The sequence below is a fragment of the Manis javanica genome, chromosome 6 (genome assembly GCF_040802235.1).
Source record: "Manis javanica isolate MJ-LG chromosome 6, MJ_LKY, whole genome shotgun sequence".
In the NCBI taxonomy this organism is placed as follows: Eukaryota; Metazoa; Chordata; class Mammalia; order Pholidota; family Manidae; genus Manis; species Manis javanica.
The window spans coordinates 40,769,052-41,057,409 of NC_133161.1; the positions used below are offsets into that span (position 1 = coordinate 40,769,052).

The 288,358-nt window shown below is 37.4% G+C and overlaps 2 protein-coding genes, 3 long non-coding RNA genes and 1 other non-coding gene across 13 annotated transcripts; 2 read left to right on the plus strand and 4 right to left on the minus strand.

The window, feature by feature from the left end:
* Positions 1–11,069: 11,069 nt before the first annotated feature.
* On the minus strand, positions 11,070–145,610 carry SEPTIN7 (septin 7). 3 transcript variants are annotated; one of them, XM_073238604.1, is made up of 13 exons: positions 145,324–145,361; positions 112,211–112,313; positions 66,367–66,473; positions 52,857–52,957; positions 51,879–52,013; positions 46,561–46,678; positions 44,138–44,230; positions 42,930–43,026; positions 41,473–41,524; positions 33,055–33,180; positions 16,969–17,104; positions 13,175–13,314; positions 11,070–12,119 (listed from the first exon to the last, which is right to left on the minus strand). In XM_073238604.1, the coding sequence occupies exons 2-13, from the start codon at positions 112,218–112,220 to the stop codon at positions 12,080–12,082; spliced, it is 1,155 nt and encodes a 384-aa protein (XP_073094705.1). In that variant the 5' UTR covers positions 112,221–112,313; positions 145,324–145,361; the 3' UTR covers positions 11,070–12,079. The 3 variants fall into 3 exon arrangements, with proteins under 3 accessions (XP_073094705.1, XP_073094704.1, XP_073094706.1); XM_073238603.1 differs by lacking the exon at positions 145,324–145,361 and adding an exon at positions 113,652–113,670; XM_073238605.1 differs by lacking the exon at positions 112,211–112,313 and having other exon boundaries at positions 145,324–145,610.
* Positions 145,611–146,405: 795 nt separating this feature from the next.
* On the minus strand, positions 146,406–191,566 carry LOC140849880 (uncharacterized). The gene is made up of 3 exons (XR_012132197.1): positions 191,419–191,566; positions 182,255–182,413; positions 146,406–146,520 (listed from the first exon to the last, which is right to left on the minus strand). It is a non-coding gene; the product is annotated as an uncharacterized lncRNA (long non-coding RNA).
* On the minus strand, positions 160,430–160,533 carry LOC118966955 (U6 spliceosomal RNA). The gene has a single exon (XR_005053712.1). It is a non-coding gene; the product is annotated as a U6 spliceosomal RNA (small nuclear RNA).
* Positions 191,567–205,781: 14,215 nt separating the features above from the next.
* On the minus strand, positions 205,782–208,799 carry LOC140850076 (uncharacterized). 2 transcript variants are annotated; one of them, XR_012132819.1, is made up of 3 exons: positions 208,578–208,799; positions 208,334–208,426; positions 205,782–206,299 (listed from the first exon to the last, which is right to left on the minus strand). It is a non-coding gene; the product is annotated as an uncharacterized lncRNA (long non-coding RNA). The 2 variants fall into 2 exon arrangements; XR_012132820.1 differs by having other exon boundaries at positions 208,334–208,483.
* On the plus strand, positions 207,360–209,834 carry LOC108396465 (uncharacterized). 2 transcript variants are annotated; one of them, XR_001852955.3, is made up of 3 exons: positions 207,360–207,484; positions 208,682–208,813; positions 209,459–209,834. It is a non-coding gene; the product is annotated as an uncharacterized lncRNA (long non-coding RNA). The 2 variants fall into 2 exon arrangements; XR_012132818.1 differs by having other exon boundaries at positions 208,682–209,834.
* A 15,786-nt stretch (positions 209,835–225,620) lies between these two features.
* Positions 225,621–256,192, plus strand: HERPUD2 (HERPUD family member 2). 4 transcript variants are annotated; one of them, XM_037027468.2, is made up of 9 exons: positions 225,621–225,761; positions 225,945–226,370; positions 237,212–237,289; positions 240,162–240,275; positions 242,732–242,886; positions 251,184–251,306; positions 253,750–254,073; positions 254,730–254,847; positions 255,329–256,192. In XM_037027468.2, exons 2-9 carry the CDS (start codon positions 226,224–226,226, stop codon positions 255,488–255,490), a joined length of 1,221 nt encoding a protein of 406 aa, XP_036883363.2. In that variant the 5' UTR covers positions 225,621–225,761; positions 225,945–226,223; the 3' UTR covers positions 255,491–256,192. The 4 variants fall into 4 exon arrangements, with proteins under 4 accessions (XP_036883363.2, XP_073094708.1, XP_073094707.1 ...); XM_073238607.1 differs by lacking the exon at positions 251,184–251,306; XM_073238606.1 differs by lacking the exon at positions 240,162–240,275.
* Positions 256,193–288,358: the final 32,166 nt, after the last annotated feature.

Sequence of the window (288,358 nt, forward strand, 5' to 3'; positions counted from 1 at the left end):
CAAAATCTCTGGTGGCGGAGGTGTCACACAGCCCTGAAAAGGTCCTCCAGGTGCCCAGGTCAGAGTGGCTGCCCCATATGAGTAGGGCTGTGGCCTTGCCTCATATCACACATTCCTTGGCCTCCTCCCTCCATCTGGCTGCCCAGCCAACAAGGGTTCCTTCAGGACAACTTGACACCCTCCTCACTTGGCCTGCCCAGGGCCCTCCACACAGGCGCTACAGCGCCCTGCAGTCATCTCCCCTAAGGTGGACACACGGCTTACTCTTCCCAGTCCCCGGGAGACAGACAGCAGGCTCAGACCACTGTCCCCTTTTCAAGCCTCCAAAACACTCTATTCTCCAAAACAACATTCATTCTGCCTCTTTGTGCTATGACACAGCATCAATCTTAAACCCACAAAGGTTTTTTGGATACAAGGAAGGTCAAGAACTTCAGAATAGTAAATTCTGGTGCTCTCTCTGGGAGAAGAAAAATGCCTTTCATTTTTTTTCCTAACCAGCCATAAGTCCACTCTGTCCCCAGCCCACAAGGATGAGCAGAATTATGTAAACAAGACATCCACAAAATTAAACCAACAGAATTTCTCAGTCTCTCCCCCAGCATCCTGCTACACAGATATTTATTGAACACTTACTGTGTTCTGGATGCTTTGCCAGGCAAGATAGAAGGAATTTCATTTTATCTTCACAATGATGCTGTGAGGTAGAGAGATAATAGTCTCCATTCTTCAAAGGGGGAATATGAGCCTTAAAAAAAAGAAGTCAGGGAACTTGCTCAGGGTCAAGTAGCAGAGCCAGAACTGGCACCTACATGATGCATGTGGTTGAGATTTGTGTAAATACTCAGGACTTTTATAACTCAGTGCTTTTAAACTGCATACCATCTGCAAAGTCTTCCTTTGGTTGAAGCTAAGGATGACTCAGTTAGCAAGCTTGGCCTTGCTGGATTATTCTAGCATATTTTGCCTGCCTCTCACCAGGGATATGTTCAAAACTCAAGAAATTCATCCTGTCCTTCTTGTGCTGCACTGGCCCCATGGCCCTCCTGGGGATGAGCAGGGCCATGCTCTTTCAGGAAAGGTTGACAAAATGTTTAGCTATAAGGAAACCAGTATCCTACTTCTCCCTTCCCTCACTTGCAGGTGTTGTTTCTCTTTAGTGATAGAACCAGCTAGCTAAGGAAGGCCCTGGAACTTGACACCCAAGACTGGGTATCACAGACTGCTTGCACCCACCTCCCCCCACCACATACAGCCAGGAGAGGCCCAGGTGCTGTGAGGCCTGCTGGTGGGTTTAACTTTGAGTTTATGGGTTCTCACTTCTTTTTTGGCCCAGCTAGTTTGTTGCTCTGCCCACCTACCCATAGCCCCTTGGCTGTGTTAAGCTGTAGAAGCAGGAATCATTACTTATCATCCACATTTCCATTTCTGAAAAATTAATTCCAAAGGATGTACTTATGAATCCATTTGTAAAGGTTCAATATTGGCACATTTCTTCAAAATAGGAATGCCAGTGACTATGAGCCAATTGCCTTGAATACGGGAATAATGTTGTACATCAACTGACCCTTTTAGTATAAGAGTTCCCTAATCTGTAGGTGGAAAAGAGATTGTTCCAGATGGACAGATGGAGAAACTGAGGCAAAGAAAGAATGAAAGACTTACTTCTCACAAGACAGTTTGAGAGCAGAACTTGGTCTCATGCTTTTTCCCTCCAGACCAAAATTTTCTGCTTGGTGGGATAGGCCCCATACTAAGTTCATGGCCCTTTTACTTTCTGAAATCCCCAGGAACTAGCACTGCTGCCACTGCTGATGCCAGGGAGGCTTATACTCTGTGGAAGGAACCTGACACTGGGGCAGTGCTGTCCCCAGCACCCAGTGGGAGCTATGTTCCCAGCTCTCCCAAGGCAGGGTCCTGGCATACACTTGCCCCACCCTACCTCTGCTCCACTGCATCTTCTTCAGAGAAATGGGCAGGGCACAGTTACGGGGGCAGAGGTCTCCACCCACATGCCCGTTCCCACAACCAGACCACTGCCAGGCAATGTCAACAGGCTTTTCAAGTGGCCAAAATTACCCAATGAGGGCCCACTGTGTAGCATGCCAACTCCAGGAGGAACACGTGAGTGTCTGTCAGACCCTTTTCCCAGAGACGATCCCCGGTCCATTGAGAACATGATCAAGTCACCAGGGATGCCTAATCCTGTTGCCCCACTTCCAGCTGGTCAGGCTGATATCCCAAGGAAAATATAGTGTCTCCCCGTCCCTAGCCACCAGGGAGCTGATGCCCTATTGTCCTTGATCACTGCACAAAATGAGTATACTGCTAGAGTGATCATCCTTCCCTATATGCCATCCTGAACCTCAGCTTCCCCCTGACCCAGGAACGTTCCTCCTAAGCATTTCTACCAGGCTCTCAGGCTGCCACACATACACTGTACAGTGAACAAACTCCCCTAGTGCAGGCTGAAGTTTCTCTCCACTTCTTGTTCTCCCTGCTTTTCCCAGGCCTGGCCTCCCTCTAGTGTTCAGGCCCCCCATGAGAGTGAGAAGCTGGTGGGAGAAGACCCACTATCAGGAAGGCTGAGCAGGGCTAGAACATGATGTGTAAAGGCTATAAACCCTTAAAGACTAGCACCCTCCCACTAGCCATTCATCCGATTCAAAATAAAAACAAATTAAAAGTTTAAACAGGTACAACATAAATAATCCAGGAATCCAATGAAACCATGGTTTCCCATGATAAGTAATTTGGTATCTTTTTTTTTGAAATATCAAACTTCAAATTTTTCCTCTCTCCAGTTTTTGGAGACACAAATGGAAGTCTGATGTGTCTACTGTGCAATGCACACAGGATGAGGAGGGAGGGAGCTGAGGCAGTGTCAGAGGGATGGCCCAGAGGGCTTGGAGCCTCCGAGGTACAACAGGAGTGGGTGGCCACGGTGGTGGGATGGGAAGGGAGAGCTCAAGCTTTCAGAGGGGCAGGGCATGGGGAGGGGCTGATATGGAGGGGAAGGTCCCTGGGGATGAGGTAGCCATGGTGGCCTCAGCTATACCTAATGAGGAGAAAAGACCTGCCTCCTGTTGTGCTAACCTGGGCTTTGAACCTGCTGCACTGGGTTCTAAAGCAGTCACTGTCACTCTCTGTCTTGGGGGAGTTTGGAGCCAGCATACTAAAGCCCAGACAGGCCCAGACCAAGGTCAGATCCTTAGAGGAAAGTAAAGGAAGAAGTGATGACTCACCAAAAGGTGCTCCCAGGGAGATGTGTGGCTGCTGGCTGCTTAGAGGGAGGCTGCGCATCATGATCTTTCATGGGTTTGCAGTCAGCTCAGATCCTACACCACTCCAGACTCAAGTTAAGTTACTCCATTGCCCCTGGCCTCGGGGAGGTAGAGAGGTAAACTCAAATTTTTCTTTTTTTCCCCACTATTTAAAAAATTATGGCAAAAATAAATATAAATATTAAATTTCCCATTTTAAGTGTACAATTCAATAACATTAATTATATTCACAACTTGCAGCCATCACCACTATCCATTTTCAAATTTTTTCAACCCCCCAAACAGAAACTCTATGCCCATCAAGCAATAACTTTCCAGTTTCTCTCCCCCAGGACCTAGTAAACTCTATTCTACTTTCTGTTGCTATCAATTTGATTATGCTAGACATTTCATGTCAAGTGGAATCCTGCATTTGTCCTTTTGTGTGGCTTTCTGCACTTAGCATAGTGTTCATTTAATTGTATCAGGTGTCAGAGAATTTCCTTTTTAAGGCTGAATAATAGTCTACTGTGTGTATATACCAAATTTTGTTTACCCATTCATCTATCCACGGACACTTGGGTTGCTCCCACCTTTTGGCTATTGTAAACAATGCTGCTATGAACACAGATGTGTACATATCTGCTGGAGTCCTTGCTTTTGTTTCTTTTGGGTATATTCCCATAAATGTATTTGCTGGGTCTTACGGTAATCCTATTTTAACTTTTTGAGGAATCGCCAAACTGTTAATGTTTTCTTAATGTTTGTTTGTAATGTTCTCTTTCAAAAAATCGTAGTCACTTTGGTAGCATTCTTAAAACTCTTTACTACTACACATTAAAAAAAAAAAGAGTAAGTCCTGAAGTATATCTGAAACAAAATAAGATCTTACTGTTGAGTGACGTGTAATCCAGGGGCGGCTGGAGCTCAGGAAAGCCGCCTGCAGGGGTCACAGCCTGCAGGATGCTGCTGCCACCTTCTGTCCCAACGACCATGGCCTGTGCTGCTCACGTTTGAATGGCGGCCCGTGGGAGTTAAGGCAGGAGCTGTGCCCTAGGATCTGAGCCCCAGCTTCACCTCTAGACTGGGGCTGGAGAGGGAAGGGGCTGGATGCGCGCTGGGCAGAGGCCCTGGGGAAGCTGGCCTTCACCAATACCAGTGGGAACAGGGATGGGGCCACCACTTTCCGCTCCCTTACTCCTCCAAACCCTTTGGGAGGTGGCAGTAGGATCCCCAGTCTCACCTGGCTGCAAGCTAGAGTCCCAGCACAGGCCTGGGGTAACCTAGCGTGGAGCGGTCCTGTGCTGCCTAGGACGTGGGAGGGGCGGAGCCTGAGGGTCTCGGCCATTACCCGACCTTCGGATGGTAACAAATGTTGATTTGACCATGCCCACTTTTCTAAGATTGCGGTCCTGCACCAAGAGTTCCCTTCAATGTGCTCGATGCCTATTTCTCTTAAAGGACTCGGGCTCCTGGAAGGAGCAAGAGGCACGTGTGCACAGGCAGGGCATGTGCGCCCATTACCTCCAACAGTCGCATGTGTTAAGACCCCGGTCTCAGAGAAGGTAGGATGGCATGACTGAACGCATGGGAAAGAATGAGTCTACCCCATATGGCAGAGAGCGGATGCTAGACTCTGGTGACAGCCTCATGACGGATTCTATCCAGTCAGTCCACAGGGTTTATTGACACCAAAGAGATCCAGGCCCAGGGAAGATGAGGGGATCCCCTTTAAGTTTATATGAAGGAAAATGCAAGCCCCAACAGCCAGAATTGGGGGCTTTGGGCCACAATGCAAAATGCAATATTAAGTAAATATGAATACATAAATATGTATTTGAATATAAGGTAGCAGAGAATCTATGTTTTATTTAAAAGCTCGATTTTATCAGATTTTGACTACTGTAGTATTTTAAGAGAATTTCCTTGTTTCTAGTAAATACATACCTAAGTATTTACTATGGGGAGCATGAGGCTGCAATAACTAAAAAATGGTTCTGGAAAAAAGTGTTTTTGCCAAAATTTAAAGTTAGAAAAAAGTTCATTAAAATCAATAAATGGGAAGGGGATATTTGACAACCTTTTGGTGGTACTGGTAGAAAGCCTGCAGAGAGAGAAAGAGGGTCAGAGGGCCAAGCTCAAGGGCTGTCTGAATATAGGGAAGAAGGTTGTAGGCTAGGCAGAGCTCACAACAGCCAACCACGAGGACAGCCCACCCATTAGCCTGGAGCTGGAGCATGAGATATGGGTGACTTGGGCTGATTCAAAGGCCCAGGCTGGCTACAGAACTGGCACCTCATTTATCTATAATCCTCATTTATCCATAAACTTGTTTCCCCAAGTTTCCATAAACAAGTTTCCTCTGCAGGGGGCAGAGGGTGCTGTCTGACTCACAGTGGTTCTCTCAGTGACCACCCACCACACTGGGCCTATTGAAGTTCTTGCCTGAGGTTTTTCAAACTCTCAGGCAGTGGGAGAGATGCCAGTCTCTTCTCTGGTCAAGAGACTGAAAATAGGTAAGCCTGGACTTAACTGAAGTTGTGGGACATCTGGCTTGAGTGGGGAAGGGGCAGGGTGATTCTGCATGGTGCCACCAGAAACTGTGACAGTGGCTTAAGAACCTAAAAGCCACCGATTGGATAGCTTTGTTCCCATTGATACACAAGCCTATAGAAACTCTTGGGTATTTGGACAAGAGATGTGTACAGAATGTTCATTCACTGCAGGGTAATTTTTAAATGAACTATATTAACCAAAAAATGGGTAAAATGTTGTGATAGCAGCCTCCTGGTTCTTCAGCTCTTACACAGCCGCCTCCCAAACTGAACAGGGATGAGCTGCATAAGCAATAAATATATTGTGGAAATGATACTGTGTGACTTTGAAGGGGAGGTCATAAACAACATTACAGCTTGCGATGTGCCCTCTCTTGGATCACTTGTTCTGGGAAAATGCTACCATGTCACAAGGACACTCAAGCAGTCCTACAGAGGTCCAGGTAGCAAGGAACTGAGGCTTCTTGACATCAATTTACCAGTGATCTGAGTCAGCCATCTTGGAAGCAGGCCCTCCAGCCCATCAAGACTTCAGGTAACTGCAGCCCTAAACCACCATCTTTAACGCCATCACCCAGCTAATCCCTGACTTGCAGTAACTAAGATAACACATGTTAATATTACAGTTTAAATGTTATTGTTACTAAGGTCAGGGGGCATTTATTGCTTTGCATGCAGCAATGGATAACTAACACAAATTTTATAGAATTATACAGTGAAATCTTGGCCTACTTTTTAAAAAGGGTTAAAATGGCCATGCTATATGCTGATGGACAGTGAGTGTAATGGGGTATGGGGGGGGGGGCTTGGTGAAGGGAGGAGCCTAGTAAACATAATGTTCTTCATGTAATTGTAGATTAATGATAACAACAACAAAAAATGGTAAATAGCATAAAGGATGCAAAAAAAATGGCCATGCTACAGAATTCTACTAAGCTTTAACTGAGGGTCTATGTAAACTCTATGTATTGGGCACATAGCAGGTACTCAAGAGGGGCTTGTTGGTGCACTTCTCATTTTTTGTTCCCTTCCCTCATGTTTCCAAGTGAATTTTTTCTCCCTTGATAAATGGGTATTCTTCCCAGTTAGAATATTGTAAAAATGTTCACATTTGGTAGGATGAGTCCATCAGTTCTCTCAGTACAAACTGGACAGAAAGCCATCTCTTCTTCAGGAGCCACAGCGGGGCTAATCCCACCTGAAAGGAGAGATCCCAGCAGGTTAAGTTTGCCTCGGTGGCCTCTTCCCCATCTTCTAAGCAGCTATGAGGGATGAGGTCCAGTCCAACACCAGTGAGGTAGAGGTTAGGGAGAGAAAATGCCAGCTCGAGTACCTGGTCCCTACCCAGCAACCTGAAGGTCTAAGAAGGAGTTTCTTTTCGGGTTTCAGTGAAAGAACTGTGTTGCTGAAATGTTAATTACAATACTGGAAAAGTAAGCCACACTAAGCCACAGTCTTGTATAATCACATAGGATATTTATCCCTAGGGAAAAAACCTGACAGCTCCCCCAACTACCACCCAGGTAAAATACATATATTCCTTGACCTCTGAAAAGGGGAAAAGGTTCACATTAACACCAGTATCTGTGACATGGCACCCACTACTTTACCCACCATTTGCCAAGTTGCTTAAATTACTGGCTTATCCAAGAAACAAGGAACTTTCTGTGCCTGCAGTGATTGGAGCATACATTTAAACATGAAAGAGACCAGTGAAATTCAAAATACAATGGAATTAAATGAGGAAAGAACAGTTCTAAGCCGCAGCTACACCAAGTTAGTTCAGTACTCCACACTTGGATGAGAGGCAGCCCCTTACCCATAAGAATTCAGTGGTCTTCTGTTTTCTTATAAATATCCACATAACACTGCTCTTTGCACACCTGAAAGCTAAGAAGCAATCAGGGTCCACTCTAAAGAGGGAGAGAACAAAAAAATCGACATTTGTTAGCAGTGTCTTACCATCCTATTAGCCCCCATCTCATGCCACATCTTCTCAGGTGTCAACTACTCTTTCCTCCTCCCACAGGATTTCAGAAAACCTGAATGGCATTAGATTTCAGCAGGTCCACCATCACTGCATGTCAAACAGTGGTTGTGTGTGGCCAGCTGGGTTTCAGGCTACCCTTTGAGAGTCTGGCGCAAAACAAGCTCTCCTTTCACTTGACCCTCCTTTTCTAATACCAGGCTGTTTGGCTGGGCCCAGCACCCCACGAGGCAAACGCTCATGCCAAGAATAGTCTTCATTCTTCCTGTGAAGCTTTGAAGGACTTCTGAAGAACACAGGATATTGGCAGCCCCTATTTTCTGCTGAAAACGGCTGCCAATAAACTTTGAACATTCTTTGGATTAATCTCAAATCATGGGAACAGAGTTGCTTGAAAAGCAGCAATGTTTCCATCAGAGAGGAGATACTCTGATAAATCTCAGCATTACATGTAAAGGATATTTTATAACTCCTATTACTAGCATTGTAAAAAAAAAAAAACCCACTCTTTATCAAATTACCTTATTTCCATGGCATACCCTGTTGTTGAAACATACTTCATTCAGTAACTCCCAAAGGCTCTGTGTACACAGGATAGAGACCTATCATGGCACCATGCAGACTTAACTGAAAATGAGCCATCACCTAAAACGGGAAAAAACAAATGCTCTTGGTCTGCTATGGCTCCAACATTACCACTGTCATCAACATTCAGGGATAATTTCTCAAGGTCCAGACACCATCACAAGTGCAATCAGAATGTTATCTTCACTCTGAACCATCCAGGGAGGTAAGGAACTAATTCATAGCTGCAGAAACAAATGTTTGCAGCAGGAAAAGTAACAGGCCCCATTCACACAGAGCCAAGATTTGACCCTAGATGATTCATGGGCAGTTTTCTAGTACACACCAGGTGGTCGTACAGCCTAAGACAGGAGCACACAGACCCTGGTGTCACCAAGACTGGTTCAAACTCCAGCTCTGCCAGCTATTACCTATCTATTGGGTAAGTCACTAAACTATCTCCAAACCTTTTTCCACATCTGTAAAGGATGATGTTGGTATATATTAAGGAGTAAAAGAAGATAATGCACACTATGTAGCTTACTGTGTGGAACATAGTTAAGTGTTCAATAATTGTTATTACAAAAGGGGCAAGGAAAATTTCTGTCAGGATACCTGAAAGATCTCTATTGCTTTTCAGATATATACATTTAAAATACGAAGTACACACACCTTTGTTTATATTTGAAAGGTTTTTATCAGGAAGGATTTCAATTTACTGTAGTAGCAGACAATTTTTTCTTTCACATCAAATAGGATACCACAGTAGTCTTCACTAAGACTTCTTGGGGCTTCAACAAAACTGAGTATTAACAATCTACATATTGCAGATATCAACGGCTTCCAAAGTGGGCCTTGCTAGGTACCGCCACGGAGCTTGAGTGTTAAATATTTTCACTTTTTTATTTCATCATGTTCACAATAACTAGTCCACATACACAATTTATGTTATCTGTGGATACATGCTCAAATGGAGATGGTGAACACTTTGCCTCTGCTGAATTATCAGGCCATCTTACCCTCTTTCTTTTTTCTCACCAGACCACCACATTCCTGGGTCAGTTTTTCCAAGACAATAAAAGGCATGAAAAGTATGAGGAGCCAAAATGTGCAGGTGGTAGAGTGATACCAAGCTAATGAGTCTGAAAGGCGGTATCATTTCCTCAGTTTTCAACATCAAAACCTGGGCTACACAGAAATAAGCCCAATTCATTATCGACTCCCCCAGTTACTTATGAGCAATTACATCTCATTCCACCAGGTGGCAGTAAAGCTCTACCACACAAGACCCAAACTGTTCTCTGGATTATTTACTTGGTCAGTCCTGCTTAATTAGAAAGATAGGGGTTAATGAGTTACTTCAGTTATATTCTGTCTCTAACAGTGACGACTAGGCATTGCCCTTTTTGTTGTTTACAAACTGGCCTTTCCCTTATGCCTTCCTGAATGATACATGCATTGTGAATGATCACATAGGTCTCAGAAAATCCACAGGCCATATAGTAAAAACTGCCCTCAAAATGACTGAAGAGCCTGGTGTCAACAATCAAGACCTAGCAAAGTTGGACAGATCCCGTATCAGACTCAAGTAAAACCTTAGGCATAGCATGGATAAAGACTTGTGAAAGTTTTAATGAGGGTGGTAGAATAAAGGTGATTTACAAACTTATAACAATATAAAGAATTTTCAAATAGTAACTATGAGAACCTGTTTCTAGCAGTAGTAGTTCAACAGTTAGGCAGGCAGTCTATACCAACTTTGTCATTTTGCATTACCCAAATTCAAGAGGTTGTTCTTAACTCCTTAAAACCAAACCTTTCTGGTTAGAGGAGTTAGCCCACTCTCAACACGAGAACCAAAACAAACCAAAAATCCTTCCATATTTACTTAACAGTTTTTCTTGAATGTCTGATTCTGGTCTTACAATAGCCAATTTATTTCTAATAAGCCATTTGTACCATATTATATTCTCCATTAGCAGAGAGGCATTTTAGGATTAACAGAACTTTTCCAACACAATTTGGCCATCAAATACAGATAAATGTTTACTGCAGTATTCTAAATTCTATTTTTAATGCCCAGTGGGATTGGCTTTAAAAATAGTACCTTGGGGTGAACTTTTAATATGTAAACTCACGATTCTATAATGTGAATAATCTTCCTATCATGTCTTACACTTTGTCTATGTTTGAAAAGCAATAAGGATAGTTTAAGCATACAAATTTGTTTAAATACTTCTGTCTCTATAGAAACAAAAATATTGGCTAATCAGAATTATCAGGTATTTCCTTCTGCTTGGATCATTAATTTTAAAAAGTAACAAATATGGTGATGTTTTTTAAGGTAATTAACTGGGTTTATTTTTAAATGCCTTAAAAAATGTCATTTGGCCCTAGTAAAAAGAAATAAAACAACCCTCTTTCCAGTTAAAAAATTTCAGTTTCCACAGGGACTTGAGAATTTAATTAATGTAAATGAGTTGGGATGTGTTCTCAGAGAAATGACATAGTAATGAGTATGGAGATACTGTATCTCATAAATTAGAAAGCCAGACATACACATTTTAAATGAATCAAACATACAAGAGGAAGGATAAGAGTTACTACAATGGAGGAGGCAAATTCAAGTAGAAAAGTTTCTTTCCAAACATATTCTAGTCTTCTATGTCAACTGTAGAATATTTAAGACTCCACACTTCATTTACATCACAACATTGTTTATTATGTGAATTTTTTACAGTACAAACAAAAAAATACAGAAATGCATATATGAATACAGCTAAATGCAGAATGGTGACTTTTTTTTTCCTTTTCGAGGTCATGATTCCCAATTCTAGTAAAATAAAGAGACTGCACATAGGTAGAAATAGGTTGGTCGTTAGCTTCACAATTTTGCCTAGAAATGAACTATAAATGCATTTTCCCCCTGCTACTTACCATGAAGTGTAAAAAGGGAATTAAAGGAAAGTTTTCTTTTTGGTTCCTAACATATGAAAGATGCTATATTCTATTTTAGCAGGACCAATATATGGAAAATACCTAAATTAAATGTTATTACAAAAATGAAGGAGTAATGAGATTCTGACTAAAGAGGGTACTAAATGAGAATATATATTTAAAGAATCCAAAACAAACACACAAACAAAAGGTTGTTATAAAAAAGCTCTAGGTGCATTGTAAGCATATAGGGTTTTTTTTCCATGTGTATTTTCAAACAATGGAAGTGTCAAAAAATAGGGTCAACTGTGTTAGACTAAATTACATTATTGTATACGCTGCATTGAATGGAACCTTTATATTTTATTTATTATAGAGAAGCATAGTTTGCATCATATTATGGCAATTTATCCTCAATGAAAACCTTCCAGAGTCCTTTTATTTTGGAATATCCTGTAAACAATCAAACCACCAGAACATGATTGTACAACAGTAAAATGTTTTCTTGCATTAAATTGAAGACATCTGTTTAATAAAAAAGAAAAGAGAATGTAGGAAAGGTACTTAGAGCTGTTAGTTTCTAAGTACACAACACCCTAGACAATTCAAGGCATCTTAATCTCCATCAAGAATAAAAAATAATAATTTTGTCATGCTGTTAAATCCATCATTAAGGATTAAACTGGTGCAGGTTGGTCAAACGGATCCAACAAACACTGATGTCCAAGCTGGCATACTGGCAACTAATACATAACTGGTGGTCAACTGAGGGTTTAAAAGATCTTCCCCTTCTTCTTGTTCTTTTCCAAGGTCCTAAATGATTAAAGAAAAGTAATCAAAAAGAATAACCACGTTATAAACATTATAGATAACATATGGTAACAATAGCTAACCCAACTACAACTGGGTTGGATTTTTCAAATACTTTTTTTTCACTTAAAAATTTTTAAGATTTAGAAATGAGGACAATGCTAATCTATAATTAGTATTTTCTTAGACAATCAAATTTTTGACAAAATTATAGGACAAGCAATTTTTGTCATGTTTTTACATGACAAAAATCCCTTTTTAATATATGAGAACAATTCCTCCCAAATGAAACTGTACAAATTAAAAAAAGATCAAATGACACCAAATATGGTATATAGCCTTTTCTCCTACTGCCACGGCATTCTGAAATGCATCTGCTTTTACAAAGCTATTTTCCTCTTCCTTGGGGAAAATGTTAATAGGACAGCACTACAGAACAAATGTCTAATCTTGAAAATGTTAAACAGTGAGGGTAAATTATAGAATCCTTACTGGGATACAACTTTGAAGTTTTAAATGGACTCAGAAAGACAAGACAAAAACCAATGTACAAATATTACTAAGTTTTATGTAAATTAAGAGTAATTGATTAATTATATTAAGAATTAGATATCCTACATTTTATCTTAAGGATTTTATCCTAAAGAAATAATTCGACACAATTAAAACATACTCCTAAATGTATGAAAGATCTTTATAGCAGTGTACTCCATGCTTGCCAAAAGCTGAACACAACCATTATGTCCAACAGTGGGGTGGGGGCAGAGGATAAGAATTTTATTATGGTGAGTCAACTGGGGAGACTGTAATAAGACTAAATTATAATTATGAAGGTTGTTAGGCCATGGAAAATGTTTGTAATGAGAAAAAAACATTGTTTTAGTAGACAGACTGCATCCACCTATATCACCTATATAAAAAAATATTCATCCATGAAAATGTCTGTGCTTAGAATGCATGATGGGTGATGTCTTAATGTTAATGTCTTTAAAATAAATAGGAAAACAATTCTTTAAAATGTTAATACACACATTTCTTGGGAACCTGATACTAGTTACCTTGAAGAGTTCTGTTGTTCTAAAATACGTTGTTGGGCTTCCCAGTTTGCTTTCTCATCTTCAAATTGACGACGTTTTTCCTCTAATTCTTTGTGCTGGGCTTCCAAATTCTTTTTCATTTGCTCATGGCGCCTTTGGAGCTAAATCACATAATGATATGTAAAATAAAACTACTTAGGAAATAAGGAGTTCAAGTACCTTTCATCCAGGTATCCTATGTTAAAAGTATAAGCACTGAGCTCTTGTGCTGTAAATTCAGAGTACCACCTGGAAAGCACTGTCGAGGATTCTTCCTCTTGTAGGACTTGCCATCCAAACAGCCAAGTAACCAAAGAGAGTAGTTTGGGAAATGGAAAAAAAAGTGCAACAAGTTTACAGTTGTGTAGCACTTATCCTATCTCATCTCATTGTTCATTTCTCGCATGTAGGACGCTAGATGAGGAAGTCACCATGTCTCCCACTGTGCAGATGAGCAAATAGTTGTGGAGATTAAGTCACTTGCCCAAGTTCACTAACCAGGAAGGAGCAGAACCAGAATTTGAACCTGTCTCCTAATTCCAAGTTCAGAGAGCTGAGATAAATGGAAAAGAAGTAACTGGAAAAGAACCTAAAAGTTCAAGATCACAGTAAAGTCCCCTGCTTCTTACAAAGCAGTGGTTCTCAAATGTTAGTCTTAATACAAATCACCTAGAAAGCTTGTTAAAAACAGAGATTCCTGGATTTCACCCTGACATACTGAATTAGAATCTCTGGGTGTTAAGTCTAGAAATCTGCATTCTCAACAAGCCTGTCATTCTAATGCAGGTGTGGTTTTCCCTACACTGAGAATTAACGCTTAAAAAATACTGTCTGAAAGGTGGGAAACACTCCTACAAAGTAATCTGCAGAAACAAAGAGCTTATCTAATGGTTAATAAAAAAATTTCATTTAGATACTAGTCAATCTATTTCGAAGAAAACAGTCATCCAAATTTTAAAAAATCAGTTTAAATCTAACTGCACTGAATACCTAAGAACCATTCAAAATCTTCAGATGTCCAGGAATTATCTTCTATTAAAGACACTACATCAGGGAGTTAGCATATTGAATTTGGATCATAATTTTGTACATAATTTGTTTTATTTTGTAAACCCACAAAAAGTGACTTTATATTCATTCCTACTACAAATAGTTCAAGCAATTCCTACAAAACAAAACTGTCTTAGATATGTTTAAGCAAACAAGTTACTCAGAAAATAGAACACAGGTAAATGCCTCTAGCTACCAAAAAAACCCCAAGGGAATTATACACTCACAATTCAGAATAGTTACCTCTGGGAACTAGAGAAAGGTATACATATACACTAGAGGAGAGGCACACTGGGCCTCAAATGAGTTAATGATGTCTTATTTTTTAAGCTGGGAAGTAGGTTCACTAGTGTTCTTCATTTTTCATCTATAGATTTCTGATATATGTATCTTTTGTGTTAACTGCATGTAGGTAGAAAGTACAGGTCACAAACCCTCACTCTCAAGAAACCCTTGGGGTTAGAAGTGCTTCAAAGTTCAGAATTTTTCAAAATGTAGAAAGGCAATACTATTTAGAAAGGTACATACAATATCTGTAATACACCTGGGCTGTCTAAGGTAGCAAGTATAAACACACTACTATTTTTTTGCAGTATAATATATAAATAATCACATCAAGTGGAATAAAACTATTAGTTCTATGTCTGGTTTTGCAGTTTTTAGAGCTGTTTAGGATTTGAAATTGTGGATACATGAATGTGGACTTGTCTGGTGATTAAGAACAAATTTAGAGTTAAGTGGGTTCACATAATGGCTTACAATTATACAGCACTGACCAAGTTAATTTATCACTTCTTTCATACAAAAAGGGGAGATGTACAATAATATCTGCCTCAGTTTGGTGTGAGCTAAACATAATACATGAAAGATGCTTAGTGCTGTGCCTGATGCCCTGTGCTGCTGCATACTAGCAGTTGTGCCCCAAACATTCTCTGGTACAAAATGAACTTGAAAAGAAACTGTATTAAACAAGGTTCAATAGGTTTCTTCACCTATGTTTTTATACACTTACAGTATATGGCTTACAGTATTAGAAGAAATTTGGCTCATACTTCATAGGTTCTTTCAATGTTAAGATTCTATCCTTTCAATAGTAATTAAGTTTCTCATAAGTCTTTTCACCATTCATAAATCATACAATCTTGAAGCATTCTTTAGCTATAGTTTCATAATTATTTGTTTATAACATTTATTCTTAGAAGCAGGTCCTAAAATATGTCTGTACCAAATATAAATGCAACTCCTTTTAGATGTTCAATGGAATTAAAATGTGAAAATTATGCAAACTTTAATTCCTCTTCTGGTAAGGATTTTTCAGATTATTTACTAATTAGTGAAGGGATAAAGTCTCAAATGGACAGATTTAATAAAAGGCTGAAATAAAGACTAAACCTAACCTCCAAAATGTCATCTTAATTACAGGTGCCAGGGACAGTAGTTTGGCAGGCAGACTCAAACCAGAATTATTTCACATCCTGACTGAATTAAGCCTATGACAAATATAAAAATAGCACTGGCTTTTTCTAGTGTAACAGAGTACATGAAAAGCCTAGTAGTTTAAGGGAAATATAATATGAATAAAAATATTTCTTTAAATTTACTGAATCCTTTACTTCATGCATTATGTCTACTCAGTGGATTATAGTACTTCTGGTCATATATTCAGTCAGAGTGTTTCAGTGTGTATGCAGTAACTATAAAAGCAAGATCAACTCTAAGGATGCAACAGAAAAGACCAAATTTCTTTTTAATATATCTAGATACAAATATTATTAGTGGAGCAACCTACAAACACAGGAATCTCACTGAATTTTATCATTAAAGGTCATTTTAAAAATATAGTCATCTCAAATATTTTAAAATAATTTTTAGCACAATGATAAATCTATGCTGAGAAAACTTCATACTAAAATCATTGATTTAATTTGTTTAGCCATAGTTTCTTCTACTGCTCTCAGACATAAATTGAAAAAACTACCTATTTCATAGATTCTTCTGTTGATGTTCTTTTCTCCATATTTCATTTCTTGTCACTTACTGAAGAAAATGCCGTCAAAATCTTTTGAATAAATAGCAACTAAATGTATGCCTCAACATCTAGAGGGATTCCAAGATAGCAGATAAGCTTGCTGGGATGCTTTGTCACTATGCTACCCAATTTTGTAACACTGGGAATTATTTGACAGTGTATTACAAATAAGGCCCAATTTATTAACAAGAATATGACATTCCTCCATTTTCTCCCCCTTTGTAATCTATCTTGTCCTGGCAAGTCCTTTAATTAAGGTTTGTCCTTTTTTTTCTCATTCATATGCAACTAAGTCTGGTCTATTATTAATTATTATTATTATTATTATTATTATTATCCTAACACTGGTTTTTATTTTTATGCCCACCCAAAACTCTGATCTTTACTTTTTTTATACTGAATATATATAGGAATGGCTTATAATTTTATTTCTTATAACTTGCTAATTTTAACTAATAATTCAGTATAAGCAGTCTTCCTACCAAGTAACTTGTATTGTGTCCACTTACATATTCAAGTGTATATTATTTTATGATAAACATAGTGCTTGCTTTTATTGGCTACTTTAATACACTACAGTATTATATTAAATTTAAAAAAATATGTGTAAAATTTACCTATAAATTTTACAAAAGTTGTTTATTATTTTAAAAAGAAATATTATCTTTATACGAGGTAGGAATATTAGGCTGATTACCTCAGCTTCAGAGTCCTTCAGCTTTTGAACTTTTTCTTTGACCTTCATCTCAAACACCTGCTCCATCTCCATCTCCATTTTCTTCATCTTAGCTACATGCTCCCTTCTTTCTTCTTCCATTTGTGCAAGAGGGCTCCTGTTACAATATTAAGGATACTCATTTAACATCTAAAATTTAAAAGTGTTAATACAAAACTCTGAAACAGTGATGGAAACAGAAGAGATGCTATATATGCAATTACTAAATTCTCTGCTTTGTTTTTTGAAAGTTTCAAAGTAATTTTTCAATTATGCTGAATACACCCTAAATAGTACAGAACATGGATTTGAAGTTTTATGTAAGAATGCATTAAAAGTTCTTTAGAAACTCTAAAATTTGTAAATATAATCTAGAATTTCCCGCCATCAAGTTTGATATATAAATTTGCATCTCTAGTTAATGATTATTATGCAAATAGATCTAAACAAAGACAACTGTTAGTAGTATGTTTCTCTAAATCTGGTACATAACATATTTAAAGGCGACACATAAGATAAGCTGTAGAAGGAAAATGGCAAGGAAAAATTAAACAAAACTTCAATGTGAAAAAGGGAACTGAGTTTGTGAAGTTAATACATGTAGAATATTTTTAGTCCCACGAATTTCCAAATGTTACACTCTTCTTCCCAGACAATGATTGACATGACAATTATATTAATTAACAATAATTCATATTTATTTTGGTAACTGAGTTGATATCCTGGAAATGACTACCAGTTAATACCTAGAACACACTTTATTTAGGTATGCAGAATACTTCTAGGCCACTTTACATTAACTTCAGTGCTCCTGAAAATTCATTCAACCTGATTCAAATATTTCATTGTCTTAATTTTTAAACATGGTTGGTGATAAAACACACAGGGTGGGGAAGAGATCAGAAGCAAATAAGTATCTTGGTAAGTATTTTTGAAATGCCAGAAAATAGACAAAAGCAGTTAAATAAAGGCTGTTTATTCCATTGACATTAAAGTCCAAGGGTTCAAATCTCTTTGCACAATTTTGCTCAAAATTTCCATGTTGAAAAACATTACAAATGAGCATTTACGTTAAGGCTAGTACTCTTACAGACATGAGAAAATACCAAAGTACCAGTAACCTACAATAGCCCCAGGAAGGAAAGAAAAGTGGATTCTATGGCTTTGAGAATCTCTGACTAATATTCAATTATTGGGAACAACTTTTAAAAGATGCAGGCCCTTTTCTGACTTTCTGATAAAACGTTTATTTAGCTTCCACAGAAACAGGCTTTGACCACTGAACTGTATATTTTAAATTGGTGACAATAAAGTGGTTAAAAAATTACATCATGGCTTAAAAGTAAAAACAAAATAAGGCCTTTGGATTATGTCTCTAACTTCAAGGGCTAGTAACTTTAATCTTGATTTGACATACATTGATCATGGTGACTTCTCGGCTTATGAGGCTATTTCTGACTATTACAGCACTCTGCTTCCCTATCAAAGGACAATAGAGCCAAGATGGAAAATATTAAACAAGAGCAGCAAGACAAAAACAACAGTTACTGATTTTTCTTAACAAAACGGAAGGACAAATACGTTATATGCTGCAGTGATCAAGATCTGTTTTTACAATTAATGTAAATTAGAATGCTTTCAATTTAAGAAAATTACAAACCTGCAGTATATTTTAACAATCAGGCAATTAGGAAGTTCTGAAAATGAAAACTAAATGAAACATTAACTTGTAACAAGAACTTGCATTCAAAATGTGAGGTCAACTAAAATAACAAATTTTTAAGTGTTAATATCATTATTTCATTAAAAGCTGATAAGGCCCCTTGTAATAATATAGTTCTCATCTTTATGGCAGGTGTTTTTAAAACAGAGGTCTCAGATCTCTTGGGCAGTATCAATGAAGGTACTGAAATGACATACCAAATGTTTGTGCACACATGAGAGCATTTTCCGTGAAAAGGAAGAAAGCTTTTGTTAGACTGTCAAAGGGTCTTTAAACCTCACTTTTTCCACCCCAAAATGTTTTTATACTGTAGTAAAGAAATAAACTTGTACTTTGAAAACTGTAAGACACTGATAAAAAAACTGAAGACACAAATAAATGGAAAATTATTTTATGCTCATGAAGAGCAAGAATATTGTTAAAATGTCCATACTGTCCAAAGTAATCCATAGATTCAATACAATCCCCATCAAAATACCAGTGACACTTTTCATGGAACTAGGGCAAATAATCCTATAATTTGCATGTAATCCCATAAACCCCTGAGTAGGCCAAGCAATAATGAGGAAGAAGAACAAAGCTGGGGGTATCACACACCCTAATTTCAAACTATACTATACAGTTACAGTAATCAAAACAGTGTGGTGTTGACATGAGAACAGATATGCAGACCAATGGAAGAGTGGAGAGCCCAGAATAGAGAGCTTATATGGTCTATTACTATGTGACAAAGGAGGCAAGAATATACAATGGGGAAAAGACAGTCTCTTCAATAAGTGGTATTGGGAAAATCAGACAGGTACATGCAAGAGAATGAAACTAGACTACTGTCTAACATCATACACAAAAGTAAACCCAAAATAGATTAAAGACTTAACTGTAAAGACATGAAACTCTTAGAAGAAAACAAAGGTAGGAATCTCTTTAAATTTTTAAGCACTAGCAAATTTTTTCTGGGTACATCTCCATAGGCAAGGGTAACAAAAGCAAAAAAAAACCCCAAAACAAGTGGAACTACATTGAAATAAAAAGCTACTGTGCAGAGGAAGAGCCAAGATGGTGGCATGAGTAGAGCAGCAGAAATCTCCTCCCGAAACGATAGATGTTTTTGAAAACACAACAAATACCACTATCCCAAAAAGAGAGACCAGAAGTTACAGGACAACATCCAGGTTACATCTACACCTGCGAGAACCCAGCGCCTCACGAAGGGGCTAAGATACAAGTCGCAGCCCGGCGGGACCCAAGTGCCCGTCACCCCAGCTTCTGGCAGGAGGGAGGGAGAAGGAGCCCAGGGTTGCTAAATACCCAGCCCTAGCCACCCGCACTGGGAGCGCAGACACACGGTGTGTGGTGTGCTGGATACTAGGGAAATGGAACACTAAAACCTGTGAGTGGGTCCCTGCAGCCAGCGCCCCTGGGACAAAGAAAAGCGAATGCTTTTTGAAAGTCTTAAAGGGACAGGGACCCCACAGCTGGACAGAAGCGTCCCGGGACACTCAGCCCAGCAGCTGGGGATCCCAGGGAACTCGAGGTGCCCTAATTCCCTGGGCGGCAGCGCAGCTCTGAGGTCGCTCATGGCAATAAACAGCCTCCCGCCCATTCCCCCTCTGACGCGGCTCTGCCATAGTGGAGCAGCAGCCTGAGAGTGCCCAAGCCAACAGCAACCGTGGAGTTTACTCCACAGAGGCCAGTCAACAATCAGAGACCTTGTCTACACACAGCTGCACAGCACAAGCTGCTAGGGGTCACCGTTCTCCCAGAAGAGGAAGGCCACAAACTAGCAAGAAGGGACATTCTCCCAGCCGAAACACACGCCAGCTCCCCACAATTACCTCTATTGCCATGAAAAGGCAGAAGAATTTGATCCAGACCAAAATCACAGAGACAACCCCTGAGAAAGAGCTTGGAGAGATAGACCTAACCAATCTCCCTGAAAAAGAATTCAAAATAAATGTCATAACCATGATGATGGAGCTTCAGAGAAAAATGCAAGAGCTAACGGACAAAGTAGGGAGGGAGAATACAGAAATAAAACAATCTCTGGAAGGATTTAAAAGCAGAATGGATAAGATGCAAGAGACCATTGATGGAATAGAAACCAGAGAACAGGAACACCTAGAAGCTGAAGCAGAGAGAGATAAAAGGATCTCCAGGAATGAAACAATATGAAGAGAACTGTGTGACCAATCCAAAAGGAAGAATATCTGCATTATAGGGGTACCAGAAGAAGAAGAGAGAGAAAAAGGGATAGAAAGTGTCTTTGAAGAAATAATGGCTGAAAACTTCCCCAAACCGGGGGAGGAAATAATTGCTCAGACCACAGAAGTACAGAGAAATCCCAACAGAATGGACCCACGGAGGACAACACCAAGACACATAATAATTAAAATGGTAAAGATCAAGGACAGTGACAGAGTTTTAAAGGCAACTAGAGAGAGGAAAAAGGTCACCTATATAGGAAAACCCATCAGGCTATCATCAGACTTCTCAACAGAAACCTTACAGGTGAGAAGAAAATGGCATGATATATTTAATGCAATGAAACAGAAGGGCCTTGAACCAAGGATACTGTATCCAGCATGATTATCATTTAAATATGATGGAGGGATTAAACAATTCCCAGACAAGCAAGAGTTGAGGGAATTTGCCTCCCACAAACTACCTCTACAGGGTAGTTTAGACGGACTGCTCCAGATGGAAGCACTCCTAAGTCTAAATAGATGTCACCAGAGAAAATAAAATCACACCAAAGAAAGCAGACCAACCAAATACTAACTAAAGGCAAAAAATAAAATCAACTACCCACAAAAGCAGTCAAAGGAAACATAAAAGAGCACAGAATAAAAGACCCAACATATAAAGAATGGAGGAGGAGGAATAAGAAGGGAGAGAAATAATCATCAGACAGGGTTTTTAATAGCTCAATAAGCGAGTTAAGTTAGACAGTAAGATAGTAAAGAAGCTAACCTTGAATCTTTGGTAACCACGAATCTAAAGCCTGTAATGGCAATAAGTACATATCTTTCAATAATCACCCTAAATGTAAATGGACTGAATGCACCAATCAAAAGACACAAAGTAATAGAATGGATAAAAAAGCAAGACCCATCTATATGCTGCTTATAAGACAATAACCTCAAACCCAAAGACATACACAGACTAAAAGTCAAGGGATGGAAAAAGATATTTCATGCAAACAACAGGGAGAAAAAAGCAGATGTTGCAGTACTAGTATCACACTAAATAGACTTCAAAACAAAGAAAGTAACAAGAGGTAAAGAAGGACATTACATAATGATAAAGGGCTCAGTCCCACAAGAGGATATAACCATTCTAAATATATATGCACCCAACACAAGAGCACCAGCATATGTGAAACAAATACTAACAGAACTAAAGGAGGAAATAGAATGTAATGCATTCATTTTAGGAGACTTCAACACACCACTCACTCCAAAGGATAGATCCACCAGACGGAAAATAAGTAAGGACACAGAGGCACTGAACAACACACTAGAACAGATGGACCTAATAGACACCTATAGAACTCTACATCCAAAAGCAACAGAATACACATTCTTCTCAACTGAGCATGGAACATTCTCCAGAATAGGCCACAAAAAGAGCCTCAGTAAATTCAAAAAGATTGAAATTCTACCAACAACTTTTCGAACCACAAAGGTATAAAACTAGAAATAAATTGTACAAAGAAAGTAAAAAGGCTCACAAACACATGTAGGCTTAGCAACATGCTCCTAAATAATCAATGGATCAACGACCAAGTTAAAATAGAGATCAAGCAATATATGGAAACAAATGACAACAACAACACAAAAACCCAACTTCTGTGGGTTGCAGCGAAAGCAGTCTTAAGAGAAAAGTATATAGCAATCCAGGCATATTTAAAGAAGGAAGAACAATCCCAAATTAATAGTCTAACATCACAATTCTCAAAATTGGAAAAAGAACAAATGGGGCCTAAAGTCAGCAGAAGGAGGGACATAATAAAGATCAGAGAATAATTAAATACAATTGAGAAGAATAAAACAATAGAAAAAATCAATGAAACCAAGAGCTGGTTCTTTGAGAAAATAAACAAAATAGATAAGCCCCTAGCCAGACTTATTAAGAGAAAAAGAGAATCAACACACATCAACAGAATCAGAAATGAGAAAGGAAAAATCACGACGGACCCACAGATACACAAAGAATTATTAGAGAATACTATGAAAACCTATATCCTAACAAGCTGGAAAACCTAAAAGAAATGGACAACTTCCTAGAAAAATACAACCTTCCAAGACTGACCAAGGAAGAAACAGAAAATCTAAACAAACGAATTACCAGCAAAGAAATTGAATCAGTAATCAAAAAACTACCCAAGAACAAAACCCCTGGACCAGACGGATTTACCTTGGAATTTTATCAGACATACAAGGAAGACAGAATACCCATTCTCCTTAAAGTTTTCCAAAAAATAGAAGAGGAGGGAATACTCCCAAACTCATTCTATGAAGCCAACATCACCCTAATACCAAAACCAGGCAAAGACCCCACCAGAAAAGAAAATTACAGACCAATTTTCCTGATGAACATAGATGCAAAAATACTCAACAAAATATTAGCAAACCAAATTCAAAAATACATCAAAAGGATCATACACCATGACCAAGTGGGATTCATTCCAGGGATGCAAGGATGATATAACATTCGAAAATCCATCAACATCATCCACCACATAAATAAAGAGAAGGATAAAAAACCACATGATCATCTCCATAGATACTGAAAAGGCATTTGACAAAATTCAACATCCATTCATGATAAAAACTCTCAACAGAACGGGCAAAGAGGGCAAGTACCTTAACATAATAAAGGCCAAATATGATAAACCCATAGCCAACATCATACTTAACAGTATGAAGCTGAAAGCTTTTCCTCTGAGATCAGGTACAAGACAGGATGCCCACTCTCCCCACTGTTACTCAACATAGTACTGGAGGTCCTAGCCATGGCAATTAGACAAAACAAAGAAACACCAGGAATCCAGACTGGTAAAGAAGAAGTTAAACTGTCACTATTTGCAGATGACATGATATTGTATATAAAAAACCCTAAAGACTCCACTCCAAAACTACTAGAACTAATATCAGAATTCAGCTAAGTTGCAGGATACATAATTAACACACAGAAATCTGTGACTTTCCTATACACTAACAATGAACTAATAGAAAAAGAAATCAGGAAAACAATTCCATTCACAATTGCATCAAAAAGAATAAAATACTTAGGAATAAATCTAACCAAGGAAGTGAAAGACCTATACCCTGAAAACTGTAAGACACTCTTAAGAGAAATTAAAGAGGACACTAACAAATGGAAACTCATCCCATGCTCCTGGCTAGGAAGAATTAATATCATCAAAATGGCCATCCTGCCCAAAGCAATATACAGATTTGATCCAATCCCTATCAAATTACCAACATCATTCTTCAATGAACTGGAACAAATAGTTCAAAAATTCATATGGAAACACCAAAGACCCTGAATAACCAAAGCCATCCTGAGAAGGAAGAATAAAATAGGGAAGACCTCGGTCCCCAACTTCAAGATCTACTACAAAGTCACAGTAATTAAGACAATTTGGTACTGGCACAAGAACAGAGCCACAGACCAGTGGAACAGAAAAGAGACTCCAGACATTAACCCAAACATACATGGTCAATTAATATATGATAAAGGAGCCATAGACATACAATGGGGAAATGACAGTCTCTTCAACAGATGGTGCTATCAGAATTGGACAGCTACATGTCAGAGAATGAAACCGGATCACTGTCTAACCCCATACACAAAAGTAAATTTGAAATGGATCAAAGAAATGAATGTAAGTGATGAAACCATAAAACTCTTAGAAAAAAACATCGGCAAAAATCTCTTGGACATAAACTTGAACGACTTCTTCTGAACATATCTCCCCGGGCAAGGGAAACAAAAGCAAAAATGAACAAGTGGGACTATATCAAGCTGAAAAGCTTCTGTACAGCAAAGGACACCATCAACAGAACAAAAAGGCATCCTACAGTATGGGAGAATATATTCATAAATGACAGATCCAATAAAGGGTTGACATCCAAAATATATAAAGAGCTCACGCACCTCAACAAACAAAAGCAAATAATCCAACTAAAAAATGGGCAGAGGAGCTGAACAGACAGTTTTCCAAAGAAGAAATTCAGATGGCCAACAGACACATGAAAAGATGTTCCACATCGCTTGTCATCAGAGAAATGCAAATTAAAACCACAATGAGATATCACCTCACACCAGTAAGGATTGCCACCACCCAGAAGACAAACAACAACAAATGTTGGTGAGGTTGTGGAGAAAGGGGAACCCTCCTACACTGCTGGTGGGAATGTAAATTAGTTCAACCATTGTGGAAAGTAGTATGGAGGTTCCTCAAAAAGCTCAAAATAGAAATACCATTTGCCCCAGGAATCCCACTTCTAGGAATTTACCCTAAGAATGCAGCAGCCCAGTTTGAAAAAGACAGATGCGCCCCTATGTTTATCACAGCACTATTTACAATAGCCAAGAAATGGAAGCAACCTAAGTGTCCATCAGTAGATGAATGGATAAAGAAGATGTACATATACACAATGGAATATTATTCAGCCATAAGAAGAAAACAAATCCTACCATTTGCAACAACATGGATGGAGCTAGAGGGTATTATACTCAGTGAAACAAGCCAGGCAGAGAAAGACAAGTACCAAATGATTTCACTCATATGTGAAGTATAAGAACAAAGAAAAACTGAAGAAACAAAACAGCAGCAGAATCACAGAACCCAAGAATGGACTAACAGTTACCAAAGGGAAAGGGACACAGGAGGGTGGGTGGGAAGGGAAGGATAAGGGTGGGGAAAAAGAAAGGGGTCATTATGACTAGCATGTATAATGTCGGGGGGTGGGCATGGGGAGGGCTGTGCAACACAGAGAAGACAAGTAATGGTTCTACAGCAACTTACTACGCTGATGGGCAGTGACTGTAATGGGGTTTGTGGGGGGGACTTGGTGAAGGGAGGAGTCTAGTAAACATAATGTTCTTCATGTAATTGTAGATTAATAACAAAAGAAAAAAAAGCTGCTGTGCAGCAAAGGAAACCATCAACAAAATTAAAAGACAACCTACTGAACAGGATATTTGCTGATAATGTATCTGATAAGGGGCTAATATCCAAAATATATAAAGAACTCATGTAACTCAATATTAAAAAAATTAATTAATTCAATTTAAAAAATGGGCAGAGCACCTGAATTGACATTTTTTCAAAGAAGACCATGAAAAAGCCAACAGACATAAGAAAATATTCTCAATCAACATCATTAATCATCACAGAAATACAAACCAAAACCACAATGAGGTATCACTTCACACTCGTCAGCATAGCTAATATCAGCCATACCAGAAATAACAAGTGTTGGTGAGGACATGGAGAAAAGGGAATCCTTGTACATTGTTGGGGGGGTTGCAAACTGTTGCAGTCATCATGAAAAGCAGTATGGAGGTTTCTCAAAAAACTAAAAATAGAAATACCAAATGACCCAGAAATTCCGCTTCTGGGAATTTGTTGAAAGAAAACAAAACTATTAATTCAAAAAGATACACACTCTTATGCTTATCATAGCATTATTTACAATAGCCAAGATATGGAAGCAACCTAAATGTCCACTGATAGATGAATGAATTAAAAAAGATGTGATACATACATACAATGAACTATTACTGAGCCATAAAAAAGTAGAAAATTTTGCTATTTACCACAACATGGGTGGACCTAGAGGCTATTACATGCTAAGTGAAATAAAAAACATAAAACAAACAAACAAAATAGAAATAGACTCATAAACACAGAGAACAGACTGCTGGTTGCCATAATGGAGGGCTGTAGGGGGATAGGTGAAATAGGTGAAGGGAAAAAACTTAATGAGAATGTTGTTATCTTGATCTGGGTGATGATTACATGACTGTATGCAAATGTCAAAATTCATCAAGCTGTACACTAAGATTTGAGTACTTTATTGTATATACCTCAATAATAATACTACTACTAATAATAATATTGAAATAATCTAATAACTACTTTTGAATTGACAGTCCTAAATAACTGAGCGTGTGTATTCAAGCAACTTAGATTATCCAGCAATACTGTTATGAAATGATGTGACAATACTGTTATGAATTGAAAACAAACAGTTCAAAGTTGTAAATATATTAATTAGAATTCAGAATTTTTAAGGTTAAACATACATATATATTCCTACTTACAATAATATATATAAAATGCTAATTTAATTTCATCCTTGGGAGGAATAAGGCAATTCATGTAAATTTAAGGAATTCATAATAAAATTTACATATGAAAAGGCTACCAGCTTTCTAAAAGTAAACACTGTCATATAGATTATATTTAAATAACTTTTGGGGAAATTAGAAGACTGTACAGAAACATACTATGATGTTTGGAAATTTGCTTTTGAATTCAAAATTTAAATATTAAAAATTTCCACATCCTAAAACTGCTCATGTCTTTGATAAAACAAATATCCATATGCCTTCAACTGTGTCTATATTTAAAACAAAAAATAGAGACTTAGCACACTTAATGTAAACTACACTGAAAATAAAAATTAAAAGCAAATTCATAGATTTCACAGATAAGTTATATGACCTAAAACAGTTTATGGCAAAAAAATTTTTTTTTTTTTGAGAGGGCATCTCTCATATTTATTATGGCAAAAATTTTTAAAGCTACTTTCTTCTCGCAGTATAGCACAGAGAAGACAAGTAGTGACTTGGTGGCATCTTACTATGCTGATGGATAATGACTGCAATGGGGTATGGGAGGGGACTTGTTAATATGGGTGAATGTGGTAATCACAGTGTTTTTCATATGAAACCTTTATAAGAGTGTGTTTCAATGATACCTTAATAAAAAAAAAGGTTACTTTCTTCTCTAAAAATCTGTTAGTAATTACTACACCAAATTCATTATGAAAATAAGTATCTGTGAACTTTTCTGACAACCTGCTCAAATTCCTAAGCCTATTTATATAAGTGTATTTTCAAAAGAAACTGACTATTTACCATTTGAGATAACTAAGTTTTTTCAGTCTTGTGAAAATGCTGGACTCATAACCAAATGAACTGATACTCCAGTATTGTTAGAAAATGATCACAAATTATGAATGATCACAAAAAATGAATTTTTTGAAATCTCTCACCAAATTAATTGGCACCCCACTTCTAGCTGGTGATATTTAGAAAACCGTAATATAAAATTGGGCTGATAATGTAGAAAGTACATGAAAAATCACTTTTTGTCATCCCATCTAATTTTTTTTCTCAAATAAAAGTTTTTTAGTTAAATATTTGGAGAAACATTTAAGTTGCCTTCCTGATTTGTAATGGGAAACTCTTCTTCACACATATTATAAAGCTTGTAATCTAAAACTTGTCAGGGAAATTTAAAGCAACTTAGCCAAAGAAATGAAAAGAGGCCTGGTAAAAGATTTTTTAAAAAGGGGTGAGGGTACTAACATAAACTGAATAGCACACTAAGTCCCCAAACAAAAAAAAAACTTGGTTCCTTCTAGGGATCTCTTTAAGGGGTTGTAGTAAAACTGTTCCTTGATGACTCACCTTTCAGTGACAAGTAAATAACAGAATCACAGCAAGAACCACAGAAGGCTGACCTTGTAACATTCTATTGTGTTTGTGTGACATGACCCACATTTTGAGTGTTGTAGAAGATAACCACATTTCATTTAAATTATGTGTGGTCTTTCCTGAAGAACACATTAAGCAAGTAAATTTACATAATTTTGCTCCAATAGTTGGTAGGTCAGTATGTATACAGACATTTAGCAACTTTCATACAAAATTTTTCAAAAGAAATTCATTTAAATGGATTTCAAAAGAGCAATAAAAATTTCCAAACATTCCCAACATTTTATTCTGGCAAGTGAGAGCATTAAAACCAAATACAAACAAAACAATATTATGATTATATTTTCATGAAAGGACATATGAACAAAGAATAAGGGATATAACTTTTTAAATTTTTTGGAAAAACCTGGGAATCTTCAGAACCGTCTTTACTTCTCTAGATCGGTTAACTTTGTCATGTACCAAAAAATTTTGGGGATTAGCCTTGGAAACCTGTATTTTTCATCATTTCTAGGAATTCAGTTATCCACAAAGTTTTCCAGAGACTAGATGGAGAAAGTTATAGAAAACAGAAAATGAACATATGGGAAAGAGATAACAGGGTATGTCCCAATTTGGAGCAAGATACCAATTGTCATAACTGGTGCCAATGGTAGACAATAATAGCTCAGAGAAGAGTTGCCAATCAAATGTTATTTTAAGTAAATTGTACAAGAAGACCAACGATGGAAGAAGCAGGTTTAGCAAACAAGAATGGAACCTCCCCTTACTGGGAAGCACCTTCCTTTCTAAGAGATCTGTAATCCAGATGTGGCTAATTCTTCTCCCCTACCTTCACAACCCTTTACTGAGTCTTCCTTTATCTGGAACATGACCTCTCTGTTACTTCCAACTACCGTCAACCCTCAAGACGGCAGGTAGGCACGATACACTTTCCCTGAGGATTTAAAAAGTACTTAAAATAGATAACTTGGTATTTTCTTTGCCAGACACAAGTAGTACTTGAATAGTTGCTAAGAATAGTGCCCACTTTGCTAGACTCTGGCCTTGAGACAAATCAGCATTAATGAGATAAGCTTAACTGTTTAGATTTTAACCACCTAATCTGAATCTCAAGTTTTTTCCAGCTTTACTGAGATATAACTGACAAAGAATATTTGTAAGCTTAAAGTATACAATGTGATATCTAAATCTTAAGTCCTTTCAAAATCAATTGTTCTAGGACATTAACAGAAGGGCACATTTTTAGACATACAAACAAACCAAATATTTTTATTTCTAACCAATGGTTCAGTTCACTCTAAAATCTATCCAAAACTGCATCAGAAAATTAAGCTGAATTAATCTACTTTACACTCAATGTGCCTAACAGTATAAAAAAATAAGCTTATATTTTAACTAAAGAGTGAGTAGCACTTTGGGGAGTGCACATTGCCATACAAAGGTTAAGATAAGTGAATTTTTAATAGATTCACAGATGTAGGTATATGTACATACTGTACAAGGGCAATGAAAAAAACACAGGTCCATCAGCGACCAGCAGATGAATCAATGACCTTACTGTCACTTTTATTTTTTTCAAGTTACCTTGCAGACTATTTAGAGACTATATGAAGTAATAAAGTAATAAAATGACTTTTTTTTGTTTAAAAAAACCAGATTGTCAAGTGAAGTGGTCTTCAAGCTGGAGTCTCTATTTATATGAAGACTTTCAAGAATTATTCGAGTCTGCAGTTTTAAAACAATTTCCAGATCCTCAACTTCCATGCAAAAGTCTTGCCTAAAGTGATATGCCTGTAAAGTTACACAATTCCAAGTTACAGATTCAGCTCTCACTTTACAGAATACTTACTCCTTCTTAGCCACCCTTACCTAAGGTACATTGTCCCAGGTATTCCTAGAAGTGTGGAAACCCCCAGGTGACAAAAGAGAAGTCTCCTTCAATGAAAAAATCAAAACACTGTAACATAAACCCAGAGTGCCTGTATCTCCCAGTACTAACCATCTTTCTATCAAGGGCAAAGCGTGATGTTCAGTGTTAAGAAAATGGTGTTTGCTCTCTGTTGGGATGCTAAGCTCAGTTATATAGTACAAGGAGGTGGTTTTGAGAAATGGCAATTTTTGTTTAATGACTACCTCTTCTACTCCAAGCACCCTGCAACCTCAGCTTCTTCCTGCCACCATTATCAAAGGATGCACTGCTTTGGAGGAAAGAGTCCCATGAAAGCAATATAAATAGAACATCAGTAGAAGCCTAAACTTATATTTGCTTAAATCACATATTTAAATATTAACCATTCTTTTCAGTTATTCACTGATGGGTCCTTAGCAATAAAGAAAAGCACTTTACCATTAGCTAAAGCTTAAGTTGCTAATAATGGGTTTTTACTTATACATTCAGCTGGATTGTTTTCTGAATCTGCTAACATTTTCAAGATGATGTAAGATACAACCAATGGAGAGAACTTTCAAGTGACTTCTAGATTTTATATGTTATTCAATACAGTAGTAAAAAACTAATTTAATAAATCTTATCAGTACCTGTTCTAATTACAGCCATTCCCGTTGGTTCAATCTTGAAAAATATTTTTCTAATTACTATTACATAAAATAAAATAATGTACTAATCCCTGGGGTAATTTGCTTTTTGGCAGTACAACTCTGTTATTTTCATAGGTATTGGACATATTTTGGACATGACTAATTTCATTAAGAAATACATTTCCAATAGCATTCTACTTTTTATGTTTTCACTTGGGTTATAGTTTCACTCAAGTAATTCACACTCCAATTCTGTACATGTAGAATTTTTAAAAATAATGCAAGATTTACTATTTTTCTCTTAATTACCTTACCTGAGTCTAACAGCAGAAATATCTCAACAGCACTATTTTAAAAGCCTTATATTCAAATTATGGAAACAAGCAATTCCTTATTTCTAGGACATGAACAAATATTTAAAAGAAAAGGATTGAACATTAAGGGCATACATTTAATGAAAAATCTGTATGAGAGGTTCGTAATATGTTTAAGGGAAATGTACAATAAGTGTCTTTTTTTGAACAGTGAAAATGTCCATAAGCTGGTGAAATGCATTTAAAATGGATTAGGATTTTATGAACAATATTCCCTGTGATGGAAGCTTATATTTTTGTACTAAATAAAGTTGTTTGATAAAAATTTTGCTAAAAGGAATTAGATAAAAAGTCTCCACATTTTTCTCATGCAATGAACCATAATCAAATAGAATCTGGTGTTATAATATAAAAAAAATTGTTGAAGTATTAACAAAATCAATTTTTAGAACAGCAGTAGTAAATGCCTAGAGATCAGTGTTTTGCAAAGCATGCATTAATAATCACTTGTATCAGAACCATCTAGCATGCTTATTAAAAATACAAATCCTCAGGCCCACCCTACACCTAATGAATCAGAATCTCTTGCCAATGATTAAGCCTAGATATTTGCCTTTTTCACAATCACTCTCAGGAGACCCTTGAAACCAGAAAACTTAGGAATTGACCAATAAAGTTCCTCAAATAAACATATTAATAGCATAAGAAAGTCAATGTTAAGAGAACAATACGGGGCTATGACCCATTTAGAAAATATGATAGAAAATAAACATAGAGTTAGGTCTAAGGTCAGTTTTAAAAGAGAACTGCTTAAAACTTTGTCAATGACTGTTAATGCTTTATGTGCTTTCTTCTGACACTTAGGACCTTTGTGGAGATATAACTGAATTTTCTTTGCTATTATAAGGAATGTTGACCATTATAAAACATAGCACTGAATTGCTACTTTGAGAACTTGTCTTTCTGGTTATTTATACAGATAATTCTTCAGGATTACCCTCTAATGGTAGGTAACACCTGGCCACAAATGTGCATACATTGTTAAAATGGTTTTCGCTTATCTTCAACAGTCCCAAATAAAGGAAAAATAGGGCATAAACATTGTTACCAAGAACGATACCAGCTAATTCACTACTCTCACACATTTGTTTTCTCTACTCCATCATAAAACCACCACAGCTCCCTGGAAATACACAAGAGGAACAGAGAAAGTAACCAATACTAATTCATCTAAATATTCTTTTTGTTTAGTCCTCTCCCTTGTTCCTACATAATCTGAAAACTCTGTGATCAAAATGATTTAAAAAAGACATAATAAAAGGTAAAAGCTCTATAGTTCAATCTCCTTAAAGAGACTATGGGATGTTTGTCTTAAAATATGGGTTAAGAGATCTGGGTAGCAACTGTTCTCTTCCCTTAAAAAAAAATGCATTTGCTAAAAGAGCTGTTTGACTTCTAATTGGGGATCAATTAAGTGTGTGGTATATGGATTATAAAGATGATGACTAATGACTCAAAGAGAATGCACTGTTCTTTCAATTAAGGAACGAGGTAATAAAACACTTTTTCCAACAATTAAACAGTAAAATATAAAACTGCCAAAACAAAGCTTAATTAAGTATCTAATGTTGTGCATAAACAACACTGTCACAATTTTCTATTGAGTAGCCCAAGAAGAATTTGACAGAATTTAAATATCATTATTTGCAACATAAATAAGACCTTTTTTGGGAGAAAATGATATATACTTACTTAGTAAGCTGCCCTTTATTCTTGTTATTATCAACTCCATTATAAGTCACAGCTGCCAGTTTTCTGCTCCGGTAGTTTTCATAGTGTACATTATTAGTGACATCTTTCAAGTCCTGCATGTGTGTTCTGTCATAAATAGATAACATATCAAGAGTTTGCTTCTTAAGCTTTAATGTAAATTCAAAACTTTACTGAAACAAAGATTTCAGATGCAAAAAAACAAGCAAAAAACTATTAATGAATATGGCATTCATCTGTCTTCATTTACACTCAAGGCAGAGCAAGATACAATTCATTAAACCTGATACAGATTTAGGTTCCAAATGAGAATTTGAAAACCATAAATCTCCTCAGTTACTAAAGGATGACATTTCTACAGAAGTGTTTGCACCTTTATAACGTGTTTTTACCAGAAAGTGAAATAAGATTAGCTCCTACTAAAGCTCATAAAACCAAAAGGAAATTGCTTTCTTTTAGCAATATTATTAACATGTGAATTTTTACTTAGGTAATACAATATGGACACTTCAGATCACATACTAAGTAGGATTCAAACTGAGAAATTTTAATTTAGAGTTAATTCCTGTTTATTCAAACTGTCAAATGACTGTAGTACTTTGGTTAAGTGAATTTTTGCTTACAGCATTTCTATCATATGTAAAATCAATACATATGAAATAAACCATAAAATACATGGGGCAATTTCATCATCCCATAATGATTTAAGATGCTGAAGACACATTAGATGCTCTATGATATACTTGACCAATACTGTCCTTGGACACACACGATGTGGACACATTTTTTAAAAATCATATATATACATTTTTTCTATTTTTTCAAACATTTTTTTATTAAGGTATCATTGATATAAACTCTCAGGAAGGTTTCACATGAAAAAACCGTGTGGTTACTACATTCACCCATATTATCAAGCCACCCCATACCCCATTGAAGTCACTGTCCATCAGTGTACTAAGATGCCAGAGGCACTACTTGTCTTCTCTATGCTACACTGTCTTCCCTGTACCCACCCGCACACAATGTGTTCCACTCCTCATACCCGTCAAACCCCTTCTCCCTCCCTCCCCACACACCCTTCCCTGCACCTGTTTAGTGACCACTTGTCCCTTCTTGGAGTCTGTGAGTCTGCTGTTGTTTTGTTGTTTTGCTTCGTTGTTATACTCCACAAATCAGGGAAATCATTTGGTACTTGTCTTTCTCCACTAGGCTTACTTCACTGAGCATAATACCCTCCTGCTCCAACCATGTTGTACAAATGGTAGGATCTATTTTCTTCTTATGACTGAATAGTATTCCATTGTGTATATGTACCTCCTGCTCCAACCATGTTGTGCAAATGGTAGGATCTATTTTCTTCTTACGGCTGAATAGTATTCCATTGTGTATATGTACCTCCTGCTCCAACCATGTTGTGCAAATGGTAGGATCTGTTTTCTTCTTATGGCTGAATAGTATTCCATTGTGTATATGTACCACATCTTCTTTATCCATTCATCTAGATAGACACTTAGGTTGCTTCCATATCTGGGCTATTATAAACTGTACTACAGTAAACATAGGGGTCCATATGTCTTTTTGAATCTGAGAAATTATATTCTTTGGGTAAATTCCTAGGAGTGGAATTCCTGGGTCAAATGATAATTATATTTTTAGTTTTTTGCAGAACCTCCATATCACTTTCCACAGTGGTTGAACTAATTTATATTCCCACCAGCAGTGTAGGAGGATTCCCCTTTCTCCGCATCCTTGCCAGTATTTGTTGTTCCTAGTCTTTTCAAAGTTGGCCATCTTAACTGGTGTGAAGTGATACCGCATTCTGGTTTTAATTTGCATTTCCCTGATAATTAGCAATGTGGAGCATCTTTTCATGTGCCTGTTGGCCATCTGAATTTCTTCTTTGGAGAAGAGTCTGTTCAGATCCTCCACCCACTTTTTAATTGGGTTATTTGCTTTTTGGATGTTGAGATGTGTGACTTCTTTATATATTTTGGATGTTAACCCCTTGTTGGATATGTAATTTCAATCTTTCCGAATTTACTGAGGCTCTTTTGATGGCCTAGTATGTGACTGATTCTGGAAAATGTTCCATGTGCACTTGAGAAGAATGTGTATCCTCTTGCTTTTGGGTGGAGTGTTCTGTAGATGCCTGTTAGGTCTATCTGTTCTAATGTGTTGTTCAGTGTCTCTGCCTCCTTGTTTTCTGTCTGGTTGATCTGTTCTTTGGAGTGAGTTTTGTGTTGAAGTCTCCTAAAGTGAATGTATTGCATTCTACTTCCTCCTTTTATTCTGTTTGAATTTTTGGACATATTTGGGTACTCTTGTGTTGGGTGCATACATATTTTTATGACAGTTTTATCCTCTTGTTGGACTGACCCCTTTATTATATAATGTCCTTTTTCTCTCATTACTTTGTTTTGAAGTCTATTTTATCTGATACAAGTATTGCAACTCCTGCTTTTTTCTCCCTGTTGTTTGCATGAAATATCTTTTTCCATCCCTCCACTTTTCATCTGGTAATGTCCTTGGGTTTGAAGTCACTTGTAGGCAGCATACAGATGGGTCTTGTTTTTTTATCAATTGACTCTATGTCTTTTGATTGGTGCATTCAGTCCATTTACATTTAGGGGATTATTGATAGATATGTACTTATTGCCATTGCAGGCTTTGGAATCATGGTTACCAATAGTTCAAGGGCAGCTTCTTTACAATCTAACAGCCTAACTTAACTCATTTATTACACTATTATAAACACAATCTGAAGATTCTTTTTTTTCCTCCCTTCTCCACTCTATATATGTTAGGTGTCATATTCTGTACTTTTTGTCTAGCCTTTGACTGACTTTGTGGATAGCCGATTTAATTTTGCATTTGGTTAGTAATTAATTGGTCTACTTCCTTTACTGTGGTTGTATTTTCTCTGGTGACAGCTATTTAGTCTTAGGAACACTTCCATCCAGAGCAGTACCTTTAAAATACACTGTAGAGATGGTTTGTGGGAGGTAAATTCCATCAACTTTTGCTTACCTGGTAATTGTTTAATACCTCTTTCAAATTTAAAAGATAATCTTTTAGAGTATTTTTGGTAGAGTATTATTGGTTAGTATTAGGTAGAATATTATTGGTTCAGATTCTTCTGTTTCATTGCTTTGAATATATTATGTCACTCACTCCCTTCTGGCCTGTAAGGTTTCTGTTGAGAAGTCTGATGACAGCCTGATGGGTTTTCCTTTGTAGGTGACCTTTTTTCTCTCTCTGGCTACTTTTACTACTCTGCACTTGTTCTTAATGTTTGCCATTTTAGTTATTATACGTCTTGGTGTTGTCCTTCTTGGGTCACTTGTGTTGGGATATCTGCGCACTTCCATCACCTGAGAGACTATCTCCTTCCCCAGACTGGGGAAGTCTTCAGCAATTATTTCTTCAAAGACACTTTTTATCCATTTTTCTCTCTCTTCTTCTTCTGGTACCCCTATAATGTGAATATTTTTCCATTTGTACTGGTCGCACAGTTCTTAATATTCTTTCATTCCTAGAGGTCTTTCCTCTTCCTTACCTCAGCTTCTCTGCATTCCTGTTCTCTAATTTCTATTCCATTTACCATCTTCTCCACTTCATCTAATCTGCTTTTAAATCCCTCCATTGTATGTTTCCTTTCCATTATTGTATTTTTTAAGGTGTTTCCCTCCCTCCTGAATTCGTCCCTTAGCTCTTGAATATTTTTCTGTAGGTCCATTAGCATGCTTATGATTTTTATTTTGAATTCTTTTTAGAAAGATTGGTGATTTCAGTCTCACTGAGCCCTCTTTCTGGTGTTTGAGGGATTTTGGATTGAACATGGTTATTCTGCCTTTTCATAATCCTATTGGATACGGAGAAATATTTATTTGTGTAGGCAGTGCCCTCTAGTGCCCAGAAGCTCTGATCTTTTGAGCTGCCCTGTACCTGTAGTGATGGTAGCAGTCACAGGCGAGTGGTGCCAGTGCCTACCCTAAAGAGCAAGCCCTTTTCTGCTTCTTGGCCTCAGTGCCTGTCTCCACTGTCAGAGACAGTGAGCCGTAGGCAGGGTGTACCCTCTGCATTAACCTCCTAAATTGCCATGCACGGGGCTGCCCTCTGGCTGGCCTGGAGCAATGGTGGGAGTCACATGCAAGCAGGGCCAGTGTCTGCTGGGAGGACAGAGATCTTTCCTGTTTCCCAGCCACAGTGCCTGCCACCACTGTCAGGACCAGTGAACAATGCACAGGGAGCAACCTCTGCATTAAGCAGTGCAGTTGCTGTATGTGGGGCTCCTTTCTAGCTGGCCTGGAGCAATGGCAGAAGCAGCAGGTTTGAGGCAAGTGATGGCAGGGAGAAAGAAGGAGCAGGCTGCTTACTGAGGTGGCGGCCTCGGGGCTGTGTTGCCAGCCTGGAGGATGTAGCACCTGAAGCTCCTGAAAGTTCCAAACCTGCTGAGCTGAGTGTGCTGGGACAATTTTGTCCACCTCTTCCTTCTTCTGAATCCTTACCCCTTTAGCAGCCCTCTCAGTTGGGAAGACTTTCAAAGCACCTGTGTTTCTTTTGTCCCAGGGCAGCTGGTGGTGGGAACCTGTTTGTTATCTCAGTCTCTGACTTTGGTTTTCAACCCCTCTAGTCTTCAGACTACCATGCAATGTGGGTTTGTGCTCCTGGAGTAGATTTCTAGGGCTGGATATTTAGCAGTCCTGGGCTTCTACTCCCTCCATGCTGATTCTCTTCCTCCCGCCAGTGGGCTGGGGTGAGGAGCACTCGGATCCCACTGGGTCACAGCTTTATTACTCTACCCTTTGCCATGAGATGTTCTCTTTTCCAGATGTAGACTGGCTGGTGTAATCTTATTTCTGGTCGCTCTTTAAGGAATAATTGTATTTGCTGTTATTTTCACATTATATGTGGTTTTGGGAGGAGATTTCCACCTCACTTCTCATGCCGCCACCTTTTGTCTTCCTCAAAACATGACATGTACTATTACTTTACTTTTGTGAACAGAATGTGATTTTCAGTTATCCTTATTAGTCTCCTATTATCTGACATTCCCATGCAGTTCTCTGATAATTTACTCCTCCTAGTTCTAAGTCTGGGTTTTCCCACAAGTCTCATCCCCCTCTACACTCTAATTGACGACTTACCTTCTGTATGGCCACTACACACCTAAAGCTCTACCCCCCTTCTACTTAAATCAAGTCAGGCAGTTCCTAATTCCTGAGATATCCAGTGGTTGAGATTGAATAGCTCATGCTAGTTTGTCATTGACTCTCCAATCTTAAGAGTTACACTGTTTGGGAGTTCTCTTTCCAGCCCTGAAATCAAGCCACTCTAGACCATGACAACTTTCTGTTGGTTGTCACTCATTTCTTGATACCAATATATGTTATAGGTGACAGCATACTACCTACCTCTTCAACTATATTGTAAGCTCCCCTTTATATAATTAACATGTTATTATGTTTTGTACTCACCCTATAAAGTGTATCACATAATAGGTCCTTTAAAAAAATTGGTAACTAAATATTAAAGCTGAAATATGATAAATACTGCTGATTCTCTGGAATTATTATTACCAGTTTTTCTAAGTAGAGAACAACACAAATGAATACACTTCGAATATAAAATAACTTTTTGTAACTTTAAATATAAATTACTTCATTGCTGCATCAATGAAAAAATTAAAGGTCCTGAATGTTTAAGGAGTTAAAATGTAAGATGCACAAAATAAAAATAAGGTGGACTTATTGTTAGGCTATTTTTCTTAATGTTCATCTAACAATTTAGATAATGAAAGATTTTTCCTTTCACTAAAATAACCTTCTTTATGATTACCTAAGTTCTAACTTTTTTCAGGATAAAAAAGTCTCTATTTCTACTTAATTAAATATGCATCAGTTTATCCTTTTAAGATTGAACCCCTTCCTCTTAAAATAATGAAATCATTAATTTATGTGGTTTTCTCCAGAGTTTCAGGGATGTATTAATTTTTCCATTTCTCAATGCTGCTATCATAGCACTCTCTTCTCTCCTTTTGTTTTCCTTCTCTATTAATTTCTCCACTAGTCCACTGCCATACCCTGAAAATACCTATATTAAGTTTTGCTCCTTTCCACTTCTTCCTTGGTTTTCCTGCAACACCAATTCTCTTGATTAGCAAAATGACACTTCTTTTAACCTGGATCTTTCTTACAAGCAACCACTATTCCTAACTTTAACCTGCAAGATTTCAATTATTTAGAATTTACAGACATCTGAAATACCGGTATTGATATAACCTTCAAGTATTTATTAAATATATGCTAGGTGTTTTCATTTTAAAGACATGAGCTACATTAAATATATCTTTTTCATTTCTACTCAAATTTAAAAGGAAAACCAATTAAAATGTTCCTAAGCTTTTCATTTTCAAAGTATACTTTTCAAAGATGTTTTATACATTTAAATGTAAAACCCACAAATGAAAAATTTTGATAAAAATATTTATGCTTTAGGAAAGAAAATCAAATGTGCTACAGCAATTTTAACAAATTCGTTTTTATTAAGTAAATCACCTCATCATCTACCTCAAAGAGCTGAAACCACCATCTTCATCCTATTCATTGATAAAAATATTAAACAGGACCACTCCCAATCTCACAAATAAACATCACTGTATTTATACCAATCTGTGTTAAGATACATATTTCCATGAATCCTACACCTGAAACACTCCAAATTTTACCACTTACCCTGAATTCCTTAAATATATCTAAATATATCAGCAACAGATCATATTATATATCTGCTTAAATTATATATAACTTTAAAATTTTTAGTATTTTCATACATAGCTCATTGTCTTGCTGCTTTCCTAAGCAGTATAAATCTTCCTGCAGAAATTAGTATTTGCTCTGTAATGCTATTATACCAGTGAGTCCCTTTCACCCGCTGCCAGTCTATGCATCTTCTAATGTTCAAAGTGAAGTCTGACTATCTTCTGGCTCAAAGTAACCAGCCTTCCCTTTTATAGTATTTTAGGTTTGTAGGCAATTTCTGAGTATGTATTTTAAAAATGCACAAGACAAAGTTATAGAATGCCCTCATGTCAAGCACTAGACAAATAATTTAAGTAATTTAAAACTGAGGAAAAGAATAGGAGGGAATGCACTGACAATTAATATTTATGAAATACTCTCCACTAACAATGTAAGAGATTTTACTATTAGTTCTTTTGAAATCTATTTTAAGAATGGAAGAGAAAGGGAACAGTTTGCAGTAGAAATGAAATGCTGTATTCTGAAAACTAAGATGACCATCCTCTCATAAGCATTTGCTTTTCTCCACTATGTTAAGGCCTGCCAACCCCAACTGCTGAAACACCCCTATTATTTACTTCCTACCCAAAACACTTGGTCACGTGCTCCTTTGAGAAAAGCAATTACAAAGCAACTTGATTTCAAAAGTCACTCTCACTTCTAGAGGACTTCATGAGATAGCAGTTTGACTCAATTTTCCCCCTCACTTGTAAGAATGACCTTGCTGTTCCTTCATTTCTAATAATCAATTACTTCTTCCATGTAGCTAAATGGATTCCAGTGTATTAGGAAAGTGGGTAGTATAAAAAAAATAGATATCAACTTAAGATGGCCATCTAAAACTGGGATATGTGGTGAGGGCCTGGAGAAGCAAGCAGGATGAGAGAGAAGTGGGAAAGTGTATAGGTAGCAGAAAGAAGAAAATGATCTGAACATGAAAACACTGAGGCTCATTTTGATCCCCATCCTGTTTCTTGCCCACTAATGTCTCAGTTATAGTAAATTTTTCTTTATTATTTCCTCTTTGCTGTTGCTTTTCTAATTTGAGTCCTGGTCCTGTAATCAGGATTACCTCAATGACCTACTCTCACAGGCTTTCCTTCTCTGTCAACAGGTGTACAAGGTACAATTTAGGAGTAATATTTACTTGCTTGGGAGGAAGATGAGTTTTGTTCACTGTCCTCCAAAGAACGACCCACTCACCAACTACCAAGGCTGTGTACTTTTTAACATTCCAAGTTTTACTCAAAACCTAGCCTTCCCTCCTACCATTTTCCAAAACTTTTCACATTAAAGAAGAGCAAAAAGCCTTTTTCTTTCCCCTTTCTATACCTCCTTCAGTATTAAGCCTCAACACAAAGTATAATGATAGAGACTCATTTTCCTAGCTACACAGCCTTATTTTATATTTTAGCTGACTTTAAAACCTTGGCAATACAACCGAAGTTGTCTCTATGCCATGCTTACTTCAGTGCTAGAATGTAGATACTAAATACCTACTTAAATTAGCTACATTTATAGATACAGATGCATACATTGTAAATCTGTCCAACTCTTAACCTAAACTTACATTATTTTCATCACTGCTCACACTTACCTTATCAACATATTTCTTAGAATTGTAAAATCACAATGTTCACCATTTTCAACTATAAAAAACAAAACCGACAACATAGATTATTTCCACTAAACCCAGTCTTTTCAAAGGAAATTTCACAGGAAATGAAGGTAACAATAATGAAAGAATATGCAAAATAGTTTAGATCAATACTCCATTAAGGCTTAACACTGTAACAGAGTACCTAATTTAAGGACATGCCAGATAAATATATTATAATATTAGTTTATTGTAGTTTAATCATCAGTGACAAAATATATAAACCTAACAAAGGAGATTTCCAGAAGCAAACAATTTTGAAATTTTAAAAGGGGAGATACTGCATTTCTCTTTTTTTGTAGAGAACATATTTATTCCATAATAAAATGCATTTTAAAAGTTAAGTGTTGGGGAAGAGGGGAAGAATCACTTTAGAAAAATCTCTTTCAAGGAAACAAAGGTGAGCCTAGAACTTTAATGCTCTCTATTTTTAAAAAATGTATCACTAATAGAAACACACTTAGGGAGAACTAAAATTAGAGCTACAAAGCAACTTATTCAGTTCTAATGGCTGTACAAGTTTTAAAGCCACAGCTCACTAACTAAAGGTTACCTGGGGATGATAAAGAGCTTGGAATTAGCAATAGTGTTATTGGTAGCACCAATAAGGACAGTAACCCAGAAAAATATCCTAAAAATTACACAACTTTTCAAAGTATTGCCAACAAATAGATAAAACAATCATGACTCAATCTTGATTAAAAGTTACTATAACACACAAGATTAAATATTAAGTTAAACCAACACAATAAACATAAATTTGGGGAAACAGACTTCTGAGCTTTGATGCTATGCCTACGATTTTTTTGGTGTTTAAAACTCCTTACAAAAGTGGTAGAGGATCTCTTAATAAGGAAATTTTTTTACTCTGAAGATGTGAATGCCAAAAAAGGTGGCTTTCTTCCTGAGTAAAGGAAAATTATGAATGTTTTAATTTGGCTGACAAAAACTGTTATCATTCTTGAGGGCCCCAGACCCATCTGAGACTCAGATAAAAGTAAGAGGCCTTTTCTCCAAAATTGTTATCAATTTCAGCAAGTTTATTAGATTTCTTTGGCAGTAATCTTTGGGCCTCAGATAAAGCACCTCTGCATTTTTTAAGTACATTTTCATACAAAAAAAACAGGAATAGACTTAATGATAGGGCAGAGGTGGGAAGCTGGAGCACAGACAAGTATTATGTTGGGATTTAACACTTTCTTGCCAGACTCAGTAGGACATAAAGTCTGAGAAACTGGAATGTACCAATGAAGAAATGAGACTAAATGAAGCTGAATTCAGAACTACCTTTGAAAATCTAGAATATACCAGTGCAATATATGTACTATACTACTTATTACAAATTTTATCACATTTATGAGATCTTACAGAAAGCCACTCACTGAAGAAAACCTTACCTTCAGCTACACCCCAAGGATACTGTCTTCCTCTGATCCTTTTGCCATTAAATTCAATGATAGTATTACTACCTACCACAGCAAGAGGTAAACGGTCCTGTAAAACAAAGTATTCTTGTTCAAATACATCTCTGCAGTCTTCACAAATTCAAGAATAAAGAAGTTACACTATTCAACACATTAGCAAAAAAAATTTAACTTGATAGTTTCTGCATTCACTTTTATAGGCCATTCAATCACTATTGAGTAAATTGGCACTACATGGTATTATTACCAATGTAAACAATGAATAAAATTATATTTTCTCTAAAAATTAAACAATACTAAGGCATACAGCTGATTAAATTCCTTGTTTAAAAATCAGTCCAAAAAGAAGCTGTCCCATATTGGGAAGATTAAAAAGGATAAAAAAGTAGATTGGTAGCTAGAGGGTTAAAAATGAAGCTTATGATTAGCCTGCCTACTTGATTAAAAAACACTTGGAAATGGAATATTACACTTGTTAAACTCTCCCTTTGGAACTCCAGATCTGGGGGGTTGCAACGATTTGCATTTATCCAGACTAACTCAGAGGATCATCTTTCAAAATCCTTGTAGTTCCCAGAAACATATTAAGAATATATAAAAATACATGGCTATTTTATGAAACCTCAGAAATTTTTCACTGGTCAGGTATAAGCATTTCATTATTCCAAGATAATTATCTGCTCACATAATGCCATTGAATCAATATACTGTTTTTAGGTCCAGAGTACTTAGGAAAGCACTATAAATTAAAAACACAGAATATTATGTTGGTATAGATTTTTGGTTGGCTTTTATAAAAGGACAAAAGAAAACATTTTTGTGTAGCTCTTAAAACAAAGATTAAGCATAACAATGCTAAAGAACAAGTCCTCTCCCTTCCTCTCCTTTCCTGTTTTTTTAAGGGGGAAAATTATATAATACAAACCAGTTAATTACAAACCACATGAAGACAGGGATTATGGTATTCATCTCTGTATTCCACACAATCCCTTGTTTATTACATATAATAATAGTCAACCAACAAAGTTAACTGCAAAGCCAAATTCAACAATGAATAATCTCAATAAATAAGATATTCACTTTGTAAACCAATTACTTAAAAACACTGATATTTTTAGTCTTTCAGTTAGAGTATTTTTAAGGCTCCAATACATTTTAGTATATGGAGGGAATGAACCTACCTTTATCTTTTTAACAAGCTTATTCTCTTCTTCATCATCTGTCTCTGGAAACTCATATATTTTAATTTTATGTTCTTGGATTTCTTTCATTATCTAAAATCAAAGAGGAAGCTAGCAACGATTAACACACATAATTAGTAGATCAACTGTATTATTATAACACTTTCCTTAAGTTCCTGGAGTGCTCCAGGTCATTTACTATTCTTCAGCAATGAAAAGCTATACTCCAAAATCAAACTATGTTAGTCTTTTGAATTTTTTCAAGCTATGAAGTTAATATATATACACCATTGCTGAAATACAATTACTTGAGAACAAAGTCATTTGGTTGTAATACTGAAAGAATTCTAAAAATGATGTAAGATTCCAGAAAGAGCTTTCTCTAATTTCTACCATAATAACTTTAGGTTACTTATTTATAATGACTGAGGTTCTTTCTCTAGATATCACTAACTCTCACCAACTATTTTATTTGGCTAATTCAACAGAGCTTAAATGCAACTAAAATTTTTTGTAGAATTTGACAAAGGTAAGTAAAAATAAGTATGGTATTGGCTTCAGGAGAAAAATCTGCACACTCATCAGAAAATATAATTACATACACATGTGCATACACACAAATCAAGGAGCAACAGATACAAGATTAGGTAAGCACACAGGGATCAAACATGCCCTGGAAATTGAGAAGCTAAGTTAATAAGGAGAATGTAGAAAAAAGAAAGACAAATTATTATTAATATCAGAAATTATCTAGTTCAAATTAAAATTATCTTGTCTAAATCACTCCAAATTCTAAAAAGAATACAGACAACAAAATGACTTTCAACTACCAACCCTATTAAAACTCTTTAACAAATTGATGGCTAATATACCTAAAACTTACTCTCTGCCTAAACTGGTATTTCAGTTCTACCCTCACATGTCCCAGAAGCACTAAAGGGACACTAAATAAAATATGTTACATGGTTACTAAATTAGCTAGAAGTAAATCTGTCATGGAGAAAACAGCACCACACATCTTTTACAATTGGGGCATTTTATCTCTAACAGGAAAAAATAAGAATAGATGATGAGGAGTCAAACATGACTGGAAGAAAAAAAGAAACAGTAGCGGTTAGCTCAAGAGCAGTAGTTCTTAGTTAGAGGTGGTATATTAAAAAGGCCTGAGTGACCGTCTTCAAAATAACACATACCAAAGCCCCATTATTTTAGTCTACAGAACCAACTAGTAGGGATACAGTTCAACAACTTATTTTGTAAATGTTCTCCTGATGATTCTGATAGGCACCCCTGAAGAAGAACTAATTCTTTAAAAATACGAAAAAGACAATTGTATAACCACTATAAAGTAACTGATTGTAAACAGTGACTACTGTTTATCCATCTCTTTTATCTTTAAATTCTTAGTACAATTCTAAGTCAAGATACATACAAATCAAGGAAGAAGGGAAATGTATTATATGATTTATATTTGAACTTAGATGCAGCATATCACAAAATTAAAATGGAATAGAACAAATATAAAATAAACAAACATATATCCCTGGGAGAAATACCAAATAAAATAAAAATGATATACTAAACACTCTAAAAATTTATATGGGTTATATGGATTTAAATTTCAAAAGGTATTCATTTTGTAACAAATTTCAAGGTATTCTGAAATTCATAATAAAAAAGGTAAAAAAGCAAAGTATCCTATTACAAAAGGGACCACAAAGGCAGTAAGAGATAACTGATCAATTTAAAAATATTACACAAAGTCTAAAAAATATAAAAGTGGCCTAAAATAAAAAATAGGCTACTGGACTAGGAGAGCAGTTCTAGAAATTGATCTTACATTTCATAAAATTTAACAAATAACGAACCAAACAAAAAAATGAGGACAAAATAAACCCCTGCTTTAGGTGTTTAGCCTTCTGGAAAATTAAATTAGAAGTTAAGGAAATGATTCGGTACCACTTTGTTGTAAAAAAGAGTTTTAGAAATAAAAATGACAATGCTGGCAAGGCACTGAAAACAAATACACCCATTAAAAAAGAAATGTTTTAGTGCCATGACAAAATGGGGCAGGTGGAAAGAATCATAAAATAATCATATCCTTTCAAAAAGTAACCCTCTTCTGGGGAATTCTAAGAAAATAATTCTTTAGTATGTGGGAAGGGTGCGGTGGAAAGTATATAGAAACATCTAGATAGCCTTATTTAAACTAAGAAAGGATAAGGGCACTATGATAACAGATAAGAGCTTTGAGGAGAAAACTAAGGCAGATCATTTTCAAGAGTTATTACTAATACATTGTAAATGACATATAGTAAAGTAGCAAGAAAAATACACTGTAACACATTATACTGAAAATACAAAAATCTGCAAACTATATGAACAGTATGAAAAACCCAAGAGTTGGAGCTCATTCTGCTCACCTGTTTTTTAAACTGTTGGCATTCCTCTGGTGTGAGTGTGTCTGCTTTGGCAATAAGTGGAATGATATTCACTTTTTCATGCAAACGCTTCATAAACTCAATATCCAATGGTTTAAGTCTGAAATATACAATATTTAATATGGCTGAACTGATAATTTGGGAGAATAGATTCTTCACATCCCCAATGCTAAATCAAATACATTGGAACTACTGTACTTACTTATCAGAAACACTTTCTGAAGATCTATTGGGCCAGCACCAGTTAGATAGAAAGGACTTCAAGAAGCACTGGAGTGGCTAAGAAGGCTTTGATTCCTGCCCTTGAACACCCTGGTCATACGGTTTGGGCCCTAAAGAGGAATTAGAAAAACCAGAAAGGCTCCTAATAGGCTTTCCTATAATAGCCTCTACACTTAATAAAAATTTGGGAAATCTTTGTTTTTAAATAAAAATGGTAGTCCTCTTTGAATCTCACATTCAGTTCTTGCCAACAACTATATATTTCTCAGAGAAAAGGCTCAAAAGAGAATCTTGGTCATCCTTTTTAACCATTACAACTTGGCTGCTGCCTCTACTTTGCTGCTGCATTTTCAAGGTTACCAAACACTTCTATGTTGCAAGCATAATTAGCAGAGGCTAACCCATAAATATCGTGGTGTTTATTATTACTTTTTAATTTCCCCATTATGTAGCATTTGGCATTACTCCCTCACAAGCTGTTCCCTTAGGGTACTTTTCAGGACATTTTTTGTAAGCTAGACCCTTACAGGTTATGTTCCTCAGAATTCTCTACTGGGCCCTCCTCTTAGTTTACATTTTGTATCCTTATCATTCACTACAATGACTTCTATTGTCTCTTATGGGTTAGTGACTCCCAAATCTTCACACCTGACTCACTCTTTTATGCCAGACTTGTGTTCACCCAGTGGAAATACTATTTGGACATCCCATTTTGGCTCCTCAGTATGAAAAGGTCATCTGAACCCCCAAATTTTCCTTCCCCTTCTGTCCTATTTCAGTGAATAGCACTACAATCTACCCAATTACTCAAGCCTGAAATCCAAGATGCCTCCCTCCTCTAATTCTTACTTCCAAAGACTCACCAATACTTGCTGAACATATAAGTGTATTTATATATTTATCTCCATTTCCATTACTTTGGGTCAGGCACCAAGACCTTTGGAATAGATAATGACAAGAATCTATGTGGTTTCCCCCAAATTATGCACTGAAGTCAGAATGGTCTTTCTAAAATCCAAATCTGATTGACTCATTCTCTGAATGAAAACCTTACTAAAGGCCAGATTCCTTAGCTAGTGCAGCCTACAAGGCCTGTGAAGACATGGCCTTTCCAGCTGTCCTTGTCTCTCAGCATCCTTTAGCATCTTTTGCCACCTCCTACTTGCAACATGTCAGCCTTTTTGAACTTCCTACAATTTCAAAAGCACCGTACTTGGACCTCTGGCCAGAGGCTACTGATTCTGCCTGGAACACACTCCATTCCCATCCCCTTTCTACCTGGCCTGCCTAATTCTTTTTTTTTTTAATGGTATCATTAATACACAATCACATGAGCAACACTGTGGTTACTAGATTCCCTCCATTATTAAGTCCCCACCACATACCCCATTACAGTCACTGTCCATGAGCATAATAAGATGCTAGAGAGTCACTACTTGTCTTCTCTACTGGCCTGCCTAATTCTTACTGGTCTTTAGGACTGGGCTTACAATTCGTATTTCCTCTGAGCTTCTTTCTCTAACATAAGACTAGGCATGTTTCCAAGGGTTCACAACACACACTTCATTTGCCATAGAGTAACTGCATATAGTAATTTGTATTTGTTTTTCCCATCTTCTCACTAGAAGATCCTCAAGAGCAAGGGCTTTGTCTCATTCATCTCTATCTCCATCACCTAGTACAGCGTCAACTTGTGAGAAGCTGCCCAAATGTTTGTTGACGAAAAAAGTAAGCTATGATTTTCCTTAGGTCCCTGAGTAAATGAACCAAAGAAAACATCTAGAATATATTGTAGAATTTATTATATGTAAAATTTAACATCCTACTAAAAATAGGTGGGGAGAGGGAACATTTTGCACAGAAATATCATTCTAAATTGATATTCCTTAGCTTTTTAAAAGCATGAGAAAAATGTACTAAAGGTCTAATTTTCTTATGAAACTTTGACTCATATTTTAAAATGAAGAGAAAGTCTGTTAGAGTAATCATAGAGGACTATGGTTTAATATATGTATGTAAAATTGGGGGGAATTGGGGCCAGAGACTAATGAGGTATTCCTTCTTACTAACAAATAATACTATACCTCTTTGTGAGTGAAGCTGACTGGCAGATAGGGTTAAGGAGTGGGGAGGCAGATAGGGAGAACCAAGCCATTAATTAAGATATCTTACACTAATCCTCCTTATCTTGAATCCATTGGAATTTTATATTGGCATTCTGAGACCTAGGAAAATTATAGAAAAGAATGTGGCTGGAATAACATTGTCATCTGTAAATAGTCACTAGTACTAACTGAAAGGACATATCCATCTTTGAAAAAAATTTAAACATTGCTTCTTTTCATTAATCACTATACACAACAGTAAATGTAAGCGCCATGGCCCATTCAACCAATCTCAGATTTGTAAATTTTATGGTTTACTTTCCAGATTATACTCATGATAAATTTAATTAACCATCATCACCACCTCATTAACCTAGTGACAGAAAAACATTCAGTTAATCTGAAATTTTAATAAATCTTAAAAAGCATCTACTATAAAATATTAAAACCAAAGTCCAAGTTAACAAATTTACACTTAAAGGTAAAACACTTGATGAATATTTATTATCTCAACTTTTAAAGAGAAAAACACTTAAAAATTACCATGACAAGCAAATTGGGGGAAGTCAACTTCTTAAATATAAACAACAGGGCCAAAGAACAATTTAAATTAGTTTAGAAATTAAACAGGAAAAAAAAGGCAAAACCTTTATAGAAGCCCCAATATAATCCTCTTGCCCTTTTAAATTAAAATACAAATGCCAGGGGCTTACAAAATGTCATCGGCAGAAAACATTCAGTCCACATGTCGGTTACATTCTGGTTGAAATTTTTCTTCTGTCCATTTACTTTTATTTCAGGTCATCTTTCCCAACAAATTTAGTTTTTAAATGTTATTTTAAACAATGGAAAATCCTTTATAGAATTTCTAGAAGATAAACCCACATTAGAAGGAAAAGACTACTTAACCTCAAAGCCCACAGCAAAATAAATCAAATGACTACAGAGTGAATGGCAAATGTTTATAATATCACATATATATTCCTAAGGGGAAAAACTTTTATATAAAACTCACTGAATCCACTGATGTTTTTAAGTGGCAATAAATATTCAAAATGATAAAAATATCCTTTTAAAATTCAAGTTTCAAGTCAGTTTTTAATTTTAATAGCAATTACCCGCCACTCAATGAAGAAAAATGAAGCAACAATAGCTGAAATCATAAATTAGCCTTGTGTTCAGTGATGACACTTAGTGGCGTATGGTGGGGGACACCAAAAATGTATTGTTGGGCCTATTTATAATTACTCCACTAACAGGATTCCTCTAATAAGGGAGTCCACAGGGACTACTCATATAAGATAGAAAGGCCCTGATTGATCTAAACTGCCTTCCCTGTAAGTGAGCAGGGGATTTGAACTCTCTACCTAAAATTCAATGTCATATTCTTTCACTTAATCTACAGTAGCAGATACCACTGGACAAAATTTTCTTTCCTATCTAAAAATAGTTGAGAAACTATTCAAAAGCACATTTTTATATGTAGGAAATAAAAATTTTGAACTCCCATCCCTTGTGACAAATAAGAAACGACCCACAGCCTCTAAGCTTCATCTGAATCATGTAAATTTTTCTTCTTACAGAAAAACCTTTCTTCCCAGGCAATTTTAAGAAATATACTTACTTTCCCCTGGAGGACAAGAGGAATGTGATTTCATGAGAATTACTAAATCTTGGAAAGAATCCAAAAGATCTAAAATAATAAAACTGGATATAAACCGACAAATTTCTATTGACTTAGCTGAAGATTAAGATTCTACTCTTCCAGGAAAAAGCCCTAACAAGTTAACCTAGAACGATAAAATATATATATATATATATATATTAATTCAGGAAAAAGCTAACAAGTACTCATAAAAGGCTATAAAGTGTGTTGTATTTTTGAGATTACTTTTTGTGGACTGTTTAAGTAGATGAGTCAATTTTGTTGCTTTAAATATATAAACTTCTCAGAACATTGAAGAAGAATATTAGAAATAAAATAAGAAACATTTGTCCTACTATCATCTGACATTATAAATATGAAAAACTATATAATTAAGGTTTTCTGTTCAACCAAGACAGAGATAATGGGCACTAACCTGTCTAGAAAAATGATGGAGAAAGCAGAGAACAGAAAAGAAAGGTACTTATGAATGGAACCCATATACACCACTGTAATATGGGTGTTCGATGACTTGATGCTCTATAGTCTGTTGCTATATAATAAATAGTCCAGTTCCTTTAGGTGGAGAGATAGTGGAATCATAAATATTAGATGGCTGAGTTATGCTGAGTTATTTACCCAAAGAAAAAAGCTGAAGAGTAATTACAAATATTTGCAGTTGACAATGACAGGTACATCTACTCCAGGAAGCACAAACAACAAAAAAGGGAGTACAAGTTAGCCATACTAACAAACAAAATAATCTGATGAGATGACTGAATAGATACTTAGATGTTAACTCCAAATAAGTAGAAGGTTAGTACTGAGAATATGATACTTAAGGTTACTGTGATAGCTAAGGTAAAACAGGCAAAACAGATTCAGTGAAGAAAGAAATGGCACATGAGAACTTTGGTATGGAAGTTTTTTGTAAGCTTCTCTATCAGATCTATAGTAAATAACATCTTTGGAGTTTCTTAGGATATGTCTAAGCTAATGGTTATGGCTGCTTCTTATTTAGTGGTTCAATTAGTGGAAGAGTGGTCAAGAAGAAACTAAATTAGCCACATGGAGACATCAAACTATGATGGAAACACTGTTCCTTTCCATGAAACAGGTAAAAGCTTTTTACATGAGAAAAAAAGGAAAATCATTATTAATTTATCTAGGATTTAAAAAGTTTTTTTATAAGCCATGTTTATGTGGAATTTGAAACTTTACTATTGGTATAATTATACTTCACAGAGATAAGGATTGCTAAAATATGCACCTGAAGTTCAGTAATAAAAACAACAACAAAAAGGTAATCAAAGCATCAAGGTACTGACCCATGTCCTGAAGGAGCAATGAAGTACAAACAACACTGCACCCTGTTATCAGGCATCTGTCGTCTGTTCACTCGAGATTCTGCATTTAGGTAGTCCTCAAATTTACTATCAATGTAGTCAATAACAGGCTGCCAGCTATAGAATGCAAATAAATTAAATAATTAAGTTACAATTCCACATATAAACGTATAACTGATGACTGAAAAGGGCAATAATCAATACTTTTAAATAGGCAAAACCAATCTAATCTCAAATTATTCAACATATATTGATTCAAAAACAGGTATAAATTACATTGAATAAATCTTGATTCATTATTTCTAAACTGCCCAAATAAAATAAATTGTTGAGTCAAACCACAATTAAATTATTACCATCATACTATTTGCATTGGTAAGCGTATCAATGATAAGTCACTTTACAGTATGAAAAATTATATCCAAAGAGGTTCACATTTCATATGAAAAGTTAATACAAAAACTTCATGATGAATTACTTTAGTTTAAAAGTTGACAGAGATTTAACTTCAAGAACAATGTGAAACTCAAAAATTAAAATATTGTTTATAAGATACTAAGATATTATTTCTAACTAGAATATCACTGATGTTTCACTTGAGACTTATGGAAAAACTGAAAGTCTAAAATCAGATTTAAATTAGGATGTGACTGAAAATAATGTATACAAATGGCTAAAATGTAGAGAATTAAAAGCTTTAAATTTCTCAATAACAAGAATTTTTACATATATGCTGTTTTAGAATTTGTCTTCCAAATAATTTTATGATGGGTATGATCTCCACTGTAGTTCAAAGAAATTAAGCAATGCTGTCAAGTAAGTAGCGAAGTTGGTATGTGAACCCAAGCCATACTTAAAGCCCAGTGAACTTTGCTAAAATGAGAAGTTTTAAGCAAAAATACTCTAACCACCTCCATACCCCAAATGCAACGGGAAACAGTGATGACAAACCCTTCTTACCAATTACTATTATCCACTGCATCTCCAAATCCTGGGGTATCAACTATTGTGAGCAGCAACTGAACACCACCTTCTTTGATTAAAACTTTGGATTGTTCCACCTGTAAGAGTCATTGGTATAGTTATTAATACCATACATTACACCTGTGGTTTCCTACAAGCTAAGAAGGATGTATCAATCAAAACCAACTGGGAAGTTTTTTGCAAACTAAATATACCTACTCCACCCCTACATTTTTCTTAGACTCAGTCACTGTGGGCAATTCTAGAAGTCCTGGTTATTGAACAACAAAAAAATATATATGTAAACAAATGGTTTACTTCTCATCGTTGGTATAAGGAAGAAAAATGAGAACTGATAAAATAGTAATAATCACTAAAGCCATATAATACTTACTAACTTAAATGTACATCTAATAACACAAATAAAACAATGTGCTTGAATGACTGAGTAATCCGTAAAAATCAAATATGATTAATCAATCAGACAAGTACATTTAATGTACCATTTACAATAGTCTTCCTGGACTAGGTCCATCTAGTTTGGTCCAAATCAATTACTCAAGTGAACTTATTACCATCCCCAAATTTTTCTCAGCATGGCTGTAATTATTTACACTTGTGTTTATATTATGACTAAGATTCCGTTCTCAAATGTGATATTGCACATTAAGGCCAAAGTTATCAGCAAAGGTCCAAGTATTGAAAAAAAAAAAGTATTCTGGTAGGGTAAAACCCTACTAATTAAAATCTTTAGAGCTTTTCAGAATTTATGAAAATGTTCTACTTGAGAAAGGATATTGTACTAACAAATAACAGTTCCTCCTACAATCTAAAATGTTCTTAACTCTAAGCTCTATGTCAGAATGTATAAACCATCTTGGGCATGTGTTGCTGCTAGGTAAGATGACACACTGATTCCAAAAGAAAAGGAGAATAAATGTCCCAGAAAAAGACAGGCTTTCACTCAACGTATATTTATATCAAGTTCTTACTAAGACTAGAGGCTCCAGGTATGCTGATAGGGTAACTTAAGAGGCAAGAATTAAACTTTGACTATTAAGTGCCATTAAGATGGCACAAATTAAGTTCTACTGTATTTAAAGAGAAAATGTAATCATTGACACATAAACAACTTCAACTACTTGTTGATTAACAGAGTTTGGAAAGAAAAGGATCAATTTCTGGATAGAAAAAGTTTAGTGCACCTTTAGATTACAGAAATAATGATGACTTTCCACTTCCCTTTCACATTTTCTTAGAGATGCTATCTGATGCACCAAGAGACAAGAAACTGAGACTAAAACTGCTGAGCAAAGAAAGTCTGTAGCAGCTGTTTCTAGTAAAACCTTCTGAGATGAAGGGTATGTTCTGTATCTGCACTGTCCAATATGGTAGATGCTTGCCTGAGTGGTCACTTAGCCCTTGAGATGTGACTAGTGCAACTGAGGAGCTTAATGTTTAATTTTATATAATTTGAATTAACTTAAATAGCCACATGTGGCTTAGTGACTACTGAATTAGTGCAGGTCTATAGCAATCATAAGTTATTTTCTTAAAAAAATATTAATAAAGAAACCTGTTAAAACTGAAAACACTGCCTGAGATTTGAACATGGATGCCCATGGAAGGGCTTCTAATCTTTTAGACAAATAAGAGGCAAAGGTCTTATCTTTTAGACAAACAGTCTTCAGACTAGACTTGGTGTATGTACTTCTGGCAAAAATTCCCAATATCCCATATAAGCAAGTATTTTATTTATATGCCAAATATATACAACTGGCAATCTGAACATTAAATATTTGTATTAATTTCTCTGCAGATTAAAAAACTAATAAATATCAATAAATAAACATTCTAATATTTTCTGACCATCTTCATTATTAAGGATGGACACACAGTGCTTGGAAGACCACTGTTTCACACTATATAGCTAAGATAATACAGCTTGTCTGATACCAGGTTACTCTTATAAGGCAGGCAAAATAACTGAGGAAATAAACAGACTTACGGTATTAGATTATCAAAACTAAAAGAAACTTCATTATCTTCTCTTGTGACTCAAGAAGTTCACATTTTATAAATCTGGTGGTCCTCTAGTTAAAGAACAATCTGGTCATACATCAATTACATATCAATTTCCACACACACACAAACAAAGGGAAAATCTGGTCATATCTAATATCTCAACAAATATTGAAGTTGCCTCCATCTTTCATAGAAAGAGGTCGTGCATTTATAGTAACTGCCACTGAAGTGGAAATATCCAAAGTAATCATATCACCCTTTAACCTAGTAATTCTTTTTAATGACAGACTATTGTGTATCAGAAACTGATACAAAAATATAATTGTTCTACATGAATCATCTCCCATTTTACTCCAAATCATTTCTGGTTTCCTTATTACTAAACAAAACTCATTTCTACCTTCAGAAATAGGTTGTTTACTAATCAATCATACATTGTAACAGCTTGAATTTTAAGATCTTTGCTTCCTTAAAACTAAGAAAAAAAGCGATTTGTAAACTTAAATGTCCATTGACCTAAGAAAAATGAAGATCTGTATTTTATATACTTTAAAGAGTCTATTTATAAAGCTGCTTTTCTGGTCTATGAAATTTTTGTGTGTCCATACATGGTCAAATACAAAGAAAATGGCAACATATGGAAGAGATCCAGAAAACATAACTAAACTAGTGTCATTCACAGAATCCAACTGTATCCTATCATTTGGTTTTGCAAGTATCCTCATGGGATCCATGGAAAACAAATTAGTTCAAGTCCAGGAATTTCAAACTTTTCTTAAGAAATCTATTCCAAATGGCCACTTTCCCATGCACTTTACTTAAGCAGGTCACATCAGCGTATTTTATGGTATCACTCAGAGTTCTCTAAATGCATAATTTAATACTGAAACAATGAATCAAGGGCATTTTCAACTGTTTCCCTCTGAAAAATAGAACTAAAGCCCATTATATTGTTTATGCAAAATTAATTTATTAAGGCATCTTTGGATTCCTAGATTCCAGAAATCCAAGCCTCTCTTTTGTCTAACACTGTTCAGTTTTTCAATCTGAGGGGAAAAAGTCAAACCTTCCATGTTTCTACAGCTTCATTTCTTTCATGTTCGAAAGACTGTTAAATACATTACACTTTAATACATTTAAGAGCCATTTAAGGTCTTAAAAAAGTGTTAGTTAACCACATTAAATTTTAAGGAGAAAGTTAAAATTTTCTGACAAGTTATCTCTACCTACACTTGGCTCAAGAAGTAGCACTATAGTCAAATCTCTGCAGAGACTTAAACAGTAGAGATCTGAACAGCCTGAAGTACACTGCTTAGCTCAAAACACAGAAGCTATTTTGATTACTTAATGGGCTGAAAGGCAAACATCACCTTAAATACTTATGTTCCACAAGAAACTAAAGAGACAATGACCAACAGTAGAACAATTTCGCCCAAAGACTACTTTCTTCTCATCAAGACCTAATTTATTAAAAAGAAAGTTGATTTAAAGATTCTAATTCTGCCTTCTTCTGTGAACCACACTATACCTCATTTCCTTGTCTCCTTACACTGAGGCCTTAAGTCTCTTGACCCTTTCATTTTCGATTAGCACGTCTGCTCTCAAACCCCTCATTTCTTTTTCTTTCCAGCTGAAATATCTTTCTGTTCCATAAAATTGATGAACTTCAACCAACAGGAATTTCTCAGCTTTCTGATAATCCTGTTTGGCGCTCCTTAGTCTCATGCCTCTCCCATTTCCCAGAATGGCTCTTTCCAAACTCTACCCTACTGCCACCATGTTCAGTAGAGTGTCTTATTTACTTGAAGATGACAGCACATCCCCAATTTGTCTGAAGCAACACTCAGTCTTCCCTCTTCTTCAGTGGAACAGATTGCTGTCTTCCTAAGGCTAATTTCTTAATCTATGCTGGAGATCTGATCATTTTCCATTTTAAGAGTCATTTTGACAACTGCTGAGACTATTTTTCTTCTATCTTCAAATCCTCATATTTTAGGGACTGATTCCCCAAAGAATAAAAGCATTCTCAGGTCTTTTTTGGAAATAAAAACCCAAGTCACTTTTTCAGTCTTCTACACTCAACCTCATCCCTTCCTTCATTAGCTATTTCATCTACACTGCTTCACTTCCACCACTCATTTCTTAACTCACTGTCATCTTCCCTCTGTTCCTACTACTTCACTAAAACCCATCTTGCCAAGGTCACCTCTATACCTTAGAGCAGCACATTTCCCACTAAATCATAACTGTTGTATCCTTCCCTTGATAGTGAGATCCTCGAGAACTGTGTCCATCATCACTGTAGCCCCAAAACCTGGTGTAAGTATTGTCTATTCTGTGAATGACTGGTTCAAAAAACTATAAAAACAGAACCAACATCAACAGAAGAGTTTCTTGAGAGTTTCTTGAGCAGGCTCTAGAAAAATGTTTCAAGGAATCTATACATGTTATCCTAGAGAGATAGAATTCACATTGCTTTGAACTTTCCTCACCTTTTGTATACATTTAATCTACCATAGTGACTTAGAGGACTTCACAGACCAATAAAAAAGTTTTCAAAGGGACCAATATAAGGCTGCCAATTAAGAAATTAAAAAGAAAAAAATCCAATCCTGTTATTTCACAAAAGAAACTGAAATGTATTTAGTCTCAAAATAAAGGACAATCTTTCCCTTAGTGATAGTTGGCAACTTTACACTGACTTGAAATACACTTGAAAAATTTCCAAATGCAACAAAACTATAAAATGTGCTACCACACAACACTGTATGCACTATTTTTCTTTAAAAATGTTTTAATCTGAGGATCTATATTTGACACTGGAACATGAAGCACAGCTCAAATATTCAATATTTTTCATCACTTCATTTTAATCAGTTTACTGGAAAATATATTATACATATATATGAATAAAATGGATGGTGCCTTTCCATTCAATTTGAAATATTCTGAAAGAACTAAGGAAGAACATTCTCTCTCTTACCTTCTTCCCACAGGTATTGAATGAAACCAGTTTGCAGCAGGCCAGAAACACTACAGAGCAGTGGTTCTCAAAGTAGAGTACCCAGACTAGAAACTGCATAGCTTGGGAACTTATTAGAAATGCAATTCTTTGGGCCCTGTCTCAAACCTACTAAATAGCAAACTATGGGAAAGGTGACTCAAGCAATCTGTTTTAAGAAGCTTGCAAGTGATTGTGATGCACACTTAAACTTGAGAATCACTGGGATAACTCCAGAACTCCAGGAATGTCAGGTCACATTTGGAACTACACGGTCCTGCCAAGACAGGAGGTCAGGAATTAATCTCAGAAAACTTCTAATACTGAAACTTTATTGAAACCAGAATCACTGATATAGAGGAAGCTTAGAATCATCGCATCACTGCTCAGTGCAGCCACCTTCTCCTTCCTTCCAAGACTGAATGTGAAGGAATTTCTTCTGTAAGATAAAAGTCCTGTTAAGTAATGTCCAGGGAGGAGATTATGAGATCATGATCCTTATTAAAATTTCACTCCCTATTTGGCCATATCACAGGACTTTTTTCTTCTTCTTTTTCTCTTGACAGTTGGAAATGTTCCAGAAAGCTTTCAGGTCAAGAAAATTGCAGACATTTGCCTTATGAGCAGGATTCTATGTTTTTCCTGGTCTAATGTATCTGGGCTGAGATATAATGCTTCTGACTACTCTCCACTGACAGAATTTATGAGCTTCTAAGAGCAGATTATCTTCTAGATTACTGGGCTCGAAAAGCCAGTCAAAAGCAACAGAATATTATATTCTATTTTTTAACTACACGGAATGACAAAGAACATGTCATTTTCTCTCCTGGGTAAGAAGGGAAAAGAGTTTCGATAATCTATGTTTCCAGTGTATCAAAGAACACCTCCGTTACAGTGAGGAAAAAAACACTTCTCTGGAATTCTAGTCATAATCAAACCAGTTCTCAGGTCTTACTTTTGGTAAAAAGGGGAGATAAAACAGATTAAACAGGTCTTCGTCTTAAAAACCCTACTATAGATCCTCTCAGTCCTAATTACTCCTTTGTATTCAAAAAAGGGAGAGTTGGGAAGATATTCACAATAAATGAGTATTCCTCTGAAGTGTTATTTTAAAGGAAGGTAAAGTGAATTTAGATAGGATTATTTTGGAGATAGGCCAATGTAAAAAATTTATAACAAACTGAGAGCGTCTCCCATCTTCTTTAACAGATGCTAGCTTGGGAGAAATTATCTTCAATGTCTGAAATATAAGGGACTATTATCTAGATCAGGAACTCCAAACAAAGGAGGAAACAATAGGAAATACTAAGATGGTCAGAGCACTTCAATGAAATCTGAACAGTTAAAGTGTATAAAAGACATGCTCAATCTCACAAGAAATCAAAGAAAATAAACCAAACAATGAAATACATCTTTATATACACACACAACAGAAATGAGTGCCTATGTCCATCAAAAGATATGTGTAAGAATATTCATATTAGTCAAAAACTCAAAACACAAATGGTTAAAAAAGAACAGATATGTTCTGATATAGTAACATAACGGAATATTATACAACAATGAAAAAACTACTGCTATACAACATGGACAAATACCACAGACATACCCTTACAATAAAAGAAATCAGACACAAAATAGTATATATCTAAATGAAGTTCAGAAACAGGCAAAATTAATCTGTGGAGAAATAAGCCAGAAAGTTGTTTGTATGTGAGGGTGGGTGTTAACACTAAGTGAGAGGAAGCACAAGGAAGCCTTCTGGGGTACTAGAAATGTACTGTTTCTTGATCTGGATGGTAGTTATTTGGATCTGTGAATACAAACACAAAAATTCATCAAGCTGTATACTTAAAATTTGTGTCCTTTTAGTATACAAGCTACATGTCATATAAAGAGCTCTGCTTAAGACAAAATGAAAATAATCATGGAACTTCAAAAAAGATCCTCAAATTTAAAAGTATCCTACTTAACCTGTAATAGTGATTTACAAAACTGCACACACCAAGAAAAAAGATCAACAAAACTTCAAAGACATCACATTTAAAAATTACCCAACTAAACACTAGTTGTTAATTTTTAAAATCATTTGTCCAATCACTCAACAAATACTGAATGACAGATAACATGTAAGGGATGCAGTTCTGGTAACAGCTTACAGCAGTGAATAAAATGGAGTCCCTACACTCCTGGAGCTTACACATTTGGAGCCAGGGGTAGGGACTGGAAGGAGTTCATAAAGTGGTCAGGGAGGGCCTCAATGAAAATGCAACTTTCAAGCTTTTTGATGAAATTAGGCAGGAGCAAACCATGAGGATATTTCAGGGAAGCACAGTGCAGGCAGAGAAAGATTAAGTGGAAAGACCCTGAAGCAGAAACAGGATTAGGCTGTTCAAAGAACAGTAATAAGCTTGGTTTTGCCAAAGCAGAGTAAGACAAAAGTGGAAAAATGCAGGAACTAGGTTCAGGGAGAGTGAGGCATAGCAGCAGGAGGCAGATCTTATAGGGTTCCCTTGATATTATAACAACTCTGGCCTTGCTCTGAGATAGAAAGCTACTGAACAGTTTTGAACAGAGATGCAACATGATCTGATTTACACTATAAAAGGAGGCTCCCACTGTTTTGTTAAAAAGATTGGGGTGGTGGCCAAGGATCAAATCTGGGAGGCAAGTTAGGAGGCTACTGTAATAATCCAGGAAGAGGGATGATGGAGGAGCAGTGGATACTAGTAGTACCATGGAAATGGTAAGAAATGTTTGGGTCTGGATATATAGTGAAAGCAGAGATAACAGGATTTGTTGATGGGCTGTATGTAGAATTAGAGGAAGAAAGGAGTTAAGGATGACTCCAAGTGTTTTGGTCTGAGCAACTGAAAAAGCAGAGTTGAGATTAAGATAGGGAAACTTGCAGGGGGAGCAGCTTATTTAGAATAGATAGTACCATATGGTCTACCAGTGTTTTTGATAAATCTGTTGATGTCTGGCAAATTTATTTTTGGCACAAAGATATTTAGGGTATAGTTTTGAACTGACTTAGAGCCAATTCTTAGTATAAATCTTAGTCAATAGCTAGTTATTATTTTTGGCATTATATATATAATATTTTTAATTCTTTTTTTAAAAAAATTCTAAAAGATGCTCACTTTTGGAGCATACACCATGATAAAGTGGGATTCATCTCAGGGATACAAGGATGGTACAACATTTGAAAATCCATCAACATCATCCACCACATCAACAAAAAGAAGGACAAAAACTACATGATCATCTCCATAGATGCTGAAAAAACATTCAACAAAATTCAACATCCACTCATAATAAAGACTCTCAACAAAATGGGTATAGAGGGCAAGTACCTTAACATAATAAAGGCCATATATGACAAACCCACAGCCAACATCACACTTAACAGCGAGAAGCTGAAAGCTTTTCCTCTAAGATCAGGAACAAGACAGGGATGCCGGCTCTCCCCATTGTTATTCAACATAGTACTGAAGGTTCTAGCCATGGCAATCAGACAAAACAAAGAAATACAAGGCATCCAAATTGGCAGAGAAGAAGTCAAACTGTCACTATTTGCAGATGACATGATATTGTATATAAAAAACCCTAAAGACTCCACTCCAAAACTACTAGAACTAATATCTGAATTCAGCAAAGTTGCAGGATACAAAATCAATGCACAGAAATCTGTTGCATTCATTTACACTAATAAAGAACTAGCAGAAAGAGAAATCAGCAAAACAATTCCATTCACAATTGCATCAAAAAGAATAAAATACCTAGGAATAAACCTAACCAAGGAAGTGAAAGACCTATACCCTGAAAACTATAAGACACTCTTAAGAGAAATTAAAGAGGACACTAACAAATGGAAACTCATCCCATACTCTTGGCTAGGAAGAATTAATACTGTCAAAATGGCCATCCTGCCTAAAGCAATCTACAGATTTAATGCAATCCCTATCAAAATACCAAAAGCATTCTTGAACACACTGGAACAAATAGTTCTAAAATTCATATGGAACCACAAAAGACCCCGAATAACCAAAGCAATCCAGAGAAGGAAGAATAAAGTAGGAGGGATCTTGCTTCCCAACTTCAAGCTTTACTACAAAGCCATAGTAATTAAGACAATTTGGTACTGTCACAAGAACAGACCCACAGAACAGTGGAACAGAACAGAGAGTCCAGACATTAACCCAAACATATATGGTCAATTAATATATGACAAAGGAGCCATGGATATACAATGGGGAAATGACAGCTTCTTCAACAGTTGGTGTTGGCAAAACTGGACAGCTACATGTAAGAGAATGAAACTGGATCATTGCCTAACCCCATACACAAAAGTAAATTCAAAATGGATCAAAGACCTGAATGTAAGTCATGAAACCATAAAACTCTTAGAAAAAAACATAGGCAAAAATCTCTTGAACATAAACATGAGCAACTTCTTCATGAACATATCTCCCCAGGCAAGGGAAATAAAAGCAAAATGAACAAGTGGGACTATATCAAGCTGAAAAGCATCTGTACAGCAAAGGACACCATCAATAGAACAAAAAGGCATCCTACAGTATGGGAGAATATATTCATAAATGACAGATCCAATAAAGGGTTAACATCCAAAATATAAAAAGAGCTCATGCACCTCAACAAACAAAAAGCAAATAATCCAACTAAAAAATGGGCACAGGATCTGAACAGACACTTCTCTAAAGAAGTAATTCAGATGGCCAACAGACACATTTAAAGATGCTCCATATTGCTAATCATTAGAGAAATGCAAATTAAAACCACAATGAGATATCATCTCACATCAGTAAGGATGGCCTCCAACCAAAAGACCAATGTTGGCGAGGTTGTGGAGAAAGGGGAAACCTCCTACACTGCTGGTGGGAACGTAAACTAGTTCAACCACTGTGGAAAGCAGTATGGAGGTTCCTCAAAAAACTCAAAATAGTAATAGCATTTGACTCAGGAATTCCACTCCTAGGAATTTACCCTAAGAATGCAGCAGCCCAGTTTGAAAAAGACATATGCACCGCTATGCTTATCGCAGCACTATTTACAATAGCCAAGAAATGGAAGCAACCTAAGTGTCCATCAGTAGATGAATGCATAAAGAAGATGTGGTACATATACACAATGGAATATTATTCAGCCATAAGAAGAAAACAAATCCTACCATTTGCAACAACATGGATGGAGCTAGAGGGTATTATGGCTCAGTGAAATAAGCCACTTGGAGAAAGACAAGTTATCAAATGATTTCACTCATCTGTGGAGTATAAGAACAAAGAAAAAACTGAAGGAACAAAACAGCATCAGACTCACAGAACCCAAGAATGGACTAACAGTTACCAAAGGGAAAGGGACTGGGGAGGATGGGTGGGAAGGGACAAGGGGGAAAAAGGGGTATTACAATCATCACACATAATATAGGGGGGGTGGGCACAGGGAGGGCTGTACAACACACAGAAGTAGTGATTCTATAGCATCTACTACGCTGATGGACGGTGTCTGTAATGGGGTATGTGGGGGGGACTTGATGATGGGGAAATCTAGTAACCATAATGTTGCTCATGTAATTGTAGATTAATGATACCAAAATAAAAAAATAAATGAAAAGATCCTGACTTTATAAAATTGAGAAGATATAATAAAAAGGATAAAGGAAAACTATTTAGTCACACAGTATGGAGAATCACTGACAAGTTGGTACGAATCCTATTCAATATATTTTTTGCAATATGTGGACTATTACAGAATAAGCACAGTTTATTCAAGCAACCTCTCATTGTTCAAGTAAATACTCTGGTGCAGAGTGTGTCAAACTAGATTTCTCTGTGTTGGATTTCTGAGATTACACGTGACAATACTTTCATCTGTTCAGACACCAGCAAAAATCACTATATGGGTGAAATCAAGAGAGCTAGAAATACTCATTACTCAAGTAAAATAAAACATGGTAAGGTACAAAACTTTCATGAGTTAACTGCCTTCCATTATCCACTCAGCAGTAGTTTACTAGTATTTCAAGTCTAGTATTTAAATGGAAGTCAATACCTTCTGAGTCCAGCCTGCAAATTCAAACCTAATAAGCAACAGCAAACATCATGCCTATAGCATTTGAAAATTAAAAAGTAAAACATAAAAACCACTATTCTTAAGTAACCCTGATAAGCAAACGTCAGACAGATAACTGAATGGCCTAGAGAGGTATTTTCTGTTATTTTAACTACTTTCACATTATATAACTATGACGAAGAGATGCCTTCACTGATGAATAATTTTATCTTCATTTTGTCTAAATTTCCTAATTGGGAAAATTATCTCCCTGTTTTTAAAGAAAAAGGGAAATAAACACAAACTGACAATTGTGAAAACTGACAATTTTTTGGACCAAACATTATTAAAAAAGGAGATTATTTAGTAAAGAAAAACTAATCCACCTATTAAGAACTGATTATCTATTAAACAAATGTTTATTAGCTATCTACAACATACATAGTATAGCCTGATAGAATACAGACTTAACTGGACTGCTTAGATTTGTATCCTAGCTCTGTCACTCTACATGATTTCAGGCATATCTTCATCTCCAAGCCTCAATATTCACATTTATGATATGAGAATGCTACTACAACTAACCTCATAAAATTGTTGTAAGAAATAAATTAATGCACCTGAAGTGTTTGAAATAGTAGCTGGATGATGTTAATGACTACATGTTTTATTATTAATGTAAACTTGGCATTATGCTATGTACTAGAACTACAAAGAGGATTCAGAAAATTTCCTCACTGGCACTAATTATAAAGAACACTACTGATAGGTATATGACCATTAAGATCTAACAGATATTTTACACTAAATATTCCTGAATTTAGGAATCTAAACTGTGGGGTTTCCATAACATTTCTAAATACCTAGTTTACTGATCTTGAGTTTAAATATGTAAGTTAAAAAAGAGAAAAGTTTATTTCCTTGCTTAGGGTTAAAATAGCCAATAGTGATCACAAAATAAATAAGCAACTTAGTATCAAGTTTTTAGAATTCATTTTTTGCAAGTTATTGGAAATCTCAAGCTCTATGAAGGATATAAAAAAAATCCCAGAACAGAGAAAAACTTTAAAAAGGAGAAATTACTCACTTCACAGAATTACTTCTTAGGGATCTAATTACTGAACTGCATTTTGTCGTTTGATACCTATGAGTTTCTGTCCAGAACCTCCAGACTGTCTTTGTGCACTGGGATAGTCACTACCAATCCTTCAAACCCAGCTCCAGCAATCATTACTTCAATAAAGTCTGTTTCAGCCAGAAGTGTTCACTTCCCTCCTCTATGTTTATGTGCTACTGCATCAATCCACAAATGATTTTTCAATCAATAGTTTAGAGAAGTACAGCCCAACAAATATTTAATGTGAACCACCTAAGTATTTTAAATTTTTTCAGTAACTACTTAAAAAGTAACAGACTGGTGAAATCAATGTATTTTACTTAATACAATAAAACCAAATATTATCACTATAAAATATAAGCAGTATTTTAAGAGTTATTAATGGGATACTTTACATCCTTTTTACATACTAAGTCTCTAGAATCTGCAATAGTGTTATATATTTGCATAATATCTCAATTAGGACTACTCACATTTTAAGAACTAAAAAGCCACATGTGGCTACTGGCTACTGTGCTACATACTGCAGATCTAGGGTCCAGCACTTTGCTTTATGAAGTGCGGTCTATGGGCACTGGCATCCCCTGGCATTTTTGTTAGAAATGCAGAATTTCAGCCCATCTCACACTTACTACAACAGGAACTAAATTTAACAATCTCCCTAGGTAATCAGAATGTGTATTAGAGATTGAGAATAAATAAGATCATACACAGATAAGGAGCCTTAAAGAATTGCTATTGCCATTTAACTATCATGTGTTGTTATGCCACTGACAAATACAGAACACTGTATTTAAATGATGGCTTTTCTACAAAGCATGTTTTCTCTGTACTGTCTATTAAAACTTTCTGCAATAGCGGAATGTATCTACACCTCCCAAAAAGGTGCCACTTGTCACATACAGTATTTGAGCTCTTGAAACGTGACGGATGCAATTCAGAAACTGAATTTTAAATTTTATCTACTTTTAACTCATTCAAACTTAAGTAAGTAGCCACATATAGCAGGTAGCTACCATACTGGACAGCAAACTCTAGGGGTTTTAATTACTACACCACAGTATAATCTATAGAAAGGTCCTCAGGACAAATTTAGAAGGTTCTAATCAAGATAATTCCCCTATTAGTTGCATTTGTCTCTTTTTTAAATCAACAATCATGTTTACCACTTTACAGTGGCTGAGGCCAAATCTGAAACCTACCTATAGAGAAGCACAGTAAAAGTTACAGATGTTTTGTATACATTAACATTATTCCAGCGTTTCATCAATTAACAATACTAATATCCATACCTGTACAGTCTTTTTTATTCTATGAGAAGGACCTGGATACTCTGGAGAATACAAATCTGTGAGGAATAATGAGTTGATTAATGTTGACTTTCCCAGTCCAGATTCACCTGAAAAAAAAAAAGGGGGAGGAAATCTGTTAAACCCAGCCACTTTACTGACCAACACTATAATCAAGTCGCTTTATGAAAGTCATTCTTGGTAGGACATCGAAGTGACATTAGAAAATATACTATATAGATTCCCTATAAGAATAAACTCTTTGTCCTCATTTTCTAACTTAGCAAATTAAACTCAAGTTTCTAAGAATTCTTTTTAGCTTTTCATTCTATAATCTGTATTCTTTAAAAGTAATGTATCTGATACAACTGTATCCATTTTTAACAGTAGCATATTCCTAAAAACCTCAATTAGTCATGAAGAAAACATCCCACTTGGATTATACTTTGCTGCTTCAGTGAAATTAAACATAAACGTTAAATATAAATGTTTATTACAGACAATAATTAATGAATAACCAATGCAAGAAATCATGCTGCTGTAAGTAGAAATCTGCTGACAAAAAGAAAAATGAATCACAATGCACCTTAGTATAAAAGAGAACTACAAAAAAATACCTGCAATTTATTCACACATATACCAATCATTTTAAGTACAAAAGGTATCTCTCCATAAACTAGACTTCAAAAAATCATAGGTAATTATTTTTTATAGCACTTCTGATTGAGATAGGAGGCAGGAATGGAGAAAGGCAGGTCACAATTTCCACTATGATTCACACAGTCTTTTGACCTTCCATGTCAAGTCTAGTATAACACACCAAATTATTTTTTACTAAAATTCAGCATAAATGTATACATATAGTACAGGGTTAAAATAAATTATAATCATATTCTAATTACCAAATAATATGAACAGGGTTAAGAATCTAGTTATTGTTAATACTTCAGTTAGTTTAATAGCCATCTTGAGTCCAAATAACTCATGTCACAATATTAACCTTACTATTTCTATGTCTAGATTGAGTTCTTTTTATATTCCATCTATAAAGAAAGGTTAAGATCCATTCTAAGTGATCTTAGCTTACCCTCTTTGAATGAGGGATACCACTTCTTTCTAGATATAAAAATATTCCCCAAATTTCTAAGTCAAGGGAAAGTAAGTTATAGGTTCTCCATACCTGCTTCTTGCTTAACTCTTAAAACTTGAATAAATGAGTAAAGACTAGAATAACACCCAAGCATTTGGGAATAATCAGAAATATCTACAATATTTTCATTTAAGAGCATTATTAAATGAAAAGGCTGGGTACTCATAAAAATATTTTTGGATGTTAAATGTAAAAAATACACTCTGAAAAAGTTAACATTGACTAAATTTATGTTTAGGCCTTATTTTATATATTTAATTTTTCCTTTTTTTGTTTTGGTGATGAGGAGTGGGGGAATAAGACAAAGCAGACAAAGTAAAAGGGAAAGATAAAGGGATTGGTGGGGGAAGCCAGAAAGGCAACACATCAAAATGTTGACAATGCCTACTATGGAGTAGCAGAATCATAGGTAAGACTTTTTTTCTTAGTTCTGTACATTTCTGTGGGCTGTAAAATTACTTCACTTATAAATACTTTGAAAGTATTTTCTGAGTAATGTCAGCAAAATGGCAAATTAAGATATCCTAAGCCCTCACAGAAACATAAAAAACAACTAGAAACTGGCTAAATTAACCCTCTTGGAGTCCTGGAATAACGAATAGTCAAAGGTCTACAGCAACCAAGCACATGCCAGTGAAGAAAATGCCATGAGCAAAACAACAGGAAATTACATGTACTTTTCATTTGCTCTGGCCCTACTCTCTGTGGTATATCTGTGTGTCTCAAGGAGGTGACAGCCCAGTTCTCAATCCTTCCCTCAAACCAGAAAGAACAGAATTGACTTTACTTAAAACATTCTCATCTCTCTAGGGGCTGCCTGAAGGACTGGTCCTTGTCTTGCTTAACTAGGATTTCAGGTGGAAAAAGTACTGGGTACCACTAGTGAAAGCTGCAGGGAGACTCCAAATCCACAGAAAACCTAGAGCAAAAGATTAAGGGTGGATAGATACAACAGACCATCTGTGGTCCTAGAAGCTAAGGTGAAGCTCTTTGGAGAATTAAAACCCTCAAAAGCAGCCATGTATCCAGGAGGAACTGAGAAGCTACACATTGGCCCAGGCAATATGCATGCTCATAAAAGTCCAGACAGGCCTTAAACTTTCACTTCAGGCTGATGTCTGGACTCAGAGCATCAGAGCACATGCCCAGCTAATTATCAGATGACTGCCCTGACATAGAGCCAATCAACAAAAACTGGGAAGGTTGACTGTTTTTTCAAATGCACATTATAAAAAAAGAAAATCACAATGTATGCAAAGAAATAGGAAAATATAGCTTATAGAACAGAACAAAACAAATTCCCAGAAACCATCCCTGAAGTAGCACAAATGTTGGACCTACTAAAAGAGGACTTTAAAATAGCTATCTTAAATATGTTAAAGAACTAAGGGAAAAAATGGAAAAAGAATTAATGGAAATCAGGAAAACTATACAAGAATACCAAAGAGAGATTGTAAAAAGAAACTAAACAAAAATTCTGGAGCTGAAAAATGTAATAACTGAACTGAGAAATTCACTAGAGAGGTTCAACAGCAGAATTGATCAGGCTGAAGAAAATCAGCAAATTTGAAAACAGGATAATTAAAATACTGAGTCTAAGGAGCAGAAAGAAAAAAGAATGAAGAAAAGTAAACAGAGCATCCAGGGACCTGGCACATCAACTGGACCAATATATTATGGGAGTTTTAGAAAGAGAAGGGTTTCAGAAAGAGTTTCAGAAAGAAAGAGATTATCTAAAGAAAAGAATGACCGAAATATTTTTTACAAATTTAAAGAAAAACACAAATCTACAAATCCAAGAATCTCAACAAGCTCAACAAGACTCACACAGAGACACATCATGACCAAACTGATGAAAGACAAAGACAGAGACAATCTTGAAAGCAGCAGGAGAGAAGCAACTTACCACACAGAAATCCTCAATAAGATTACATGACAATTTCTCAGCAAAATCCTTTAGAGGCAGAAGGCAGTGTGATGATACAATGTCAAATGAGAATTCTGTATCTGGCAAAATTGTGCTTAAAAACTGAGGCAGAAATTAAGATACTCTCTGATAAAAACTGAATGAAAGAATTTACTACCATTCTCAGTGCTTTACAAGAAATGATGAGGGGAGTCCTTTAATTTGAAACGAAAGGACCCTAGACACTAACTCAAATCCATAAGAAGACTTAAAGCTCTCCAATAAAGGTATATACCTGGACAAACATAAAACACCACTATTTTTATAATTTTGGTTTATAACGTTGTATTTTCTGTAAAGTTTAAAAGAAAATGAATAAAAATTATACATCTATGTTAAAAAGTACACAATGTTTAAAGATACAATTTGACATCAATAACAAATGGGAAGCATATGAATAGTTTGTGTATTAAATTGGTATTTAGTTCATTATTAGATTATAATAATTTAGGATGTCATATGTAATCTCTGACAACCACAAAGAAAATATCTATAGAATATACAAAACAGGAAATGAGAACAGGAATCAAAATGTGATGCTACAAAAACTCAACTGAACACAAAAGGAAAAAGTAGTAAATGAAGTATAGAAAAGCTGTGACACATACAGAAAACAAAATGACAAAAGTTTTAATTATCAGTAGTTATTATATGTGTAAATGATTAAATTCCCCAACCAAAGGCACAGTTGGCCAGAATGGCTAAAAAAACCATGATCCAACAATATACTACCTTTAAGAGACTCACTTTAGATCTAAGGACACACACAGGTTGAAAGCAAAAGGATAGAAAAGGTATTCCATGCAAGTAGTAACCAAAAGAGATGAGGTGGCTAGACTAATACAGACAAACAAGGCTTAAGTCAAAAACTGTTACAAGATACAAAGAAGGCTATTAACCCAAACATATATGGTCAATTAATATGTGATAAAGGAGCCATGGATATACAGTGGGGAAATGACAGCCTCTTCAACAGTTGGTGTTGGCAAAACTGGACAGCTACATGTAAGAGAATGAAACTGGATCATTGTCTAACCCCATACACAAAAGTAAATTCGAAATGGATCAAACACCTGAATGTAAGTCATGAAACCATAAAACTCTTAGGAAAAAACAAAGGCAAAAATCTCTTGGACATAAACATGAGCAACTTCTTCATGAACATATTTCCCCGGGCAAGGGAAATAAAAGCAAAAATGAGCAAGTGGGACTATATCAGGCTGAAAAGCTTCTGTACAGTGAAGGAAACGTTCAACAGAACAAAAAAGCATCCCACAGTATGGGAGAATATATTCACAAATGACAGATTCAATAAAGGGTTGACATCCAAAATATATGAAGAGCTGAAGCACCTCAAACAAAAAGCAAATAATCCAAGTAAAAAATGGGCACCGGATCTGAACAGACACTTCTCCAAAGAAGAAATTCAGATGGCCACCAGACACATGAAAAGATGCTCCACATCGCTAATCATTAGAGAAATGCAAATTAAAACCAAAATGAGGTATCACCTCATACCAGTTACGATGGCCTCCATCCAAAAGACAAACAACAACAAATGTTGGCAAGGATGCAGAGAAAGGGGAACCCTCCTACACTGCTGGTGGGAATGTAAATTAGTTCAACCATTGTGGAAAGCAGTATGGAGGTTCCTCAAAAAACTCAAAATAGTAATAGCATTTGACCCAGGAATTCCACTCCTAGGAATTTACCCTAAGAATGCGGCAGCCCAGTTTGAAAAAGACATATGCACCCCTATGCTTATCGCAGCACTATTTACAATAGCCAAGAAATGGAAACAACCTAAGTGTCCATCAGTAGATGAATGCATAAAGAAGATGTGGTATATATACACATGGAAAAATTCAACCATAAGAAGAAAACAAATCCTACCATCTGCAACAACATGGATGGAGCTAGAGGGTATTATGATCAGTGAAATAAGCCAGGTGGAAAAAGATAAGTATCAAATTATTTCACTTATCTGTGGAGTGTAAGAGCAAAGAAAAAACTGAAGGAACAAAACAGCATCAGACTCACAGAACCCAAGAATGGACTAACAGTTACCAAAGGGAAAGGGATTGGAGAGGATGGGTGGAAAGGTAGGGATAAGGGGAAAAAAAGGGGCATTATTATTAGCAGACATAATGTGCGGTCGGGGGGGGTAACACGGAGAGGGCTATACAACACAGAGAAGACACGTAGTGATTCTATAGCATCTTACTATGCTGATGGACAGTGACTGTAATGGGGTATGTGGGGAGGACTTGATGATGGGGGGAGTCTAGTAAACATAATGTTGCTCATGTAGTTGTAAATTAATGATTCTAAATATTAGAAAGAATAACAAATAGAAAATAACACGATAGTAGCTACTCTCTGGAGAGGGAAAAAGGAAATGTGATTGAGGAGAAAGGATACATAGGGGTCCATTGTATCCGTGATGTTTATCCCTTAATCTGGTGTTTATGTGAGTATTGTATTCTTTTTTCTATCCCTGAAATAGTTCATTAAACAAACTGTACATTAAAAAAAAAGATACAAAGAAGGTCATTTTATATCAATTAAAGGGTCAATTCATGCAACAGACATTAGAATTATGGACCCTTGAACAACATGGATTTGAACTGCACAGGTCCACTTACACACAAATTTTTTTCAATAAATACACTGGAAAATTTTTTGGAGATCTGCAACAATCTGAAAAACATTTTCTTTTCTCCGTATTACTTTACCATAAAGAATATAGTATATAATACAAATAATGTACAAAATGTGCATTAACTATTCATGTTATGTTATAAATTATGTCATAATTTACAATAAGTAAATTCTGGCAGTAGTCAAGTTTTGTGGGAATTATATGTGAATTTTCAACTGTGTGAGGAGTTGATGCCCCTAACCCTTGCCTTGTTTAGAGGTCAACTGTATAAATATATATATATACACCACAATCAAAAGAGTTCCAAATATATGAAGCAAACACTGACAGAACTAAAGGGGAAAACAGACAGTTTTACAATAATAAGCTAGACTTCAATACTTCACTTTCAATAATGGATAGAAGAACCAAAAGGAAGGTACATAAGGAAATAGAGGACTTGAAAAGTACAAACTAATTGGACCTAACACAGACAAAACACCAGGGAACCTCAAATTAAAAATTTCTCTCATGTGCACATGAAGAATTTTCCAAGACTGACCATAAAAGATAGAAATCATACAAAGTATCTTTTCCCATCACAATGGAATGAAACTAAAGTCAGTAACAGAAGGAAAAATTAACATGTTTTTTATGGAAATGTGTGGAAATTAAGCAGCACTCTTTACCAATACATCAAATAAGAAATCACAAGGGAAATTAGAAAATACCATGGAAAAACAAAATGAAAACATAACATGCTAAAATTCATGGGATACAGAAAAACCAGTGCAGAAAGGGAAATTTGTAATTATAGATGTTTACATAAGAATGAAGATCTGAACTCCACAAACTAAGTGTACAACTTGAGCTAAAAAATGAAGAGCAAACTAAACAAAAAGCTAGCAAAAGAAAGGAGATACTAAAGTCAGAAAGAAGATAATAAAAATAGAGAACAGAAAAAAGAACAAGACCAAAAGCTGGTTCTTGGAGAAGATAAAATTAAACCTTTAGCTAGATTGAGAATAAAATAGGATTCAAATTACTACATCAGAAAGTGTGGATGTTACTCCTGATTTTTCATAAATGAAAAGGATTATAAGGAATACTATGAATAACTATATGCCAATAAACTGCCAGCACCACTTGTTGCAAAGACTGTCCTGTCTTCAGTCTACGATTTTGGCATCCTTTGTCAATAATCATTTGATCATCGATGCAAGGGTTTATTTATGAACTCTCAATTCTGTCATTGTTTTTGTATGTCTGTCTTTATGCCACCAGCATGCTTTTTGATTACTATAGTGTTCTAGTAAATTCTGAAATCAAGAAGTGAGTCCTTCAACTTTTTCTTTTATAAGATGTTATTTTGACTATTTGGGGTCCCTTGATATTCTATATGATTTTTAGGGTGGGTGTTTCTATTTCTGTAAAAAAAAAAATCATTGGGATTTTGACAGGGAACAAAATCAATCTGTAGGTAGTATTGACCTTATAGCAATACCAAGACTTTTACTCTGTGAACACAGGGTATGTTTCAATTTATTGAGGTCTTCTTTAATTTCTTCCAGCAATGTTTTATAGTTTCCAGTATGCAAGTCTTTAGCCTCCTTTGTTAGGTTTATTACTAAAATCATAATCATAAGTGATTATCATAAAATCAAATCATAAATAAGGGATTAATGTTCACAATAAGCAAAGGACGCCTACAACTCAAAAAGCAAACCACCCAATTTAAGAATGGGCAAAGGACTAGATATTTCTCCAAAGACAATATACTAATTGCCAATAAGCACATTAAAATCTGCTCAGCATCACTAGTCATTAGGAAAATGCAAATCAAAACCCTAATGCATATCCATTTGTATGGCTATTACCAAAAAAACCCAGAAAACAAGTGTTGGTGAGGATGGACAAATAGAAGCACTTGGGCATTACTGGTGGGAATATTAAACTGGTGTGCTGTCAATTGTTAAATTGGACAATGGTATGACAAGCCCTCAAAAACTTAAACAGGATGATATGATCCAGCAATTCTACTTCTGGTATATACCTGGAAGAATTGAAAACAGGTAATCAAACAGGTATTTGTACACAAATGTTCATGCTGGCATTACTCACCATACCAAAAGGTAAAAACAAGCCAAATGACCACAGACAGACGCTCGTGATAAACAAAAGGTGGAAGCAACTCAAATGCCATCAACAGATGAGTAAACAAAATGTGATATATACATACAATGGAATATTACTCAGCCTTGAAAAACAGTGAAATTCTGATATATACTACAACATGGATGAGCCTTGACCATATTATACTAAGTGAAATTAGGCACAAAAGGATAAAATATTGTATGATTTTACTTACATTATGAGATACCTAGAATTGCCAAATTTGTAGAGACATAAAGTACATGAGTGCTTACCAAGGTCTGAGGAAATGGAGAGTTATTGTTTAATGGGTATGGAGTTTCAGTTTGGGCTAATGAAAAAGTTCTGGAGATGGGGAGTGGTGTTAGTTACACAGTAGTGTCGAAGAATTTAATGTTACTGAATTATATACTTAAAAAGGGTTAAAACAGTAAATATTCTGTTATGTACATTTTGCCACATACACAAAAACTAGGGGCAAAGGGGGTCCGGTGGGGAAATTTAGAGTTGATAATTGTTGAGCTCTACTTCTGTTTAAAATTTTCAAGATTAAAAGTAATGTGCATGTGTGTGTGCGTGTGTGTGTGTGTGTGTATATATATATTCAGTCTAATCTATTTTATAGTTCAACTATTAAATTTTAAAAGCTATAGAAGCTTGTAAAATTCAATAATAAATGTTATTTTTCCTTCTTTATCTTCCAAAGAGTTCCTTCAATTCTCAAAATAACCTCAGTTACCAGTTTGGTGTATATCTTCCCACACTTGCTCTTACACATATAATTATAAATGCATGTATATGGAGTAAGTACAAGTACACACAAAAACTGACTCATTTCATAGGTTTTATATTGTAACTTCCTTTTATAAGAATGCAACATATCATGGCCACCTTTTCAAATCAAAACATGTTTATCTGCCTTATTAATAATAGGAGTCTAATACCCAATGTTATAGATACAATTAATCATCCCTTCCTTGTTAATGAACATGCAAGACGTTTGCATTTTTTGCTCCTGTGAATGCTATAATAAAGACAACTGTGTATATGTCTTTACTGTTATCTTGTATGTATCTTTATATATTATTTCTATTTTCTACATAAATTTCCGGAAATGAGAATTTGTATTTAAAGAATATGTGAAAAGGTATCTCGCCGCGACCCTCCTTACCCAGAACAATTCAGGAGACACGGCCCACGCAAGAGACTTTATTATCTGAAGGAGAGAGTGGCTGCCCCAGAAGGCAGGGTGGAGAAAGAGAGAGGGAGCAGCGGGACAGGGAGCAGCGGGACAGAGAGCAGAGAGCAGTGAGAGAGAGACAGAGAGAGAGAGAGAGAGAGAGAGAGAGAGAGAGATAAGAGAGAGCAGGGGGACAGAGAGACAGAGACAAAGAGAGGGCAGCAGAGTGACAGACAGAGACACAGAGAGAGAGGGCAGCTGAGAGTGAGAGAGAGAGAGAGAGAGAGAGAGAGAGAGAGAGAGAGAGAGAGAGAGGGCAGCAGCATGGTGCGTTTTATTGTGGCAGATCCCCTCCGCCTGTTGCCTTGGGGGAGGGTTGGGATGTTTAGAGATAAGGCGGGGTAAACCCAGGCAAGTCCCAGGTGTAATTCTCACCGGCTTATGTGCTTGGGACCACGGAGCAAATGGAGGATAAATTACTATTTTCTTACAATATGCACATTTTCAACTTTGATAAACAGTTAGATACTGTCTCCAAAAAGTTGTAGCAATTAACTTTGAAAAAAAACTGTATATATGAGAATCTCGTATGAGATTCATGTAGAACTACATGAAAATGTGTAAGATCCTTTAGATGGGATGAATTTAAGTTATAAACACAGAAGAAAAAATTATGAAGAGTGTTGATAGAAAAATTTTTTAAAAAGAGATGAATGAGGATATGGGACCTGTTTTAGAAAGAGAAAAGAGGAAAAACTCGGTGAAAGAATGCAGGATAAACATGAAGAAACAATATTCTCAAATGCAGGGCTCAGAGGATTTTGGCAGTATTTCTGGGTTTAGTCACTACTAGTAAAAACATGTGAAAGCCTGGGAAAGTGCAGGATTAAGATGAGCCTTCTGACCCTCCCCCAGAGAAAAATGGGTATGCTTTCTTTGAATACAGTAAATGAGTAAATATTCCGATTTCCCCCTATTTGTTTATAGTATCTTTCCTTAGGGCAGCCTTTTTCATTGTCCCTGCAAAACAACCTTTTGAGATAGTTAACCTACCATGGAGGAAAAAACTTCAGGGACTTGCCCAAGGTAAGGTAGCATTTGGTGTTTTAACTTAAGACTAAGCCCACCCAATATTCTTACTTCTAAGTTCAAGAATTCATTCACCCTGCCCGCACCATAAAGATGGTTTAAGTATTTGGGGAAAAAAATTTACAAAATTTTTCACAGAAAGCTGGTATTAAATTCCAAACATTTTAATCTACTGATTAAGGTACAGAAAGTTCCCTAGAGTTTAAATTTGGATAAACGTCAAAATACTTTGGAAACACTAAAGCTAGGTTTAGTGTTGTGAAGCTAGGTTCAAAACCACAGCTTTTCCACTTAGTATATGTACAACCTTTACCATATGCAACCTCTTTGCTTCAGCTTCCTTACCAGCAAAAGTAAAAGAACACTAATTATTGGGTAATGAGTACTAAAAGAAATGAAAATTAGCATTTAGTAGGTAGTTTTTAAATTCAGAAAAATTCCCATCCAGTAAGTCCAAATCAAGGTTTTATCCCTCTTCTCATAAAAACATGATTTGTCAATAAAACTGATGCCCTCAAAAAAACGGCTATTTTTTTAGTATGATCACCAAAAAAAAATCAGTATTTGAAACTGTCCCATAAACACCAACTGAAAGCAACTTTTAAGCTCCTAGAAATTGCTAGCATTTCAATTTTCGGTTGCTTACTTCCTACTTTTATCATTACTGTAGAAAGGAATTTGATCAATTTCCTCAGATAAGTTTAAAAAGGAGGGGGTGTAAATTTCACCCATAGAATAGGAATTACATGGTCAGAGCTGATTTAGTACCTCTAAGTGTCTTTCCTCCTGTACTACCATAGGGGGAATAAAGAATGATACAGAGATTATTTATATATCTCTGTGTTTACAGGCTTACCTTCAATCCCTAAACAACTAAGTGTGTGAGGCACAGAAGCCTTAATTCCTACAACTTCTTAAAGAAAGGTTGGGGAGGTGGACACTTTCATTGGCGACATAGAAGGAAACCCCAGAGCTGTGTTTTGGAACCAGGCTTTCTTTCCCTTATACCAGTATTTTCTACAACAAACATGTTATTTTCCTTGTTGTGAATAACCAAAGTAACCAAAAAGCATATTGCGAAATAGGTAAAATTATAGAAAAATAAGGTTCTAAGAGGTTAATTTCTAGTCACTGGAAAATAGGCAAGTTACCATTTTTGCTCTTAGATTTAACATCCTAATCATGCACAAGATCACAGTAAATCACAAGTCAGGTCCCATGTGGAGAAGAAATCCATTAAAGTTTGATTTAGGATTTCTTCTAGTAATATTTCTTCTTTTACTTGCCCTGATAAAGACTGTAAGATCATACTGAAAACTGAAAACAATGCCAAATTCTGAATATAAAATATCCTTAGAGAGCAATGTGACATACTGCTATGCATGAAATATAATTCAGTAAATATTTACTAGTCACTTACTATGTACAAGGCACAGGGATTAAAAGGGCAAATAAGACATAACTTCAATTCTAATGGAACTTCCTAGTTGGGGTAACAGACAAGTAAGTAAATGTATACGAGCTCTATATTTGGATAAGTTTATTTAGGATGGTAGAAAACACAGAACAAAAACTTCTAAATCAGATGGGAGTTAAAAGATTTCCAGAAAAAGGTGACAACAAAACTGGAGCTTGAAAGATAAACACAAACTAAAGAAAGGTTACAGAAAAGGAAGAACTCACAGACACAAAACAGAGTTTGAATCAAGGCAATTTATTTGGGTAAAATACATACACCTGGGCTTCAGGCTCACAACTACTAAATCAATCTCCAGGGCCAAGGCTTGAGAATCACAAGCAATGCTGATATGCAGCCAGAGGTGGAGAACCACTGACCTGCATACTGACAGAGAGGAAGGCTTTAAAAAAAGAAAAAGAAAAAGAGAGAGAAAAAAGAATTAAGACATATTTAGGGACTAACTGAGGGGGTGGATGGAAGCCAGGGAAAAGTGAAAGGGAAAAATCTTAAAACAACTTGCAGCATTTTGTTTGGACAACTAGACAAGCATATCATAGTGGTTATGACCTTAGTTATTATTAACTTCAGGCTTTCTGGATGAGAATCTTACCCTTTAGAGCCTATTATAGTGAGCAAGATAGTAGAATTTTTCTCTTTTCTCACATATCAAATTAACAAAATACATTAATTATGTAGATACATAACTAGATAATACATGTGAAACCTGAGCACAATACCTGGTAAACAGCATTCAATAAATAGTATTATTGCTATGATATTTAAGGAGATTAGGTAATAACATACCATTTCATTCAAATATGGCATAATGAACATATCCACAAAATACTACAAGAGCGAGCACATAAGAGAGGCAAGAAAAAGACTGTTATGGACCAAAAAAGTTTCCCATTGAAATGAAAGATAAATTTTGAAGGATGAGTAGGAGCTGGTCAGTACTCCCAACACTGCCAACATGGATAATTCCTAACAACATGGGTACTTCCAACTTTCTTAAATTAGAAATACGGCACCTTGCTTTGTCTACTTAACATATGTGCAATTCTTAGCTGCACATCACCACACCAAAACTGTTGTGAATGATTGCTGCCACAAAGGCCCTGAGTAGAATATCCAAATAGGCAAGGTTGGTATCCAGACCTGCTGTATATCCTCATGCTAACCTGATTACGTAAAACTACCACAGTAGTATTTTCCCTAAAGTCAAGAGAATTTGAACTTATGACAGTTTTGAACATGGCTCCAGAGTCTGAGCCATGGGACAGCTTCTTGGAATATTCTCTAAAAGCAGTACAATCCTCTTTTCTTTTCTCCATATTACTGACTGGAATGTAACCAGTGCACTCAGAGCTGAATTTGCCATCTTAGACTATAAAGCACCTAAGTAAGAGAGAACGTTTCTAGTGAGGCAACAAAAAAGAAAGCACCTAGAACACTGAGAACTTAAAGCATAGTTAGCTATCATTTCAGTCCAGGACTATTCAACTACACATTCTGAAATAGAGGAAGAATAAATTTCTATCTTGTTCAGATACTGTTATTTTAAAGTTCCAATATTTACAGTCAAATTTAATCCAAACAATAATATTACTAAGCAAAATAAGTAAATGTAAACAACAAAAACCAGAAGTCTCATTTTAGTAAGGCGAAGAATTAAAAGCCACAAACTAGACAATATAAAAGATATGCATGTTATGAACAGTAATGTACCAAATAACATAATATTATTACATATGAATTCACCCAAGCAGAGAATTGGGAATTTAATGTTAAGTTTTTGCTGTGTTTCCTTAATTCTACTTACAGTCTCTAATTTACAAACTTTACTTTAGAGTTTCCTATGATAGAGGGAAAAAAATAGCAACAAAACTTTAAAAAAAGCAGAAGGCAAAAACTTTAAAACAGTGAGGAGTTAACAAACATCAATAGTGAAAGACTAACAGGCTTCTCAGATACTGACAAACCACATGATTAAAGTATGTAAACGATCTGAATAATCATTATGCTTGTTAAAATAAATGCAAAATTTCCTACCCAGAGAATAAATATATTTTCCACACACCTGTAGAATACTTATGTAATCTTATCATATATTTGGCTACAAAGCAAACTGACCAATATTAAAAACACAGAAATCTACATACCGTACTTTCTTACTACAATGCAATGAAATTAGAAATTAACAAGAGTAACACAATCCATCTGCTCACTCAGATATAAAATAATAGCTCACCTCAACTCCTCTTACCTGAAAAACTACTCAGATACAAACTAAATGAGTAATACACATGAAAACCTAAGGGATAATGACTAAAGTGGCATTCATAGAAAATACATATGCTGAAATAAGCCTTCAAAAAAAAAAAAACAGATCAACTGTCAGAGTGGCTCTTGGTGAAACTATAAACTAGTACAGCTTTTCTGAACAAATGGTGAGTCTATTAAAATTTAAATATGCATGCTTTTGATTGAGCGATTTCACTTTTAGAAATGTACATTACACAAGCATTCATATGTATGCCTAAAAATCCATGCAACTTAATGAAGCACTGTTTGGAACTATGAATGTCCGTGTCCATCAACAACAGCTTGGATAAATCATGATAAATATAGACTATGGAATACCACATAACTCCAAAGAATAAGGCAGCTTTTTATGTATCGACATGAATATACAACTAAGTGATAGGGGAAAACATTCACAGAACAGTATTTATAGCATGATAGCACTTACGTAAAAAAGAAATCTACATGGAAATAATTGGTGTGTATGAAATTATAGAAAAATGCTAGAAGACTGACTTTGAACAATGCTGTCGCTAGAGAAGAAAATGGGACTGAAGGAGAAAAAGGAACTTCACTTTTTTACTAAATGTCTTTAGAATTTACAGATTTTAGATAATAAAGTGTTTATTTTATAAACTTTTCTTTTTTGAGAGAAATAAACATATGAGACATACGAGAATGGAGTAGAAGGGTAAGGTTGGTAAAATAATGACTCTGAAAGGTACTAGCCTCAAAATCAACATAAAGGAATGTTGAATGCAGTGAAGCTATACCTGAGTTTGGACATAAATTTATCTATTCCTACTTACACTTAGTAGAGTAGTATTTACCTTTATACCAAAATGTCAGATATCCTATAACCGTAAGACAAAATATAGCAGCCTTGTCCTAATACTGTCAAGGTTACTTACAACTACAGCTGATTGTTGCTCATTGGCTTTACTAAAGGGAAAGGAATAGGGTAGCTAATGTAAAATAATAGAGAACCATACAATTAGTCCCATTTAACTCAAACTCTAGTTTGTGGGAAAAAACCTCAATCAGGTTTCTCTATATTATTTAGGAAACATTTACAGATAACAAAATTCAGAATTATATATCCTAGTTTAAGAAAACAAAATTGTTCAATAAAATATAAATAGAAGGCCCATCTGTAACATTGTATATTTCTTTATAGCTTATGTTTTACATTATTTCTTTATATATAAAAATGTGTAATGTTTCCTATATCTTTATAACTAATAGTCTAAGATGTATGAAGTGATCCAAATATATATACTTGATTTTGAAATATACTATATACATTCTGCAACAAAGTCATTACCTTTTCCCTCCTTTTACTGGAATTTAGGGGAAATAATTGGGCTCAAATTTTTTTCTGTTCTTGTTAAAACAAAATATTATAATACTTATCATTTAAGCTGTTAAATACTTCAGGAAATTATAAAATAAGAATAATTAGAGTCTATAACATTGCACCTATGCTTTAACACTATTAGCAGGTCAAAGTAACCCATATCCTCTTTCTCTTTGAGGTCTAGCTCATGAAAGCCATGCATTTTCTATCACCATTCAAGAATACTACATTTCAAGCCTAAGAATAAAACATTCATGATATGTTTGCTCATAGTTTTTAAGAAAATCCTACCAATTATTATATATAATAGTTACGGTCACGTTCCTTTGGATCTTTGGGATTATAAAGGCTCTGACAAGACCCACCATTAAAGATACCACTTATCTTTGTTTTATCCAGCATCTCCTCAACTTTGCAGCCTTAGATCAGTTTCCACTAAACCCCGAAAATATCTATTAACCTCCAACACATAAAACTGCATAATCTGGGATATCTGATGCATAATTTTTTGTACATTATTTTTCTTTAATCATACACAGTCATAGCAATATAAACAGTATTATATTAGAGTAGAAAATTCATAGTCGGCTTAAACCTTGAGGATTTTCCATTTGTATATTTAAATGTTTACTGAAACATAAAGTTAACTGAAGATGCTCTTCAAGTTTATCATTAGCAGTTTGGAAAAACCCATTTCATTACACAAGCTGTGTAGTGAACACACATAATGTGGTTACTATCAATATCATTTCACTAAATTATGCAGCATCTCAGAACATTAGAATCAGAATAGTCCTTAAAGATACAATCAAATTATTTTAAACAGTAGAAAACTAAGCCAAAGAGAAGTTTGCTAATACCAAAAGCACAGCTAGCTAAGAGACAGGGCAAGAATCAGAACATAAGTGTTCCAATCCCCAGCCCTGGGACTCTGTCTTTGTGTAATTATGCTTCTAAATCAAATCTATGAGATTCTCCATGGAACTTACCCACTGAGTCATGGTTTTTAAACTTATTTTATCATAATTTACAGTAAAAAAAAAACCAAAAACACAAAGTCACTTCTGTACATATTTTTGCATCAAAATACAATATACACACAAATATGGGTGTATTTGTATTGTAAAATTGAGTGTGTATAAATTTAAAAGATGCATGAAACAATACTCTGGGAAAGTATTATAGAGTATGTTCTGTTTTTTAATCATTTCTATTACTTATTTTTTTAAAATAACTCACTAAATTGATTTAATGATGCAGTTTGAGGGGGGAAAAAAAACCTTCCAAGGAACATCCAAGGCTTCATTCAGAAGAATAATCTCACTCCCAACATCCTACAACTTCTCTATCAAACAGCTATCCTCTGATGGACTGTTACAGTTGACAGAAAACACAGGCACAAATAAATTCATTTTATGATTATTTGCTTAACAGCTGCTAAATTCTAGAACTGGGAACATTTCTGCCCCCAAAAAGCTTAATTTTGTTGAGAAACAAGCTACAACAAAAAGTACAGTAGGAACACCTAAGCATAGCTGGAATAATCATGGAAGACCTCACAGAGCAAGCAACGTTTCACTGAGACATGCTTGGGAACCAATAAAGCAAATCAGTGAGCATCTAAGTAATACTTAGAAATGGAATGACTTAAGAAAGGTGGAATCTCCAGCATCCAGTTTAGCAGTTGGATGAAGAGGAAAGAAAGAAGGATAAGTTATTTAGGAGTAAGGAGGATATTATTAGTTTTAGAGAAATAAAAGGCACCTAGAAGAGCTACTAGGCAACCGACTGTAGTTTTAATTGGAGAGAAACTATTTAAAAGAGAGAGAGAGAAGTTTACACAGACTGTTTCACCAGCATTAAGGTTTTTGACTTCTCTTAACCTGAAACTGGAAGTCATAAGCAATAAAGTACAGCTATAGCTTTATTAAAGAATGAGGACACAGAATGCCACTGAGTAAATACATAATCAAGAGAAAGGTTTACATTTTCTTACATTAGAGGATTAGCCGATTTGTTAAAATAAAAAATTTGAAAATCAAATTTCACTTGTCATATAAGTAAAAATAAAACACGGTATCATTTTTGATTCCCTGCTCTGACAGTTTTCATTAACTGACCAACTACACTGTCAGGTAAGAGGGATTAATTATGCTGCATTATGCTATAATAAATACAAGCACAGCTGGATCCTAATTCCTTCTCTGTCACGAGGAGGTTAATGACAAGGGCTCTCTGTCTTGTCATCTCTAGATTCTCAGGGACTATAAGAGCACCTGGCATTAAACTGTACTGAATAAATGAATGGGGAGATAAGATGTAGTAGTCCTTGCTCTCAAAAATCTTAAGTATGGTAGAAGAGGTAGGATAGAAAACAAATAACCATAATACAAGGCAGAATTTGATCAAGACCATGAATGAGATACCCAAGAGAAAAAGGATTTCAGAGAACTGAGAAATCACACCAGCCCAGAAAGGAGGTCACATTTCAATGAAGTTTGGAAAGATGGAATAGCATTTCAATTGCCTGAAATATTTGTAGGTATAAGAGGCCACTTTTACCATCTTGCAGCAGTAGTGTGGGAAAGAAAGCAAAGGATTTTTATAAACAGGATCTTTAAGTCCTTTCAGGATGTCTAACCATGTTGGAGTTTAAGCAAGAGGAAAGCCTGGTGCTTGAGAGAGGCTGCAGACCACATTGCAGAGCTTTTCTACCTTGTTCTTGCCTCTATACTCTCATTTTCCTAGAGTTTGAAATCAGTTTTATTCAAATTCAAATCCTAGTCAACTACAATATAATATCTGGCCTCAATCAAGACACTTATTTTATTAGCACAGTGCTAATAAGCTAACTTTATTAGCTATTTTAATAAAATGTATTTATTAGCATAGTGCGTGACATAAAAAAGTATCTCAAATGTTACCTGCTATTAAGTATAGGTGTTAATTTCAGCTGATGTAGAGATCAGATAGTATCAAACTACATAGCTCTTAACCAGAATGCATTATTAGTGTCATTAGAAGACCTACCTCAAAAGAGATTATATCCCACCCCAGAAAATACAAGCAAGTTATTTCCAGACATATACTGAAGATGCATCCAAAAATGACTTGAAAGGCAGATGAAATTAAAAAACGCTAGCGAGAGGGCGGAGCCAGGATGGCGGCGTGAGTAGAGCAGTGGAAATCTCCTCCCAAAAACACATAGAGCTATGAAAATATAACAAAGAAAAATCTTCCTAAAATAGAGACCACAGGACACAGGACAACATCCAGACCACATACACACCTGCAAGAACCCAGCACCTTGCGAAGGGGGTAAGATACAAGCCCCGGCCCGGCGGGACACGAGCACCCCTCCCCCCGGCTCCCGGCGGGTGGAAAGAAACTAGAGCGGTTTTTTTTTTTGGCGAGTACTTTTTGGAAGCCTTAAAGGGACAGGGACCCCGGTGCTAGGGAGGCAGGGTGGCGGGACCGGTGAGCAGGTGCCTGGGACCGGCGCCAGAGGACAAAGAATATCGCGCGTTTTTCCCTGTGGGACCGGTGGGCGGGTGCCTGAGACCGGCACCTGAGGACGGAGGAAATCGCGCGTTTTTCCCCTTTTTTTCTCTCTTTTTGGCGAGTGCTTTTTGGAAGCCTTAAAGGGACAGGGACCCGGGTGCTAGGGAGGCAGGGCGGCAGGACTGGTGAGCGGGTGCCTGGGACCAGTGCCTGAGGACAAAGAATATCGAGCATTCCTTCCCTGCAGGACCGGTGGGTGGGTGCTTTTTGGAAGCCTTGAAAGGACAGGGACCCTGGTGCTAGGGAGACAGGGCAGCAGGACCAGTGAGCGGGTACCTGGGACTGGCACTTGAGGACAAAAAAAAAAAAAAAAAAAAAAATTGCATGTTTTTTCCTTTTTTTTTCTTTCTGTTCCCTCTCTCATTGTTGCTGTTGTTGTTTTGGTTTGGAGAGTGCTTTTTGGAAGTCTTAAAGGGGCAGGACAGGTCACGTAGACCAGAGGCAGGGAATCTAGGGATCTCTGGGCACTCTAACCCCCTGGGCAGCAGGGAGCACAGAGGCCCCTTATGGAGATAAATAGCCCGCCGGCCGCTCCCCCTCCAATGGGGCTCCACGATTTTGGAGGAACAGCCCCAGCCAGGCCAAGCCCACAGCAACAGCGGAGATAAACCCCAAAGCAACTGGGCAGGAAGCAGAAGCCCTGTCTGCGCACAGATGCCCAGCACAAGCCACTAGAGGTCACTATTCTCCCAGGAAAAGGCCACAAACCAACAAGAAGGGAAGCTCTTCCAGCGGTCACTTGTACCAGCTCTGCAAACTATCTCTATCACCATGAAAAGGCAAAACTACAGGCAGACAAAGATCACAGAGACAACACCTGAGAGGGAGACAGACCTAACTAGTCCTCCTGAAAAAGAATTCAAAATAAAAATCATGAACATGCTGACAGAGATGCAGAGAAAAATGCAAGAGCAATGGGATGAGATGCAGAGAAAAATGCAAGAGCAGTGGGATGAGATGCAGAGAAAAATGCAAGAGCAGTGGGATGAAGTCCGGAAGGAGATCACAGAGGTCAGGAAGGAGATGACAGAAGTGAAACAATCCCTGGAAGGATTTATAAGCAGAATGGATAAGATGCAAGAGGCCATTGAAGGAATAGAAGCCAGAGAACAGGAACGTATAGAAGCTGACATAGAGAGAGATAAAAGGATCTCCAGGAATGAAACAGCACTAAGAGAAATATGTGACCAATACAAAAGGAATAATATTCGTATTATAGGGATACCAGAAGAAGAAGAAAGAGGAAAAGGGATAGAAAGTCTCTTTGAAGAACTAATTGCTGAAACCTTCCCCAAACAGGGAAGTTCTTCCAGCCATTACTAGTCACAGATCAGCAAACTATTTCTATCACCATAAAAAGGCAAAATTACAGGAAAACCAAGATCACTGAGACTACACCAGAGAAGGAGAAAGACCTAACCAGTCTTCCTGAAAAAGAATTCAAAATAAAAATCATAAACATGCTGATGGAGATGCAGAGAGAAATGCAAGAGCAATGGGATGAAGTCTGGAGGGGGATCACAGATGCCAGGAAGGAAAAGTTAAACAAACTATGGAAGGATTTATAAGCAGAATGGATAAGATGTAAGAGGCCACAGATGGAACTGAAACCAGAGAACAGGAACGCATAGAAGCTGACATAGAGAGAGATAAAAGGCTCTCCAGGAATGAAACAATATTAAGAGAACTGTGTGACCAATCCAAGAGAAACAATATCTGTATTATAGGGGTACCAGGAGAAGAAGAGAGAGGAAAAAGGGATAGAAAGTGTCTTTGAAAAAATAATTGCTGAAACCTTCCCCAAACTGGGGGAGGAAATAATCGAACAGACTACGGAAATACACAGAACTCCCAACAGAAAGGACCCAAGGAGGACAACACCAAGACACATAATAATTAAAATGGCAAGGATCAAGGACAAGGAAAGAGTTTTAAAGGCAGCTAGAGAGAAAAAGGTCACCTATAAAGGAAAACCCATCAGGCTAACATCAGACTTCTCGACAGAAACCCTACAGGCCAGAAGAGAATGGTATAATATACTTAATGCAATGAAACAGAAGGGCCTTGAACCAAGGATACTGTATCCAGCACGACTATCATTTAAATATGATGGCAGGATTAAACAATTCCCAGACAAGCAAAAGCTGAGGGAATTTGCTTCCCACAAACCACCTCTACAGGGCATCCTACAGGGACTGCTCTAGATGGGAGCACCCCTAAAAAGAGCACAGAACAAAACACACAACATATGAAGAATGGAGGAGGAATAAGAAGAGAGAGAAGAAAAGAATCTCCAGACAGTGTATATAACAGCTCAATAAGCGAGCTAAGTTAGGCAGTAAGATACTAAAGAAGCTAACCTTGAACCTTTGGTAACCACGAATCTAAAGCCTGCAATGGCAATAAGTACATATCTCTCAATAGTCACCCTAAATGTAAATGGACTTAATGCACCAATCAAAAGACATAGAGTAACAGAATGGATAAAAAAGCAAGACCCATCTATACGCTGCTTACAAGAAACTCACCTTAAACCCAAAGATAAGCACAGACTAAAAGTCAAGGGATGGAAAAACATATTTCAGGCAAACAACAGTGAGAAGAAAGCAGGGGTTGCAGTACTAATATCAGACAAAATAGACTTCAAAACAAAGAAAGTAACAAGAGATAAAGAAGGATACTACATAATGATAAAGGGCTCAGTCCAACAAGAGGATATAACCATTCTAAATATATATGCACCCAATACAGGAGCACCAGCATATGTGAAGCAAATACTAACAGAACTAAAGAGGGAAATAGACTGCAATGCATTCATTGTAGGAGAATTCAACACACCATTCACCCCAAAGGATAGATCCACCAGGCAGAAAATAAGTAAAGACACACAGGCACTGAACAACACACTAGAACAGATGGACCTAATAGACATCTATAGAACTCTACATCCAAAAGCAACAGGATATACATTCTTCTCAAGTGCACATGGAACATTCTCCAGAATAGACCACATGCTAGCTCACAAAAAGAGCCTCAGTAAATTGCAAAATATTGAAATTCTACCAACCAATTTTTCAGACCACAAAGGTATGAAAGTAGAAATAAATTCTACAAAGAAAACAAAAAGGCTCACAAAGACATGGAGGCTTAACAACATGCTACTAAATAATCAATGGATTAATGAACAAATCAAAATAGAGATCAAGGAATATATAGAAACAAATGACAACAACAACACTAAGCCCCAACTTCTGTGGGATGCAGCGAAAGCAGTCTTAAGAGGAAAGTATATAGCAATCCAGGCACACTTGAAGAAGGAAGAACAATCCCAAATGAATAGTCTAACATCACAATTATTAAAACTGGAAAAAGAAGAACAAATGAGGCCTAAAGTCAGCAGAAGGATGGACATAATAAAGATCAGAGAAGAAATAAACAAAATTGATAAGAATAAAACAATAGCAAAAATCAACGAAACCAAGAGCTGGTTCTTTGAGAAAATAAACAAAATAGATAAGCCTCTAGCCCAACTTATTAAGAGAAAAAGAGAGTCAACACAAATCAACATAATCAGAAATGAGAATGGAAAAATCACGACAGAATCCACAGAAATACAAAGAATTATTAAAGACTACTATGAAAACCTATATGCCAACAAGCTGGAAAACCTAGAAGAAATGGACAACTTCCTAGAAAAATACAACCTCCCAAGACTGACCAAGGAAGAAACACAAAAGTTAAACAAACCAATTACAAGCAAAGAAATTGAAACAGTAATCAAAAAACTACCCAAGAACAAAACCCTGGGGCCGGACAGATTTACCTCGGAATTTTATCAGACACACAGAGAAGACATAATACCCATTCTCCTTAAAGTGTTCCACAAAATAGAAGAAGAGGGAATACTCCCAAACTCATTCTATGAGGCCAACATCACCCTAATACCAAAACCAGGCAAAGACCCCACCAAAAAGAAAATTACAGACCAATATCCCTGATGAATGTAGATGCAAAAATACTCAATAAAATATCAGCAAACAGAATTCAACAGTATATCAAAAGGATCATACACCATGACCAAGTGGGGTTCATCCCAGGGATGCAAGGATGGTACAACATTCGAAAATCCATCAACATCATCCACCACATCAACAAAAAGAAAGACAAAAACCAATGATCATCTCCATAGATGCTGAAAAAGCATTTGACAAAATTCAACATCCATTCATGATAAAAACTCTCAGCAAAATGGGAATAGAGGGCAAGTACCTCAACATAATAAAGGCCATATATGATAAACCCACAGCCAGCATTATACTGAACAGCGAGAAGCTGAAAGCATTTCCTCTGAGATCGGGAACCAGACAGGGATGCCCACTCTCCCCACTGTTATTTAACATAGTACTGGAGGTCCTAGCCACGGCAATCAGACAAAAAACAAAGAAATACAAGGAATCCAGATTGGTAAAGAAGAAGTTAAACTGTCACTATTTGCAGATGATATGATACTGTACATAAAAAACCCTAAAGACTCCACTCCAAAACTACTAGAACTGATATCAGAATACAGCAAAGTTGCAGGATACAAAATTAACACACAGAAATCTGTAGCTTTCCTATACACTAAAAACGAATCAATAGAAAGAGAAATCAGGAAAACAATTCCATTCACCATTGCATCAAAAACAATAAAATACCTAGGAATAAACCTAACCAAAGAAGTGAAAGACTTATACTCTGAAAACTACAAGTCACTCTTAAGAGAAATTAAAGGGGACACTAATAAATGGAAACTCATCCCATGCTCATGGCTAGGAAGAATTAATATCGTCAAAATGGCCATCCTGCCCAAAGCAATATACAGATTTGATGCAATCCCTCTCAAATTACCAGCAACATTCTTCAATGAATTGGAACAAATAATTCAAAAATTCATATGGAAACACCAAAGACCCCGAATAGCCAAAGCAATCCTGAAAAAGAAGAATAAAGTAGGGGGGATCTCACTCCCCAACTTCAAGCTCTACTACAAAGCCATAGTAATCAAGACAATTTGGTACTGGCACAAGAACAGAGCCACAGACCAGTGGAACAGATTAGAGACCCCAGAAATTAACCCAAACATATATGGTCAATTAATATTTGATAAAGGAGCCATGGACATACAATGGCAAAATGACAGTCTCTTCAACAGATGGTGCTGGCAAAACTGGACAGCTACATGTAGGAGAATGAAACTGGACCATTGTCTAACCCCATATACAAAGGTAAACTCAAAATGGATCAAAGACCTGAATGTAAGTCATGAAACCATTAAACTCTTGGAAAAAAACATAGGCAAAAACCTCTTAGACATAAACATGAGTGATCTCTTCTTGAACATATCTCCCCGGGCAAGGAAAACAACAGCAAAAATAAGCAAGTGGGACTACATTAAGCTGAAAAGCTTCTGTACAGCGAAAGACACCATCAATAGAACAAAAAGGAACCCTACAGTATGGGAGAATATATTTGAAAATGACAGATCCGATAAAGGCTTGACGTCCAGAACATATAAAGAGCTCACACGCCTCAACAAACAAAAAACAAATAACCCAATTAAAAAATGGGCAGAGGAACTGAACAGACAGTTCTCCAAAAAAGAAATACAGATGGCCAACAGACACATGAAAAGATGCTCCACATCGCTAATTATCAGAGAAATGCAAATTAAAACTACAATGAGGTATCACCTCACACCAGTAAGGATGGCTGCCATCCAAAAGACAAACAACAACAAATGTTGGCGAGGCTGTGGAGAAAGGGGAACCCTCCTACACTGCTGGTGGGAATGTAAATTAGTTCAACCATTGTGGAAAGCAGTATGGAGGTGCATCAAAATGCTCAAAACAGACCTACCATTTGACCCAGGAATTCCACTCCTAGGAATTTACCCTAAGAACGCAGCAATCAAGTTTGAGAAAGACAGATGCACTCCTATGTTTATTGCAGCACTATTTACAGTAGCCAAGAATTGGAAGCAACCTAAATGTCCATCCGTAGATGAATGGATAAAGAAGATGTGGTACATATACACAATGGAATACTACTCAGCCATAAGAAGTGGAAAAATCCAACCATTTGCAGCAACATGGATGGAACTGGAGAGTATTATGCTCAGTGAAATAAGTCAAGCGGAGAAAGAGAAATACCAAATGATTTCACTCATCTGAGGAGTATAGGAACAAAGGAAAAACTGAAGGAACAAAACAGCAGTGGAATTACAGAACCCAAAAATGGACTAACAGGTACCAAAGGGAAAGGAACTGGGGAGGATGGGTGGGCAGGGAGGGATGGGGGGGGGGAGAAGAAGGGGGGTATTAAGATTAGCATGCATGGAGGGGAGGGAGAAAGGGGAGGGTGGGCTGTACAACACAGAGAGGACAAGTAGTGACTCTACAACATTTTGCTAAGCTGATGGACAGTAACCGTAATGTGGTTGTTAGGAGGGACCTGATATAGGGGAGGGCATAGTAAACATAGTATTCTTCATGTAAGTGTAGATTAAAAAAAAAAAAAAAAAAAAGAAAGAAAGAAAGAAAGAAAAGGGGGATTACTCCTTAACAGGATAAAACTATTGGTAAATCAAGGATCAACGCATGCTTTAAGTATCCTTAATGTTGATCACTTAAAGGGTGTCAGATGATCAGCTATGGAGGTACTCTTTTCTGATAATATTCCTTTCTCTTAATTAAAAAAAAAAAAAAAAAAAAAAGCAGTTACTGTGTGCTGACCTCCAATGAGTTCTGCACAGTGGTATAGAGGGCATGTCAAAGTGTGGGCAAAGGGTCTCTTTGTTTCTATGCAGAAGATCAAGGCCTAGCTTGGATACCCAGAAAATGAACTAAGATACGATATGAGGAGGAGCTTCCGGCATCAGCACTCTCTGGAGGACTTGTGCCGGGGGATGATCATCAAAAAGCCTCCACAGGGATCCGGACGATGCTGCGGTTGTGGCTGCATCCAGCCCACCGTCTCCTGGACTTGCCATAGGAATGAGGAGGGAGATGTCTAGGCTGGCATGTGCATACAGTGAGACAACGAATTTGACCGGATCTGTACTGTTGGAACTCAACCAGGAGTTGGGAGGGGTGCAAGTTTTAGCACTCCAAAATCTCATGACTATAGACTATCTATGGTTAAAAGAACATATGGGATGTGAACAGATCCCAGAAATGGGCTGCTTTAATTTGTCTGATGGTTCAAGTACAGTTGGACAATATCCATCATATCATAGATAAATTTTCACAAATGCCTAGGGTGCCTAAATGGTTTTCTTGGTTTCACTGGAGATGGATGGTAATTATAGATTTGCTTTGTTTATGTCACCGTATTCCTATTATGTTAATATGTGTGTGCAAATTAGTTAGTAGTTTAAAACCTATACATACTTAAGGTACTATACAAGAAGATATGTCAAAGAAATAATCAATCCTCCCATGTTTCCTTCATATGCTACATCTATAGCTTTTCTTCTTCCTCCCTAATTACAACCCTTAAATAGAATTCATGCCTCATATCGAATTTACCGAGTATCATAATTCCTCCAGGTGGTAAAGATACCTCGAGACAAGTGCTGGGCATAGAAGCCACAGGGCATAAATCTGCAAAGAAGTAAAAAGCTAACCTTTGCAAACAATATGGCTTCTCTCTCACTTACCAACTTTACATTTCCCTGTATGGCCCCAGAAGATGACTGGTTAGCCAGAGACGGGTAAGATTCCTAAAGGGAGGAACAACCTAAGACAGGCACAGTCGCAGGGGGGCCATCAGGTGAGAATTTGGGGATCAACAGAGGTGAGGCTCAGAACCTCACCCCCCTGCTTTGAGAGAAATCTTCTGCATCCGTGGATGTCTTGCTGCCCTTGTCTAGCCTGGATTAATACTTAGTCCATAGGCATACACCTGATCATCTGATCATCTACATTTGCCCTCTTACAGCACTAAACTATGTTTTCTACCTTTATCTTGCATCTACCTACCACTTCAGCATTTTATTAAAAATAAAAATAATAATAATAATAATAAGAGAAATGTGGGATCAACATATAAATCAAGTACAAAAATCAAACGAATATTCATATTTGACCTGATTGTTTATAGGTCATAATGCATGATCAAAACCGAAAGTTTCTGTGATGAATGCCCTTGTACTGTTCACCATGTAAGAATTTATTCACTATGTAAGAGTTCGTTCACCATGTAAGAACTTGTTCGTTATGCTTCAGAAGATTGGAGACTGACGAGAATTAGGCTTGAGATGGATTAATGATTGTACATTGAGCGTTGACCCCCCTATACTGAATTTTATTGTTGTTAACAACCATTTGATCAATAAATATGAGAGATGCCCTCTCAAAAAAAAAAAAAAAAAACGCTAGCAAGTAGAAGATGACAGGGCAAAATGCCAAACTACACCAACATTTAAAGATAGCCAGTGGGAAGGATCCTAAACAAGAAAAACCAGGAGGCAGTTATTACAAAAAGTGAGAGTAGAGAGTATTGCAAGGAAAAAACTGTGGGGGCCCAGCCTACGGCCGGGGCTGAGCCCAACTCTAGCTGGACAACACCCTCTTCCCTGTTGGGGATTGGCCCAGCCGACTTGCGTAACCGTGCACAGCTCGTGCTGCCCGCTTAAGAGTGACGCGTGACACCTATCCGCTTAAAGGTCACGCATGATACTGTCCCGGATTGGTTGGGTGACTGAATATAAGGTAGCCCGCCAGGAGGGAGAAGAGCTGCCCGACAACTGCTGTAACCGCCGTGAGAGATTAGACAATAAAGCCTAGAGAAGAATCAAGACCTTGGGCGTGTTGCTTCGGTCCTTGAAGGGTCGCGACAAGTGGTGCCGAAACCTGGGAATCGCTAAACCTCGTCGCGACCTGATCCGCTGACCCTGGCGCCTGCCGAACATCGCTGGACGCCGTTCGGTCGGCTGGCCAGACGGGGAGAGGGAACCGAGAAGAGTGAGTGGATCGGCGAGTAAACTGAAAGTATACGTGGCAGGGCAGACAGCAGGCAGTTGCGGTGGGTGTTTATGTGTAGTGTGTGTGTCCTGTTAGTGTTTGTGACATTGTTTATTATAATATATGGAATGAGGAGGCGCCAGTGAAGGTTCACAGAGCGGCGACGAAATCAAAAGGTTCGCAGAGTGGCGACGAAATCAAAAGGTTCGCAGAATTAGCGACGTAGTCCATCTAAATCATAACTAGGATACTTGCCCCTTTAGAGAGAGGATGGGGACGGAGGACCAGGATTGGGTTTTTCTTCGGGGCCACTGAGGGAAAACAGCCTAAAAAGGCCTGTGTGGGTACCTCAGTGGCCCCTCACCAAAGAAAAGAAGGAAGCAGCCCACACTTTAGTCCATGGAACACACCTATTTTTGTAATTATTATCAAAGACTGTTTCTTCTCCATCCCGCTTCACCCCAGAGACTGTCAAAGGTTTATTGCCACAGGGCATGGCTAATAGCCCCACCATGTGTATGTAAAGAAGGCCTTACAAACTGGCAGGAAACAGTTTCCCCTGATAATCATCTATCATTATATGGATGACATCCTTTTGTGTCATCAGAGCAGCAGGGAGCTAGAGACAACCCTCAGGGTCAGGGTATGGTGGAACGCACCCACCTCACCCTCAAGAATGCCTTATATAAACAAAAAGGGGGAATAGGAGAAGACTTTAGAACACTGGACAAAAATGGCCGCAGTGCAGCAGAGCGGCACAGCCAACAATCCAATCCAAAACACATGCCTAAAGTTTTGTGGAAGGATGTGTTGGAAGGAACATGGAAAGGCCCGGACCCCGTGATAATCTGGACCCGAGGCTCGGTTTGTGTTTTTCCACAGGACCAGCAGAACCCTGTTTGGGTGCCTGAACGTCTGATATGCAGAGTGTAAAACCCCAGAGCGGAGGTACAAGATGATCGCACTGCTTCTGCTCCTGCCATGGATCCTACAGCAGGCGACGGCGGAGCCAAGAATGCTGTGGGGAGTGGTGAAGGCGTGGCCTCTGCCACTCCCGGTACAAGAGAGACTTCGGTATCTCTGCAGCCATTGCCTTGGCCGTTGCCACTTCGGTGGCCGCTGCAGCTGCAGCCACCGATCAACCAATGCATGAACCTTCTTCAAGAACAATTGGACCTCTTGGGGGAGGTTTTGTCTGTGGGCTGCGTATACAGGAGTGTATTACTGGTATGTTAAACGCCACCAAAGCCTGGTCAGGTGTAGGTGTCATAGGAATATTGCTAATTGTGGGCCTCTCCTGCTTGGGAGGAAAGTCTGTTACAAAAACAGCAACGGGGAGAACGGAAGGTCCTGTTGCAGGCCATGGCAGCGCTAGAGGAAGGCATCTCCCCTAGAGTATGGCTTAATATGCTGGATCAGTAGTCAAGGACGGGTAAGATCGGGAGCTGCGCATATCAACCTAAGACAGGGCGCAGACCTAAGCTGTCTGTTGCCTGAGGACGGGTAAGAATGCTGCAGACTCCGGACGACCTAAGACAGGCATGATCCCGATAGACCTTTGGTTATAAAACAATAAAGGGGGAGATGTGGGGGCCCAGCCTATGGCCGGGGCTGAGCCCCACTCTAGCTGGACAACGCCCTCTTCCCTGTTGGGGATTGGCCCAGCAGACTTCCATACCCGTGCACAGCTCGTGCTGCCCGCTTAGAGTGGCGCGTGACACCTATCCGCTTAAAGGTCACGCATGATACTGTCCCGGATTGGTTGGGTGACTGAATATAAGGGAGCCCGCCGGGAGGGAGAAGAGCTGCCCGACAACTGCTGTAACCGCCGTGAGAGATTAGACAATAAAGCCTAGAGAAGAATCAAGACCTTGGGCGTGTTGCTTCGGTCCTTGAAGGGTCGCGACAAAAACTCTCAACAATACCAAATAAGAGATTACAGAAGAAGTGACAGAGGGATGAGAAGGCATTTTATTGACCTTTAATAAAAGTAGTTTTGTATTAAGGAATGAAGCCAAATCATGAGATGTAATGGATGGGAACTTTAAAGTATAGATTAGATCTATACTTTCTTTTTTGTCTGGCCATAACATGAACAGAGAATACCACCTATGAGGTAGATAAAAATGTTATCAAAAGAGAGACCTATTCTTTGTTTTGCTTAATAAGCTTACCTCTGAAGATTTAATCAATCAAAAACAGTCTAGAGCACCTTAGATACTGACTATATACAAAGTATTACATACATATGTGATCTGGGATTTGCCGTAATACTATTACATCTCCTCAGAATCTATCAGCGTATCCTTTGACAAAAAGACTAATGTGCATGCTGATCCTAAAATGTAAGCAAAGCATGTTCCCTATGACCTGGCTCTGCAATTATCTAAACAAAGTTTACTTACCCTAATTACAGCAATTGACCACTAGCACTAAAAGCTAAGTAATAATTCTGCTGTATAGCTAGTAGCAAACCTTCCAACCAGCCACTCAATAATTACCTCACTCACCAAGTCAAAGGCTTTCATTTACTGTGTGTAACACTGGGAGGCATAAAGAAGGATGTTTATGATACTCCTTGTTACACCCAGAGATAAAATACTCCTTATATAGCCCAGTTCAAGTGGTTAACTACCTTTTTTGTTTTATCCCCATGTTACCAGAAAAATCTAAATATCTGCTTGTAAATTTTTCCTGTTATTAATTATTCCAAAAATAGAATACCGTAATTTTATGGTTAAAATGTACTGCCCTACTCAGGCTAGGATCTGCAACCTTTCCTAGGCTGTATACAGTTTCTGTAAGTCCTTCTGCTAAACTGAAAAAAGAGCTGACATAGACAAATACAATTTATACTACTTATGACCTCTCCTCACAAGTTCCCATAAATTCTTCACATTATTGTCTAAAATTCTAATTGATCATTCAATAAACAGTCCCTCTTAAAAATCAAGTATTCTTGTGAATACCATTAATCTTTCATATCTTGGCAGGGCGAATCAGACTTTTCCTCTAATTTCTAGTTGTGGTCAGCATTCACTAAAGAAATAAGAGTTAATTTGGAGGGAACTAGAGCTAGATTTGAAATGTGTGAATCAGATAAAGATTTTGTGGAACTATAAGAGTAGACATCTCTAGGAAACTAGAGGGCATTTTAAGGTCAAATTCAAACTTAAAGAGGTTGAGGAGTAAGTAAAAGAAATACCAGGAAAGGAAATAAAGGCATACCAGAGAAATTATTTTACCTGGACATTTAATACATGGAAGGGAAGCAAGGAATTGAGATTTATTCTTGAGCAGGAAGCACATTCTACAAATTAGTGCTGAGGAGACGCTTTCAAAGCCAAAGTGGACAGACCTTAATTGTTTGAACTAGAGGACTAATAGATTGTTTAAAGTTCTATAAATCTCAAATAGCAAAATTTATACCCTAAGGACCAGCAATGAGTTGAGCTAATAACTGATGACTGTGAATGTCTTACCAATATTTCTTCAAACACATACACACACACATAGGTAACTATGCACAGTTATTCACAATAAATAAAACAAAGAAACTGTTTTAAAGGCATGAATACTTAATAGAAAGGTAGACAAAAAAATTTCAGCTCAACAAAGGTATGCAAATTACAACATGGAACCTTTGTAAAACTATATTAGCAACATCATTTTCCCTTTCCTTTATTTGGCATTTAAAAAAATTCCTATTCAATACTGGCAAGGATGAAATAAACAAGAGTATTCTCACACCTATGGTAATTATATAAGTTGGTATAACATTCTCAGTTCACATTCTTTATCATGTCTTCAACTTCTGGGAATCAAACATGCAGGGAAAAACGTTACAATAGTATTTTTAACAGTAAAGAAGGTGGGGGCACGTCTTACCACATGGAGACAGGCTTAAGTATACTATGATACACCCATAAAAATAATATTAATCAGCCATTGAAAATTTGTTTTAAAAAACCCATTTGACATGGGAAAATGCTTGACCTAGCACTAGGTGAAGAAAGTATATAGACACAAACATGATATTACAGCTTTGCCTAAGAGAAGGAAAATACACCAAAATTAACAGTGGAGACCTTTCTCTTTTAAAAAATTTCAGCCACTCCTCTCTACTACATTTCTAATGGAAAACCATTTTATATCAAGTGGTAGTTTGTACAGGAAGAGTATTTTACAACTACATCTTAGTATCTTTATTATGTAAAAAAATAAGTTGTCAAAAAATATAAACTACATTTCAAAGAAATATATAATTTATTTCTTTCTCTGAAGATTAAAGCATACTTGAACCAGAGCTCCTTAAACTTGGGGAGTAAGGGGCAGCTCTTGTCAAAATGAAGATTCCCACGTTTCCAGGAATAAGAATCTTGAACAGGAGGCCCAGATGATTTTGGTAAAAGGATTCAGGGAAATACAGACTTAAAACAATCAAAATGTAGTTCATTTAATTTCTTCCCTTGAGCCTTTTAGATGACAAAATTTCCTTAGACCAAAATAATCTATAATGATGGCCTAAACCAAGAAGTACTACTAACAGCTAAATGACATTAAATCTGATTTTATTAAAGTATGATTTAACAACAACAAAAGCAAACAACAACCTATATGAAGCATTTAATTTTGAGACATAAATTAAAATCTAGTGTCAACCTCTAATAAAAACAATCTCTAAGATTCTCCATATCACTTAAGCATAGTACCTGACACACTCAGGGAAAAAAGGTACACGAAAGGTTTGCAAGGGACAGCATTAATACTGTAGCACCTATAAACAAAGTGCACCCTGCAGACTAATTAGTGATGTCACATTAGCAACTTGATCAAAACACTTAAACCATACATATCTTTATTGAAATCCACAGAATAGGCAAGTACAAAAATACTAATTTGCTAACAAGAATGCAAGCTACCCAGCTAAACCTTGCTTAGAACAAATTCTCAATCATCTTTCAAATAAGCTAAATATGACTCACCAGAAAACAACTTTGCCCAGCTAACTATACTGAACTACAAAGTAAGAGCACAACATATGTACCCTGAATGTTTATAATCAAGAGTTCAACCAAAGCAAGGATTACTGAAGTACCTATCCTATCAGGTCCAAGCGTCTCTACTTCACCTCTATCCCACACCTTCAGATTCTTAAGGGATATGGCTGTTTTTTGTTTTTTTTTAAATCTCAGTGCAGTGCCTGGCTTACAAGACTAGGTAAATGTAGAGATAAGGAAATTGAAATTCAAGTGATCTGTCCACGGTCAGAAAACTCATTTGTGGCAAAAACTGGAGTTCATAAATAGGCAAAGTACAATATTCTTTTTAGTAAAACAGCTGCTCTACTAAGTATTACAAGGTGGATTTAAGTTAAATATAGAAGACTGATTTTCATGTTACATTAAAAACAAATAAAAAGCATCAGAAACAACTAGTTTTTTACAAAACTGCCAAAATAAATTATACATTTGAATTTAAGGCAAAAAAGAAGTTATCTCCATTAAACTCAAACAATAACTCCCTCGACTCTATATGGCACTGTAAATACATACTACTAAAGCATTTATAAAATTAAATTGTAATTAGTAATGCACATTTCCCTGGAAACTCCTTTGAGGGGGAAGTGGTCATTTTCATTTTTATACCATCAGCTTAGTCCATAATTCCTAGCACTTTACTGCTGATCAGTCTATGTCGGTTGAATTACTGATCATTCAATTAAAAATTATGCTCAGGACCAGGACAAGAATGTTATGGAAATCTCACTATCATGTTATTACTGTAATTAATACCACTATAGCAAATAAACAATTCATAGTCTTCTATGAATGAACCACAAATGTTTCACATCTGGTTCTTTAATATGCATAATTACCTTGGATTTATCATCTGCTTACTTGAGAGTTCTAGGCAGTGCAAAAACAAGCCTCAAAGTCTAAAGCTTTCTTCCTTCTAAATATTAACCTATTTGCCTCAACTGTTAATTTGGAGGCCATCCAAAAATACTCAATTTCAGTTTGTCGAAATATATGTAAAGGGTACCAATGTTACCTATGTAACACTACGTGTACCTGCAAATAACTTTCATTTTCAAGCTAAATTTCTCAAGTTTTATCTTTAGTCACTTTTTTCTATGACAGTACAAAATTACAATTTTACCAGTTTTTCTATTTTCTTTTTACATAAGCAAAAAAACACCCAAATTACTTTTTCTATTCCTAGGCCTGTTAATTCTATAACACAGTTAAATATTAAATAAATATTAAATATTACTTTTTAAACTCCTAAAACTTATTTGAGCTCTATTCTATTTTCTTCCTGAAAATTCAGTCCAAAAATCATTATCTAGGTCTGAGGAAGGCAGGTAAACATCCCTCCCTTGGAGGGAGAATCCCGGTGGCCCAGAGCAGGGTGTCAGAGCCTGCAAGATGAGGATGGCTTCCAAAGGTGCCCGGGAGAAGGCCTGATTCCCAAAGGATGAGGATATCTGCATGAGAAGAGTAACGGGCAAGGGGTGTCATAGCACTTGATGGTTGAGCACAGGTCACTTCCTCAGTGAGGGAAGGGGAAGAGCCTGGGGGATATGGCAGAAGATGAGTTATTTAGAGGGGGTCTGATCAAGTAAGTAATATATAAAGGATAATGGTTTCTACCATCAGAAGGACATTATAAGAAAAAGATGAAAAGTAGAATGACCCCTGTGATACTAAACTGAAATTGAAAATATTGGTGTGAATTTAACCATTTTCAATATATTATACAGATTTAATAGAGATGTAAATGTGTATATATATGAGTGTATATCTATGTATATATACATGTATACAACATACATTTGTTATTTTCTGATTTTGATGGTATATTACAGTTTTGTAGGAGAATATCCTTGAGGAAGGAAAACATACAAGTATTTAGAAGCAATGGGGGATTATGTCTGTAAAATGTTTCAGGAGAAAAGAGCTGTATAATGTACTTGTAACTTTTATGTTTAGAACTGTTTCAAAATGAATTAAAACATTTCAGCACAAGTATCAATAAAAATAGATGCCACATGCTTCCAATCAGAAGAAATACTTTCTACCTATAGGTCTCAACTTTTTAGATGAATAACAACCCCTTTGAGAATCTAAATATGTAATCTCTCTCCAGAAAATAAATATCTGATAAAAATCTAAATTATATTTCAGGAAATTTAGTCAGTGAACCCATTTAGTACCCTCCCTTCCCTTAAAAAATCTGGTCTATAGTCTTCAGTAGGTTAGCCACTGCTTTAAATTTTCACTCCTGAATATAGTAAAATGTTATCAAAAGGACTCAAATGTAAGTGCATGAAAATTATATGCTTGAAATGTGTTCCTGCTTATTCAAAGATAAAATGTAGATAGAATAAACAAGGCTGGTAACTTTGACCACCTTTGTAAAGGTCTTTCATGGGAGGCAGGTTATACCTTTCCAACATTTAAAATTACACTGTAATTCTGTATAATGGTGAAACAAGTATGATATATTGGCATAAAACTTATCTTTCCAACAAAAACCACCTGCTGTGTACCAAAAACATAATTATAGAGTACTTGCTTTGGACAGTAAACCTGGTTCCTAATACAAAAGCCACTTAATCTACAAATGCTCTGGAGGAAAAGATGAACTGAATGTATGAAGGGAAAAATTCTGACCTCCTGTAGTACTGGGCTGTCTACCATCATATCTAGGAAGAAAAGGCAGTAAGACTAATTTTATATTTTAAACCTGTATTTCAGAGACATGTGATACAGCCACCTAGGAAAAGGATGGACTCATTGACCAACCATGGTATTTGATCTCCATGCCCTAGATTAAGGAAGACCTAGAAATTGCCCCTAAGGACCAAAAAATGTCAGCCTGCCGTGCCAAAAGGAAAACTACACACGAAATGAATGTCCCGTGCTGAGAATTCTATTTCCATACATAAAGAAGTTGCTCTCTTCATTATTTTGTCTTTCAAGTCTTAAGCACCTTTTCTTAAAAATGTATTATCAATAGACTGTGTAACTTTCTCACTGATGTCCCAAAGTCTAGCTAATTAAAACCAACCAATGTTTCATGACTTTTATTTCAGTCCACCTATCCAATGAATCTTGAATATATTCACTATCAAGAGAACAATTTCCTAATGGCTGAAAACCATCAGTATTCTCACCTCTCTTCTTTAATTTAGCCTATATAGTATGAAGTTTATCATTGGGCCCTCAAAAGGCTGTGAAAGGAATGGGTGTGTTTTCCAACATTAGACTATCTTAAATTACCTATTTTCAAAGACTGTCTTAGGTCAAAACATGTAAGAGAAGCAAAAATAATTAGACTGATTTATATAATTTAAGGATTAATCTATATACACATTTTAAAAATCACATTGAATGAACTTTCTTAAAAGCCTACTAAATAAAACTGGGATATTATTCAGACTACAAATCTTTATAAATGTCAGTCCAGGTACTGCCCCTTAAAAAATAAAAAAGACTCCACCTATATAATTATTTTTTAAGTGTTTAAGTTATAATTTTTTCCATGATTAAGTCACTGAAATTTAAAAATTAAGTATGCAAAACATCAATATAACTACTGAAAAAAATTATGCACCATTTTTCCATGAAATAGTAGTGTATGCTTTAAAATAGTAGTATGCTTTTAACCTATGTCTTTTTTCTCTATCCTTCCACAGCATTTGATTTATAAATTTCTTCTACCATCTACATTACACAATGATTCATGACACAGTCAGCTTGTATACTTTTGTCTTCGTCTACTATTCCCTTATAGTGTCTTCATCTGCCTTTACATTCTCCCCTCAAGCATCTAAAACAGTTACAGTATCCATGGAGTGAATAGCCTCAGTTTTAAACATGCCATAAAGCTCCTCAAATTCAGGCAAAAAAAAACAAATTTTTTTTTTTAATATAAAACTTGGCAGTAGAAACTTTTAAGAAAACAATTTGCCTATATGTGTCAAGAGCCACAAAATGTTCAAATGCTTTGTATTGCTACAGTAATCCTACTTCAAGGACTATAATCAAATAAACGATTCTGCCCTCTGCTCCCCAACATAAATACACAAACCCTGTATCTAAAAATCTTCATTGCCATGTTATTTGTAGGGGTAAAAACAAATCTTATGTCCATTAGCAGAGAAATAAATTACAAAATACATGATAAATGCAGCAACAGATTAGACAACTATGCACAAATTAAACATCACAGTTAAAATGATCAGAATCTTCATTCCTTAAAATTTTTACTACACCATTATTACAAGATCAAACACAGAAAATCATTCAATTGTCAAATGAGAAGTGATGGCTAAAATTTGAGACAGCCACATTTCAAAGTATAATACAGTTGTCAAAAATAAAATACTGAGGATAAAGACAGCAAAATGTTAATAATAGGTGTCTCTGGTAAACCATTTTTAATTCTTTTTTTTCTTCCAGTATTTCTTAATTTTCACAATTTCCAGGTATTACGATGGAATAGTCACCTAATCAGAGGCATGTCCTTGATAACTCTAAATAAATCCCATGTTTATTTCCTTCCTAGAAAATAATACAATCTGTAATTACATATTATTTACTTGTTTACCTATTTCCCTAAGTTAACATAAACTCCAGTAATCTTCCTACACAAGAAACAACATAATTACTGTAATTTATAACTGAAATTATGTGGTATTTATATAGGAAGAGCAATAGAATAAACTCATACCAAAGGTGGAGAAAAGAAACAACCAAGCACCTACATTTTTAGAACTAAAACTTTTCATAAAGATGACTAACCATTTAAAAAATAAACACCAGATTCCTGGCCCACATCTCACATTATAAAACTCCACATGGATTTAAGAGTGCAAAATAAAAAATTATACTTTTATTTAAAAAATAAAAAATTGAAATCTACATAAATACAATGGAATCCTTAATAACCTTAAATCAGGCAGGAGGACATCAAGGACAAGAGCCACAAGAAAAAATAGTGCATGGAGAATATAAAATAAAGTAAATACAGAACAACACAGGGACACTTACAGAAAAAAAGGCCACGAGATTGGATTAAAGATGGCACCGTAGAGGTGAGACAGAAACTTCCTCCAAAAACCACGTATAAGACAGCAAAAGAGCAAATTCATCTAATTCTGAAAGAGCCACAGGAAGGGAGGCTGCAGCAGACTGCCTACACCTGGGGAAACCAGCCAACCTCAAGGAAAAGGGTAAAGTACTAAAGCCGTGACCCAGGGGGAACCAAGCCCTTCCCCTACCCCAGTTCACTGGAGGGAGGAAGAGAAATGGAGCAGGAAAGGGGTGGAGGCCTAGTACTGCTGAACACCCAGCCCTGGAGATCTGCTCTGGGTGTAGGAACCTATATTACATGGTGCTCTGGAGATTAATGGGGTTGGAAAGCTAAGAGAGGTGTAATATTTGGAGAGACTGAGATTCTAGCCATTTCTGGAAAACATGTATCCACAACCAGCTGCTCTGGGACAAAAGAAAGGCACCTTTTAAAACATGGAGATGAAAAACCTAGAGAGAATACAAAAAATTAAAATAGTGGCTATGTGGAATTATGTGATTCCCCGCCGCCCTAAACTTTTTCTGCTTTGGTTAAATTACTTCCTTTAAGTGAAATAAAATTCACATACCATAAATCTCAGCATTTAAAAATGTACAATTCTATAGTTTTTCTATATTCACCAGGTTATACAATAGTAATCGGTCAAGTTACTTTTATTACTAAAAGTAAAATTAAAATACAAAATGCAAGGAAGAATTTTTTAAGATATTACTCAAAGAAATTAACCTCAGAATTAAACATTAATACCAATGAATGCCCTAAAGCCTGGGTACAAAATGTGCCAATTATTACCTTTCAAGTTCTAGTGGATGTTATTACAATTCAAACACCAACAATAAGGGGAAAAACAACAACTATGATAGATATTGTATATCCTATTACCAACTAAATTAAGTATTTCCTAAGCTTTTGCTAATAAGTCATCTACAAAGAACATATTATGATAAACTTTGAATTCCAAAAAAGGATTCATCACATTATAAGCTCCCTGCCACTGAAATAAACAGAAACACCATTCTGCCACTTAAAAACATTTGGTACAGGTCAAATACATTATTATAAGTCATTAAATAAAGAAAACATTTACCAAAATAATTTTGAAAGCTCAGGATAGCAAAAATGATTGACTTGTGTATTTTATCTTCAAACAATTCAAAATAATAGATTCAATATCATTATTTTTTAAAACATTTTTTGCTCCGATAAAGCAATCTACAATGAGTTCTATTTCCTTGAAGGATTCTAATAAAATGAAGATTTTATTACCATTTCAGAGCATAGCCAAGTCTAATTAAGGAAAGACAAATTCCTAGCCCAAATAGGTTTGACACTTTGCTGCCTCAGAGAAGCATTATTTGATAGGCATGACATTGGGTTTTAAACTCGATTTTTAAATAAAGATGCAAAATCAAGAATTCCAATCTCATTTCCTGTTGATAATCAAGGTCTTCAAAATCTAGGCTAGCCTACCTTTCCAGCCTCATTGCCAACTATTATAAAGTTAAATCCTAGGCGTCCAATCCTAAAGTCAATGTGAAGTGCAAATTAATCTTTAAAACCCCCTATATATCACCCATAAAGCACATTTACATATAAACTGAAAACCTGTTTTTCTTTCTGCACTAAAATAGATACCTATTTCTTTGAACACATAAAACTAGTTTATATCAAAGCACTAGGCTAAGTTTGGCAAGGTGAGCTCATACTATGAAAGTATATGGAGGCTGAATATGATGGGGAAATAAATAATTTCACCTCTCCCACTTCACACTCACCCTAAAGCCAGATACTCAGTTCAGTGGAATGGAAGAAAAAAATTGCTTGCACTAGGTACTTTAGTCTCATTCATTCATTTCCTCTCTGTCTCTTCCATTTTTTTTTTTTTTTTAGGAAAACAGAACATCTAGTTGAAATCATGTAAGTTCAAGGCTTGCTGGGTGCACTCTACTGAACTCTGCACTACATCCAGTATCCCCAAATGGGACTCTGCATAGTGCTCAAGAACACCAGACTGAGGAACAGACTGGGTTTGGTTCTACCATCTGCTATCAATGTGACCATGGGTAAGTAATTTGATTTCTCCATGCCTGGTTTTTTATCTCTATAAAGTGGGGATAACAATAATACCTACTTCACAGGACTGTTGTTAAGGTCTGTGAGTTAAGAATGATGTCAGTACTCAAAGTATTTTACATCCTTAGAACATTGTGTGGCACAAAACAAGTTATGCTGGCTATTATTTCCTCACCTTGATTGCCCTTCTCAATGCCCTTCCTAATTCTAATCTTAAAAAATCTGACCTAATACCTCCTCTTTAAATAAGGCAATAATAATCTCCAACCAGGAACAAGGTCTCCTATGCTCTTAAACTTCTATAGCTCTTAATTTTTGTATGACTCTACTGACTCATATTTACTTCCTGGATAAGTTACTTGTCTTTTCATGTGTATTTTATGTTGTCATATAAATTATAAGCTCTTTTAAGGGAGCAAGTATAGGAATATGCATTTATGCATCGTGGATTAAAAAAAAGTCATTCAAGTAAGTACTAATAACTACTGCTTATAAAACAAGGTTATTAAAGTTTTTTCCATCAAACGACAAAGAGTTTCATTAGAAATCAGCTGTTAAATACAGATTCTGAGTTTGTATCAATGTATAAATCTTAATCCAAGTATTGTTATAAGAGCTAAAACGGCCCTGAGTTTAAGTCTCAAAAACAAGCACTTAGTGCATAAGAAATAGCTTGCAGTCTCTAGGGTAAGCATATTAAAGAAAGGTTAGCTTTAGCTTTCTGTAATTTGCAAACAATAAAAGGTGGCTATGTATCAGACATCGCATCTATGTAGTTGATAAGACTTAGTCCTTGCATTCAGCAAGGCTATTCAAAGACAGCTAATTAAACAATAATGTTAGAAGTGCAATGGGAAAAACAAAGTACAGATATTTAACACTCATTCTCCTTTATCTTCAGTTGAAGTCTTGCCAAGGTAGGAAAAAAAAACAAAAGCTGTACTTCACAAAAGAACTGGCCAGAAAAACTGATAAATATGATACAGAGATTGAATATTTCCTCTAAAAATCATGGTCAGCTGATTATTAATTTTTTCTCATCTGGAAAAATGTCAAATATTTTGATCCAACTATCTGGCCTTAATCCCCAGATGTTACTCTGGTAAGTTCAAGAAGTCACTATAGAAACTTTAAATATAAAAAAAATTTTTTAAATAGTTATAATTCTCCTAACAGACTTGGGGAGTTTAATTAAAAACAAAAAATTGACATCTACAGAACTCTACACCCAAAAGCAGCAAGAAACATATTCTTCTCAAATGCACACGGAACATTTACCAGAATACACTGGGTCACAAAAGGGCCTCAGTAAATTCAAAAAGATTGAAATTGTACCAACCAACCACTCAGATCACAAAGGTATAAAACTAGAAATAAATTGTACAAAGAAAACAAAAAGGCTCACAAACACATGGAGGCTTAAAAAAATGCTCCTAAATAATCAATGGATCAATGACCAAATTAAAACAGAGATCAAGCAATATATGGAGACAAATGAAAACAGCAGCACAATGACACAACTTCTGTGGGATGCAGCAAAGGCAGGTCTAACAGGAAAGTATACAGCCATCCACACCAATTTAAAGTAGGAAGAACAATCCCAAATAAATAGTCTAAATTCATAATTACTAAACTGGAAAGAGAACAAATGAGGCCTAAAGTCAGCAAAAGGAGGAACATAATCAAGACCAGAGAAGAGATAAATAAAATTGAGAAGAAAAAAACAATAGAAAAAATTAATGAAACCAAGAACTGGATCTTTAAGAATATAAAATAGATAAACTCATGGCCAGACTTATTAAGAAAAAAAGAAAATCTACACACATAAACAGAATCAGAAATGAGACAGGAAAAATCGCAACAGACACCACAGAAATACAAAGAATTATTAGAGAATACTATGAAAAAAACTATAGCTAACAAACTAGATAACCTAGAAGAAATGGACAACTTTCTGGAAAAATACAACCTTCCAAGACTGACCCAGAAAGAAACAGAAAATCTAAACAAGACTAATTACCAGCAATTAAATTGAATCAGTAATCAAAAAACTACCAAAGAACAAAACTCCCATCCCAGATGGATTCACTGCTGAATTTTATCAGATATTTAGAGAAGACTATAATACTCATTCTCCTTAAAGTTTTCCAGAAAATAGAAGAGGGAATACTTCCAAATTCATTCTATGAGGCCAGCCAGCATCACTCTAATACCAAAACAAGGCAAAGACCCCAGCAAAAAAGAAAACTACAGACTAATATCCCTGATGAACACACATGCAAAAATACTCAACAAAATATTAGCAAACCGAATCCAAAAATACATCAAGAGGATCATACGCGATGATCAAGTGAGATTCATCCCAGGGATGCAAGGATGGTACAACATTCGAAAATCCATTAACATCATCCACCACATAAACAAAAAGGACAAAACCACATGATCATCTCCATAGATGCTGAAAAAGCATTTGACGAAATTCAACATCCATTCATGATAAAAACTCTCAACAAAATGGGTATAGAGGGCAAGTACCTCAACATAATAAAGGCCATATATGACAAACCCACAGCCAACATCATATATCACAGCGAGAAGTTGAAAGCTTTTCCTTTAAGATCAGGAACAAGACAAGAATGTCCACTCACCCTGCTTTTATTCAACATGGTACTAGAGGTCATAGCCATGGCAATCAGACAACACAAAGCAATAAAAGGCATCCAGATTGGTAAGGAAGAAACTAAACTGTCTCTGTTTGCAGATGACATGATACTGTACATAAAAAACCCTAAAGAATCCACTCCAAAACTACTAGAACTAATATTTGAATTCAGCAAAGTTGCAGGATACAAAATCAACACACAGAAATCTGTTGCATTCCTATATACTAATGATGAACTAGCAGACAAAGAAATCAGGAAAGCAATTCCATCCACAATTGTGTCAAAAAGAATAAAATACCTAGGAATAAACCTAACCAAAGAGGAGAAAGACCTATACCCTGAAAACTACAAAACATTCTTAAGAGAAATTAAAGAAGACACTAATAAATGGAAACTCATCCCATGCTCTTGGCTAGGAAGAATTAATATTGTCAAAATGGCCATCCTGCCTACAGCAATCCACAGATTCAATGTAATCCCTATGAAAATACCAACAGCATTCTTTAACAAACTGAAACAAATAGTTTTAAAATTCATATGGAACCACAAAAGACCCCGAATAACCAAAGCAATCCTGAGAAGGAAGAATCAAGTGGGGGGATCTTGCTCTCCAACTTCAAGCTCTATTACAAAGCCACAGTAATCAAGGTAATTTGGTACTGGCACAAGAACAGACCCACAGACCAGTGGAACAGAATAGAGAGCCCAGTTATTAACCCAAGCATAAATGGTCAATTAATACACAATAAAGGAGCCATGGGTATACAATGGGGAAATGACAGCCTCTTCAACAGCTGGTGTTGGCAAACTCGACAGCTACATGTAAGAGAATGAAACTGCATCATTGTCTAACCCCATACACAAAAGTACATTTGAAATGGATCAAAGACCTGAATGTAAGTCATGAAACCATAAAATTCTTAGAAGAAAATATAGCTAAAACTCTCCTGAATATAAACATGAGCAACTTCTTCATGAACATATCTCCCAGGGCAAGGGAAACAAAAGCAAAAATGAACAAATGGAACTGTATCAAACTGAAAAGCTTCTGTACAGCAAAGGACACCATCAGCAGAATAAAAAGACATCCTACAATATGGGAGAATATATTCATAAATGACATATCCAATAAGGGGTTAACACCCAAAATACACAAAGAGCTCACACACCTCAACAAACAAAAAGCAAACATTCCAATTAAAAAATGGGTAGAGGATCTGAACAAACACTTGTCCAAAGAAGAAATTCAGATGGCCAACAGACACAGGAAAAAATGCTCCACATCACTAATCATGAGAGAAATGCAAATTAAAACCACAATGAGATATCACCTCACACCAGTAAGGATGGCCAACATCCAAAAGACAAACAACAACAAATGTTGGCAAAGATGTGGAGAAAGTGGAACCCTCCTACACTCCAGGTGGGAATATAAATTAGTTCAACCATTGTGGAAAGCAGTATGGAGGTTCCTCAAAAAACTAAAAATATAAATACCATTTGACCTGGGAATTCTACTCCTAGGAATTTACCCTAAGAATGAAGGAGCCCAGTTTCAAAAAGACATATGCACCCCTATGTTTATCACTGCACTATTTACAATAGCCCAGAAATGAAAGTAACCTAAGTGTCCATCAGTAGATGAATGGATAAAGAATATGTGGTACATATACACAATGGAATATTACTCAGCCATAAGAAGAAAACAAATTTTACCACTTGAAACAACATGGATGGAGCTAGAGGGTATTATACTCAGTGAAATAAGCCAGGCAGAGAAAGACAAGTATCAAATAATTTCACTCCTCTGTGGAGTATAAGAATAAAGAAAAAACTGAAGGAACAAAACAGCAGCAGACACACAGAACCCAGTAAGGGAAAAACAGTTACAAAAGGGAAAGGGACTGCAGAGGATTGGTGAGAAGGGAGGGTTACGGGGAAAAAGGGGCACTAAGATTAGCACACATAATGTGGGGCAGAGGGGCACGGGGAAGGCAGTATAGCACAGAGAAGACAAGTAGTGATTCTATAGCATCTTACTACGCTGATGGACAGTGTCTGTAATGGGGTATGTGGTGGGGACTTAATAATGGGGGAATCTAGTAACCACAACATTGCTCATGTAATTGTGTATTAATGATACCAAAATTTTAAAAAAAATTTTTAATTGATCCTATATTTGTCTAGTGTTTGTCATTTAAGATCATTAACCTTACATATGTAAAGGTAAGCTGTAGTACTCGTATTATAATGATCATGCAACTTGCAGAAAAAAGGAATGTTCTGTATCTTTTATACCCTCTACCCCACCTCTGCTCTACAACAGCAATTTGCAAGCTATGTATTACTACGCTTCTACTCAACCTGAGACAGACTTAACCAACAAGAATTAAGTTCACAGATTTGTACTAAGTTTTAACTATGATTACAATGCAAATATTTCCAAACAGCCACAAACTGACTATTAGGTAAAATATTCTGTTCAAATGATAAAATATTCGAGGAAGGAGTATTTTATAGCTAATTCAATTAAATTAAACACCAAAATAAAAAATACCAGAAATTGAATATAATTTGCAAAAATTAATGCACACTATATAAAAGCCCAGCATCAATTCAATTTTCTTTGTCAAGGATAGTCAATCCAGTATTCTCCCTTTCAACTTCTTGAAACATATAGAAAAATACAACAAAGTTGCATCATACTTAGAATTTAGGTTCTCAAGTCAGCCTATATAATGCAAAATATTATACAGTCATTTAATTTAAGAATTTCATTTAAGATTACTCATCTTTTATATGGTATTCTTCTTATATAATGATGATATGACCAAACTACAGTCAAAATAACCTTTGACAATATCTTAAAATAGATTCAAGGAAGGGTAGGCCAGACACAGGATAAAATACATATAAAAAAATGAGATTGAATTAGAAAACACAAAGAATCATATTTCATTCACTCCAGGGTAATCATTTGTACAATTAAGATCCTCTTATCCCATCTTTTTTTCCAGAAAATAAAAGAAAACATAACACACGATCCTTAGAGTTATTTGGGCTATCTTTTTTAAAATTCATTCAGATCTGAGTTGTTTAAAACTTAGGATCAAAATCCAATTTTAATGAGAAGTTTTATCTTACCCACAACCATAAGTGTGAATTCAAACCCTCTCTTCACTGATTTTCTGTATACTTGATTTGGGAGATTTGCAAATCCCACATAGCCTTCAAGGTTCTTCTGTTGCTGAGAAAAGCAAAAAGGGTCAAGTTATTCAATTATGAACAAAACTGTCACACATTTCAAATTCACTTCATTAAAGCTACTTAGAAAACTACACAAAATATTATTCATGGCAAATCAAACTAATTTCATATTGTCACCAATAAAAGTGCTAGTTAATTGCAGCAATAGATAAAATAAGGTGAGTTGACCAATGATATAATGGTTAATTTCAAAAACCCAAGGGAATAAAATAAAAATTAAATAACTTTTCTTGAGAGCAAAGATTTCCATTTGTAGTAAGTTAGTAAGATTCTGACCAATTAACTAAAAAAAACATAACCATAGATTTTTTAGGAAAAAAACTCAAATTCCCTTAAAATTATATAAAGAACTCTTAATTATCCCATTTGCTCATACTGAGTAACTACTACAGATATAAAATTTCTTTAAATTCGTTTTCTCATTCATAAAATGAAATCAAAATTTTGAGTTTAAAGCAATTTTTCACAAACTCTTGAAGGCTTTCATGATCAACGTCAACAAGTAAACAGTATCTTTCAAGCTTTTATACCAAGTCCAATTTATGTCACTTCATAATTGGCATAATAACTGCTTCTACCATCAGGGAGATCAAATATACTTGGGTTTTAAGTAAATTATAATTCAATTTTCTACATAGTTTTTGACTCTTTGACTATCTCAACAATAGTTTCATGAGTAATTCAAAGAAACCTACTTCTAGATTGGTATGGTAAATAATTCTGATTTTTTTTTCTTTTAACTTACACATTGTTGAGAAAATCTGCCCACAGTTCAGAGCATCTGAGTAGAGTCTTACTGGTTAATTTCCCTAGAGGTAGGTCTTATTCATCATTAAAATACAATGGCAAAACATTCCTAACAGGTACACATTTCTCTTAAAAGTTTTTGCCACATTCAAATTTTCATTAAAAAAACTCAAAGATCAAAGCATTAATTCACCATGTTTGGAATGAACAAAGAACAGCATTCTGCATTCCTCACTAGACTCACATATGTAACTAAACATTCCATACATATATAACCTTTTACCCTTTTTTTTTTTTATGCACTAACTTTTTTTATGAACTAACTTTTCAGCCAAAAGAAGCTGAGAAAATAAGCAAATTAAATTGAAAGCCTGATCTTAAATATACTATTAGGCTACAGGTCAGAATATAGTATTTTAAAATCAAGTTATTTGGAAGTCTCCTATGTGCAGAGCTAAAAACATACATTAGATTTAAGATTTTGTTGGCTCATATTTCATCCAACTGAAAGTTAAATTTAAGTTAACTCTGACTGAAAAAAATTTCTACATAAATTATCTAGTATACTCACAGCTACTTTGTAAAGAATACATTTCCATCATTCCAGCGTTCCAGATTCCAACAAAACAGATCCACAGAGGAATAGTAAATGAGGAATTCCAAGAATTGTACATGACACAGTCAGTCCAAACAGGAGAGGCAAATCCATCAGAACACAGCAAAAGACAGAGGGGAAAAAAGAAAGTTACTTACGTGTAACACAACAAATTAGAGGTAAATTACAAATAAATTGAGGGTACTTTTTTCTATAGATGTCAAAGTAATATTTTTTTGTGGACTATAGTGCTCAGTGAGTCATAATCCATTTTCAGCAGCTCTCCCGATGAGATACATAACAAAAAGACCTCCTATCTCTTCATATCACAATACCCTGCATCTTACAAAAAAATAGGGAAAAAGTTGCAAAGTGTAAAGTTTCAGGAAGGTATACAGAAACCAAGTTTAAATATTGAGGGAAAAAATGTAAATTTCATACAATTTTGCTTTGTCAGTCACTGGATTAAGACAGCTCAGAACAGATAAATGTAAATGTTTTAGCTAAAGTATTTACAGTGATGTATTCTAAGTTATATTAAAGTTCACAATTTGAAGACAGGCAGACTTGTGGATACAGGATAGGAAAGGAAGCTACTAAAGATGGTGGGCAGTAACAAATGGAAAGATTAAATGTGAGCTATGAAAACTGAAAGGCAACTAACAAAGCACAAAGAAGAAAATAGACTACTCTTGGACAAATGAAAAAAAGGTACTTTAGTCTGTATTAACACAACCTAGAACAATTGCTGATGATAATGCTGATTATTCAAATGTCACATTCCCAGAGAGGGCTGCCTGACTACCCTATCTAAAATTACAACCCTCCTCATCACTTCAGCACTTCGACACTTTGTTTTTCTCCTTAGCACTAATCACCATCTAACATACATTTAACTCACCTTAGTCACAGCAATTTCCACATCACCCTTCCTCCAACTAGAATGTAAACTCCATCAAGGTAGAGATTAAATGAATTACATAAATGTGGCATCAAAAAGAGGAAGTCGTCTGGGAGAGTTGAAGAAGTTTCAGAGAAAATACTTCAGGTTGCATATTCAATGAACCCACCAGACAAAAGGCATTAAGAAAAATGCCTCGACATCGGCTCCTGTGTCTTATTCATTGCTTTATCCTCAATCTTAGAACAGTCTTTGGCATTCAGTATGACTTTGAGATTGAATTAAGAAATAAGTGAAAAGCATTCTAGGAAAAGGGTGGGCCCTAAAGTGGGATGAACTTTGTACTTTCAGGAACAAAAAGAGGACATGTGAACTACAATGAAGTGAGGTAGTGGATAAGGAGGTAAGTAACAGAAAATGAAGTCAGGAAGGCAAGCAGGGGCCTGATTATGTGTGACCCAGCCAAAGAAATTTAGATGTTATTTTAAGCATGATGGGAAGCCACTAAAGGGATTTACACAGGCAAGTGACCTGACCTGATTTATGTTTTAAAGATAGCTCTCATTGCTAAGAGAAGTAGAAATAAGAAAACTAGTAAAGGGTCTATTGCAATAGTCCAAGAAACAGTATACTGAATTTAGATGGTATGGAAGCAAGCACAGGTAAGAAGGACTCAGAATATGTTTTGAAGGTAAGAGTTGTCAGGACATTGCAGATAGATTAGAAGTGATTGGTGAAAGAAAAAGGGACCAAAGATAACTGCTAGGTTTAGGGCTTGAACAACTCAATAACTAGTCATCTCTCTTAGGGAAAAGGAATAGGGGAGGAAAAGATTGAGCAGTGAGGGCCAAAATGGCCAAAATCAGAAACAGCTTTAACATGTTAAGTTTGAGGTATCTATTATATATTCAAGAAGAGATGTTCAGTAGACAGTTAAATACATGAATCCAGAAATCCAAGGGTTGGTTGGTTGAAGATACAGATTTAGGAATCATAAGCATATTAACAGTATTGGAGGAGGAATGGATTCCTAGAGACACTATGGATAAAAGGGAACCTAGACAAGAGTCCCAGAGCAAGAAGACTCCGACACTGAGATGTCAGGCAGAGAAAGAGTAAGAAAAATCAGTCAGTAAGGAAGAAGGAAAACCAGGACTGGTGAAAGGTCACTCAGCTGTGTTAAATGCTACTGGAAGGTCAAATGAAACACCACAGACCACAAAGTGACCATTAACTTAGAAACAAGATTACTGGTAATTTTGGATATGAACAGGCTCAATAAATAATGAGAAGACAACTAACTAGGTTGAGAGCAGACAATTCTTTGCACATAACTATTATAACATTTTAATTTTACATTAAGTTACATTTTAATTTAAATTATTTTAAACATGTTACTTGTCAGTCCTTTCACCCACCCACAAACATGACTGATTTTCCAGAGAGAACCATGTCATATTCATCTCTTTTCCTAGCAAAGTACTGATACACAGAGGTTATTTTTTAAAAGTTGAATGATGAAAATACACATTCAGAAAAATTTCTTCTGAGGAAGAAACTGAGTCCAAAGACAAAAGACAGACTTAGGGAATATACTATACTAATAATGTAACACTAGTTGACTAAAACATAGACTTTTCACATTTCATAAGAATTTTTGCTTATCCCAAATTCACCACAGTTTATAATTCAAAAGATTTAACCACCCACTTATTCTTTTCATGGACAAATAAAATGTTCACAATGCCAGTGTAAAATGTAACTGCTATATAAAGAAATGTTATTTATAGACATCGATGATAGAACCGCTGACACACGCATGTGAATATAGATAAAAGTATACTCACTACCAAAATACCTTTAGATCTTTAGAGTATTACTTGATTTCAAACATCAGTTACATAACAGGAAGCAATTATCAGGCCACCTTTTCTAAAAGTATATATTCATAAAATATTTTAATGACTATGCCAAATTTCTATGTCAGAATTCATATTTAAGAAAATCAAACTACAACAACTATTGCTTGTTGCTGCACTGCCGATGGTAAAATCAACTTCAATACAATATCCAGCGGTTTTAGTGTTTAACTTATTTAACTTTATTTCTATGTATCAATTATATTCAAAGAACAAGATGCTTCAAACGAGTTCCAACAGATAAATTATTGGAACCCTTAAGAATTCTTTATATTCTCTTGCTATGTTCCTATTCCAAAGAATAAAGTTAACTGAATTTTGGCATTGGAAATCCATTACCATTTTTAAAGATTTAAAGATTAATATTTGCTTTAATAAATTTTCCAGAACAATAAGCAGCAATTTATTTCAAAAATTGCTGAATACGTTTTTCAGTAACAACAACAAAACCAATCAAGGCAAGTTGTATTAGATGGGAAGCCTAACAAAAATCAGAATTCAAGGAAAATTAAAACATAGTTTTGGTAGAATCTACTACAAATCTTAACTCACCCCGCCTTTACAAAATGAGATGTTCAGCCCCAAATTACCTTAATATGACCAGAATTCTATATCTCCCTTAATAACTATAATTTTTTTTTAATCAGGCTACAAAGATCCAAGGTTTACATCAGTATCTTTAAATTCCAAAGATAAACATTTGGTCTTTCCTAAATAAATTCATGTTCAATGTATACACTATGGATTTTAAAATGTCATATATTGAGTTAAATACTGACAAAAATAAATTTCTTTTTCTTAAAGTTTAGGTAATTCTAAATGTAAAAAAGCAATTAAACACTACAAAAGGAAATGAGATCAATACATGTATTTGCCTACTCCTTAGTATTCCCAACAAAAACTTTTCATCACACACATAGATACAACTGTCTAGGCACTTGTTTCGTCAATCCTACAACCTGTTACATAACCCAAAGGAAAAGTTAAAGAACTTCAGACTATGTGTTAAGTATAACTGATGTCATACTAGTATTAAGTATAACTGGTGTAAAAATACCTAGATTCTAGATTTAAGGTAACAATAACATTAAAGTATTTTTCAAGATTACATAGGCATGTCCTCAATATTGGCTTTTATGTCCCCTCCCCTAATCTTTTTAAAGGTTCATATCTTAGTCTGCATGCCCTCACACCTCCCTTTTTACTGAGATGCACAATTGAGTAGTGATGGAAAGTTTTGTTTTCTTAATTCTATTCTGGATTCTTGGTTAATCTGTTTACTCTCATTCATTCAACATAGCTACTGGATCCTTATAATGGATTAGGTATGGAAAAACTAATAAAAACAAGATCTCTGCTCATAAAACTAAAAATCTAAGATCAGGGAGGTTAGAAGGCAATATAGTAACAGTGATAAATACTATAATGTAGGCAAGCACAGAAACATGCCTGTAAGAACAAAAAAGGAAAGGAGCTTTATCCTATCCTGGGGTCAGATGCTTCAGATACTGAAAGACTAAGGCCTGAGTCTGGTAAGAAATGTGGGAAGGTGCTGAAGAAATTCTGGGTATCAGGCAGGCTAGGTGGTAACTGCAGAGGCTGAAAAGCAAAAGGAGAGAGTAGTTCTTTATGGGAACTACAAACAGTTCAATAAAACTCATTTTCAGAGCTTAGAGTAGGAAAGGTAAGCAAAAGCCAGATCATGGTGTGTAAGAACTTATTCACTATGTAAGACCTTGTTCACCATGTAAGAACTTGTTTGTTATGCTTCAGAAGATTGGAGACTGTTGAGATATAGGCTTGGGGTTGATTAATGACTGTGCATTGAGTCCCCTACAGAGAATTTTATTGTTGTTAACAACCATTTGATAAATAAATATGAGAGATGCCTTCTAAAAAAAAAAAAAAAAAAAGCCAGATCATGGTAAACTCTGTTAGCCATGCTAAGGAACTCATATTAGACTTCATCTTGAACACTTATGGAGAGCATTAAAGAGTTTGAAGCAGAAGCATGTACAATCACATTAATTCACATACAGAATAACATTCATTTTTTAGAAAATTACCTTTAACAAGAATATTGAGGATTAACTAGAGAAGACAATGATAGCAATCCAAGATAGGGAATGAAGAAAAACGTAAGTTAGAACTCTACTGTCCATTAAGGTAGTCACATGTGGCTACTGAATATCTGAAATTTAGCTAGTCTAAATTGAAATGTGCTGTAAGTGTAAAAACATGCCAGACTGTGAAGACTTAATATAAAAAAAGAATGAAAAAAATTTCAATTTTTATATTGATTGCATGCTGAAATGAAAATTTAGACGTACTGCATTATATAATATAATACTAAAGTTGAATCACCTGTTTCTTTTTACTTTTTAATTGTGACTACTAGAAAAGCTTAAATTACTTATGTGGCTTGCATTACTTTCGACTAGACAGTACTTGGTTGGGTATTAATCAGATTAACTGACAGGCCTCTGTTACTAACTTGTAGTGGGTGGGGGCTTGTAAGATTCATATATCCAAATTTAGGTTTGAGTAAGTGAATTAATGTGGTACCAACCATTAAAAGAAGGAATCATCTGATTTTAAGAGGCTAAATGGACTTTAGGGAGAGAAGTATGTAGTAGGCAGCTGCATATATAACATAAGTTCTAAAAATGTCTATGTTAAATAAGTCATCAACATTTAAATGGTATGCAAACAAGCCATACATGGTATGGTAAATGGTATGAATCCAAATATAGTATACAAAGTAGAAGGCAGGCCAGAACCAACACCAACATACCACCACCACCACCACCCACACAAGCCTATGAAAATGCTGAAAGAGAAAAATAAGAAAAGCAGTTCATTCATAGAAGCAGTTCAAGGCCAATTGTAGTGGATTTCTTTCAACAAGTGGTCATGCATAGCAAATGCTCTGGAATGGTCAAAGATAGAAGAATCTACTTATCATTATCAGAGCAGTGGAAAGAGGGGGAAGAAGGCAGATTGGAAGCAAATAAGCAGTGAGTAACTACAGGCAGCATGTACCTACAATTCTTTCTGAATGCTCATCTCTGAAGAGGAGAGCAATAAAGTAGAAGTTAGAGAATAACAGTAAAGGAATGATTTTAAGAATTTTTTTGAAAAGATATTTGTGCTTATTTAAATGCTACTTAAGAAGATCAAATAGGCAAGTAGCTGAAGAAATGACAGTAGTAAGTTAGGATACAGATAATGTCCTGAAGTGAAGGACTGGATTTCTCTAAGCATCAGAGATAAAATTACCTGCTATTTCTAAAAAGGAATGGGGAGACCAGGGAGTTTTCACAGATAAAAGATTTGAATCAGCAACCACAAGAACAGGGAGAAAGGCTACGAATACAATACAGACAGCCAAGCAATTCTCTCTGCTAATTAAGGGTGAAGATCACAAATCTGTGTGAATATATCTCTGAAGCCGTTTTCTCCATTAACAATCTTTAACTTGAGTATAGGCCAACAAGCAGTAAGATTCAATTGAAATGGTTATGTCACAGGAATAGTGCACACAAATACACAGGATCAACGTAGCTGACAAGTGTAGTTGAAGCAATTCAGTGAACTAAAATGGAGAGGGTCAAGGATGGATGGTAGGAAGTAAGGAAGCCAGACAGCTGAAAGAATGTCAAGTTATGGTTAGAATGGGTCAGACAATTAAGATTTTAGAGAGGTAACAGAAGTTCCAGATGATGACCTGTTGGGGCCATTAAAATGATAGGCTCAAGCACAGTCTAGAATTGCATATGATTTAGATAAAAGAACATTCAACAAAGCACTGTTAGTAATAGTGAAAAGTCATAAAAACCAAGTTTCCAAAACAAATGAAACAAGCATTAAGGTACTCCAATGTTAAAATAACATGCAATCATTAAAAGTAAAGTTTTAGAAGAACAGACATGACAGATAATAATAGACTGAATGGAAAAACCTATCATTAGACAGCAAGGCATTACATACTTTTAAATAATCTCATATTAGACTGGGAAGTAATGAGAGGGATATAAACTGGAGTAGTAACACTAGAGAAAATGGCAGGGTAAAGACATCAGAAATGTGCTCCTTCAAAACTGGCAAAGTGTCAAAATCAACTTCTTTAGAACTCTGGAAATTACCAAGATTCTTGAAACAATCCAGAGTCCTTATTCAAGAAAAAGAGGTGAATCTCAATAAGAACAGCAGCTCTTATTGAATTTAAACTTGCCATTCTCATCTCACCTCCCCAACTCTACAGAAGCCTTGAAAACCAACAGCACAAAATTCCAGCAAAGAAAATTAGCAGCCTGTCAGCAACTGGAGCAGAAGAGACTTCTTTAAAGCCCTATTCCCAAAGAACTATCATTATTTGACCTGTCTGGTGGCTCTCTGGAAGACCCCACAAACAACCACTAAGATAACAAGAGACTTCAGTGACAACACATGGCAAAGAAAATAAGATTTACAGAATTAGTTCCAAAAAAGTCACTAAACAAGCAGCAAACAGCAATAATAAACCCTGAGAGTGGAGAGTGAATCTGACCAGTTACTATGCTATATTATTTAAAGTGTTCAGTTTTCAATAAAAAGTTATAGGAAATGCCAAAAAAAAAGCAAATAAAGCATTCCATATACAGGAAAAAAAAAGCAATCAATAGAAACTACTCACAAGAAAACCCAGACATCAGGCAAAGGCTTTAATTCTGCTATCTTAAATATGTTCAAAGAACTAAAGGAAACCATGTTCAAAAAAACTAAAAAGAAAGTATGAGGATAATGTTCACCAAACAGAATATCAATAAAAAATAAAGAAATTATTAAAAAGAACCAAATAAAAATTCCCAAGTTGAGAAAAAATTGAAACTTCACTCGAGAGGTTCAGCAACAGATCTGAGCTAGCAGAAGAAAGAAACAGCAAACTTGAAGATAGGTCAAATAACATCAACCAGTCTAAGGGAAAGAAACAAAAAGGAATGAAGAAAAAAATGAACACAAAAACTGACTGTGGAACAAAATCAAGCATACCAACAGCTATGTAATAGGAGTCCCCAAAGTAATGGAAGGAAGGAAAGAGGAAGGAAAGAGGGAGGAAAGAGCAAAAAGTATGTTTGAAGAAGGATTAGCAGAAAACTTCCCAAATTTGAGAAAAGCATTTTTCTACATATCTAAAGCTCAGCAAACTCCAAACAGGATAAAATCAAAGAGATCCACACCTAGACACATCATACTGAAACTATCAAAACCAAAGACAACAATGAGTTATAAAAGCAGCAGGAGTGTCAAATGATCACATACAGAGCACTCTAAGAGTAGCTGACAACAGAGTACTCTAAGAGTAGCTGACATCCCATGAGAAACATTGGAGGCCAGAGGTAGCAGGATGACATATTGAAGATGTTAAAACAGAGACTATCATATCAACTAAGAATTTAGTATCTGCCAAAGGATCTTTTAAAATGAAGAATTTAAGACATTCTTTAATAAAGAAAAGCTGAGCAAATTTGTCACAATCAGATCCACCCAAGAAATACTTAGGAGTCCCTCAAACTAAAATGGACAGACCTTAGACAATAACTCAAATCCATGAAGAAATGATTATCACTGGTAAATTTAAGAAGTAAATATAAAAGACAGTATAAATATAATTTTTGTTTGCAACTCTTCTTTTACCTTTTAAAAGACAACTTGATGAAGCACAATAATAAAATTGTGTTGATGGCCTTAAAATGTATAAAAATTAACTTGTATGATACTAATAGCACAAAGGAGGTAGGAAGAAATGAAGCTGTATGGGAGCAAAATCATTATATTCTTTTGAAACTAAGATGGTAATAAACCAAATTACAATACTGTAAGATATTAACTGTAATTTCCAGGGCACTCCCCCTCCCACACCCCGTACACACACACACACACACACACACACAATCCCAAAAGATATAGTAAGAGAAAAAAAAAAAACCCAAGAGAATTTAAATCATTTATTAGAAAATATCTATTTGACAACAACAACAACAAAAAGGAATTAATTCAGGACTAGAGGAACAAACAATAATTGAAAGAAAAAAAAAGAACAGATGCAGAGACTGATGAGACAAGACGAAAACAAATGTCAAAATTAAAGATGTAAACCTTCAGTACTTAAATATAACAGGGTCAAATCACTCCAATCAAAAGGTAAATATTGGTTGAAGCAATTAAAAAAGAAACATGATCCAAGTATATGGTGACCACAAGAGACACTTTAGAAATAGACACAAGCAGCTTGAAAGAAAAAGGATAGAAAATGTAACAAAAAGAGAGGAGACACAGACTTTAAGACAAAACTGTTACCACAAAGGAGTTTTTATACTGATTAAAGCACCAATTTATCCAAGAAACTGTAACAATTATAAACATATATACCTCTAACAAGAGAGTCCAAAAATGCACAAAGCAAAGACTGACAGAATGGAAATTAAAAATGAGACAATTCATCAATATCAGGGCATCAATACCTCACTTTCAAAAATGGATATAACAACTAAACAGAAAATAAACAAGGAAACAGAAGACCTAAACAATACATATCCCAATTAGACCTAACATGTATCTATAGAACACTACACCTGACAATAGCAAAAAAACCCTCTTCTCAAGTATACGTGGAATGTTCTCCAGGACAGGCCATATGTTAGACCATAAAACAAGTCTCAATTCCAAAAGGCTGAAATCAGTTGTTGTGGATGTTTTTCGTCTACAAAAGAATATTGTAAATGAACAGAAATAAATTTGAAAAATATACACATCTGTGGAGGTTAAACACTATACTCTTTGACCAATGGATCAATAAATCACAAAGGAAACTAGAAAATTTTTTGAGATGGGTGAAAAACAAAACAGCATACCAAAACTTAACTGAATACAGCCAACTCAGCGTGTAAAGTTATAGCTGTAAATGCCTCTGTTAAAAATTAGTTCCCTAAATTCCACCTCGAGAAACTCGAAAAAGAGCAAACTAAATGCAAAGTAAACAGATATAACAAAATAATGAAGATTAGAGCCCAAAATAATGAAGATCAAAGAAAAATAATAAAGTCAACAAGACCACACATTCGTTCCTTGAAAAGAACAAAAAAATGGACAAACCTTAGCAAGACTAACCAGAAAGAAAACAGAGAACACCCAAATTACTAAAATCAGGAATGAAAAAAGGCAATTCACTATCAACCTTACAAAAACAAAATGATTATAAGGAAACCCACAAACAATTGTATGCCAACAAATTGATTACTTAGAGGACTGCAACAATTCCTAAGAGATACAAATGACCTAAACTAGTTAAAAAATAAAGAGAAAAAAGAACCTGAATAGACCTATAAGAGATTAAACTAATAATCAAAAATCTTCCCACAAAGAAAATTTCAAGTACAGATGGCTCCAGTGGTAAATTCTACCAAATGTTTAAAGATTTCCCAATCCTTCATAAACTATTCCAAGAAACAGAAGTGAAAAGAACACTGTCCAACTCACTTTACGAGGCTATTTTACCCTGATACTAAAACCACACAACACACCAAAAGAAAATAGTTATGTCCTTTACACAGATGTAAAAAAAAAAAACAACAAAATTTTAGCAAACCAAATCCAGCAATATAAAAAAAATTATACACCATGACCAGTGGGATTTATCCAGGAACACACATGTTGGTTCTACATATGAAAATTAATCAACATAATATACATATTATTAACCCAATAAAGCAAAAACAAAAAAACAAAACACACCGGCACCTCAATAGACATAGAAAAAGCACTTGACAAAGTCCAAAACACTTTCATGATAAACACACTTAACAAACTAGGACTATAGAGGAACTTCCTCATAAAGCACATCTAAGAAAAACCCACAGCTAACATCATACTTAGTGGTGAAAGATTAAATGCTTTCCTCATCAGGGCTAAGAGAAGGATGTCTACTCTGCCACTTGTACTCAACAATGTTCTAGAGGGTCAAGCCAAGGAATTTGGCAAAAAAAAAGAAATAGATAGTATCCAAATTGTAGAGGAAGAAGTAACTATCTATTCACAGATGACATGACCTTACAGAGTATCTTAGCAAATATATTAAATCCCATATGAACTAATAAAGTTGCAGGAAACAAGATCAATACACAAAAAACAATTTTATTTCTATATATTAGCGAAAGCATTCAAAATGAAATTAAGGAAACAATTCCATTTGTAATAGCATCAAAAATAATTAAAATATTTAGGAATGAATTTAACAAAAAAGTGTAAAAATTATACACTGAAAATTATGAAACATTGTTCAAAGAAACTGAAGACCTAAATAAATGAAAGCTATCCTGTATTCAGATTGGAACAAAATGTTGCGCAGATGACAATACTCACCAAATAGCTCTACAAATTCAATGCCCCACCTATCATAATCCCAGGGGGCTTCTTTGCAGAAATGGACAAAACTAGCCCTCTAATTCATATGGAAATTCAAGAGACCTAGAATAACCAAAACAATCTTGAAACAGAACAAAGTTGGAAGACTCACAGTTCCTACATTCAAACTTACAAAGTCACAGTCATTGCAACAGTATGGTACAGCTAAATGGACAGGCACACAAATCAATGGATATAATTGACAATCCAGAAATAATCCCATACAGTTATGGTCAACTGTTCTCCCATAAGGTTGCCAAAACAATTTAATGGAGAAAGAACAGTCTCTTCAACAAACAGTGTAGGAACTACTACATATGCACATACAAAACAATGAATTAGGGACCTACCTTACACCATATACTACCTTATACATATATAAAAATTAACCCAAAGTGGATCAAAGACATAAATGTGAGATCTAAAATTATAAAACTCTCTTAGAAGAAAACAGAGGCATAAATCTTCATGCCCTTGGATTAGGAACAGTTTAATTATGACATCAAACACAAGCAATAAAGAAGATAAACTGGGCTTCATCAAAATTAAATGCCTCTGTATTTCACAGAACACTGTCAAGAAGGTGAAGACAACCCACTGAATCACAGATAGTATTTGTAAATCATCTATCTAATAGAAGACTTGTATCTAGAATAAAGATTCCTATAACTGTACAATAAAAAGACAAATAACCTGATTAAAAATTGGGCAAAGCACCTTGACAACAGTCCTCTAAAGATATACAAGATGCCAACAGGCACATGGAAAAATGTTTAACACCATTAGCCATTAGGGAAATGCAAAGTAAAATCACACTTATACCACCTCACACCTACCTACCAGTATAGTTAAAAAAGACAGTAACAAGCATGCACATGGAAGTGGAGATAATGAAACCCTTACACATTTTTGTGATAATGTAAAATGGTACAGCTGCTCTGGCAAACAATTTCGCAGTTCCTCAGAAAATTAAACATACAGTTGCCCTATGACCCAGCAATTCTATTCCTAGATGTATATCTGAGAGAAGTAGAAACATAAATCCACACAAATACTTTGCACTTACAATGTTCAGAGCAGCAATATTCACAAAAGCCAGAAAGCAGAAACAACCCAAATGTCCATCAACTGATGAACAAACAAAATGTGATTTTATCTCTATAACGAATTATTAGTCGGTAATAAAAAGGAACAAAGCAGACACATGCTACACATGGATGAACCTTGAAAACACCATGCTAGGTGTAAGAAGCTAGTCTAAATACTGTATGACTGCATTTATGTGAAATGCCCAGAATGGGCAAATCTATAGAAATGGAAAATAGATCAGTGGTTGCCAGAACCTGGGAAGAGGCAGGACTGGGAATACAGATAGTCCCCTGACTTATGACAGTTTAACTTAATGATGATGTGAAAGTGATACACATTTGGTAGAAACTTCACATCAAATTTTTAATTTTGATCTTTTCCTAGGCTAGTGATACACATACAGTATGTTATTCTCTTGTAGTAGGCATGAACAGTGAGCCAGGGCTCCCAGTTACCCACATGATCATAACGGCAAACAACACACAACCATTCTGTACCTGTACATTATTTTTCCCTTTCAGTAAGGTATCAGTAAGTTACATGAGATACCAAATTATTATAAAGCAGGCTTTGTGTTGGATGATTCTGCCCAACTCTAGGCTAATGTAAGTGTTCTAGGCTAAGCTATGATCTTTGGTAAGTTAAGTGTATTAAATGCATTTCTGACTTACAATATTTTCAACTTATGATGGGGTTTACCAGGAGGTAACCCCCATTTTAAGTCGAGGAAGGTCTGTAAGTGCTAATAGGTACAGGGTTTCTTTTTGGAATGATGAAAATGTCCTAAAATCAGATAGTGGTGATGACTGCACAACTCTGTGCATATACTAAAAACAACAGAATTGCACACTTCAAAGGACTGAATTTTATGACATGTGAATTATATCTCAATAAAGTTGTTATAGATCAAGTATACAGTGTCTATAGTATACTATCTTTAATATATAATTTTTCTTCTTTCTTACTTGTATTTCTTCATTGAGTAGGAAGAAACTAAAAACTATACTGAAAACTAATGAGACTGGTTTCCCATATGGATGGGTGAGAAAGTGGTACAAAGTGGGAATGAGAATAGGGTTAAAAGAGATGAGATGGGAGGGGCACTCTGGACACTCTATATTGTAGAGTTGGCTATTAACACCAAGGTAACATTTCATAAATTCCAATTTTAAAAATAACCAAAATCAGCTAGTATCTGAAAAGAGCTCAAAATGAACAACGGTAATAAATGAAACTAGTTTTATTTCAAATGAGTAACGTAACCACACTGAACAGTGGGGAAGAAGAGAACATAGTAGCTTTAGAAAACAATATTTTGACTATATGGTATAAAACTAAAGATGAAAAGAAATACATACAAATACTATAATCTAGTAAGAAAACGTAACAATAATTCTGAAACTACATTTATGTGTATATTAGAAATGAGCAAATATGTTAAATTGTGAGAGAGAGGTTTTCACTGTTGGAGAAGGGAGTTAAAAACAAGGAAAAAAGAAAGGCTAGACTGAACTTTATGTTAGTGGATTGGATTTAGCATATTAATAATTCATGGTGTTTAAAATATGTACACATATACATAAATACATACGAAATAAACATAGATGCATGATGTATATAAATATATAATTTCCTAGATCTGCTCAAAATATCTAGAAGCAATGATACTCCAATAGCAATGACTACCTCTCGTGCTAGGATCTTGATTTTTAAATACTATCCTCAAATAAAAGCATCTTGGACTCCTTGGAAAAATGATTCATTACAGGGCTTAGGCAGGAAAAATACAAGATGAACCAGAAAGAAAGAAAATACTCTAAAAAAATGATGGGGCATGTTGAAAGGATGAAAAGGAACCAACTTCAAAGAGCTCCCAATGGTTAAATCCAGTACAATTTGAGCAACAAAACAATGATAAGATTAATATTCATGTGTCCATACCAGTTCTAATAAAAAAAATTGGATGAATACATGAGACAGAACAAAAGAATTCCAATTAAAATATGTAGCATAATGGAAACAAAATTACTGTTAAGGCAAACAGCACAGTAATAAGGGTGACAGACAAGAATTGAAATATAGTGGCTAAAACAATGCTGAGAAGTAAGATATTTGCACAGTTCAACAAAGGACTATACTACTCACAATATACAACTCAGGAGGACAAATTACCCAACTTAAAAATGGACCAAAGATTGCAATAGACCACCGAAAACATGAATGCAAATAAGTACACAACACCCCAATATCATCAGTCATCAGGAAAATGCAGAACAAAATTATGATGAGGCATCTCTACAATTCTACTAGAATGGCTAAAATTATAAGAGTGAACAGCCCTGTGTTGGTGAGTGTGTGAAACAACTAGAGTTCTTATAAACTCTTGGTGGGAACCTAAAATGTTAAAACTATGTTGGAAAATAGTTTGTTTAACTTCTTAAAAGGTTATACACCTATATGTGAGTTAGCCCACAGGAACCTGAAGCACTTCTATTAAAAAAAAAAAATCGCATTGAAAGAAAATGTCACGCTCCTCAGAGGTCAGTATGAGTTTTCTTTTCAATAGGTAAGTCAGATGTTCTTTGTTTTCCATTTCCAACAAGTTCATTAGACTACAAAGGAAAAAATTACAGGACATAATTCTGATAAGATTTCAATCATAATGTGAATATGGGCAAGGAAGAGAAACAAAGGCTGGAATACTAATAAAGTAAGATGGATTAATAGATGGTTAGTTGTACATCAACCTCAGCAGAATAATACACCACAAGGATCTATATTTAAGTTAAGCCCAGATAACATTACTCAACAGTTGAGAAAAACATAAAAGACATGCTTGTCAAACAGGCAGATGATAAAAGATGGAAATGGTAACAAATACTTTACATGACACACTCAGAATTCAAATGAAATTTAATATACAGGTATGTGGATCCAAACCATGTGCTTTTTTCTTTACCCCCAAACCAGAATCTAAAGGACAGTTTCAGTTAAGGTCAGAACTATAAAACAGACAGCAAAAATAAGAAGGTGGTGAGACATATTTCACCCACTTAGCAGGTTCCTTCTCATTACGGAAAAAAAAAACGGTGTACAAAAAACTAGATTAAACAATAGCAGCACAGGAGAAAAAGGAAGAGACATAGTTGACATTATGCTCCATAAGTAAGTAAGTCATTAAGAAAATAAAGTTGCCCTAAAAAGTAATTGAACTTCAGGCCTCATAAGCAGACTTATATAAGCATGTAGAATGAGACAAAAGATTTATTTTGACCTGTAATTTTAAGATCACAAATATCCAGGTTCTGGTGTCAGTAGGGATATGTACAAAATGAAGAAAGTTCAGTGGAAAGTAACAACAAAGGTTAGAGGGATATAACTCCCTCCCATATAAATGTTGTTAAAGGAAACGGAAAAACTGAAGTCAGTACAAAAGACTCAAGAGTTGTCTTCTATTAAATAGTAACATTAAAAGAGAAATTAGACTTATCTTTTTGGTCTAATGGAGTAAATGAGAACTTCTAAATACAAGTATCGAAGACAGATTCCAGATACGTACAAAAATAGGAGGAAAAAAATTAATAGTGACAGCTATTCAAAGATGAAATGTCCTTCTTCAGAAGGTAGTTGAGTTTCTAACACAGGCTAGACCAGCTCTGCCCATTATTAATGTAAGAAAAGCCACACATGTAATTATAAATGTTCTAGCAGCCACATTTAAAAGGCAAAAAGAAACAAGTGAAAGTGAAAATCAATATGGAGGTTCCTCAAAAAACTAAAAATAGAAATGCCATTTGACTTGGGAATTCCACTCCTAGGAATCTACCCTAAGAATGAAGGAGCCCAGTTTCAAAAAGACATATGCACCCCTATGTTTATCGCAGCACTATTTACAATAGCCAAGATATAAAGGCAACCTAAGTGTCCTTCAGTAGATGAATGGATAAAGAAGATGTGGTACATATACAAAATGGAATACTATTCAGCCATAAGAAAGAAAAAAATCCTACCATTTGCAACAACATGGCTGGAGCTGGAAGATATTATGCTCAGTGAAATAAGCCAGGCAGAGAAAGACAAGTACCAAATGATTTTCCTCATTTGCAGAGTATAACAACAAAGCAAAACTGAAGGAACAAAACAGCAAAAGACACAGACTCCAAGAAAGGACTAGTGGTTACCAAAGGGGAGGGGTGTGGTAGGGTGGTTGGGGAGGGAGGGAGAAGGAGATTGAGGGGTGTTATGTTTAGTACACATGGTGTGGGGGGTCACACGGTAAACAGTGTAGCACAGAGAAGGCAAACAGTGAATCTGTGGAATTACTACACTGATGGACAGTGACTGTAATGGGGCATGGGGGGGACATGTTAAAATGGGTGAATGTGGTAATCACAGTTTTTTCATGTGAAACCTTCATTAGAGTGTATATCAATAATACCTTAATAAAAAAATAAGTAAAAAAAATAAAAGATAAAATAAACAATTATATTTGTAATTATAATTTACAAATTATTATAATTGTAATATATTTTAACTCAGTATACCCAATAATTATTTCAAAATGCAATCAATATAAAAATTAGTAGGACATTTTGTATTTTTTTCAAAGTAAATCTTTTCAAAATCCTCTGTGTATTTCACCTTCATACCAAATTTCAATTCAGACTAGCCACATTTCAAATGTTTAACATAACAGCCTTATATGCTCGTGGCTACAGCATTAGGGCAGATAGAATTAAAGCACTGTTACTTAATAAATTAAATAGCAATACATCTTCCAATCCAGAGATCTTTAGAAAATATCAGAATTAAAAAAGTATCGAAAACATACTCAAAGTTTTTTAAGGATCAACTTTATTTCATTGTGATCAGTCACTAGTGTGTCTTATACATTCATGACATATGTATGCTTCTGTATTTTACTGTAGTGTTCATTCTGAACACACCATAAAAGTTTGTCAAAGAATTCTTACAATTTACATGTAATATATCTATCAAACTAGTTTCTTAAAGACATCAAAGCCATTTCTTGTCAGAATACTGACTCCCATGAATCATAAAATGTTGACTCATTTTCATCTTAGCACTGCTTGCCTAAAAGAAAATAAGTAAAAATAAAGTATTCGTTGTTACCAGTTTTTTAAAAATCCTATAGCTTACCCATATTACAACATCACATAGGAAAATAGATATTCAATTCCTATTATGGACTGAATTTTATTTATCCCCAAAAGTTCATAACCTGAAACTCTAACCCCAATGTGACTTTATCTGGAGATAGGGCATTTAAGGAGGTCATTATGGTTATAAGAGATTATAAGAGCCCCCCACCCCCACCTCAATCACATGGGACTGGTGTCCTTATAAGAGGAAGAAATACCAGATATCTCTTTTTCCATATGTGCACAGAGGAAAGGTCACGTGAAGACACTGAGAAGATGGCCATCTACAAGCCAGGAAAAGCCCTCACCGGACACGAAACAATCTGCCCCCTTAATCTTGGACTTTCAACATCCAGAACTGTGAGAAAATGAACGTCTATTGTGTAAGCCACCCAATTTGTGGTATTCTATTGTGGTAGCCCTAGCGGATTAATACAGTTTCCAAGAAAATACTTTCAAAAAATTCTATTGCACGAGGGAGGAGCCAAGATGGCGGTGTGAGTAGGGCAGTGGAAATCTCCTCCCAAAACCATATATATTTATGCAAATACAACAAATACAACTATTCCTAAAAGAGAGACCAGAAGATACAGCACAACAGCCAGGCTACATCTACATCTGCGAGAACTGAGCAACTCACGAAAGGGGGTAACATACAAGCCGCAGCCCGGTGGGACCCGAGCACCAGCACCCCCACCAAAGCCCACCAGTGGGAGGAAAGGAGTTGGAGCAAGGAGGGAGAGGGAGCCCAGGACTGCTAAATACCCAGCCCTAGTCATCTGCACTGGGAGCGCAGACACACACTGCATGGTGTGCTGGATATTAGGGAAATGGAACAGTAAAATCTGCAAGCAGTTCCCCACAGCCGGTGCCCCTGGGACAAAAGAAATTCGAGTGCTTTTTAATGTCTTAAAGTGACAGGGGCCTCACAGCTGGACATCCCAGGAAACCCCAGGCGCACTAACCCTCTGGGAGGCAGCACAGCTCTGAGACCTCTCACAGTGATAAACAGCCTCCCTTCCATTCCCCCTCCTGTGCGGCCCCGCCATAGCAGGGGAGCAGCCTGAGTGGCTGCACCCAGAGCAACTGCCTGGAGCCGACTCCACAGCTGCCCGGGTCAGAATCAGAGGCCCCGTCGGCGCACAGCTGCCCAGCACAAGCCACTAGGGGTCGCCGTTCTTGCAACAGAGGAAGGCAATGAGAAAACGGGAAGAGACTTTGTTCTCCCAGCTGACACACGCGCCACCTGCCCACGACTACCTCTATCGCCATGAAAAGGTAGAAGAATTTGATTCAGACCAGAAGCACACAGAAAACCCCCAAGAAGGAGCCTGGGATGATTGACTTAACCAATCTTCCTGAAAAAGAATTCAAAATAAAGGTCATAACCATGCTGATGGACCTGCAGAGAAATATGCAAGATCTAACGGATAACGCTGGGAGGGAGAATATAGAAATAAAACAATCTCTGGAAGGACTTAAGAGCAGACTGGATGAGGTGCAAGAGGCTGTTAATGGAATAGATATCAGAGAACAGGAACACACAGAAGCTGAGGCAGAGAGAGATGAAAGGATCTCCAGGAATGAAACAATATTAAGAGAACTGTGTGACCAATCCAAATGGAACAATATCCACACTATAGGGGTACCAGAAGAAGGAGAGAGAGAAAAAGGGATAGAAAGTGTCTTTGAAGAAATACTTGCTGAAAACTTCTGGGGGAGGAAATAGTCTCTCAGACCATGGAAGCCCACAGAACTCCAGCAGAAGAGAACCAAAGAACACAACACCAAGACACATAATAATTAAAATGGTAAAGATCAAGGATAAGGACAGAGTAGTAAAGGCAGCCAGAGAGAGAAAAAAGGTCACCTATAAAGGAAAACCCATCAGGCTATCCTCAGACTTCTTAACAGAAACCTTACAAGCCAGAAGAGAAAGGCATGAAATATTTAATGCGATGAAAATAGAAGGGCCTTGAACCAAGGATACGATATCTGGCACGATTATCATTTAAATATGAAGGAGGGATTAAACAATTACCAGACAAGCAAAAGTTGACGGAAATTGCCTCCCACAAACCAACTCTACAGGGTATTTTAGAGGGACTGCTCTAGATGGAAGCACTCCTAAGGCTAAATAGATGTCAACAGAGAAAATAAAATTACACCAAAGAAAGCAGACCAACCAAACACTAACTAAAGGCAAAAAATAAAATCAACTATTCACAGAAGCAGTCGAGGAAAACACAAAAGAGTACAGAATAAAACACCTAACATATAAAGAAGAGGAGGAATACAAAGAAGGGAGAGAAATAAAGAATCATCAGACTGTGTTTATAATAGCACAACAAGAGAGTTAAGTTAGACAGATAGTAAAGAAGCAACCCTTGAACCTTTGGTAACCACAAATCTAAAGACTGCAATGGCAATAAGTACATATCTTTCAATAATCACCCTACATGTAAACGGCAAGAATGCATGAATCAAAAGACACAGAGTAATAGAATGGATAAAAAAGCAAGACCCATCTATATGCTGCTTACAAGAGACTCACCTCAAACCCAAAGACATACACAGACTAAAAGTCAAGGGATGGAAAAAGATATTTCATGCCAACAACAGGGAGAAAAAAGCAGGTGTTACAGTACTAGTATCACACTAAATAGATGTCAAAACAAAGAAAGTAACAAGAGATAAAGAAGGACATTACATAATGATAAAGGGCTCAGTCCAACAAGAGGGTATAACCATTCTAAATATATATGCACCCAATACAGGAGCACCAACATATGTGAAACAAATACTAACAGAATTAAAGGAGGAAATAGAATGCAATGCATTCATTTTAGGAGACTTCAGCACACCACTTACTTCAAAGGACAGATCCACCAGACAGAAAATAAGTAAGGACACAGAGGGACTGACAACACACTAGAACAGATGGACCTGATAGACATCTATAGAACTTTACACCCAAAAGCAACAGGATACATATTCTTCTCAAGTGCACATGGAACATTTTGCAGAATAGACCACATACAAGGCCACAAAAAGAACCTCAGTAAATACAAAAAGATTGAAATTCTACCAACCAACATCTCAGACCACAAAGGGATAAAACTAGAACTAAATTGTACAAAGAAAGCAAAAAGACTCACAAACACATGAAGGCTTAACAATATGCTCCTAAGTAATCAACGGATCAACAACCAAACTAAAAGAGATTAAGCAATATATGGAGACAAATGATAACACAAAGCCCCAACTTCCGTGGGATGAGAGAAAGCAGTTCTAAGAGGAAAGTACATAGTAATCCAGGCATATTTAAAGAAGGAAGAACAATCCCAAATGAATAGTCTGAAGTCACAATTATTGAAATTGGAAAAAGAAGAACAAATGAGGCCTAAAGTCAGCAGAAGGAGGGACATAATAAAGATCAGAGAAGAATTAAATAAAATTGAGAAGAATAAAGCAATAGCAAAAATCAATGAAACCAAGAGCTGGTTCTTCGAGAAAATAAACAAAATAGATAAGCCCCTAGCCAGATTTATTAAGAGAAAAAGAGAATCAACACACATCAATAGAATAAGAAACAAAAAAGGAAATATCACAACGGATCCCACAATAATACAAAGAATTATTAGAGAATACTATGAAAACCTACATGCTAACAAGCTGGAAAACCTAGAAGAAATGGACAACTTCCTAGAAATATACAACCTTTCAAGACTGACCAAGGAAGAAACACAAAATCTAATCAGACCAATTACCAGCAAAGAAATTGAAGCAGTAATCAAAAAACTACCCAAGAGCAAAACCCGTGGTACAGACGGATTTACCACGTAATTTTATCAGACATACAGAGAAGATATAATACCCATTCTCCTTAAAGTTTTCCAAAAAATAGAAGAGGAGGGAATACTCCCAAACTTATTCTATGAAGCCAGCATCACCCTAATATCTAAACCAGGCAAAGACCCCACCAAAAAAGAAAATTACAGACTAATACCCTGATGAACGTAAACACAAAAATACTCAACAAAATATTAGCAAACCGAATTCAAAAATACATCAAGAGTATCATACACTATAACCAAGTGGGATTCATTTTAGGGATGCAAGAATGGCACAACATTCGAAAATCCATTAACAGCATCCACCACATAAACAAAAAGGACAAAAACCACATGATCATCTCCATAGACGCTGAAAAAGCATTCAACAAAATTCAACATCCATTCATGATAAAAACTCTAAGCAAAATGGGTATAGAGGGCAAGTACCTCAACAGAATAAAGACCATATATGACAAACCCACAGCGAACATCATACTGAACAGCAAGAAGCTGAAAGCTTTTCCTCTAAGATCGGGAACAAGACAGGGATGCCCACTCTCCCCATTGTTATTCAACATAGTACTGGAGGTCCTAGTCATGGCAATTGGACAAAACAAAGAAATACAATGAATCCAGATCGGTAAAGAAGAAGTCAAACTGTCACTATTTGCAGATGACATGATATTGTACAGAAAAAACCCTAAAGACTCCACTCCAAAACTACTAGAACTAATATAGGAATTCAGCTAAGTTGCAGGATACAAAATCAATGCACAGAAATCTGTTGCATTCCTTTACACTAACAAAGAACTAGCAGAAAGAGAAATCAGCAAAACAATTCCATTCACAATTGCATCAAAAAGAATAAAATACCTAGGAATAAACCTAACCAAGGAAGTGAAAGACCTATACCTAAAAACTACAAGACACTCTTAAGAGAAATTAAAGAGGACACTAACAAATGGAAACTCATCCCATACTCTTGGCTAGGAAGAATTAATACTGTCAAAATGGCCATCCTACCTAAAGCTATCTACAGATTCAATGCAATCCCTATCAAATTACCAACATCATTCTTTAATGAACTGGAACAAATAGTTCAAAAATTCATATGGAAACACCAAAGACCCGGAACAGCCAAAGCAATTCTGAGAAGGAAGAGTAAAGTGGAGGGGATCTCACTCCCCAACTTCAAACTCTACTACAGAGCCACAGTAATCAAGACAATTTGGTACTGGCACAAGAACAGACCCACAGAACAGTGCAACAGAAGACAGGGTCCAGACATTAACCCAAACATATATGGTCAATTAATATACGATAAAGGAGCCATGAACATACAATGGGGAAATGACAGCCTCTTCAACAGTTGGTGTTGGTAAAACTGGACAGCTAGATGTCAGAGAATGAAACTGGATCATTGTCTAACCCCATACACAAAAGTAAATTCGAAATGGATCAAAGACCTGAATGTAAGTCAAGAAACCATGAAACTCAGAAAAAAACATAGGCTAAAATCTCTTGGACATAAACATGAGCAACTTCTTCATGAACATATCTCCCCCCACAGGGAAACAAAAGCAAAAATGAACAAGTGGGACTATATCAAGCTGAAAAGCTTCTGTACAGCAAAGGACACCATCAATAGAACAAAAAGGTAACCTACAGTATGGGAGAAAATATTCGTAAATGACAGATCTTATAAAGGCTTGACATCCAACATATATAAAGAGCTCACACTCCTCAACAAACAATAAGTATCAAATGATTTCACTCATATGTGGAGTATAAGAACAAAGAAAAAAACTGAAGGAACAAAACAGCAGCAGAATCACAGAACCCAAGAATCGACTAACAGTTACCAAAGGCAAAGGGAATGGGGAGGATGGGTGGGAAGGGACGTATGGGGGTGTGGGGAGAGAAAGGAGGCATTACAAATAGCATGCATTATGTGTGGGGGGCACGGGGAAGGCTGTACAGCACAGAGAGGACAGGTAGTGATTCTATAGCATCTTATTACGCTGATGGACAGTGACTGCAACTGGGTATGTGGGGGGAACTTCAGTGAAGGGTGGAGTCTAGTAAACATAATGTTCCTCATGTAATTGCAGATTAATGATACCAAAATAAGAAAAATAAAAAATGAAAAAGAATAAAATATGCAACAACAACAAAAAAATGGTTTAATGTTGATGCTTGAAAATTTAGTAGTTACTGGAAAACTTTTCCTTGTATAGACTACCTCACATACTGAAGGATATATGTAACAAACAAGGGAGGGGGTACCCTGGTTATTTTAGTAATAGTATGAACAGAAGTACTAAGACAAAATTACCATGAGGATTTTGCCTCCACTTACACAAATATTAACTTCACTCAAAATACTTACAGTGTTCTATAAAATTGATTGACTATACCAAAATCTTCCTCAAAAAGAAAAGAATTCTGATTGTTGAATTCTGATTAGAATCTTGAACAATTTGAATATATAAGGATACAAAATGTCATTCATGTAAAGAAACAGTAGCATGACCCTTAGTTTGAAACAGTTAACTGCAGTGAAATGGACCAGCAGAAATTTTAAGTACTATAAAAATTTTAATGCTACTCATGAAAATTGGTGACCTCAGTCAAACTTTGAATGAAACTGTCACACAAAGCACTTCCAATTTCTTCAACTATGTTCAAACCACAAATACCAAGTCTTAAAAAAAAAGAGTGCCAAAAAATTTACTGGCTAAACTACAGTATAGCGTTTGGTCAATATGGCAGATTTAATTACTAACGATAAAAATTCAAAGCACAAAAGAATAAATCTACAATCATCTTAAAATCAAAATGTTTATTTTCCATCATAGATGTCTCTCCTAGTATTGAGACTATCAGACATACCCACTTAGATGTCTTCCAGACCTTTTGATTTCATGTTTTAATTTACCTATTTCAATAAAGCACTATTTACAATAGCCAAGATATGGAAGCAACCTAAGTGTCCATCACTTCATGAATGGATAAAAAAGATGTGGTACATATACACAATGGAATGTTATTCAGCCATAAGAAGAAGACAAATCCTACCATTTGCAACAACATGGATGGAGCTGGAGGGTATTATGCTCAGTGAAATAAGCCAGGTGGAGAAAGACAAGTACCATATGATTTCACTCATTTGTGGAGTATAACAAAGCAAAACTTTAGCAACAGAACAGCAGCAGACTCAGACTCTAAGAGACTAGGGGTTATGAAGGGAAGGGGATGGGAAGAAGGTGGAGAGGGAGGGAGAAGGGGATTAAGGGGCATTAATAATAAGCACTCACAATACTGGTAGGTCACAGGAAAGGCAGTACTGCGCGAAGACAAGTAATGACTCTATAGCATCTTACTACGCTGATGGACAGTGACTGCAATGTGGGGGTGGGGGGGCTTGATAATATGGGTGACTGTTGAAACTACAATGTTGCTCATGTGAAACCTTCATAAGACTATCAATGATACCTTAATTTTTTTAAAAATTACCTATTTCAAGAAATGATACGTACTCATCACATATGCACTGAAGCCAGAAAGCTCAGATAACTCTGGATTCATTACTCACTACCTACACCCTTCACATACCACAACCATCCCCTCCAATTCATGCCCTTTGTCACTGCCCTAGTTCCATCCTTCATCTTTTAGTTCTAGGACTGTTAAATTAACCTCCCTCAATATGCAGCCCCCATCTTGATGCACCACCTATTCTTACTGGAATTATCATCCCAGTACTCATGGTTACCACTCTTCTTTTAAAATCTGTAAATGATTTTTCTAAAATCCTAAACACAGTATATCAGATCTTTGCTTACCTCTCTAGCTTCATAACCTACACCACCATGATTTTTCAGCCTAGAATGATTTTCCCTTCTCCTTCTATGCCTAATCACTCCTACCCACCTTTAAAGATTCACCTTTTCCACTTTGGAAAAGGTATTTTGTTCTGTACTTCCACTGTGTATTCTACATACATTTAAATCACAACACAAATGGCTTACTAAGTAAATGCCAGGTCAGAAATATAAAAGTGAACAAAACAGTCCTTCACTCTAAGGAACTTACAATGGTGGCTGAAAAATAGTCTATCACCATGCAGTTCGATTACCTTTTTTTTTTTCAAACTTAACATCTGAGTGCTTGTTATATGCCAGTCTAAGGACTTATCATGTATTATTTCATTTAATTCTCCAATAATTTTATGATTCCCACTTCACAGAGAAGGAAACAGAAAAATTCTTTTCTTTGTCCAAGGTTCAGTTAAGCTCCAGAGATGTAAATCCAGGTCTGAATCCAGAACCTAAACTTTTAATCACCATGCCTTCTATTTCCACTGTCACAGCTTTTGACAGCATACAGCAGGCACAAGACACATATCTATTAAATGAATGAACTTGAGTGTGGAAATCATAAGCTAGTAATTACTTAACATCAATACCACCACTATAACTGAGAGCGTCTTGTGTCAGAGTTCAAAAGCTCTGAGACACTGACACATGTGAAATGATCGATGTCCCAAGTTACTTATCATGCCATGGTTTCTAGTAGCAAAATATTGGAAATACATACCTATCAGAAGGGGAAAAGTTAAATCATAGCCTATCCATATAATGGAATAATGCAGCTGTATAAAACAAGAATGCTTTTCATGTACTGGTATGGAATAAAGAAACACTAAGTGGGAAAAATTACCATGTAGTCAGGATGGTATAAAACCATGATATATGCTTTTTGCTTGTGTATTCAAAAAAATCACCTCTAGAAGACCAAATAAAAAATGGTTTGTAGGTAGCCTGAGGAGTAGGAAACTGGATGACAAGGGAATAGAAGGAGATTTCAGTACGTATTTTTTAACCTTTTGAATTTTGAACCTAGTGAGTGTAGTTACCTACTCAACAAATAGGTAAACAACCCCTAAAATATAAAGCATTTTCAGAAATGAAAACATAAACACTATGTAACATCTGTAAGGCATGAGCCATAGCTTCCTTACTATTACTGTTCTTGCAGTGTCTCACACTTCCTGGCATTCAAATACTTGTTATATCAATGAAGCTTACAAAATCTCCAATTGCCACTACAGAAATATTTCAAATATATTTGACAAAGAAAGTAAAACTGGGAAAAAATGGTTTTGATTTTTCCAAAAAAGAATCAGGCCTCATCCCATTCCTACTGTTTATCAAACTCTGGAAGACTACTAGAATCTGTATTCTTTCAGAAGCCCCAAAGTGATACTACTACTATTGTTTCATGTTTTCTTCACTTTCAACTCTTTCATAATAAAGAAGTTGGGGGGGCTGGGAGAGACTTAAAAAAGTTACCAGGAAAACTCTACTTTATGTCAGTCAACTGTATATGGATTATACCTCAATGAAGCTGTTTGGAAAAAAACAAACCTCATCTACGGATATTAGAAATCAGATCAGAGGTTACTCAAGTAGGGGAGCAACTACAGAGGGCCACAAGAAATGGTGATAGAAATGCTTCGTATCTTGATTGGAATAAAAGCTACAAGGTGTATGTATTTGTCAAAATTCACTGAACACTTAAAACCTGTGCATTTTATTCTATGAAAGTATACCTGAATAAAGTTATTTAACAGTAATGTTGAAAGCATTTGGAAATGCAGAATTTGGCCCCTCTCTGAGACTGTGAACCACTCCAATTTATCTGCATGTATAACAAGAGGCCCTTATTGACCCTCATGAATAAGGTTCATCAATTAAGACTTTGATTAATAAGGTTCATCAACAAATACTGACTTAGCATATGTTTTATGTCCACTAATTACTCACCATGTTTTGCAAAAATTCGTGAAATAAATGGAAAACTTGCACACACAAAAAAAACTACTAGGTGATTCTGATTCCCAAATTTGGGAAATACCAAGATTAAGTGGTAGAAGTTCTAGGAGGAAGAATTATGGACTAGACGCTTAAAAATGATTTCTTTCTTCTCCATCTCCAATGATCCTTCAATTGGCTCTCCATCACCTACTGCCATAGTCCTCAATCTGGGACAATTGCAACGCCCAGGTTATATTTGACAATGTCTGCAGACATTTTTTTTCACTGTTACAACTTTGGAGGGGGAGTGCTACTGGCATCTAATGGACACAGGCCAGGGACACTAGTAAACCTACAATGCACAGGACAGCCACCCAAACAAAGAATTCTAAATCTCCCAATTGCAATAGCACCAAGTTTGATAAACTCTGACCTGGAGCCTAGCCTCTCAAAAGTACCCAGAAGTAAACAAAACAACAGGATTAATATATTACATCTTCAGAAGAGTCCATTTTTTACCAGCAGATTAGAAGTAAATTGAGGAAGGAGAGAGATGTCTTTACATTGTATACAAAGCAAATACAGATAAAATGCAAATGTCACATGAATACCTAAGAGAAAAAAACTTTCAAAATAACTATGCAGCAGCAGCAGCTTCAGGCATTACTCTCCAACCTCAGGGGATACTTCTTTACTCTCCTTTGCCTTCAAAGTACTTTTGAAGTTAAAATACAAAATAAAGTACATAAACTTTAGCAAGACAGCGAAGATCTCACCTTTAGCTACCTTCACCAAGATTTTTAGGGCTATTTGGTACTGCGGCATGGTCTAACCCAGTGCTATTCAAAGTGTGGTCTGTGGACCAGTGGGCCAGTCTGAATTGTTTATTAGTTTGTGTCAGAGAAGAATAGAAATTGAAAGCACAAAAATGGAAATTTTTATGGCAGACTAATCTATGTCTACTGGATCTGCTAAAGCTCAAAAGTACAATAAAAAATCGGGGCTTGTATTTTGCCTTTTTTATTTCATTCTCATTTTTTGAAATTTTACAGTATTCTCTATCTTACAATGGTATCAGTCAAAAGTTGACTGGAAATTTACAAAAGGAAAAGTTCCTTGATCAGTTTGAGAAGGACATAACCTAATCGATCCTGACATCTAGTTAAGTGGCAAAGCCAGAATTTGAACCCATGCCTGACACTAAAAGCTATATTCTTAATCATTATGCTATATTTCTATTACTTCTAAGACTTTGAACTCAAACCCCTATGTGTAATCCCTACCTCTGAAGAGCTGGACTACACTAAATATGAATCACAAGGACTTTTGTGTTCCTGGCTTAAGACCTCCAACACTGAAAGCAAACCAAGCTGCTTCTTTGGTCACTTTTTCCCCAGGCTAATGCTCAAAACTTGGCTCTCCTGATCTCTGTTGACGCAAAAGGACAAGACAGAAAACAACATTTCTCCTCAAGACCTAGATAGAGCAGAGCCACTGAATACTACTATCTTTTGGGACCCACGTTGGTTTGTATCTTGTTTTGGGTGATGACCTCCTCTCAAGCAGGAGTACGCACTAGATCTCTCTAACCACACTAAATGTTAAGTACAGAGTAAGTGAATCTAAAATAAGAAAACGCCACATGGACTTAATAGATTTAAAGTCTTTCCTCCTCACACCACCTCCTTCAACCTCTACCATAAAGTTTAAAGACCTCTGACTTGACCTATCATATCCATACTGCACATTCCCCAAGTGTTTCTACTAACTTTTTGACCATAATCCTTAATTTAAAAGGTATGATAAATCCCAACCCAATATTAATACTTATAAAACAAAATTTAACCCCCTACAAAAAAATTCATACTATGTACAGTGTACTATTTTCTATTTCTTGCCTATTTTTTTTTAAGTAGTAGTAGAAATCCACAAAATTGATTTAAAGACCCATTAATAGGTCTCAACCTGCAGTCTGCATAACACTGGTGTAAAGACCAAGAGTCTACATTTAATAATATGCTCGTATCTGGCAAACCTAATCCATAATCATGCTACTTTAAAATTCTACTTCTCAGAAACACATTTTTTTACATCAGTTTCATGATACAATAAATCTTACACCATTCACAATCTAAAGTTAGTACCAAAAACACCTAAACATGCAAAATTAGTTTTATCTCAAAATTTAATAAAATACATAAATATTGAAGTTAAAAATTATTATCCTCTTATCAAAAATTGAAGACAGAGAATTAGATCAAAATATAAAACGTGTCTCTAAGCTGGTAATTTAGTCAGGTAACAATACTCTATTGGCAAATCCCAGAATAGAGTCTATACTGAATATCTAGACCATCAAAGTGTATGTCTGAAACCAGCCTGCTCTACCCCTATCTTTACATCTTCATTCTAAATGGTCTCATCACCTGATCCACCACCCCCATCCCCATTATTGAGACCTTGAAAACCAGGGATCTAATTCTTCCTCTTTCCCAAGCACTGTTTTTGGACTTGGAGGGAGGTCTATGTTGTTGTTGTTTCCAGTCTGTAACTACTACCTGGTCTGTCAGGAGTCCTACCTTGTCTCAGATTACCTCGGAAATTCTGGCATGGACTCAATTATTTATATGGGAAAATGCACAAGTCCAAATAACCAATTTCATAACAGACTTCTGAAACAATCTATTATAACACTACTTTTCATGCAGTTATGTACCCCTCTCCAAATTAAAACTTAGAAACCAAAAATTCTTAATAGAAACTTATTTTGTGTTTATATCAAGTAGGTTTTAATTTACAGAAAGGATATAATTTTGTAATTATCAGTTATGAACTTAAATTGTGTAAGCCTAAATAAGAGTGCATGTGATATTTTTAAAAAGGACCTAGCTCCATCACTGTCCCATCACATAATGACACAATGCTAACCATACAATACCTTTGATGTTTATTTTATAGCTCCACTCCACTCTATCTCCTCTAGCCCCATCCACTGAACGGCTGGGTGGGATGAAAGACTGTTTCTTGCCCTCCCCGCTTGGCCCTTTCCTTGCTATTTGGAGAAATGAGAGATCCAGGCAGCACTAACTAGCTTACTAATTGTTTATATCCTGCTAAGGCACCATCCTTCAGTCTATCAGAAGTCCATAAATTTCATCCGTAATTGTACACAATGCCTAAAAAGTTTCCTCCTCAATTTTTATAAACTTGGTGGAGGTAGGGGGGGAGAATGACTATAATATACATAAATACATAAAAAAGTAAAATGCTTTTGGATCTAGATTACACTTTCATTTAGATTCTGAAGGGCACACTCAGGAATACATTCTTCCATTTCATCAATATAAAGCCAAAAGAAATCTTAAAGTTGAGCTATAACAATATAGACTCTCAAAAATAAGTTATTTCAGCAACTAAACACCTGGTCTGTACAAATTCTTTCCCTACACTAGAAATACATTTGAAACAATGTACTCTCAAAATGCAACTTAGCAAATGGAAATATATTTCAAAAATCTCAGTTGCTTACTTCCTACTATACACACATTATGAAATGGAACTCAGGAGTGGAAAATGTGAATGAAATCATCTTGCTCTTTTTCCAATACTTGGGAGAGGAAAGGAAACTGAAGGGCTTCTTACGAGACTAACTGATAAAACCGAAATAATTGCAAATTTTTAATTTATTTCAAATATCACCAGTCTCTATCTCCCAACTCCCTTCCTTTTACAGCGCCCCTTCCCAGTCCTCGGGAGGGCGCCTTTCCAGACATTCTCCTTTTTCCTAAAAACTAAACCCAAACCAGGTTCCTAATCCTCCGACCTCAAGCCTCGCCCGCTAACACTGGCCTTTGGAGCCGCGCCTGGGGAAAGGAAACCCCAAGAGGAGGCGAGAGGGGAACGAGTAAGCGACGCGTTTGCAGGAGCCGCTGCAGCGGCCGCCGCCTCCACCGCAGCTCCAGCCTGGTGCATCCTTCTTCCTCCCTCCCCACCACCCTCCCGGGGCCGGCCCACACAGGCACCCTCACTCGGGCGCGCGCCCACAGCCCCAGCCTCCTCGCTGGGCCCACTGCCCCACGAGGGCAGCTCGCCGCCTTGCTGCAACCGCAGACTGGAGGAAGCAGGGGGGCGGAGGCCGGGGGGCCGGGCAAAGACGACCCCGTTTGGGCTGCTCCGGCAGCGGCAACCGAGGCCGCGGCTCACGTCTCCCAGCTACTCGAGCCCGCCCGCGGCGGCACAGGAAATGCCGCCGCCTAGGCTCTCCTCACTTTCAATTCAAACTGTCACCGCCGCCGCCTCCCCTCCCCCCGGGGCCCGCCACTGCCGCGCCCCGGGCCCGCGGCCGCCCCCACCCCACCTCCTTTCGCAGCGGCCCCCAGCCTCGTCTCAGGGCGTTCCGCCAGCCCGGTGAGGCGACCGCAGAGCGCCCCGCGCCCGGCGCCGCTAGTCCGAATCGCGACAACCCGAAGCTGAGACTCACCCATGGTGCTGCTGTTGACGCTCCTCTCCTCAGCAGCAGCGGATCTCGAACTGACCGACATCCCCTCCCCCTCCGCAACCAGCACGGGCGCCGCGCAGCCCGCCGATTCTCCAACACCGCCTACGCCGATTCCGCGGCGTAGCAGCCCTGCGTCACCGCCCCGCTTACGCAGACGACAGCAGGCGGACTCCACCACTGGCTCTCTCCTCACTCCCGCTCCCCGCTCCACCCTCCGCCCCCTCAGAAGGGGCTTCCGGACCGGGTTGAAGCTGTCTTCGATCTCGCGAGATTACTCTCTCCCTATCTCGAGCATGACTTCACTAGCGTCAGCGCTCTTTGGCTGTTCGGCTTTAGCCTCCATGTTTAAATTGGCAGCATCTGACCCCTCCAGGGCCTCTGTGCATGCTTTCTCAACACTCCCTCTAAGATTAAGCCGCATTAGGTTTGTCAGTGAAACGTGTGGAGACGCCGAGAGAGACTAGCCAGTGGTAAGCGAGGGTGCGGTTTTGCCCGAATTAAAGATGGCCGCCGACGGTGCCGCCCCGCGTAGATTCACGTCAGGCTTTGGAGCTGCAGGACCCGCCCGGCTGACGTTTAGCGCTTCCTTAAGGAATTGGCGTAAGGCGAAGAGGCGCCCGTGGAAGAGGCCAGGCTGGGAAGCTGCCCTCAGGGCGGGCGCCGCGTCCACTCCTCGGCGTCCTGCTGCTGACTGGGCGGCATTTGTGCAAGTGAAGACTTCCACGCTGGTGTGCATACCCCCTTTCATCCCCGCTTCCTTAAGTCTCGGGGTAGACAAGGAGATTCGGCCTTTGTTGCCCCGACATTCCTCTTGCGCTGTCACTTTCTGGTGGCCTGGCACTGTCACGACGTCGCCTTGTGCAGCTTCCACTGTGGACTTGTCACGGTCACGCTCGTGTTAGTTCACATTGCTGGTGCCAGGTACCTCCTCATGGAGCTCACACTTTGTTGAGGAAATGAATGGACACACGTGAAACTATTGGGTAACAGTTAAAGAGTAATTACGGGCTAAAATTGTGTGGTCGCATACTGTAGCAGTGAATGTTACTAGGTCATTGGAGCTTTCCTCCAGTGGAAGTAGTTTCTCTCTGCCCAGAATAACGCATAATCTTTTGTACCTTTCTTGAAAGTTAATGGTTGTCTTCCTTGAAGAATTCATGTACTTGTATTATCTTTAAACTGCATATTAAGGAGATACATATATAAAATTATGAGCTGGCACAAAATGTTCATCACATCATTACTCATATTAGTGAAACCATTGAAATTTCTATTTACAGGAAAATGGATGAGTAAATTACATTATTGGACATACACGGAATACTAAACAATGGAAATTAATGAACTAAAGCTACTATATTAATTTAGAGTTCATTAACAAAAATTGGGAATAAAGCAAGTTTCTGAAAGATGTATATGGCATACTATAAATAATAGTTTAAAAATAAACTGTGAGATCAAACTGTGAAAGTCATATAAGGAAATGATAGATAGCAAATTCAGAATAGTGGTTGCATCCAGAAAAGAAGGGAAGGAAATGTAATAGGGAGGGTTCGCTTATATCTATAACGTTTTGTTTTCTACCAAAAGTAATCTGTAGAAAATGTGGCAAAACCTTAAAACTAGGTGGAAAGTACGTGGATATTGTAGTTATTTTCTGTACTCTTCTGTATACTTGAAATATTTCCAAGTAATTTTTTTAATGAAGGAAATTTATCTAAGGAAACAGCTTATTTTGTGTCTTGATATCTACTGTTAACTAAGTCTCCATTTGTCCTGAATTGCTCATAACCTCTGTCACAACTCATCTGCCCAACCAATTAATTGCCTTAAATTCCTGAAACTTCAAATGAGTATTTTACTTTGGGAAATTTCATTAAATTTCTCCTGTGAAAAAGGCAGGTAGTAGGTAGTTTAAATGTATGGCCACTGGGAACTGCCTGGGTTCAAATCCCAGGCCCTTCAGATTTTCTCCATTGATTTCAAACTATCTTCTTCATTTATTGTCAGCAAAAATAACCCATCAAAGAGGAACTCCAACAACTTCCAGCCAACTCATTCATAAGCCTACCTGCCTCCACACCCATCCTTTCAAACATCACAATAGATCAGGTGTCCAGTCTAGCACATACTTCTCCACATTCTCTGTATTCTGTCTCCTGGTACCTGTTCTCTAGATTCTCCTGCCTTCCCAGGAACTTCACTGGGTGGATTATTTATTCAATAAGCTTCTGGGTTCTGTCCCTACCAGTCTACTGAAGTTTTCAACAAGGTCAATAGCAACCTCTTTGTTCAATCCAGTAGACCCTTTCTTATTTTATTTGACTTCTTTACAATATTTGATACTAATGACCATGGCCTGTTGCATTTACATCCCTTGATTTATGACACCACATTTTGCTAGTTTTCTTCCTAGATCTCTGGCTTCTTTATTTTACTATCTTATTTACCTCCATCTTCTTCCTGTCACTTAAATGTCCATGTATGTTAGAGTTGTATCCTAGTCAATTCATTCCTGTCTCACTTTTTATGCTGTGATGATCTCCTTCACTTCCATGGCTTCAGTGATCATATATATGCTAATAACTGCTAAATATAAATTTCTAGTCCAGTTGTCTCTCCTTACTATAAATCTGCATACCTGACTGCCTTCAAAATACATTTCCTATGTTCCAAGATATCTCAAAACAGATTGAATGCAACAAAACATAAATAACCTAGCTATCTAATGTCAAACCAAACAGTAAAGGGATTTGAAAAAATGTAAAACAATGGCACTCTTCAAACTAATTTTTCTTTTTGAAAATACTATTTTTCATAAGAAATGTAATGGATTTATTATTTTTTAATGAATAGTATTTTTAAACTTTATCAGTTTTAATTTCTCATGCAGTATCAATAGATATATTCTACATAAAAATCTTGGGGTTCCTCAATAATTTGTAAGAATGGAAAGGGGTCCTGTGCCCAAAAGTTGAGGATTGCTACACTAGTGCATATTATATGCTTTCAATGTAGATATGTTAAATAATTAATGTCAGCTTGCCAAAATTCTGGCATGCAGCTGCATAATGTTTCTTCTCAAAGCTTCCCCCCAAATGCCCAGAATTAATATCTGAATAAGCAAAAAATCACACAGAACCCACAGGCTTAATATCTGAATATGCATGTGAATATGCAGTGAAAGTATTTCTTAGGTGAATATGCTTTGTAAGCTATTGAGTGTTATACAACATTTGTTTTGCTAATTGTCTGTGATATGTATGGACCAATGTTCCAGCTTTGGTAGTAGAACCACGTCTACCTATGATAATCTGATAGTTTACTTAAAATGAGAATTTTGATAGCCAGCCATTTCACATCAATCTATTCTGTATAACAATTTTGTAAAATAAATTTTACCTTTATTTTTTAACGAGGAAACCAATGTTCAGAGAAGTGAAGTGACTTATTTAAGGTCTCAGAATCTTTAGGAACCTGAGGTGAGTTTCAAAGACCTCATGCTTTTCCAATACACAGGACCTCAGATGAAGAGATTTGTTGCTCTTTTGTCCTCATTTGCTGGACATTTGGTCTACTGAAAGGGGAAGATGGTTTTGACTTTTCAGGTACTTCCATCTTTAGTGCAAGAAGGAGCATATGTGAATGGTATTAGGTCTATATGAAGGTTTTTGTTAAGGGCCAACTCAGAATGTGACAGTATAAATAAGACAGCACTTTTCATAGAACAAGTCTGTCCTATTTTTCTATATTGCCAAAACTTAGCAGACATAGGTTGGATGGTAGGGGTGAAGCTTAAGATTTCAGTTGAGTATTTTATGGAGTGGGTTAGGCAATCTGCAGCATTTCCGTTTTAACAGTAATATTCAGATTTCCCTGTTAACAGTAATATCCAAATATCCAAAAAGCCCTTGAGTGCTTTTGATTCTTCCTTTTAAGGACAGCAGAAAGGGACTGAACAATGTTATGAAAAATAAAGAGCCATTAACTAAATAAAACTTTTCTCCTTGTGAAAAGTGAAGATACATAAGTTATTCACAAAAGCTGAAACTAATTTAACTTCATTATGAATGAATATGGGAATATATTTTGTTCAAGTCAAATTCAGAACATGAAATCTCACAATTCAAGATGTTCCTCAAGAGAAATACTCTACTCTCCACAAAATTTGAGATCATGAAACATAAACACAGGGAATCAAAGTAAACCTATTTTAAATATTTTTGTATTTAATTTTTAAATATTTGAAAACTAATAGTGCATTCTACTGTTAAATTCATGATTAAATAGCATAGTTGTTAGAGGAAAGTTCTGTTGAGATCAAAGAATCTAAATTGACAGTGTTAATGTTCTGCAAATAAAAGGGAATAGGTATTGACATGCTCTTTCATAGACGAAGAATCTATATGCTACAGGAAGTCAAGTGACACTTGCAAGGTTATACAACTAATGAACAAAAATTAGGAAAAATAAAGCTTTTTACTTCCTCTCTCTCACCCCACATAGGAAAAGACGCCAAAAGACATGGTAGTAATAACAAAAGAAAGTAACATGAGAGAGCCATGGAACTTGAAGACTAGCAATTTAAACAATAGGAAAATAGCTGTTTAAATAGCAAAAAAATTCTCATTCTTAAATTCTTTACCTGAGGAGGAGTTTTTCTTTTTCCCATCAGCCAATAGGGAATGGGGGACAAAGCAGCACAGAAATAGTATGTCTGAATCCAGACTACCACAGGAGGCCCAGTTTATCTCAACGTTTCATTGGAGGCTCAAGGGATTTTCAAATTCCAGGACTTTCCTGGATACCTAGTTCTAATGCAGGTGAGAGCCCCACTTCCCTCTTAGGCCTCCATGTCCCTGGTAATAGATTGGCAGCACAGTTGCCTCTGGGACCAATCACATGAGGAAGTTCATTTACCTCAAGATTTTCCTGTTAATCAGCGTTGTAGCACCATCCAATGTGATCACACAGGATCACACAGTAGAAATACCACTGAGCACAACACTGGAGAAAGCTCCGAAGTATATAGAAGAAAATCTATTAAAAGCGGAAAAGGCAACTCCCTTTGGCATTTCCTACCAGTGAATCATAAACTGATTGAAATAGGAAATAAGGACACATGGTTCTATGGGAAACCAGCTGCTTTCAACAACCAGACTAATATATTGACTTTGGCAATGATTAAATGCTTCCCGCTATGTAAGAGGTTAGTGAAAGTGAATTGAATTGAACTTAAGTAAGCTTATGTAGATGGAATGAGTTAAGTTACAACCAAGCTATTGTTTTTAACAAGCACTAGAAACATACCCTCACTAAATCACTCTTTGTAGCATACCTCTGAGTGACTATTTCCTGAAGGCACACTTCAGAGACCTCATATCCAGGAAAACAGGAAATTCAGAAAGGAAGCAAATGCCTGTGCCAGATTAATGTGCCTTCTTAATGGGAAGCAATTGCATTGGACTGCCGTTGGAGACTGACTGGGGGGAAGGACAAATGCTTAGTGATAGTTAAAATTGGATGTCATTATAAGAAAGAAACAAATCCTACCATTTGCAACAACATGGATGGAGCTGGAGGACATTATGCTCAGTGAAATAAGCCAGGCAGAGAAAGACAAGTGCCAAATGATTTCTCTTATTTGTGGAGTATAACAACAAAGCAAAACTGAAGGAACAAAATAGCAGACTCGGAGACTCCAAGAATGAACTAGTGGTTACCAAAGGGGAGGGGTGTGGGAGGGCGGGTGGGGAGGGAGGGAGAAGGGATTGAGGGGTATTATGTTTAGTACACATGATGTGGGGGTTCATGGGGAGAACAATGTAGCACAGAGAAGGCACATAGTGGATCTGTGGCATCTTGCTGCACTGATGGACAGTGACTGCATTGGGGTATGGGTAGGGACTTGATAATATGGGTAAATGTAGTAATCACATTGTTTTTCATATGAAACCTTCATAAGAGTATATATCAATAATACCTTAATAAAAAAATTTTTTTTAATCGGATGTCATTACTCCCTACTTTTGAGGCTCCCAACAACTCAGAGACACTCTCTTCTATACCTCTAATCATTTGGTATTGATTGGGTCCTATTTTAAGGAGATCCTTAGGGCTCTGATAAAAAATAAAAGAGCAAATGATGGTGTCTGTGATTGTTAACCCATGATGTGATCCGTTACATGAAAGAAATCGTAATTGAAATGTATTTATGGTGTGTAGCAGATACTGTTTTTTCCATGATTTGCTTCCAGAAACTTGACAGTAAATGATAATATCTTCTCAGTCAACCACTATAAACAGATTTTATGAAAAAAAAATAATGGCCATCTTTAGCATCCAAAATGGTAGCAATACAGCTTTAAACAGTAGTGTTGAACTGTAGATATTTCCCCCTTGAGGTCTTATTCCAAAAGGCCACATTTGTGTCCTAATGGAATCTAGTATCTTAAGAGTTGGAAGAGACCTTGTAACTATAATCGGCCACCTACCAAATTCAAGAACTTTCTTAAAAAATTGTCATGTATGAGGTTCCAATACCAACTCTTGAAACTATAAATGTAAGAATTGGAATTTAAATGAAGCAGATGTATTGCAGATGATACTATATTACTTTATAACCCTATATACTTTACATATGGCATGGTTGTAACTCTCCCATTTACAATTTCTATGACACACAATCGAGCAAACTTCTGAAATTCTTTTTTCTGATAAAAGTGCTCATATAATTGTTTATTATTTCAAAATACGTTTTTGATTTGAACTAAATGTCAGTGGCATGTAGATGCTGTCAATGAACACTAGACAATTAAAATGTTTTCTCTGGTAAAATGTAACTGTTTTTTCCAAATCTATGAGCAAGCATGACCATGAATTACTTTTGCAATGAGACTGCAGATTCTGAGGATAAACTAAAACTTAGCTATCTTTTCATCTTGTGCAAACCTAGCATAATGCCTTGCACATAATAGACAGTCAACTATTTTCTGGAAATAACTGCATATACTTTTAGGGTTCATATGTGACCTAGGATACAGAATGGAGTAGAAAAAGCAACACAAAAAAAGGGGACAAAATGAAACTTGGATATTGCAAATAAGAAGAGATTATTATATTCATATTTGCTCCTTGATTTATCCCCAGCTTCCATTGCACACACATACAAAAACATTGAGAAAAAAGTCAGGAGAAAAATGCTTTCCTATACAATTTCTCCCCAGGTAACAAATGGCAGAGATTTCTCTGCTTTTCTAGCATCAGCATTAGTCTTCACTATTTGTTTGGGTTTATTTGTTTGTTTGCTTTGGCATGGGTTTGACAGTCAAAAGAAAGGCTCAACTAACACTGCCATTGAGAAGGTTGGGCTCACAGAGCAGGACCACCTTTACTTCTCTTGTTTCAGCCTGGTGGCTTCTCACCCTTCTCCCTCCTCCTGATCAATTCTACTTAAGAAACAGGCCTGACTTTTAGCTTGCCAAGATATACTAACCTTTGCGGAATGAGCTTCTCAGAGCTGTGGTGCTTTACACAGAAGAGAGAAGGAAGAGCTCACTAAGGTAAAACCCTCTTTGCAGTCATTGGCTGAGCACTCCCCTTCTTTTATTCCTTTTCGCACCAACATGCAGCAGTATCCAGCAAAGCAATCTTTCATTTTACAACTAAAAGCCATTGCTGAAGGAAGAAGGAAATATTACACACCAAGACCAACTATTTCAGCCACTGTGGCTGTGGAGTTCTGGGTGAGTCACTCTTCTTCAGGAAATTGAAAGAATGTCAAATATGCGAAGGTTATGAGGATGACTGCAGAGCACAGTGCAGATCCTCAAGTAATTTCAAGTTTCCTTCCTACTTCTTTTTTCACTGAAGCACACAGATATAATGAAGGCTGAGGGAGGAGGGGTAGTCAGGGAGGGAGAATGTGTCAAAATGCAGGGCCAAGGTGCATTAACTCTACTTAGCCACTAGGTTGATCTGGGGTGATTTAAATATCTTAATCTAAAGATTTATCTAAATTTAAAATAATCTACAGAAGTGAGCTATTTACTTCCACTAATCATTAGGAGTAGGAAATGTGAGAGAAATTTATGTAGGAAAGATCTTCTCATTGTTTCATGATCACATAATGAAAACAGGATAATTCAATGGGAAAATACCTTAATAATGTCTTCCTGATTTCTTAATGCCATGCCAGCATGAGGTCCACCAAAAAAATAACTTGTTCATAACCCTCAAAGATCCTTGAAATTCCCCAGGGTTCATAATGAACACTCTTTAAATAAACTGCAATGAGCAAGGAGGGTAAGGACAGTGAAGGAAGGGACAGAGAGAGCATGGGGTCAAGAAAGTAGGAAACAAGTGGCTAGACCACCTTGCTCACAGCACCTGGACCTCAGCTCACGGCAGAAGGCCCGCCAAGGCTCTGAGAATAACCCCTCTGTATTAGTTTGATAGGCTACCTGAACAAAATACCACAGCCTGGGAAGCTTAAGGAAAAATTTATTTTTTCATAGCTAGAAGATCAAGATCAAGGGGTCAGCAGTTTTTATTTCTCCTGAGGTCTCTCTCCTTGGCTTGCGAAGACTGCCTTCTCTGTGTACTCACCCGGTCTTTCCTCTGTATAGGCACATCCCTGGTATCTCTTTGTCCAAATTTCCTCTTCTTGTAAGGACACCTTCTTGGATTAGAGCCCACCCCAATGGCCTCATTTGAATTTACTCATCCCTTTAAAGATCCTGTCTCCAAATATAGAGAAGTCAAGTAATTTGCACAAGTTGCCTACTTACTAAACAACAAAGCCAAATCTTTGGTCTACTTCATCATGCTGCCTTACACAATTACTTTCTTCTGTTGTGTATACAGGATACAGAAAATTGTCACCCAACTTGACATTATCTTAAAATCACATTTACAGGTCATTACTGTATTCTCTCAACAAAATAACTGCCACCTCTAAATCTAAGTCTAAATCAGTCATCTATCTATCTATCTATCTATCTATCTATCTATCTATCTATCTATCTATCCATGTATTTTATAGCCACTAATCTGCAATATTTGTGGGAATAATTTTGAACTTACAAATGATTTCGATAAGTAGAAGAAAATTCCATGATCTTGAGCTTTCATTGAATGATGATGGGGGGGTGGAGGGAGGGAGTACCAGGAGAGCCCTTACTGTTTACTCTGTTTATTGTAGGGTATTTGGAATACAAATAAATCAGTGTCTGGGTCTGTAACTTCAGTTATCAAAAGAAAGCGGCTTTGACAGATCATACCCACTGATTACTGACTCTGAGAGCAGCACACACATACATATTGTTCCCTCTGAAAATGAGGACTCTGCACAGATAGGCTGGTACAGTGCTATGAAAAGTACTTCAAGAGAATCTCTGAAGCAGCAGAACTCTTGACCATCTCATGTTCTGAAATGTTACCATATCTCTAGAAAGCGGTAGGATCAATTTGTGCTGCAGCCTATATCTATAAGTATGATTTGGGGGAATTCAGCATATCTTCCAAATCCTTCCTAGTACCTACCTCTGATATCAACTTCATTCCTCAAAGTGCCTGCTCTTTGTTCAAAAGCAGTAAGTCCCAAAAGAACAATGCTTTCCCCTGTCATGTATTACTTGGTACAAATGGAGGTGAAGAGCAAGGACAGGAGACTGCGCCTCAGGGACTGGGAAAGAATAAGGTAAAATTGGGAGGCTGGGACACAAAAACAAACTTGCCAATTTCACTATGTAACCTGAGACATAATGTTGAGAATCCTGTCAGTCAGAACTCACTGGGGGTTTATATTACCCACCAGTGAGCGCAGTGTGGAAGTAGTCGACTACCTCATGCTCAAAATGGTCTTCCTAGCTATCACCCCTCACAAGCCTTTACCCAGTCTCTGTAGGCACTGTGAAGGGACAGAAAAGAATAGGCTTTGCAGTCAAAATAGAGTTAGGTTAAAATATAGCTCATCCACTTAACTGGCAGTCTGATCTTGGGCAAATCAACCTGTCTCACAGGCTCTCATCAGGATGAAATGAAGTTACATAAAGAGCTTTGCACAGTGCCTGCTGCACAAAAGGGACCCAATGTACAATCAGTCCTTTCTAGGTTCCTGCTAAAAATTCCACTCTCCACCAGGACCAAAGCCCAGCCTTGAAACTAAGCCCAGTCAGCTCTGAGTCCTGACCACTTGCCCAAATCCTGCTGAATCCTTTCTCTAGGCTTGCACCCTGTTTTCATATTCTTTCTGGCACCAGGATGCAGCTTCAAACACATCCCCTGCCTGTCTTACACCCACCTATTACACTCCATGCTGGCTGTGCCAGCTTCAATCAGACTAGAGTCTGCTCTGGTCCCTCTTAAACTTGATGATTTAGACCAGTGATTCTCAACTCTTCCTGGGGCCACCCCAGACCTAAACTGTTCTGTGTGCAGACCCTGAAGATCTACATTTTTAAAAAGCTCCCCTTCTGTCACCTCACTAGTCTTCACCTATTCTTGCTTCCATGTAGAAGTTACCAGAATGCTGTGCAGCCAAGACCTTGATATCTACTTTGCAGATAGTGGGTGCTTAATAAGCGTTTATTGTGGAATGAAGGCTTTCTATTGGGTATTATTTTTTCCTTACAAAAATATTTAGTCATGGAATTTTAAAATAACATTAGAATAATAGCACTTACTAGTTGTTCATTAAAGATTGGCTTATAAATGATTAATTCATAATTGATTTTCTTTTGGGATGGATTTTTGAGAGGTCAACTTTTTAGGAGGATACCTATGAGGACAGAGCTTCCACAGAAGTAAATGAAATAACAGTACCTGGAAGAGTTTTATGACGTGTGAGGGAATATGTGAAATAATAACAATGTTAAACCATCTAAATCTCAGTGCCAGTATATTCTAATTTGTTTTGGAGTAAAGAGAACAAGGGTAGACATCTCCTCAAAGATTAGAGTGTGTGTCAGCAGGGAAGAGAAAAGCAAAGCATTCTCATTACTCCCAGCCATATAAGTGCAATAAAGAGAATTACCTTCTTCTTTTTATCTTTTTTATTTATTTTTTATTATGGAAAATTTCAAGCATATACAAAGTGGAGAGAAAAGTTTAATAAATCCTCATATCCATTACACAGTTTCAACACTCATCGGTATTTTGTATATATTGGACTAACCTATGTGATGCAAAAAAGGGATTCTGAGTTTACTTTAAAGATTGAAAAGAATGTGTAAATAAATGCTTTAGGACTAGGTCAATATTCTTCGGGAAGATTTAGAGATAGCATGTACTCCCAGAGCCCATTTACATATATTTTTCAACATCTGGCTAACAATTCCTCTTTGAGTTAGATGATTACAACATCCCAAACTCTGCATAATATCTTGATGAGTGTATATAATGGAGTCACTGTATTTGTCTCTAAAAAAACAACATTTGCTTTTAGAACTTCAGAAAACTGTGGCCGTGTCCCTATCTGGGGTACAAAGGGCCAGTGAGCCCAGTCTGCTGTGGTTCCTGCATTCGAGGGCTCCAGATGTGCCACGTCCAAGCCAGTCTTACCATAATCCAGAGGGTGATGCAGTGAGACAGGCTGCAGGTCTGGGTTCACTGACTATATAAAGAATGTTTCAGTATGTCTGCAGTGTAGACACCTTAAACTTTGATCTAAATTAAACTCATCAGTTTTCACTCCTTTGTTTTTGATCTTGGGTAAGGAATCCAATGGCGTCTCCTCCCACCATTATCTTTCACATTCATCTCTCTCTGTTCACTGCTGTTGGTCAGAAACTCATTAACTCTTGCATGGATCATTGCATGGCCTCCTAACTAGTTTCCCTGCTTTCATTTTGTTTTTCCTCCATTTAGAGGGATAATAAAAAAATCAACTTTGCTATTCATATGTTAAATGCTTTTGTATTTTAATAATTTCTTGGTTCATTTAATTGTCTCTCTCCATTAATACTATAAGCATTGGCTTTCCTGAACACTATTGCTGGAGTAATTTTCCAAAGATTCAGATCTGGGCATGTCACTTAGACCTCAAATATTTCCCTTTCCTACCAATTTTGTTTCGTAGTTGAATCCCTACATGATTTGGTCCAAATTTATCACTCTAACCTTATCTTCCACTCAACTCTTGCAGCCTGGTCTGTGACAAGTCCTCCAAAACAGGCCCTGTGCTCAGTTGCCTTTTCTTGAACTACTGCCATTGTCAGGTGCCCTTCCTTCCAGATTAGTTTTGTAGGTATAGCTGTCTTCAAGACCCAGTTCAAATCATTCTTCTCCAAAATGCTCTCTCTCCATCACTGAAGTCAGAACAAAGCCTTCCCACATTATTAAATACTTGGTTGATATTTGGAACACAGAATTTACCACAGTCTATTTTGGCATCCAATTGTTTGTTTTTCTCCTCCAACAAATAAAATACTTAGAAGAGAAGGACAGTCTAATTTGCTTATGTATCCAACCCAATGAATATGAAGCACTCCCCCATGGTAGGTCCTTTATTGTTTATTGAATTGTTCAATTCTATAGCAAGAGTTGCACAGAATTGAGAATAAATGCAGCTTATTTTGGGAAACAAGAATTTTATCTTGTTTTCTTCAATGGTTTGATCTTTATTATAAATAAAAAATTTCCATTCATAATAGTGCTTCTATAGTAGGTGTTATTTAGAGGACAAAAATTCATAATATTTATCATATCTAAACAAGTCATTGACTAATATAACAAATAATAACATGTTAAAAGGAAGGCACAGAGCAGGTAAAAGATTATGTGCAAATATCAGGAGAGTTTCTGATTATAGTTTAAAAAGATAATGTATGTGAAGTGTTTATTCATTTGCTGGTACAGAGTAAGTGCTATGTGTGTGTTACCTGATATTAATATACAGCAAATAAAGGCAAATAAAGTAGCTGGGGGAAAAAAAAAACCTTCCTTTTTCCTGTGTAGTCTGGATAGTTTTATGTGACAGCTGGTATTAACTTTGAGCTTCATTCAGCTTAAAGTCAGTCAGATATATCTCTTTATGATAATTTTAAGAACAAGTAACAAAGAATAAGTCATCTGAGGAGATAGCATGATGTAATTAACCACGTGCACTATTGATGAGGACTTGGCTTCCCTCTGTACCACTTGATAGTCAGTGAAATAAATAACGGCGATAATTGTCACATTCCTAACAAAGACATCTGCTAAACCAGGCAACTCAAGCAAAGCTGTTTGCTACTGACAGCTTGCTTCAAATGTGAAGGTTGCCATTTAGAAAAAATAGAGTTTCTGTATTTATCACATCACCTAATATGTTGTGTTGGCAATGCTTCATCTGGGGATCAAAAGACATATGCTTGGCAATTAAATTCAGCATTCAAATTTCTATATTGGCTTAAGGGACTATTAGAAGATCTTTAGTTTTTTCATTGATTTAATATAAATGCAATATATCTACATGATAAAAATGAGAAATCCAATAGCTAAAAATGGTCCCCACTGAAGAGTAAAAGCCTCCCCTATTCTCCCTACCCTCATTCCTCCTCTCTAGAGATTATCTTTTGAATCACACACCATGTAAAAGCTGCACTAAATAATAATAAAAACCAACCAACTCTATTTTATATATGACCTTGAATTTCAGAAAATCCCAAGGTTGCATGATACTCAAGAACAAATCATTACATCTTCTAATTTTTCTCTACTTTTCAAATTAATATCATCACATTAAAAAATATCCATTTCAAAATGATATTCCAAACAACCCATAAAAATGAATGCTTAACTCTCTATTGTTTCATCTGATGACTGATCACTAAGAAGTATCTGGAGCAGTATCACCCTTAGACCAGGATGAGAAAGGTTCCTAAGCCTTGAGGGCCCTATTCTAGCTTTCCTTCAGCTCTGCCCCTCTCCAGGGGGGGTATGGGTTCATGTTGCCAAGAAGACATGCTCAATCAGACATTTGTGCCCTCTCCCAGACCTCATCTGGAGTAGCCTGAAGAGAGGAATTCCAGGTTCACATGGTCCAAGCAACATTCATGGTTTCTTTCCCACCTCTATCCTCACAAGGATGGGTAAACCATGGGCTGGAGGCTACAAGCCAGCAATCCTCCTTTTTGCTAATTTTTGGTATGGGAATCTGAAGAGTCTGAGAAATTTAAATTCAAATCTAATCTTTTAGGTTGTTATGAAGATGTCAAAGTAGAAGGATTTAAATACTATTTAATGATTTGTTAGCTTGATTTATACCCTCAAAATATTTAGATATATGGGATGTTGATTTCAATATATGGTTCTCATCTGGTCTCCCTCAAATGTTAGAAGGTGGATCTGATTTGAAGATGTCATTGTGAAGCTCATATCATTAAATATCTTTCCATTTGAATTATGTTTCTAATGTGTATTTTTTCTGCCCATCCTGTTCTCCATCCACCCTGTTTTTTCCACTCTACCCTGTTGAATGATCTATTATTAGATACTTGTATGTGCATGCAGGGTTTCTTTAGGGAAATACAAGTTTCTTTAGGCACATATAGCTGCTTTTTCTCTTTAAAATCCTGCAGGCTTTTTCTTATTAGTTCAGAGAGAGCTTCCTTATTCTTTCTTTTTTTCAAACAGCTCTTTGAATTAAAGGCTAAAATGAATCATGTTGTGCAAATCAGAAGGTATTTTTTTAAATGAATAACTTCCAATTTCAAAATATTCTGTGCCTTTTATATATTTACTTTGAAGTAGTGAAAAAATATCTTAGAGGTAGAACAGCCCTTGACTTTGTTAATCTTTTTTTGAAAACAACAGACTTTTATAACTTGCTCTCATATCAGTTTTTATGAATCTGCTGTTCTGCACTCACCCTCTTTTTTTTCTCTATCCACAAATTATCTCTCTTTCAATCAATATAAGATTTTTTTCAAAAAAGAAACTTTTATTTAGGCCTGCCCTCACTTTACAGAAAAAAGAAACCCGAGGATACTATGGAAGGGTAGCATGATCTTTTATGCAAAGCCATTTAGGAGTTTTGGTTCATACAACTTTGGCAATCTCACATCAATTGGGTTTTCATATTGTACTTATTTTTTTCTTTTTTAAAAAAATTATAGAATGCTTCACAAATTTGCATGTCATCCTTGCACAGGGGCAATGCTAATCTCTGTATCCTTCCAATTTTAGTGTATGTTCTGCTGAAGCAAGCACCATTTTGCACTTATTTTTTAACGGAATCCTTAGAGATGCAGGGGATAGAAAGAGTCATCATTTGGGAAAGCGCACTTTTTCTCAATATAATCACATTATCAGGGGTGCATCCCACTGCTTATTCATAGAAAACCTTATATAGGCAGGAGTTAACAAAATCAAATAGTATTCCATTCACATAACTCGTGTGTGTGTGTTTGCGCGTGTATTTTTCTTTCCATCCTGTTCTCCATCCACCCTGTTTTTCCACTCTACCCTGTTGGGTGACCTATTATTAGATACTTGTATGTGCATGCAGTTTCTTTAGGCAAATATATCTGCTTTTTTCACTCAAAAATCTTTCACTCCTTAGATTCCTCTTCATTGTAACAATTCCTTAGACTTTCCTTGATTTTGTTGATCTTGACTTTTTCTTATCAGGTCAGAGAGAGCTTCCTTATTCTTTCTTGAACACACATAGCACTATTCATTCTGTGGCTATCCTATCATTTATTTTATTAATAACTTTCCTTTATTACAATAGTTTTATACTTAAATTGTGAAGATAGTACAGAGAATTCCCATATACCTGTTTTTCCCTATTATTAACATTTCACTTTATCATGGTATACTTGTTAGAATAACTGAGCCAATATTGATACACTATTATTGACTAAAATCTATACTTTGTCCAGATTTCCTTAGTTTACCCTTTTCTGATCCAGGAGCCCATATTAACATTTAATCATCATGTCTCCTTAGATTCCTCTTCATTGTAACAATTCCTTAGACTTTCCTTGATTTTGTTGATCTTGATAGTTTTGAGGATTAATTGTTAGGAATTTTGTAAAATGTCCCTCAGTTGAAATTTATATAATTTGTAATTGTACAAAAATATTTGTAAAAAGAAAAAGTCTTGATTTTTGGGGCCAAGATGGTGGCGTGAGTAGAGCAGCAGCAATCTCCTCCCAAAACCACATGTATCTATGAAAATATAACAAAGACAACTCTTCCTAAAATAGAGATCAGAGGACACAGGACAACATCCAGACCACATCCACACCTGTGAGAACCCAGCACCTTGCGAAGGGGGTAAGATACAAGCTCCGGCCTGGCGGGACCTGAGCGCCCCTCCCCCCGGCTCCCGGCGGGTGAAGAGGAGTCAGCAGGGAGGAAGGAGGAGCCCAGGACTGCTGAACACACAGCCTCAGCCATCCGGACCAGAGTACAGACACAGTGCATGCGTGGGGTCCTGGATACTAGGAAAACAGGGTGGCAGGACTGGTGAATGGGTGCCTGAGGCTGACGCTGGAGAACAAAGAAATGGGAGCGGCCATTTTTTTTTTTCCTCTCTTTCTTTTCTTTTCTTTTTTTTTTTTTTTTGGCAAGTGCTTTTTGGAAGTCTTCAAGGGACAGGGACCCCAAATCTAGGGAAACAGAGCAGCAAGACTGGTGAGCGGGTGCCTGAGACTGGCACCTGAGGACAAAGAAAATCGTGTGTTTTTCTTTTTTTTAATTATTTATTTAATTTTTTTGTTGTTGTTGTTGTTGCTGTTGTTGTTTTGGTTTGGAGAGTGCTTTCTGGAAGTCTTAAAGGGGCAGGGCAGGACACTTAGTCCAGAGGCAGGGAATCTGGGGATCTCTGGGCACTCTAACCCCCTGGACAGCAGGGAGCACAGAGGCCCCTTACGGAGATAAATAGCCTCCCGGTCGCTCCCCTCCACCACTTTGGAGCAGCAGCCTGAGCCAGGTCACACCCACAGCAACAGCGGAGATAAGCTCCATAGCGGCTGGGCAGGAAGCAGAAGCCCTGTCTGCGCACAGCTGCCCAGCACAAGCTACTAGAGGTCGCTATTCTCCCTGGAGAGGAAGGCCACAAAACAACAAGAAGGAAGGCTCTTCCAGCCATCACTCGTACCAGCTCTGCGAACTATCTCTATCACCATGAAAATGCAAAACTACAGGCAGACAAAGATCACAGAGTCAACACCTGAGAAGGAGACAGACCTAACCAGTCTTCCTGAAAAAGAATTCAAAATAAAAATCATGAACATGCTGATGGAGATGCAGAGAAAAATGCAAGAGCAATGGGATGAAGTCTGGAGGGAGATCACAGATGTCAGGAAGGAGATCACAGAAGTGAAACAAACCCTGGAAGGATTTATAAGCAGAACGGATAAGATACAAGAGGCCATTGAAGGAATACAAACCAGAGAACAGGAACATATAGGAGCTGACATAGAGAGAGATAAAAGGATCTCCAGGAATGAAACAATACTAAGAGAACTATGTGACCAATCCAAAAGGAACAATATCCGTGTTATAGGGGTACCAGAAGAAGAGAGAGGAAAAGGGATAGAAAGTGTCTTTAAAGAAATAATTGCTGAAAACTTCCCCAAACTGGGGGAGGAAATAATCGAACAGATCACGGAAATACACAGAACCCCCAAAAGAAAGGATCCAAGGACGACAACACCAAGACACATAATAACTAAAATGGCAAAGATCAAGGACAAGGAAAGAGTTTTAAAGGCAGCTAGAGAGAAAAAGGTCACCTATAAAGGAAAACCCATCAGGCTATCATCAGACTTCTGAACAGAAACCCTACAGGCCAGAAGAGAATGGCATGATATATTTAATGCAATGAAACAGAAGGGTCTTGAACCAAGGATACTGTGTCCAGCACGACTATCATTTAAATATGATGCCAGGATTAAACAATTCCCAGACAAGTAAAAGCTGAGGGAATTTGCTTCCCACAAACCACCTCTACAGGGCATCTTACAGGGACTGCTCTAGATGGGAGCACTCCTAAAAAGAGCACAGAACAAAACACCCAACATATGAAGAATGGAGGAGGAGGAATAAGAAGGGAGAGAAGAAAAGAATCTCCAGACAGTATATATAACAGCTCAATAAGTGAGCTAAGTTAGGCAGTAAGATACTAAAGAGGCTAACTTTGAACCTTTGGTAACCACGAATCTAAAGCCTGCAATGGCAATAAGTACATATCTCTTAATAGTCACCCTAAATGTAAATGGACGTAATGCACCAATCAAAAGACACAGAGTAATAGAATGGATAAAAAACAAGACCCATCTATATGTTGCTTACAAGAAACTCACCTCAAACCCAAAGACATGCACAGACTAAAAGTCAAAGGATGGAAAAACATATTTCAGGCAAACAACAGCGAGAAGAAAGCAGGGGTTGCAGTACTAATATCAGACAAAATAGACTTCAAAACAAAGAAAGTAACAAGAGATAAAGAAGGACATTACATAATGATAAAGGGCTCAGTCCAACAAGAGGATATAACCATTCTAAATATATATGCACCCAACACAGGAGCACCAGCATATGTGAAACAAATACTAACAGAACTAAAGAGGGAAATAGACGGCAATGCATTCATTTTAGGAGACTTCAACACACCACTCACCCCAAAGGATAGATCCACCGGGCAGAAAATAAGTAAGGACACAGAGGCACTGAACAACATACTAGAACAGATGGACTAATAGACATCTATAGAGCTCTACATCCAAAAGCAACAGGATATACATTCTTCTCAAGTGCACATGGAACATTCTCCAGAATAGACCACATACTAGCCCACAGAAAGAGCCTCAGTAAATTCCAAAATATTGAAATTCTACCAACCAATTTTTCAGACCACAAAGGTATAAAACTTGAAATAAATTCTACAAAGAAAACAAAAAGGCTCACAAACACATGGAAGCTTAACAACATGTTTCTAAATAATCAATGGATCAACGAACAAATCAAAATACAGATCAAGGAATATATGGAAACAAATGACAACAACAACACAAAGCCCCAACTTCTGTGGGATGCAGCGAAAGCAGTCCTAAGAGGAAAGTATATAGCGATCCAGGCACACTTGAAAGAAGGAAGAACAATCCCAAATGAATAGTCTAACATCACAATTATCAAAACTGGAAAAAGAGGAACAAATGAGGCCTAAAATCAGCAGAAGGAGAGACATAATAAAGATCAGAGAAGAAATAAACAAAATTAAGAAGAATAAAACAATAGAAAAAATCAATGAAACCAAGACCTGGTTCTTTGAGAAAATAAACAAAATAGATAAGCCTCTAGCCAAAATTATTAAGAGAAAAAGAGAATCAACACAAATCAACAGAATCAGAAATGAAAATGGAAAAAATCATGACAGACTCCACAGAAATACAAAGAATTATTAAAGACTACTATCAAAACCTATATGCCAACAAGCTGGAAAACCAAGAAGAAATGGACAACTTCCTAGAAAAATACAACCTCCCAAGACTGACCGAGGAAGAAACACAAAAGTTAAACAAACCATATACAAAGGTAAACTCAAAATGGATCGAAGACCTGAATGTAAGTCATGAAACCATTAAACTCTTAGAAAAAAACATAGGCAAAAACCTTTTAGACATAAACATGAGTGACCTCTTCTTGAACAAATCTCCCCGGGCAAGGAAAACAAGAGCAAAAATGAACAAGTGGGACTATATTAAGCTGAAAAGCTTCTGTACAGCAAAAGACACCATCAATAGAACAAAAAGGAACCCTACAGTATGGGAGAATATATTTGTAAATGACAGATCCGATAAAGGCTTGACATCCAGAATATATAAAGAGCTCACACGCCTCAACAAACAAACAAAAAATAATCCAATTAAAAAATGGGCAGAGGAACTGAACAGACAGTTCTCCAAAAAAGAAATACAGATGGCCAACAGACACATGAAAAGATGCTCCACATCGCTAATTATCAGAGAAATGCAAATTAAAACTACAATGAGGTATCACCTCACACCAGTAAGGATGGCTGCCATCCAAAAGACAAACAACAACAAATGTTGGCGAGGCTGTGGAGAAAGGGGAACCCTCCTACACTGCTGGTGGGAATGTAAATTAGTTCAACCATTGTGGAAAGCAGCATGGAGGTTCATCAAAATGCTCAAAACAGACCTACCATTTGACCCAGGAATTCCACTCCTAGGAATTTACCCTAAGAATGCAGCACTCAAGTTTGAGAAAGACAGATGCACCCCTATGTTTCTTGCAGTACTATTTACAATAGCCAAGAATTGGAAGCAACCTAAATGTCCATCAGTAGATGAATGGATAAAGAAGATGTGGTACATATACACAATGGAATACTACTCAGCCATAAGAAGAGGGCAAATCCTACCATTTGCAGCAACATGGATGGAACTGGAGGGTATTATGCTCAGTGAAATAAGCCAAGTGGAGAAAGAGAAATACCAAATGATTTCACTCATCTGAGGAGTATAAGAACAAAGGAAAAACTGAAGGAACAAAACAGCAGCAGAATTACAGAACCCAAAAATGGACTAACAGGTACCAAAGGGAAAGGGACTGGGGAGGATGGGTGGGTAGGGGTGGATAAGGAGGGGGAGGAAGAAAGGGGGTATTAAGATTAGCATGCATGGCAGGGAGGGAGAAAGGGGAGGGCTGTACAAGACAGAGAAGACAAGTAGTGATTCTACACATTTTGCTATGCTGATGGACAGTGACTCTAAAGGGGTTTATAGGGGGAACCTGGTATAGTGGAGAGCCTAGTAAACATAATATTCTTCATGTAAGTGTAGATTAAAGATAAAAAAAAAAGAAAGAAAGAAAGAAAAGGGGGATTACTCCTTGATAGGATAAAACTAACTGTAAATCAACGATTAATGCATGCTTTAAATATCCTTAATTTTGATCATTTAAAGGGTGTCAGATGATCGGCTATGGAGGTACACTTTTCTGATAATATTCCATTCTCTTAAAAAAAAAAAGCAGTTCCTGTGTGGTGACCTCCAATGAGTTCTACTTAATGGTATAAAGGGCATATCAAAGTGTTGGCAAAGGGTCTGTTTGTGTTTATACAGAGGATCAAAGCCTAATTTGGCTACCCAGAAAATGAACTAAGATACGATATGAAGAAGAACTGCCAACATCAGCACTCTCTGAAAGAGTCATACCAGAAGATGATCATCAAAAAACCTCAACAAAGATCCAGGCGATGCTGCAGTTGTAGCTGCATCCATCCCACCAGTTCCCTGGACTTGTCATTGGAATGAAGAAGGAGATATCTAAGCTGGCCTGTGCTTTCAGTAAAACAACAAATTTGACTGAATCTATACTGTTGGAACTCAACCAAGAATTAGGAGAAGTGCAAGTTGTAGAGCTCCAAAATCTTACAACTACAGACTATCTACTGTTAAAAGAACATACGGGATGTGAACAGTTCCCAGGAATGGGTTGTTTTAATTTGTCTGATTTCTCTCAGAATGTTCAAGTACAGTTGGACAATATCCATCATATCATAGACAAATTTTCACAAATGCCTAGGGTGCCTAACTGGTTCTTGGCTTCACTGGAGATGGCTGTTAATTATAGATCTGCTTTGGTTATGTACCTGTATTCCTATTATGTTAATGTGTGTGCACAATTTAATTAGTAGTTTAAAACCTATACATGCTTAAGTTACTCTACAAGAAGATATGTCAAAGAAATAATCAATCCTCCCATGTTTTCTTCCGTCTGCTACCTCTATAGCTTTTCTTCTTCCTTCCTAATTACAACCCTTAAATAGAATTCGTGCCTCATATCGAATTTACTGAGTATCATAATTTCTCTAAGTGGTAAAGATACCACAAGACAAATGCTGGGCATAGAAGCCACAGGGCATAAATCTGCAAAGAAGTAAAAAGCTAACCCTTTCAAACAATATGGCTTCTCTCTCACTTACCAACTTTACATCTCCCTGTATGGCCCCGGAAGATGACTGGTTAGCCAGAGACAGGTAAGATTCCTCAAGGGAGGAACAACCTAAGACAGGCACAGTCACAGGGGGGCCATCAGGTGAGAAATTGGGGATCAACAGAGGTGAGACTTAGAACCTCACCCCCCCTGTTTTGAGAGAAATCTTCTGCATCCGTGGATGTTTTAATGCCCTTGTCTAGCTTGGATTAGCACACAGTCTACAGGCACACACCTGATCATCTACATTTTCTCTCTTACAACACTAAACTATGTTTTCTACCTTTGTCTTGCATCTACCTACCACTTCAGCATTTTATTAAAAATAAAAAATAATAATAATAATAAAGGGAGAAATGTGGGATCCACATATAAATCAAGTATAAAAATCAAACGAATATTCATATTTGACCTGATTGTTTATAGTTCATAATGTGTGATCAAAACTGAAAGTTTCTGTGATGACTGCCCTTGTACTGTTCACCATGTAAGAACTTATTCACTATGTAAGAATTGGTTCACCATGTAAGAACTTGTTCGTTATGCTTCAGAAGATTGGAGACTGATGAGAATTAGGCTTGGGGTGAATTAATGATTGTGCATTGAGCATTGACTCCCCTATGCAGAATTTTATTGTTGTTAACAACCATTTGATCAATAAATATGAGAGATGCCCTCTCAAAAAAAAAAAAAGAAAAAGTCTTGATGAATGCCTGACTTCCCCTTCAGTTGTTTGCTATTACAAGCAATGAAACAATGAGTAGCAGTTCACATCAGCCACTTCTCATAATGCTGGTATAAAGGATAAATTTCTAGAAGTGACACTGGTAGGTTAAAGGGTAAATGCCTTTGTAACTTTGACACTATTGCCAAATTGCCTTCTAAAAGGACTATGTAGTTTACACTGTATGTATGAGAGTGCCTGTTTCCTTACAGCTTTGCCAACAGAGTGTGTTGTAAAACTTTTGAATTTTTGCCTGTCTGATAAAGAAAACTGGTATCTCAATGTGGTTCTAATAACATTTATTATGAATGCAGATGAAGTACTTTATATATATTATTACTTACTATAAATAGATTTTTTCTTCCATTAGATTTCCTAATATGAAAGCTATTGATTTCTGCATAATAATTTCATGAGGTAAAGATTATTTCAGCTCAATATCTCAGGGAAGCTTGCCATGTACCTCCATGTGAGGTCATATATTGAATCTCATTCTCAAATGCAATAGTTGTTAATAGGTTGGTTTCTATCTAGACATATTTACATAGTGCTCAGAAAAACTGCTATTAACCCTCTCAAGAGCAATCCAAGGAAGGTGGCATTTCTGGTTCTAGTAGGAATGTTCTGTAGTGCATTTCCTTTACTATTCTGTGCCTTTTTTACTGTCAACTAGGAACTATATCAGTCCATCATATTTTCTTGTGCAGAGCAGAGATCATCACCCAGGTAAGGAAAAGTGACATTAGTACTACCCCCACTTTTTCAGCAAAGTAAAAAAATGAGGCAGTAATGTCTACAAAATAGAGTCATCCATCTGTGAAGGAAGAATAATGTAATTGCTCTAGGAAGCAAATTAATTCTGAGAGATTTTGAAAAAAGGGATTGCCATCTACTTTTTCATCTTCATGGAAAACCCTCATGTGTGTTTGTGAAGGTTTTATGAATGATCTCAAGAATAACCTTTTCAAACACAAGTGATGACAAAATTATGGCTTCAAGGGTGGGGGGAAATTGCACAGTTCTTTCTTTTTCTTTTCTAACTTCTGTAATTTCCTAAACTTAATAATATTCAATAATTTATGATGGGCCTACCATCTTGTTTAACATTAGTAAGTGCTCTGGGGATATAAGCATACTATGACATACTCCCTAATGTCCTATATCATTATAATTTAAGTGAAGGAGACAGACATGGAAAAAAATTATTATGAATTTATGTTTTAAGTGCTATTAATGAGGTATGCACAAAGGAGCATTGCAGAGACTACAAATAATTCAGTAGGGGACTGAAGATAGGAATGAGAGGTAAGCAACTGGAGAGAAGTGATTACAGAACAGAAGAGATGACATTCAAGGAGTGAGGAAGACTGGGAAAGACTGAGCTGTCTAATTTTACATGACCCCTGACTCAATTTTTCCCTTTAGAATAGGGCCATCTTCCCCAAAGAATAGCATCTTACCTCTGTCATTTGTGTGATGATTTAGATTTTAAGTTCAAATAAAATTGATTCACTCAGAAAATTATTCCCTTTGTCATTCTCTTTGAATCCTTCTGATTAAGTGAAAGAGAAAGTCTGTTAATAATGGATATCCTTTTTTATATCTTCTAACACTTCCATTACTTTCTAAATCTCGAGATACTGAGCTGCTGGTTCAGAGCATTCAGGAAGCAATAGCATTTAATAATACTATATTATTTTCATTGTATTTACTTTGATGATTACTTTCTATTTCTGGCAAAGGATCTGGCTTTCCATTCACAGCTGCGGTGTAAAGATTTTTGATTCATTCATTCAGTAAGAGTTTATTGAGTACCTACTGTGTGCCAAGCACTATTCAATGAACTTGTGATACATGTGTGGATAAAACAAAACCCTTGTCCTGAGGACATTATAACATACCTTATTATTTTATTTCATTGTTGTTTTTTTAAGTTTAAAATAAATGGGGTCATTTTAAAGAAGTTACTAAGTAAATAATGATACAGGCAATAAAATTATTGGGTACAGGAGGGAGATAATATAAAGAAGTTAACACAGACTCTGCATTAACTTGGGTGCCTGAGGACAAATTGTGGTTCAGTCGTCTGTTAGTTCTGTGGCCTTGAGTTAGTCACTTACATCATTGTGCCTCAATTTCCTCCCCTGCAAAACAGTGTGAGAAATCAGCAAATGTTGATTAAATTAGCAAAAATCCTGAAATTGGTATTCAAACTACCAAGATCAAAGAAATATTGAAATAGATTGTTTAAAGAATGGTTTAAAACAATGCAGGATCAGGGCTTACACTCTTCATTTTACACTTAACAGCAAAGCTAGAAAAATAAAGAGTTCCCTATACCCTTGACCCAGCTTCTCCTAACACATTTTACATGACCAAAGTAGAAGGATCAAAATGAAGAAATTAACACTGCTATAATACTATTATTAACTAATCTACAGTCTTCATTTGGAGCAACACACTTAGCTTTTCTATGAGCCCTTTAAGAATTCCCTGTGCATTTCATTGTCAGGTCCCTTTAATCGCCAACCATATGGACCGTTCCTCCATCTCTCCCTGTCTTTTGCAACTTGATGCTTTTTAAAGAATGCCAGTCAGGGTTTTTAGAGTGCTAGCACATATAGAATGTGCTTCATTTTCACTATGTCTGCTGTTTCCTTGATTAAACTGAGTTTATGCATTTTTTACCAGAATATGTAGAAGCAATGCGCCCTTCTCAGGACATCATGATCCAGGAGTTCATGATGATGTTAACGTCTTATTACTGGTGATGTTAACCCCCATCACTTGGTTAAGGTGCTACGTGCTGGGTTTCCCCCACTATAAAGTTACTATTCATCAGATTCTATAAGGTGTTTGTAAACCCCAAGACTTTAAGAAGTTTGGCTGGACTTGTAGAATTCTCTGACAAATTACTTATTTCGGGTGGTTATTATTTGGATCTTTATTTGAAGAGCCATATTAGGGTAATTCTCATCTTGATAGGAAGAAAGCTAAATTTTTTCCTTATCCCTTTTTTAACTTTTTATCATGGTAATTTTCAAACATTCACAAAAGTTCAACCCCTATATGCCTATCACTCAGGTTCAAAAATGTTCAGTATAGGGCCAATCCTCTTTTATGAATAACCTCCAAACATACACATTCCTTCCTTGATTATTTTAATAAAATCCATCACTATTTCATTTCATTTCATTTGTAAATACTCAAGATTGTCATCTAACTTAATCTCAATGTAATTCTGCCCTACCGTAGAGAACCAATTATAAAATCTATTATTCATTCAACAAAATTTTTTGGAATACCTAATATTGCATGTTGCAAGGCATTACAGGAGACAACCGTATAAATAAGATTTTTAGTAACCTTAGGAAATTAAAATTCACTTCTTATAGTACCTTTTAAAGTTCTAAGATTTGGGCTATTAGACGCCTTGAAAATTGGCCAAGGCCTAAGTTAGGAATCATCTTCGATTTCTCACCTTCTCTCAGCAATCCCTCCTCCCTATCAAATCCATCTCCAAGTCCAATCAGCTGCATCTCCAAAATATATACCAATTTTCTCCATTTCTCTTCATCTCAGGTGCTGTTATCCTAGTCCTAGCCACCACTGGCCTTCTGCTGCACTGCAGAAGAGTCCACCACTGGTTTTTGCGTTTCTGTTCTTGTCTTTCTCTTTTTCATTGCCTTCCCAGGAAAATAAGAACAAAAATACTCATAAATGCCCATTAACCAAAGAATGCATAATTATGTTTCTTTAATATAATTGAATACTAAACAGTTGTTAAATATTAATGAAGAAGAACTCTCTATACCAGCTTAGATAAATCTCAGAAAAATATTATAGAGGGGAAAAAAAACAAGTTGCAGAAGAATAAGTATAGTACAGTACCATTAATATAAAGTTTGGAACATGCAATGTCAATTATACCTCAATTAAAAATCCATACAAAGCAGTGTTATATATATTATTTATGGATATGTATTAGTGTGTATGTAGTAAAAGCCCAACAACATGAATGGGAATTCTCAGTATAAAATTCAGAATACGAATACAGGGTTACCTTTAAAGAGGGAGGAGAATAGGATCAAGAAAGGTACCATGGGGATTTCAACTGAATCTAATTTCCTGAGGTGCTCATCTTATTATTATCTATCCATTCTTGGTAGCCTGAATTATGGTTATTAGACTCCCCCCATTACCAAGTCCCCACCACATACCCCATTACAGTCACTGTCCATCAGCATAGTAAGATGCTATAGAATCACTACTTGTCTTCTCTGTGTTATACTGCCTCCCCCTTGTCCCTCCCCTACATTATAAGTGCTAATCGTAATGACTTTTTCCCCCTTATCCCTCCCTTCCCACCCGTCCTCCCCAATCCCTTTCCCTTTGGTAACTGTTAGTCCATTCTTGGGTTCTGTGAGTCTGCTGCTGTTTTGTTCCCTCAGTTTTTTCTTTATAGCCTATAATATTTTATAATTAAAAAAACCTGAAAACTAGATCAAAGTCACATGAAATTCTCCAATGACTTTTCCTTGTTCTTTCAAAATCCAAACATTTTACAACAGGTCCTGTATGATCTGGCAACCTCATCTCTTCCCCTCATCCCATCAATCACCATCTTCTTACCTCATTGACTTGTTTTCTGTTCCTTGAAGAAGTCAAGCTTGTTCCAACCTCAGGACCTTTGCATTAGCTTTTGCCTCTACCCGTAGAAAATCCTCCTGTGTATGTACTCTTTAGGCTTCTTCTCACTATTCAGGTCTCAGCTCAAGCAAACTTTTCCTTGACCATCCTATTTAAAATGTTCCTCCACCTATTCTGTTTTTCTCTACACATCACCCTTTCAGTCCCTTAATAGCATAATTACTCTTGAAGGTCTTGTTTATTTATTGATTGACTAACTTCTGCTAGAACTTACAAGTTCCTCGTCTGTCTTGCCCTCTGCTATATCCTTGGCAATTACAACAGTGCCTCATGCATAGGAAGCACTTCATAAATACTTGTTGAATGAGTGAATGTATTCTAATTCTGAATAATAAGAAAAATCTCCCTAGACTTCTGTTGGTAAGGAATAGAGCCTAAAAACAAAACAACATTTTTGGTTTTTTTTTCAGATGTTTCAGGAAGTAAATCTAACTTGTGTTTTGATGATAGGCTCTGGTGTCAGCTCCTTTTGGTTGTCTCTAATGTGGGCTATGAAACTGGGTGATGCGATTAGTCTGTCTGTACTTTAATGTACTGTCATGTATCCATTTCTGAGCCATGTCCCTCTATCTTACCCTTTCTCTGAAATGTTAATCTGGGAGAGTGTAAACCACCAGTTCCTTCCTAGAATATAAGAGTGATCTCCAGGGCATTTTATCACATTTCTATTTGTCTCAGGTAGAATTATAAATAATTATTAATATTCTAGAATGCTCTTAAAACATATGGTCCTTAGTGAATTCAACTTTGACCTTCCATAAACAGTTTTTCTCAAAGGAGATTTTTCTCAAAGGAGTGGCTCTGCCCTGTGGAGGCTGCCCTGAGATAACACAGGCTTGAGATGCATAGCTGACTTAATTTTCTTCTGGAAGTTACTTCAGATTTTTATTTTTTTAAATAAAAGTATTTTTTCACATTTCACTCTATGCTGCACATATCTTGATTTCATCACTTGATTCAACAACAATTAAAAAAAAATCTCCCAAGGCTGATTAGTTTCATCTTTGGGTTGAAAATAAACATATATGTTTTTCTTCTTTCTGGCCAGACCTAGCTCTCCAACTAAGAAACAGAGCATATGTCTTACATTAGAGAATCTTATCAGGCTCAGAAGATGTACTCCCATTTCCTGTTCATACCACACTTATATGCTGTGGAGCTAAATTATAATCATAGCTGCTAAGCTATTTTTAAAATGCAGTTACAGTTTGAGTTCCTGGCTCCCTTTTAGAATCATGACCACGCTGCCACTTTCTCCTCAAACACCCCTTTCCAGTATTTGTGTGGCTGAAATAGAAATATCATTAGGCTAACATTCTTCTGGAAACCAATAAACCTTCCTACCTTGCTGGAAAGTTTATTTGATAAGTGAGATGTATACAAAGTTTCTCTGAAAATGGAATAAAGTTATTTGGTATCTAAGTTGCATTTATTTGTTTAACAGAGAGACAGATCGGGGGAAAGAATCTGACAACCTAATGAAGAAGCAAAAACCTTTTAGAATTAAACAACAACCTTTATATATCCTTTAAACCAGGTGAGGTGAGGATTGGCATTTATCTATTATCTATTTAATCTGGGGGAAACATAAAGTAGCTTGAGTGGAGTTTATTTATTGTTGGTGGGAGTTGGTATTGGCTGGCTTTTGTTTGCTTGCTCGAGGGATCTAGCTTGGTTGCTTAATTCTATGCTGTGGTGGTTCAGCCATAACCTGTTACTGGTTTTCATATGGAAAAGTTTGGGGATAATGCTCTAAAGCATCCTCCTTTTGGTTTCCTAATTCAGTTTAGAGATAGAGTCCTCAAAAGACAGACAGAGAGGGGAGATTGAAGTCAGACCTTTAAAAGAGAATTGTATTTTAGTTATTAACATTTCCATTTTATAGAAATTTTTATCACTTAGAGTATCTATAGGCACAGATAAAAGGACAGGTCAGCAAACCACAGAGTAAATCTCTTTCAACTGTTGCCTGGATAAGAGTTACTGAAGTTGTTCTTCATATGTTACAGCTCTATCATTCCTTTGCAGAGCCCTAATTTTGGCATCAAGAAGTTGGATTGTTTGGGTTCAAACATCTGTTGTTTCTGGATGGCTTTAAAATTCCATTGCAAGCTCAAAAATGCTCAAATTGCAAAGCATGTCTTTATGAGAAGTATCTACTTAGTGTATGTTTGTCCTTCTCTCTCACGAATCTTCCATGAACACTTCATTAGGGTTTACAATTTCTGCTCTGTTTCTCTGCATGTAGTAGTAACATAAAGTGTTTCTTTCACTCAGATCCCAATTTCAAATATTTGGTTTTGGGCATGGAATGCCTTTCCTCACTAAGTTTATTCTTTATGTGTTTGGAATGTGCTGGAATGTATGTGAATACTTTTCAAAGTCAGGATTTGCTGTTTTTTTTCTCTCTTGTACTTGCCATTGATTGAGTGCTCCATACCAATTTCTGTTAGAACTTTGCAAGTTCTAGCAAGATTATTTTTAAGAAAGATAATTGCAATTAGATAAGCCATAAAGAGCAAACGGAGTACAAATGAACTCCTTTTTCTGGGAAACAATTACACTATAGCTTTTTAACCATTCCAACTAAAAGATGTGATTGCAGGCAGAAAATGAATTAGCAGAATAAGTGTCTTTATATTGAAAAAAGAGAGTCTTTGATGAACATATATTGAAGAGGGTCAAGTTCTTACAACTCTCTCACCAAGCTACTGAACTCCTTAGCTCCGCATTCTTCCAAAACATTTGAATATGTTTTAAAGTCAAAATGGATAGACACTGGGGCTATCTTGTCCCCTCCTGGCATGAGCCAGGAGCTCTATTCTCTCACTTTATTTCTAAATAAAAGCCTGTACCTTGCTCTCCTAAAAAAAATGGATAGACATTTAAGAAAAGTAGAATTTCAGTGTGGGAGATCACTCCATTGCCAATCTGAACGGGGTGTGGAGTCATTAAAAACTGTTGAAGTTTAGATAACCTTTCAAAAATCAGTGTTGGCATTTGATTTCCCACGCACAGTCATGCAGCTAAAGAAAACAATTTAGGAGATTTTCCTTTTGTATACAAACTTTGTGCTTTCTCTCTCAACCAGATGATGGTTATAAATTAATGTAGCATGTACTATCTTAAGAACTACAGTGTATTAAGTAAATGATTTATAGCAAAACAAAATAAACCAAGGAAAGGTCTTGGCCTTCAAAGGCCCTCCAGTGTCAGTGGCTTATTCTTGAATCCTTAGTGTCTCTGCTCTTCCAGTGGTAGCTGCCACCTCTTCCAGTATAAGGCGGGAGAATGCCATGTGGATCATTAACTCTAATCTTTCCTTGGCCTTTCTGACTCCTTTATCTCCAGATGCACAGAACAAGTTTTAAATCCACCCTGGCTACTGGCTTTGTGGACTTTTACCCCTCAGTCTTAGCTCTTCTTTTCCACAGAAGTAATTGTGTTGTTTGGAAGGCTGCCCATCTCAGAGTACGCTCTGTGGTTTCCTCTTTTCTCCAAGCTTTTTAAAAAGCATCACACACAAATGAAAGGTTTACTGTTTTTAAGAAATCATTACTATTCCCTCCCTGTTGGGCTGAGAGGGTAACAGTAGGTCACATTCTCCCTTTATTATTATATGTGTGAACCTTTAAAAAATCTTTGCTGCTGGATTCCAAGTTCCTTGCTAGGCTGTTTCCACCTTTGTCTTCTGCAGGGATGGCCCAGTGCTTGTCACTGAGAGCAGAAATGTTGAGAGCTTAGGTCCTGACATGAGGCCCACCTCTATGGGAGAGATGGCTCTGCCACATACTAGTAAGTGACAGTTGGGTCATAGCATAACCTCTATAAACCTTGGTTAAATAAGATAATGTATGTAAACCACCTAGTTTTGTACAGTCTTTACTCAAAATGTTAACTATTTGAGGTATGTTAATTTGTATTGAATTAAAGGAAGAAATGCAACTGCTCCTTTTATTATCTTTTGATCTTCACAATTTTTGGATCAGGAGTGTTTTCATAGAACTCAAGCAAATCTCTGATGCAAATTATTTATATTGGTAGCACATGTTTATACAAACTAAAATTAAAGTGACAGCTATTTCTAAACAATGCTTCTAAAATTAATAATTGCCATTTTCCAATTCAAGTGACAAAATGCATAGACAGCCCCAGCTCAGGAAGTCTGTGAGTCTGGGATATGTTCAGCAGCTGGGCAGTGACCTTTGGCCATGACCTGGTGACTGGAATATCCAACAGCTTGGTTCGCCTTTGAATCTGGGACTGGTAAGGCTCTCTGGGAATGAAGCTTTTCTGTATAATGGACTCCTTGGAGAGTGTAAAGAAAGCTATGTGGTGGGAGAGAGAGAGAAAAAGAGAGAGGAGAAAAAGGACATAGGAGAGGAGATACAGAAGTTGAGAAAAATAGGAGAAGTAAAAGGAGTTCAAAAGCCAGAGTAGGAGCAGGAACCAGAGTGAGGCATTAAGATGCCAGCCTCTAGATTCAAACAGGCTTGGTTTTAAGTCCTCGTTTTCAAGCTGTGTGATTCTGAGCAAATTACTTACAGTCTGAAAGTCTCAGTTTCCTTGCATATAAAAAAGAACATCCCCCTCTGAAGGTTTTTGTGATCAAATGAGATAAGGCATTTCAAAGCTGTAACCCAGCAGATGTACTGTTTTATAACTTCATAACATGTTGAAGACCGTCCTACCTACATATACGGCATTTGTGTTTGTTTATTTACTTAGGTACTTGTTTATTAGAAAAGGGGAATCACTAGAACCAAATGCATATGGCCTCTTGTCAATCTAGAGAGATTGTTATTGCTGTTTCTGCAGGAACAAGGGTAGATAAGTGATTCCAGGGGCTATTTTTTTCCTCTTGTAAAGGGGGTGACTGTACCATTTTAAGAAATACCTATTTAATTGTTCAAACACGAATATAGGAGACACAAGGCACTCATTCATTCATGCATTCGACTGGAGTTTACTAGAACCAAGCCAAGTGCCCAGTCAGGTAGGCGGTGGGATGTGTGGAGCGGAGGTGGGGAACTAAACAGAGACCCTGCCTGAACCAGGTTAAGGGATTTACTTCCTTGCTCTGCCCCTCTAATGGGCAGGGGGATGATGCTCCTGTTGTATCAGAGTGCAGTGCCAGGGCAGCCTATGTTTTTCCTCGTTAGAGGAGCAAGCAGATACAAGAAGAGCCCCAAAGTAGCTTCTGGGCTGCATGGCTGCTGCCTGTGTCCCAGCCAACACCACAGCTTTCCCGCTGACACATCTACTCACATGGATACTCACTGCCTTGTGCTTCAGCTCTCACAGCTGAAAATGGAATCATGGTGATTGTTACTTCCCTTCCTTTAGGGACCGTGACAACTTGCAAAAATTAACAAGTCATATTTGGAAACCATTTTAACCTTACAACTGAAAAGCAGTGAAGTGGTTCAAGTTATGGTTTATATATTCATTGCATTTGATAATTTCCTTTCAAATTATGTTCTTCAAAATGGGCATGGATGATTTCAATTCAATAATTCAACCCAAGGGTATTTATTGATTACCTATTACAAAAAAGATGGAAAAATAATTAAGACTCCACCTTTGCCCTGCAGTTAGTAAACTGAACTGCCTCCAGGTATTATTTTGTGTACTGCCAAAGGGACCTGTTTGTCTGACTGAATATATAAATTAGCATTCATATCATTAATTGGATCCTTACCTATTCTCTAATGTATACTCCACAGGGAGGTCAGAAAGAAATTCAATTTTTAGCATCTGATAATTTTAGTCTTGTAAAGACTTCTGAATACAGGAAGGGGATCTGCATTTCTCCTATTTGCTAGCTACTAACTAGGGTGAAATGGGAGATGGAGAAAGGAATGTGTAGAGAGGGCTGTCTGTCAACACTTGGAGAGCTAAGAACTCAGTTATTTCTCACATTCTTCTGCCTCTTTTTGCTATAGGCTCATTAAAGCCTTTGCTGGGAATTGGAGCCTATTCTATTACTTAAAGATTGAAATCAGGATGAAGATGGGGCATCGTGTTCACTTTTAGCCTCAGGCTCCGGCAGGGTTTAAACTGTTTTCCTAGAAAGTCTCCAATTTGATATTTTCCAAACATTTCACTGGTATACTCCAAATCTCCTTGCAGGGTTACAGACCTGTTTTATCTGGCTCAATTTTCCTCTGGGGTAGATAAAGCTGAGATTGCAACATCAGAGGCAGTTCAACCAATCATTACATATAACCTAACCCATTTATATAATGCAATCCTTCTGGTAGTAATGACATAGAAGATGCAAATAGGGAAAATCGCAAACCTGTCAAAGTCCCAATTCATCTGTGGTGACAGGGCCACAGAACCTCTCTCTTCTTACTTTACTAATGTAAAATAGTTGCTTTAATGGTAACCAAATGCCTTCTTTCAGGACAGTATTTCAAGAAGGTGGGAAGTATATGTATTATACAAACATATGCAATCCCTCTAGAAGATAATTACCAATAGCGTGCTGGGAAGCTGGAACACAGAAAAAATGAGTGCTGCCTGGAGGATCATGCCACAAATCTCAGGAGACACAGTAAGTGTCCTGGGATCCTCTATCCTGGTCATGAGACAGCATAGCCCATGTGAAGAAAGGACCAGCGAGTTTTCCAGCATAACATGGTATTTTATTTCACTATAGTAGACTGCTGGGAAATCTCTGGAGCCCCTGGCAGCTGTGTCTTGTCTTTAATATGAAGCCTGAGGGGAAGAGAAAGAGAGACTCATAATTCACAAGAGGCACAGCCATAAGAAAGCCATTCTGAGTAACTGAATCAGACACAGAGGGGGAGCTGCTATTCCATTCCTAAATCAAGAATGTTTTTTGTCTTCCCTTCTCTCCTTATCGGCTGTGTCCTCATGAAAAGATCATTTATGGATGGTAGAATGAGTGCATGAGAGCCAGCTTCTGTTCCTTTCCTTTACTTCCCCCACTTCTGCTGTCCTGTGAAAAAGACCCTTTGTTCAAGACTGAAGCAGCAGATGCAGCTCAGACATTATCTTAAAAAAAATTTTTTTGAGGGGGGGAGTATTTTATCTTGAACTGGCCTAACACTATTTTTACTTTGAAAGTAGTTCTGCTGCTGATCCAAATAGTCTAAAAAGTTGAGGGACCCATACCAAAGAAGTACTTTACATGTATCTCTTTAAGTTGATGTAGGGTATGGGAAGGACTGATAATGCCAATTAAAGGATACACAGAAGAAATGGACATAAAATGGCATCATGGCCTGGAGTAAATCATGGAGGCCTTATGGAAGAGGTAGGATTAATAGAAAGTGCCAGTAAAGTATGAATGAAGACATGGAACTAGAAATGGGCTTAGTGAGTACAAAAGTAAGAAGGTTGTTTATCAAGTATGTAGAGTTGGATGTGGGTAGAAGAAAAGGTAGTTATGTTCTGGAGAGACTAAAAAACCAGCCTTCAGATCTTAGCTATTTCAATAATCAATTAGTCACTATCAATGTTTATTTGTGGCAAATGTTTTAGGTACATTTTATAATAAGGAAAATCATTTATAATCCCACTGGTCATAGAATAATGGTAGTGAATATTCTGGTACATTTGCTTCCACACATTTTCTTTGCAAATTTATTATCCTAGTTTAGGTTCCCCAGAGGAGACAAGGATTCAAGTGCAAGTCGTTTATTTAGGAGGTGATTCCAGGAAACACCAACTGGGGAGTGGGAGTAGTAAAAAAAGAGAAGGAAAGGAAACTGAGAAAAGGGTGCATTCTCAAATGAGTCAGCTGGAGAGCAGTCATGCTGGGGAGTTCAGGGTTGTCTCACTGAGGCAGGTGGAAGCTAGAGTATTGATCCACTAACTCCTGACAGTTGAGAGTTGATTTGGGGAACATTAACTCTCTGAGTGGATCAGAAAAACAATCCTAAGCAGAAAGTTGCAGGTATTTGCAGCAAAAAGCCCTCAGTGTGTCGTGGAGATGTGGGTGTTATGTGAATATACACAAATTATTCTTATTTATAAAAAAATGTCTGTGCATTAGGCTTTGCACTATATGTTTACTTGTATTAGCATGCATAATTCTCACAGAAGCCCTGTAAGGGGGGTGCTACTCTTATCCCATGAGGGTTGGAGACTGGGATTAGAGGCTGGGAAAAGTAGATATGAGAGGCAGACTCCCAGAGATTAAACACTTGAAGTCACAAAGAGATGAGGGACTCTCCAAAATATTTTTAATGACAGCCTAATTGACCAGTTCCTCTCATTTGCACATTCTCTCCTCTGTCTGTCAATAGAGTTTTTCCTTTGCAATTGTAAAATTGTTCTGTTTCAGAGACATTTGTTGGAAAACGAAACAAAACCTTGAGTTATAAAGGATCCCTAATGTACACCTATCAGTTGTGGTCAGCATCTTCTCCCCCATCTTCTTCTAGTATAATACCTGATTCCGTTTGGAAGAAATGATCTACCTCTTCTCCTTGTAGTTTTACTGGGCTGCCAAACTAGTCTTCCATCTACTGTTGAGCATGAGATCCAAACTTGGCCAACCATAGTCTCTCCATCTACTTGGTCACAGGTAAGTGGCTAAAAATGTGTTTGTGCATCAGGCTGAGTCTTTCCCTGGGACTTTATATCTGGCTTTGGGAGAAAGAAACTGATGCCACTAGACTGAAATGATATAAAAAGGAATTGTCTGAATCATGCTCCTCTTCCTCTCCACAGCAAGGTATAGCAAACCCACTTGCAGTAGGAGAGAATGTAAACACAACAGAGATGGAAGTGGTGGGTGGGGAGTTTGACTGCATTGCTAAATCTCTACTATCCCCTGAGGTCTACCCCTCTTGGACTCCTCACTGCATGAGCCAAATAAACAATAAATAGTAACTTTATACCTTCTTTCCATCCACCCTTTTTTTTTTCTTTCTTTCATCTTTGTTTACCTACCTTGTTTGCTTGTTTGTTTATAGCTAGTTTGACTTGGATTTCTGTTTCTTGCAACCACAGAATCTTGACTAAGTAAGTACATTTTAACCAGGAAATGTGTTGTGGCCTTTAAATTGTGTATCAGTGGAAAAGAGCAGGGGTTGGAGAGAATCAAATTATGATAGGACAGAAGTGACCTTTTTTCATTCTTCACGGATTTTATTTGCCTCAATGATTCCCCAGGTCAATCCCGACTCTCTGAGGCATGAAGGAGGCATCTGCCTTCAGGAAATAGTGAATTGTAATAGCAACATGGAGCATGGTTTCCTATTGACCACTGCCTTTGCCTGCAGCTGTTGATGGCATTCTTCAATAGGAAGCTAACCAATTAGGATGATCTGGTTTTTCCTTCTTACTCTTGTAACTCAAGGACATGGAGAACTCTGGTTTTAGAGGGCATAAACAGATTGCTCTGTGAGTTCTAAACCTGGCTTAAGCAATTTCTAGCTTGTGTGATCCTCCAAAGTTTCAGCAGATCTAAGATTTCAACATGTTTTTATGAATCTGGAAGTTCTAAGATATGCTTGAAATACTAGTTTCCATTTCTTAAGCACTTACCACATGCTGGCATGGTGCACTTGGGTTTCGTGAATGCTGTCATGCTATATCATCCTGTAATACTTGTATAATTCTTCAAGTAGGTATTAAACCAGTGTGGATCTCCAGGAAGAAGATGTTGAGAGTTAGGAGTCCAACTGTTTTATTAGGGAGCAACATCTATGGAAGAAAAAGGAAGAAAGCAGGGTTGGGTGGCTGGAGTAACCAGACTGTAATGCGAATCCCACATCCCTGACTGATCAATGGGTGAGCTCTGGAGCCAGTGTTACCCCTTAGAAGTTCTGATGTTGGGTGGAAATGGTCAGGCCCTTGTATACCACCTTCACTCACTCACTGGCTGGAGCTGTCCTAAGCAGAGGGTGACCCCCTCTGGAAAGCTCCCCTCCTGGCTGTATTCACACAGCCCCTCTCAGGGAGACCCTGAGGAATCTCATCCAGTCACATTCCTCCCAGCTTTCTTGAAGGGGGCTATCCAAGCACCACCTTTCTTCATCCGCCACCTCACCTATCCCAAATGTTATAATGAGGTATTGCCTTGGGCTATGAAGACCTCCCCTAAAAACCAAACAGGGGGATATGCTGGAATATTGGTTTGGGGGTCTCATTATCGATCAGTGTCATGAAAGGGGTATTGTTCTAGATTGGTATTTGTCAACATTTTTTTTCATTAATGCCGATACTCCTCCAGGAGATATTTTCACATTTTTTTCCTAATTGTCCTCTCACTATGAAACCTTAATATCGCAGGTATACTGTATATATGTTTATGTACTAGATGTCCTGTGTTTTGTACATGAAAAGAGTAAGATTTTTTTCATCCCCCAATTTTCACTCCCTTATTAAGAATGCATTTTCTAGATTAAAAGGGACTTGAGGGATGTAGCAACTGGATGCAATATACGGCCCAGGATTAGATCCTGGATCAGATAAATCAGCCATAACAGGCATTTGGGGGACTATGGGAGAAATTTTAATATGGACTGTTTTTAAAATGTTGTTAGGTGTGACAGTGCTATTTTGGCTGTTTAGGAAAATGTTTTTTATTTTTTGTAGATGCAAATAGAAGTGAAGAACAACAAAGAAATATTGGTTTGGTGAAGACACCTTCATTTATTATTAATTAAGTTTCCTTACATACATGGGGCTTCCCCTCCTTGCCTATCGTAATCTTATTTCCGTTAAGGGTGAAGTTTGTCATCAGAGGTGAAATAATTGGCCTTTGTGGGGAAATTCTGGATTTGGAAAAGCTGAACAGTATAAGTTGGTGATGGTGATTTTCTTAAAGTTAACTGGAATGTCTTGCAAGACAAGCAACTTTTTTGAAAAACATAGGATGAAAGTGGTTTATAAAACTTTTACATGATTTCTTTAAGATTTGGGGTGTATTATTCATGGGGAAGTTAAAACCTATTTTGTCAAATAGTGTCATGAAATATTTATCCCAATTACAATCTATCATCATAATGGAAAACTTTATACAACACCTTAAAACATGTGAGGAGTTACATAGTTTAAAAACTCTTTTGGGGGTTAGGTAATCAACATATTTGAAGATTCCTGAGTTACAAAAATACACTTCAAGGAAAGAAGTTTCCCTCTTTTTGGCATTCTTTTGGTCTCTTTCCTTCCCAAGAGCCAGTGATTAATAGACACACAATACACCTGAACAGATTTCCGGGCAAAATGGCGGTCTTTTCTTTTTTTTGTTTTTCTTGGTGAGAACCAAGTTTATGACAATAACATTTTATTTTCTTTTTTCTCTGTGTTAGATTTCATGGTTACACTGCCGCAGGCAGATCAGTAGGACTCACGAATCTTATATAAAGACGCAACAGCCTCCTGCAGTTTTTCTCCCTGCAATTCACAAACCCCATTCCTCCGTTTTCACAGACCCCCTTAATGCTTAGTGGGTGAATGAGAAATCATTCCAAATAGCAAAAGAGATCACTTTTGTTATTTCCAATCAGTGTAAGATTGAAAAGTCAAATGTGAGGGGCTGTATGCTTTTTCAGACAAGATGAATCACTGGTATGTTGCTTTTTGAAGGGTGTCTAAATTATTTCCCATAGCATGCTTTTAAACAAAAGTCGTCCCATAAGGCTGCAGCATCTGGTGTGATATATGTTCTTCCAGATTTCTTGAGAGTCTGAGCAGCACGTTGTGCTGCACCTTTCTGGGCTTTTTCCTACTTAATTTTTTGGCGTGTCTCCCTGTCAGGTCCTGCATATCGTTCTCATTACTGCTGACTTTGATTGTCTAGTCTTGGCCTAAGCTGGGAAAATTCCATAGAGGAATGTTCTACCAGTTTTCAGGCCAGAAGTAAAACTCTAACAAGATCTGTTTGTTGCTCACAGAGTCTGAGACCCTTGGAAGATGATTACAATTAGCTGTTGGGATTTAGATGCGCTACCCCATTCAAGTCTCAAACCCTCATCTCTCTCTTAACGCCAGGCTTGTATTTCCAACGGTTCACTGAGCATGTTCTTTATGAAGATCCACTGTGATGTCCTAGTTAGCATGTCTAAGACAGAACTGCTGTCCTTTCCCTTCAGTACTTCCCACGTGGGCTGCTCTACCAGATGAAGCTTCCTGTAGTCCTATTTTGATCCTCTCACACCCTCTTGCTCAAAAGCCTTCAGTGGTTCCCTATCATCCATAACATAAAATACAAGTTCTTTTCCTGACAATCTAGGTCCTGATACTACAGTTAGACTTGTCTGTTTAATATTGCCCAATCAAGCCTTCTACTTAATTCTCTCAGGTTTTGGCCAAATACTTCAGCATTCTATCATTTTCTGTACCTTTTTCCACTGATTTTTCTTACAAATATTCATATTGCTCTTCACATTTAACCCAGATACCTGCATGGCTTTCCCCTCATTTCTGGAGGTCTTTGCTCAAATATCACTGCAGGAGTAAGGCTTTTCTTTAACACTCCTATTAATAGTACAACAAGTCACCCCTGACTGTCTCCCACACTTGCTATCCCCATTCTCTGCTTTAATTTCCACCACAGCACTTACCACTGCGTATTATTTATTCAGGTATTGTCCATCTGCCTCCATGGGGGCAGGGATTCTACTTTTGTTTTTTGTTGTATCTTCAGCAACTAGGAAAGGTCCTAGCACATAATAAATTTTTATGGATTAAATAAGTGAATGAAGGAACTCTGAAAATATTTAAGGTCATTTAGCATGTGTCTGGAACTCTCCTGTGTTCTAGAGAGGTGAATATGAACCAAATGGGGTCCTTTTAGAAGTTCAAGATCTTGTAGGGAAAAATGTGAGGTGCAAAAATGGAATTGTTTAGCAGGTTCAAGTGGACCATGGTGCAGGAAAGAGAAAGGAAAAATTAATATAACTGAGCTCCTATTATGTATAAGGTGCATTCACATACCTGGTCACATTTAAGCCTCACTATGGTGCAGTCTGGTAGGTTTTATTATTCCCAGTTTTGTGAAGTGAAATGGGAGCTTAAGAAAGTCTCGTGAGTTCTCCCAAAGTTTTACACTAATAGGTGGTCAAAACCAGAAGGGAATTAAACTCAAGTCTTCTAAAATATCAATATACTTTACCCTATGCTAGGTTGTCTCTCAAGTCATTAGGGGGAAAATATATTTAGCTTACTGGAGGTAGGCATCATGGAATAGGTGTTTTTTGAATGATTAATGAGAAGTAGATTAAAGCAGAGAAAAGATGGCAGGATAGTCATGCTCTGTATAAACTTCCCTGGCTGCTACAGCCCATGGGCTCTATACCTTCTGACCTTTCATTCACTTCTGTAATATTCACTCATTTGATAAATATTTATTAAATATTTGCTATGTGCCAAGCATATTGTTTTATATTCTGGTACTATAGTAGTGAATAACAAAATCCCTGTTTCCATGGGGTTTTCATTCTCTGAATATTTTGTGTGATATTGGGAGAAAACAGGATACTTCAAACTTAGCTCAGATTAGAGTTATGGTTTCATCATAGTCTAGCTGAGGACCTTGAAGAGGTTATTTAAACACTCTGAATCTTAATCTCTATATTTGAAATAGAAATAACTACCCATCTCACCAAAATATAATGTTGTGGGGCTCAAATAAGATGAAAATACTTTGAACCATGAAGCATTAGACATTGTGTTTTACTGAATTTAACATGCCACTGATTTTAAGAAACACCATTATTTTATGTACCATTAAGACAGAAAAAATTCCACCAGCTATGACATGCCATTGATTATAAGACCTATCCTTATTTCAGAAATGTCAAAATGTGGAAAAAAATTATACATCTTAGAATTGTTGAAATATAGTATAGGAAAGCTATTATTACCATTCATTATGGTATATAGAGTATGGCTCATGTTCAGAGGGGAATGTATTTGGCAAGATATATTGGAGTAGGTCAATGATACAAGTGATAGAACATTTCTTAGAGATTTTCAAGGATCTTTCTATCTTTGGATGCATTTTTTTTTTCTGGAGGAAATCATTGCTGCCATTTTCTATGTTGTAGAATTTTGGGGCTCCAGTCACCTATTTTCCCTTGAACAGAGCCACAATACTAGTCCCAGAGCAGTACCTGTAGACTATGATATGAGAGAGTAAAGAATTTCTTCCTCGTTTATGAAATAAAGTCTCTGTGCCAAATTCCTACCCTAACTAATAGAACCGCATCACACAGGGCCCTGTTCATGCATACTTGAGTCTCAGGAAGAGTGGTGCTTTACCAGAACAATATTTAAGAATCATGTGGCCATTGTAAATCACGTAGCTCAGATCTCTTTTTTTCTGTTTTCCCCTCCCTTCTCCCTTTTGCTTTGACTTCAATGCAACTCAAAGAGATATCTGTAGTTCTTTATGATTTTCTAACCTCAATTTTACCCTTTTGTCTGTCTTCATTTTCCTTTACCATGATTTTAACGTATTTTTCCACTATTTCACTATAAAAATTTCCAGATATCTAGAAAAGATGAAAGGATTTTATAGTTAACACCCATATCTGCAGCTTGATTCCATAATTAACCTTTTACTACACTTGCTTTGTCACATATCAATCCATGTCTCCATCTCTTTTCAGTTATTTTTTGATATATTTCAAAGTAAGTTGCAACCATCTATATATACACTTTACACCTATGCATTTTAGTGTGTATATCATTAAAGTTCAATATTTGCTTATAGTTTATTTTGTCTTTTAGTGAGGTAAAATTTACATACATCGAAGTGCACACACCTCCAGTGTACGCCAATGATTTTTGACAAATGGATACATTTGTGTAACACGAATCCTTATCAAGATACAGAATATTCTCAACAGTCCAGCAAGTTTCCTCATGTCCCTTCTTCTCTCTCCACAACCTCAGAGGCAACTACTGTTTTGATTTTTTTCTGCAATAGATTAGTTTTACCTGTTTTACAACTTCATATAAATGGAATTGCATAGTATGCACTCTTATTACATGAAAGTCTTCTTTCATCCAGCACAATGTTTTAGAGATACAACCACAGTATTCTTTGTATCTGAATTTGTTTCTTTATATTGCTGATTAGTATTCCATTGTATGAATATACCTCAGTTTGGTTACAATTAAAGCTGTTATGAATGTTTTTATGAAAGTGTCTATGTGGAAGTGCTTTCATAACTCTTGGCTATACACCTAGGAGTGGAATTGCTGGATCATGATAGGATAAATACCTGTTTAGTTTCATAAGAAACTGTCAGACCTTTTCCCAAAGTGGTTGCATTACCAACAGTGTTTGAGAGTTTAGGCTGTTCTATGTTCTCCCAACATTAAGTTTTGTCTGTCTTTTTTTTTCTTTTTGAGCCATTCATGTGAGCAGTGGTATCTCACTGTGGCTTTACTGTGTATTCCCCTTATAATTAATGATACTGAGTATCCTTTAAACTGCTTATGGGTCATTTATATATCTTCCCTTGTGAAGTGTCTGTCAAATCAATCCAGATTGAGTTGTTGGGTGTTTTTCGTTTTTACATATTCTGGATACTAATTCTTTGTCAGATATGTTTTGTAAATATTTTAAATCATTCTGTGGATTGTTTCTGTATTTCATTAACACTGCCTTTTTATGAGCAAAAGTTTTACATTTTGGTATAGTCTGTCAAATTTTAAATGGTTATTGTTTTTTGTATACTGCCTAAGAAACCTTTGCTTATCCCAAGTTGAGAAAATATTCTCCTCTATTTTCCTATAGGAGCTTTATAGTTTTCACTTGTACATTTAGGTCTGTGATCCCTCTTGAGTTAATTTTGTATCATGTTGAGTGAGAGATCAAGGTTCACTGTTTTTCCATTTGGATAACCAGTTCCAGGACATAATCATTTTTTTTTTTTAAATCTTGTATCATTTGCATATTTGTAAGACCCCTGAAATATTTCTGGAGCAAGCTATAAATAAATTCTGCCTAAATGCCAGAGGATGTCCTCATGAGTTCCCATGAAACCCCATGGTGGATAATATTCCCCCAACACAGTCCTATTCAAATATGACTACCCACCCCTGCAATAAAGATGCTCTGTGTTCCCTGTAGCCTTAGCTTTGGCCCTGTGATTCACTTTCCTGCCTCTCCAGGAGTGGAGGAAGCCTGTCGTGCACTCACTTGCCCATGATGGTTAGCTTGTTCATACCTGGTTTTTTGGAGATGAGGCAAGAAGATGCTTAGGTGAACTGTCCATTGATATGGAGTGGTCTCAGTGGGTTTTTATAGACCTCCAGGACACATCTTCAGCATTTTGGCAGGGCATTTATGAGGTAATTTTTTACAGGTAGGAAGACTATGATGAGATCTAGAGACAGAGCAAAGCTCTGCTATGGTTCTTTGGGTAAACTTGATTCTGGTTTCTCACTTACAAATGGGTGCCAGTTGCTAAGAGAAGCTTTTCTTTTTTTCCCTTCTAAACCATTTTTCATACATTTCTCTGCCTTGCTCAGCAAAGGGATAGGCTTTGGAATCAGACCTTATATTTATGTATGTATGTACATGGTATATGTTTATATATTTATTCATAAAAGTAATTCTTTCTAGTTATAAAAGTAGCATAAGCTCTTTGTCAAACACCTTGATACTACAAAAATTGATAAGGAAGAAAGTACAAATCAGCTACATTTAACACCTAGAGATAAGCCATGGTGACATTTTTGGTCAACTTTGATTTTGAATCTCTGCTCTGTCTCATACCAGCTAGATACCTCCTTGAGTATTATCTTTCATCTGGGAAATGGGGATAATAGCCTCCTTCATGGACAAGCTATAAAAATGGAGATGAAACCTTAGGGGCACTCCTCTCTGTGGGGTTGCCTGCACCTTTCAAGTGCATAACTTTAGCTTCTTCCCAACCTTTTAAACTTTTTCTCTCCAACCTTTCAGATGCTTCTCCTCCTTGAGATCACCTGTACTTTTACTCTCTTTAAGTAACTTTAAATAAAACTTTTACTTTGCTTCAAAAAAAAGAGATTTTATATATAAAATTATTGGCAAATAATAGATCCTTAATAAATATAAATTCACTAAATGATGCTATTGGAGGGTGTAGGAATTGAGTGGGAAATCTCAATTCCTTTTTTCCATGATTTTAAGTTATATTATTAAATTCCTTTAAAGCAGACAAATCTAGAGGAACAGAAAACAGAGAAGTGGTTGCCAGAAGCTAAGGGTGAGGGAGGGGTAGATTACAAAGGAACAAGAGGAAATTTTGGGATGATGAAACTATGCTATATACCTTGATTGTGATAGTAAATACACAAATGTATGTGATGTTTAAAACTCATAGAACTATGCACAAAGAGAGTAAATTTTATTGTATATATATTCTGCTTCATTAAACTTGACCTTTAAAAATATTCATTTAAAATAAAGTCTTAAATTTCCTCATTGGTTTTAAATTGGTCCTTCTGGCTCCTCTCATCCTTTCCCCTTCAATTTATCTCTTTTCTAGGCTTTTTTTACCTTCTTGATGGTATTCTGAATGCTTATGTAGCTCTCCTGTGATTTGTCATACTGGATTCTTTGTTCCCTGTCTCCCCACTTTGCTGCATATTTTATTTCCCTCTTTTGAATTGATACTCTGTTGAGCTACGCTCAGCTGCGCTTAACAAACAAAACGTATGGCTGCTTCACTTGCTCTTTTTGTGCCAGTAGAGGTCTGATTAGGGCAACTAACTAATTATAGTGAGTGGTGATAAGAGAAAGCTGATCCTGAGTCTTGAGTCAATGGTTAAGCAGAAATCCTTTAAAATCCAGATTGTTCCTTCTATTTTGAACAAAGGACTTGGAACAATTTTTATGCTGAAAAATAAGTATAATACAAGTTCACAGTGGAACTTGTTATAGCTACTTGTTGCAGTTCCTTCTTTAAAACAGATTAAGCTATTTGAGGTCTAGGCTGATCATATATCCTGAATTTTCCAGGACAGTCTGGATTTCAAATATTCCATGCCAAGTTCTCTCTAAGCCACTCATACTGTGTAGAATAGACAATGTATCTTGATTTTAGTTCATAAAATGTAGTTGCCAGACTCATAAGTTAAATTTATTCATTCATTCTTTATTTTTCTATTCTGTAAGTATTTACTGAGCACCTGCTACTGAGTGCCAGGCTGTCTAGCAGGCTCTGGAGAAATGGAGATAAATAAAACCATTCTTAAGAAGTTAGTGTGGTTCAGGCTAACAAATGAGTTCAGTTTCTCCAGAGAACAGTTGCATAAGGGTAAAGGACAAAGATACAGCCATTAATGTACAATATCATTTACTGAAAAAACTTTTAAACTTGATCATATATATGTATATGTTTTAATCACTTAAGTAATACAGACTTGTTTTCCAAGAGTTCATTAGACAGCTATCTATAAAAAATGTAGTATTTATGTAAATACATAATGTTGCATATATTTATATTTTAAAAAGTAGGACAGATTGTGCCCTTTTCCCAGTACTTTTGCTAGTATAATTTTTGGTTAGAAATCTTCCTCTGACTAGCTTGACTATATAGCACTTATTTCCAGTAACGGCTGATATGTCCAGAGTTCTGACAAATGCCAGGTAATTTTCACTCAGTCTTTCTATTGTTCATTCAACTCAGTGGAGTAAGCATTGTTCTCCCCATTTTATAGACTGGATAGAATGTGGGTTTTAGAGAGGGTGAGGGACTTGCCTGGTGCCACCAGCCAGCTAGATGTGGAGGTAAGATCTGATCCGTCTTCCTGACTGCAGACGGTGTGCTCTTCTCCAAGCCGCACAGCTCCTTCATTGTTGGGTGCTTTTCAACCACATTATCTGGCATGCATTTATTTACATCCCCATGGTTACCAGAAAGGAAAGTAAGAGAGGGGAAAGTAATTAGGATGTGGCTACTGCCAATGCAACTCTCAAAATCCAACATTTTCAATGCCAGTTGGCGACCTCTCTCCGCTCTTCACAACCTTCTGGGGCTCCCATGGCTTTCTGGCAAAACAACCCGTTCCTATTTTTCTAGGCCATGTAGCTATACTCTCCCCTTGCCCTCCCTTGGAGCTGACCCAGCCACGCTGGCCACTCAGTGTCTCTTTCTCCTTCCCACAGCTCTGTCCCACTCCCTGGGCCTTTGCTTCTGCAGCACCTTTTGCTTAGAAGACTCCCACAAGCCCTCCCACCTTCTCACCCATCCAGCTGCCTCTGCCCCTGCTTCTTAGTGCTCTGTGGCCCCTTCTGAGAGCTTGTTCTACTGCACCAACCTTCCTCATATATGCTCACTCATGCACCTGCATTGGCCCTTTACAGAAGCCATCACAGGTGGTCATTTACACAGAGATGCAGTCTGATTCTCTGACAGTCTCTGCCAGGAGACAGTTCGAGGCAGGCAGGATGCTGTGGCTTTTGCTCACCACTATCCTAGCCCTTAGTACTGTGTGGGCAAAAAGTAGGCACCCAAAAATAACTGCTGAAAGAATGGATCCTTCCATCTTTCCTGTCTACTCCACTAGATTAGGATTCCTTGTCCTGTACTCTCAGTGGGACCCCGAACTTTTGCTCAGTTGTCCTGTAATTAGCTGATGATCCTTTCCTCACCATTGTGAGCTTAATGTAGTGCCTGCACAGAGAACGTTCTAAAAAATTTTTGGTGAATAGACAGGCTTGGGGCCTACTGACTTAAAAGGGAGTGATTCAGAACTCTGAGTTTAACAGCTATATAAAGTGTCTTATTTTCCACTAATCTGAATTTGTATTAATTTAATAAGTCACCTACTAGTGTTACAGCAATATCCAAGATGAATAAAACATTACTGCTACAAACAATTCCAAGGAAACCCTTCACACTGGTCTGAAGCCCCTTCCTATGATCGAATCAGCTCTCTGGCCAGTGAAGGTAAATTACTTCTGTTCTAGGCAGAGGCAGATTTTTCTCAAGAAGCTTAAGATTCTGGAGCCTGCACTTGTAGCACACCCTCCAGAGCCCTGTAGTAGCAATGTGTGCACAGGGTCATATGTTTTTGTAAAATTAGCAAAAGTAAGACATTTTAAATCACAGTTAATGAAGGCCTAGTATCTCTCCATTCTGACTTCGCTTCTGTCTCCTTGTCAGGGGGGATTGGAGTGGCCATGGGTATTTTGGAGCTTTGGCTAATGGAGGTTGATCTGGGGACACAATGAGTTTGGCTTTAATGGGATATAGTCACGTGGTTTTCAGACCCTTCTATGCATAGTTAAGTCATAGATAGTAGTTTCACTGTCAGAATGGCTTCTGGGAAGACGTCTACTGCCTTCTGTGATGATTACCTGGTATTGTGCCACTAAAGTGGTGGCTGGTATCAGTGAGGTTCCTTTTGAGAATCACTTGCTTTGGTGCTAGTCTGTGGGGTTTTTGGTGGTGGTTTCTCTATAGGCAGGTGATACCTGAACATGGCCTTTGATCTTTGCTCTCCTGGTCTATCCAATGGTGGTGTCAGCCTCTAAGTTCCTGCAGTGGCAGCCTTTCAGGAATGTTCTGGAACACCTAGAAGAGCTTCTCTTTTTTTCTGGGTGAACACTGGCCAGGCTACCAAAGCTCTGCCTGTGGCATCAGTACATTCTTCATGGCAGAGGCCTCACTCTGGGCACCTTTGGAGCCTGTCAGCTCACCTCTGCTCCCTCAGTCCTCCTGATGTGCCTTGTGGAATAGACAGGCCAAGAGGTGCACTGCTCTCTCCCCAACATGCAAAACAACCTCCCAAATCTGAGCCCTGGAAAAAGAAACCATTCATAAGAGAAAGCTGGCAGAGTGAGCAGGAGGCAGAGAGAGAAGAACAGGGGAAGAAAATTGAGAGAATGGTTATTAAGGAGGAAGACAGTGATGATGACATAAATGGATGGCTGAGAAAGACACAGGAAAGAAAACAAAGCTGAGCTCTTCCCTTGCTAGAAGTGCATGTGTAGATTCAGGTCATAATAAGGGTGTCAGTGGGCACTCTTATGCAGAGTTGGTTCATTCATATCAGATGCCAATGTAAGGATGTCACATGCCTCCTGTCATACCTGGGTCACTGCAGTAGTTTCCTGACCAGTTTCTGCTTCTACCCTTGTCCTCCTAAACCTGTTCTCAGTCTAGCAGCCTATGTGATTCTTCTGAAATATAAGTCAGAACATGCCACTCCTCTGCTATCCGAGGCTCTGACCTCATTTCCCTCCACTCTGCCCCCACCTTCAGTCAGTTGCAGCCAGACACATTGTTTCATAAATATACACTTGACTGCTCTTGCCTCAGGGTCTCTGTTTAGGCTGTTCCCTCTGCCTGGAAGGCTGTTCCCGTGCATGTCCACTGCTGCTATCTTGTATCTGCAGAGTCATCTCCTCACTCAGGCTCTTCTGTCTAAAAAACAACCCTCCCAATGCTTCTTTCTAACATAACATATAATCTATTTACTAATTTTTTAAATCTATCTTTTACTAGAATGTAAGCTCCAGGACCAGGGCTTTTGTTTGTTCACTATTGTATCTTTCTCTTCAAGAATGGTGCCTGGCATGTAACAGGAGTGTATTAACTATCTGTTGGAAGGGTGAACTCAAGAGGTAGGTGCTGTTATTAAGTACATCTTATAGAAGATAAAACTTGGGCTTACCAGTGTAAAGTAACTCACCCAAGTGTACAAGGTGAAGTGAAAGAGAAATTGTGGAACCCAACCATGTCTGCTTCAAAAGTCTGTGCTCGCAAACACTTCCTTGTAATATGGTCCTCCTCTTGTCACAAGCTATTGAGATCACTCTAAAGAAATAGTTTCTCACATTGGCCTTTCTTTATGGTTAACCAGGTCATTAGGCCTTCAGATGTCCTTCCTGAATTGCAAGGTGAGTATTCACAGAAAGGGACAGAGAACAAAACCATAATGCATGCATTATGTGGGGAAGTGAAAGAACAGCTTTAGGTCCATGTGGTTAAGAATAGGAGCATAAACTGGTTGACGTCAACATCACCTGGGGTGCCTTAGAGTAGAAAGGTGCTGCCTCGTCATAGCAGGATCACAGCAGGCAGGCCAGACAAATGCTTGGGGGATCAGCAAACCAGCAGCACCAAAATAATGAGAAAAACATTATATAGGTAATGGTTACCTGTTTGATATTTTCAGAAACATATATGAGGTGTTATAGGTAAAGACAGAACTTGGCTGGACTTCCTTAGAGGCATTTGACTGATGGTATTGTTTTAATATTAAATTACATGTGGGTAGCATCATCAACTTTTCAGCATACAGAGTCTCTGAAGGTCACTCTGGCCCTGCTGATCCAGTTGATGGGGCCAGTAGACTCACTTTATCCATCATTTATTTATTTTCAAAGATGTCATATATGGGTATGGTTTCCATTGCATAAAGACAGGTAATGGAGCAAGAACAGTTACTTTGTAAATCCTTGAGGAATAGTAGTGGTGTGTCAAGGAAGGTTAGTTAAATGCTGTTATTTTAAAATTGGAGTTGGAGGTCTGAAGAGCTCCTATTCTTCCTTCTATACCTTCCCTGAAGGCTTCTCTATCCACTTCCCTGAGACCTCCTCCCCCAGCAATTACTCTCTCTTCTGTTCTATAGGTACCATTATATTTATCACATTGTGTCATAATCATCTGTATTCACTTTTGATTCCCTATGAGACTAAGAACTCCTGTAAGTCCATGGCTTTTTCCTTATTGTATCTTGTTCATCTTTGTAGCTAACGCAGCACCTAGAACATACCGAAGCTGCCAAAATTTTGCCAAAGGCAATTAAAACAAGACTCTGGAGGCCAGAGGACTTTCTAAGAAAAAGATCTTTGGTGTGGATTCCTTCATAAGACTTGGCAGGTGTCTAGTGTTGTTTCCAGAACAGGCCAAATTGGAGCAGATGCTTCTAGAGGTCCTCATTTCTTGTCAGACCTTCTCTGTTGGGCTGCTTAGTGACTCACAACAGGAAGAGGAGGCATCGATGCTTAACAGTCCCCTAACAACTCCCCCAGGAGGACCCTCAAAATAAAAAATGACAAGAAAATAGGCTGAGGTCCTTTGGGCTGCCCATCACTTCACTTACTCTGTGTTTTAGTTACTTTTTCTGTAGCAATCTTGAGTTGAAATGGGAGAGCTAACTTCCCTTCAGGCTCTAACGCGTCTGAGTCTCTGAGCCTACTCACTGGCAATAAGCATCCCAGAAACCTGTCCTCTTCCTGCTATCTGCAGAGCAGGTCAGGCTTGGTTACCTCGGAAGAATACCCGCATCCACACAGTCCCTTCGACCTGCCTTTTGTGACATGGCCCTCCCTTTCCTGGGAGTGCATTTCTCCTGCAACACATCTGTCTTTTGCAGCCTACCTCTGTGCTCTACTGCTGCACACTTGATTCTGTGATCAAGCTACTTGAACCAGATTTCATCCCTATAAAAATAAGGTGACAAATTTAAACACTGCATATACCATGACACTATTTATGTTTTTTATTTTAAACTACATATGCTGGTCTTTTGTCTGTTTGCTTTCAGATCTATTCTCTACCATTCTCTGTCCTGGGCTTTACATTCCTGGGAACTACTTTGCCCAGGCTCCCTTACAGATCAAAGACAGCCAGGGATAGAACCCTGGAGAGTGAGAGGGGAAGCCAGGTTATTTCGCCCCTTCTGTCTGCTTCAGATGGTGTCTATTCTCCACCTCCTGCGGTATGACCCTTTCTCCGTGGTTCCAGCTTTAGCCTGGAAATGCTGCCATGGTGCCAAATTCTTCCAGGTGGCCCCAGCACCAGGGTTCTAGTAGTAAGTCCTTCTCCCTTTCTCCCTCTTGCCTAGGGTTGACACGGCTTCCTGCTGCTCCCTGGCCTCTCAACTCATCCATCACCTGTTTTGAGTTCCCTTTGCAATAATATCTAACATGGCTTCTGCCTTCTTATCAGACCCTAAAACTCTCTGAATGTATGTATACATCATATATATGTATAAAAATATGAATATTTATATGAATTTATGTGTATGTAGATATACATATGTATTTATAAATAAATACTCAGAAGAATATCTGGAAGTTTACACATAAACTGTTAATTGTGGTTTCTGACTGGGAAAAGAAATGGGGCTGGGCTGGTGCAGAATTGTCAAGAGGTATTGTAGCTTTTTAAAAATAGCTTTATTGTAACATAATCTAAATATAAAAGACCATAACTTTCGTGTGTATGTATATGTATTGTTTGAGTTTTTTACAATGAGTATGTACTCACTTATTGCTTAAATAATATTAACTAATAAATAATTTAAAAATATTAATAGCTGGATGGAACAAATGAGGGATAACACCCAATGCTTTAGCTGAAGCCTTAAGTCATGGAGGAAAAACTCTCTAAGTGACATTAACATTCATTCATGTAAAATATATTTTTTATTTCCTGTGTGCCATGCATGAGGGTCTATCAGTGAAAAATATGGGCATATGGGCATGATCCCTGCCCATATTATCTTCAGTAATTAAACACAATTATATCAGTATTTATTAATTATGAAGAAGTAAAGAGGACAATGAAAGGCCGAAGCTAGTCAGGGAAGGCTTTCCAGAGGATGTGACTAACCAGCCGGGAGCCAGAGGAAGAGCAGATAAAGTTTCCCTGCTGGAGGGAAACAGACAGACAGAGCAGGATAGTCCTGCTGGACTGCCACTGATTGCTCCCCTGCCTCCTGTTCTCAGGGAAGCTACTCTAACAGTAGAGAGTTTGCTAGAAGGTATTTCTCATCAGAACCCATGGTGAGGTGCCACTCAACTGGAAGTGTGCAGAGATTCTGTGGGAGGGGACTTCTAGTGCTGTAGTCCTGCCTCCCACCGTGTTGGGACCATTGTGTGCACCCTAGCTGGCCCTCACCAGGAGGACAGGAAGCCAGTGGCATGTGTCCTGTGGTAGTTGACAAGGCTGGAAATGGCTCAAAAGCTAAGGTTTTAGTAGGATCGGCAGGGGTACCAAAGGCACCCATGTCCATCAACCTCTCGCCTTTGATGGGAACAACTACCATTTTTTCAGTCTTAAGTCGAATGGCACGCAAATGCGCCAGACAAGCCTTCCATCCGGCTGCTGTCTAAATTTCCACTCCTATGCTCTCCTCTTGAAAAGACATGCTGAACCTTTTGGTAAAAAGCTACCCCTGAAGGAAGTTTCATTCTTCTTAAGCTCTGTATTTTTCTCTTTTTGCTCAACCTAATTTAGATTTTTAGCCCATATTTCAGTCTTTAATTCACTGACATTTTGGCAATGGCTATAATCTCCTTGTTTAAGTCAACAATCTCATTTTATTGTAAGCCACCAATTATTCTGTGAAATTAGGTCACTTATAAAGTAGCCCATTAATTGCAATTACAGTTTAGTTCGAACATGTCCAGACCTCCCAGACTATATAAAATCAGGTTACATTTCCTTTTGATGTCTGACCTGCAAAGGTAACAACAGGATCTTAGCCTGACCTCAGTGTTCTCCAGCTATTTCTGGGCGTCACCAACAGGATGTGCCATTCGTGCTTACAAGCCAGCTGCCGAAACCACATAGATCCACCTGGTGCCTTCTCTCCTGCTCTGACTCCTCCAGGTCTGCCTCCTGCAGGGTCACTTGGAAAGTGCCAGTGCTGTCACTGCCCATCATGAAAGCAGAGCTGATGGTGCCAAGTCCACAGCCTCTTCCAGAGCCACCAGGGCCACCAGCCCGCAGGTTCTCAGAGCAGAGCGGGGTTTCATGAGCAAGCAGGAAAAATGGCCTCTTGCTCCCGGACCTGCACTACACTTTGTCACCTGGTATCTGAAACAATGGTGCTAGGGACTGAGAATCAGAAAGGTTTCTTATGAATAGCTTCCCTACTTCTTGAACCTCACCCATCTAATCATTGGGGCTTAAAACCAAGTCCAAAAAGCTAGGTGGGGAGAGAAGCGAAGCCATCCCTCACACCATCTTGGTTCTCCATCATCCCAGCAACCACACTTGGATCTGCTCTCCGAGTCACAAAACAAAAGTTCCCAACCACATCAACAGAGGCAAACAGATGCTTTAGTGTCTGTGCAGGCAGTAGTTGTGTTGATGGATGCCTATCTAATAGTCTAAAATTAGGCTCAGTTGACCAAGATATGTTTTACATAGTACTTGATAATTTTATTTTACTCCAATAACTGATATACCAAGTTTCAAATAGATTCTGAAGAAAAATACCCTGTATCACAGTCTTTACCAAAAAAGACTGAATATGCGTGCATATTTACATAAAAAAATTCACAAGAACTGCACAGGTGAGAGTTTACCATAGGAACCAAGCAAGAGTTCTTCCCCAAATTTCACCTCTCTAAGGCTGAGGTGTGCAGCTGTGGTTTAAGAGCAAGGCTTGCGGTCTAGCAATGCTCTTGCCTGTGTGAGGCCCTGTTTTACCTCAAGATAGAGCTTCCACTGTTTTCAGGCAATGCTAGTAATACTGAGAATGGGTTAGGGTGGGACATTGACCTCTCAAGACATTTATTACCCTTCATTTAACACTCACTGCATCCCCTCCTGTTAGGGACTTAGGGGAATTTTTAAGAAAGTATAAAACATTTTCTTTAGAAGTTCACAATTTTTAAAAAACTGATTTTTTGAGGGTGTTTTGCTAAGTGGAATAAGACAGAGAAAGATAAGTACTGTGTAAATTCACTTATATGTGGAATCCTTTAAATTATTATTATTGGTTATAACAATTAGAGTAAAATATTATAGGGACTTAGAAATAGAGCAAGTTTCCACTACATCCTTAAGATATACAAGAATCTTAAGTGATAGATTGTAGTAACTATATATTATTTCTCTAGATTTGATAATGTAGAAATCTATTTTTAATAGTTATTAAAATATTAATCATAATGAGGGATTATTTCCCTGCAGAGAATCTTAGAAAAAAAAAGCATGATAAAGCCCTGATAATATTAGCACAGGTTAAATTTCTGCTAGGGTTGAGGTTGTTAGGAGTTGATGGTGTTGATGTTAGATATTATTGTAAGATTCATGCTAGGTGTTGAGAGATAGCACAGCATAGTGGTTAGGAAGAGCATGATAATGGAGTTCAGATCCCAGTATTTCCACCTACTAGAGTCTGTAGCCTTGGGCAAATTACTCAACATGTCTGGACCTCAGTTTCATAATCTGAAAAATGGAAAGAACAGCATTACCTACTGTTATGACTTGGATGTTTGTGTTCCTCCAAAATTTATATGTTGAAGTTCTCAGCTCCAGCAGGTGGATGTTTTAGACAGAAAGATTCTAAAGAAGTAATTAAGGTTAATTGAGGTCCTAAGGGTGGGCCCTGGCCCTATAGGATTAGTGTCCTTATACACACCAGAGCTTGCTCACTTTCTATCTCTACATGAGCACTGAAGGTGGACATGTGAGCACACAGTGAGAAGGCAGCCATCTGCTACCCAAGGGGAAAGCCCTTGCCAAACATCAACCCTGCTAGCGGCACCTTGATCTTTGGACTTCCAGTATTTAGAACTGTGAGAAAACAAATGTCTATTGTTTAAATCACCATTTTATGGTATGTTGTTATAGCACCCTGAGAAGAATAAGACACCTACTGTGTAAGGTTGTTGAAGGATTAAATGATCCAATATATTTGAAGAGCTTTGCAAAGTGCCTGGCACAGGGGAAGCCCTGTAGAAGAGTTAGCTGACATTAATGACCTGAGATCTGTGGACTTGGGTTTTGAGAACCAGTGATGCTGTCTTTCAATGTGGTATACATAATTGTACATGGACACACTGAGTTCTGAAAAAAATGTTCAAGATATGAAATTAATTAATTAATTAATTTTATTAAAGTATTACTGATATACAATCTTATATTGGTTTCAATTATATAACACAGTGGTTCAGCAGTTACCCATATTATTAAATCCTTACCCCTTCTAGTATGGTCACTATCTATTGATGTAGTAAGATGTTACAGAATCATTAACTGTATTCTTTGTGCTGTACTACCGTCCCCTTGACCAACTTATATTGCAATTGTGAATTATTGTGCCCCTTTAACTCCTTCCCCCTCCCCCCGACATCCACCCCAACTACTCCCCCTTGGTAATCACTAGTCCCTTCTCAGTGTCTATGAGTCTACTGCTATTTTGTTCCTTCTGCTTTGCTTTGTTTTTCTAGTTCATAAATAAGTGAGATCATTTGGTATTTGTCTTTCTCCACCTGGGTTATTTCACTGAGCTTAATACCGTCTAGCTCCATCCATGTTGTTGCAAATGGGAGGATTTATTTTCTTTTTATGGCTGAATAGTATTCCATTGTATATATGTACCATATCTTTTCTAGCCATTCATCTATTGATGGACACTCAAGTTGCTTCCATACCTTGTCTACTGCAAATAGTGCAGTGATAAACATAGGGGTGCATGTGTCTTTTCAAACCAGGAATTTGTTGTTGTTGTTAAATTCCTAGGAGTAGAATTACTGGGTTAAATGGTATTTCTATTTTTAGTTTTTTGAGGAACCTCCATATTGCTTTCCACAACAGTTGCACCAATTTACATTCCCACCAACAGTGTAGGGCAGTTCTCATTTCTCTGCATCATCACCAGCATTTGTTATTTTGTCTTATGGATACTGGCCATCCTAAGTGGTGTGAGGTGGTATTTCATTGTGGTTTTAATTTGCATTTCCCTTATGATTAGTGATGTGGAGCGTCTTTTCATGTGCCTGTTGGCCATTTGTATTTCTTCTTTGGAGAAATGTCTGTTCAGGTCCTCCATCCATTTCTTAATCAGGTTATTTGTTTTACAGGTGTTGGAGCATATGAGTTCTTTATTTATTTTGGCAGGAGTCATTTATGAACATATTCTTCCATACTGTAGGGTTTCTCTTTGTTCTCCTGATGGTGTCCTTTGCTGTACAGAAGCTTTTTAGTTTGATATAGTCCCACTTGTTCATTTTTTGTTTCCCTTGCCCAAGGAGATATGTCCAAGAAAAAGTTGCTTGTTTATATTCAAGAGATTTTTGCCTATGTTTTCTTCTAAGAGTTTTATGGTTTCATGACCTACATTCAGGTCTTTGATCCATTTTGTGTTTACTTTTGTGTATGGAGTTAGACAATAATCCAGTTTCATTTTCTTACATATAGTTGTCCAGTTTTCCCAACACCAGTTGTTGAAGAGGCTATCTTTTCCCCATTGTATATTCATGGCTCCTATATCATATATTAATTGGCCTTATATGCATAAGTTTATATCTGGGCTGTCTATTCTGTTCCATTGATCTATGAGTCTGTTCTTGTGCCAGTACCAAACTGTTTTGATTACTGTGGCTTTGTAGTAAAGCTTGAAGTCAGGGAGGGTAATCCCCCCAGCTTTGTTCTTTTTTCTCAGGATTGCTTTGGCTATTTGGGGTTTTTTGTGGTTCCATATGAATTTTAGAACTATTTGTTCTAGTTCATTGAAGAATGCTGTTGGTATTTTGATAGAGATTGCATTGAATCTGTAAATTGCTTTAGGCAGGATGGCCATTTCAACAATATTAATTCTTCCTATCCATGAGCATGGGATAGATTTCCATTTATTGTTGTCTTTTTTAATTTTTCTCATGAGTATCTTATAGTTTTAAAAGGAAAGGTATTTAACCTCCTTGGTTAGGTTTATTCCTAGTATTTTATTTTTTTGATGCAGTTATAAATGGAGTTGTTTTCCTAATTTCTCTTTCTGCTACTTTGCTGTTAGTATATAGGAAGGCGACAGATTTCTGTGTATTAATTTTGTATCCTGCAACTTTGCTGAATTCAGTTATTAGTTCTAATAGTTTTTTGGTAGATTCTTTGGGGTTTTCTATGTACAATATCATGTCATCTGCAAATAGTAATAGTTTAATTTCTTCCTTACCAATCTGGATGTCTTTTATATCTTTGTGTTGTCAAGATACAAATTTTAAATTTAGTGGAAAGACATTTACATTCTAAAGTGAATTTAGGCCAAACTAAACATGCAGCCTAGAATAGAGCCAATATACCTTCCTCTACTTCTCAAAAGTTTAGTTTAAAAAGCATGTTAGTTTAAAAAGTCTTCTCTCCCCTCCCCCTCTCAAATAAAACCCCAAACCAACAATAAGTAAGTTGTTATGGGGCTGTGGGGAAAGAGAAATGAAACAGGAAATGTCTGTATAGATAAAGGAAGCCTCTAAAACATAGATGATGGTTGTAATTTTAGAAATTCCAATATGAATGACATCAAGTAAAACTCTAACTTAATAGAGAGGCCAAAATGTTTAAATGTTGGTCTTTAAATGATTTTTTCCTGTTAATGTACTAAGTTTGCATTATGTTTTAGTTTTCAGGTATTATTGTGGAAGTCAACTTAGTATAGAAGAATCATTTTCTATGAATAGTCAGAGAACTTTATGGAGAAGAAACAATTTCTTACAATAAATATTAAAATATATGTTCAGTTACAAAGTATCACCTTTACAGGGAAGGAGAGAAGAGACAGGGAAGCAGGAAAGAAAGAGAAAGTGACAAGAGGGGGCTATTTGTCAAGGTCATTTGTAAAGTTCCTCCAGGGGAGAGGAACAAGTCTTCTCCATCCTTTTGACATTTAAATGAGCTCATTAATCAGTTCACATAGCTTCCAGGACCAGACCCCCCAAGAACAACTTTTGGCCTGCAGGACACCAGGTCCTCCAAGTTTGGAAATGTAGTACTCCTGTCTAATTTTAGCAGTTAAGATTTAGGTGAGGTGAATCCCTCCCACACTCCCACCCCTTACCCAAGTACATGAATGAAGAAAGGCTTTCCTGAGCTGGGTGATTGCATCTTGCCCAGCATTTGCTGGCCCAGGCCTGGGGTTTTGCAAGGTACTATCTCCACAGGGTTTAGTTCTTAATAGAGAACTGTACATGTTGGGAGTATGACAGAAACAGAGAATGAGAGAGGTATCTTCAGCTTCCTCACTTTCTTCTTGAGGTTATGGTCCAGCTAGAATATACCCTTCTAGGTTTTTATAACTTGGAAGTAGAGAAGGAAAATCTTCATTATAAATCAATATTTACTTGCACTGTGTGATAGACACTGGGAATACAGATAGGCATTGGGGAAAATGTCAGAGTCCCTGCCTCCTTGACGTTGGCATTGCATTGGGGAATGCAGTAGAAGTCTCTCATTTGCACCATAGTTTGAACCTCTCCACCCACACCAAATATGTCACATATTCCAGTAACACACTCTGACTCCTGTTCCCCCCTGGACACTTCCTCCCCTGACACCAACTCCAGTGAGCAAGAGGCTTTCCTTATCCCCGGTCTGCTCTTCAAATCCTTCAAAGCCTGCCTTCCGTACAAAGGGGTTTTATCTTACACAACAATTAAGGAAGGAATTGTTACCGGAGAGGAGTCCTTGGTCTCACTGGGAGAAAGAATTCTAGAATGCATGCAGAAAAGTTGTTAAGTATTAAGAGTTCATTTGGAGAATAAAATTCAGAAAAAGACAATACACACCTGAGGGTTGGGCATGGGAAGACCCAGAGGAGTCGCTCCCAGGGAACATTGGGAGCCTTTTTTGTGTCAAGGAAGATAAATATTCATTAAGTGGGATCAGGTTTCAAAGGGAACAAGTGGAGTCTTCATGGAATATGGGCTTGCCTCTCCCTCATGTGGGGCATGGGAGGGTTTTTTTACTATATTTCATTCTCCTTCGAACTGTCATTGTACAGGGAGGCGTGATTTTTACTCTGTTAATGAGTGTATAATATGTTTGGAGGTGAAGTCAGGGTCAACTTCCCCTCCATGTTGGAACTAGCCAGTTTTGGCTGGTCTTTTATCAATTCCTTCCCTCCCCAACCCATGGAAACAGCTTGTACAGAATGTGTAGAATGTAAGCAAGCATTTAACTGAAGTCTGCCTCCCTCTACCTGCTTATGTCTAGCTATCTACCAACTCAGAATCAGTGACAACTACAGTACTGGATGCTATGCTTGCAGATCAGAAATTTAAGGTAAATGAAAAAAAGAATCTTTGATGGCCAGGAAATAAAATAATAACTGTTGCATTTCCTCACTTTCAAAGAGTTTTACTTAAAAAAAAAACCCTATACATTAGTTCACTTCAACCCAACCCTCATGCAAGCCAAACGAAACAAAGCAAAAAAGTTTGCTCACCTTTAAACCCAGGACAGGACCTTTTATAACAGGGACAACCTTGCAGGCTCCTGGGAGGCAGTTCTTTGTCTGGGTTTCTTCTATGGTAGCCTCTTTCCCTTGCTTTTCTTCTAGCTCCAAGCTCCCCAGGCCCGTCCAGGCAACTGGACCCATTGTTCTCCATGATGTGGAGTCAGGAACTGACTGTAGAAGTGTGTTCCTTTAGGCTGGTCTTGGTGCTTTGGTGCCTACTCCATTTTTAGCACCTTCTGAGCTTGCTTTGAAACTTCCTGGAAGACTTGATGTTTTTACTTTTTAAAGACATTTTCTAGGACAACTCTCATCCCACACTACTATTGCTCTTTGGTATTGCTTGCTTATTCATTGCCCCATCCATCCTTGGTTCTTATTCACATGTAACCATCTCCTATCCCAGGGGCTCTGCTTAAAGACCATAGCAATCCCATCCCCCAGGCCAGTGATCTATGGAGGGAAGTGCTTATGATTTGACCCTAGTCAATAAAAATAAGTGGGCAAAGAGAATAGCAGGAAAACCTGCAAATGTTTCTTTGCTCTTAGAACGTGATGGCCAAAAAGAAATAATTTTTGCATCTGCATGTGGAACATAGCTTGATAATAGCCATCTTGGTAATAGAGTTTGCCTGAGGTCAAAGAATTAACATGCTGCAGATGGCAGGGTAGGAAAATGGAATGAATGTGATCCTTGATGATGATGAATCTACTCACCACGGGACTAGCCTCCTCAAGACTTCTCAGCATGTACTATAGCACATTTTCCTTATCGCTTAAGTCAGTCAGGTCAGCATTTCCTGTTACTTAGACCTGAAGGCTTCCTGATACACTTGTCCATGTCCATTAACATGGATACAAAGAATCTCAGCTGGTCATCATAGGTTGGTTTTTGTTTGACATTCTGTGATTTTTGGAGGAGCAAAATGACAGGAGAAGAAATTTAGACTGTGGATTTATTCACCTATTTATTTATAATGAAGCTTTTTATTTTAAGATCATTGTAGATTTACATGCAGTCGAAAGAAATAATACAGAGGTCCTGTGTACCTTTCACCCCATTTTCCCCAGTTGTAATATCTTGCAAAATGATAGTAAAATATCACAACCAGAAGATTGACACTGATATAATCCATTGATCTTATTCAGATCGCACCAGTTCTACACATACTTGCTTGCATCTGAGTGTATTTTATTCTACCCAGTTTTATCACATGTGTGGGTTTGTGTATTCACCACCATGGTCACGCTGCAGAATAGATGGGATTTACACTTCTAAACTTTTTGCCCTTTTGGCATCTCTTGCTATGCTTTTCAAATTGTTCTCCATGGAATCCTTAGAGTTCCACTCCTCCACCTCACTTCAGCTGGAGCAGGTTCATGTATATATATTTTATATTTTGAGTTTCATAATAAGCCTTCATCTTGAGAATAAGTTCTTAGCTTAAAAGCAAAAAAGAAAACAGTTAATAATCTATAATAAATATACTCTTCATATTCAAATAATGTTACTTGGATAGAGGATTACACTTTTTCAAGGTACTTTCCAGTCCATTATCTCTCTTAATTTCTAAACAGCTGATTATGTGACTAAATTAATGAAAAAATGAAACACCCATATGATCAGTAGTTGAGGGCAGTTTAAGACAGGCATGGCCCCAGAGTTGCTGAGCTGTTAGAGAAGGAACCCTGGGCTCCAGGGCACAACCTCTGCGTTCCTATGGGAGGGGCTGCAAACTCTCTGACGTGTTCCACTCCATCCCTCAGCCACCAGAACTGAAAATTAAATACTTTTTTCGAAGGACAGGATTTGTTCTGGAACAGGTGACTTCAGCATTGTGCCTAGTAGTATTACAGAGGCGGGAAAGCCTTGTTGTATAAGATGGATCCTTTCGTGCTCATCACTTGGCATGCAACAAGGATTGTGATGAATTCCATGGAATCTCATTGGCTTTATTGGAGAAATTTACAAAGCAAAAATGAACAACAAAAGAGGACAAATTGTCCAGTGTTCTCTGCTGGACACACCATAGGTGGATATTTCAAGGATGGGAACTTGCCCCCTTGCTACTCTCCTTATTGGACAAGAGTGACAATTGCCTAGTTGGGGGGAGGATAATCAGACTTCCTGGGTATCCAGTCTGGGGTTAGATACTCACTCTTCACAGGAGTGGCCTGGCAGAGCCAGTTGTCCAGCACCTGAGGACCTTGGGTTTGATGGAATGGAGAAACAAGTCCCATGAGAAATTTGGGTGCAGCTATTTCTATGGGGAGGAGGTGAGAAACTCAGGCCCCAGTCGCTTGTTGTCCAGGCAACCCAGAATGAGCTATCTAGGTCAGTTTTACACAATCTTGATTGTGGCCCCACAAGTCTTATTCATCTTTATATCTCCAGCAATTAGCACAGAGCCTGGCATCTAATAGGTATATGGGCACACCTGATGATTTAATGAACAGATGTACTTTTGTGCCAATAGAAAAAAAATGATTTTGTTCTTGCTGATGAAATGGGAGTAAGGCTAATAAATGTTGCTGAAGTCCATGAAAGTCTGTATGTAGGCTCTGCCTCTACTTTCGTAAAACCTTTCTGAAGACTCCACAACTCTATGAGAAGGCTCCCTGGCTCAGGCAAGTGCTACCTCTACTGAATTTCTACCATTTCCTTGCAGTTTTGGCAAATAAGGCATTGTCTGGTCTGAGACACTTAGTAAAGGAAGTCTCTGCAGGCAGCAGCTCTGGAATTTCCCACACCCGCTCCTCTAACAAGCTTTTTAAATCTTCAGTACTTTGATTGAATTAGATGCAAGGTATAATGGGAAGTTAGCTACTGTTGGTAAATTTTTTATGAAAACAATTTGAAAAATTACATCCCTTAAACAATTGTCTCTAGGACAGTATTTTCTAATCTCTTCCACTCTGAAAAACCCTTTAAGGACCATTCGCCAACCCCCCAACCTCCCCAGAATCCCTGTTTTGAAAGATTTTGTTTCTAAACAAACACATTTGTCAAATATTAATGAATTTATCTTCCCAAGAGGAAACCAAGGAGTCCAAATTTTTTTTCTAAAAGTCATCCTGACGCTTTGAGTAAACAAATAATTACTTTAAAGCTTCCTAAAAAACTGAAAATAGCTAGAGGATTTCTCCTCTGCCCTCTCAGGCAGTGGTTATTACTTTCCTAAGCTGCTGGGCTTCTAGGTTTGAAATTAGCCTTCCAGAGGGCACCAGGCCTGTAGCACAAGATTAACAAAAGCCTGTGACTTCTCCTAGATCTTCTGCTATTAATTTACCCTCTTGAATAAGTACTCTATGTGGCAGTTATTCCTGCCTCCAGTTCTCTCTGTCTAGGTGTCCTGCTGAGAGATGAGATTTTTGTCTGCCGAGCAGGCAGAGGCCAGACTTTAGCCCAGCTTTCTGTTAACATGATGTCACAAGATTATTTTTCAACAAACAAACTGACATATCTAAGCCTCTCACCTGAGGAGCTGTCCTATAAGATGTAGAATAAGCCACTTGTCTCTGTAGATGAGCATCTTCACCATATTTTTGATTTGTGGTATGAAGTTGTTACTGTAGGATGGGGAAAAAATTCTCAAGCAAGAGCATAATAAAGTGGTAACATTTTATCTAAAAGAAAATAAGGGAATTTTTATTACCTTCATAAATCACCATAGCACTTTTTTGGGAAAAATTAGAATAAATAGGAGCTTGGAAATCTGACCTTGGCTGGTGTTAGAATGGAGAGAATCTGGTACTACTTATTTTCTCATTCAGGTTCTCAGTGTTCCGGGAAGCAGTTTGCTCAAGTTTCTTTTCTCCATTTAGCTCTCCTGAATGCCCAGCTTCAGTGCCTGGTTACTGCTGCCAAGGATCCTGCTGGCACATTCAGCTGCCATTCAAAGAAACAGCCCTCCACACCGCCTCGCACTTGGAAGTCTGTCTTACAGCATAAAACAGGTGGAAGGACATTCTGCCTTTAGAGTTCTGCTGGCATATCTTGCTACTTCTATTGCCCAATGCCAAGAATGACAAAAATCTTTTGTGTATGTTTGGGGGTGGAAAGACCAGATATTACTGTGAATAGCAGTTAAGTTGCTGTTTGGGCAAGATTTCCAGGGCAGCTGCTGTTACTTAGGCATCAATAACTCTTAACACTTGGCTCTGTTGCTAGGATGGGTTGATAGAAACTTTGGACAAATCATTTTAAAAATTATGATCTGGTGATACTGTTGAAGATATCACTGATCAACTTAAACACTGAATATTTGCTCGTATCATAATAGGAAGTACAATAAGTATATTAATCAACTAGGTTGCATTTCCATTTCCATTGTACATATCTTCTGCTTTCAGTGAAGTCATTAGCATCTTCTGGCAAAAATTTGAACTGATACAAGATTTGCAATCTATAGCTACAAGTGAGACAAGATTACCTTGTTGATATGCGGACAATCTTATTTACACTAACAAGTTCGTCAGCTTCATAATGGAACTATAAATTTAAATTGTGAATTTGCCAATTGTTCTTTAACCTATGTTTAATTTTTAATCTTGATATATGTACACATACATAAACAATCTTCTTTATTTTTTTGTCTACAGGAAAAGACTGTTAGTATTCAAATGTGGTAGTTACTTTACACTAAATTAAATCTACACTTTGATGGAAGATAAAAATGTGACTAATTGAAATCAATTCCTGGAAGATGAAATCTCAGCATAAAGTTTTGTGAATGTCAACACTGTCAGTTACATCTACTCAAGATTCCCTAGACCTTATTAATGTCTATCAGGTTTAAAAAAATAGTTGTGTGGTTTTGCCTTCATCGTTTCCTTTTTGTTGAACATATCCAGACCAATAATAAGAGATCCAATTAACCCCATTTCAGAATGGGTTTACATGGGCATTATTGATACAGTAAATGATCCTGTATCACCAGCAAAGTATAGAATTAAAATTGACCTTGGCTTACACTGACTTATATTTTAATTTGGTTATTTGATTGCAACTTGAAGCTGGACACACAGTAACGGCCATCTGGCCTGCCCTGTCTCTCTCTGTGATGGGCCCTCACTCCCTTGGTTTACCTAGTGTCTCATGATTGCCTCAAGTCAAATTGCCTCCCTGAGTTAAAGCCCAACAGGGCCTCAGCTGTGATACTGACCAATCTGGTCTGTCCTGCCCAGCAGCTGCCACTCACCTGTGCCAGCTTCTCTGTCATTCCTGGTGCCTGATCAGGCCCAGCAGCCTCTGACAGTTTTGCTGTCTACTTCGTAATCCATGCCTCAACAACTCCTGTAGCATCCTCTTCTGCCATCACATTTCTTTGACACCCTTGATTTTTGGCTCAGCTGTTGGCACTTGCATGCACCCACATACTGATAAAGCCAACCACAAGGTAAACCCTTGGCTCTACCACACTGACTCTGGTCCTTCCTCAGTGCCTTTGGACATGGCACTGGCACTTGGTCTTCCTGGGATTCCAGTCTTGGCTTTCTACTTTTTCTTTGAGAATTCTTTCCCCCTGCCGCCTTGGGGAGCGCACCTTCTTCATTTGCTCTCAGAATTTACATTAATGATGATGTCTTCTGCTTTGTGTTGCCTTCTTGTTACTGCCTCTGAGCTGGGCCAGCTCAGCAGGTCTACAGGTCTGGCCCAGATTCACTTGACTGCTCTTGTTACCACCTGCTTATCTACCCTCCTCTATTGCAGGACGTTCTGTACAGGTTGATAGTACTGCCTCTGTTTACCTGCTTAGGGTTTATATGCCTACAGATCAGTGCAGATGTGGCTAACTATAAGTGGGAAAAATGAAGCTTACTGTGAGGAAAGAGTTATGGGAAAGGAGGTGGGATAAGAGAATATCAGAGGAGTTGTTAGTAGAAGTGAGAATGAATAGGAGTGACATGAAAGACTTTAGTGAGGAAAGTATGAGAATGAGATTGTGATTATTAAGTGAGCTGTACTTATCCATGAATCCCTATCTACTTAGAGCCCTGACATTTAATCAGTAATATATCCTATACACTTAATGGACACAGTTTAACAACCCATCTGATTTAATGAATAAATACCCTAGAAGAATTATTGAGAATAAAATTAACAAAAAGTTCTCTGATTCCTTAAATGCAATTTGCTAAGCCTAGGCTGAGGTAAGGCTATTACATAAAGCAGTAAAACTATAGCTTTAATGTGAATTTTTAGCATAATTTTATTTCCCCAAGAGATGATATAATTGGTGTCCATGGGTACAAGAATCTTGAGAAACAATGGACTAAAAGGTTACATGATGAGGATGGTTTTCCAGAAAAATAGATGGTTCTACATAAAATAGGACAAAATAGAGCAATTCCCCATAGCAATAATTATAATTGTTCCTCCACTAAAAGTTGGGAAAAACAGACCGTTCAAAGGCAAATCATCATAGTAATCCATTAGTCATAGAAATTTATATTAAAAAAAATTTACAACAGCATATTGGCCAAAGAGTTATTAGATAATTGGACAATTATCAAAGTTATTTTCACAGCTTTTGCACTTATGTTGTTTCTACCCCTGATCACACTTTTAAATTTACTTCAATGTGAATGATGGTTCAGAAGTATTTCCTATTGATTCTTTTGAAGTTGTGGACAGGAGTTCGTAGGATTGACAGTATGAAGGAGTTAGAAGGGGCAGCATTTTTGTGTTACTATAAACCTTTCACTGTTCTATGGAAGATTACATATTTGATTACACTCAGCTATTTTCCATACTTAGTTATTTATATCTGCAATGAGGAATTCAAAAATCCTCCAAAATTTAAATTGTCTGATAAAAGGGTGAGGGAGGATTCTGCAGGATTCTCAAATAAAAGAGACCTATCCTTATATCTGAAGGGCCTAGGAACAGTAACTGAAACTGCCAAATAATCTTCAGGTGATTCTAATGCCATATGTTCATGTCCACAGTCCTCACAATTTGCCTATGTGGAATCCCTACAGAGTGCCCCTGAACCTGCATGACGAAATGGATCATGGAAGTGGGTTCTATTTCCCCATAAAAGCAGTGTCATAGTTGGGGCAGAGGCCTATCACTCAAGGGCACAGAAATAAATAGGTTATAGATGTGAACAAAATGTGTGATGAAGGCAAAATTATAACTATACATCTACATACTAATTTAAATAGTTAGATATACTCTATGTCCTAAAAATAATGGATGTTCATGCATTATGTACTTTCTTTATCCAAGTATTGTGATAAAAATTGATTTTGTGCAGAAAATGAAATTCTACTAAAGCATGTGACTTAAAATTTAAGTTTTTATAATTTTTACTTAAATATTTTACAGATCATTGAAAAAATTAGCATTAAGGGGATCCAGTCCAACTGATTCAGTTTATAGATGAGAAAAGTGAGAGCCCAGAGAAATTAAATAAATTACCAAAGACAGCAGAGTAAGGACTAGACTGTAAGATCACTATTCCTAGAATAAGACCTCTCTGCCAATCTCACAGCCAACAAACTCAGGGATGGTTTACTGGCCTTCAAAAGATGTAGAAGCACTTTTGGGAAACTACTTGAATGCTAAGGTCATCTTCGAAAGCTATGGGAGAAAGTCTAAAAATATACCTTTTTTCTTAATTTCTCTGTGATAACAAAAGGAATTAAAATCATGGCTACTTTTCAAAAAATTGTCTGCAAGTCCTCATTCTCTCCATTAGACAGTAAACTTTTGGCCAAAGAGTTATTAGATAATTGGACAATTATCAAAGTTATTTTCACAGCTTTTGCACTTACGTTGTTTCTACCCCTGATCACACTTTTAAATTTACTTCAAGGTGAATGATGGTTCAGAAGTATTTCCTATTGATTCTTTTGAAGTTGTGGACAGGAGTTCGTAGGATTGACAGTATGAAGGAGTTAGAAGGGGCAGCATTTTTGTGTTACTATAAACCTGAGAAAGCTGAGGTGCAGATCTAAAGAAAAACAAATTAAGACTGATGGTGAATATAGCAAAATGGATAATATATAAAAATACAATGTTCAAGTAAAAAAAAAGCAAATTGCAGAAGACTATATACAGTATGATGCTATTTTTATCAAAGGTTAAAACATTCATTTATATGTATTGTATTTAGAAATACATACATATGTTGTCAAACTATAAAAATATGCATGAATGATAATCACCAAAGTCACAGTAGTAGTTACTTCTACGGAAGAATGATGTGGAGTGGAGTTGTCTGTATTCTGGAAACACCTCCTTATTAAAATAGAAAGAACAGTGGACTCAAACTGCAACAAGAGAGGACTGCATATTTGCACAAATAATAAGACATTTAGGAATATTTAAATACATTTTTTATTTAAATCTTTATCAATATAAGTCTACTTAAGAATGTAGATTTAGTCTCATTTAAGAGTTATGTCACTCAGATATAAACTGGTGTCTTATGGGGTCCAGGCACTGCAGAATCTCATTCAAAAAAACATATCTAATTTCAGCATCCCTGAGAGAAAATGAAGCCTGTGGAGTGGATGCAACTGGTGCCATTTGGCTCCCACACTTTGGAAATACCCTTGCTTTTGACAGGGGAGATAGTACTCTTAACATATATGATAGCCAGAAAAAGGATTTGACCCACCCTAAGGATATATGACATGACTGGGCTTTTAGGATTTTGAGTGGATTTATCTCCTCTTGGTAGGATGATACCTGAAATTCACCTTCTCTCCGTAACTATCAATCAGATTCCTCGTGATTACACAAGACTAATCATTCCCAAACCTGAAATCCAAGACGCTTCCTTCTTCTTCCTCATCTATTTGAATATATTTTAAATGATGTATTTTCCAACTCATGACTATATTTTTCCTGATAAGGTGAACTTGATATTTAAATTCTACTTTCTCATTTGAAGTTTTGTCATCTACACGAAGGCCTGTTTTTAGTTGCTCTATTTATAGTTTATAGAATCAAAAATATGTTCTCTAATTTCACTGCTGTTTGAATTCAAATGTTTTTCCTGTAATTCCACCATTCATTAGTTTCCCCAAATGGATTAGTAAATGTTATACAGCTAATTTATTAAATAATAGTGATTACTCGCTCAAGTGTTTAATTGTATCCACATTCAGGGGCACCTCAGACTTGGAACCACTGAAATTCCTTTCCTCTGATGGAATGATCCAGGGCTAAAGGAGAATTCTTGAAACAATTATTCTCATTCAAAAATTATATACTCAACCTACCAAAAGAAAAGAGACTGCAAAAAAAGATAAAAATGGGGATAGGAGATTGAAAAAGGAATAGAACACAGAAGAAAATGGCAGATTTGGGGTAGAAAAATTAGACTTAAAGAAGGCAGGATGCAGAAAAGTTAATCATAAAAGACAAAATGCAACTGTCATCTGGAAATACAAAATGGGGTCAAGTTTCTAAATCATGGTCAGTCCCAAAGGAGTACATCTTTGATCCCAAGGAGGAGAGCATTAGCTTTAAAGATCCCTTATCCAGGGGCCAGCTCTACATAGTTACGGGTTATTTTTGTCTTTTTCTTCTATACAAGAGTCTTACCAGAACACAGTCACATCTGTTAGAGGTAGAAACTACCAGCAATGTTGCTTTCTACCTTTCTAAAAGTTCGGATATTCTTGTCTAGCAGTAAATTTTCTGGTTTTTACTTCAATTATTTCATTACAGGACTCTGAAAGTGGAAGCTATGAAGTAACCAGCATGTCACAAATGAAAAATTTCTGGTCATCTTCTTTAGAATTTTTGGTTCTGATTAAAAACTGGAATAAGAAAAGATGAAATGTTAAGGAAAAAAAGCTCTCCCTTCTCTTCACGACAAGTCAAATGCCCAGTTAGCTAAAAACATAAGAAAATATTACATACATGAGCAGAACTGTTTCTAAATAAAATGTCCAGAATGTAAATGCTGCATCAGTTTCCAATTAAGCATTCTGTAAATAAAGCCTTGCTCTTCATCTGCTTTCATCGGAAACTTACATCACAGGGAACGTAGTGAATCAGGAGAGCCACCAAGTGGCTAATGTGCTTAACTGCAGCAATAGTGCATTTCATGGCATATTTCTAGTTTCCTGTTTTGCAAATGAGTGTATTTCCTCTTGAAAATATGACACTAAGTATCTCTAGGGAGAAGCTTAATAATATAATAATAAATATGAAATTCATAATTTGATCATCACTCTCAAATTAGGTCTTCTAAAAAACTGGAGAATTTGTTAGCAAGCAACTTTTAAAAACAGAATAAAAGAAAAATACTCAATTCTGTTTGAATTAGTTTTAAAAATTATATTTTTGATTTTATTTTTAAATAAAAAACATTTAAATTTCATGTATTTTTAAAACATGAAAGTAGGTTCCTTTTTTTATGCCTAATTTTCATTTCAGGTAAGATTGAGATTCTTTATAGAGATTAAAACCTAAAACATTAACTTAAAGTCTGAACATGTCTTTCCAACTCCACTCAAATTACATTACTACTTCAAAATATAAGGGCTTATTAAAAGAACTGGTTGCCCTGAATCCAGCCATGACTTTTTGATAGTTTACTGTGAGTTGAAACAAAATGAACTGAATGACATACTCACAGCAAATTTAAAACTGGATGACCACATATTTTATATTAATAGGTGGACTAAAGCAAGTTAAAATGAATAATACCAAAATCTAACTTATTGTCAATTGATTTAAAAAAATAATGGTCAGTGTATATCAATAATGACAAAATATTCACCCCTTTGACTTATGATTAATAATTCTCCTGGCAATATATTTTAAGAATAAGGGCTAAGCATACCAAGATATTTATTGGAGCATTATTTTTAATAATGGAAAATTGTAAACTCACATATCTAACCCTTGAGAAACATAAAATTATGGCATGTTGATATAGTATTAAATTTTGAAACTCCATTTGGTAAATATGACTATGTAGGAATTAAGAAGTAATCAGATAGAAATAAAAAAGAATTTACAGAAATGCTTATGAGTGAAAAAAGGAATTTCTAAAACTGTGTATGCATGCTATTGATACAACTTTATAAAACTATATACATACATAAACTCATAAATATGCATACATATATAATGAAAATTGGAAGACATAAAAAATGATAGTTGCTGATTTAAGATGGCAAGATCACAAAAAGATTAAAATTTTTATTAAGTTGAAAAAGTAAGTTCTTAATAAAAGAAAATCATATCTGATTTTTTAAAATCCTATGAAATAACAATCAAAAAATATTTTCTGTTGATAAATAAAAATGAGACCCCTATCCAAAATAGCAATTTCTACAGGAATTTTGAGAAAAACTGGAGAACCAATATATAAATGGTGGGAAACAAAGAAAATCTTCTCTAGTATGAATCTGAGAAAAAGTACCAATTTATGCTGAACTTTGTTTTCCTTTTTTTAAGTTCATTTATTTTCATAGGTTCCTTGGCATCCTCACAAATGCAAATGGGTTTACAGGAGATTGCCTCAAAATTTCCCCTTCCTGAAGTGTTATGGTATTAGCTGCAATTTGACGGGACAGTGCATAAAAGATGGTCATGTTAACCAAAGAAAGACTTTCATAGATACAAAATAAAAAACTACATGCATACAATAATTGTAGGAGATTCCACGCATATATGCAATAACAAATAATAGATTAAAATACTGAGTTTGGCAGAGGAGTTAGAAGGAGAATGCCTGTGGCGTGGCCAATCATTAAATGACAAAGGAAAGTGCATAAAAGTAAGAATTGGTAGACTGCCAAAATTCCTGTGGTTGTTTTTCTGAGTAGATAACAAACAAGTTTATAGTTATCAGGGATGTTGCTTTTAGCTACCTGAGATTCCTAGCAGAGGTTTGATGAGTGACATCCCCCATCACTTCTGAACTTTGTCCTTGTGACAATTATGTAGTCTTTTTGCCATCCTCATGGTATATCTCCTCAATATGGCCCAGATTTCTATGTTCTCCCAGACACTTTACTGTAGTCTATTATGGCACACATGAAAAGAACATAGATGGTCATCCCAAAATCTTATAGAAGTGGAAGCTAAAAGTGGTGCTAAATAGAAACAAATGGGAGATGCCATAAAATTCATGGGCTTTTGTATTAACAGCTCCATCAATTATTAACTTGGGCAAATTACTTAATTTCTCTACAGCTCATTCCCCTCCTCTGTATACAATGAGTATTATCATTTAGTTGATAATATTTAGTGTTATCATGCAGTGGGGATTGTGCTGGGCAATAGTGATTAGTGATAGGGAGCTCACAGCCTAGGGAGGCAGACTTATAAAAAGATAATCATATGTGATAAAGGCAATAGTATATTTCACATGGAAGCATAGAGAAAGCATTTAAGGGTGGGATAAGCTAACTTTGAAAGTGGGGCTCAGGGTTAATCTTGAAGAGATTCAAAGATATCATATATAAAAGCACCTAGCACACTTCACATTTGTAATAGGCACTCCACTAACATTAAGTTGCTCTGTCTTCATTCTGGAGTGATCTTGGTTACAAATTTTTTCAAGAGAACTGAGTATTTTGCACTAGACAACATTAAAGTTGTGAAACATAATTCCCTTCAGGGACATAAAAATCCTGCATTCTTTAAGAATGAGTGTTACAAAGACTATGCTCAAGAAGCTGTCCTGTTACTCTCTAAAGCCTGGAATTTAACAAGTTTTCTTATTCAAAGATAGCTTGATATTTCAACTACTCAACCTAGTTTACAAACTCCAGGGAGTCAAGAAGAGTAATACACAAAGAAATAAACTAAGAAGGGGAAAAAATGTGAACTTAGCCAAGAATTTTGGTCTTTTCTCTTTAACAGTTATGTAGCTATTTAAAAATTATTATGCATGTTTTTGGAAATACTTTTCAAGATAATATAAAAAGTACAAAATCTTGTAGAGCAAAATGTTTAGAATGAATGAATGAAACAGGTTTCTAGCATACAGTATTTGGAGTACTCAACTTAGCTGTCATTCCTTCTGGGCTTGCTCTTGTCATTCAAGCCAATCAATTATTCTCCTGGCCCTAGATCTGGCCTCAGAATCTTAACACAATTAATTAGGAAGCCATTACAATATAATGAAATAACTGTATTTTACTGGAAGTGGAATGAGAGGGATGGTGGACCGTGTGATGAAAAAGGATGAGGTTGCCCTTCAGAATGGCACAGTGAGAAACAGTCATTGATAAGGGGGAGACAGAAATACATGCCTGGAATTGTGGGGTCCATCCTTATCCTTGCCCCCTGCAGCACAGCTGGGCCTCTCGCTGGTGGCTAAAAGGAAAGAGTGTCAGCTGTGCCTTAGGAAAGGCAGTGGATGGTTTTAATGAACATATCATCTTGGGGAACATGAGGAATAGTTGGAAAAGGCTGAGGAAAAGAAGAATCATGGCAAATTATTGTTTGCTTTCTGCAAATTGTACCTGGCCCACTTTGATATAGCCAGTCACATGTGTTCCCTCACTTCCCTCTTCTACTTTTTGCTGAGACATAAACTGGCTGGGCTGCAGACAGACAGGCCTGGGGCACTTCCTTTACTCTATTTTGTCTTGTAGTCACTTGTGTGTCTGTGTAGTCACTTCTTATTTTCTCCTCCTAAATTGCAAATTCCTTGAAAGCAAGTATAGTAAACTATTCTTTGGGTCCTCTGTAACAGTGACTAGCACAAATATTACTGTAAGTGGTGGACATTAAGTATTTTTGTAGTTGAGCTAAGAATGCATGTGCCTCTCTGCATGTAATGGTCTCTGATTCAAAGCATATACTGCATATACAAACTCCCATCCTTTCAGGTGCTGCCTGCCAATGACACTGTGACTGTGGAGTTTATCTCACTGGCTGCCTCCCCTTCAGCCATACCTGGTCTACAAATGAGAGCAACCACAGAGCTTTATGAGGATGTGGGTACTCCCCCACTAATGTATTTCCCAATGCCTTAGTGAAGTGGTGTCTTCTGGGCCTTCTCATGGAATGTGAGATGGGCAGGTGTGCACATAACACATGGCACAGTTCAACATTTCTGTCTCCCTAGGCCCTTGGATTCCTTTATCTACATCACATCAGGAAAGCTCTGGTATCTCAGCTGTATGTAGGCCATAGTTGAGTCCAGGTTTTTGTTATCAATCAATAAATTGTGAGAGCCATCTTCAGCTTCATGAAGGTGGCTCTCACAATGTGTTACTGCTAACACATAAAAATTTGCAGCTCTGTAAATACCCAATCTAGTGTTATATTTCACCCTTCTCAGTCTAACACTCTTAAAATATACTTCCATGCATGTTCCTAAATTCTGCTGATACAAATCAGCAAAGTCTTGCAATTAATTTGGTATGTGAGCAATTTTTTCCTGGGTCATAATGTGTACCTGTCTCTGTGGATCAAGGTGAGATTTAACCTAGTTGTAGGTCTAGTGGCATTAGCAGGTGGTTACGGTGGGTCTTGAAGAGAATAAACATCCCCTTTGAAGAAATCTGTCCTAGGTGAGGTTATCACAGTTTTTAAGCAAAAGAAAGCCAGTCAGTCTCAGGGCAAGCTACTTTCACCAATAGAGGAGGCTTAGAGAGATTCGTAGTTTTGTCAGTTTCATCTGGGTCCATGCAGATGACTCCATTCCAGTTCTCAGCATCCCATTTTTTCTCATTCAATGCCCTAACTTTCATGTGAAAAGTATGATAGAACTGTGATTCAATTACTGCTGTAATTCAGCAACCCATAAAATTTTGTGCTTGATCTTCAACAGTGTCATCCCTGTGTCTATAATCACTGAAAGATTCTTTTATAGCTGTCATGGAAGCATTCTAATCTTAGGCTGTGACTTAAGCTGAGAGATGAAAGACATGAGCTTGTCATTTTCTATCTGTAAGTGCTAATGTGCACTCAGAAGAACCTATGCCATATCACTGTCCTTATAGACATCTCAACTGCCATAGTGGCCAAGAGCAGCCACACTCAGGCTGTCCCTTGCTTTAGCTGGCATGTGACCACAGTCAACCACAGATGAATGTTTGACTAACTGCAAGGCCTCATTTCATTTCCCACTGGGTAGGAGCTCAGCCAAAGCTTCCTGAATTTTTTGTGTGTCTATCTCCTGGGACCCTACTGAATACCAATTCTGTATTATTCAGGGCCCAATCAAGAGATGGACATCAACGTTGTAGAATGCAAGGTTAAACATTAAGGATTACTATTTATAACAGAGTTGGAGTGAGAAGGAGGGGGCTAGGAAATTGCAAAGAAAATTCTAAAGAATATAGGAGAATCAGATATAAGGATCATCTACTGCTGTTAGGGCTGAGATAGACTCTCATTAAAGAAGTGGCTTTGATTCATTTTATGTCAGAGAAGTTCACTGAGGTTACAAAGCTGCCTAAGGGGTGTGAGGGGAAGCTATTCATGCGGGTACTCACCTGTGAAGCCATTTGAGGGGTTCCACGGAAAGCTTATCATAGGATTTGCCTGCAAAGTGCCTGAGAGGGTTCTGGAGAGGTTGTTCATGGGAGGTGTTACACATTGCTGGCTACTGGGCACTGCTGGGACTGGGAGCTGCAGAAGCCGCATGTGCTGGAAGAGCCTGCCGAAAGAGGCACACTGTTATTACCCAGGTAAACTTCTTCTTCCTCCAGTGTTCCTCCAGTGCCCTCTACTGACCAAGCTTAATTTCATGACACCTGGACAAGGAGAAATATTTATAGGCAATGAAGAGTGTTTTTCGACCCTTGAGACAATAACTTAGTAATTGGATCAATAACCTTTTTCTAAACTGGAAAAACCTGACAATGAGGATTGGGTTTTATTGGTGGCTCTGAAAGGTGTTACAATTGGCCCCTTGGAGGAAGTGATAAAAACTGTGGATTCTCCCTCTATATAAATGCACATGTGTACATATGTACACAGTAGATGATTCAGGATATATCTCCGAAGCCAGATTAAGAACTCCTGATTAGGTCAATGTCTGTTTTCCAGGTTCAATTTAGTGATGATTCTCAATGTTATTTGACTATAGAATAGCAAATCCCCAAACTCAACTAAACTATATTGGCTTTTAGCAACAAAGATAAACATTTACAAACATTTGAGAAATACAGCCAATGGTGTTAAATAGTTCTAATTTCGTGGGGAGGAAATTAGCGAAAGATCTCTGGGAAGAGAGAGGCTGAACACCAGAGGCAGGGCAAGTAGTTGTGGAATGCTGCAAGGCTATTACTGGCATTTGGACCTGGTTGGTTGGTTACAGAAGGAATGGGGTATCTCTTAGGACCTGCTTTGCTTTGGAAAGTTACATTATAGTAGCTGGCCTCCAATATGTGACTGATAGCTCCTACCTCCTGGTATTCATGCTCTTACATACCCTCCTTCCACACCGGCTCTTTGTGACCAAGAGAGTACCAAGAGGTGATAGTGGATGATTTCTGAGGATAAGCCATGAAAGGCACTGCAGCTTCTTAGTCTCTTGGATCCCTCATTCTGGGAGAATCCAGCTGCCATGCTGTGAAGACACTCTAGCAGTCCTATGCAGAGACCCTCATGGGAAGAAACTGAGACTTCATACCAATAATCAGCCCAATTTACCAGCCTTCTGAGCGAGCCACCTTGGAAATAGAATCTCTAGTCCCAATCTTCAGATAACTGAATGACTGCTGAAATCTTGGCTTCATGAAAGACTCAACCCAGAAGCACTGCTAAACTACTCCCCAAATTCTGACTGCAGTTTTGGGTATAATTGTTTTGTAGCAATAAATAAATGATACATTTAGGTTAAAATTCTTTACAGGCTGAAAAATGTAGGGGATTTGCTCATTCCCTCCTTCTTTTATTACCTAAACAAATCAGTGAGACACTATTTAGCTACAATTTTCTCTAAGCATTATTACCAAGAAGTTACTAGATTGAGTCATCAGAGAAATTAGAGACTTCTGTCTTAGCCAGGTCACTCTAAGTATTGACTAGACATATTGTTTCTGAAAGGAAATTCAACTACTAACCAGCTCATGAAGATTTCTATTAATACAGAAGTGTCCTTATGAAGACTACTAGAAATCACATGTCTAAATGCTTATTGTGATCACCATAACTGATGAGGGATATACAAACTAGCGTCCAAAGGTGAATCAGTATTCTGAGTGATCTGGAAACTCTTCTTAAGGATGGTTGAAATATCTGGGGCTGTTTTGTCTGTAGAGAGGGCATTTAGCAGTTATCTATTTGAAGGGCTGGCATGTGGAATGAGAGAAAACATATTTTGGATTTACCAAAAGGAGAAAAGTGGCCTAAAGACAAGTTACAGGAATTCAGATTTTAATTCACTTGTAACAACCAGGGCTGTTTAACAACAGGTCACACTCCAGTGAAAACTATGGTGTGCCTTCTCCCAGAAAGAGTTTAAGTCAAAATTAGCTGATTGCCTCTCAGAGATGTGGTTAAGAGTGATTCTGGTAGTACTTGGAATACTGATTTAGGTGGCCTCTCAGATGTTGTTTTGAAAGCCTTTTCCTCCAGAATGTATCTTGTTATGCACACGTATCTTTAAGTAAGAAAGTTCAGTGTTGTGGGAAGAACTGCATTATGGAGGAATTAGAACTATATTTGGGAGTTACTAGTTGTGTAATTTAGAGCAAGACACTTAGCTTTTCCAAGCTACATTGTTCTAACTCTCAGGGCTGTTCTCTGAGAATTCATTAGTTGGCATATCATTCAAATCACCAATTTGGCACTTCATGCATATGTGGTTTTCTTCCTTCTATTTTCTACAGTATGGTTTATAAATCAAACATCTGGGACCAATTAAGATTTTGAAAGTGCAATGTTGAAATGAGGTAATTTTTCTAGGCTTCAAGTGTAGGATTTCTTTTGTTTTTAAAGAATAAACTTGATTAAGATTTGATTAGATGCTTTGTAGCAAAGAAACTTAAAAAAATAAAAAAGACAAGTTTGGCTTAAGTAGAAATAGAAGGAATCAGAAGCCAGATGTCCAGTATCATCTTTGAAATTTGCAACTGCAAGATCATCACTTGACTAAAGGCTTTCCTCCTAAGAGTTATCAAAAACAAAACCAAAAAACATTGCAAACTATATTATTCAGCATCAGAGTATTTTATCTTCCTGGGAGCTATTCCAAATTTCAGTAAGAAAAGCTCAGTAATAAATACTTTATTTTTAATTTTTAAAAGAAACTGGAATCTCACAGATGACTCAATGTATGTTTTTTTAGCTGTCCTCATTCCCACCATAGAGAGTAAAAGAATTGAAAATAAACATCCCACAAATACTGGAAATCAATTTTTATTTAAATTTGCTTAATTTTTTTTAACAGAGAAAGCTACACCATAGGCAAAAATCACCTGAATTACTGAACTAGCTACTTAGATTCTGTGTATAGAAGAGCTAATATTGTTAAAGAAGATTTAGTCTTAACAATCACATATCCTTTATTATTGGCATTGTACTCTTAAGCATTCCCATTACAGGCTGTCTTTAAATAATGTTAACTGAAATACACAATTGTTCTTTCACATGTCCATTTCTTATCTGCAACATGTACAATTTAGATAGGCAGCTTAATGCTCCTAATAGCCTCTGAGTAACCGCTGTCTTACATTCCCTCAGTGCTATTTTTCCTAACCCAAGTTCCAAGTTAAGCACTATCAATATTTTGGGGACCATCCTTTCCTGTTGTTCTACACGCATATAAATCGTAAGTTTAACAAAAATGGGATATTTACGTAGTTTTTATTGTAGCCTAGTTGAACAGCATCAAAGCCATTTTTAGCTGCATAATTAGGTGGCTGTAGAGTAAAAAAAAATTTGTTAGGTTAAATCATTTTTATAACCATATATTTCAATCTTTTGAATGTTTATTACATTTTTAAATGTTTTTGTCCATATGCTAGTAAACCTTTCTTGGACTGTGATTTTAAATAGTGTTTATCACAGTGAAATGCATACTGTCTTAATAATTATTAATGTAATTTCAATAATGTACATTTCACAGTGCCAAGTGAGATGATCACAGTACTCTGAGGGATTCCTGGAAGTCTGAGGCACAAGCATCGACAACAGCTGCAGGGTTGGGTGGCAGTCGTTGTGGTTGGGGAGATTTCTGGGCTTTTACAGGAACTGGATAAAAAAGAAGTCTTAGGGCAGGCAGTTAGGACTTACATGGTGGCATAGGTATGCCTCAAAGGACCCAGCCTCTTTCAATTTTTCTGCTTTGGGATCTTAGGAATGTTCTTGTTGCTTCATGACTGACCTATGGCTGCTGCCCCCCAAGCATTACATTCCTCTAGGAACAAGGACGGGTGTAGGGCAAGGATGAGCTCTGGTCTGTAGAACACGTCCAGCTGAAAGCTTTTCTGAAAGCCACAGTAGCAACTTTTGTCTCATTAGCTAGAACTGTGTCAGATGGCTGTCCCTGGATGTAAGGGAATCTGAAAAGCTAGAATTAAGTTAAGGTTCCATTAGGATGACTAGATACTTGGTAGAAAAGTACCAGCGTCTGCTACAGAAAATAGGAGTCGTAGCACACTGTACCCATTCCAAAGAAATAAAAGGGAACCTCACTCATTTCAGAAGAGCACTGAGAGACCCTAAGATACGGGAGGTGTTCTACTACAAAGAACAAGGTGGAGAAGAGGGTATAAGGGATCCTACTGCATTAGCTATTGAGAGGAAGTTTCCCCGTGGTCACTAACCCTGCTGATGCTAAGAGGGAAAGAGAGTAGCTCCCCAACGCTCCCTGTATTATCTCCTTACATTTTCCTTACGTGGAAGCCTAGAGTTGTGAAAATGCACATCTAACTTTAACTTACTGACCTGACTCTGGACTTAACCTCTGCCTTCCAATGTAAGCCATAAAACAGAAAAATACCACTGCCATCCTTCTTCATCTCCGGATGCACTAAACACACAGTAGGTACTCAGTAAACATGTTATCTTTTGTGAAGACTAAGAGGAAAAGATGGAAATTAACATTTGAAAGGCTGCTGTGTGCCAGAACCGTGCTACGTGGTTTACATATATAGATCGTTTATTCATCAGCACGCAGTTAGATTAGGAAGTACTGTCCCCATTCAGAGAAATAAACTGAGGTTCCGGTTAGCGAGGGTCACACGGAAAAGAGGTAGACTTAAGGTTTAACTTGAAAGCCTTTGCTTCTTACGCAGTGCTCTCCTCGGTTTCTCCTCTGCCAAACTCCTCGTATCCTGCTTTGCAGACAGTCGACACAAGACATTTTGTGCGGAATTTTGACTCAGTATCTGAAAGGCGATTCACTTTGGTAGAGACAACTCTTAGGATCGAGGAACACGTTCCAGATCTTCAGGGTGAGGCCAAAACGTGCTGCACCAACGCCAGCTAAGCTAGCGGTGAGGCCCGAGAGCCGCCGAGGGCCGAACGGAAGGGCAGGCCAGGCTAGCTGCGGAGCGCTGGGCGACCTCGAAGCTCCTGGGATTGCTACCCGGTGTGTCCCGGGGACGGCCAAGGCGAAGAGTGCGGCGGCGGCGGAGCCTCGAGGGTCGCGCGAGGGGCCGGGCCGCGCGTGACGCACTTCCGCCCTGCGTTTCCGGCTTAAAGGGAACTAAGATCTTCTTCACAACAATACCAGCGCGCTCGCGGCCGGAGCTTTAGCTCCAGTCCCCGCCCTCCCGCCACCTGCCGCCGCCTCAGCCGCGCCCGGTCCCGCGCCCCGCGGCACTGCCCTAGGGGTCCGGCGGAGAGCGGGCCGCGCCCTTCGGCCATCGCCTCCCGCTGCCCCCGTGTCGCCTCGCGAGACCCGGGGCCGGCCCGTGGCCGTAGCCGAGCAGCAGGAAGGGAGCGGCCTCTGCGGACGGCGGCCCTGCTCTGGCGCGGAGGGAGGCGGTGGCGGGCTCCGCGGCCGCCTCTCAGGTACCCCTGTCCCGGCCGGCCGCCCTGAGCATTCCGGCCGTGCCAGTCCCCTTGGCGGCGCCGCGGTGTAGGGGCCTTGTTACGTTTCAGCGCGGGGGCAGGGCGGGGCCTCGGGGCGTCGCGCCCTCCGCCGCCCTCCGCTTTCTCACCGCTCCCTCTCTGTCTCTCCGATCTTCTCCGCAGTCCGGAGCCCGGCGGAGCCCGGACCTGGCGGGGAAAGCTGCGCCCACGGCCGGGCCTGCGGACCCTGCCTCCACCGCGGACCCTGCCACCACCGCGGTCCGTCGTCTTTGGTACCGGCGATGGCCTTTGTAGCGCCCGATGCACTTGTGACCGAGTTGGACGCGGGATATTGAGAATCCACGCGCTGCCGTCCGCATTCCAAGTCGCGCCGTCAGTAACCACCTCGGCTCTTTTGGACTTAACTGCTGCCCCTTTTAACTCTTTGACTTTGGGGGCATCATGGACCAAAATGGAATGGAGATTCCTGTGACCCTCATCATTAAAGCGCCGAACCAGAAATACAGTGACCAGACTGTTAGCTGCTTCTTAAACTGGACCGTGGGGAAACTAAAAACTCATCTATCTAACGTGTACCCTAGCAAACCAGTAAGTGTCTAAAAGCTGGGTGCAGCTGCTCTGGCTAGCAGCTTTTCGTGTCATGTACTCCATGCTCATCCCCTCTCCTCCTGAATCAAATAGGTCTCGGTAGACTGCAAAGTATTTTGAGTTCCAAGGTTGTGTGCGTCTCTAGAGTGTCCGAACCATCGTTAATATCTTCCTGATGAGGCTTAATTAGTGAGAATATACAGAAATATCAAGGGACATAAGATTGCAGGCGTAAAAAAGAACCAGTTTTCTTGGACTTAAAGTCATTAGCCTAATAATGAGTATGACAGATGCAGCCTTTAAAAAAAAGATAAAGAAGCATGACAATTTATATTTAAGCTTTTATTGCTTATTAGACTAAAAAATGCTTCTTTTTACTTAACAACACTGGGCCCACAAACTTGCTCACTTGAGCTTTTTTTCTTGGAAATAAGTGAATGACCCCTATAAACACTATACTTTCAGGATTAGTATATATGCATTAAGAAGCAAAGAGTTATATAAGTTTTAGATTCACTTTCTTTTGACCCCTATATTTTCTTCCGTGGAGGACACATGGAAATTTCATTAATTTTGAAGAAAACAGCCCTTCCATCCCCCCCCCCCCCATCATTTGATACATCTTTCCCTTCATGTGGCCATTTGTAAATCAATGTGGCAGTGTTTTCTGTTCTGAATCATATCTGGATATTGCAAAGGTAATAAATACAGAGAGTACAGCTCCATCTGTTCCCAAAGTTAGATCTGAAAGGGCATAGTTTGTAATTAAGAAGTCTTGAAATACTTCAGAAAAGTTTAATGTAGAGTATATGAAAGTAAGGCTTTTCACATTCTCCATTGTATAAAATCTTCATTCCTGAATAAGTAGTGTTCAGTGATTACTAAACCTTTTGTTTAATTGACAAAGAGGCTTAGATTTTCTGGTGAGAAGTATTTTTGGCATCTGACAAATTTAATCTGGCAGCAGGGTTCTGCTGGAAGGCAACTGCTTTCTAGGCTTTACTGAACACTAGTTTTATGCACAAAGTAAGAGTACTATCTTTACCTAATATTAAGATATTAATGAATTGGGAAATGTTTCAATGTTATGACATTGTTTAGTTAGGTGTTTAGACTTGTGAGGTGACTGGAGAAAATAGGGCCGTTATTGCAAAAACAGGAGGTTTAGAAAAATAACTCCGTTGGCATTAGCTGTGTTTGTCAGTACTTTGTGATACAAATATTTTTATTAGGGGAAATGAAAACCCTGAGGTATTTAAGTACTTGCAATAAACTAGCTGGAATTCTCATTTATTCAAATCATTTGAACGTCAAGATTTCCACAGAGGGTAGCAATTTGTTTTGAAAAATTCCTGCTTTACAAAATATTTTCTGTTGCATATGACCCCTAAAGTGGACACAACTTTTCAGAATAGAGTTGATGGTCATCAGAGACTGTCATGGTACTATTCATGACATAACCCAAATTCCTTTCCTATGTATTTTTTGAGCATATAAAAAAGTACATGTATTCAAGAATCTACTTACTGAGGATCTTGATATTGTACCATTAAATCAAAAGGAACTTGGTTTGCACTGTTAGACCATGAGTTAAGCCTGTAACTATTAAAAAAAAAAAATCTTAGGAATGTGAAACCCATTTGCCTTACCAGTACTTGAGAGAAGCCTGCTTTTGCAAGAGAGTTCTGCCCTTTGGTGTTAATCCCCAGTGGAGGGCTGTAGGTGCCCATGGGGAGCAGTCAGCCCTGAAGGAGAGAGAGAGACACAGACTTCTCTACACCCTGCCCTCCTAACATGCCTGTTGCTTGTATATACTGTAGGCATTTTTGGAGGCTGTACTAAGTAACATGCAGCCTGTTAATTACCCAACCTTAATGGCAGACCTGACTCTTTCTCTTCCAGCAAGTCTTCTCCAAGTAAATTGTACTATCAGAAGTTTATTTCCAGCTTAATGAGAGTGGGTGGACCTGGGGGTAGGATACATTTGTTTGTTGTCATTGAACTTCACTAAAAACTTTGGTTGGTTATTAGATTTGACATACTTATATTCTAACTCATTTATACATGAGAATTGATTTAAAATATCATAGTTGTTGAACAGACGAATTGTTTAATGGTATCCCAAAGCCATAGGTAGTCCTTATTTCAGGAATTGGAGTCCTCAAGGGTAACTTTGTAAGGTTGTTATTTAGACCAGACAACATTTTGCAATGTAAGCAATATTGTGTTATTAATAATATAGAGGAAGCTTAGGTTCTTATGATGGGTCACCATGGCTACTTAACATTGATTCTGTGTTGTTTTAAGTGTTATTTGGTGTTTAACAGATCATTTTTTATGACTGATTCCTTGCACATCTGCCTTGTGGAGGTGGTGATTTAGAAGCAGAATAGGGTTCCATCCAGTCTCTTGTAGAAACAGGTGTTCCCCAGTAAGAAGTAGAAGAGTTGATGGCTTTGGTCAGCAGTGCTCTAATTGAGTGTGATGGGTCAAGGGTAGGTGGAGGGCCTTGGTCCCTGTGGGCAAAGGCTTCTAAGAAAACAAATGGGAACTGCTGGAGGGAGAAGGATGGAGATTTGAACTTGTCCTTTTAGGATCTCTACAAGGATAGGTCATGTGTTTGCATGCTGTTAATGGAATTCTGGCTAAACTCTGTGTGTAAAAATCTTAAGATTCTAGCTGTATGGACTTGACTTAATCATAGATAATCTCCACGTGGATATTTAGAATTCACTCAGTAAACCTACAGCAGTATACCCCAACCCTCAAAGCACACTTTCTGGGGCTTATTTGATTAATTAGGATTTTAGTGACTTGGCATTTTAATGTCTGTATGTTAGGCACCAAGGTGATAATAAGAGCCCTTTGCTTTCATGAAGCTTAGGTCTATCAGGGGTACAGACATGTAAGTAAATGTATTGTTTATTGTGTGACCAGTGTTACACAGGAGGGATATACTGAGTGCTGTTGTAACACAGGGAATGGTTAACTCTGGTTGGGGTAAAGGAATGTATAGCTGTTTTCAATTTCACAGAAACAGTTTTCTTAAAAGTCAGTAACAGTTTTAATCAGACAAGATGATATTCCTTTTTTTTTTTTTTTTACTATTCTTCCAGAGCTGTGATTGATGATTCTAAATGGTTTATATTACTATATTACCTAGTAATACAGTGCTACATAAAAAGATTGTAGATCCATAATGAGCTATGAAGGGAAAGTGTTTTCTAATAAAGGCAGTTGCCATATTTATGCTGAAGTCATTAGAAACAGATGTGGAATTGAGCTTGGAGTTTTAACTTCTAATGGTATTGATGATTGGTTTAGGACTTAGTTTAGGAATGGGGCAGTGTAACAGTTCATGTTGACAGTGTATATAGATAATTGTGAGTTGTATTTTAATATGACATTTGTCACCACTTCATAACTTCAGATTTTAGATCCTGACATTGTCCTTTAGTGTGAGATAACTATTCTGAAATGTAGGTATTTCTACAAGGGCATGAAGATACCTATCATGAAGGCCGCTTTAATTTGAGCAGTTTCAGACTTCAGTTTAGCTTAGACAAATAAGTCCAAGTCAATAAACTAGAGATGTAAATATCAAACTGATTAGTGTTACAATGTCTATGTCAGAATGTCAAAATGAACTTAATGTTATCCAGTAGAATGTACTATCCTAGAGAAAACTTAAAAAATAAGAATCTCTAAGTCCCATTAGGCATCTTTGTCATTCTCTCTTCTTTCTTAGTTTCTGATCTCATACATAAACAGTAACTAAGATGGACCTGACTTATCCTGAATTTGATTTTGAAGGCCAACTTCTGTGGGGCTTGTATACCTTGGCTCCCCATTTTTCAGTCTTAAAGCCTATTGTATGTGTCTGTGGATAAAATGAGAGTTCCTGTGGCTAGGATTCTCACCAGCCCTGGTTGACTAGTTCACTGCACACTTGTGGGCAATGCATGGCTGTTGACTCTACATAAAGAGCCCCGCCCAGTGCTCTGGGCACGACACCGTGGCACCGCTGCGAGGCTGCTGGAGAGCAGAGCAGAGGCTGGAGTGGTGGTAGCGCTGAGGACAGAGGCCTAGAGGACAGCTGTGTAGAACAGCTGTGCAGACAGAGGGGCCCAGAGGCAGAGACCGACTTGCCGCATGTAGACTCACTCTGTGTGAATGGGATTTTAGTGACTGATCTGCCACCTGGAAATAAAGTTGAGTATAACCCTTTCACCCCCAAGAGCGTTTTGCTGTCAATTTGTTTGGTCACACTGAATCCATAGTGAACTTGCCCAGGGCTGAAACCCATTGGCAAGACAGTGTCCCTCAGTTCTGGCTAGATTTTCTTTGTGTTGGTGCTTATACTGTTAAAACTGTTACGTGGTCAATTCCATTACTTAGGCCTTCTAGCTCTCCTGCTCAGCTAGGGAAGTTTGTGTTGCTTTTTCACATTGTTCTTTTGTGCTGAGATTCTGTTAGAATTAAAGAAACAAGTATTCTGAGAACAACATTATTTAACCAGATTGCCTATAGTTCAGATGTTTGTCCTATCTTCCTTACCAGAAGAATATCTTGTATAATATAATTGGAGGTTATGTCTGTTTGATTTTTGTAATTCCCTATTACCTTACTTTTAAGCAGGTCATTTAAAAACTTGCGCACTTATCCACCTCACAAATAATTTTTGTTTTGTAAGAGTATTATAAAATTTTAGTACATAAATTTAAGAGGATTTCATATCACCTAGCAATACAGTTCAAATTTTTAAAACTCCCTTTGTACTAAGGATATTCAATTGAGTATGAAGGTTGATGAAGAGTTAAAAGTTTTGAATGAGTGCTGCCTAGAATTTGTTTTAACTCCTTGTAGCCTTTTCTTTGTCTTTCTTGGAAAGTAATGAGTAGTGTGAAGGTACTCACTTTTGAGGTTTTGTTTAATCATGCATGCATCAATGCTTTTTCAAATAGGATTTTTCTAGAGCATTTAGTTTGTTTCTCTCCTTCAGGTAATAAATACTGATTTGATGGTTTCAGATGCTTTTGTTTAACTTGTATTTGGTGGTCTAATTTTAAACTGGCATTTACTAAGTGGTTGCCATTTGTACCAGGCATTCTCCTGAGTACTCTATATGTTTTATCACATTTGTTCATAATAGATACCTTATGATGAAATTTTATTACTAGGTCTGTTTCACATATAAAGAAATGAGGCTTAGTGAATTTTTGCCTAAGGTCATAAAACTCTTAAGTAGTGGTATTGAAATTTGAACCCACGTTGGAACCCATGTTGGTCTGATGTGCTAGCCTCAACTCAACCATTACAGTTCACATTATATATGATGGTTACATATAATAAGATCAAAAGGCATTTAAGGACTTGGCCATCTCAGTTATGTACTTGCGAATTAAAAAGAAGTGAACTATTAAAAAAGATGTACATACGTAGATAGTCATTTAAAGGCTACAGATGAATTGGATAACAGCCTTAATACTGTTATAATGCCTATCAGCTTACTGTGTTGGTTATTTCTGTTTATTTTGATAAACTTCAGGGAAAACAGGAACATATCAAGACCTCAAGACACATTGCTTTGCCCTTTTCAAATCTTACTTGTTTGTATGAACTGTAGCAGTTAACGTGTTTTGGTGTTCTCTGTTGTACATATACTTAATTTGTGAATGGCCTATGAGTGGAAACAGCTTTGCAGTTCTAGAGAAAATTATTCTTTAAGCTGTGTATGCTGGTTTTGCTTACTGTTATTAAGAGAAGGTAAGGAGTAGAGGCAGTATGGGTAAACTGCTTCTGTTTGGTGTTTCTGAATTCGATCTTGGGGCTCCAGATTGGAGTGTATTTAATTGGGAGTGGGAGGGAGATAGGCCCCTGTACCAGTTCACAGAATTCATTTCCCACAGAAATAATATGTTGTATAGCTCTTGGGAACCAGTTCTTCAGAGCTATTTGACACTTGTGACTGAACTGTATGTAAGTACTGAAATGTTCATAGTTACTACTTTCAGAAGATTTGGATAGTAGTTCTTTGAACTAGCCTGTAAGTTGGAGATTGTTTTTACTGAGCATTTGATTATTTTGAAGTTGAATACTTCAAAGAAAATAATTTTTTTTAATCCCTGCAAAATGAGAGACCTGTTTAATCCTTCACATAAAAATTTTAGTCTTTTGATATCAACTATGAAATATGAAAGTATTTTTAGCTTTGTAAACTCATCTGTCATACTCTTGTGAGTAGTTTAAATGCATTAGGGATGCATAGTATTTTACCATTTTTGATACCTATTTAAACATTAATAAGTCAGAACTTTAGATACTAATATAGGTAAACCTTTTAGAAAGAAAAAATCTTTCCCAAGTTTAGGATTTATTTTTGCTATTACACTAGCATGTAAACTTTCCTTACCTTGGTTCTTAGAAATGTGTGTTACGTGAGTAGCAGAGTTTTTTGGGCCAGCTGATTAATCAGCTGTTTATTTGGAGTGGTGTAGTTCTGTGTCTGGGCTGCTCAGAGCACCATCAGGGTTTTGCCAACTTGGTACTTCAGCTGCCTCTGCTCTTCATGTGACTGGGCTTTGTCTATGGTAGAGCAGTGGAGGCCTTAAAGAGAATATGCCTAATAGAATTTGATGACTGTTGCATGTAGGGTGTGAGCAGCAGGAAGAATGGAGATGTTGTAAAAGAGATGGTCAAATATATTTATAAGTTAATCTGTGCAGCCAATATTTTAATGGTAGAAACTTAAAATTTTTAAATTATTGCTTCATTTGTTGTAATATAATAACTCAAATACTACAGAGTTTGCTGCTTCTTATGTGTAAAGTAAGTCAGTGGTTTTTAGTAGTTCACAGAGTTGTGTAATCATTGTCACTGTCTAATTCCAGAACATTTTAATCATCCCCAAAAGAAACCCCATACCCACTAGCAGCCTTTCCCCATTCTCTGCTAGCCCAGTCCTTGGTAACCTCTAATCTACTTTATGTTTTTATGGATTTGCCTAATCTGAGAATTTAGTATAAGTGGAATCATAGTAGATGAACTTTTGTGTTTGGCTCCTTTCTCTTAGCACAGTGTTTACCAGGTTCATCCATCTTATAGCATGTATAAGTTCTTCACTACTTTTTATGGCTGAATAATATACCATTGTATGTATATATAATATTTTGTCCATTCATCAGTTGATAGACATTTGCGTTGTTTCTACTTTTTGACTATTATGAACACTCTTGTACAAGTTTTTGCATGGTCAGATGTTTTCAGTTCTCTTTGGTGTATACCTAGGAATGGAATCAGGTATAAACTGAGTCATAGAATAACTCTGTTTAACTTTATGAGGAACTGCTAAACTTTCCACTGAGACTATTCCATTTTACATTCCCACCAGCAATGTGCGATGGTTCCAAATTCTCCACGTTCTCATCCATACTTGTTTTTGCTTCATGTATTTGGGAGGTGGGGTACTATGTAATTTTGTTATATTATTGTATTCTGCTTTTTTGAAAATTGAGGTTCCTTGCTGTGGAAAGAAAAAAAATTTATTTGGAATTGACTACTAATTTAGGAAAAAGTTAATACTAATATACAGACACATGATTGCACCTTTATAGTAATCTGCAAATATCAGTACCATCAGGAATGAACCATGTGAATTTAACACTAGCAGGTGTTTTAAATTAACATTGTGATTCATGGACTGAATATTTCATTTCCATTCTTAATGATTATATGTAAAATAACTGATACATTGAACTACTAATGAGTTGTCTTCCAAACTGTGTAAACAGTTTTGGATTCATGACATTTCATTTAACAAATTGAAATTTAACATCTACTCTGTCAGGCACAGTGCTAGGCTCTGGGAACAAAGTGATGAACTAAACAGACATAGACTCTGTGTGCTTGGCACTCATACTCCACTTAGCTAAAGAAACATGTGACCATAATTACAGATTGTGGATTGTGTTATGAAAGACAACAAACAGTATGTGGAAGGGAATACTCTACTTTAGGTTTATAAGTCAGGGCAGATCTCTCTGGGGATGCCCTTTTAAAGGTAAGACCTAAAAAATGTTTAAGAGGTAGCCATACAAGAGCTGGGAGAAAGAATTGCAAGTAGGGTGTCTGATTTGGGAAAGAGTTTGTCATATATGGGGATTTAAGTGGATGCCAGTTTGGCTAGTGAGTGAGGAGAGAAAAACATGATCAGAGAAGCTTGGAGAGAGAGAAACCAGATCTGTGGGACCTCTGGTTGTGGTAAGGAATTAGAATTAAGTCTGGTGGGAATCCATCAGAGAGTGACAGGATTGATACATTTTTAAAAGATCACTGTAGCTACTGACTATAGAATTGAAGTGTGAAGACCAGTTAAGAAGCTATTGCCGAAGATCAGGCAAGGGATGATGGTTTAGATTAGGGTAATGGCAGTGGAGATGGAAGGAAATGGACTGATCTGAAAGGGACTTTCGGAGATAAGAGTCCCTAAGGATTTGCTGATGGTTAGATACGGGGGCAGGGTGAGAGAAAAAAACTGAGGGTAATGTACAGGTTTCTGGCTTAACTTGTGGCAAGTTGTTATGGGATAGAGAAAAAAGGAGGAGGAAAAATTTGGGGAATTGGGAATTGAGAATCATTTCATTGTAGATAATTTGACTTTGACTTGCCTGTTAAGACAACTGAAGGTGTCAGAATGCCTACTAAGCAGTTGGGTATATGGATCTAGGTCTGAGAGGGAGAGAAAGAGAAATTTGCAATTCATCTGAAGAAATGCAAGTTTTTAGAATTGGATGGAAAATACAGCAAAAGACCCTTCAGGGACAACAACCAGTGATATGAATGAAATGTTTACATCCCTCTTACCGGGTTTTCTCAACCTGATCCCTCTTCCAGAGGTGCAAATGGTGAAGGTTGTGGTTTTTTATTCTTGAAAATGCCAGAACCTTTTACTGGGTGCTGTTGGGTCTCTTTGTCTTGCTAGGGACTTGCTTAGTCATTGCCCAGCCTTTTTGTTAGGTGGGTATAGGTTTTAACAATGCAGGATTTAGGGATAAGAGATTACTAGTCTTGGGTTTCTAGTGATGTTATTTCAATTAGCTATATTTGCATTAAATAGGTTAGTGCTATTAAGTTTAAAAGCTTGATGATTATTTGTATGTACTTCTCAAACTGGGACTCATAGTTTTGGGGCTAAGAGTTTTCAAAAATCTTTAATTTTTGTTTTTTTATCTTGATCCAAAAATTTTCATCACATATAATCTGGATGGTCACTCATGAGATTTTAGTACCTGTGTGTTTAACTAAGTGATCATCCTAAATGTCTTTTAATTTGTATGGCAAGAGTTTTTCAAGCATGGGATTCTGGAGTCTGTGAAGTCTCTGATTGACAGTGATCTGTATTGCTTCTGTGAAAAACTGTTTTAAACCTATCAGCTAAAGAATTATGGGAGTAAAGTGTCTAATTATGGGAGTTATGAAAGCATGAGAATTATGGGAGTAAAGTTGGATTGCCAATGTGCTTAATTTTTGAATATTCTTATCAATAGTCCAAAATTCTGGGTTTTCTAGCATATTTTTATTTACCATCTTGTTAAAAAGTGGTATTTATGTAAAGCATACGATTGATTCCATTAACATTACAGTTTAAGAGTGAAAAGGAGATTACCCATGTAGAAAGAAGATAATATATAGAATTCTTATATTTAGAAGTAGCTGGTAAATACTTCTTTTTCATTTGGTTGTTTATTATAGGAATTTGAACATGCACATTTTAGGAATTGCATACTCAAAAGTATTTCCAAGAAGAAGCAAGGTTAATGCCTAATAGCTAAGTACCTTAGAAAGACAACCGTACCTTTCTCTTGATTTTTGGTACCTAAGGACACCTGACCCACTGATCTTATTCAGTATAACAATTTCTATTAGGTTCTTATTTATTTATTTACTTTTTCATTATTAGGTTCTTTTTAATATTAAGACCCATTTTTAGTAGCCATATTGAATATATAGTCTGTTTGAAAACTGTTACAGTTCTTGTTTGGATTTGGCATATTTAACAGTTGTTGACACAGCTAATATTTGGTTGTTTTAATAGAAATCAAAGAACATCTGCCTGTTTCTCAGTTATGAAATAGGAGGTCCTATGGGGGCTATACATGAATACTTTAATTTCAAATACTTTAATGTTAGTAGCGTGAGCACTTAGCAGATTTATCATTAAGTACAAACCAGAACATGTTTCCTATTCTGAGTTTCTGTAGAGATAGCAGCTGAATCTCCATGAACTTGAATGGATTTATTTGTGAGTGGCAAGAATAATAAAAACTAGAATAATTACCTAAGCTGTTAACTAAATCTAAATAGCTTTCACATTAAACCAGTAAATGTTCTGCATATTATAAAGAAGAACCTTATGCATGCTTTTAAATTAAAAGTACTCAGAAAACAATGCAAAAAAGTCTGGTGACTTTGAAATTTTATTCCATCATTGACTGTTACTACTGGAAGGCCAGCCACCTTCTCATTTACAGTCTTGAAGGTTTTTAATGATAGTCACATAGGCATTGCATTATGGCTGAAAAGACAAACTTCCAACTTACATTTTTCCTTTTTTTAAAAAAAAATTTATTATCTGTATTATATCTACAACAGATAAGCTATCATTTGTTGAGCTCTTAATGTCTTAAGAGGAATTTGGAAAAACAAAATTCTTGAATTATGTCAGTTTCTGTTTACCTATGCCTAAAGGGAGTTTTACTTTACCCATATTTAGGCATGTTATTCCCAACCTTCAATTTGTATAATTAGAAGAAGTTGAAATCTTTCTTTGTCCCATTTCTTAGTTGACGAAGGATCAGAGATTGGTGTATTCGGGCAGACTGCTTCCTGATCATCTGCAGCTGAAAGATATTCTCAGAAAAGTAAGCTTTTCTACCACTGTTTAATACCAAATACACTCAAGTATGAAAGGAGTTAGGAAGTTTTATTATCTAACAGTTCATATTTTAGAGACTTAAAATCAACCATTTTGGGGAACAAAACAGGTAAACATGAAACAGAAAGTAAAGAACATCACAATAGATTCTGATTAGGTAGTCTATTTTCCACCCTGTTTTATGCTGATTAGGTTTTGTGTATCCATCCAATAGTTAAATCTGAAATAGGGTTATATGTTTGTGTTTAGGAATTTGTCATTATTTGTAAGAAAGCACTATTGACATAACAGTAGTGCAGGAGTAGAGTGGTCAAGTAGTGGGGAAGGATTTTCATTGATAACAATGTCCTCTCTTAAATCCCCTTTTGACCAAACTACGTGATGTTTTAATACAAGTTACTTGGCTTTGGAGTTTAATTTCAAGACAGGAAATAGAAGGAGGCCCAATCAGTCCATTAGTTATTGAACCTTGATTGCTGGTGTACAAAGCTGAAATATATTTCAATATGGTTTTTGGATAATCAGCTTGAATGCTAGGTATTTTAATGGCAGCTCTTAGCTCATATTCATTGGTAGAATTTATACTTTTAGAACTTTTCTGCCTTTGAGATGTGGCAGAATTGAATACATAGCTTTTATATTTTGTCTTAGGTATTTGGTATAACTCAATGTTGTTCTGGATATCTCTAATCTGATTTAGATCTGTACTTTCTCCTGCATGTTTATCATCACCTGTGGGAAACTTAAAAAATCTTATACCAGTGTATTCCTTCTGTTTAGACAGTTGACATTTTAGCTTTGCAAGTGTGACTTGCTCCCATTTTCATTTTAATTATATAGTTTCAGTATGCCAAAATGGTTTAAAAATCTCTCTTTCTCAAAAATAGTGGAATTTGCAGCAGATTTTTCTTCCCTCTTTTTTTTTAATAGGCTTTATTTTTTTAGAGAACTTTTAGGTTCACAGCAAAATTGAGTGGAAGGTACATAGAGTTCCCAGATACTTCTGACTTCACACGTGTACAGCTTCCTTCACTAACATTCCATACCAGAGTGGGATGTTTGTTACAGCTGGTCAACCTGTACTGACACCCAAAAGCCCATAGTTTACATTAGGGTCCACTCTTGGGGTTGTACATTCTGTAGGTTTTGACAAATGTTTAATGACATGTATCCTGTATTATTGTGTCAGACAGAATAGTTTTACTGCTCTGATGATCCTCTGTGTCTCACCTGTTCACTTTCCACCCTGTTTTTATGCTTAACCTTTGTGCTAGATGCTCTTCGAAGTATAGATTATTTATTATTTTAATTCAAGGTAGTTAGTTTGCACATGAATACTTTTTAAAAGGTTTGTGCTGCCAAAAATGGTTTTGGACCAGAAGACTTAAAATACTTCAGTCAAAGGACTGTTGTGGCTCTTCTATAAAACATTTTGAACAATGTGTTTACATTTTGAATAGATCTTTGAACTGTGTTTGTTAAAGTCAGTGTACCCCTTTACTTTACTCAGTCAAGTGCTGCTATCACCTTTACCTGCTCAGTTGTAAAATGTTTTATGGAAACATCCCCCAAAAGTGAATGAATACTGAGTTAATTGAGTAATATGACCTTTGAAACTAGATTCCTAAGGGCAAACATCTTATTCTTGGGTGCTTTTTAATATTCTGTATTCCAAAGCTAAGGGGACATTGTAAATCAGGGGTGCCCCCTACCTACCTTGCTAGGCATATCTAATGTCATCTATCTCTGGGAATGCCTTTCCTTACTATCCTAACCCTATTAACTTCTTTTTCTAAACTCCTAAAGCAGTAGTTGTACTTTGCAGTTTTGTACAAAATACTTTTATTTATTTCTCCAATCATACTCTAGTGAGATGGTCTGATCTTTTAACAATATCATGGGCCTCTTTAGGGGTGTAGCTGGCTCTTATATCCTTTCTTGGATTCACCTCAGAATTAAGCACAATTCTAGGTTGATAGGAGGCAGTCAAAAAATTCTGTTTCTCCTAGCTTTGTTTTTCTTTCTTACAACCAGGCATCTTTCTTTTCCTCCCACCTTCTCTTCTTTATAATTCTTTTAGTCCTTTTCTTTTCTTTTAAGTGACTGAACCATCCTTTGTACTTTTCTGCCATCCTGCGTTTATTTTTTATTTCTCTATTTTATTTCTTGCTTTATACCTCAGTTTGAATATACTCATGAGATCACTAAGCTAAAATGCTATCCTAGTCATTATTGGAATATTTGCCTTTAGTCGTAGTTGTAGCCTTGTGGAAATGCATGGAGTATATACAGAATCTAGTTCAAATATACACTTTTAATCTGTGTGTAAGTTTTACAGATGAAACCAGTTTTTGACTTAAAAAAATAAAAACTATACATCACCTTGCTAAAATTAAGGCAAATGAGATTATGATGAAGTTATTTTGAGTTTCTTTATTATAGCTGCAAAGTCTCAAGTAATGGAAATATTTTCACTACTCAAAGTTTGTAAGCCTCAATGTGGCTATTACAGTTTTGATTTTAAGGTGCTAAATGTCTTTATATTGAAGTAATAGATTGCATTGACATAATTTCATAGCACTATTTGCTTCAAGACCCCTTGATATACAAAGTAATTATTTTTTCATATAGCGATTACTGAGTATTTAAACTATTATTTAAGCATGGAAAAAATGTTGAATTCAAAATAACCTCAAATACTAAAAAGGTAAATTTACTTTGAAATGATAACAATTTATCACAAATAAAATGGCTATGCTCGAAAGGAACTGAAGTTAAGTATTTCAGCTTAATTACTGACTTTTTGAACTGCTTATTTTCCAGTACTACCCTTTAAATATAATCTTCTTTAATTTTAGCAAGATGAGTATCATATGGTTCATCTAGTATGTACTTCTCGGACTCCTCCCAGTTCTCCAAAATCCAGCACCAGTAGAGAAAATCATGAAGCATTGGCATCCAGCAGCAATTCTGTGAGTTGGCTTGGGAGCAATAAAATGTTTAAGTTTTCCAGTTATCCGTTTTTGCCCCTAAAAACTAAGTGAAAAACAGAACAATTGGAGCTTCTGGATTGTGAGGTTTTTGTGTTGTAAACAGCTCAAATGAGGCATTTAAACTTCGTTTTAGAGATCAGTATACACTGTTATCCCTTGAAGCTAATTCCCCATGAGTTATAATTTGCTCTCTAGCAGGTCAGTAATAGATCCGATTTTCAGGGTTTAAATACCAAGATTCACAGAAAACAGAATTATTATTTGGTATATAATTTAAAATCTAGGGCCAGTAAAGTTTCAAAAATATTTAAAGTACTTAATACAGTATATTTTAATGTAAGGTGGATTAAAGTATTTAAATTTTAAGTATGCCAAATCTTAGAATAGATTACTTGGTCAATTCCAGTTGCTGGAGGAAAAATTACTTAAACTACTCAGCTCTTTGACACTTGGTTGTTTATTTCTCCCTTCTTATTTTTCTGTCTGTCTGAAATTGTTTTGGAAATTTTTTTAATAGCTGAACTTTTCAACATAGACATTCTTTACAAGGTTTGAAGACACTGTCCCAAATCCTTTCATGTTAAATTGTTTTTGTTTTCCCATAAAAAGTTTGTATGACACCTTTGAAGGTGAGAGAAAAGGATTGGATGAGTGGAAGCTTGCTTTAAACTTCTCGGGTGGAGAACTTGTATACTGTTAAATCTTTCCTTCGTGACAAAAATTTAGCCAAATCTTTAAGGAGGGATGATTGGCAGAGGTGACAACTAGCTGAAAGATCTTCAAGTAGATATTAGTTAACTACTTAAGAAACTAGATCCTTCTGTTGCTATATGTAATTAGTATGGTCTCAATGTTAAATATTTTCTTGTGTCAGCCATGGGAATTTAGCTTACATTAAACTGAAATATCTTTTATCAATAAACCCAAGGGTCTTTATATGTTTCCTTCCTTGCATAAGAATGGACAAAACAATGGCACTGACAGAGTTCTGTGTATAGTCTTTGTTGCTTTGTTTGCTTTTTGTTGAGGAAAGAACCATCTGACTTGTCTAATGGTTCCTCAGCCATGATTTCGTGTCATTAGCATATATATTCAGTTTTTGTGTATGAAAATCTAAAGTGTCAAAGGGAAATTAAGTTGAATTCTTAATTTTTTATGGCTGAGAAATTCCAGTGGAATTTAAAAATGTCTTAAAAATGTAATCATGAAAGAGTTATCTAATAAGGTCAGAAATCATTGTTCTAGAGAAATTAGGCTGTGCTCCCAAGTGACTAGGCCTTTCTTCTATTAAGTTTTTAATGAATACCATATTATAATGGTCCATTTAGTGAGGAATCTTGCTTTCAAAAAAGAAGCCTTTCCTAGTTTATGTCCCCAAGAGTCAGACTCCCTAATAAGATAGTTGGTGTTTATTTTGTGTGGAGTAACATCTTACAGAAAGGTTTTTTAGTTTTGCAAAAGACCAGTGTCTTTGGGACTTTTTCTACAGCAGGAGTTAGGAAGGTAGACATGCAGAAAGACATCCTGTCAATAGAAAGACATACAGTAAAATGCAATTTTAACAAACTTGGAAGGATTTTAAAATTATGTTGTATCCAGAGCTTTAGAGTGGGAGGATGATCTATGTAAAATGTAATTACTATGATCTATGTAAAATGTAATTGTGCTTTAAATTTACATAAAACACTTGACAAATTTTTTCAAACTACAACAAATTGGGGTGGTCTTTGTTTAAAGTTACTTAAACTGTAAGTTTTTCACATCATTAGAGCATGAGAATTTTAAAATTCTGATTGATATCTTACTAAAAACATTTGTGGTGATATCTATAAACTTAGTAGAATTTTATAACTGAAAGGAATCTTGACAATGTAGTGTAATCTTGTTTCTTTTGTAGGAAAGCTGAGGCTCAGAGGCTAAGTGAAAGTTAAAGGTTAAGTTTCTTGTTAATGTCAGAAACCAGATAACAGATTCTAGATCTTCTGTTTCCTAGCATGATTCTTATTGTTTATGACATTGTATTATCAATTGCATGTTATACAGTATCTGGCACATAGTAATTATTTAAAAGACCCAGTAATTAGTGCCATTTTTTATCACTTCCTATGTGTTAGGAATCGTGAAAAGAGCTTTGCATGTATTAATTTACTCTTCACAATTTTGTGTGCTATTTTTTGTGTACAGTTACACTATGGCTTACCTTTTCTAGCTGAGAAATGGACTGTTGTATAAGTAATCAATTTTGATTTTCTGAATGCTTAAACTCATCAGAATGAATATATCTATTATGCTGAGCAGAGATTCAATTCAGTAAATTTCTAAAATTCAGTCTTTGCAGAGGGGTTTCATAAATACCTTTTTAGCAATATGTCTATAATCACATGATTGTGATGAATTAGATCTCTTTGAAGAAATAATGACATTTTTATTTGTAGAGTTCAGATCAATCAGGATCAGCAACTCCATCGTCCAGTCAGGAAACCTTGTCTTTAGCTGCCAGTTCTTCCTCCGAAGGATTGAGGCAACGTACCCTTCTGCAAGCACAAACCGACCCAGCACAAAGTCATCAGTTCCCATATGTAATGCAAGGGTGAGTGAAACTGTGGTAGCTGTGGGCCTCTTCAAAAATCTGTTACTTGTTGTTGTTTGTGTTTTGGATGGTGGAGATCCTTACTGGTATGAGGTGATAGCTCATTGTGGTTTTAATTTGCATTTCTCTGATGACTAGTGATGTGGAGCATCTTTTCATGTGTCTGTTAGCCATCTGAATTTCTTCTTTGGAAAACTGTTCACCTCCTCTGCCCATTTTTTAATTGGATTATTTGTTTTTTGTTTGTTGAGGTGTGTGAGTGAGCTCTTTATATATTTTGGATGTCAACCCTTTTATCCGATCAGTCGTTTATGAATATATTCTCCCATACTGTAGTATGCCTTTTTGTTCTGTTGGTGGTGTCCTTTGCTGTACAGAAGCTTTTCAGCTTGATATAGTCCCACTTGTTCATTTTTGCTTTTGTTCCCCTTGCCCGGGGAGATATGTTCATGAAGAAGTCACTCATGTTTATGTCCATGAGATTTTTGCCTATGTTTTTTTCTAAGAGTTTTATGGTTTCATGACTTACATTCAGGTCTTTGATCCATTTTGAATTTACTTTTGTGTATGGGGTTAGATAATGATCCAGTTTCATTTTCTTACATGTAGCTGTCCAGTTTTGCCAACACCAGCTGTTGAAGAGGCTGTCATTTCCCCATGACTCCTTTATCGTATATTAATTGACCATATATGTTTGGGTTAATATCTGGACTCTGTATTATGTTCCACTGGTCTGTGGGTCTGTTCTTGTGCCAGTATCAAATTGTCCTAATTACTGTGGCTTTGTAGTAGAGCTTGAAATTGGGAAGCGAGATCCCCCCTGCTTTATTCTTCCTTCTCAGGATTGCTTGGCTCTTCAAGGTCTTTTATGGTTCCATATGAATTTTAAAACTATTTGTTCCAGTTCATTGAAGAACGCTGTTGGTATTTTGATAGGGATTGCATCAAATCTGTAGATTGCTTTAGGCAGGATGGCCATTTTGACGATATTAATTCTTCCTAGCCAAGAGCATGGGATGAGTTTCCATTTGTTTAGTGTCCTCTTTAATTTCTCTTAAGAGTGTCTTGTAGTTTTCAGGGTATATGTCTTTCACTTCCTTGGTTAGGTTTATTCCTAGGTATTTTATTCTTTTTGATGCAATTGTGAATGGAATTGTTTTCCTCATTTCTCTTTCTGCTAGTTCATCATTAGTGTATAGGAATGCAACAGATTTCTGTGTATTAATTTTGTATCCTGCAACTTTGCTGAATTCCAATATTAGCTCTAGTAGTTTTAGAGTGGATTCTTTAGGGTTTTTATGTACAATATCATATCATCTGCAGATAGTGACAGTTAGACTTCTTCTTGACCAATCTGGATGCCTTGTTTTCTTTGTTTTGCCTGATTGCCATGGCTAGGACCTCCAGTACTATGTTGAATAACGGTGGAGTGGGCATCCCTGTCTTGTTCCCAATCTTAGAGGGAAAGCTTTCAGCTTCTCGCTGTTAAGTATGATGTTGGCTGTGGGCTTATCATATATGGCCTTTATTATGTTGAGGTACTTGCCCTCTATATCCCTTCTGTTGGGAGTTTTTATCATGAATGGATATTGAATTTTGTCGAATGCTTTTTCAGCATCTATGGAGATTATCATGTGATTTTTGTCCTTCTTTTTGTTGATGTGGTGGATGATGTTGATGGATTTTCGAATATTGTACCATCTTTGCATCCCTGAGATGAATCCCACTTGATCATGGTGTATGATCCTCTTGATGTATTTTTGAATTCAGTTTGCTAATTATTTTGTTGATTATTTTTGCATGTGTGTTAATCAGGGATATTGGTCTGTACTTTTCTTTTTTTGTGGAGTCTTTGCCTGGTTTTGGTATTAGAGTGATGCTGGCTTCATAGAATGAGTTTGGAAGTATTCCCTTCTCTTCTATTTTTTGGAAAACTTTAAGGAGAATGGGTATTTTGTTTTCTCTGTATATCTTATAAAATTCAACTGTGAATCCATCTGGACTGGGGGTTTTGTTCTTGGGTAGTTTTTTGATTACCGATTCAATTTTGTTGCTGGTAATTGGTCTGTTTAGATTTTCTGTTTCTTCCTTGGTCAGTCTTGGAAGGTTGTATTTTTCTAGGAAGTTGTCCATTTCTTCTGGGTTTTTCAGCTTGTTAGCATATAGATTCTCATAGTATTCTCTAATAATTCTTTGTATTTCTGTGGGGTCCATCATGATTTTTCCTTTTACATTTCTGATTCTGTTGATGTGTGTAGATTCTCTTTTACTCTTAGTAAGTCTGGCTAGGGGCTTATCTATTTTGTTTATTTTCTCGAAGAGCCAACTCTTGGTTTTATTGATTTTTTCTATTATTTTATTCTTCTCAATTTTATTTCTTCTCTGATCTTTATTATGTCCCTCCTTCTGCTGACTTTGGGCCTCATTTGTTCTTTTCTTCCAGTTTCAATAATTGTGACTTTAGACTATTCATTTGGGATTGTTCTTCCTTCTTTAAATAGGCCTGGATTACTATATACTTTCCTTTTAGACTGCCTTCGCTGTGTCCCACAGAAGTTGGGGCTTTGTGCTGTTGTTGTCATTTGTCTCCATAGATTGCTTGATCTCTATTTTAATTTGGTCATTGATCCGTTGATTATTTAGGAGCATGTTGTTAAGCCTCCATGTTTTTGTGAGCCTTTTTGTTTTCTTTGTATAATTTATTTCTAGTTCTATACCTTTGTGGTCTGAGAAGTTGGTTGGTAGAATTTCAATCTTTTTGAATTTACTGAGGCTCTTTTTGTGGCCTAGTATGTGGTCTATTCTGGAAAATGTTCCATGTGCCCTTGAGAAGAATGTGTATCCTGCTGATTTTGGGTATAGAGTTCTGTAGATGTCTGTTAGGTCCATCTGTTCTAGTGTGTTGTCAGTCCCTCTGTGTCCTTACTTATATTCTGTCTGGTGGATCTGTCCTTTGGAGTGATTGGTGTGTTGAAGTCTCCTAGAACTAATAATGTATTGCATTCTATGTCCTCCTTTAATTCTGTTAGTATTTGTTTCACATATGTTGGTGCTCCTGTATTGGGTGCATATATATTTATAATGGTTATATCCTTTATAACCTCTTGTTGGACTGACCCCTTTATCATTATGTAATGTCCTTCTTTATGTCTTGTTACCTTCTTTGTTTTGAAGTCTATTTTGTCTGATACAAGTACTGCAACACCTTTTTTCTCACTATTGTTTGCATGAAATATCTTTTTCCATCCCTTGACTTTTAGTCTGTGTATGTCTTTGGGTTTGAGGTGAGTCTCTTGTAAGCATCATATAGATGGGTCTTGCTTTTTTATCCATTCTGTTACTCTGTGTCTTTTGATTGATACATTCAGTCCACTTACATTTAGGGTGATTATTGAAAGATATGTACTTATTGCCATTGCAGGCTTTAGATTTGCGGTTACCAAAGGTTTAAGGGTAGCTTCTTTACTATCTAACTGTCTAACTTAAATCTCTTATTAAGCTATTATAAACACAGTCTGATGATTCTGTATTTCTCTCCCTTCTTATTTATTCCTCCTCCTCCGTTCTTTATATGTTAGGTGTTTTATTCTGTTCTCTTTTGTGTGTCCTTTGACTGCTTTTGTGAATAGTTGATTTTATTTTTTGCCTTTAGTTAGTACTTGGTTGGTCTGCTTTCTTTGGTGTGATTTTATTTTCTCTGGTGACATCTATTTAGCCTTAGGAGTGCTTCCATCTAGAGCAGTCCCTTTAAAATATCCTGTAGAGGTGGTTTGTGGGAGGCAAATTCCCTCAATTTTTGCTTGTCTGGGAGTTGCTTAATTCTTCCTTCATATTTAAATGATAGTCATGTTGGATACAGTATTCTTGGTTCAAGGCCCTTCTGTTTCATTCCATTAAATATATCATGCCATTCTCTTCTGTCCTGTAAGGTTTCTGTTGAGAAGTCTGATGATAACCTGATGGGTTTTCCTTTGTAGGTGACCTTTTTTCTCTCTCTGGCTGCCTTTAGTACTCTGTCTTTGTCTTTGATCTTTGCCAGTTTAATTATTGTATGTCTTGCTATTGTCTTCCTTGGGTCCTTTGTGTTGGGAGATCTGTGGTCTTCCGTGTTCTGAGAGACTATTTCCTCCACCAGTTCGGGGAAGTTTTCAGCAATTATTTCTTCAAAGACACTTTCTATCTCTTTTTCTCTCTTCTTCTTCATCTGGTAACCCCATAATGTGAATATTGTTGCATTTGGATTGGTCACACAGTTCTCTTAATATTCTTTCATTCCTGGAGATCCTTTTATCTCTCTCTGCATCAGATTCTCTGTATTCCTTTTCTCTGATTTATATTCCATTAACGACCTCTTGCACCTCATCCAGTCTGCTCTTAAGTCCTTCCAGAGATTGTTTTATTTCTATATTCTCCCTCCCAACTTTATCTGTTAGCTGTTGCATATTTCTCTGCAGCTCCATCAGCATGGTTATAACCTTTATTTTGAATTATTTTCAGGAAGATTGGTTAAATCTATCTCCCCAGGCCCTCTCTCTGGGGTTGTCTGGATGATTCTGGACTGGACCAAATTCTTCTGCCTTTTCATGGGGATAGGTAGCATGTGTGTTAGCTGGGAGAACAAAGTCCCTTCCTGCTTGTTGGTTGCCTTGCCCTTCTCCGCTGCCTGTGCTGGTTACCTACACACCTGGAGCAGGCTCCGGGTTAATACCCAGAGCTGCAGCAGGTGGGGCAGCCCAGAGCCCTGCTGGGAGAGGCCGGCACGCTAGGTGTGATCTCCTGTGAGAACGGTGCCCCTTCGCGCCTCTGCTTGTGCTGGGCAGCTGCTCGCCGGCGGTGGCCCCGGGCCTGACCCAGGTTGCTGTGTGCTGGGAGGAAGCTCTAGGCGGCTGCTGTGGGCGGGGCCACTCCCAGGCTTCTCTGCTGGGGCCGTGTGGGAGGAGGAATGAACGGCAGGCTAGCTATTGCTGTGAGGGGCTTCGGAGCAGCACTGCCACCCAGGGGTTTAGGGCGACTGAAGTTCCCCGGGATTCCCAGCTGCTGGGTTGAGTGTGCCAGGATGCTTCGGTCCACCTGTGAGGCCCCTGTCCCTTTAAGACTTTCAAAAAGCACTCACTTTTATTTTGTTCCAGAGGAGCTGCTGCGGGGACCTGCTAGCAGATTTTACTTTTCCATTTCCCTAATACCCAGCACAGCATGCACTGTGTGTCTGCGCTCCGGGTGTGGACCACTAGGGCTGGTTATTCAGCAGTCCTGGGCTTCCACTCCCTCCCTTCTCCAACTCCTCTCCTCCCGCTGGTGAGCTGGGGTGTGGGGAGTGCTTGGGTCCCACTGGGTTGTGGCTTGTATCTTAACCCCTTCGTGAGATGCCGAGTTCTCACAGATGTAGATGTAGCCTGGCCTTTGTACTGTATCCTCTGGTCTCTCTGTTAGGTGTAGTTGTATTTGTTGTATTTTCAAAAATATGTATGGTTTTGGGAGGAGATTTCATCTACCCTACTCACGCTGCCATCTTGTAAAGTCGCTTTTTTAATAATTTATTGTGCTAGCAGTGGAAGAGTTGGGTTTCTCTTGTACCTTTTGACAATACTGGACTAAAAAAAGCTATCTTTAATTTGCATTTATTTGATGTCCTAATGATTGTTTCCATGTCTGTGAGTTCTTTGTATAAAAAAAGGTGCTGTTTTTTATTTATTTTTTGGTGCTTGGATTATTTATGTCACTAATACACACTTACATGAACAACATTGTGGTTACTAGATTCCCCCCATTATCAAGTCCCCACCACATACCCCATTACAGTCACTGTCCATCAGTGTAGTAAGATGCTATAGAATCACTACTTGTCTTCTCTGTGCTATACTGCCTTCCCCATGCACCCCTGCACTATATTATGTGTGCTAATCATAATGCCCCTTTTTCTCCTTATCCCTCCCTTCCCACCCATCCTCCCCAGTCCCTTTTCCTTTGGTTTTAGTCCATTCTTGGGTTCTGTGAGTCTGCTGCTGTTTTGTTCCTTCAGTTTTTTCTTTGTTCTTATACTCCACAGATGAGTGAAATCATTTGATACTTGTCTTTCTCTGCCTGGCTTATTTCACTGGATGCTACTGTTTATTTCAAACATTTTTTTCTAAGCTCTGTCTCTTTAAATTTTATGTCAAATATGTTGATTGCTTTTTTAATGCTTGCTTCTGTAGTTTATAAGTTAGGGAAGTCCTTTTCCCTCCAAAGCTTTCTTAAATAATCAATTCTAATTTTTTCTAGATTTTCTGTGTTTTAACTCTTAGCTCTTTATTTTAGTCCATTTGAAACTTATTTGAATATTTAGAATAAGGTGAAGCTTTAAACTCCCTTCCTCCTATCACTAATTTAGTAATTATTTTTCCCAGGGTCAAATAATAATTCTCTATAATGTTTAATGATTCATCCTCTGCATATATTAAATTTCTATGTAATATGTTTCTTACATAATATTTGAGTAATAGCTTAATAATTTTGTGTCAAAGAAATCCTTTATTTCTTGTTTTCTGGATAGTACCAAATGCATAACATGGTGTCTGAAAGATAATTTATACAACTGAATGAGCCTGGAATCATCTAGGGGAATTTACTAATTTGGGGGGGGGTCGGCAACATATTTTTGATAATCACCTTATGTTCTTGGCTGCAGTTAGTGGGAAGCTACAGTAATTTTTTCTAAGTGATTGTTAGTAGGCTTTTCTTCCCTTGACCTTTAAAAACTAAGTCCAGTCTTCCCATTTTATAGTTGAACTGTGGTTTGTGTGAGGTTATATTTATTCTTAGTGGTAGAGATTGGTGGAGCCCTACTTTCAGAGTGATGGTTTTTTTCTTAGTTGGGAATATTAAGAACAGTTAAAATATATACCTGAGTATGAATTAATATTTTTGCTCATACTATTTAGGTAGTTTTCAGATTCACTCACATGTATTAGTTTACTGGTGGAAATGCCAAGATCTTTATATAAATATTTTATGATAATTCTGTGCCCAGTAGCATGGCTTTCTCTCCAGGCTTGATCACTAATTGACATCTTTTTATAAAGGAATAGCTGAGTTAAGGTTCTTTCTCCCAGGATTTGTTTATCAAGAGCTGGGAGGAACTCTCATGGAGGTTCTTTGCTTTTCCTTCTTAATTCAAGATGTGGGAAAGCTTAGGGAGTAGTGGTAGGGCTATAGTCACGAGGTAGAAGGAACATCTGAGAAGGGGAACCATGTTATTCCTCCAAGGATGGGGAAAGTTCAGGTTGTGGAGGGGAGTTGGTGCACCAAGTTACTTAGCACAAAGTGGCCTTAAGTACAGTCTGTTACCAAGTTTTAATGTCCCAAATGCTTCTAAATTAGGTTTCTATAAGCAGTTATTACCAATTGTATGTTAACAGTCATTTAAATATAAAATTAAAGTTCATGAATTTGTTAATTATTCTTGTCTCACTGAGAATAGACCCAACTAATATCAGCTAAAGGTAAAATTCAGGTAATAAGAAAAGGAGAGTTAGAAAATTGACAAATTCTGCATTTAGTTATATGTTTATCCCTATAGTTGTATTAATGTATGTGCATCTCTACAAATCTCACATCATACACTTTGGAGTTGTGTTCAGAGTTAGGGGTAGGGGAGCGTAAAAATAAAAATAATTCACCGAGTACAAACTAACAACCCTATGAGGAAGATTCTATTATTAGCCTCATTTTAGAGCGAGGAAATTGAGTACAGAAGTTAATTGTGAACTTCCACAAATTTTACTGAATTAATAAAAGTTTAATGTGCTTTATGAAAGCATGTATACATATGTTCCACTGAGCTTCATTCTTTAAAAATATTTTACATATTTTATGCTTTTTATTTTATAGCTGATAGCAGCTATGTCTTATTACCAGTGTAAAATATTCAGCTAATTTCCCCATTCCTCAAATATTTTGTCACAAAGTTTATTTTAGCACTTTGGTTCTTAGGGAGAATGTACTCAAAATGTAAGTATATTTGGGCTGAAATCAGAAGATAGCAAATGTTCCACATGCCACACATTTGTGTGCTTTATTTGATTTGCTCTATTTTCCCATTAAAATTGGGCTGAAATGTTAGTTCTATGTTCTTGGAGTCAGGGTCATTTTATATAAGCCATGCTTTATTCGAAGAACATTGTAATAGGTGGTTTTCTTTTCAGTAAGATTTAAATACATTTTGTCAGTGGATGACTTGTAATTCAGAAATGAAAAGTCGGAGAAATGCTTTCAGCATCTGGAGCATTAAAAGGCTCTTCTTTATCCTTTTATTGCAGAAATGTAGACAGCCAGCTTCCGGGGCAGCCAGCCCCTGCCGGCTTCCCAGTGTACCCTGCGTTCAGCCCCCTGCAGATGCTGTGGTGGCAGCAGATGTATGCCCATCACTATTACCTGCACTAGTAAGTTACTTGCTGTGTTTTCCTTTTCTTCTGAAGTAAACTGATAAGAGGTTTCATTTACTAATGTATATCCTTGGGTTTTAAAAATTATTGTGAGAAGGAATTTGCAAACATCTCAGAAGATACTTTATTTTAAATTACTGACTAAAGGACAAAGAGTTCACATCCAGTTCACATTTGCTAAACCAGCGGTCTTCGTCTTCCTCATTCCCACAGTTATACATAGTGGAACTCAGGTCCTTTCTTAACATTTTACCTGTTTAAGAGGAGAAAACTTAGGGAAGTTACACTTGAAGGCAACAAATCTATATGAAGAGATAGGAAGCTGAATGAAAAAGGAAATATAAGGAATTATATGTCAGAGAGGCTCATAGTGAAGTAGGACTCAGTTGTGGCTCATAGGCTTTGGGACTGTTAGTATTTTAGTAAGTCTTGCATCTGGTCAGCATGGAGCAATCTTAGCACTGAGTACAGTTTTTCCACCTTCATTTTTCTGGACTTGCTGTGCATTCACATTTCTAGCTTCTCTTTAATGTTCTCCCCTTGCTTCTGTGATTCTGTTATCCTCCTCATTCTTTTATTTTTCTGTTTCATTTTGTGTTCTTTGATAGCCCATTTTCCCCCTTTTCTAAAAATTGTAACATTCCTTGTTCAGTTAGGTGTTTGTGTACTTACCATGTACCTAGTGATAGCCTGGTAGGGAAGACAGGATTCAGTCCTGGGCCAGTCCTCTTGGTTTTCTTCTGTGGCCTTAGTTGTTAGCTCTCTGTGGACCATCTCCTGTGCTTCATCCTGTATCTCCGCCTAATTGTTAGAATATTTCTGTAGGGAAATTTGCCTTGTCCAAATACCCACCCTCCTAAATGCCTTCTCATTCCCGATTTGTCAGTGATACTGCCTCTTAGTCATCTTCAAGCTCTTCACCTTCATCAGCTGTGATTCCAGCATCTGTTAATCCCTGCACCTCACAGTTACCAAGATGATGAGTTAATGAGTTGTTTTCTAGCTTCTATATCTTACATACCCTGTTTTACTTGCAGTACTTTGCCCAGATCTTTTCTTATTTTAGACTCACTTTACTGCAATTGTTCTTTCTCCTTTTAGGTTCTTTACTGTATATCATCATACTACTGATGGTTTACCTTGCTTAACACATAATAATTGAGTCAGTCGTTCACTGAAATATCTGATGGCTTTCTTCCGACAGTGTGAAGTCTGTATCCTTATCCTTACCCCAGACCTTACCCCATAAAGCTAACCTGCTTTATAAGCTTCATATCCTAATGTTCTCTTGCTTAACCCCTTGGCTCTAGGCTGTCTGATTGTATCTTACCTGTTGCCATGGTAATAGTTAAAATTTAAGTGACTGCCTTGAGCTTATTACTCTACCAGATGCTTAATGCCCCTTGCCTCATGTGTAGCCTCACAAGTACCATGTAAGATAAGTGGGGCTTATTGCAGCTTTTGTTATTCATTGATATACTAAGGTACACCGTTTACCCTTGATGAAATAACTCACCTTTGAATTAGAATATCCATGAGGTAGGAAGTATTTGGAAACTAACAAGGCCTAAACTGAGATAAGGTATTAGCATACTGTCTTAAATAGACTTTTGTAGCCTGGGAAACTTCTATTTTATTTTGCTATCTTGATTTTTAAACTTTTTATTATAGAAAAATTTCAGCATATGAAAAAGGGGATAATAAAATGAATCCCTGTGTACTCATCACCCAACTGCAAAATTTATTAATTCATTGTTGGATAATGTAAAGCAAATCTCATATTATCATTTTACCTGGAGTTTTTTACAGGAACATTTATTCTATCTTTCAGTCAGTCAAATTATAAGCAAACTTCAGGAGCACAGTTATTTATAAGTTGACAAGGACCTATACCTGTGTTCTACATATGAAATTTCTAAAAGTTGGGGTTGGGGTTGAGTGGTTGTTATCTGGAATCTAGATAATAATTTAAAATACTAATAGAAGTTACTTACCACTGACTAGATAGATATACAGGGTAATAATTAATGTCCATTTTTAGACAAATCTTTTCAAAACATGGGTCTAAGAGAGAGGTGGTGGGTGTGGAATCCCCATGCAGTATAACAAAAGGGGCCATTAGTGAAAAGGCTTGGGGAAAGATTTTGGTCATTACCTTATAATTGAGTGAAAGAGAAAAGATAGTGATTACCATGGCTCTTCCACCTCTCCCTTAACATTTAGACTATAAGGCTAAGACCACAGCCTTTCCAGAGCCACTCCTACCATCAGTCTTGGCTCCACTTTTCCACTGGGATTTGTGCTTATCTAAAAAATGTGGTAAAGGAATTGTGATATTCCATGTTAGGTTTATGAAGACTGTATATGGCTCCTCAGGAAGTTTTGAAAAATATCGTATGATAAAAATTAAAAAAAAATTTTTTTTTGGTGAATATTTCAGTCAAGCTGCAGTTACAGCTCAGGCCACATCAAATGCCAACTCAGCCCAGCCTGCTGCTTCACAGCCTCTAAATTTGGCACATGCTCCTGGAGAAGAACCCCCAGCAGCCCCAAACCTAGTGGCCCAAGAAAACCAACCCATGAATGAGAATGTTCAAATGAATGCACAGGGAGGTCCACTGCTAAATGAAGATGACTTCAACCGAGACTGGCTGGACTGGATGTACACGTTCTCACGAGCTGCAATTCTTCTTAGCATTGTATACTTCTATTCTTCTTTTAGTCGCTTTATCATGGTCATGGGAGCCATGCTTCTGGTTTATTTGTGAGTGATGTTCATTAACTTTTTGTGGTTTCCTTTAATTACTCTCTGAAACTGTTTAGCACAGAATCTGGCATGTGGTAGTCTGTAGTGAATGTTGAGTGAAAGAATGTGAATCTTGGGTGTTAGACATCTGGCCCCCAAAGCAGAGCAGGTTATGCTGAGTAAGAACATGTACCAGATTTGTTCAAAATCAGATTTTTCCTCTACTGTTTTTTATAAAAATTGTTAATTCAGTTAGATATGCTCTATCAGTTATTTAGAACTTGAGCAAGTATACTCTTGCATAAGGATGTTTATTTTTAAGTCGTATAGGTATAGGTCAGTTTCTTTTCATAAGTGGTGTAACTTTCTCTTGTCCACTTCTTCCCTAAGAGGCAAATATATAGTTGAATTTCATTTTGAAAGATAAAAAGAAATTTTATGACACCTGATATGTCTTGACATCTAGCATAGAGCGAGTTAAGCCCATGGTGGACTTAAATTGATTCCTGTTCTGCTGTCATTCCTTTGAGAATAGCTCTTGGCCAGAAGTGAGAAACTGGTTCTTTTCATTTATTATAGCTCTCATCATTTTCCTCTTGTAGGACACTAATGTTTTATAGTGTTACAAACAGAAGTATTTGTGACTTTTCTTTTCTCCTTACTTTACCAAACAGACATCAAGCTGGATGGTTTCCTTTTAGGCAAGAAGGCGGCCAGCAACAGGCTCCCAATAATAATGCTGAAGTTAACAATGATGGGCAAAACGTAAACAACCTAGAACTTGAAGAAATGGTATGCTAATGAGGTTTTTGTATACTTTAAATATAGATGTTTCCTCAGCACCCTATGAGGACTACATGATGGAGGAATCTTGGGGTGTTCCATAAGTATTTGTTGAAATGCGCATGACTAAAAGTTGACATATAAATGGTATGGTTTCATTTGGGAGAATTTAGGATGTAATACTGAGTCAGTCATATATGAGAATTAAGTGAGAAGAACTAACATTCTTCCTGAAAAGAGTCTAGAAAGATAATCATGCACATGGTGAGAATTTATTAAATTGGCAGTTAGCCCTTTGAACCTGAACGCCAAGGAATTTACCATTTTGGACTTAACCAAGATTTCAATTTACCAGATATGTACCACTTCCTTATTACATGTCCATATTCCTTCTTTCTATAGGGAAAAATTTAACTGTCTCCTTTTCTGTGACAAGTTGGTACTAGCTACTCAAGTCATTTAGGAGTGTGTTTCTTGTTTTGTTTGAAAGGAGCGTCTGATGGATGATGGGCTTGAAGATGAGAGTGGAGAAGATGCAGGTGAAGATGCCAGTGTGATTCAAAGGCCTGGATTAATGGCATCAGCTTGGTCTTTTATTACCACCTTCTTTACTTCACTAATACCAGAGGGACCTCCCCAGGTTGCCAATTAGACCTGAAAAACTGTGCCAGCTGCAAAGGAGGGTATGACTGTACTAAAGTGTTTTAAATAACAGTGCAATTTCAAAAAATTTATTACTTTCTTTTGATCATCATGTACAGAGGTAATTTTTCTTGAAGCTTTTCATGCATATGAATATTTCAAGCACATATGGACTACTAAATTTGTGATTTTTTTTTTTAAGGACTAACAGAATGTAGTGTTACAGTATTGGTCTTCCAGGTTTATTAATTTCAGTGATATATGTAATACCAAGATAGACCTATATGTGCATCTTATATCTTTAAAGAGCTGCTTCACATATAAATGTCTATAGCTAATAGCCCAGCCCTTCAGTGTGTAATTTGAATAAATGTATCTATTTTCTGTGAATTATCCTGAAAGTTTTAAACAGAATGACCTCATAGTTTTTAATAAAGACTATTATTTACCTAAAATGTGCTACTAGCATCTTACCCAGCCATAAAGCAATAAACTTCTCAATAGTCTCAATTTTGACATTTGAATAAATAATGGAAACTTTCTATTTTAAGGGCATGTATCCCATCAATTGGAATTAGTACCTTAAGAGAAAAAGGCAGCTCTTCAATGGAATTAATAATGATATAAAATGTTTGATACAGGCAGTACTTTTATAAAATATGCTGGAAATTGCTCCCTGTAATTTTTTAAATAAAAGGTCAATTATGGTAAACTGTTTCATGGGGGTGTCTTTTCAAACTCTTCAGTAGTGTACCCATTACACGCAAACATCTGTGTAAATTTCAGTAGTTATTGGGAAAGGTTGCTGAAGTCTTCGAGGCTATACTCACCGCTTTCCGTTCTGGGTGGATATCTTCTAGTTCTCAGTCTGAAACCTAGTTTATTTAAAAATCCCTGCAAAAGCCAATTCAGTATTTCCTAAGAGAGGACTAAGTTACCTACATGGCAGTTAATTAAAATTGAACAATTGAGGATGGGAGAACTTACCACTAAAAAACTTTATCTCATATGAAATGTATTATAAAGTATATAGTACTAATACAGTAATATTTGCTTAATAATAGGAAAAGAATAGAAGATTAAGAAAACATCCATGAATTATTCTTTCAGTTATTCATTATGATGACATTTCAAGGGATAACTGGTTAACCCTGTGAAATAAAATTAGGTTTCTGTTTGTAGATATCAGTTAAGACATCATGTTTGAATATAAACAGTTGAACCATGGAAATAATAGCAAATATATATGAACACCTACATAATATTGGAGTGAGAAAATACCTATATGGCAGAATCCCTTAATGGAAAGGTTATGTATGTAACATTTTGACATACATAATTAAAAGGTAAACAATTGCAAAAAATGTAATATATGAGTCTTAAATTCAGTTAAAAAAAGAGAAAAAAGAAAAAGAGACAGCAGCCCAATAGGAAATGGCTAAGGATACTCTCTTAGTCACCTTGGGCTGCTAAAACAAATTACTATGGACCCAGGTGGCTTTAAAAAACAAACATTTATCTCACAGTTCTTGAGGCTGGGGAGTCCAAGATCAAGGTGCTGGATATTTAGTGTCTGGTGAAGGCCCTCTTCCTGGCTTGCAGATGGCTGTCTTGTTGAATCCTCACATGGCAGAAAGTACATAGCAGAAGCAACCCTTCTCCTGTCTCGTAAGGGAAATCAAAATTTCAAAATGTGCCCAGAATCATTCACTGTCATCCTATTGTTCCTAGAATAAAGATCAGACTTCTTAATATGGCTTTACAGAGTTCTGAAAGATTGGGTCCTTGTACCTTCTTAGTCTGTGCTTCCCTTTAATACTTCTGTTTTAGATAGGCTGGTCTTCCAATTCCAGCATTCTCTCCTTCCAGCTCCATCATTTTAAAATTGCTGTTCTTTTTGCTTGGAACATGGTCCCTTCTTTCTTTGCCTTATCACTTACCAGATCTCAGCTAATGACTAGGCCCTTAGGGAAGCTTTTCTCTGGTAGCACTGTTCTTTGCAGTTAACACTGTTGTAGTTTACATTTATCTCTTTATTCATCTCTCTCACAAGATATGAGGACTATGGGGTTGGGAGTGTATTTATATTCATTTTTATATCCCTGGTGCTAGATGAGTAGTGCTCAATAGTTAGTTCAATACTGAATGAGTGATTGAAAATGTGTTTGAATCAGCAACAGTCTAAAAGGGTATCATGCATGTGTGAGATTTAGCTTTTAAGATATTCATTGTGATGCTTATAATAGGAAAAAAAAACTGAGATGTTCAACAAGATGAGTACAGTTGTACACTGGGTCCATGATTAAAATCCTAATGCTTGTTGCAGGGCTCATGCACTCAGTGCATCCAGAGGGAGGGTCTGGATTTTAATCTGGGAGCTAAATAAGTAAACTGTCCAAGATGGGAGAAATGCTCCTTGGGTCAAGATACTAACAGAGTGGGTGGGTCAAATAAGAGTAGAGAGATAAAATGAGATTGATCAGTCTCTTCTGTTTTGGGAGTTGGAAAGGGGAGAATGGGAGCTGTTAAGAGTTAATAGCAGGGAGCAGCATCGTGGGGACACCCATCTGAAGGAAACGAGCAGGGGTCTGCATCCTAACTGCAGCTTGGGGCCTAAGGAGGAAGATGCTGATCAGATACCCTGTGAAGAGGTGTAGCTAAGGATTCTAAGAACACTGGAATGTGTTACTCCATTTTAATTGTTTTCTCTGCACTGCTAATTCCCTCATATGTTAGCCTCACTTTCATTAAATCTGTATAAAAAACTACAGCCCAGTGTCAGCTGTGCTTTGGATGATGAAGGGGGGTGCTATGTCCATACTGGGACCAGATGGTGCCTGGAGGGAGGCAGTGACATGGAGATGGTGCCCACATGGCAAAAGAGCAGCACCTGGTCTCTAAGCCAAACGGCAGGCAGTACCCAGCATGGGTTTGTGGATGCAAACACTTCCCAGGGCTCCTCCCATCACTTTTATGTCACAAGAAAAACAGCCTTTTATGTCTGAGCAGTATGCGTGAGAGGGTCAGACTATGTTAGGTGGATAAAGGGGAAAAAGGGAGAGGGGGATCCTGAGGATTGAAGAATTGGGGACGTTTTCACCATAGTTTGGGGGCGCGGTTTGATGCTACCACCCATCATTACTCTGTTTCTCTGGCTCTAGCACCATCACTATCACTACTGAAATTTGGCTTTTCAAATTAGAGGAGAAAATGCCACGTTTGGAGTCTCATTTGTGCAGGCCCAGTGGCATTTGATACTTCATGTGAAAAGACTAAGGTATGCTGGTTTATAGATCAGCTTTCTATAAAGTCTGGTGTAAATCAGCCCCTAAGGCCTATTGTGTCTGTAGTTGTGTTGCTGGATCTGCAGAAACTGCCCCAGGCTCCAGAATGCAATGTTTTCAACAACCAGTCTTTCCCAGGAGTCCTGAAGTGGGTGGCTGAGTCACCTCCCCGTGTGGCAGCAAGCACTCTAACGCAGCCTGGGAAAGTGGAAGAAGCTGGCTGCATGGTGGGTATAAGGTATGTTTATTGTATTTGAAATCTTACACATGAAGCCTTCAAAACTAATCACTTAAGTAAGGCATGTGGAGAGTTTGACTTTCACCAATAGTATTTTGAATGTTTCAGTATTCAAACACTTAAAAATACCTTAAATTTTTTTGAATTTGTTTTGCTGTGATAATGTTTTTAACATAAAATCTACCCTCTTAACAGATTTTTAAGTGTACAATAGAGTAGCATTTAAGAACATTTAAACAAAACAGTTAAGAAAAAGACAAGTAAATGATGATGCTTCTTGAATATAAGTGTTGTGGAGCAATGCAAGTCTGTCATTAAAATACTATGGAATCTTCGAAGTAAATATTTCTCTTACAAAGAGAGCCCAGAGTAATGATGTTCCTGTTTCGAAGCATCTGGAACTTCTCTACTGTCCAGAAGACCTAGTAGGAAGAAAGCTTCTGCCAGCTCAATGAGGCCTCAGCTCTAATGAGGACAGCAAAAGATCAGTCTCTTTCCAGAGCAAACCTTGGTGGTTATTGTCTTGCCTTACTTACTCTTGGGGGATAACCCCCTTAGGCCCAAGTCTAGGGGACCAGTTTCATGAGTTCTTGCCAAAGCTTACTTCCTTGATGCTGCTGCTAAATTCTGACTCTTACTCTAATTGATCTACTTTGCAAAATGAACATACAATGTCTGCATGAACTATTTCGTGTGGTGATGTAAGTAAGCCATTCCACCCAAGTGTTCCAAAGCCATAGGAAAAAATTAAAGTTGGAAAAACCAAGATCTCTATAGCGTTTGTCTTTACCAGATATCCCACCTCACAGAGGGTGCATAGGAGAGAGGCTGTATTACATGACAATTTATATAATTAGTAAAAAATATGTTATAATACTTTAAAAATTGTTTTAAAACTAACATTCAAACATTTATTACTGGCTCTGTGCTAAGTGCTAAATCTGCATTTAAAAAAATCCTTAAAACAACTTAAGGTAGGTGCTATTGTCACTTCCCTTTTCTAGAGGAGACAAACTCAAGAGGTTAAACAGCTCACCTCAAGGTATATAGCTAGTAAGGGACAGAACTGAGATTTGAACTCAAGCCTATTTCACTTCAGAACTTAGCTTGTTTTGTGCCAACCTTTCTGCTGAGAAAACTAGAAAAGTCACCATACCTATAAAGACATCACAGAGCTATCAAGAAAGCAAAGGCCATTCCAGATAGATGGGACCTACATTTGGTGCCACTTTTCCCCCCTCAAAGCACTTGCTAATTCAAGGGCAGGTCTGAGAAGCTGAGCAGAATTTCTGGAAGGGGACACAAAATAGAGTTCAGGGTTCACCAAGCTGATGTGGCCTTAAACACCCCAGGCTCTACTGGGACACACAAGGTGTGTCCCTAGAGGAAAGGTGAACTGGAAATGGGCCTGTCCTCACAAGAACTGAAGCTGAGCTCAAATCGTCTCAGTCCCTAATTGAATGAGGCAATTTGCCCTTATTTGGACAACCAGAGGCAAAAATAAACCAGCCCCTCTGAAGGAAGATAACGTCATGCAATTTCTCAATTTTTCTCTAAAGGTTTTAAAAATCTGTTAGTAAAAAAAATTAGAACACAAAACCCTAAGATTTAATCAAGAATGAGAAATTTAGCTATTTAGCATTATCTGAATAATAGAACATTTAACCAAAACACAGAAATTTAGCTATTTAGTATTATCTGACAGAGACTTTACAGTAACTACAATTAAAATGTTCAAGGAATTAAATGGCAAGATGGAGAAATTTTACCAGAGAACTGGAAACTATAAAAAAGAAAACTCTAGAATTGAAAAAATAAGAAATGTTAATAATAGGTGACACTTACAAATGCTTACTGTTCTAAGTGCTTTGCAGGTATTTTTTGATCTTCACAACAACCCTAGGAGGTAGATATCATTATTATGATTTCCGTTTTACAGATGGAAAACCCACCAACTGGCAAGCGTATTCAAAACAAGGCAGCCCCCTGACAGAGTTTCTGCTTTAAACTATGCAATGCAGCCTCTGAATTTTACGGTGTGTCTCACTTTTTGGATAAATCTTACCAAACCTCTCATTAACTATCCCTTCCATTTTACCAACCCTATGTTATGGAAATTCTCTGCGCAAGAGGATGAGTGGAGCATAAGAGGCGATATATATTTGTGGGCCTGCTCTGAAGCCATACTCCTCTAGGAATGTTGTAACGATCTTAATTGTAGCTATCATTAGCCCTACTTTATTTTAAATTTGAGGATGTAAGGTTCAGGACATACAGAGATTGTCACATTAAATAAGAACAGAGAGGAAATTCTCTCTCGGTCCATCTGACTCCCATGCTTGTTCCCAGTAAACCACACTGGCTTGTCATCCTATGAAATTAGAATAAACTGATTAAATCCTGGCATGCTGCCTCTTGAAGGCTGTTAACCTTTGCTAAATGATTAGTTATAAATCCCAGTGCTGACTGGAGGGTAGGGCTAGTGTTCTTGCACTTTATTATTTTGAGCACTAGGTGGTGGTATAATACCATGTCTCTACAGCTGTGGACCCTGGAGGAGAAACTCGGAGCTCAGGGCCTTGGACTGTTCAAGGCCCAGGCCAGCTTGGGACGTTGCTTCAGGGTAGCATGAGGAAGCACGGAAGAGAGGAGAACCCCCGTCTTGCCCTGACATTCTGGTCCTGGATGCTAAACTCTGGGAAGGCTGGAGACGGCGGCCCCCAGGCAGCTCCAGGACTGCAGCTCTGACAGTGTGGGCTTCTCTCAGTCTCGAGCTGGACTCCTGGTTCTGCCGAGCTCTGGAGAGTGACTGGGGCACACACCTACCCACTATGGGGCTTCCACACCTCAGAAGTTCCTGCGAATGACGTGAAGTTCCTGGGCATCTAGGAGCTGGGCATTGCAGTAGATGCTCAAAAGACGTTAGATTCAAAAATTCAGTTTGTAATCTTAGTGGGGAACAGTCCTGCCCCTGCTCAGTCACTTTCCTACCCTCCTGCCCCTTCTGGGGGCTTGTGTGAGGTTACAGAGGCATCTGGGATTAGAACCCCTAAGAAGGCTCTTCCCGGTGTGCCGGCAACGATCTAAAGAGCTGCCCGTAATGAAACTGTTTTGGGGAGATTGTCATAAACGCCATGGGTTGAACTGTTTGACTCTTTGACAGTGTTCAGGACATGAAAGACAGAGACCGAAGAGCTGCCCCAGGTTGGAGACGTAGCAACTAATGCAAGAGGGGTCCTGGACCAGAAAAGGGCAGAGTGGGACACTTGGTGACATTTGAAGGTAATCTGTAGATTAGTTGACAGTATTACTTCAAAGTTAATTTCTTGGTTTTGATCACTGCAGTATGAGGACATAAAATGTTAACATTTGGGGAAGCTGGGTGAAGGGTGTACAGGATTTCTTGGCACACATTTTTGCAACTTTTTTTTGTCTGAAATGCTGAAATTTTGAACTGAAAGTTCAATAGGATAAAAATTATAAAAAAGGTACCTTAACATTATTATGGAATATTTCAAACATACAGAAAAATAGAATAAAAATAACTATTTGTACAGGTGACTTGAGGGTGCCGAGGGGGGCACCAGTGAAGTGATTGGCTCCCCATGGGGTTCAGTGTTGCTGTCTCACTACTTTCGATGCCCAGAGTTGGCTTCCAGAGTTGATCTGGTTAGATCACATCATTATTTTTCAGGTAAGGGCCATTTTAATTTTTGACAGCCTCTACTTTAGAACAAACTCACAGAGAAATCCACTGATGAGACCAGTTTTTGGTACTCAGATAGCACCTTATACCTTAGGTCTCACTTAGCAACTGTCCTGAGAGATATTTTCCTTCAGTCCTCATGTTTTATTACAGGCATTTTATCATTATCATCTAAAACTAAAACATAGATAAAAATGGCCTCCATTGCTTAATATTTCTTTGACCTTTTTCTTCAACTTCAATTTAAAAAAAAATGAACTTTTAATTGTAGGATAGTTTTAGACTTCCAGAAAAAATCACAAGGCTAATATAGAGAGTTCCTCTAAACCCTGCACCCAGTTTCTCCTGTTACTAACAGCTTGCCATTGGTATGATATGTTTATTGCAACTAAGAAATCAATATTGATATATTGTCCTTAACTAAAGTCAATTTCCTTAGTCTTACCTAATGTCTCTTTTCTATTCCAGGATCCCCTCCAGGATATAACATTAAATTTAGCTGTTGTGTCTACTGAAAGTACCACAGGCTGTGACAGTTTCCCACACTGCTTGTTTTTGAATACCTTGACAGCTTTGAGGCACACTGGTCAGGTATTTTGTAGGTTTTCCCTCATGTGGGATTTTGCTGATGTTTTTCTTGTGATGAGACTGGGGTAATGTGTTTTCTGGGAGAAGAGCAAGGTAAAGTGCCATTTCCTCTTACCATATCAAGAGCAGATCCTGTCAACATGACTTATCAGTCTTGACGTTGACTTTGACTACAGGCTTGAGGTAGTGTTCATCGGACTTCTCCAGTGTGAAGTTACTCTTATGTCCTCCCTTTCTATACTGTGCTCTCTCGAATTAAGTCTCTGTGGGCAGCTCACACTTAAAGAGTGGCAAGTTCTGCCCTACCACTAGGAGGGTGGAGTATCTACCTAAATTATTTAGAATTCCTCTGCATGGAAGATTGTTCTCTTCTCTCCAATTTATGTAGTTTTCAATAATTGGTTTATGTCATATGGACTCAGAGATATTTTTTTATTTTGTACTTTGGGTGCAAAAGACTCCCTAGACTCCAGCCACTGGAGTCAAGAGCTACCATCTTTAAAATAACTATACTTACTGTGTCCAAGGAATAACAAAAAATAAAGAATTTGGAAACACAAGAAGAAATAAAGAAGAAGAAACAGGAGGAGGAGAAGCAGTGGCCATGGGATACCAGAATCAGCAGTTTCAACAGCAGAGAGAGGTAAGGGGAAAGTCTTTCACAATATATCTCAACAATTCAAATGTATGCATTTGGTTCAGTAATCCCACTGTTAAGAATTGAACCTATGGAGATAATGCTAAATATTGGACAAATTTTGTGCAGGAAGATGCTCATTGCAGTATTATTATTATTTTAAACAATAAAATATTTTTTATGTTGAGGTGCATACAATAAAATGCACAAATCTTAGCATACAGCTTGGTGAATTTTGTCATTTTGAGGTGCAATGTTGACATTGTCGTATAATTAATAAATAGTGAAACATGGAAAGAAAAGAGCAGGGTTTGTTAAAGTAGAGTGTGTCCATTCAATGGAATGTCATGCAGCTTTTCTAAATGACAGTTGTAAAAATTATGTTGTAAATTCAAATACGCATATGATAAATTGAATAGAACACAGCACAAGGTTTTGTCTACTGGATAAGTATAGCTATATAAAAAACTTGTGAACACAAACTCTGTGATTAGCATCTGCCAAGTCCATCCTATGCCTAAGTGTTCTTTAGACCATCACTTTGAAAAACAATAATAATTTAGGCATAATCCAATGTATATATTTTATATTTAGGAGGAAAATAGAAAACATGTTTGAAGTTATAGATGAAGTCCTTTCATCCTCTAGATGAGTTTAAAGAAATTGAAACACAGATTGAATAAATCTGATTCAATTCAGCAATACAGTTGGAAGATTTGAACATGATTTGTGTGTGAGGATGGAGGAGAGAAGAATAAAAAGGCAGAGTTGTGGAGGGATAGGGATGAGGGTCATTGAGGTCCACTGGCTGGAACTGTAACAGCAGTGTCCAGCTGTCTGTCAAATGAGTGTGAGGTGACCTCTGAAGTTTCTCTCACTGGGTCTATGGCCTTGCGTTTCATCAACAGAAAAGAAGTCATAAAATGTTCTGTTGCTATTACGTTCTCTTCCCAAAGATTTCCAGTCATCAAGGCTTTCTCATGAAGTCAGAGGACTCACGGATGAAAAAGCCATTTTCTAAGAGGGTAGCTAAGCATATTTCCCTACTCTTCTCTTTTCCCACTGAAAGGCTAAGCCATGGTTAAGCTCAATCCTTCACTATCTCTTGTTTACTCTCTCAGTTAAACTGCCACGTTTTAAAGCAGTAAGACATTTTACCACTTCTCAAAGGTCTTTAGCTGCCTTACAACGATTTCTCTTTGGAAGACTGCCAGGGTGATAGAATCTCAGATCACAGACACAGATAAGATGGACAAAGAAAGATATGAAAAGGAGGAAAAAATGTCCATAATGAACTCACATATCTTGAGGAAACCTCTAATCTAATGAAAATGGATTTTATTGAGAAGATTGTACATGAAGAATTAATTATTCATGGCAGAGACATCATTAGGATTTCATTTTGTTTAAAGGCCTCTAAGTGACTTAGGCAATTTGGTTAAGCTGGAGAAGAATTTCAAGAAAGAGACAAGGGAAAGCTTTTCATTATATTGACTTTTTCTAATATTTTCAAGGTAGTTATGACTTGGTAAATAAATTACACTCCAACTAAAAACCTCCAGTGATTTGCCTGGGTAAGAATCTCCACATGAGCAAGATTGTGGTCCAGTATGGTCATATATAGAAGCTGATTGACAGAGATTTCTGAAAGAATTAGGAGATTTAGTCCAGGATTCTATGGAAACTCAGCCTGGCCTTTCAGTTACTTTGGGATTGAGGGGAACCACCTTGAAATGACAAGGGGATTTGTGCAACCTTTGACATTTGCAATCAGTGATCCTTTTCCCAGACCCCTACAGAGGGCAGTACTTGTTAATCTACACTAAATGTAAAGTAAGTTTTAATAAAACTTTAGTAAAAGCCCCAGAGATCTGGAGTATTATAGGCTCTACTATCTGCTTATCTTAAAGGCAAACATCAGAAATTGTGTCAGGTTGAGATTCCAATGTGAGATTGATTCTAAGCATAGAGATACAGGGTTCATTTATAGAAAGGCATTGCATACAGGATCAATTTCAATGGACACTTAAGAAATGTTAGTTGAATTAATTAAAGAGTTTTTATCTATTTTGTTTATGTTTGTATTCAGAGCAGTCAGGACAGTTCCTGACACATAGTAGGTGCTCAGTAAGTATTAGTTGTTGAGAAATTTTAAGGTCGAAATAGTAAATCAGGGCATCTGTATGGAGAACATTAAGTCAACCAGGGGGAGGGGTTGGTAAAAGGGAGAAGCTTTTCTTTGTTTGGGGGCTAAATAGCTTGCAAGGCCTTGAGGATAACCTAGCGTTCCTGTTAGCACCCTAAGCTGCAGGGTGGAGCAGTAGAGAAGAAAGAGCTGCAGATACGGAGCTGAAAGCCCTGGGGTTGATGTTTTAGCTCCTGCTGACAACCCCAGCAGCTGCAGTCACCGTACACAAAGACCTACATACCAGAGGAGGAGGGAAAAGTCAATAAAAAGTAAATGTGGCAAATACATAAACTGTATGCTATGGTAGAAGGTGATAAGTGCCATAGAAAAACACTTTAAAAATAGTGGCTTGCCTAATGTGATTTGGTTAGATATTTAGACATTTGCAGGAATGTGTCTCATGGAAAAACAAGATATCCCCTTATCGTTACACATTAGCAGCAACAAATTTTTATGACCACCGCTTAACTGATGAGATCAAGCCAAAATTTACATGGCTGTGTACAATGGCAGCTCTCTATTTTTAGTAGCCCAGTTCTCCCAGCCGCTCCTCTGTTTTAATGTCACAACTAACAGCTTTTGTATGCATTGTGTGTCTCTGCCTCTCTGTACCTCTATTACACGGAGTGTCGAGATGGCATATTGTTTTCTTGACTTAACACATACCACAGCCAGAATTCCATGACACGGTTTACACATTTTACAGCTAAATGTTTAGGCCTTGAGCACAGGCCTTCCTCTCTTGAAGTCAAATACTTTGCTTTCAACACTGCTTCCTTCATGTGGGGTGGGGAGCGGTTTTGTGCCTGAGCTTGGCTCCAGGGGTCTGGCCCCAGTGAAACGCAGGCACTGGGATGAAGTAGAGACGATGGGGCAGGAGGAAATGTTTCTTCTGTTAGCTTAGCTTGCAGCCAGACTGAGAGAATTTGTTTTCATACCAACCAGGCACACTGGGTGGGGAGGGAAGGGAAACTAGTGTTTTGAGTCTCAAGATGGTTCCTTTCTGACCAGTTTTTTTGGTTGTTGTTTTTTTTAGCCTGTTAGTAACTTGTGGTTCTCACCTCATATGTCTTAAGAATTTTAGGATTCCTGTATCTGGTAATAGTTTATAATCAAGATTTAGGTTTTTTGTTTTCTTGATCCTTTGGAAATGAAAGAATTAGTTTCTTCCTTTATCTCTATCCCAGATAATCCTTCCCACCTTCCAGATTTTAGTGTGAAATTGCCTGTGGTTTTCTCTATTTCTCCTTTACTCATTCAAATCTTGAAAGCACATTAGTCGGAAGGCTGAACACTAAAGCAGAATAAACTAGAGGCCTGTGCATCATTCTGGTAGTATTGTGCTTCCTTCATCAACATAATTCCATTCATGGAGGAAAGAAAATGCGTCGTGATACCTGGATGGAAGGCAGATCAGTGCAATACAAATTCTTTGGAAATGGGTGAGTCGTGTGCATTAAGATTTCCGGTTTCCATCTCATTTGCCTTCAGTTCACGTGCACTACCAGCCAGCAGCACATGAAGGTGCTGCGGGGAAGAGTCCCCAGCCAGGAGCTACAAATGCCATATCCACATTAGGATTACCGTTAGGCAAAGGGCCAAAGTTTCATCTTCTGGCTACTGAGATTTTTAGTTTGTGGGAGAAAACAAAAATAAATCAAAGCAATGTAGTTTCGATTTTTCTTCTGAGGAAAATGATGTCTGCCAAATCTGTAACTTTAAGCCAGACTGACCACTGAGACCATGACAGCTACTGGCAAATAGGCACAGTGGGTACTTTAGCTTCACAGGCTCAGTGTTTGGATGCTAAATTACAGTACCATAGGAGTTACATCGTGCTTCTGTCATCAGCTTGTTCTCCTGGCATCAGCCCTACTTTCGCTGCATGGATTTTGTGTTTGAACTTTGTTTCCCCAACTTTGACTCTCTGATGGCCTGAGAACTTAATTGTTTCAAGAAGACTCAAACAAGGCTCTGGTCAGGCCATCTCAGTTGCCTGACTATTTGGATTTCAAACAGGAAGAGCAATGCTGATTCCCAGCCACCATAACTATGGCACTCTGATTGCGCTGAGAAGACTTGTTCTTTACTTGCCGCCTGAGGCCATTTCATGCCTCAGTCTGAAGACCCACCTGTAGGATGGAAGGGTCATCCTTTGCTTAGGAGGGAGACCAACATTTTCATATCTGCTGTGGTAGGCAGAATAATGACGCTCCATAATGACTACAGCTGAATCCCCAGAACCTCTGACTGTGTTGTTACGTGGCAAGGGAGAATTAAGGCAGCAGAAAGAATCAACTTGCTAATCAACTCCCTTTAAAATCAGGAAATTATTCTGGATTATTGTGGAGGGCCTGATGCAAGGTACTTTAAAGTGGAAGAGGGAGGCAGAAGAAGGGGTCAGAATCAGAGAGAGATTTGAAGATGATATGCGACTGAAGATGAACAGGCAAAAAATGTGGAAATGGAGGCCTCCTGCACGTAGGAGGCCTCTAGAAGCTGGACAAGGGAAGGAAATGTATTCCTCTAGAGTCTCAAAGGAGCACAGCCATGCTGAAATGCATTGATTTTAGCCCAGGAAAACCCTTTTCTGACTTTCATCCTCCCAAATTGTAAGATAATAAATTGGTTTTAAGCCAGTAGTTTGTGGTAAATTGTTACAGCAACAATAAGGAACAGATACACCCCTCAACAACAAAAAAGCCCCTTTTATTCCATGATGAATTTTTATAGCCTAAAAAAAGTTCTTAAACATGTAAGGTTATACTGCTACTTACAATGACTGGATACTGACTGTATCTCCACCTTTGTGCCTGTCCTCCTTACTTAAATCTCTAAATCAAAAGCCTAAATATCAAAGTGCCTGCTCAAAGCATATGGACATTTCAAGGTCTTTTGATTCAAATTCCCTTATAAACTGCAGAATCTCTCCAGAAGTATATAGAGTGCCACTTGTGTGAGCCACTGCCAATACTGTGAATTTATATTTTTAGATCTTTGCCAGTTGTCAGATGAAAAATTGTTTTTCATGTGTACAATAACTATTCATTGAGTAGTCACTTTGTGCCAAGCAATACACTGAGAGATGTGTTACTTTGAAACTGAACACTTTTTCATAAACTTGGTATTACATATGCATATGTATTTCCTATTCGTAAAGCTCACTCTGGCTGCAATGAGATGAATGGGCGATAAAAGGGGCTGGGTACCAGACTGAGGTTGAGAGAGCTCTCTGGAGGCTGTGGCAACTGGACAGGTGGTGGCTGGGGATTGCTGGTCTTGGTGATCACAGTGGAGGGAAGAAATGGTTACGCTTAGGATGTACTGTGGAGGGAGAGCCAAGAGCCCCTGCTGAGGGATGGCACGGAGGCTGTGATGGATAGAGGGGCTTCATAGAATTAATATGTGAGATAGAAGCAACCATGTGAAAATACCTCTGGCACGTGCCTAGTGAGTGATAGAAAGATATTTCTAATTTCTTCTGTTTTCCCTGGATTGATTATTTTTGGATCAAATGACTCTGCATAGTGCTTGGTGTTAACCCACAGCCAAAGCTGCCCAAGAGCCCATCTGCTGTGGAACAAATATGCCTGTGTTACTTGATGCAACAAAGGAGACCACACCAGGATTTGAGCGTGTGTTAGGTGATTCTGTGGAGGTTTTAAAGAAGCAGGCTACTCAACCAGATTGGATACTGTCAGGAAGTAAAATGAAATCTCTTCTTGGATAACCTAATCATTTTTATCTAGGAGGTGGGAGAGATGGAGTGGAACTAAGATGTAATTGGTAAAAAGGTAATGGTCACTTGTGTTAGCTTCAAGAGGGGAAATCTGATTATTTTCATGGTTTTCCCAGTATCCCATTTTTGTCTGTACTTAGACATAATTTCAGAGGAGTCTCACTTTTATCTCCGTCTATCACGATCCCAAGGTGGCCTCATCAGATGCTGGTGCTCTGTGCAGCTGTTCCATATTCAGCAGAACATCATGGTCTTGCTGTTAGTAATAACTGACAGCTCCCTGAGATTTTTTTCCCCAATTTTCACTTTTGGTCAAAGGAAGATCAAATTAGGCCACAGGACATTAATCCACAACATTGAGATTTTTTACCATTACTGAGATTCTGCTGGTCAGATGGTTGTCCAGGGAACATTATTTCTACTTGGACAAGTTAATCCTGCTTATTCTTTTTTTTTTGGCAGGCTGTGTTGCTGAATCATTTGACATGACAATGGTTGCCCATTTTTGACTCTGTACAGGATGCACCAGTCAAGTGGGATATAGGCAATTATGAAAGACAAAATTAGTCTTTGTAATTAATAAGCTGTAGTGTCAGGGTCAGATGACAAACCCAGGCCATGACAACATGTCCCAAAGTCTGTCAGTGTCTGCTCTCGAGATGCAGATCCTTCCTTCTGGTCTAGTCCCAGACTGTTTCATTTCTCGAATTGCATTTACATTGGCAAGGTAAGGAGTATTTACTACAGCATAAATTCTCCCTTAGATAGTGAACTCAACTAGTTTCTTTGGGCCTTCATAGTAGAGATAGTGTGTACATAAATGTAATGCTGTGAGGGCCACAAACCTTATTGAATAGTAGTCATTTTTATAGGAAAAAAAACTCTACTTCTGTTATATTCGTTATATATTATTCATCTAACTATTTGCAGTAAAGGACTAATAACCCTTCATGACTGTATTTAGACATATATAGATATAGATACATAAAAATAAATATTTCAACCATAGCTTTAAAATATAATTAACCTATTGATGCATTTTAAAACAATGTATATGTTATATTGGATTTATAATTAAGAAAAATTTCCCCCATCATTCATATACATTTGAATAATTATTTCATCATGAGTGAAATGATATGAAACAACTTGATTCTTAAATGATAATGCATCTGCTTCTGATACTTTATTAAATTAGAAAACATTTGTTACATGGTTGAAAGTAAGCCAGAAGTCATTATAGTTTTGGATTTATCATCTGAATACACTGATTTTAATAAGCAAACAATCAAATCACATCTACCAAGGAAACTCCACAGGCCCTAAATGAGGTAGCCAAGGACTCTAAGGCTCATGTCCTAATGACACAGTGAAACAACGAGGTCGGTGTTGAAGCCTCATGTGACCACAGAAGGGGACAGCATTGTGGGGAGTCCGTGGTGTACACAACTGAGAGGGGCTCTGGTTGGAAGTGTGTAGTCAGAAGAGAGAATAAACAAAGGACAGGGTTTTGGGGTAGTGAAAGAATATTGATCCAAGTGTAACTATGGAGGGAGTTTCTGGTGCAAGAAGTCATGTCTCCTGCCAATGCTTCTCAACTTGTAGGTAGAAAATCATGTAACTCTAAGTGTGGGCTTCCTCCATCGCTGTGTGAAGGAGACCATGAACTGGTGGAAATAGGCTTACTCAAGTGCTCTAGGTGAGCTGACCTTGGGCTCCTGCCACACTGGGTCACATAATTCTTATAGTTGCATCTTGGTAGTAGATGCAACTGTGATCTTGCTATTTCACAGGACAAACCTGAAGGTGAAAGCAAACCTGGTGAGTGAGCCAGAGCCAGGAAGTCTGACTCTAGAGCCTGCACCTGTAACCCCATTCTATCACACCTGCTGGGTCTTCCCCCCAAATGAAGACTTTTTGAAAGTATCCTATGTTAGATAGGAATCAAAGTCAACCCCAAGGTTTTCATGCTGAACAACTGAGTGGATGGTGGTATCATTTCCTAAGGAGAGGAAGATGGGTGGAGCATGTCTGGGGTAGGGAGTGCTGAATCAAGATTTCTGTTACATTTGAGATGCTTATAAGAGCCTTGCAAAATTTATTGTTCAAAAAAGCTCTTTTGTAGTCCATCATGAATTTAATGTGGTGGGATGTTGGGGAGTGGGAAGAGAGGGAGGGAGGGAGAAAAAGCATGGCAAAATGGCAAAAACATTGACATTACTGAATATGAGAGATAGGTACATGGGTGTTCAAGGCATTCTTTTTACTTTTGGTAATGTTTCAAATTTTCTTCTAACAAATATTGTGTGTGAATTCTTTATTGAATCTGCCCTCTTCTTTCCCTGTGCCCTAAGGTTCTGCCCTGGTTCCCAGGGGCTGGTTGGGTTGGCTCTGTGGTATGTTGTGGGGTGAGGCCCAGGAGAGCCAGGGCTGTAGGGGAGCTCTCGGGGCTGGGCTCCAGGGCCCATGATGGGCCATGGCCTCTGTAAGGTTGTCCTTGGGAAGGTGAGCAGGGGCATGACTGTGGTATTTGGTAACCTGAAGCCAGCTCTGACTTCCTCCAACCCTCTGACTTCCTCCAGGCCCTATTGAAATCTCAAACCTGTTCTCCGGAGGTGGGTTTAATCGTGGGTTTAAAGGTGGGTTAGGGACATGTGTATCCATGGTCATTTCTCATAGGTTTCTTACTTTTACTTGGAAATCATCCAGAAAATTTTATTCAGCTAAAATCTGGCTAAATCAGGCAGGAGGCACAATTTTGTTGGCACAAAACTTGCCCCACTGATTGAGGAAAAATGTAAATCCACTACCTACCTTTTGATAGAATGAAGTGTGGGAAACTGGAGTCCTCCCTAGGAAGCAGCAGCCTCCTGAAGCAAACATCAGGAGCCATGTGTAGGAAAGCATAAGAGTTGAAGAGGACCCAGAGATGGTGTAGAGCAGCTCCTCTGCTCATCTCTCTGGGTCAGAACGAATGGGTGCACTGTTCCTAACTGCCCACTGGAAGACTTCCCTTCACCGCTGTCTCTCAGGGCTGTCTCAGAGTGGGCTGTAGTGCTGCACTTTGGGGTGGTGCTTAGATGTCATGCACAACCACCTGTAAAACAAGCCTGAGTTTGTTCCTTGTCAGCCAGCTGGTCATAGGGAACTTTTATGAGACCACATAGGTCAGTTGAGAGAAGGAAGGCAGGAGGGAGCATACTTCCTCATGGAACAACAGTGCCTTTAGGACCTGCTGCGACTTGATCTCCAGTACACCACTTCTGTTTGGTGATGGAGTGCCAGAGAACCTTCTCAGCTTTGTGGCTTGGGGCCGACAGCACTTAGGACATGATAGGCTATGTAGGACACAGGATGACTTGGCGGCACATGATCAGCTCTTGTCTCTACAAAGGCCCTATTGAAATCTCAAACCTGTTCTCCAGAGGATAGTAATTAATTGCAGAGAATCATGGCTTTGCTCCAAAGTCCTTAGAGTATGTATTATAATTTACTAAAAGAAATCTGGCAGATACTCCACACAGAATTCCTATTTGCCGCGAACACTTCAAGCACCCTCCTTGCTTGGAGGTACTATACCTCAAGCGGGCAGCCTGCATGGCAGCCCAGACCTATTGCAAAGCCTTCTCTTTTTCTGGACCCCACTCAAAATTGGAATCTTTTTGGGTCACTGGGTAAATGGGTTGGAGTAATATACCCAAATGAGGTAGAGTTTGCTTCCAAAGTCCAAAGAAGATCTTTTCTTAGTAGTAGTAGGGGCCAGAGGCACCATCGTGCCCTTCACCTTGGAAGGGATATGTTGACTTTCCCCAGATAACCAGACCCCAAAATTTTTCACCAAGGTAGAAACACTCTCAAGTTTAGTGGGATTTATTTCCTACCTTCTGGCATGCAAGTAGTTTATCAATGGGTCTAGAGCACTCACTTCCTCCTATCACCAGAGACAGTCAACATAATATCATCAGTGTAATGGACCAGAATGATGTTCTGCAGAACAGAAAAGGTGATCAAAGTTCCTACAAACTAGGGCTGGAGAGTGGCTCTGTCTGTGAACAAGACAGGGAAGGAAAGGTATTACCCTTCTTAGCTGAAAGTAAACTGCTTTTGATGGTCTTTACTAACAGGTAAAGACATAAAAGCATTTGCTAGACCAATAACAGCCTGTCAGGTGCTAAAGGATTTGTTGATTTGTTCCAGCAACGATGCCATATTTGGAATAGCGGCTGTGATTGGAATCACCACCTGATTACATTTATGCTAATCCACTGTCATTTTGTCCACAGCACAGACCAGATCAGCAGGTTGAGAGGGGATGTGGTAGTTAGTAATCGCCACCTCTGCATCTTTCAAGAGCACAACAGTGGCAGTGATCTCTGCAATCCCTCCAGGAATGAGATGTTGCTTTTCGTTTACTATTTTCATGGGCAGAAGCAGTTCTATTAGCCTTTACTTTATTTTCCTATCATAATAGTTGGAGTATAAATAAAGATGGCTGCTGCTTCATTTCCACCCTCCAAAGCTCATATACAAATGTCTTTTGAGATGCACCTTAACCAGAAACATTTCTGGGAATTCTGGGATATGTGGTCCAGCCTAGCCAAGCTGAAATGTTTTAAAACACTTCCAAACACACTATAGATATCTTCACACTTCAGCATGCTTTTGCAAATTAGGATATTCTATTCTCTAACTATATGCCATTCTGGTTCTTTGTATCCCCATTTTACAGATGAGGAAATTGAAGCACAGAATGATAAGGGACTTTGTCCAATATATGCAGTAAGTGGTGGGTCTGGAGTTTATACACAACTCGGTCCAGCTCCAAAATTTGTACTCTTTCTACTATACTCTTATGTGCCAAACTGTAGAATGTATATATCTAATGGTACTTAAAAGGACTTTACATGGCATGTGGATACAATATGAAATCACATATGCACAGAAAATGATTCCCTTTTTAATTATATTTATTATTATGCCAATGAAAAAGTCCCAGATTAGTACCAGTGAGTTTCTAATACCTCTCAATTCTGTAACATTTTCTTTTTTTTTTAAATTTTATTTTGGTATCATTAATCTACAATTACATGAAGGACATTATGTTTACTAGGCTCACCCCTTCACCAAGTCCCCCCCACATCCCCATTCACAGTCACTGTCCATCAACAAAGTAAGATGCTGTAAAATCACTACTTGTCTTCTCTGTGTTGCACAGCCCTCCTCGTGCCCCCCCAACACTATACATGCTAATCGTAATGCTCCCTTTCTTTTCTTCCCACCCTTATCCCTCCCTTCCCACCCGTCCTCCCCAGTCCCTTTCCCTTTGGTAACTATTAGCGCATTCTTGGGTTCTGTGCTTCTGCTGCTGTTTTGTTCCTTCAGTTTTCTTTTGTTCTTATACTTCACATATGAGTGAAATCATTTGTTACTTGTCTTTCTCTGCCTGGCTTATTTCACTGAGCATAATACCCTCTAGCTCCATCCATGTTGTTGCAAATGGTGGGATTTGTTTTTTTCTTATGGCTGAGTAATATTCCATTGTGTATATGTACCACATCTTCTTTATCCATTCATCTGCTGATGGACACTTAGGTTGCTTCCATATCTTGGCTATTGTAAATAGTGCAGTGATAAACATAGGGGTGCATCTGTCTTTTTCAAACTGGAGTGCTGCATTCTTGGGGTAAATTCCTAGAAGTGGAATTCCTGGGTCAAATGGTATTTCTATTTTGAGCATTTTGAGGAACCTCCATACTGCTTTCCACAATGGTTGAACTAATTTACATTCCCACCAGCAGTGTAGGAGGGTTCCTCTTTGTCCACAACCTCGCCAACATTTGTTGTTGTTTGTCTTTTGGATGGTAGCCATCCTTACTGGTGTGAGATGATACCTCATTGTGGTTTTAATTTGCATTTCTCTGATGACAAGCGATGTGGAGCATCTTTTCATGTGTCTGTTGGCCATCTGAATTTCTTTTTTAGAGAACTGTCTATTCAGCTCCTCTGCCCATTTCTTAATTGGATTATTTGCTTTTTTTGTTTGTTGAGGTGTGTGAGCTCTTTATATATTTTGGATGTCCACCCTTTACTGGATCTGTCATTTATGAATATATTCTCCCATACTGTAGGATACCTTTTTGTTCTATTGATGGTGTCCTTTGCTGTACAGAAGCTTTTCAGTTTGATATAGTCCCATTTGTTCATTTTTGCATTTGTTTCCCTTGCCTGGGGAGATATGTTCAAGAAGAGGTCACTCATGTTTATGTCTAAGAGATTTCTGCCTGTTTTTTTCTAAGAGTTTTATGGTTTCATGACTTACATTCAAGTCTTTGATCCATTTCGAATTTACTTTTGTGTATGGGGTTAGACAGTGATCCAGTTTCATTCTCTTACATGTAGCTGTCCAGTTTTGCCAGCACCATCTGTTGAAGAGACTGTCATTTCCTCATTGTATGTCCATGGCCCCTTTATTGAATATTAGTTGACCATATATGTTTGGGTTAATGTTTGGAGTCTTTATTCTGTTCCATTGATCTGTGGCTCTGTTCTTGTGCCAGTACCAAATTGTCTTGATTACTGTGGCTTTGTAGTAGAGCTTGAAGTTGGGGAGTGAGATCCCCCCCCACTTCATTCTTCCTTCTCAGGATTGCTTTAGCTGTTCGAGGTCTTTGGTGTTTCCATATGAATTTTTGAACTATTTGTTCCAGTTCATTGAACAATGCTGTTGGTAATTTGATAGGGATTGCATTGAATCTGTATATTGCTTTGGGCAGGATGGCCATTTTTGATGATATTAATTCTTCCTAGCCAGGAGCATGGGATGAGTTTCCATTTGTTAGTGACCTCTTTAATTTCTCTTAAGAGTGTCTTATAGTTTCCAGGGTATAGGTCTTTCACTTCCTTGGTTAGGTTTATTCCTAGGTATTTTATTCTTTTTGATGCTATTGTGAATGGAATTGTCTTCCTGATTTCTCTTTTTATTAGTTTATTGTTAGTGTATAGGAAAGTTACAGACTTCTGTGTGTTAATTTTGTATCCTGCAACTTTGCTGAAGTCCGACATTAGCTCTAGTAGTTTCGGAGTAAAGTCTTTAGGGTTTTTTATGTACAATATCATGTCATCTGCAAATAGTGACAGTTTAACTTCTTCTTTACCAATCTGGATTCCTTGTATTTCTTTGTTTTGTCTAATTGCCGTGGCTAGGACCTCCAGTACTATGTTGAATAACAGTGGGGATAGTGGCTATCCCTGTCTTGTTCCCAATCGCAGAGGAAAAGCTTTCAGCTTCTTGCTGTTCAGTATGATGTTGGCTGTGGGTTTATCATATATGGCCTTTATTATGTTGAGGTACTTGCCCTCTATACCCATTTTGTTGAGAGTTTTTATCATGAATGTATGTTGAATTTTATCGAATGCTTTTTCAGCATCTATGGAGATGATCATGTGGTTTTTGTCTTTCTTTCTGTTGATGTGGTGGATGATGTTGATGGATTTTCGAGTGTTGTACCATCCTTGCATCCCTGGGATGAATCCCACTTGGTCATGGTGTATGATCCTTTTGATGTATTTTTGAATTCAGTTTGCTAATATTTTGTTGAGTATTTTTGCATCTATGTTCATCAGGGATATTGGTCTGTAGTTTTCTTTTTGGTGGGGTCTTTTCCTGGTTTTGGTATTAGGGTGATGTTGGCTTCATAGAATGAGTTTGGGAGTATTCCCTCCTCTTCTATTTTTTGGAAAACTTTAAGGAGAATAGGTATTATGTCTTCTCTGTATGTCTGATAAAATTCCGAGGTAAATTCATCTGGCCCGGGGGTTTTGTTCTTGGGTAGTTTTTTGATTACCGCTTCAATTTCGTTGCTGGTAATTGGTCTGTTTAGATTTTCTGTTTCTTTCTGGGTCAGTCTTGGAAGGATGTATTTTTCTAGGAAGTTGTCCATTTCTCCTAGGTTTCCCAGCTTGTTAGCATGTAGGTTTTCATAGTACCCTCTAATAATTCTTTGTATTTCTGTGGGGTCCGTCGTGATTTTTCCTTTCTCATTTCTGATTCTGTTGATTTGTGTTGACTCTCTTTTCCTCTTAGTAAGTCTGGCTAGAGGCTTATCTATTTTGTTTATTTTCTCGAAGAACCAGCTCTTGGTTTCATTGATTTTTGCTATTGTTTTATTCTTCTCAATTTTATTTATTTCTTCTCTGATCTTTATTATGTCCCTCCTTCTGCTGACCTTAGGCCTCATTTGTACTTATTTTTGCAATTTCGATAATTGTGACATTAGACCATTCATTTGGGATTGTTCTTCCTTCTTTAAATATGCCTGGATTGCTATATACTTTCCTCTTAAGACTGCTTTTGCTGTATCTCACAGTAGTTGGGGCTTTGTGTTGTTGTTGTCATTTGTTTCCATATATTGCTGGATCTCCATTTTGATTTGGTCATTGATCCATTGATTATTTAGGAGCATGTTGTTAAGCCTGCATGTGTTTGTGAGCCTTTTTGCCTTCTTTGTACAATTTATACTAGTTTTATGCCTTTGTGGTCTGAAAAATTGGTTGGTAGGATTTCAATCTTTTGGAATTTACTGAGGCTCTTTTTGTGGCCTAGTATGTGGTCTATTCTGGAGAATGTTCCATGTGCACTTGAGAAGAATGTGTATCCTGTTGCTTTGGATGTAGAGTTCTGTAGATGTCTATTAGGTCCATCTGTTCTAGTGTGTTGTTCAGTGCCTCTGTGTCCTTACTTATTTTCTGTCTGGTGGATCTGTCCTTTGGAGTGAGTGGTGTGTTGAAGTCTCCCAGAATGAATACATTGCATTCTATTTCCTCCTTTAATTCTGTTAGTATTTGTTTCACATATGTTGGTGCTCCTGTATTGGGTGCATATATATTTAGAATGGTTATATCCTCTTGTTGGACTGACCCCTTTATCATTATGTAATGTCTTTCTTTATCTTTTGTTACCTTCTTTGTTTTGAAGTCTATTTTGTCTGATACAAGTACTGCAACACCTGCTTTTTTCTCGCTATTGTTTGCATGAAATATCTTTTTCCATCCCTTGACGTTAAGTCTGTGCATGTCTTTGGGTTTGAGGAGAGTCTCTTGTAAGCAGCATATGGATGTGTCTTGCTTTTTTATCCATTCTATTACTCTGTGTCTTTTGATTGGTGCATTCAGTCCATTTACATTTAGGGTGATTATTGAAAGGTATGTACTTATTGCCATTGCAGGCTTTAAGTTTGTGGTTACCAAAGGTTCAAGGTTAGCTTCTTTACTATCTTACTGTCTAACTTAACTTGCTTATTGAGCTATTATAAACACGGTCTGATGATTCTTTATTTCTCTCCCTTCTTATTCCTTCTCCTCCCTTCTTCATATGTTGGGTGTTTTGTTCTGTGCTCTTTTTAGGAGTGCTCCCATCTAGAGCAGTCCCTGTAAGATGCCCTGTAGAGGTAGGTGGTTTGTGGGAGGCAAATTCCCTCAACTTTTGCTCCTCTGGGAATTGTTCAATCTCTCCTTCATATTTAAATGATAATTGTGCTGGATACAGTATTCTTGGTTCGAGGCCCTTCTGTTTCATTGCATTAAGTATATCATGGCATTCTCTTCCAGCCTGTAGGGTTTCTGTTGAGAAGTCTGATGATAGCCTGATGGGTTTTCCTTTGTAGGTGACCTTTTTTTTCTCTCTGGCTGTCTTTAATACTTTGTCCTTGTCTTTGATCTTTGCCATTTTAATTATTATGTGTCTTGGTGTTGCCCTCCTTGGATCCCTTGTCATGGGAGTTCTGTGTACCTCTGTGGTCTGAGAGGCCATTTCCTCCCCTAGTTTGGGGAAGTTTTCAGCAATTATTTCTTCAAAGACACTTTCTATCCCTTTTTCTCTCTCTTGTTCTTCTGGTACCTGTATAATGCAGATATTGTTCCATTTCGATTGGTCACACAGTTCTCTTAAAATTCCTTCATTCCTGGAGATTCTTTTATCTCTCTCTGCATCAGCTTCTTTGCGTTCCTGTTCTGTTTTCTAGCCCATTAATGGTCTCTTGCATCTCATCCATTCTGTTTTGAAGTCCTTCCAGAGTTTTATTTCTGTATTCTCCGTCCTTAGTTCTTGCATATTTCTCTGCAAGTCCATCAGCATGGTTATGACTTTTGTTTTGAATTCTTTTTCAGGAAGACTGGTTAAATCTATCTCCCCAGGTTCCTTCTCAGGGGAAGATGTAGAAGATGTTGAAGCTGTCTGGGTTAGTCTTGTCTGGATCAAATTTTTTTGCCCTTTCATGTTGATAGGTGCAGTGGAGTGCTATTGACGCGTCTATCAGCTGGGAGAGTCAAGACTCTTTCCACTTGGCTCCTGGCCTTTCTTTACTGTGACAACTGCGACCCCTAGTGGCTTGTGTTGGGCAATTGCGTGTAGATTGGGTCTCTGTATCTTGCCTGGCCGTATGGAGGAAGCTCCCTTGTGTGGGCGTGGCCAGCCTCAGGCTGCTGCTCTGCTATGGCAGGGCCCCGGAGGGGTAATGGACTGGGGGCTGTTTGGCTGTTTACCTCCGTGAGGGGTCTCAGAGCTGTTGCCCAGGGGGTTAGTGCACCTGGAGTTTCCTGGAATTTCCAGCTGCTGGACTGTGACCCGAGATGCTTCCGTCCAGCTGTGGGGTCCCTGTCCCTTTAAGACTTTCAAAAAGCACTCGCTTTTCTTTGTCACAGGGGCGCCGGCTTTGGGACCTGCTCAAAGGTCTTACTGTCCTGTTTCCCTAGTTTCCAGCACCCCACGCATGCACTGTGTGTCTGCGCTCTGGTGCAGATGGCTGGGGCTGGGTGTTTAGCAGTCCTGGGCTCCCTCTCCCTTCCTGCTCCAACTCCTCTCCTCTCACTGGGAGCTGGGGTGAGGGGCCTCAGGTCCCACCGGGCTGTGGCTTGTATCTTACTCCTTTCACCAGGTGCTTGGTTCTCGCATGTGTGGATGTAGTCTGGCTATTGTCCTGTATCTTCTGGTCTCTCTTTTAGGATTAGTTGGATTTGTTGTATTTTCAAAAATATATATGTTTTTGGGAGGAGATTCCCACTGTTCTACTCATGCCGCCATCTTGGCTCCGCCTGTAACATTTTCTTATCTTACTTTTTAAAAAAGAAAGATCAGGCCTCAGTTTTTGAGTCTTGCAGATAACAGTATCCCTAAAATATATACATATATTACATATATACTACAATATTACATATTATATAATTAAAATATATATTATAACTAATACATAATGTATATTATTATATATTTTATATATATATGCAATATACATATAATCCAAAGCTGGGAGAAGCTTTTGAAGGATATATGTGTGTATATGTATGCATGCACAGATATTTATTTAAATTTGTAGCAGGGGATTTGTAGTTACTTTTAAAATGAATATATTTAAGTAGAAAAGAAAAAAGAGTACATTTCCTAAGGATAAACAACCAGTTTATTAATTGTGTGACAGTACAGGAAAAAACTGTATCTCAGATTATGAATTTGATATGTGAATTACTAAAGTTTGAAAACATCCTCTTCAACCATGCTGCTTTTCACTAGTAAAATCACTTCCCTTGAGAAAACAAGTATTATCCATAGCCTCAGTGAATAAGGTTCACTAAAATATTAATTATCTGAGCATTCTTAAGCATAACTGAATCAGCTTCAATTTGCTTAGATAGGTAGACATTTTAGTGGCTCACAGCAAAATGTAATAAACTGAATAACTGTGGGCTTTAATGTAATCTCACACAATCCTATTACATCCCAAGTACTTTTTTGACCTTTTTAGGATAGTTCTTGCCTTAAAAACACACACAATTTGTAGTTCTAAATGTCTTCTTCCTGTGTTATGCCGAGGATATCAATAGATCAGAAAGAATTAACATCTTGCCATGTTTTCCATTTGTAATAATGCTGTCCCAAGAAAGGCATAATGCATGCCCCCTAGGCATAATAGATGTTTACTGAGAATTGTTTGCAAAGTCTACATTTTTCATGCCTGTGTGTGTCAGGACCCTAATGACATGTTTTATTTCCCCTAAAGTAATAAATCCATGATCAGTTTTAGTCCTGCATCAGAAAAGGTGGAAGAGTTAGACATAGATTTGAAACTGGAAAGAAACTCCTCTTGAAAATAAGTTTATAATGTGTTTGGAGGTAGATGACAGTGTCAATTATACAGCCCAGATAGAACAATCCAGAATTACATATTCTTTGTATAGAACAATCAACATGAAGTTCAGTTGTCTCCTACCACTTCCACATAAGCAATGAATGAGTTTGCTAAGTGATTATGATATTAATCAATTAATACACTCATTCAAAATTCAGTAACTAAACTACTCTTTTTTGAACATCTATTAGACACTTGGTTCAAAGCTATACTTGGGGTAAACAAAGCTGTATAAGACAATGCTGGATGTCCTCTGGAGACTCCTGGTTTAGTAAGAATGGAAGTCACACTGCATAAATCCCAGGACAATTAGATAGGGGCAAAAATAGAGAAGAGTGCTGGGTACGGTGGTGGTGCAGATGACCCTGAGATCAGCCCTACTTGGAAAAGTCATGGACCACTTCATAGAGGAGGAGGGGGATGAGCAGGGTCTTGAACCCTGAGGAGAAGTTATAGAAGCTCTAAGCAAAGGTGAAGGAACGTCATCTCAAAGTAGAAACTGATTCCAAAGAGAAGGATTAATTTAAAGGTGTACTGAAGTGTGTTCTAAAATCATTACTATCTGGGAAAGATCATTTTTAAGGTTTATTAGGGTTGCATTCATTTGTAGTTTGTGGAAAGCTTCAGTGCTTTAAATAGATAAGGCTTTTGTTTCAAACAACAAGAGTGAGATGTAGGCAGCTAGGTCAGCAATGGTAGTTCAGGGATGCATTTGTACATCAGGTTCTTTTCATCTTTGTCCTCCGTCAGCATCGGCATATAGCCTTAGTCCTCATGTTTGTGTCAATGGTCACCTGCTGCGGCTTCAGGCTCATGGCCACATATGAGCAAGAAAACAGAAGAGAGATGAAAAAGTGAAGGGTTGTTATATCTGAGTCTGTTCTTTTAAAAAAGCTTTTCTGGAAGTTCCTCTTAGAGACTTCAACCACCATCATTGGCCAGAACTTGCTTAAGTGGCTGTCCCATCTAAGCGCAAGGGAGCCTGAGAATAAAGAATGTAAGCTTTCCAGCCCATGACTGGGGAAGGCAAGAGAGAAGAGGGCTGTGGGTAGTTTGTGAATAGCCAGTGCACAAAGTCTAGCACAGAGGTCTTGCTGTCCTCCCGGGGCTGCTCTTGTCACCAAGGCTAGTCCCTGGCTCAAGTGCACCCCATCTGCTAATTGGCTGGTTTTCTTTGATATCTCTCTCCTCCATCTTTGGGCAGGATCACATGTACAGATCAAATCTAGCAACTGAGAACTAAATGAAATCAGGGAAAGCAACGACATCTATGTCAACTTCTGAAGGTATTGCTAATTATTATTCTAGCAGGAGGTGCAAAAGTCAACAGCACCATTTTATTGTCTTAAGGAGCTACTTTTCTAATCTGCTAAGGGGAAAATAGTTATGGTTTTGGACAGATGAAGAGGCACTAACATGACAAGATGTCTGATCTTTGGTCATCTGGCAATGAAGGGGGATCTGAAATAGGCCAGGAAATAGTGTCCTGGAAGCAGCACGGGTATTGTGTATGGGCAACCTGGGGTTAGGCTCCAGTTCTGTTACTGCCGCCTGTGTGTCTCTGGTAGACCAGTTAGCCTCTCCCAGCTTCTCCTCCCTCATCTGTAATAAACTGAGGGTGATGGTCATTCCTCTATGGGCTGCTGAGAGGAGTAAAGAGAGGACCATGCAAATGCCCAGCTTTGTGTCTGATACACAGTTGGAGCTCAACCGTGAATTCCTCTTCCCTAAACCTAATCTGAACCTGCGTTTCTTCTTTCCAGTCCCATGTTAGCGTGTATTTAGAAAACAAAATCATTTGCTTGACCCTTCAAAAAATATTTACTTTTTCTGAACCTGGTCAGGCTAGCCAACAGAGAGTGTTTGGCTAAGTTGGGGGAATTAAGTGTGCGATCCTCATTCCTGCGCAGAGGGCTCTGGAACTGCTCTTTCCCTCAGATAACTTCTGGGTAAAATCAAAGCAGCAGCTCCACTGTGTTGCCCCTAATCCACTGAGGGGGCCTCGCTATTTCTGGAATGAAAGAAATGGAAAGCAGGATAAGTTCTGTTCCTGCAGAACCAAAGCTCCATTCCCCTCCTTGCTGGACCACCCTCTGGGGGTGTTGTCAGCCAAGGCCTGTACCCCCACCAAGGCTGTGCCCTTGGGTGGCCCTGAGCTTCTCCAGGCTGCAGTGGCAGATGGTGGCAAGGCAGGAAGTCACTTTACTCATTCCCATTCTGTGTGTTTTAGGACCGTAATGACTGCAGTAACATGAATTACATCCCTTACACTGCCTTTCAACTTGCAGAATATCTCAGCCTGCGCCATGTCATCATCATCTCACCAAATCCTCACGATTTTCAGATGTAGGAAAGCACTGGGCCGATTTTACAGATAAGGAGACAGAGACCAGTTAAGAGGCTTGCCTTAAATAAGGTTCCATAGCAGGCCATTCTCCTGGGGGTCTTGGCACATCCTCATCTGGACGCAGTGGCTAAGGGTGGAGCTGGGCCCTGACAGAACCCCACACAACCATGTTCCAGTCCAGCTTCACCTCTTGCTGGGTTAGTTAACTTTGTTGAGCCCAAGTTCCCGGAAAGGGCAGGTGGAGGAATGAAGCTGCCTGCTGCTTTTGGATTCCCCTGAAGAAAACACTATCTTTACTCCCCTGGGACATCTCTGAGGCAGGAGGCATCTCTAAGTTTCACAATCCTGCAGTGTCTTTGGAGAGGGAGATGTTTCCAGTCTACCATATACATTCACTGTCTCCAGCTTTCAAGGCATGTTTGCTATTCAGTCATGTCTGAGCAGAGCTTGTCTGCCTCTGCTCAGAGGACCCAGACCATGCAGAAATGCCAAGAAACCCAGGGAAAACTGTCTCCAAAAGCAGCAAAACCTGGCCCTCCCTGACAAAATACTATTAATTACGCTGTTTGAGGATCAGCAACAGATTTTGTTGCAGAACTGTTCGTGTTGCCCTAGCTCCTGTGGGGTGTGTTATGTCCTCCACAGTGTGTACACCATTTTGTCTCCCAGATCCAAACATATCTGGCTCCTAAGATTTCAGATGAGAGATTGTGGCCCTACATAAGAAGGAGTTTTAGTGTTTTCTTCCTATGCCCCCATATGTTTTCTTGCACGTGCCCTATTGTGGAGATTGTTGCTCAAGAGGAGTATGTGTCCATGTGTGGCACACCTGCTGCTGGTCCTTGTGGGGGTGATGCTGGGCCAAAATGTAAGTCTGTCACTGGATTAGCTCATTTTGTTCCTACCCAGACTTACATAAAGGAACCAGCAGGTTGCTCTCCATTCCAGTGAGTGCTCCCTGTCTCATCAATTCCCCAAGAGCATATGAGCCCCCCAAGGACAGGGGTCTTATCTTAACCATCTTGCATTTTCGTCCTAACCCAGTGTCCAGAACATGATAAATGCCGAGCACTTCTCTGCATGTGCCCTGTGGCCTTCTGCCTGGTGGCTGACTCTGCCCAGCTGTCATCAGCCTTCTGAGCCCCTGCCCCTTTCTCCCAACTCATTCCTGCTGCCCTCTCTTCACATACAGTTCACACATTGCCTCCTCTGGGAGTCTTCCCAGCATCTCAGGGGCAGGAGAAATTGCCCCTTCCTCTGAACCTTTACTACCACATGTCCATAGTTCACTCCTTACAGTCACATCACTTCCTTTTCTGTTATTTCAGTTCATGATTCCTGTCCTTTGCCAGCTGCAGATTCCTGTGGGCAGAAACCCCATTATACTTCATGGGCTTAGGACTCAGCCTGCCCCCTTTCTCACAGTGGGTGCTGAAAAAATATTGATTCCATGAACAAATATAATGTGATACAATCATTGCTAAATTCTCAGGGATCAGCTATTGCCAGGACACACATCTCTAATGTGAGATATTCAGAAATAACACTGCCTGAATTTGCATCAATATGGAAGAAACTTCATGTCCATAGAAGCCATTTCTTCATAATGTTGCTCTAGTTGGCTTGACTTTTATGTACACTAAGCTCTGTAAGTCATAACAAGGTAAGCACTGAATCCAACGCTTGGCACACAGTTAGTGCTCAGTAAGTATTTCCACTATCATTTTTGTTGATGTTAATACTACCAGACATATGCTTTTGTGTGTATTCTCTGGAACCGAGAAATGTCGTTCTTTGTTTAGTGAGTCTGTAATGGTGTAAGCCCAGCCAGTCCCCTGGCAGGAATTTGCTCATCTGTCAGCCTGGCTGTTTTCTAAAATATCCTTAGGCTGAATCCCCTTGTGTGGTGCTAATCCTCCAGGACCTCAGCTGGTGGCTAGCTGTCCGTGGGCCGTCCTGACATGGTGGGGGTGCTCACAGCCACTAAGAGTGTATGTTGTGTTGTTGGTCCCATATGTCATGAGGAAAGCTTTCTCTAACTCTGTGACGCAGGTGCAGAAAAGACAGAAATGAATTGCAAGCCCAAGTGCCATGGTCGCTGTACAGTTTTTCTTGGGCAGATCATTCCAGTTTCCCTGGGTTTTCACCCCAGGATCTGCTGAGCTCTTGGATCTCTGGCAGAACCATTGTCCAGCGTGCAAGTAGGAGGAGCCTGTCTTTTCCCTGCGCTTGCCCTTCCTTCAGGACTGCTTCTCTTTGTCTACAGTAGACCTCCCACCAGGCACTCAAATGTGCCCTCTGGAAAGTACACACCATCAGGAATGTACATTTCAGCATGACGTGGATTCTGAGAAGTCCTTCCTGAGGTGCAGTTTGTCCTGTAAAGTGACCACAAATACTGACTTACTGAGTATGGGATCATCACTGCCAGAGGAAACACAGGGTGGGAGGCCTGCCAGCCTCTGCTCATGACATCTTTGTAAACACGTGGATACATGATTTGTTTTATGTTTAAAGACACCTTATTTAAATATATATTTTCAAAATAATTAAGTGCATTGTTGTATGAAAATAAAACAATATTTCCTTAGAGTAGGTGATCACATATTCCTCTGGCTTTTAGCCTCACAACAATGCTGTCCATTCCCCTTTTTTCAAATTGGTCATCATTTCATGATCCCACGAGTTTAGCTGCTTTGTCGTTTTCCCATAGCTCCATCATGCACTGTAGATGTTACTCAGCCTGAGCCTAATTATACCCACCTGCATGAAACTCCAGTTCCGAAGTAAGCAGCAAGAGAAAGTAGGGGCTAGCTGGGTGCAATCTTTTAGTGGTGGGTGGAAGGAGGCAAGGGCATGTTCTGGCCGTGGTGTCTTCACTGCATTGTGCTTGGGGCCTGGTTCCATCTGCCTAGCCTTCAAAATTTACTCTCTGACCCCCTCCGCTTCCTGGAGATTTTGTGAGTTGCTTCATAGTCTTGAAAAGGTTCATTTTGTGTTTAAACTGGGTAGAGAGGATTCAGTGGTTTGCAACTGAGAACCTGATAGGTGGGGAGTCAAGGAAACTGCTGTTATTTCAGAATTAATTGCCTATTTTCACAGTGGGTAGAGCTGTAAGGCATGGATAGACCTGGTTACTAAAAAGTGCAACTGGGATGATGAAGGAAAGAGGATCAATATCATAATTCTTGACTTTGACAGCAGTGACATTTGGAACTGGGTAACTTTCTCTGTCCTATGCATGGTGGGTGTTTAGTGGTATCCCTGGCCTCACCCATTGGGTGCCAGTAGCACCCTCCCCCACAGCTGCAACAATCAAAGATGTCTCCAAATGTTGCTAAATGTCCCCTAGGACATTGGTTAAGAAAGAGTTTAGCCTAATCACAGCTGGCAAAATTCCTTAGTGAGAAGGACTGGTAGATGATTCCAAAAGCATAATGTCTTTAGACTTGTATATTTGAATTTGTAAATGTATGTATTTATGCTTAAGTTAGTCTCCAATAACATAGATAGAGAGTAGATAGATAATTGTGTATATAGTTCATTGCATAGTATATATTTGAAGTTTCTTAATCAGGTTAAAAGGACCTCCTTAGAGGAGAGATCTGAATTAGTAGACAAATTTGATGTCAGTCCTCACCATCATCGGCCCTGTTTGGGCACTAAATAATGAAAATTTGCACATTTAGTGCGTTCACACGGACTAGTCATTTACTGAGCACAGCATTTACAAAATGGTGCCCCAACAGGGATCGTCAGCTCTTTGGGTCTGCAGCTAGGCTTTTAGAAAGTCTAATGGTTCCTGAGTATATTTTTTCAAGCATATGGCTATCTTAACTGTTATCAGGAACATTGTGATTTTCTAAATTTTAAATGGGCAGAAGAGGCCAATACTTTAGGTCTCCCTTTAAGCATGAGCTCTCAATAAACTAATGCCGTATCTTTGGAAAACTCAGTTACAGCTAATAAATG

What these genes read in the sequence shown, in the direction of transcription:
- SEPTIN7 (XM_073238605.1), bottom strand. Translation starts at nt 145,384, where the DNA reads ATGTCGGTCAGTTCGAGATCCGCTGCTGCTGAGGAGAGGAGCGTCAAC. An exon ending in CGTCAACAGCAGCACCATGG is followed by an intron (nt 66,474 to 145,323) that starts GTGAGTCTCAGC and finishes TTTTTTTTTCAG; the next exon opens with GTGAATCTGGACTGGGAAAG. An exon ending in GCAGTGGATAATAGTAATTG is followed by an intron (nt 52,014 to 52,856) that starts GTAAGAAGGGTT and finishes TGCATTCTATAG; the next exon opens with CTGGCAGCCTGTTATTGACT.
- HERPUD2 (XM_037027468.2), top strand. Translation starts at nt 226,224, where the DNA reads ATGGACCAAAATGGAATGGAGATTCCTGTGACCCTCATCATTAAAGCG. An exon ending in ACGTGTACCCTAGCAAACCA is followed by an intron (nt 226,371 to 237,211) that starts GTAAGTGTCTAA and finishes CCCATTTCTTAG; the next exon opens with TTGACGAAGGATCAGAGATT. An exon ending in TTCCCATATGTAATGCAAGG is followed by an intron (nt 242,887 to 251,183) that starts GTGAGTGAAACT and finishes CTTTTATTGCAG; the next exon opens with AAATGTAGACAGCCAGCTTC.